This window comes from Sparus aurata, chromosome 16 (genome assembly GCF_900880675.1).
Source record: "Sparus aurata chromosome 16, fSpaAur1.1, whole genome shotgun sequence".
NCBI lineage: Eukaryota > Metazoa > Chordata > Actinopteri > Spariformes > Sparidae > Sparus > Sparus aurata.
In genome coordinates, this window is record NC_044202.1 from 2050259 (window position 1) to 2272068 (window position 221810).

Here is a 221810-nt window from a genome sequence, read left to right on the forward strand (position 1 = left end):
GTAAGTCCATTAACAACAGTTTTTGGTACAGTGTCAAGGATGGATTTCTCTTCGCATTTTTATAATTTTGTCATAAAATAAGGTCTATTGGATTATTGACTTGAACTTTCAAGGTCCAGTTGGAATAATGTAGATTTGTTTAAGCAACTAGTTAAATCTTATTTTAAAGCTGCGACATCAACCAAATGTTTCTAGCTTGTATGATCATATCTGCACATTGACTAGGAGGAATTTTAGACCGTTTTCCTGTACAAAACTGATAAATCATAATGATATTTCCAGAAAATCATGTATACAAATGGCCCTCTATGGATATTAATCTTTGAGATATTTGTCAGGCACACTGTTGCCCTAAAGGACTATCTTCCACCTTTTTATGCATGAAGTCATCTCAGTGCACATATGAATGAGGGATGGGTCACATCTGCTTGAGAAATGTTTTTCATGTTTGTGCTGAACAAGGAATGATTAAGTATAATTTATGGATGTAATTGTTTGAACTCGTTGGTTCAAGTATATATTCAGACTATGCTCCTTCTAATTAACAGCAATACACTACACTATTTTTTATTAAAGAACTGTCTCAATAATAAAGTTCCAGTGTTTTTTAACTGACGCAGCTGTTTGATGGTTAGCATCTAAATTCTCTGGATAAGTCTGCAACCACTCAAGTTATTACATTTAAATAACTTTAATACCTCAGAGGAAACCCATGTTCAGTCACAGCTGCTTTGAAGAAGGCCAAGTGGGTATCAGACCGGTTGTTGTCTGCCACATTAAGGTACATTATCTACAATAACAGGTAGAACAACATATAAATACTTCAGTTTCTCTCATGACATAAATCAACTGACAATGTACTGTAGGGGCTAAAGGAATCAATGCCAAAATTATGCGTGCAACAGTAAGAAAACTACTCATTACAGAATCATTCAACATAATGGGATCAAGTCTTATGACATGAGAAATTATGTCAAAGCTCACTAAAAACGATAGATGGACAATATGAAAAGGAAAGTTGTGAAATGTTTAAAGTAAATAGGATGGTTGGGATAGGGAAGCCTGCTTCTCCTCTGCAATGGAAAATGGTAAGTTTCATAGCCAGATGTAAAAAAAACAAAAAACAAACAAGAAACAAAATGTCAAAAAGTGCAAATTATATTTTTTACTGAAGGCTCACCATCTGTTTATACAGAAAAAAAAACTTATAGCAAGTTATATAGGAGAAAAATTGTAATGTTCAGCAACTTTTTGCAATTGTTAGTGCTTGACAGTGAAATTCTTACCTTTCTTGAATAGCCATCTACTCCCCCAAAGATGACAAAGTTGTACCTAGGTTAAAACAAATAATAACGGAAAAGATAAGAAGTAACTCCCAAACACAATACACAATGGCCCTCATTTATCTTGCGTGAAAACGGGCGCAGATCTGAGCGCAGAATTGGTCGTACGACAGGACACACGTGTGATTTATGAAACATTCGTATCTGACCAATCTGAGCGTAGGAATGAGCGGGTCTTGATAAATGCGGCGGCTGAATTCGATCGTCATTAACATGTTACGCCCTTAAATATTCCTGGTTCGGAGGCCTCGCCCACTGAGGTCGAACATGGAGAGAAGAAACACTGGCAAGAAAATAAACTGTTCTGAGATGGAGATCGGCATCCTGACATCCGAGGTGGAGCAAAACAAAGATGTGCTTTTTGGCAGTCTGAAAAATGGAATTAAAGGAGGTCATAAAAACGCTGTATGGAAGAGAATAACGGAGGCAGTCAACAGCGTTGCCAGAGGAACGGACTCCGGCTGAGGTGACGCAGACGCACTCGCGTCAGAGCAGAATGGTAACTAACAACCCGCTTTTGCTTGCATTGTAAAATCTATCAAACTCTGACTGTTCACATTTCCTACACATAATTAGGCTTACACATGTTACATGGGTATACATTTTTATTGTATTTTTAAATGTTTCAGAGCCAGACACCAGCATCATGTCGGCGAGGTCTCCTCCCCAGAGCGCGTGCCCTCTGGCCCCGGTGCTGCGTCCAGACCAAACATCATCACGGCAGAGGTCCTGGACAGACACACAGAAATATGCAGTTTATTGGCCTCAGTTGTCGGCGCACATGAGGCAATAAATAACACATTAAAAGAAATTAATGAAACTCTAAAAAAGCCTTAATAAAGTCTAAAAATGACTAAATGTTGTCCATTTTCTGTGTTTATTATGCCTTTAGCCAATTCCACCAATACTTCACATTACTGATTAAATACTGCAGAGCATTTGCAAGAGTTGAAGGTATACTTTACGTTTTAAAGACGATGAATGAGGTCCTGTGTCCCCCGTGTAGCCCCCAGTGGAGGCTGTGCTGCCACGGTTCCATGGGCATTGGCTCATCTGACTGCGCCGACACATCAAAGGCTCCGTTCACTAATACGATGTTGTGCAAAACTTGACAGACCAAAATAATATCACACACTTTATCTGAGGTATACAGCAGCGTTCCCCCTGCTGGTCCGAGACAGAGCCACCTGCCCTTCAGCAGCCCGAACAGCTCCACTGTGACCGTGTGCGTGTGAGCGCACTGTGTCTGCGTTCCTGCTCTGTAGCAGGTTATTAGGTATTCCGTTAATTAGTTGTCATGTTAGGCTATTTAGCCTATCATATTTTATATTACAAAAAAGTGGTAGACTATCAGTAAAAACGTGGGCTTTCTAAACAAATGTTTTTGTTTTATTCGTTTTAAGAATCCGTTTTGATCTGATCTAAATATGTGACTGCTTATGCTTAATGACAGCTGAGGTTTGTTATTTTCAGACTCAGCCAGATTTTGCTGTGCTGCACCGCAAATCGACAGACTCAGATTTGCGTACACGATCTCAGACCTGACGTGAGATTTGATCGTAGCTCCCGCTCACGTCCAAATTGATAAATGCCGAAGTTTGCGTGGAAATGGTCGTACGCACGTTTTTCTGCCGTACGTTCGTTTGATAAATGAGGGCCAATATCTCTACCAGCATAGGTTTCACAATACCATATTTATGGGAATGTAAACACAACAAAATCCGTTCATGGCTCTCTAAATAAATAAAGTTTAATGTCATATACTATGATGGTTGCTATTGCATGCGTTGGTCAATGATAGACAAATATGTGATACAATACACAAAATACAATATTGGAAAATACGACAATAAAATTAACATTGAACATACAGACAGTGTTGGGAAGGTTACTTTGGAAATGTAGTTGGTTACAATTACAAGTTACCCTGTTGAAAATGTAATAGTAGTGTAACTATTTCAATTACTTTCTCAAAGTAATGTAACTAATTACATTTGATTACATTATGATTACTTTTCTTAATTTTGAATGAAATCTCTCAACTGCTAACCATTTTCACATTTTAAGACCTATAGTGTGATTAACCTTTCAGTTCAAAGGTTTAACCATATATGGGTCTGACCTTAGGCCTGTACTGTGAAGGAGGCTCATTTCCTCACTAAATGGAGCGACAACGGGCTGATTTCAGCCAAGAGGAGCAGGTTGTTTTAATGGAGAGAGTATGAGCGATACAAAAAAGCCTGATCACAGCCTGAAGCAACAGTGTTGCTGCAAATATGACAAGAGGAGGCTGATTTTACAGTTTTTATTGATTGTTTTTTTAGTTTTTATTGATTGAGTCAACTCAAACTCCACATTTTCAAAACAGTTAACACACAGGCTGAAACAGTGGCACTCATGGTCAGAATGACTCATTTTGTTTGCGAAAGGCTCTAACCGTGCCAAAACATTTAAAATATGCAACAAAAGCTAATTTTGCCTTCAAACAACACGACTTGCAAACAAGTGTATGAGCTCTTCCAATCAACCATTACACAGTGGACAACAAAACACAAAATACAGCTCTCAGTGTGAACCGGTGCACCATTGCTTGTCATTGTAGCCTATTACTCTACGTAGCTTTCATGCCATTTGTTGTCAAATTTGCCTTCTTGCAAAGAATTGAATCCAGAATCAGAAATGCTTTGATGCATTTTTTGATTCCATTGATTCTTTTTTTTCGAACTGTGGCTGAAAACTGGAATACTGTAATTATTACACAAAATACATGGAAACCAAAATAAAATCTATCAGAGTATAAGAAAATAAGAAAGCTGGTAGTCTCATAGACATTTCTGCAGCTTCACAGCAAGCATTTTCCTGAACAACTGACTTGTTTTAAAACATAGAAAAGAAGATAAAGATATAAAATATTACAGTAAAGTATAACAATCTATCACTGTAGAGTATAAGAAATAGCCACTATTGATACTCAGTCTCTTCTGTCTTGACGATGGGGCCACATGGCCTCACTACATCACATTCATTATCCTCTCTTGCAATGAACCAAGGGAAAAATCTTCTTGCATGCCATCCAACCTTGACATTCCTCTGCACCTATTTCTCACTCTCATCTGCCTTCGACCTCTTCAATCCATGTTGGCAAAGAACAACACAGCCGCTGCACTTTTTAAGGCATGCAGACTGATTGCTCATTGAAGATTTGTGTTTAGGAGTGTCAAACAGGTGCTTTAGTGATTTCATACTGATGTAGGTAGTTTCTAATAGTTAGGAACAGATGGTTTCTGTTTGCTTACCATAGCTAAAACAATGAAGTTTGGACTGCTTGAATGACATCCGTGTTAACTGTTCTGCAAAAGGGTGGAGAAAATGTGTCAATTCAATGAGAAAGGGTTAACACATTTGCAAGAGGTGTCTTGGGCTCTGCTGAGACAGTGATGATGAAAACTGAGTGGATTCCAGTTTGTTTAAACAGGTCAAAGCAATCAATAAAAACTGTAATTTCTGACAGCTCTACATTGAGCTGCTTTTAAATATGAAGCTTTAGAGCAACAGCAACTGTTGTTTTAAACTGTGTTTTATATTGTTTTCATATATTTCACTGATCGCAATTATAAAATGCCAGTGTGTGTTTTATTGAAAGTGAGGCTGGTGTGCGTATGAAAATAGGTTACAGTGGGTTTTTTAGGTGCTGTAGCTACAAGCAAATCTCATGTTGTCTCTGTACAAAGACCTTTTTAAATGTGAGATAACAGAGAAGACCTACTCAAGATTTGCGTTTGGGCAACACATAACAGGCGGAACAATTAATTTATTCATGGCCACATTAAGTTAAATTATCTGTCCTGCTGCGAGCGCACAACTTCTTTCAGTGGTGACTGACTGTATATAAAGGTAAATAGGCTATAGCCTATTTAAATAAATAATGACCTCCTGACGCGAGTCGGATCATCAGCTGAGCAGCGTATCCCCTCAGCTGAACATCTGTAGAGACGCTCAGAGAGAAAGTAAACAGCAGCGGATCAGCGCGATCTCTCCCTCCGTACAAATGCTCCGTTCTGATCCACTTCCACTGGACTTTCAAAGTAAAGGTGACGCCAGCTGTAAATGAGTTAAATAGTGAAACAGCGGCGCTTTTATAGCCGATTTTATGATTAAACTCTGAACAGAACCTGGTCGGGACCAGGTTATGAGCTAAGCATAAGTTACCATGGTGATCTAGCCGGGTTAAAAGAGAGCCACCTTTGTAATACGGGGAAGTCTGGCTTCTGTCTGTATTAGGCTAAGTGTTTTTCGTATTTCCAGCCCAGGAACATCTTGTGCGCCGCCGACACTGTTGCTGCTGAGTCTGACTGCCGCCGTACGGTTTGTCGGTTGAGTTGAATGGCACATGACCAGAGAGAGCCAATCACAAGCGTCAGTTTTGGAAGGAGGATGTTGATATGAAAATAACTAAAAACAAACATGAATCCAGGAGGGGCGAAAAACTATTTGATAAATCCGAGCTTTTGCGGCGATTTTTCAAATGTAACTTAAGTCGTAATCATTGACATTTCCAAAAGCAACTGTAATTTAATTACATATTTTCTCCCAGTAATGTAACGGATTACAATTACGTACATTTTGTAATTAAATTACGTAACGTCGTTACATGTAATTCGTTACTCCCCAACACTGCATACAGATAGCATGCAGACATACCTGATGAGTTTGTGATTGGTGTCAATGTGTACTAAGTACTTTGGGTAAGGAACTGAGTAAGTCCTCCTCACCACACATCCCAAACGGGCCATCTTAGCGAGCACGCCAACACTGTCCATGCGATGCATAGATGCATATACTCTGTCCCATTGAATTCTGTGCCCCTGTGCAAGTAAAGCACCTCGGACCATTTTGTGCCCAGCGTCCGGCATTGTGCTTTTCACTGTAGTGACCAATACATCTAGTTCGTCATCACTGCAACTACTATAAGAAGCAAACTGAATGTTGTTTTCGGCCATCCGCCTAAAAAGCGTAGCTCTGGACACACCAAGGAGTTTGGCGATGCAGTTTGATGGCAGTCCAATCTCAACAAGATGGATTAGAGACTCTAATGACACTCTGAAGCGTGGACGACCACGTCCAACACATCGTTGCAACTCCAGAGTTGAAACTCTCTGTTCATTCTCTCTCTCCTGCTGGATAAGGGCATTTAGACTAGCAAGTGATGTCAATATTTCCTCTCCTACTGTGTCACCTAGAGCTGCCAACAAAACAAAAGCTTGATGGCATGCAAACTGTAAGGCTTCCAAATCAACAGGTTGCCTCTCCAGGATTTGTATCAGTCTCTCATGTAATCTCCGGAGGATGTCACGCTTTAGTGATTCCTAAGGGATACATAAATAGAAATATGCTAGCTGCTGCTTACAGTTCACAGCATGACAACCTGGAAAAGTTTAAAAAACAACCTCATTCACTCTCTAGCTAACGTTCATGACAAGTTTGTATCTAGCTAGAGCCATCAGCCATCTATTACAGTCAGTACTGTACTGGCTAAGGTTTAACGGAGTCTTATGACAATACATCTTTACATCTAACCCGTCTGCTTCTTGTTATTTTATTGAAAATTTGTTTCTAAAATGAGTTTCATAAAACGGACAAATTCACAGCATGTTATCTTGATATAAAATGACATATGCCATGATAAACATTTTTATCCATATAGTCAACCTGCACTTTAAATAACATCCTGTGTTTCTTTCACAAAAAGGTACGGGATGATTCTCCCAACTAACCAGATGTGTATTGAAGGAAGCAGGAGGTAACTCTGTCTGAGGTCCCTGCCAGCAGCTACTTCCACTGCTTTGCTCCCAACATCTCGTCTTCTGCTGCTGCTGCTGCTGCTGCTGCTGCTGCCAGTCCTGTGTCACTGTACTCAAGAAAAATGCTTAACATGCTGAAAATAACAACCCAAGTTTACCCAGAAGTGACTGTACACTGTGAGTGTACTTTGACAAGTCACAACTTATTTGGTTTGAAGACTTTTGGAAAATGACAACCAAAGTTAGCCCAGTTGATTCTGAAAGACTTTTTACTGTAATCTGATGCACTAATGAACTGAATCTTAATGATCGTGCTTCCTGCATTTTAATAACTTGTTACTCAATAATAATCTATATAATCTATCTATAATGAATAATATAGTCTTATCAAATATATATTTTTCTACAAATCTGTTTTTCTTTTTTTTCTATGAGATGAGTAGAATAATCTAAATATGTGTCTGTAAACATTTAAACGGTCAACAGAGCTTACAGGAGCATTACTACTGTTAATTATCTAATTTCTAACGTTGCAGCTGGTAAAGGTGGAGATAATTATCTTGAAGCTTCTTTATATACTGCTGTGGAGTTTAACCTATAAAGTACATGCACTATAAGCTGATTTATATTTTGTATTAATGAAAAAAAAAATGTAACTGCTATTGAAGGGAAATAAAAAGATCAATATATGCCAATAAAACGTTGTGTGTGTTTTTTCTAGGTAAAATACCCTGTAAATGGAAAGACCCAGTTCTTTAGTAAATACACTTCAACCCACAAAGCACATATACAGATCTCAGAGCTCAGAGCAGCTAAACTACTGTGGATTCTGATTTTAGCACGAGGATAAGTTGACAGTTTCTCCACATTAAGAAGAGATCTTTAATGTTGAAGAGGAGGAATTATTACTGCAAAACAAAAAAACTACAAAAATGGTCTCAATGTTTGTATTTCAAACATTGATGCATTAATTAATCAGAGATAATAATAATAATATGTATCCTCTTTAGATAATAAACTCACTCACTCTCTGGTCATAGTATCATTGTTCCTAACACATCCTCTTTATTTGTACACTGTGACTTTTCAGCATTACTATCAGAAGACAGACAATAAGGACAGATGAATTAAAGGCTTCTGATAAAAGTTATTATCTCATAAAAACCTGCACACATGATAGAAAATATCACATTATGGGATTTCAGGGATATGATAGAAAATGGAAGAAGAAAGAAACAACACGTGGTCTTCTTGTAAATAATTAATCTAATTATCAGAGATAACTCCTTATATTACTGTGGCCTTTGGTCTCAAGGAGGAGCTGCAGATAGTTTAACTTTCTGTGCTGATCTTTGTGTGATGCAGGTTTTCATTCTCATTTTAGTGCGACACTAAAGCAGATTTAGTTTCACTCGTCTCTTCGAGTGGCACAGTTCGTTCACCATCTAAAGGTATTGTAACACATGCTTTATATATTTTAATTGATCTTATTAGTTCTTAGTCGTAGCAACAAGAACATTTTATTGCAAAAGAAGTTTAAAAATAATACAATAATAACAAGAGTTTAGAGATTTGATGAAAGCTTTTCACTTCAGTTTGACTGTTTGTTTGTTTTTACCTTCCAGCTACAGGAAATGTAACTAAGATTATTCTATTTCTTAAACATTATTGTATCATCAGTTTATTCTGTTATGTCATTTAATTTATAAATCAAACAAAGGAACAGGTCAGAATTTTGTTTTTGATGAAGTAAAAGAAGTAAGATGATGTTTCTGTTTTTACATTATAAACACGAAATGTTGACAAACCTGTTAAACAAGAACACCAAAATAAACATATTAGTTTTTCTGAATTTAAAACTATAAAATGGTTTCATTAACAACATGTGTTCATACAGCAGCAGGAGGACAGCCAGACCAACTCTGAGGTGACATGAAGATCTCTGGATCAGACTGAACAACACTGAGAATGGACACCAAGTCCTGGAGAAAGTGAGGAGGAGTAAGTAAATATTAACTTACTTTACAGTTGTAGTTTATGTGAGCTGATGTGATGCTGGTGTTTCTGTGTGTCCAGACAGAAAAGAGACAAATCCTCTGTTTAAGACACTTTAATGAATAGAAAGTGTTATTAAAAAGGTAGTTACACCTGTTGGAGCCACAATTCTGATCATGGTGCGTTCAGGTGCACGTCTCAAACTACATGGTTTTGAATGGTAAAGATCAACAAGCATTTCATTGTTCGTTAACAGTGAAACAACTGTTAAATAAAGATTAATTAACCATAATGTGCCATTTTAAATTATATAATTGTTTGTTAGATAGATAGATAGATAGATAGATAGATAGATAGATAGAAGTCTCACTAAATGTATTAAGATATCAAAAAGATAAAAGTTCAGAGGACCTCAGTGACCTGGTGGCAGCTGGTCTGCAGTGTTCGGTTCATCAGGCTTTTTTAAAGGTGCATTATGTCGTTTTGGGGAAAACATTTCAATCAGAAGTTAAAGTTATCTTTATTTACTGATTTTTGTTTTGGACGGAATAATCTGAATTAACAATCTGTTTATAAAGGTTGACACACTTTTCCATCACTCAGGATCTGAGGTGACATAAAGATCTCTGGATCAGGCTGTACGTGACTGAGAATGGGTGGGTTATCTTGCAAGTTCTTATGTTTCAAGTAAGTAAATATTAAATTACTTTACAGTTGTAGTATATGTGAGCTGATGTGATGCTGGTGTTTCTGTGTGTCCAGACAGAAAAGAAGCAAATATTCTGTTTAAGATGCTTTAATGAATAATTGATCATCAAGAAGGTTGTTACACCTGTTCACCTGCACAGAACAGACAGATCAGTGAAGAGAACCAGTATTAGATAATGGAGTCACAATTCTGATCATGGTGCGTTCAAGTGCTTCTCCAACAAAATGTAAATGACACTTGTTCAGTTGTTTGTCATAAAGTCAAACAGTAGCATAGTTGTAAGTACTGGAAACATTTTTAAATCAAAAGTCAAACGGAATCGTGTGTTTGGAGAATCATGACACTCTGAGTCACTAGATAATCCTCCGAGATGCTCCTCTCATAAAACAAAGTGTTTACATCATTAAAATGTTCCTGCAGCTATGAACATTTTGTTCATTCACACATTCACACACTCAAACATCCCGGACCACAGCGTGGCGATTCCCGGCTTCAGCACTGTTCGGGGGGACAGGGACGTGATAAGCAGTGGAAAGAAGAAAGGAGGAGGGGTTGCACTGTACGTGAGTGAGAGGTGGTGTAATCCCGGACATGTTCACGTGAAGAAACGTCTCTGTACCCCGGACATTGAACTGTTGACTGTGGGGATGAGGCCTTATCATTTGTCCCGGGAATTCACGTCCGCCATCGTTATCGGTGTGTACGTTCCTCCTTCAGCTGATGCAGCGCTGGCCTGTGACGTCATCCACTCCGCTGTTGCCCAGATACAGACGCAGCATCCTAACGCATTTATTGTCATCACTGGGGATTTTAATCACGTCTCACTGGACAAAACCCTCCCAACATTTCACCAGTATGTTGACTGCCCCACCAGAGACTGTAACACACTGGATCTGTTGTATGCAAATGCTAAGGATGCATACAGTCCCACAGCCCTCCCCCCTCTTGGAAGATCTGACCACAACCTGGTTCTGCTGACCCCTAAGTATATACCTCTTGTTCAGCGGCAGCCTGTCCACACTAGGAGCGTGAGGAGGTGGACTCAGGAGGCTGCTGACGCACTACAGGACTGCTTTGAGTCGACAGACTGGGATGCACTTGTTGAGCCACATGGAGAGGATCTGGACAGCATGACCGACTGCATCACTGAATACATCAGGTTCTGTGAACACACCACCATGCCAACCCGGACTGTACGCTGCTTCCCTAATAATAAGCCGTGGATCACCAATGACCTGAAAGCCCTTCTTAACAAGAAGAAGAGGGCGTTCAGGTCTGGAGACAGGAAAGAACTGAGGAGAGTGCAGCATGAACTCAGGGATATGCTGAGGGCCTGTAAAGACGCCTACAGGAGGAAGCTGGAGGCCAAACTCCAGCAGAACAATGTGAGGGATGTGTGGACTGGTATGAAGCAGATCACTGGGTGTAAGGTGAGCGGCAGACAGTCATCGGGCAGCCTGGAGAGGCCAAACGAGCTGAACAGATTCTTCAATAGGTTCAGCTCACAGCCTTCTGTCGTCTCCCTGACACCTCCAGACCCCCACACACCCTCACTGCCCCAAATGCTTCCTCCCCTCCTCCCTCACTCCCCTGCTGTGAGCTCTCCTGTGCAGCACCTCTCCTCCTCCACCTCCTCCACCTCTTCCTCCTTCACCTCCTCCTCCACCTCCTCGTCCTCCACTGAAGACACCGGCAGCCTCCCCCGCATGACTGTGACTGCAGGCCAGGTTAGGAGACAGCTGGAGAGACTCCACCAGCAGAAGGCTGCAGGCCCTGATGGTATCAGCCCCAGGATCCTGAAGACATGTGCCAGCCAGCTGTCTCCTGTCCTACAACACCTCTACAACCTGAGCCTGGGTCAGGAGAGAATACCGGTGCTTTGGAAGACTTCCTGCCTGGTTCCTGTTCCAAAGAAGTCGACACCATCAGACCTCAATGACTATCGACCAGTGGCCCTCACATCTTACGTCATGAAGGTGCTGGAGAGACTGGTTTTGGCCAACCTGAGGCCGCAGGTGAGAGCTCTGCTAGACCCTCTGCAATTAGCTTACCAGCCCCACTTGGGAGTTGATGACGCTGTCATCTACCTGCTGCAACGAGCCCATTCGCACCAGGATTGACTGCAAACATGACACTCTGGAGGCTGTGGTGGAGAGGAGGACACTGAAAAAACTGTTATCCATCATGGATAATCCTCTCTACCCTCTCAAACTCACACTGGTCCAGAAGGCTGCTTCAGCTTCGCTGTCGTAGCAACAGATACAGGAAATCTTTCCTGCCACAAGCCATCACTTTATACAACAACTCTCTCACCTCTGCCTGACAGAGAACTCTGGTCTCTCTTCTGTTTTGTTGTATATATTATTATTGTTATGGTATATTTTGCATATTTTGTTTTGTTGTATAGATTGTTATTGCTTATTGTTTATAGCACACTGTGCACTGTATATATACACTATGTATATATTGGATTCTATTTATGTTATGTACAAAGTGTTTTATTTGCGGACCCACTACTGCTGTAACAAAATAATTTCCCAGTCTGGGATCATTAAAGTAATTCTATCTATCTATCTATCTATCTATCTATCTATCATTACATACACAAACTTGTTTATCTTCTTCACACACTGTTATATCATAATGTGTCTGACGCTTCAGATCAGCGCCGCCCCTCCCTACACGCAGAACACGCGCTTTGCGGCCCCACGATCCATTTCCATCCCCATTTTGCGCAAGGGGACGCGTTCTCTGCAAATGCCCAAAGGATGCGCATCGCTGCAGTACGGAGGCGCATTGCATTCACTGGATTAAAAAGGTGTCTAATTTTTTTTAATCCAGTGAATAATTACGAGAAAAGATCTCATAATTACGAGAAAAGATCTCATAATTACGAGAAAAGATCTCATAATTATGAAGAAAGATCTCGGAATTTGTTTGTTGACATCCCTGTCGTCCGGTAGACAAAACTAGTCGATCCGTCGAGCGTGCGCTTACTCCCTCACTTGAAGCAACGGAAACTAGAATTTTGCAGACAGAAACGTATTCCAGCATTTTCGTTTTTCTTCTCATAACGTACATGTTCATGTTACAGCCTGTCATGAGCCATTAGCCTTACAATAGCCTGTTATGAGTCTATTCGCTCTGCACCGAGAGCTAGCTTGTCTGCTCATGCTAATGGTTCTTGCAGAGAGCAGAGCAGAGAGTCCGTGATGTGGTAGCAGTCCGTTTACTGCTGATGATTATGTGACCAGATTTAGAGCAAAACACTTGAACTCACATGTGTTTGTCGTCTGTCACTGTTGTGTTGTTGTAGTTACTGTCTCTGACACAGTGTTGTGGAATCTCTGTCTGAGAAGAGCTCATGTTTGTTTTGTTTTTGTAGGCCAGTTTTCTGTCAGTGTTACTGCCAAAGAAACCGTGAATCTGAAGTAAGAGAATCATCTCCTCCCAGGTGAGCTTTTATCAACATACATCCATTAACATTTGACACACACATATAATATATAATATTAGTATATAGTTTATTATATTTCAGACTATTTCCTCTATTTAACTACAATCTGCTGTAATTAGATGTGTGATGAGATGATAGTAGGTGGATAGCAGCAGCTTGTGGTGAAGAAGGAAGCTTTTACTAACTGAATGTTTTGTATAGTTGCACTACATGTACAACCTCTCACCTTATTCTTCACACTCCTCACTCACAAATATTTATTCTTTCACACACATCCGAAATATATTGATGAAGCTGTTAACATAATTAAACCTTTTTCTGTTTGTAGTTAACACCTTCATTAAACTGTCACAGATGTTGGATTTGTGTTGACCACAGTGGTGTTGCACTCAGAAACTCTGGGGGGCGCCAACGTGCACAAAGGGCCAGTTTCTACATAATGTTGCTTTAAACTCGACCAGATACCAACTTTGTTATGTAGACTCATCTCTTTGTGTTGGATGTGATTGTGTGTTGTAACAATTATCTGAGACTGAGACCAATCATTCATAGATAACTGCAATCAAAAATGATCAAAAATTTTGCTTCTTAAATAAGTTTCATTAAACTGACAAATTCACAGCATGTTATCTTGATATAAAGTAACATATACCACAATAAACATGTGTATCCATATTACTGACCTGCACTTTAAATAACATCCTGTGTTTCTTTTACAAAAAGGCACGTGATGACTCCCACAGCTCCCCAGATGTATGTTGAACGAGTTGTGATGGAAGCCTTACAAAGGTACCTGCCAGCTGCTACTTCAACTGGTTTGTTCCTGACATCTTGTCTGCTGCTGCTGTAGAATCAGAGCAGCAACAGAGGAGAGACAATGTGTGTGTGAATGGATAAACTGGCAGCAGTGCAGGTCAGGAGTGTGTCGGTCTGATGGCGTTCAGTCTGACAGCTCAACAGATCCTTCACTCATCAAATAAAAGAGAAATGTTCCACACTTCAACCCACAAAGACACGTGACAGGACCAAACAACAGTAATGTGGTAGCAGCTCGTGTCTTCAGCATCTTATATGAGGACAAAAATACAGAATTTACTAAACACAAAATGTGTCTGAGCGACTCTTCATCACATTTCTTCTAAAAACAGCGTCTGTCTCCAGCAGTGAGAGCCGGGCAGCTCCTGTAGTTTACTGCTGATGATTATGTGACCAGATTTAGAGCAAAACACTTGAACTCACATGTGTTTGTCGTCTTTCACTGTTGTGTTGTTGTAGTTACTGTCTCTGGCACAGTGTTGTGGAATCTCTGTCTGAAAAGAGCTCATGTTTGTTATGTTTGTTATGTTCTGACAGGCCAGATGGTATGGCAATTAAATACCAAACAGAACGATATCGTATCAGGTAAGATTTTTATCAACATACATTCATTAACACTTGACAGACACATACAGAGTTTATGATATTAGTTTATAGTTAATTATATTTCTGACTCTTTCCTCTATTTAACTACAATCTGCTGTAATTAGATGAGTGATGAGATGATAGTAGGTGGATAGCAGCAGCTTGTGGTGAAGAAGGAAGCTTTTACTAACTGAATGTTTTGTATAGTTGCACTACATGTACAACCTCTCACCTTATTCTTCACACTCCTCACTATCATATTTAAATCCTGTTTATTTTTGCTTTTAGCATTTCTTTTCATGCTGATGATGTAGCCTGATAACAGTGCTGATTATTTCAGGACAGTCTGCGGTCTTGATTACAAGGATGAGGACTATAGTCATCTGTGAGTCTGATCTGTTTACATCATATTCATTCTTTCACACACTTCTTAAATATATTGATGAAGCTGTTAACATCATTAAACCTTTTTCTGTTTGTAATTAACACCTTCATTAAATTGTTACAGACCCGTGATTTGTGTTGACCACAGTGGTGTTGCACTCAGAAACTCTGGGGGGCACCAACGTACACAAAGAGCCAGTTTCTACATAATGTTGCTTTAAAACTGACCTTTGTTATGTAGACTCATCTCTTCATGTTCGAAAATTTGTTCCTAAAATAAGTTTCATAAAACTGACAAATTCACAGCATGTTATCTTGATATAAAATTACAAATGCCATGATCAACATTTTTAACCATATTGTCAACCTGCAGTCTAAATAACATCCTGTGTTTCTTTTACAAAAAGGAGCCGGATATTTTACCCAACTAACCAGCTGTGTATTGAAGGAGGCAGGAGGTAACTCTGTCTGAGGTCCCTGCCAGCAGCTACTTCCACTGCTTTGCTCCCAACATCTGCTGCTGCTGCTGCTGCCAGTCCTGTGTCACTGTACTCAAGAAAAATGCTTAAAATGCTGAAAATAACAACCCAAGTTTACCCAGAAGTGACTGTTGTTACTTCGACAAGTCACAACTTATTTGGTTTGAAGACTTTTGGAAAATGACAACCAAAGTTTGCCCAGTTGATTCTGAAAGGCTTTTTACTGGAATCTGATGCACTAATGAACTGAATCTTAATGATTGTGCTTCCTGCATTTTAATAACATGTTACTCAATAATAACCAGTCTTATCAAATATATATTTTTCTACAAATCTGTTTTTCTTATTTTTCTATGAGATGAGAAGAATAATCTAAATATGTGTAAACTGTCATCAGAGCTTGTAGCAGCATTTCTGCTGTCATTTATCTAATTTCTAGCGTTGCAGCTGGTAAAGGTGGAGATAATTATCTTGAAGCTTCTTTATATACTGCTCAGGAGTTAAACCTATAAAATACATACTTTATAAGCTGATTTATATTTTGTATTAATCAATGATCAAATGTAGCTGCTATTGAAGAGAAATAAAAAGATCAATATATGCCAATAAAACGTAGTGTGTGTTTTTTCTAGGTAAAATACCCTGTAAATGGAAATACACAGTTCTTTAGTAAATACACTTCGACCCACAAAGCACATATACAGATCTCAGAGCAGCTAAACTACTGTGGATTCTTTAGCACGAGGATAAGTTGACAGTTCCTCCACATTAAGAAGAGATCTTTAATGTTGAGTATGAAGAGGAGGAATTATTACTGCAAAACAAACACAAAAAAAAAAAAAAAAAAACTGTCGTAATGTTTGTATTTCAAACGTTGATGCATGAAATTCTGAGTGTCACTAATGTTGCAGCTGGTAAAAGTGGAGATAATTATCTTGAAGGTACTTTATATACTGCTGTGGAGTTTAACCTATAAAATACATACTTTGTTATTTGATTTATATTTTGTATTAATCAGTGTAAAAAAATGTAAATAAGTAAAAGTACGTAAAGGGACGTAAAATAGTCCACTTGTAGTTGAACAACACAGTGAAGATGGTCAAGTATTTAATTTAATTTTGTTATATTTTTTTCGGAAATCAAAGAATAAACAGCTAAAACGGATAAACAAGGAGAGAGACTCTTCTTCTTCTTCTTCTTTTGTTTCTTCTTCTTCTTCTATTTGCTTTTATTCGCGGTTGGCAACCAACTTTTTTGTGCACTAATGCCACCTACTGGACTGGAGTGTGGGACATGAGAAAGTCAGAACCAGAAAATAATAATCAAAATGAAAAATATATAATAACAATAATAATCATAAGAAATTAAAAAATAATAATAAAATGCGTCACAGCTCCTCAAAACTAAGATATTTTTTTAACAACGGAGAGGAAGATGCTGAGAACTGTCAACTTATCCTTGTGCTAAAATCAGAATCCACAGTAGTTTAGCTGCTCTGAGATCTTCTGACAGTTTACACATTAACATTCACATAATTTGATTATTCTTCTCCTGATAATGGTGATCAATAACCACTGACCAGGAGAGAGGACGCTGCCTCACGTGTTGTAGAGACAAGGAGGATCATATATACTGTAAAACTCACAGCACAGTAATATCTAAATGTGAGATATTACACATAAAAACAAATGAAACACAGATAAGTACAGTTACCATAAATAAGACTCATTTATATTAAGCAACACAGGAAGAATGATCATTAAGACTTCATTTTATTAGATCATCAGATTACAGAAAAGAGAAGTTTGATCATTTCTTCTAACAGTAAAATGACTTGATGATCTTCCAGCTGGGGGAGCTAATGTACATTTTAACAAACTATTACATGTCAGTTGAATTCACATAAACAGGACTTGAAGATATAAATATGTTCATATGAAAAACATCTGCATAACAAACAACTAGAACTTTGTCATTAATTCTGTTGAGCTGTGTGTTGATATTGTACCAAATATCTTTAATAATGTTTAACCTCGAGGTAACTCTGTGTAACGTTTGGTTGCCAGTTGTTACAACTACAAAGTCAAAATGAGAACGAAACTGGTGAATGACACGAAACATTCAGGGAATAAAACTCAAAGTGGTGGTTGTTTAAAAATGAAGAACATGAAACCATAAATACATTGCTGCGTCATCACATTGCATCTGTTGTTCTCATTATTTTGATTGAGAGAATCTGAGCAGTAGAAAATATATACTAAATCTGAAATATAAATATAATATATATGAACACATATCTTTCCACCTGACAGCACATCTCGGATTGACTGATTGTTTCAAATTTCTTCATTTAAACAACTTTTTTTTAGCACCGTGATACAGGACTGGCAGCAACAGCAGAGCAGATTTCAGGAACCAACCGATGGAAGAAGCTCCTGGCAGGTACATCAGCAAGGCTTTCATCCCACCTCCATCAACAGACTTCTTGGTAGTTGAGAGATTCATCCCTTCACTTTTTGTCAAAGAAACACAGGATGTTATGTAAAGTGCAAGTTGGAAATATGGAAACAAATGTTTATCAGGTCATATGTAATTTTATATCAAGATAAAATGCTGTGAATTTGTCAGTTTAATGAAACTTATTTAAGGTTTTTTTTCAATAAAATAACAAGAAGGTGACGTCTGAAAAATGTACTAATGTTGCAATTATCTATGAATGATTGGTCCCAAGTCTCAGATAATTGTTACAACACACAATCACATCCAACATGAAGAGATGAGTCTACATAACAAAGGAAGTATCAGGCCGGTTTTAAAGCAGCATTATGTAGAAACTGGCCCTTTGTGCACGTTGGCGCCCCCCAGAGTTTCTGAGTGCAACACCACTGTGGTCAACACAAATCACAGGTCTGTAACAATTTAATGAAGGTGTTAACTACAAACAGAAAAAGGTTTAATGATGTTAACAGCTTCATCAATATATTTAAGAAGTGTGTGAAAGAATAAATATGAGGTAAACAGATCAGACTCTGACTGACCTGCAGCAAATAATCAGCACTGTTATCAGGCTACATCATCAGAATGAAAAGAAATGTTGGAAGCAAAAATCAACAGGATTTAAATATGATAGTGAGGAGTGTGAAGAATAAGGTGAGAGGTTGTACATGTAGTGCAACTATACAAAATATTCAGTTAGTAAAAGCTTCCTTCTTCTTTTTTAAGTTTTTTTTTGGCCTTTTTATGGCTTTTATTGATAGAACAGCTGAAGATATGACAGGAAACAGGGAGAGAGAGAGAGAGGGGGACTGACACGCAGCAAAGGGACCCAGGCTGGGAGTCGAACTTGGGTCCGCTGCAGAGCCTCGGCACATGGGATGCACGCTCTACCCACTGAGCTAAACGGCGCCCCAAAAGCTTCCTTCTTCACCACAAGCTGCTGCTATCCACCTACTATCATCTCATCACACATCTAATTACAGCAGTTTGTTGTAAAATAGAGGAAATAGTCAGAAATATGATAAACTATATGCTAATATCATAAACTCTGTGTGTGTGTCAAATATTAATGAATGTATGTCATAAAGCTTACCTGTCAGGAGATTGACTTCCTTTGAAATCATCTGGTTCCTCTTTTGACCGATCACTCCTGAAGGACTCACAGGATATAGTGGAGCTGCAGCTGTCCACTCTAGACAAGAGAGAAATCAGACAGTTAACTATGCAGCCACAGAAGCTGGATACATGGAAATCAGAAAAGTTTCAGATTTTAAAACCAGTAATGCCTTGCATTAAGGAAGAGTGAGTCAATGTCTTCCATTTGCGACCTTTGCTCGAGCACTTCACTCCAGTACATCAGCTGGCCGACTGGTACCGCCATCGCTGAGAGCAGACAAAGGTCGCTCAGTGAAGTCGCGACTCTTCTCTGTTCTGGCACCTCAGCGGAGGAAAGAACTCTTGACCAATGTCAGGACAGCAGAGTCACTCTTCATGTTCCGCAAAAGACTCAAGAATCATTTGTTCAGACTTCTACTCGACCCCACACAGCACGACTCCCTCCCAGGTTTTGTTTAGTAAATTCTGTATTTTTGTCCTCATATAAGATGCTGAAGACACGAGCTGCTACCACATTACTGTTGTTTGGTCCTGTCACGTGTCTTTGTGGGTTGAAGTGAGGCAGAATAAAGGTGCAATATTCCTGCCTTGAAAAGGAAGTGTGAATGTGAATGGGGCTGTAGATACTAAAATTATAAAGTAACTAAGTAATGACTTACCTTACAAGGCCACTGTTATCTGAATCCAAACCTGACCCGTTGATCTCCCTGGGTATCTTGTGTTCTGGATGTTCTGGTCTGTATCAACACACACAGCGTGATGACTAAAGATGGTGGAGAGCTGAAAGCTGATCTCTGGGTGAGTTTTGAATTTTAGACTTTTTCTTTTAACTTTCAGTCATTGCAGTGTGTCTTGACCTTTGACCCTCTTGCTCCTACACCTGCTGCAGCCTCAGTGTGTGATTTTGGATTACGAAGAAAAGAAACTCACACATGAACTCACTGTCATCTGTCATTATGTCAAATGTCTGTGTTCTCTCTCCTTTGTTTATATTTCCACGACACACTGTGACTTATGTTAAGTTTCTTCTGCTGTGCAAAGGATTGTGGGTAAGAATAGCCAGAGAAGCATGTTGGCTTATATAAACATAGATGCTGCATTGACTCTCTGGACTGTACGTCCAGGTTGCCGCCACATTGGATATGGCAGGTCTGTCTTATAGACAAATACAAGTAGACGTGAAAACTTTTGGTTTTCTGGAAAAAAAAAAAGCATTAACGTTTACATTTGACTAATTTTGACCAATCGTTTTTATATTCAAACACTTTGTTTTATGAGAGGAGCATCTTGGAGGATTATCTAGTGACTCAGAGTGTCATGATTCTCCAAACACACGATTCAGTTTGACTTTTGATTTAAAAATGTCTCCAGACTATGCTACTGTAACACTTTTATCCCCTAACAAGTGTCATTTACATTTTAAAGGCGGTGCACTTGAACGCACCATGATCAGAATTGTGACTCCATTATCTAACACTGGTTCTCTTCACTGATCTGTCTGTTCTGTGCAGGTGAACAGGTGTAACAACCTTCTTGATAATCAATTATTCATTAAAGTGTCTTAAACAGAATATTTGCCTCTTTTCTGTCTGGACACACAGAAACACCAGCATCACATCAGCTCACATTTACTACAACTGTAAAGTAAGTTAATATTTACTTACTCTAGATCACTTTCTCCAGGACTTTGTGTCGACTCGCTTGTTTCCACATCCATTCTCAGTCACGTTCAGTCTGATCCAGAGATCTTTATGTGACATCAGAGTTGGTCTGGCTGTCCTCCTGCTGCTGTATGAACACATGTTATTATTTATTATTTAAATTCAGAAAAAGTAATACGCTTATTTTGCCGTTCTTGTTTAACAGGCTTGTCAACATTACGTGTTTAAAAACCTAAAAACAGAAACGTCATTTTATTTCTATGACTTCAACAAAAACTAAATTCTGACCTGTTATTGATTTATAAATTAGATTACACAATTGAATAAATGGATGATACAATAATGTTTAAAAATAATCTTAGTCACATTTCCTGTAGCTGGATGGTAAATAAACAAACAAACAAACTTCATCACAGTTCAAAATGAAACTAAAGAGAACTGCTTTCATCAAATCTCTAAACTCTTGTTTTAACTTTATTAATTTTTAAACCAGTTGCCAAAAAACAAACTTCTTTTATAAAATGTTCTTGTTGCTCCAACTAAGAACTAATGCAGAGGAGCAAACTTTCTTCGAACCGGCAGACTTTCTTCAGAGGAAACAACATGATAACCATTATCTTCTAGTTCCAGAGTCGTCACCCAGCGTGGCATTTATTCAAGTCCTAACTTCTAAACAGAGTTTACAGCCCTCATGCAGCTTCTCTGCTCACTTTACACTCCTGTAAGATTCCTCTTCCATGAATTAATGTTGTCAACTTCAGCAAAAGTTCCAAATAAAGTTTTTCAGCAGTATTTAACATGAGAATCATATCCTGGACTTTATTATAAAACTTCTACTCTCTTGAACTGAATCCACTCTTATAAGACACACAGCCTACTTATTATATTGTATTGTTCAAATTCAATTATAATATATAAATCATGTGTTACAATACCTTTAGATGGTGAACTGCGTCTCACAAACACACAAGTGAAACTGTCTGCAGCTCTCATGTGATCAGCACCCACAGTGATAGAAGGGGTTGTCTCTGAAAACTACTTACAGGAAGTCGTCTTCTATCGTGTCCCTAAAATCCCATCATGTAATATTTTCTACCTTGTGTGCAGGTTTTTATGAGATAATAACTTTTACCAGAAGCCTTTAATTCATCTGTCCTTATTGTCTGTCTTCTGATAGGAATGCTGAAAAGTCACAGTGTACAAATAAAGAGGATGTGTTAGGAACAATGATACTATGACCAGAGAGTGAGTGAGTTTATTTACATGCAGTAACATCCTGTGAACCAGCCTGCAGCTGATCTGGGAGCTGTCAACTTCTCCTCCTGATATAAAGTTTAATGAGTCATTCTTTATTTCAGAGTCCACAGTAGTGTCGCTGCTCTGAGCTCTGCTGAGTTTACACAAACCTTCTGGATTAAACACTACAATACTTTTCACTTCTGCTTATTGATTGATTGAATCAAACACAGATATGTAGAATTATGTGTTTTTAATAAGACAAACTGATTTAGATGTTTTAACTTTGCCATATCTAATGCTACATTAGCCAGCTGCTGCTAGCTAACCAGCAATAAGTTACAACATCACAACACACTTTAAAACAATGTGTGGATGCTAACAAAGCTAGCCTGACAGCTATCAGTGCTAGCAGCGGCTCTGTTGGTTGTTTCCGTTCAGTCAGATAATATGAGGTGTTTACTTACAGGTGAATGAGACGTGACGTAGCGACTTGTTGTTAGATGTTGTGATGAAAACGATGCACTGATACTCTTCTTCCCGCCGCTCGCGAGGACTCGGACTCCCTCGGCGGTTTCCGGCAGTTGGTATCAGGATTCTATCTGCTGGATGCTGAAGCGGCTCAGACCGGAAGTGACTCACCGAAACAACATCACAACATCCGGTTACTTTTCAGAATAAAATAATCCGTGTTCACGCCAGCCACTCAAAAATTCATTTTTGAGTGAACTTATCCTTTAATACATTAATAACTATAATGAATATAAGTATAAATAAGTATTGTGATGTTAGTAATATCACTGAAGTAAGTTTTGAATGCAGGGCTATGATAGAAATGGCAAAGATAAAAGATCTAAATCAGTTCATCTTGTTAAAAAACACAATTCTACATACCTGTGTTTCATTCAATCAATCAATAACCTGAAGTGAAAAGTTATTCAATTGAATTTGATGAATGAAAAAAAAAGATATGCTGACGACTTTGAGCTACAAGAAATGTGACTAATAATATTTGTAAATGTTATTGTATCATCCATTAATTCAATTATGTAATTTAATTTATAAATCAAACAAAGGAACAGGTCAGAATTTTGTTTTTGTTGAAGTCATAGAATTAAGATGACGTTCCTGTTTTTACATTTTCAAACACGTAATGAGGTGGAGAGCTGTACTGGATTTCTGAGTTTCCTGAATATATTTCAAAATAATTAATCAACGAATAAACTTCAAACTTAAAAGAAAGAACATTTGGGTAACATTTGAAGAATAACATCTTGACACTTTTAATTATACAAATCCAACATTTATTTTCAAAATAACCAGCATGATGATGAGATTCACAGGTTACAACTGCCAGGCATCCTAAAACAAAGAACTGCAATGCTCATGCCATCTTTATTCCAAACAAAATTGCTAATTGACACTGAAACTCTGTCCTGGTTCATCATCAGCTGCTCTATATTTGTAGCTTCATGCTGCTGTTTTTCCTGTGTGCAGTGATTCATAGTTACTAGCCAGTTACTCACTAACCCTTGTTATTACTAACATTGGTTGAAAGACTAGACGGGACACAGTTAGCTTTATTACTATCCTCGAAACTCATACTTAACATACTGTGTTATGTTTTACACAGTAGAAGACTGGTGATATTACGCTAGGCTAGCATATTTGCATTTGTGTGGGAGTGCATCCACTTGTCTTCAAATCGACCGGCAAACATTACAGAACCCACAGTCACTTTAATACTAGCCCATGTTTACTATACTAACACCTTAATAACACTTTTCCATAGTAGAAGGAGTGATGTCTGTTTTCTTTTGCGGTTGCATTTTCTATCTACAAAGCAGCAATATGGGCAAAAATGTTGAGACCAAACGAAATACTGATGTGAGGATTCACTTTCATGATTTCCTGGTGTATTTACGTCAGCACAGTCTGCAACAGCCAGCCTGATATCTCATCACCAGTCCAGCTGTCTTGCAGCAACTCTGTCACACAGCGCATCTTCTGCACGAGAGGTGACGAGAGGTGCCTTGATACCGGCATGTGCTGAGAACATGATAACCCTTCAGCCAATCAAATGGCAGCATATCTTAACATGTTTCCTTGCAGGTTACAGAAGATTACTGAAGATTGCGATCAGAGGGCATGTCAGAAAAATTGTTCTCAAAATATGCTTAATACTACGAATGAGTTTGTGAAAAATATTATATTCAATGCACTCAGAAACTCTGGGGGGCGCCAACATGCACACAGGGCCAGTTTCTACATAATGTTTCTTTAAAACCAGCCTGATACTTCCTTTGTTACGTAGACTCATCACTTTGTGTTGGATGTGATTGTGGGTTGTAACAATTATCTGAGATTTGGGACCAATCATTCATAGATAACTGCAACATTAGTACATTTTTCAAACATCACCTTGGTATTTTATTGAAATAAGATTCTAAAATAAGTTTCATTAAACTGACGAATTCACAGCATGTTATCTTGATATAAAATTGCATATACCATGATCAACATTTGTATTCATATTGTTAAGCTACAATTTAAGTAACGTCCTGTGTTTCTTTTGTAAAAAGCGACGGGATGAATCTCTCAACTACCCAGAAGTCTGTTCACCTAGGTGGGTTGTAACTCTTTCTGAGACACCTGCCAGCAGCTACTTCTTGGTTTCTTCCCAACATCTAGTCCACTGTTGTTGCTGCCAGTTCTGTATCGCTGTAATTAAGAGAAATTCTTTAAATGTTGAAAATGACAACCAAAGATCCTGAAAATGATTTTTTACTATAATCTGATGCACTAATGAACTGAATCTTAATGATTGTGCTTCCTGCATTTTAATAACTTGTTACTCAATAATAATCAGTCTTATCAAATATATATTTTTCTACAAATCTGTTTTTCATTTTTTTCTATGTGATGAGAAGAATAACCAAAATATGTGTCTGTAAACATGTAAACTGTCAACAGAGCTTATGGCAGCGTTACTACTGTTAATGATCTATCATAATTATGATATAAAATGATAATTAATGTAACTGCTATTAAAGAGAAATCAAAAGATCAATATATGCCTATAAAACGTAGTGTGTGTGTTTATACTATGTAAAATACTCTGTTAATGGAAATACCCAGTAAACACTTAGCCTATATACAGATCTCAGAGCAGCTGAACTACTGTGGATTCTGATTTTAGCACGAGGATAAGTTGACAGTTCCTCCACATTAAGAAGAGATCTTTAATGTTGAGTATGAAGAGGAGGAATTATTACTGCAAAACTTAAAAACAACAAACATAAAATGCTGTATTGATGTTTGTATTTCAAACATTGATGCATGAAATTCTGAGTGTCACTAATGTTGCAGCTGGTAAACGTGGAGATAATTATGTTGAAGGTACTTTATATACTGCTGTGGAGTTAAACCTATAAAATACATACTTTATAAGCTGATTTGTAAAGGGACATAAAATAATCCACTTGTAGTTGGACAACAACACAATGAAGATGGTCAAGTATTTAATTTAATTTTGCTATATTTCATCTCACTTTATTTTTATTTATTTTATATCTTATTTTTATTTTATCTTTTTATGTATTTTATTTTTTTATTCTATTTTACTTGTTTATTTCATCACAATTTAATTTTCTATTTTTTTTTATTTATTTTATCTAGTTTTTTAATTTAATTCTATTTTTATTGAACTGTTCATTTTAAAACAGCGACCTAAAGAAGTGACATCACCAGTGGGAGGGTCTGTTGCCTGTTTAACATTTAGAAACTTATCTTTTTAACACAGAGCAGCAGAGGATCACTGCTGTGGGTGCTGATAGCATGAGAGCTGCAGAAAGTTCAACTTGTGTGTTTGTGTGACGCAGTTTTTTCACCGTCTAAAGGTATTGTAACACATAATTTATGAATTTTAATTGATCTTAATGTATCATTCATTTTTTTAGTTATTTAATTGAATTTGAACAATGTAATATAATCAGTAGTCTCTGTTTCTTTTAAGAGTGAATTTATTGAAGTTCAAGAGAGTAGAAGTTTTATAATAAAGTCCAGGATATGATTCTCATGTGAAATAATGCTGAAAAACTTTATTTGGAACTTTTGCTGAAGTTGACAACATTAATTAATGGAAGAGGAATCTTACAGGAGTGTAAAGTGAGCAGAGAAGCTGCATGAGGCTGTAAACTCTGTTTATAAGTTAGGACTTGAATCAATGCCACGCTGGGTGACGACTGGAACTAGAAGATAACGGTTATCATGTTGTTTACTCTATCGAAAGTCTGCATGTTTGAAGGAGAGTTGGAGCAACAAGAACATTTTATAGCAAAAGAAAAGTTTAATTTTGTTTTATAACTCAGATTAATTTGTTAATGTTATTGTATCATCCATTTATCTAATTATGTCATTTAATATATAAATCAAACAAAGGAGCAGGTCAGAATATATTTTTTGTTGAAGTCATAGAAGTAAGATGACGTTTCTGTTTTTACATTTTGAAACACATAATGTTGACAAGCCTGTTAAACAAGATATTATTTTTTACAGTTTTTCTGAATTTAAAGCTATAAAATGGACAAAGTAATAACATCTGTACATATAACGACAGGGGGTGACATAAAGATCTCTGGATCAGACTGAACGTGACTGAGAATGGGTGGAGGAAGTAGCAAGTCGACATCAAGTCCTGGAGAAAGTGATCTAGAGTAAGTAAATATTAACTTACTTTACAGTTGTAGTATATGTGAGCTGATGTGATGCTGGTGTTTCTGTGTGTCCAGACAGAAAAGAGACAAATATTCTGTTTAAGATGCTTTAATGAATAATTGATCATCAAGAAGGTTGTTACACCTGTTCACCTGCACAGAACAGACAGATCAGTGAAGAGAACCAGTATTAGATAATGGAGTCACAATTCTGATCATGGTGCGTTCAAGTGCACTTTTCAAACTACATTGCTTTGTATGGCAAGGGATATATGTGTCAACAGAGACATCATGGTGCGTTCAAGTAGTTTACAAAATGTAACTGATGCTTGTTAGGGCATAAAGTCTAACAGTAGCACAGTCTGAAGTACTGGAAACATTTTGAAATCAAAAGTTAAATCGTGTGTTTGGAGAATACATGTTGTACAGTCACAGCAGATGCACAAACTCTTTTATCTTCTTCCTCACACTGATATCATACAAAATCTGCAGTTTTTGCTTTTAATGTTTATTCTGATACTGATGCAGTAACATCTTAACATTGCTGATAACTTGCTGCAGGTCAGACTTAATGTCTTCAGAGGAGAAGAAGGAGGAGGAGGAGGAGGAGGAGGAGGAGGAGGAGGAGGAGGAGTACACTGCAGCTGATGATGATGAACAAAGTCTGTGAGTCAAATCTTTTAACCTCATTTTACATTCTTACACACATTTGCTGAAATATATATATTGATGAAGCTGTGAACATCATTATTCTGTGATGCTAGAATTATGTAATAATTCATGTTAAAGTGAGAAGTCAGGTCAGAGACAACAGTGTAATGTTGCTGAACTTTTCTGGTGTCTACTTGGTGTTTCAGTGAATCCAGTGATTGTTGTGGCTGGATGGTTAAAACCTGACTTTCCTTCCTGCTGCTCTGTTTCTCTTTTCTCAGTCAACGATCAACTACATCCAGTGCGTCTTTCAAGAGTGATTGGTCCAAATGTGATGGCCCCTCTTTTGAAGATGACCGGCCTTCCTCCATGTAAGTTTTTGTTAAAGTTGAAATGTGATTGCATGCATGAACATGTTGTACAGTCACAGCACACACATGTTGTCTTTGTCTTTTTCCTGCATTAGTCCTGATCCTGATCTTGTGGCTCAGCACAGCCTGTTTTTACTTTAGTTTCAGGCCAGGATGCAGACAGGAGGCACAGAATGTGTTATTTTGTGCTTCATATTGAAACTGATTGATAAGTAATACAAGCTTTAAAGAATAAATTACATACACATTATGATAGACAAAATGAGATGATTGCAAGTGCGTGTGTGTGTGTGTGTGTGTGTGTGTTTCTTCCTTCCAGAGTCTCTGTGGAAAATCAGCATTGTGCCTCTACTGAGAGTGACGGACGAGATGGTCACACTGAAGAGTTAAAAGAGGGAAAGTTCTCTTTTATAGAGACGTAAGTTTGAACTAATAATTACATTATTATAGTTTCCCACACTTTATTATATTATCAAGTAACATAACTTACGGTCAAATCATAATGATGTTAATTACTCACTGCAGGGTGGGAGATGCTGTCAGACGCCTTGTCAGGAGGGTTTCAAAGAACAACATGGAGACGTAAAGGTGAGTATTTACAGTCTTCAGACTGTCTGTGAGTCAAATTTCTCACATTTCAACAGATTAAAGAAGCTGTGAACATTCAGTAATACTTGCATTTGTGTTTTTCTGTCACTTGTTTTCTGTCATTACACTCAGTTGGTGGTGTTGCTCAATTGTTAAAGGCACTTATGCCGACCTATCATATTAATTTTTATTTTGAAATATTAATAATTGAGATGGACCGGGTGGTGTCGCTCTCTGTGGCCAGGGGAGGCTGCACTATGTGCGGGCACACACGTCCTGACGATCCCCGCTTGAAATCCGGGGGGCGGAGTTTGTAGGAGCGGCTGCAGCTGGATAGTGTTGTCTGATCTGGTTTTACCACGCCCACTTGTGATGTTGCTGGGTTTCACCACGTCCATCCTCCAGCGCCATCTTTGCCTGTAGTTACCAATACTTGCTTTAATACACAACACTTAGCTTGCATGTGTTTTGAATAAGTAGCGCGTTTGTACATGCTGATGACCCGTGACGCGTACAAGAAGAGATCTCAGACTGGCCGTCCTGTACGTCAGTCAGGTGGCATAGACTCGACCTGTTGCAGAGCGCCCTCTGGTGGACGTCAACACTCATAACCGCTAAATGGATTCCTATTTCTAATAAATGACGTGTTATCAGATCAGTGCCTGGACTCCAGTACTCGCCGATACCGATGCCAGCATACCAGTATTAGAGGCATTTCTGAAACTGGTATTGGAATCGGAACAATTCTAACTGATACATAACTTTTACTGAGTATTAAAAGTGAGGAACATTTCTAACAGTCACTTACAGAACCTCTGCTGTCTTCTTCTACACTTTATCATATTATCAAGTAACATAACTTACAGTCACATCATAATAATGATTATTACTCACTGCAGGGTGCGATATAGTGTCAGACGCCTTGTCAGGAGGGTTTCAAGGAACAACATGGAGACGTAAAGGTGAGTATTTACAGTATTCAGACTGTCTGTGAGTCAAACTTCTCACATTTCAACAGACTAATGAAGCTGTAAACATTCAGTAATACTTGCATTTGTGTTTTTCTGTCACTTGTATCTGGACTAGAAGTCACAACAGTGAAATCAACTTCTTTTTCTTTTTAGATCAAAACCTGCAAGAATGATTCCAGATGATGGAGCAAGAATCAAACTGAAAAGGGAAAAACATTTTTTTTTTAAATAAATCACTTTAAAAGATATAATATTCTGTAGGAACTCAAGTTCTGCTCGAGTGATTAAAAATGTTCCCATTTTTATTCAGCATATTTTCTTGAATGCACTTTGACTGACTGCTTCTCTGTTGCACTTTTATAAAAAATGTTTTACCTATAATGAGTTTGTCTTATTAAAACCGCATAATCCCACTTCTCTGTGTTTGATTGTTTTCTATGTGAAGGATCGTACAGTCTGCCGATCAATAACCAGAAGTGAAAAGTATTGTAGTGTTTAATCCAGAAGGTTTGTGTAAACTCAGCAGAGCTCAGAGCAGCGACACTACTGTGGACTCTGAAATAAAGAATGACTCTTTAAACTTTATATCAGGAGGAGAAGTTGACAGCTCCCAGATCAGCTGCAGGCTGGTTCACAGGATGTTACTGCATGTTAATAAACTCACTCACTCTCTGGTCATAGTATCATTGTTCCTAACACATCCTCTTTATTTGTACACTGTGACTTTTCAGCATTACTATCAGAAGACAGACAATAAGGACAGATGAATTAAAGGCTTCTGATAAAAGTTATTATCTCATAAAAACCTGCACACACGATAGAAAATATCACATGATGTGATTTTAGGGAAACGATAGAAGACGACTTCCTGTAAGTAGTTTTCAGAGACAACTCCTATCATTGTGGGTGCTGATCACATGAGAACTGCAAACAGTTTCACTTGTGTGTTTGTGAGACGCAGTTCAACACTTCAAGGTATTGTAACACATGATTTATATATTATAATTGATCCTAATGTATTATTCATTGTTTTAGTTATTTAATTTAATTGATAAATTTTAAAAAAAATCATGTTGAGGACTTTGAGCTGCAGGTTTGTGGAGTAGAGCTGACGACAGGCATGAAAAGAAAACAGCTAAAGCGAAAAATGGAAACGGGTATAAAATATAATAAGTAGTCTGTGTTTCTTTTAAGAGTGAATTTATTGAAGTTCAATAGTAGAAGTTTTGTATTAAAGACCAGGATATGATTCCCATGTGAAATACTGCTGAAAAACGTTATTTGGACTTTGCTCCTCTGCATTAGTTTTGAGTTGGAGCAACAAGAACATTTTATAGCAAAATAAGTTTTTTTTTTTTTTTTACAACTGGTTTAGAAATTAAGAAAGGGATATCAAGAGTTTGGAGATTTGATGAAAGCAGCTCATTTTCATTTTTTAACTGTGACAAAGTTTTTTTTATTATTTTTTTTTTTTATCTTCCAGCTACAAGAAATGTAACTCAGATAATTTTTTTTTTTTTTTTTTAAAGATTTTTTTCGGCATAGACACCTTTATTAAGCAGTAGACAGAGAGGAAATACGGGAAAGAGAGGGGGATGTGACATGCAGCAAATGACCGTATATGGCATGCGCTTTAACCACTCAACCACCTGCGCGCCAATTTTTTAAATGTTATTGTATCATCCATTTATTCAATTATGTCCTTCAATTCAAAATATCAAACAAAGAAACGGGTCAGAATTTTGTTTTTGTTGCAGTCAAAGAAGTAAGATGACTTTTCTGTTTTTATATCTTGAAACATGTAATGTTGATAAGCTTTTTAAACATGTACGCAAAAAAACGTATTACTTTTCCAGGATCTAAAACTATAAAACAGACAAAGTAAAAACACTTACAGGAGAACAGACAGAACCAACTCTGAGGTGAGATAAAGATCTCTGAATCAGTCTGTACATGACTAGGAATGTTCGAGGGAAGAAGCAAGTTGAAACGAAGCCCTGGATCCAGAAGCAGACAGTAAATATCATGTTACTTTACAGTTGTAGTTTATGTGAGCTGATGTGATGCTGGTGTTTCTGTGTGTCCAGATAGAAAAGAGGCAAATCCTCTGTTTAAGACTCTTTAATGAATAGAAAGTGTTATCAAAAAGGTTGTTACACCTGTTGGAGTCACAATTCTGATCATGGTGCGTTCAGTTGCACCTTCCTAAAATGTTATTTTGCTGTTGCACACTTTTTTGTTAGTAGCATAGTCTGAAGTATTAAAAACATATTTGAATCAAAAGTCAAATTGAATCGTGCGTTTGGAGAATCATGACACTCTGAGTCACTAGATAATAAAGTGTTTACATCATTAAAATGTTTCTGCATCTATGAACATTTTGTTCATTGACACATTAAACACACAAACTCTTTTTTCTTCTTCCTCACACTGTTATCATAATGTGTCTGATGTTTTAGATAGTGGCCATAGTTATCTGTGAATTAACCTCTTTAAAATTTTTACAAACACTTGTCTGTTTCTTCCTTCCAAAGTCCCTCCTTCACTGATTTATATTAATTTAAGTTCTAATAATGAGAATCATTAAGACAAAAATGAACAAAGTGCAGCTGCAGTGAAGTGAGAAACTCCATGACAGAAGATTAGACACTTATTATTTTGTATACAATAAGATATCATGGTAAAAAAAAGTTGCAGTAGGCTACTTTAAAAAAAATAAGATATATTATGCAAGTCAGTCATCTTTATTTACAGCTAAATTAGATGAAACAAGCTGACAATCGAAAGAAACATATGTATGTATTTTTTTTATATATATATAAATTTCCCTCCTCGTGTCAACAAAGTAAGTAATCTTGAGTGATATTAATCAAACAAAATGTAGATGACTGACTTACATGATATAGGTTGCATATTTATGATAGTATCCTCATGCAAATGTACTTTATTTTATTAGATTTTTTTTTACCTGAAATGTTACTCTATACAATATCATAAGTGTCTAATTTTCTGTCCTGGGGTTTCTCACTTGACTGTAGCTGCAGTGTTTTGTTTTAATTTGAAGACTTTTTTCATTTTTGTCTCAGTGATTATAATAATGTGTTCCTTAAATAAGTTTCATGAAACTGACAAATTCACAGCATGTTATCTTGATATAAAATTACATATACCATGATAAAGATTTTTATTCATATTACTAACCTGCACTTTAAATAACATCCTGTGTTTCTTTTACAAAAAGGGACGGGATGAATCTCTCAACTATCCAGAAGTTTGTTGACAGAGGTTGGATGAGATCCTTACAAAGGTACCTGTCAGCTGCTACTTCCACTGGTTTGTTCCTGACATCTTGTCTGCTGCTGCTGTAGAATCAGAGCAGCAACAGAGGAGAGACAATGTGTGTGTGAATGGATAAACTGGCAGCAGTGCAGGTCAGGAGTGTGTCGGTCTGATGGCGTTCAGTCTGACAGCTCAACAGATCCTTCACTCATCAAATAAAAGAGAAATGTTCCACACTTCAACCCACAAAGACACGTGACAGGACCAAACAACAGTAATGTGGTAGCAGCTCGTGTCTTCAGCATCTTATATGAGGACAAAAATACAGAATTTACTAAACACAAAATGTGTCTGAGCGACTCTTCATCACATTTCTTCTAAAAACAGCGTCTGTCTCCAGCAGTGAGAGCCGGGCAGCTCCTGTAGTTTACTGCTGATGATTATGTGACCAGATTTAGAGCAAAACACTTGAACTCACATGTGTTTGTCGTCTTTCACTGTTGTGTTGTTGTAGTTACTGTCTCTGACACAGTGTTGTGGAATCTCTGTCTGAAAACAGCTCATGTTTGTTATGTTTGTTATGTTCTGACAGGTCACATTCCCACCAATGAATTCAAAGAAGACCTGCCATGGTAAGCTTTTATCAACATACATTCATTAACATTTGACACACACATACAGAGTTTATGATATTAGTATATAGTTTATTATATTTCTGACTATTTCCTGTATTTAACTACAATCTGCTGTAATTAGATGTGTGATGAGATGATAGTAGGTGGATAGCAGCAGCTTGTGGTGAAGAAGGAAGCTTTTACTAACTGAATGTTTTGTATAGTTGCACTACATGTACAACCTCTCACCTTATTCTTCACATTCCTCACTATCATATTTAAATCCTGTTGATTTTTGATTTTTGTAACAATTATCTGAGACTTGGGACCAATCATTTATAGATAATTGGAACATTAGTACATTTTCAGACGTCACCTTCATGTTATTTCATCGAAAATTGGTTTATTGAATAAGTTTCATTAAACTGACAAATTCACAGAATGTTGTCTTGATATGAAGTTACGTATGCCATGATAAACATTTCTATCCATGTTGCCAACCTGCAGTTTAAATAACATCCTGCATTTCTTTTACAAAAAGGGACGGGATGAATCTCCTAACTTCCCAGAAGTCTGTTGACAGAGGTTGGATGAGACCCTCACTGGTACCTGCCAGCAGCTACTTTCACTGGTTTGTTCCTGACATCTTGTCTGCTGCTGCTGTAGAATCAGAGCAGCAACAGAGGAGAGACAATGTGTGTGTGAATGGATAAACTGGCAGCCAGTGTTGGGAAGATTACTTTGGAAATGTAATTGGTTACAATTACAAGTTACCCTGTTGAAAATGTAATAGTAGTGTAACTATTTCAATTACTTTCTCAAAGTAATGTAACTAATTACATTTGATTACATTTTGATTACTTTTCTATACTTTTCTATATTTTGAATTTTCACATTTTAAGACCTACAGTGTGATAAACCTTTCAGTTCAAAGGTTTAACCATATATGGGTCTGACCTTCGGCCTGTACTGCGAAGGAGGCTCACTTCCTCACTAAATGGAGCGACAACGGGCTGATTTCAGCCAAGAGGAACAGGTTGTTTTAATGGAGAGAGTATGAGCGATACAAAAAAGCCTGATCACAGCCTGAAGCAACAGTGTTGCTGCAAATATGACAAGAGGAGGCTGATTTTAATTTCTGACAGCTCTACATTGAGCTGCTTTTAAATATGAAGCTTTAGAGCAACAACAACTGTTGTTTTAAAAAGTTTTATATTATTTTCATATATTTCACTGATCGCAATTATAAAATGCCAGTGTGTGTTTTATTGAAAGCGAGGCTGGTGTGCGTATGAAAATAGGTTACAGTGGGTTTTTTAGGTGCTGTAGCTACAAGCAAATCTCATGTTGTCTCTGTACAAAGACCTTTTTAAATGTGAGAAAACAGAGTAGACCTACTCAAGATTTGCGTTTGGGCAACACATAACAGGCGAAACAATTAATTTATTCATGGTCACATTAAGTTAAATTATCTGTCCTGCTGCGAGCGCACAACTTCTTCCAGTGGTGACTGACTGTATATAAAAGTAAATAGGCTATAGCCTAATAAATGACCTCCTGACGCGAGTCGGATCAACAGCTGAGCAGCGTATCCCCTCAGCTGAACATCTGTAGGCGGAGACGCTCAGAGACAAAGTAAACAGCAGCGGATCAGCGCGATCTCTCCCTCCGTACAGATGCTCTGATCCAGCTCCACTGGACTTTCAAAGTAAAGGTGACGCCAGCTGTAAATGAGTTTAACGGTGAAACAGCGGCGCTTTTATAGCCGATTTTATGATTAAACTCTGAACAGAACCTGGTCGGGACCAGGTTATGAGCTAAGCATAAGTTACCATGGTGATCTAGCCGGTTAACAGAGAGCCACCTTTGTAATACAGGGAAGCCTGGCTTCTGTCTGTAGGAAGTGTTTTCTGTATTTCCAGCCCAGGAACATCTTGTACGCCGCCGACACTGTTGCTGCTGAGTCTGACTGCCGCCGTACGGTTTGTCGGTTGAGTCGAATGGCACATGACCAGACAGAGCCAATCACAAGCGTCAGTTTTGGAAGAAGGATGTTGATATGAAAAAAAACTAAAAACAAACATGAATCCAGGGGGGCGAAAAACTATTTGATAAATCTGAGCTTTTGCGGTTATTTTTCAAATGTAACTTAAGTTGTAATCATTGCAATTTCCAAAAGCAACTGTAATTTAATTACATATTTTCTCCCAGTAATGTAACGGATTACAATTACGTAAATTTTGTAATTAAATTACGTAACGTCGTTACATGTAATTCGTTACTCCCCAACACTGCTGGCAGCAGTGCAGGTCAGGAGTGTGTCGGTCTGATGGCGTTCAGTCTGACAGCTCAACAGATCCTTCACTCATCAAATAAAAGAGAAATGTTCCACACTTCAACCCACAAAGACACGTGACAGGACCAAACAACAGTAATGTGGTAGCAGCTCGTGTCTTCAGCATCTTATATGAGGACAAAAATACAGAATTTACTAAACACAAAATGTGTCTGAGCGACTCTTCATCACATTTCTTCTAAAAACAGCGTCTGTCTCCAGCAGTGAGAGCCGGGCAGCTCCTGTAGTTTACTGCTGATGATTATGTGACCAGATTTAGAGCAAAACACTTGAACTCACATGTGTTTGTCGTCTTTCACTGTTGTGTTGTTGTAGTTACTGTCTCTGGCACAGTGTTGTGGAATCTCTGTCTGAAAACAGCTCATGTTTGTTATGTTTGTTATGTTCTGACAGGTCACATTCCCCACCAATGAATTTCAAAGAAGGACCTGCCTGGTAAGCTTTTATCAACATACATTCATTAACATTTGACACACACATACAGAGTTTATGATATTAGTATATAGTTTATTATATTTCTGACTATTTCCTGTATTTAACTACAATCTGCTGTAATTAGATGTGTGATGAGATGATAGTAGGTGGATAGCAGCAGCTTGTGGTGAAGAAGGAAGCTTTTACTAACTGAATGTTTTGTATAGTTGCACTACATGTACAACCTCTCACCTTATTCTTCACATTCCTCACTATCATATTTAAATCCTGTTGATTTTTGATTTTTGTAACAATTATCTGAGACTTGGGACCAATCATTTATAGATAATTGGAACATTAGTACATTTTCAGACGTCACCTTCATGTTATTTCATCGAAAATTGGTTTATTGAATAAGTTTCATTAAACTGACAAATTCACAGAATGTTGTCTTGATATGAAGTTACGTATGCCATGATAAACATTTCTATCCATGTTGCCAACCTGCAGTTTAAATAACATCCTGCATTTCTTTTACAAAAAGGGACGGGATGAATCTCCTAACTTCCCAGAAGTCTGTTGACAGAGGTTGGATGAGACCCTCACTGGTACCTGCCAGCAGCTACTTTCACTGGTTTGTTCCTGACATCTTGTCTGCTGCTGCTGTAGAATCAGAGCAGCAACAGAGGAGAGACAATGTGTGTGTGAATGGATAAACTGGCAGACAGTGTTGGGAAGATTACTTTGGAAATGTAATTGGTTACAATTACAAGTTACCCTGTTGAAAATTTAATAGTAGTGTAACTATTTCAATTACTTTCTCAAAGTAATGTAACTAATTACATTTGATTACATTTTGATTACTTTTCTATACTTTTCTATATTTTGAATTTTCACATTTTAAGACCTACAGTGTGATAAACCTTTCAGTTCAAAGGTTTAACCATATATGGGTCTGACCTTCGGCCTGTACTGCGAAGGAGGCTCACTTCCTCACTAAATGGAGCGACAACGGGCTGATTTCAGCCAAGAGGAACAGGTTGTTTTAATGGAGAGAGTATGAGCGATACAAAAAAGCCTGATCACAGCCTGAAGCAACAGTGTTGCTGCAAATATGACAAGAGGAGGCTGATTTTAATTTCTGACAGCTCTACATTGAGCTGCTTTTAAATATGAAGCTTTAGAGCAACAACAACTGTTGTTTTAAAAAGTTTTATATTATTTTCATATATTTCACTGATCGCAATTATAAAATGCCAGTGTGTGTTTTATTGAAAGCGAGGCTGGTGTGCGTATGAAAATAGGTTACAGTGGGTTTTTTAGGTGCTGTAGCTACAAGCAAATCTCATGTTGTCTCTGTACAAAGACCTTTTTAAATGTGAGAAAACAGAGTAGACCTACTCAAGATTTGCGTTTGGGCAACACATAACAGGCGAAACAATTAATTTATTCATGGTCACATTAAGTTAAATGATCTGTCCTGCTGCGAGCGCACAACTTCTTCCAGTGGTGACTGACTGTATATAAAAGTAAATAGGCTATAGCCTAATAAATGACCTCCTGACGCGAGTCGGATCAACAGCTGAGCAGCGTATCCCCTCAGCTGAACATCTGTAGGCGGAGACGCTCAGAGACAAAGTAAACAGCAGCGGATCAGCGCGATCTCTCCCTCCGTACAGATGCTCTGATCCAGCTCCACTGGGCTTTCAAAGTAAAGGTGACGCCAGCTGTAAATGAGTTTAACGGTGAAACAGCGGCGCTTTTATAGCCGATTTTATGATTAAACTCTGAACAGAACCTGGTCGGGACCAGGTTATTAGCTAAGCATAAGTTACCATGGTGATCTAGCCGGTTAACAGAGAGCCACCTTTGTAATACAGGGAAGCCTGGCTTCTGTCTGTATGAAGTGTTTTCTGTATTTCCAGCCCAGGAACATCTTGTGCGCCGCCGACACTGTTGCTGCTGAGTCTGACTGCCGCCGTACGGTTTGTCGGTTGAGTCGAATGGCACATGACCAGACAGAGCCAATCACAAGCGTCAGTTTTGGAAGGAGGATATTGATATGAAAAAAACTAAAAACAAACATGAATCCAGAAGGGACGAAAAAGTATTTCATAAATCTGAGCTTTTGTGGCGATTTTTCAAATGTAACTTAAGTTGTAATCACTGCAATTTCCAAAAGCAACTGTAATTTAATTACATATTTTCTCCCAGTAATGTAACGGATTACAATTACGTACATTTTGTAATTAAATTACGTAACGTCGTTACATGTAATTCGTTACTCCCCAACACTGCTGGCAGCAGTGCAGGTCAGGAGTGTGTCGGTCTGATGGCGTTCAGTCTGACAGCTCAACAGATCCTTCACTCATCAAATAAAAGAGAAATGTTCCACACTTCAACCCACAAAGACACGTGACAGGACCAAACAACAGTAATGTGGTAGCAGCTCGTGTCTTCAGCATCTTATATGAGGACAAAAATACAGAATTAACTAAACACAAAATGTGTCTGAGCGACTCTTCATCACATTTCTTCTAAAAACAGCGTCTGTCTCCAGCAGTGAGAGCCGGGCAGCTCCTGTAGTTTACTGCTGATGATTATGTGACCAGATTTAGAGCAAAACACTTGAACTCACATGTGTTTGTCGTCTTTCACTGTTGTGTTGTTGTAGTTACTGTCTCTGACACAGTGTTGTGGAATCTCTGTCTGAAAAGAGCTCATGTGTGTTATGTTCTGACAGGTCAATGGAGGATGGACTTAATTTCCAAGAAGAACCACCTCCTCCCTGGTGAGCTTTTATCAACATACATTCATCAACATTGGACACACACACAGCTTATGATATTAGAATATAGTTTATCATATTTCTGACTATTTTGTCTATTTTAACTACAAACTGCTGTAGTTAGATGCATCTATAAACGGCCTGATACTTTGTTTTTTTTTTATGTAGACTCATCTCTTTGTGTTGGATTTGATTGTGTTGAAACTTGTGAGCAATCATTCGTAGATCATTGCAATCAAAACATTCTTTAAAAAGTTTAATTAAACTGACCAATTTTACAGCATGTTATCTTGATATAAAATGATAACATTTGTATCCAGATAACTAACCTACACTTTAAATAACTGTTTATGCTGTGTTTCTTTTACAAAAAGGTCATGAATGAATCTCCCACCTACCCAGAAGTCTGATGATGGAGGTGCGATGAAAGCCTCGCTGACGTACCTGTCAGCAGCTACTCAACATCTTGTCTGCTGTAACACTGTACTGAAAATTCTTTAATGCTGAAAATGAAAACCCAAGTTTACCCAGAAGTGACTGTTGTTTGAAATGACTTATTTGGTTTGAGGACGTTTGTAGAAGTGCTATTGGGTGGAAAGACTCAGGAGACACAAACATCCCAACATAGAACATGAAATAAGCACAGCAGAATAATCAGATATGTCCGTGTTTTACTATACATCTTGAAACAAAACAGTTGTGGCTGAAAATGACCCACGTTTGTCCGTTTCTCATTTATACTTTTATATAGCGCTTTTCAGGGTACACAGATACAGGTTAAAAAGCAGAAATATAAAAACAACACACTCAAAATATTAAGACAGAAGATAATGAGAACAAAAGATGCAGTTTGTGATGCTGCAAAGTGTGATGGCATTATGTTGTGAAAATGTGTTTTATTCCCTGAATATTTAGTGTCATTCACCAGTTTCATCAACCAAACATTACAGTGTTACCTCGAGGTTAAACATTATTGAACATATTTGGTACGATGTCAACACACAGCTCAACAGAATAAATGACAAACTTCTAGTTGTTTGTTATGCAGATTTTTTTATATGAATTTTTTTATATCTTCTAGTAGTGTTTAATTCAACTGACATGTGTATGTAAATGTGTAATCAATCATTGTTCAAATGTCCACCTATATGGATTAGCAATTATAACACCTTCATCGCATTTCTTATGTATTCCAAATAAAATGTGTTAAAATGTGGACTGCAAAGCTCTGATCTCGTCTTTGAATGATGGATTTTGAATTGTAAAGGTTGTAGCAGAGCTCACCTTCATGTTGATCTCTCACATTTATCTTTATGATTACACAGCAGCATTTATTTCATAAATCTTGAGCTTTTATTGTGGCGGAGCTGCTGTTTGTTCCTGTGTGTTTATGTGAACTTTCCCCATCAACCATCAGCACAGCAGTCTGTGTTGAAGGAACTTCAGCATTGACTCTGAGTAACTGTGGATTCACTTCATGTTGTGTTCATAATGATGTAAGCTCCATTGTTACATCTGCAGTGGTTTCTAACTAAGATGCTGCTGTAACACACGGACACCCCTCACATACATCAGGAGATGGACTGTCTCTGTCTGCGTCAGAGCTCACAGGTCCGCCCGACTCACATCCAAGTACCAACCAATCCGAGCCTGCAGGGAGCTGACGAGTTTGGGTGTGTTCACTTTCACTTTGGACTCAGCTGTAACACTTTCCTGACTGTTCAAGGTATGTAACTACATGCTTTTACCATCTTGTTAATGTTATTGAATTATTCTGTAGTTTCACTCAACCTGAACAGCAGAAAGAGTAAAAACGGGTCCAAAATATGTTTTATGTGTATAAAATGCACAAAATATTGCACATGTATATTCTTTACTGCACAGTCAAGTGAGGCAGACCTGAGTGTGTGTGTGAGGGAGGATGGAGGGATTGTTATGTTGTGTTTAACAGTCTTATGGCTTGTGGAAGAAGCTGTGATGGAACCTGTCGAGAACAGGCCGTGGTGGGTGGAGGTGTCTCTGCTGGTGCTGTGAGTCCTGGTCAGGCAGCGTTCAGGATCAGATTATTGTGATTTACACATTCAGAGGATGATTCAGTTATCAGTCTGGTATTCTGCTCTTTATCCCTGACTAACCATGTTAACTAGACTCCACCATCACTAACTGTATCACCTGTCACCTGCTAACAACTGGACCAACAGCTGCTACAATGCTACAATGCTAAGGCTAGCAGGCGAGCTAGGCTAGGTTGAGCTAAGCTAACCGGGCCACGACAGAATACCCAGAGACAGAAGATCGGTTCGACAAAATACGTACAAGTTATAAAAGTGTACAGTTAACCACGGTACAAAACCAGCGGGACTATGAATGACTCAGACATCGAAGAATTAACAGCTAAGTCAGATAAACAAGGAGAGAGACTCCGTAAACAACAGCCTTCGCTCTGTGAGAAGTCCTGATAGGCGTCACCGGACGTTGTGTCACAGAAAGTGGATGTTGTGTTCACTGTCGAAGACTGACCGTGTGAAAGAGAGGTTGCTCCTCCAAATTAGTTCCTAGTTGGAGCAACAGTTACATTTTACAGCAAAATAAGTTTATTTTTTGACAGCTGGTTCAAAAATTAATGAAGTAATAACAAGAGTTTGGATATTTGATGAAAGCAGTTCAGTTTAGTTTCATTTTTACCCGTGACGCACCTTTTTTTTTTTTTTTTTTTAACCATCCAGGTTAAGATAATTTAACTAAGATTATTTATGCAATTGTGTCATTTAATTTCTAAATCAAACAAAGGAACAGGTCAGAATTTTGATTTTGTTGGAGTAGACAGAGTTTCTCTTTTTACATCTTGAAATATGTAAGTTTGACAAGTCCCTTAAACAAGAATGCCAGAAAAAGAAAATTATTACTTCTGTTTTTCTGAATTTAAAACTATAAAATAGAAACATTAATGATATGTGTTCATATAGCAGCAGGAGGACAGTCAGACCAACTCTGAGGTGACATAAAGATCTCTGGATCAGACTGTACGTGACTGACAATGGATGTGGAAAGAAGCAAGCCGACACCAAGTCCTGGAGGAAGTGAACCAGCGTAAGTAATTATGTTACTTTGCAGTTGTAGTATATTTTAGCTCATCTGCAGCTGTGTGTCCAGAAAGAACGTCTCAAACTACATGGCTTTGTATGTCAAAGGATGTGTGTATGAACAGAGACGTCTTGGTGCGTTCAAGTGCACCTACCTTAATTGTAAATTACACATGTACAGTTGTTTGTCATAGAAGTCTAACAGTAGCATAGTCTGAAGTACTGGAAACATTTTTGAATCAAAAGTCAAACTGAATCGTGCGTTTGGAGAATCATGACACTCTGAGTCACTAGATAATCCTCCATCATTAAAATGTTCCTGCATCTATGGACATTTTGTTCATTCACACATTACATACACAAACTCCTTTATCCATTTTCTCACACTGTTATCATAATGAGGATAAGTTATACAAGCTTTAATAGTAATTTACATGCACATTGTGAGAAACATAAATAAGATGATTGCAGGTGTTTGTTTGTGTGTTTCTTCCTTCCAGAGTCTCTGTGGAAAATCAGCATTGTGCCTCTACTGAGAGTGACGGACGAGATGGTCACACTAAGGAGTTAAATGAGAGAAATTCCTCTTCTAAAAGGAGGTACGTTTGAACTAATCATCACATTATTATAGTGGTTATTAATACATAACTTTCACAGAGTATTAAAAGTTAGGAACATTTTGAACAGTCACATACAGAACCTCTGCTGTCTTCTTCTACACTTTATCATATTATCAAGTAACATAACTTACAGTCACATCATAACAATGATTATTACTCACTGCAGGGTGGGAGATGGTTCTCGAGTTGGTTTGAAAGAACAACATGGAGTTGTAAAGGTGTATATTTACAGTTTTCAGACTGTCTGTGAGTCAAATACTTGTTAGGGCATCTATTAACCTCATTTTGCATTCTTACATACAGTCCAGAGAGTTAATGCAGCATCTATGTATATATATGTGTTTCTATGGTTTGACCCAATACGAAGTATGTTGAATGCAGTATGCCACAAATACCAGGATGTCCTACTACACCTGGTTGCATTTTGCAGTGTGCAAACCAACATGACACCATTCTGACAGAGAGCCGGGCAGCTCCTGTAGTTTACTGCTGATGATTATGTGACCAGATTTAGAGCAAAACACTTGAACTCACATGTGTTTGTCGTCTTTCACTGTTGTGTTGTTGTAGTTACTGTCTCTGGCACAGTGTTGTGGAATCTCTGTCTGAAAACAGCTCATGTTTGTTATGTTCTGACAGGTCACATTCCCCACCAATGAATTTCAAAGAAGGACCTGCCTGGTAAGCTTTTATCAACATACATTCATTAACATTTAACACACACATACATAGCTTATAATATTAGTATATAGTTTATTACATTTCAGACTATTTCCTCTATTTAACTACAATCTGCTGTAATTAGATGTGTGATGAGATGATAGTAGGTGGATAGCAGCAGCTTGTGGTGAAGAAGGAAGCTTTTACTAACTGAATGTTTTGTATAGTTGCACTACATGTCCAACCTCTCACCTTATTCTTCACACTCCTCACTATCATATTTAAATCCTGCTGAGTTTTTGCTTTCAACATTTCTTTTCATTCTGATGATGTAGCCTGATAACAGTGCTGATTATTTGCTGCAGGTCAGTCAGAGTCTGATCTGTTTACCTCATATTTATTCTTTCACACACTTCTTAAATTACGTCTGTAACTTCTTAAGTTACAGACGTGTGATTTGTGTTTACCACAGTGTTGTTGCATTCAGAAACTCTGGGGGGCGCCAACATGCACAAAGGGCCAGTTTCTACATAATGTTGCTTTAAAACCGGCCTGATACTTCCTTTGTTATGTAGACTCATCTCTTCATGTTGGATGTGATTGTGTGTTGTAACAATTATCTGAGACTTGGGACCAATCATTCATAGATAACTGCAACATTAGTACATTTTTCAGACGTCACCTTCTTGTTATTTTGTCGAAAATGTGTTTCTTAAATAAGCTTCATTAAACTGACAAATTCACAGCATGTTATCTTGATATAAAATGAAATATGCCATGATAAACATTTGTATCCATATTACTAACCTGCACTTTAAATAACATCCTGTGTTTCTTTTACAAAAAGCAATGGGATAGATCTCCCAACTGCCCAGAAGTCTGTTGATGGAGTCGGGATGAAACCCTTTTGAGGGACCTGCCAGGAGCTACTTCCACTGGTCTGCTGCTGCTGCTGGTGGCAGTCCTGTATAACTTCACCAAAAAAAAGGTCCTTTAAATGAATAAAGTCGAAACTATCATTAGGCATTCACACCGCCGTTTGGATGCGGGGATCCTGCGCCATTTCTCCTCCTCTGTATGAATGTCTCGACAGCGGCGAGGGCTGAAATCTAGCTCCGGTGCTGACCCGCCTCTGGAGGTATCAGAGGTCCAGTATTTGCGGCAAAAAAACTTGAACTTTATTACACCAAGTGTTTGTGTTGAAAAAAAAATCACTGCGATGGTCAGCCCTCCAGACTGAGACTTCAGAGTTACAGTAGTCCATGTGGGAGATGACCAAGAGTTGCGACTTGTCCGTCGTGAGGAACAACCGGATCCTGCAGATGTCTTAGAGGGCAAATCTGCAGGATCGGGATGAAGAGGAGTTCAGTTTTACTAAGGTTGAGTTTGAGGTGATGTGCAGTTGTCCAAGTGGAAATCTCTGCCAGACATTCAGAGATGTACATCACAATGTGGGTGTTAGAGGAAGATGGGGAAAATTGTGAGTAACAGTTGGGTCCCTCAAGACTCCTTATACTGAACCTTGAGGGACGCCAGTTTCCAGAAGGCAGCATTTGGAAGAGGAGCTGTTCCATGTGACCTGAAAGGTGCGATTTGTCAGGTATGATGTGAACCAGGTTAGAGCAGAGTCAGAGATGCCAAGTTCAGCCAGAGAGGAGAGGAGGATTTGGTGGTTGATTGTGTCAAAAGCAGAAAATAAATTGAAGAGAATGAGGACTGACGAGTTGGACGAGGCTCTGGAGGCAACTTGTGGAAACAAGGTCAAGTTGGTTCCCGGCCCGGTGGGGAGATGAAAGAAGCCCAGCAGAATATCAGATATGTCAGATCACCAAGTTTTACTGTATATCTTGAAACAAAAAAGTTATTCCTGAGCATGTGGATATATGTTTGTGTGTGTGTTTGTATGTATATATGTATATAATTATATTATATATTATATAGTTACTGAAAGATATAGTATATATTTCCTGCTGCCACAATGAGAACACAATGTGATGACGCTGCAAAGTTCTTATGGCTTCATGTTCTTCATTTTAAACAACAACTACTGCCGGTGAAAATCTCTCTTTGAGTTTTATTCCCTGAATGTTTCGTGTCATTCAGCAGTTTCGTTCTCATTCTGACGTTCTCCCAGAAGTTGTAGCAACAGGCAACCAAACGTTACAGTGTTACCTCGAGGTTAAACATCACTGAACATATTGGGTACAATGTCAACACACAGCTCCACAGAATAAATGACAAAGTTGTAGTTGTTTGTTATGCAGATTTTCTTATAAAAAGAAAAAGCCGTTCAAGTTCTGTTTAGGTGAATTCAGCTGATGTAATAGTTTGGTAAAATGTACATTAGCTCCCCCAGCTGGAAGATGATGTCATTTTACTGTTACAAGAAATTATCAAACTTCTCTTTTCTGTAATCTGAAGATCTAATATAATAAAGTATTAATGATTGTGCTTCCTGTGTTTTAAGAACATGTTGCTTAAAAGTGAAGATAATTATCTTGCAACTACGTTATTACTTAAGTTAATGTACTTTATTATTTTCCACTTGTAGTTGGACAACAACACAATGAAGATGGTCAAGTATTTAATTTAATTTTGTTAAATTTTATCTCACTTTATTCTATTTGGATTTATTTATTATTTATTCCCTGCGGCAGTCAGAGCCCTGAACTCTGCACTCTGAACACTTTTAGTCATATTGTATTTGTTGTATTCTATTGTATTTTATTTTACTACAGTTGAGCACAGAAGTACAGTACAAGTCACAAAAACATTTCACTACGCATCCTGTATGAGTATGTGACAAATAAACCTTTAAATGTTGAATCTTGAATCTCTATTTTATTATATCTTATTTTCATTCTATCTTTTATTTTCATTTGACCTTATTTTTTAATTTCATTTTATCGTTTTTGCTGTATCTTTATTTAATTCTTACCATAAAGTTTTTTCTTGTTTCATTTATCTTATTTTATTTTACACGGTAAAAGACGAAAGAAGAAACACCCAACACATGTTCTTCCTGTAATTGTTTCATCATTGTGGGTGCTGATCACATGAGAGCTGCAGACAGTTTCACTTGTGTCTTTGTGAGACGCAGTTCACCACTTCAAGGTACCGAACACATGCTTTATATATTTTAATTGATCTTAATGTATCATTCATTTATTTAGTTATTTAATTTTATTTGATAAATGAAAAAAAGGTAAGCTGATGACTTTGAGCTGCAGGTTTGTGGAGTCGAGTTGACGACAGAAAAGAAAACAGCTGAAGTGAAAAAGAGATTTGGGTGCAAAATATAATAAATAGACTTTGTTTCAAGAGTAGAAGTTTTGTATGAAATACTGTTGAAAAACTTTATTTGGAACTTTTGCTTAAGTTGACAACATTAATTCATGGAAGAGGAATCTTACAGGAGTGTAAAGTGAGCAGAGAAGCTGCATGAGGGCGGTAAATTCCACACTTCCACTTTGGTGATGACTCTTAAAAAAATAGGGAAGTGGTTATCATGTTGTTTCCTCCGTAGAAAGTCTGCCTGTTTAGTTAGTTCTTAGTTGGAGCAACAAGAACATTTTATAGCAAAATAAGTTTATTTTTTGACAACTTGTTTAAAAAAAAAATAACAAGAGTTTGGAGATTTGATCAAAGCAGTTCACTTTAGTTCCATTTGATCTGTGACGCAGTTTGTTTGTTTGTTTGTTTGTTTACCATCCAGTTACAGGAAATGTGACTAGGATGATTTTTTTAAACATTATTGTGCCATCCATTTATTCAATTGTGTAATCTAATTTATAAATCAATTACAGGTCAGAATTTTGTTTTTGTTGAAGTCATAGAAGTAAGATGACGTTTCTGTTTTTACATTTTGAAACACGTAATGTTGACAAGCCTGTTAAACAAGAACGCCAAAATATACATATTATTTTTCTGAATTTAAAACTATGAAATGGAAACATTAATAACGTCTGTTCATACAGCAGCAGGAGGACAGCCAGACTCAAGATCTGATGTCACATAAACATCTCTGGATCAGACTGTACATGATTCAGAATGGTTGCGGAAACAAGCGAGTCGATACCAAAACCTGGAGAAAATGATGAAGAGTAAGTAAATATTAACTTATTTTACAGTTGTAGTTTATGAGCTGATGTGATGTTTCTGTGTGTCCAGACAGAAAAGAGGCAAATATTCTGTTTAAGATGCTTTAATGACTAATTGATGATCAAGAAGGTTGTAACACAGAGGGTACTTGTCTGTCCAGTGCTTTATCAGAACTGCAAACAAAATGTATAGACTCACCCGACGCAGATCTTTTTAAGGAGCTGCCCAAGAAAAAAGCAGAATTTTACATTCTGGCCTCTAATGAGGCAACACAATCTCTATTAAAAACACGGCATAATTATTATGAATTCAGAGATAAACCAAGTAGACCACTCAGTGCCGGCCCAAGCCTTTTGGGGGCCCTAAGCAGATTTTGATTTGGGGCCCCCCTCCCACCACCACGGAGTCTCCTGTGCTTGACATTTATTGACACAAATGTCACACTATAATGTTTCTTTATAAATTATATTAATACAGTGACAGATTATGAACTACTGTCCTCCTGGGTACAGATGCATAAAAATGTATGTATTTATTTATTTATTTATTTTCCTTGGGGCCCCAAGCGGCTGCTTAGTTCCCTCTTATTGCCATCCTACTTCACTGAACTGGTGGCTTTTCTCACATTATTATTGAGGCGGGTCATTCTGATGCACTGGAAGAGCCCGTCTCCCTCCTCCCACACTCTCTGGATAAGGGATGTCTTATCCTTTATGAAATCAGAGAAAATCAAACACTCCCTCCGTGGCTCGAATGAAATTTTTTAAAGATTTGGCAACCTTTTCAAGAGCATGTCCAGTCCCTGCAGCTGGATGTTCCCCCACTGACGAAACAGCCCCTGAACTGCACATTCTTGTGGCTCCTGGCTGGGTTACGTTCTCTCCCTGTTCTAGCAGCACACAGTATGACTCGTTTGTTAGTGTCAGTGTTAGTGTTACACCTGTTCACCTGCAGAACAAACAGATCAGTGAAGAGAACCAGTGTTAGATAATGGAGTCACAATTCTGATCATGGTGCGTTCAGGTGCACGTCTTAAACTGCATGGTTTTGTGTGCCAACAGAGACGTCATGGTGCGTTCAAGTGTTCCTCCTACAAAATGTAGATGACACTTGTTGGGGCATAACAGTCTAACAGCAGCATATTCTGAAGTACTGGAAACATTTTAAAATCAAAAGTCAAACTGAATCGTGCGTTTGGAGAATCATGACACTCTGAGTCACTAGATGCTCCTCTCATAAAACAAAGTGTTTACATCATTAAAATGTTCCTGCAGCTATGAACATTTTGTTCATTCACACATTACATACACAAACTATTTTATCTTTTTCTCACTTTATTATCACAATGTGTCTGATGCATCAGATAGTGGTGATAGTTATTTGTAAATTAACCTCATTTTGTATTCTTACACACTCTTCTTGTCACGTCTACTTGTATTTGTTTATAACACAGACCTGCCACATCCAATATGACGGCAACCTGGACATACAGTCCAGAGAGTCAAAGCACCGTCTATGTTTATATGTGTCTATGGTTTGTCTCAATACACAGTATGTTAAATGCAGTATGCCACAAATACATTTGTATGCAGTACACAAGCCAACATGCTTCTCTGGCTATTCTTACCCACAATCCTTTGCAGAGCAGAATATACGTGACATAAGTCACAGTGTGTCGTGCAAATATAAACAAAGGAGAGAGAACACAGACATTTGACATTTTCTTCGTAATCCAAAATCACACACTGATGCTGCAGCAGGTGTAGGAGCAAGAGGGTCAAAGGTCAAGACACACTGCAATGACTGAAAGTTAAAAGAAAAAGTCTAAAATTCAAAACTCACCCAGAGATCAGCTTTCAGCTCTCCACCATCTTTAGTCATCACGCTGTGTGTGTTGTGTTACAGACCACAACTGTGGAGACCAGAACATGCAGAACTCTTCAGATCACGTCCCATCGGCCGCGAAAAGTAAGTCATTATTTTGTTACTTTATAATTTTAGTATCTACAGGCCCATTCACATTCACACTGCCTTTTCAAGGCGGGAAGCTGCTCGTGTCTTATTGCTTAGCATCTTATATGAGGACAAAAATACAGAATTTACTAAACACAAAATGTGTCTGAGCGACTCTTCATCACATTTCTTCTAAAAACAGCGTCTGTCTCCAGCAGTGAGAGCCGGGCAGCTCCTGTAGTTTACTGCTGATGATTATGTGACCAGATTTAGAGCAAAACACTTGAACTCACATGTGTTTGTCGTCTTTCACTGTTGTGTTGTTGTAGTTACTGTCTCTGACACAGTATTGTGGAATCTCTATCCGAAAAGAGCTCATGTTTGTTTTGTTCTGACAGGTCAAAAGCGGCCATAATTGATTTTAAAAAAGGACGACCTGCTCCCAGGTAAGATTTTTATCAACATACATTTATTAAAACTTGACACACACACATTCAGAGCTTATGATATTAGTATATAGCAGTGATCCTCAGTAGGCGGCCCCGGCCGGCCTCCTATTTGTGGCCCCTGAACTGTTTTTCCTTCACCATGTGTTTTGGTTGGGTCGGCACGTGTATACCTGGACTTGTCTCCATGTCAACGATACACAGACAACGTGTTACTGGTTACTCACTGCTGTGAGCTCAATGTTTAACTTTAACTTTTGCTTTTGGAGAAGTTCGCATATTGACATTTTGCCGGCTGTAGGAGCCTAGATTGCACGAAAATGGCGTGTTCCAAGTTCACCACTAAAAGAAAAGTACACAGTGAAAATCAGCAATTCAAAGAAGAATGGACTGAAACATTTGCATTCATTCTCCCTCCGACCAGCACAAGACCCATGTGCTTTATATGCCAGGAGACTATAGCTGTGATGAAGATTTCCAATTTGAAACGGCATTATGAAATGTCTCCAAGCATAGGAATTTTAATAAAGACATTTACTCAAAATTTAGAGATAAGAACAACAAAAATAAATGCACTGAAATCTGTCATATACATTCTTTCACACACTTGTTGAAATACATTGATTAAGGCGTGAACATCATTTCCTTGTTATGCTAGAATAATGTAATAATTGATGTTAAAGTGAGAAGTCAAATCAGAGGCAACAGCAAGATGTTGCTGAACTTTTCTGGTGTCTACTTGGTGTTTCTGACAGGCTTCATACTGAAACTGATGGATAAGTAATACAAGCTTTAAAAAACAGATTACATACACATTGTGAGAGACAGAAATAAGATGATTTCAAGTGTGTGTGTGTGTTTCTTTCTTCCAGAGTCTCTGTGGAAAATCAGCATTGTGCCTCTACTGAGAGTGACGGACGAGATGGTCACACTGAAGAGTTAAAAGAGGGAAAGTTCTCTTTTAAAAAGATGTAAGTTTGAACTAATCATCACATTATTATAGTGGTTATTAATACATAACTTTCACTGAGTATTAAAAGTTAGGAACATTTTGAACAGTCACATACAGAACCTCTGCTGTCTTCTTCTACACTTTATCATATTATCAAGTAACATAACTTACAGTCACATCATAATAATGATTATTACTCACTGCAGGGTGGGAGATGCTGTCAGACGCCTTGTCAGGAGGGTTTCAAAGAACACGAGGAGATGTAAAGGTGAGTATTTACAGTCTTCAGACTGTGAGTCAAACTTCTCACATTAAACAGATTAATTAAGATATGAACATCATGAAACTCTACATTTTTAGTAATACTTGCATCATTTTTTTCTGTCACTTTTATCTGGAATAGAAGTCACAACAGTGAAATCAACTTTTTCTTCCAAATCAAAATCTGTGAGAATGATTCCAGGTGATGGAACAGGAGTCCAACTGCAAAGTGTCAAGAAGTTACTTTAGAAAGAGAAATTATTCTGTACAAACAGAATTAATTTAACTGAACTTTCAGACACTCTGTGTATCCAGCAGTTATGCTTAAATGATTCTCAATGTAACTTCATATAGTGCACCTGTAGCAGCACTTGTGAAGGTGGGTCATATATTAAAACTATATGTTGTGAATGTCTTCCTTCATGCTGATGATACTAGATTACTTTACAAACAATGTAAAGATGATTTGATGTAAAAGAAGAAGATGAGAGGAGTCTCCCTGCTGCTCAGGAGTTTGTTGTCTGAGGTGATGATGGAGACATCGTGAACACAACGGAGACAATTTTCAACTTTTTATCTCCTGTTACTTTTTTTTATTCTGTAGATTTTCTTGAATGCACTTTTGATTGATGATTTCTCTGTTGCACTTTTATAATCTGTAACTTAAAATCAGTTTGCCTTATTAAAACCACATATTTCTACTTCTCTGTGTTTGATTGTTTCTATGTGAAGGATCGTACAGTCAGCCGATCAATAAGCAGAAGTGAAAAGTATTGTAGTGTTTAATCCAGAAGGTTTGTGTAAACTCAGCAGAGCTCAGAGCAGCGACACTACTGTGGACTCTGAAATAAAGAATGACTCTTTAAACTTTATATCAGGAGGAGAAGTTGACAGCTCCCAGATCAGCTGCAGGCTGGTTCACAGGATGTTACTGCATGTAAATAAACTCCCTCACTCTCTGGTCATAGTATCATTGTTCCTAACACATCCTCTTTATTTGTACACTGTGACTTTTCAGCATTACTATCAGAAGACAGACAATAAGGACAGATGAATTAAAGGCTTCTGATTAAAGTTATTATCTCATAAAAACCTGCACACACGATAGAAAATATTACATGATGGGATTTTAGGGACACGATAGAAGACGAAAGAGGAAACACACAACACGTGTTCTTCCTGTTGTTGTTTCAGAGACGTCCCTCTTTATTATTGTGGTTGCTGGTCACAAGAAAAGCTGCTGCAGATAGTTTCACTTTTGTGTCTTCGTGAGACGCAGTTCTTTCACCATCTAAAGGTATTGTAACACATGCTTTATATATTTTAATTGAATTTGAACAATGCAAAAAAAGTAGGCTGTGTGTCTTCTAAGAGTGGATTTAGTTCAAGTTAAAAGTTTTATAATAAAGACCAGGATATGATTCTCATGTGAAATACTTCTGAAAAACTTTATTTGGAACTTTTGCTGAAGTTGACAACATTAATTCATGGAAGAGGAATCTTACAGGAGTGTAAAGTGAGCAGAGAAGCTGCATGAGGGTTGTAAACTCTGTTTAGAAGTTAGGACTTGAATAAATGCCACACTGCGTTCACCAACCAGCACCTCGAACAGTCTGATTAACATTTTGCATCTCGTTTAATTTGTAAAAACCAATGACTCAGTTTTTATATAAGATTATCTGATGGATTATACTGAGCTGTAATCTGTAGTCCTGAACCCAGACGTCAGTTAGCATGTTAGCATGTTAGCACCTCACACATCTGTGAGTTTGTTTAATGTGTATTCAGTTAAATGTGTGTAATAAGGTGTGTGGTCACCACAGGCTGAACATATTTACAGGTTTCATTCATCATTAAATGTCCCACAGTTTAATTCTGAAGCTCTTCATGTGTTAAAAACAGTTAGCGGTTGCTAACGAGTGTCTGAATGAGACTACAGAGGTTGTCGGGGACATTAAACGTCCTCACAGCGAACACGGAGACTCATCTACTCACTAGTCTGTCTTTACAGGCCACTTTAGTTACACACTGTTCTAACTCTGACTTTACAACTTGTACATTGATCAGTTTATAGAAAACCTGGATAGTAACTTTGCAGTAAGACTGTTTATGGTGGTGACACTTAAGTCATGTGACCGTGATGTCGTCTGTTTGTAGCCTAACATTAGCTTCTTACTGCTACACAGTTAATTTAGTTTCACACATCACAGAGTGGAGTTCATCTGTGGAGATTATCTGGAGGATCAGAACCTGGAAGGACCAGAACCTGGAAGGATCAGAACCTGGAAGGACCAGAACCTGGAAGGACCAGAACCTGTGCACCAGAACCTTGAAACACAGTCTTGCTGTCTGGTTCTGTTCAGCTTCCTGTTTTGTGCCTTTCGCTGCTAACGTTAGCTCGCGCTGTGGATGCTCAGTTCACCGCTGGAAATGTTCTCCTCCACTCGTCCTGATTTTTAACCTTTCATTTCACTGATGTATTGAAAGTCACCACGTCGCAGGCAGAAACAAACACATAACGTGAAAGACAACACTCCTCTTTAAATAACATTTCAGTTCAGTCAATCATTTAAAGTTCAGCAGCAGTTTAATCGAGCATCCTGAGTACTTTCAAGTATTTTCAGAAGGCTGGAGGGTGCTCATGTCACAGCAGTGGTTTCTACAGAGTCACTTCATCTTCTGTGTTCGTCACAGTTTAATGTTCTGTCTCTGTTCTTTGTTCACAGTAGAAGAAGAAGAAGAGGAAATGATGTTCAACCAATCAAATCACTCCTCACAAATCACTGATTATCAGTATTGTTACGGCTATGAAGAACTTTGTTCTCTCCAGAAGAACCAGATCATTGAGCGTTTGGTCCCATACATCTACTCCATCATCTGCATCCTGGGCTTCGTGGGCAACAGCCTGGTCATCGTCACCTGCACGTTCTACAAGAGGACAAAGTCCACAACCGACGTCTACCTGCTCAACGTGGCCATTGTGGACCTGCTGTTCGTGTTGTCGCTGCCCCTCATCCTCTACAACAAGCTGTATTCGTGGTCGATGGGGCCGCTGGCTTGCAAGCTTCTGCGCGGTTCGTACAGTGTCAACCTGTACAGCGGCATGCTGCTGCTCACCTGCATCAGCGCTGACCACTACATCGCCATCGTCCACGTCAGCCAGAGCTTCAGGCTGCGCTCGCTGTCGTACAGCCGCGTCATCTGCACCATCGTCTGGGTCTGCGCCTTACTGCTGTCTGTCCCCACCTTCTACTTCTACAACTTGTACGAGCCGGACATCAGTGGAGATTTCTTCTTCTACGACGAGGAGGAGACGAATCTGGCGCCGAGTCCTCCTCATTACGTCTGTGAGTTCATGTTCATGGACAACATCACAGCCTGGAGGACCAAGATTGCCGTCCTCAGCACCCAGCTGGCCGTGGGATTCTTCCTGCCGATGCTCATCATATTCTTCTGCCACTCCACCGTCACCGTCACCCTGAAAACCAGAAACTTCCAGCGGCACAAAAAGGTGCGGGTGGTGCTGGCCGTGATGGTGGTGTTCATCATCTGCCACCTGCCCTACAACATGACGCTGCTCTACGACACCGCCACCATGTTCCAGCTGCAGACCTGTGAAGCGTCTGACGCCCTGCATACCGCCAAAACAGTGACGCAGACCATCGCCTACCTGCACTGCTGCCTGAACCCGGTGCTGTACGCATTCTTCGGACCGTTTAGGAACCGCTTCAGGAGGATCTTCCAGGACCTGTGGAGTCGACTCTTCTCCAGGGTTTCCTCCGAGATCTACGTGTCTACTCACCGCTCGGTGGACGGATCTACTGAAAGCGGCTCGTCTTTCGCCATGTGAGGACGTCTAGTTGGTTCATCTGTGGATCTGTCTGGACCAGGAACTCCTGGAACTGAGCCTGAGGCCTGCCAGCACCTGAGGTCCGAAACCTAACCCACCTCTATAGAAATGATTCTGTTGCTTCAAGCTGAGGTTCTTAAATCTGAGGTCCTGACACAAATCTGAGGTGTTAAAGATGATTTAAAGTTTAAACTTCCGTCCATCTTTCTTTTCTGTTTCTTTCAACATATTTTATTTTGAAAAACTGAGTTTCATCTGTTTAGGACTGGAACGACCTGAGAAGGAAACATCACTCTGAACGAGTCACAGCTTCTAAACAAACTGTGGTGAAGCTGATTTAAAGTCGCGTGTCGCTGAATCTGTGAAAAAGATTGTTTACCAGCTGTTGTTCCAGAAGTCTTGTCAAAGATTTGTACCATGTAACTGTGGTAATGTAAACACCCTCGTACTGTCTGGATGATGTTGTTAGCCTGTTGCTAACACTGATGTTAGCCTGTAGATATAATAATGTAATAAAATAAAGAATACATTTTCAAACTGATCAAATAAAACATTATAAAATGATACTAATTAAAACGTTGTCGTCCTCTGCTCTTTGTTTCTTTGTTTCTCTTCCTGTAATATTGAGTTTTATATGTTTATGAATGTTCCAGTTGAAACTGATGAATATAAAGTGTATCTGTATGTGTTGCACTTTACACAATAAATGTTTTAATTAAAGTGTTTTTTCATTAATAATTAGCGATATTAAGAAACAGACTGTGTTAAAGGAGCAGTTCGTTATTTAAAACTCTAACCTTAGTTCCTGAATGTCCCACGTCCTTTTTGGTTCCTGAACCCTCCACGACTGTTATTCTGCTCTCATGTGATGTTTTCTTATCTCAGCATTGTCAAAACTTTTACTTTGGTAGGGCTCCTCTGGGAACATGTGAGCTTCCTGATGATGAACCATCAGTTCCAACAGTCGTACTCCAGTAAAAGTAAAGATATGGTGTTAAAAGTCAAACACATGAAGAGTACTCGAGTAAAAGAATTAAAGTATCTGATATTAAATGTACCTCAGTATCAAAAGTACAAGTAACTAATCCATATATTAACTTGTGTATACTGTGAACACTTTACTTCACTTTGGCTCTGACGCAGCATGTAATCTGTAAAGTAACTAGTAACTAAAGTAATCAGATAAATGGAGTGGAAGTATAAAGCAGCAGAAAAAGGAAACACAGTGTTCTGCTGCCTCCACATGTAGAAACACACGGCGGCTGGAAACAACAATCTCAGATTTCAACTCATCAGACCAAAGTTCAGATTTTGTGTTTTTTGGCCCCAAAACAAAGAAATCTTCTTGTTGTTCTTCCTCAGTAGTGGCTTCTTTGCAGCAATTTGACCATGAAGGCTGATTCACAGTGTTTTTTTGGTATAAAAAATAAAAGATGGTATATATGTATGTTATGGTTAAAAATATAGTTTTTATTTACTGCTGCTCAGAACAAAAGATGCAGTTTGTAAAATGAAAAGTGTCGAAATGTTTTATACTTCTTATTGTTCTGACTCTGTTACAGAAGTTGTTGCAACAGGTCATCAAATGTTGGACACTGTTGGCTTCAGTAAATTGGAATCTGTAATCTGGTGTCATAATAAACTTGATATTTAATGATTGTGCTTCCTGTGTTTTAAGAACGTGTTACTGATTAATAATAAGTCTTATTAACTGTAACCATGTGTAAGATCTCACATTTAGATATTAGTGTGCTGTGAGTTTTACAGTATATACGATCCTCCTTGTCTCTACAACATGTGAGGCAGCGTCCTCTCTCCTGGTCAGTGGTTATTGATCACCATTATCAAGAGAAGATTAATCAAAACATGTGATTGTAAATGTGTAAACTGTCAGCAGATCTCAGAGCAGCTAAACTACTGTGGATTCTGATTTTAGCACGAGGATAAGTTGACAGTTCCTCCACATTAAGAAGAGATCTTTAATGTTGAGTATGAAGAGGAGGAATTATTACTGCAAAACTAAAACAACAAACAAAAAACTGTCTTAATGTTTGTATTTCAAACATTGATGCATGAAATTCTGAGTGTCACTAATGTTGCAGCTGGTAAAAGTGGAGATAATTATCTTAAGGTACTTTATGTACTGCTGTGGAGTTTAACCTATAACATGCTTACTTTATTAGTTAACTTATATTAATCAATGTAGAAAAAATGTAAATAAGTAAAAGTACGTAAAGGGACGTAAAATAGGCCACTTGTAGTTGAACAACAACACAATGAAGATGGTCAAGTATTTAATTTAATTTAGCTTTATTTTATTTTGATTTATTTCAGTATATCTCATTTGTATTTCATCTTTTTTAAAATTTACCTAATTTTTTAATTTAAGTTAACTTTTTATTTCATATTTTTTCTGTTTTATTTTCTGTTTGTTTTATTTCTATTGTTTTATTTTTCCTTTTTCATTTTGTTTTATTTTATTTTATTTTATTTTATTACCATTAAAGTGTAAAAGCAGCGACCTAAAGAAGTGAGATTTTTTATCTCAAGTCCAGCTGACCCACAGGGCTGTAACACAGTAATGTTACAGGTGCATTGATACATTGACATTTAATGCTTTTATTATTTAAAGAGAGGACAGGAAGTAAGAAGAGGGACGAGACAAGAGTCACTGATACAACCTCCATAACAACATGTGATAGAAAGAAGAGAGACAGATGGAAAATATCACATTATGGCACTTTAGGGCCCCGCAGGAGACAAATAAGGTCAAATAATCAGAGATAATAATAATAATCTGTATCCTCTTTAGATAATAAACTCACTCACTCTCTGGTCATAGTATCATTGTTCCTAACACATCCTCTTTATTTGTACACTGTGACTTTTCAGCATTACTATCAGAAGACAGACAATAAGGACAGATGAATTAAAGGCTTCTGGTAAAAGTTATTATCTCATAAAAACCTGCACACACGATAGAAAATATCACATTATGGGATTTCAGGGACACGATAGAAGACGGAAGTAGAAAGTAACACATGTTGTTTTTTCTGTTAATAATTAATTTCCAGAGGACTCCAGTTATTATTGTATACTGGCTATGTCCCCAACAATGTCAATATCAAACCTACAGCCTTGGGCGTTGGTCTCAAGGAGGAGCTACAGGTAGTTTACCTTTGGTGTGTTTGTCTGGGTGTGGCACACTTCTTTCATCGTCTAAAGGTAACACATGCTTTTATATTGTTCTTGATCTTAATGTATCATTCATTTATTTAGTTATTTGATTTAATTGATGTTTAATGTTGACGACTTTGAGCTGCAGGTTTGTGGAGAAGAGCTGACGACAGAAGTCAATGATAAGTAGTCTGTGTTTCTATTAAGAGTGAATTTATTGAAGTTCAGTAGAGTAGAAGTTTTATAATAAAGACCAGGATATGATAGTCATGTGAAATGCTGTCAAAAAAGTTTATTTGGAACTTTTGCTGAAGTTGACAACATTAATTCATGGAAGAGGAATCTTACAGGAGTGTAAAGTGAGCAGAGAAGCTGCATGAGGGCTGTAAACTCTGTTTTACAAGTTAGGGCTTGAATAAATGTGACGACTCTGGAACGAGATCAGGAAGTTGCTGCCATGTTGTGTTCACTGTCGAGAGTCTGCCTGTTTGAACAAGAGTTTGCTCCTCTGCATTAGTTCTTTGTTGGAGCAACAAGAACATTTTATAGCAAAAGAAGTTTATTTTTTGACACCCTTAATGAATAAAGTAATAAGAGTTTGGAGATTTGATGAAAGCAGTTCTCTGTCATTTTCATTTTGATCCGTGATGCAGTTTGGTTGGTTGTTTGTTTTTCTTACCATCCAGCTACAGGAAATGTACATATATTTCTTTAAAACTTTATTGTATCATCTATTTATTTAATTATGTCATTTAACTTATAAATCAAACAAAGGAACAGGTCAGAATATAGTTTTTGTTGAAGTCAAAGATGTAAGATGACGTTTCTGTTTTTACATTTTTAAACATGTAACGTTGACAAGCCTGTTAAACAAGAACGCCAATATAAACATATTACTTTTTTTTCTGAATTTAAAGCTATAAAATGAAAACATTAATAACATCTGTTGATACAGCAGCAGGAGGACAGTCAGACCAACTCTGAGCTGACATAAAGATCTCTGGATCAGACTGAACGTGAATCAGAATGGATGTGGAAACAAGCGAGTCGACACCAAGTCCTGGATTAGGTGACCTAGAGTAAGTAAATATCATGTTACTTTACAGTTGTAGTATATGTGAGCTGATGTGAAAAACTTGAACTCACCGTCTGAAAAGAGCTCATGTTTGTTACTCTTTGACAGGTCAGAAGAACCCAGAATAAATTTCAAAGAATCAGGAGCAGCAGCGGGATCAGTAGTATCTACTACCAGGTAAGATTTTATCAACATGTATTCAATAACATTTCACACACACAGTTTCTACATAATGTTGTTTTGAAACCAGCCCGACCTTTGTTTGGTAATCTGCCTACTGACCAAAAGTCTGTCTACAAAGTTTTGACGGAAGCCTCACTAAGGTACCTGCCAGCAGCTACTTCCACTGGTTTGTTTCTGACATCTTGTCTGCTGCTGCTGTAGAATCAGAGCAGCAACAGAGGAGAGACAATGTGTGTGTGAATGGATAAACTGGCAGCAGTGCAGGTCAGGAGTGTGTCGGTCTGATGGCGTTCAGTCTGACAGCTCAACAGATCCTTCACTCATCAAATAAAAGAGAAATGTTCCACACTTCAACCCACAAAGACACGTGACAGGACCAAACAACAGTAATGTGGTAGCAGCTCGTGTCTTCAGCATCTTATATGAGGACAAAAATACAGAATTTACTAAACACAAAATGTGTCTGAGCGACTCTTCATCACATTTCTTCTAAAAACAGCGTCTGTCTCCAGCAGTGAGAGCCGGGCAGCTCCTGTAGTTTACTGCTGATGATTATGTGACCAGATTTAGAGCAAAACACTTGAACTCACATGTGTTTGTCGTCTTTCACTGTTGTGTTGTTGTAGTTACTGTCTCTGACACAGTGTTGTGGAATCTCTGTCTGAAAACAGCTCATGTTTGTTATGTTCTGACAGCTCAATGGGGGTCGCAATCAATTTCTGGACCATCTTCTCCCTGGTAAGCTTTTATCAACATACATTCATTAACATTTGACACACACAGAGCTCATGATATTAGTCGATAGTTTATTATATTGCATATTTTCTCTATTTTAACCACAGACAGCCCTTATTAGATTCATTCTTATGATGTAGCCTGATAACAGTGCTGTTTATTTGCTGCAGGTCAACCCTACTTCTTACTTCGGAGCAGCATTACGATGGAGTGGACGATAGTCATCAGTGAGTCTGATCTGTTTACCTCATATTTATTCTTTCACACACTTCTTAAATATATTGATGAAGCTGTTAACATCATTCAACTTTTTTTTGCCTGAAGTTAACACCTTCATTAGGTCTGTTTCTTTCACAAAGAGGGATGGGACGAATTTCCCAACCTTCCCGATGTCTATTGGTGGAGGTTGGATGGAAACCATGATGCCAGCAGCTACTTTCACTGGTTGGTTCTTGTCCACTGCTGCTGCTTTACCCTCAGAGAAATTCTTGAAATCCTAAAAATGACAATCCAAGTTTACCCAGAAGTGACTGAGGACTTTTTTAAAACTACTTTTTACTGTAATCTGATGTACTAATAAACTGAATCTTAATGATTGTGCTTCCTGTATTTTAATAACTTGTTACTCAATAATAATCAGTCTTATCAAATATATATTTTCCAAAAATCTGTGTCTAATGTTTTTCTATGTGTCTGTAAACATGTAAACCGTCAGCAGAGCTTATAGCAGCGTTACTACTGTCAATAATCTTATTTATTAAACCTATAAAATACATGCTTTATAAGCTGATTTATATTTTGTATTAATCAATGGTCAAATGTAACTGCTATTGAAGGGAATAAAAATATCAATAAATGCCTATGAAATGTAGTGTGGTATTTTATCATATGAGACTGTTTGTGGTGCTTGCTGAGACATGTGTCCACTGTCAGAGGAGATCAAGATCAGATGATTGTAGTAATAGTTTGGTATTCTGCACTTTATCCCTGAATAACCATGTTAACTAGACTCCACCATCACTAACTGTATCACCTGGAACCTGCTACCGACTGGGCCAACAACTGCTACAATGCTAAGGCTAGCAGGTGAGCTAGGCTAGGTTGAGGAAAGCTAACCGGGCCACGACAAGAAAAAAAAAAAAAGATAAAAACAAAGCACTTTAAAATGATATTCTGTAGGAACTCTGTGTATCCAGCAGTCGTGCTCGATTGAATCATAATGTAACTTCTCACCCTGATGGTTTTCATTTGATTTTCTTTGATTTTGCTGATAATCAAACTTATGTTATCAATGAAGTATCAATCATACAAATAATCAACCTGTTAAATCTTCATATAGTGCACCTGTAGCAGCACCTGGGAAAGTGGGTATTGTTTTGAAAATGACCTGTGAATGTCTTCCTTCATGCTGATGATACTAGATTACTTTACAAACAATGTAAAGATGATTTGATGTAAAAGAAGAAGATGAGAGGAGTCTCCCTGCTGCTCAGGAGTTTGTTGTCTGAGGTGATGATGGAGACATCGTGAACACAACAGAGACAATTTCAACTTTTTATCTCCTGTTACCTTTTTTGTACATCATATTTTCTTAAGTGCACTTTTGTCTGACTGGTTTATCTGTCACAGTTTTATCATTTGTAACTTAGAATCAGTTTGCCTTATTAAAACCACATAATCCTACTTGTCTGTGTTTGATTGCTTCTGTGTGAAGGATCGTACAGTCAGCCGATCAATAACCAGATGGAAGGAAGAGATCTTTAATGACACAGGAGGAATTATTACTGTCAGAAAGACCTGCTGTAATGTTGTATTTGCACCTGATTGCCTGTTTGAACACTGATGCATTAAAGCACAGGTGGAGTCTGGTGTGCAGGCTGCGCCACCTTGTGGTGGATGTTACCAGCTGCTCTTTAAAGAAAATCTGACACTGTAAGTTTTAACAGTCTGGTTGAGGTTTTTCCTCCAGGCAGTGATGTGAAGCAAAACTATTAAAACATTTTTACTCTGCTGTATTTTTTCAGTTGTGGAGGAAGTACTTAGATCTTTTACTTTAGCAAAATAATGAAACCACAGTGTAAAAACACGAGTACAAGTAAAAGTCCTGCATTCAAAATATTACTTCAGTGAACTTACTCACATCAAAATACATATTTATACTTCTATTCATTATAATTATTGTTGTATTAAAGTTCACCCCAAACTGAATTTGTTTGTGCTGGCGTGGACACGGATTGTTTTATTCTGAAAGTAACCGGATGTTGTGATGTTGTTTCGGTGTGTCACTTCCGGTCTGAGCCGCTTCAGCATCCAGCAGATAGAATCCTGATACCAACTGCCGGAAACCGCCGAGGGAGTCCGAGTCCTCGCGAGCGGCGGGAAGAAGAGTATCAGTGCATCGTTTTCATCACAACATCTAACAACAAGTCGCTACGTCACGTCTCATTCACCTGTAAGTAAACACCTCATATTATCTGACTGAACGGAAACAACCAACAGAGCCGCTGCTAGCACTGATAGCTGTCAGGCTAGCTTTGTTAGCATCCAGACATTGTTTTGAAAGTGTGTTGTGATGTTGTAACTTATTGCTGGTTAGCTAGCAGCAGCTGGCTAATGTAACATTAGATATGGCAAAGTTAAAACATCTAAATCAGTTTGTCTTATTAAAAACACATAATTCTACATATTTGTGTTTGATTCAATCAATCAATAAGCAGAAGTGAAAAGTATTGTAGTGTTTAATCCAGAAGGTTTGTGTAAACTCAGCAGAGCTCAGAGCAGCGATACTACTGTGGACTCTGAAATAAAGAATGACTCATTAAACTTTATATCAGGAGGAGAAGTTGACAGCTCCGAGATCAGCTGCAGGCTGGTTCACAGGATGTTACTGCATGTAAATAAACTCACTCATTCTCTGAGGCCTGTACTGCGAAGGGGGCTCAACATAGCAGGCTTTGTGCTCATGCTGCAGCTCAACAAAGCCCCAAGTCCCCAAACAGAGTTAAACGGTACTGCGACGGTGGTTATCAACTTACTTTGTCAAGTCCGGTTCTCTGCTTTGTGCTTTGCGCGCGTACATGTAAAAGGGGGCGTTTGACGTCATATTATTCTACTTCCGTGCGAAAATGGATCGATCCCGGGCCACATATTTTACTCAAGATGAGCAGATTCTTATTATGCAGGACTATGAAGAATTCAAAGAAACCATCAGAAAGTAACACTGTCGCCGCCAATAGAGCGAGGGAGGGCTGCTGGCAGAAAATTGCTGACGTAAATGCGTAAGTTAACAGTGATTAATATTATGATCAATATTATATTAAGCCCATAGTGTTTTAATTTCTGAAAGCTCAATATTGTGCAACTTTTACATATTAACCCTCATTAATTTAAAATATAAATAAACTGAAGCAACAACTATCTTTTTTCATTTTTGAATGATGTCTATATTGTTTTCACATTTTACTGATCTCAGTTATAGAATGCGCGTGTGTGTTTTATTGAAAGCGAGGCTGAGTGTGCGTAGGCTATAAATGATCAGTGTTTTTTTTCGTAATACTGTGTCGGGATGAACAAGTAAATGTAGCTACTGTCCCTGTACAATGGCAATAAAGACCTTTTTGACAGTGAAAATAGCTCAAGCCTGTAAGATTTGTGTTTGGGCGTACACTGCCCTACAACGGGTTGATCAGTTCATCAGTTTATTCATGGCCACATCAAAGAAATAATTAACTTTACTCATTATCTGTGACAAATAAATACTAGGTTGGCCTAATTAATATTTCATATTGCATTTTATTAAGATGTGGAAGCAGCAGTCGGACATGGAAGCAAGTTAGAGCCAAATACAGAAACATCATTCAGAGTGGTATGTAGCCAAGCTGCCCATCATTCTGTCAGTGTGTTCTTGCTCAGATTTTCTGCATCACCAACTGAATGTAAGAAGGTTCCCGTGGCAACAAAACAAAGGGCAACACAAACAGTTTGCCCGACAGTGAGCGCACAGCTTCTTCCAGTGGCATTCCTGACACTCGGCTCAATAAGTGAGCAAATGTACCGTATTCCCTCGGCTGAAAATCTATATCGCTCATAGAGAATTTCATCAGGAAATGCCAGCGGATCAGCGCGATCTGGAAGAAGCCGCTCACGTCGTAGTGCTGCCCGAATTATTCTTGCTCCCAGGTCCACCGGGTTCTCAATGAATGGTGACGCCATCTCTGAATGAGTTACACAGTGAAACAGCGGCGCTTTTATAGCCGATTTTAAGCTGAAACTCTGAACATAACCTGGTCGGGACAAGGTTATGAGCTAAGCACAAGTTACCATGGTGATCTAGCCGGGTTAAAAGAGAGCCACCTTCGTAGTACAGGGAAGCCTGGCTTTAGACTCAACATACCTCGCTAACCCACTAAACTGGCTTCTCAGTACACCCCTCTGGTCATAGTATCATTGTTCCTAACACATCCTCTTTATTTGTACACTGTGACTTTACAGCATTTCTATCTGAAGACAGACAATAAGGACAGATGAATTAAAGGCTTCTGATAAAAGTTATTATCTCATAAAAACCTGCACACACGATAGAAAATATCACATTTCATATCAATTTTAGGGACACGATCGAAGACGAAGGAAGAAACACACAACACATGTAGGCTACTTCTTGTTGTTGTTTTCAGAGACAACCCTCTTTATTTTTGTGGCTGTTGGTTTCAGGCGGAGCTGCTGCAGATAGTTTCACTTTTGTGTCTTGGTGTGACACATTTCTTTTTTTTTTTTTTTTTTTTTTTAGCACAAAATAAACAATACAACCACAAACAACCACAATAAAATAAATCAAACAAAAAGATATGACAAAGACATGCTACATATACAAGCACATACATATACACAAAGTCAAATTAAAAACACAGATGGGGGGGGGGGCAGTACTGTACCATTGCAATTCGATTGTTCATTTCATAATCATGTTCATTTCTTAATCATTTTCAAGTTAATTTACATGGAAACAGGGTAACAATGTGACTTACAGGGCTGCACAGCAAGAGTCCTCCATCATCTCAAATTTGGAACTGGAATACTTCCCAGAACTTGGTCCCAATTTATTCCAAAATTATACGCGGAATCGTTCATCATATCGGCCATTCGCTCCATTCCAAGAAGATCAAAAAATTCAAGTAACCATGTTTCTCTTGAAAAACAATTTGTCTTACGTGTCTTCCAATTCATCAATATCATTCTTTTAGCAACCAAAAAGCCTAGGCCTGCTATTTTCCTATCTCTTTTTGACCTGAGTTGTGCAGCCCTATATCCCAACAAACAAATGAGAGGACAAAGAGAAAGTTCTATCTTCAGCATAAGTGACACTGAGTGGACCACATCCTCCCAGAAGGATTTAACTGCAGGACAGTGCCACAGCATGTGGATCAGAGTTCCTACTTGACCACACCCATGCCAACAGAGGTCAGAGGAGCTGGGGTCTATTTTTTTCATTCTTGCTGGTGTGATATATGCTCTATGATGGATTTTCATTTGTATGACTCTAAATCTGACCGATTTGGACATTGCTGCAGGGTCCCTCCATATTCTTTCCCACTCTGTTGAATTTAATGAGACCCCTAAATCCTGTTCCCACTTTAACTGAGTGTGGGTATTAGGATTTGAGGAGGAGCATATTAACAATTTATATAGACCCGAGACTGTGCCTCTGTGTGATGCTAAACCTCTCAATTTACTATCTATTTCAACATTGTACTCCAAATATTCTCTTGGGAATTTTGACAGTATTGATGCTAATTGTGCATATTTTAAGAAAGCATTGGCATTTAAACTATACCTCTGTCTGAGCTCCTCAAAAGTCAAAATCAACCCATTTTCTACAATTTGTGAGATAACATTAATGTTGTGATGCTGCCATACAGGGTCTGACAATGGATTCCCTGCTGCTTTAAATGCTGCATTGTGCCATAGTGGACATGATGCTAAGGCAATCTTTGTTATTCCCAATTTTTTATGAACCTTTTTAATAATATCACATGACAGGCTGATAATACAATTGTCTATTTTTGCTAAAGCAGGATGGTACCACAGTGATGACAACGAAATTAATTTGTTCTTGTCCCTTACAATGGCTTCTTCCAACCACTCCCAACTACCTTGGATTCTATTATGTTGATATCCCCACATCAAAGGGAATCGCACATTAAATGCTAAATAATACATATACACATCTGGGATTCCCAAGCCCCCCTTATCTCTTGGCAATGATAATTTGGAGCTGTTCATTCTGGGCTTCTTTCCTTTCCACAAGAAATTGGAGAACAGTTTATTTATATTATCAAACCAAGGTTTAGATATATGTAGAGGAATGGAAGAAATCAAAAAGATTAATCTTGGTAGAATGTTCATCTTGAGCACCTCGGCTCTGCCCCAAAGGACAAAGGCAGGTTAGACCACCTTTTAAGATCTTCCTTTATGGAATTTACCAAAGGTTGAGCATTTAATTCAAACATTTTACTGATAGGTGTACTAATCTTAATGCCCAAATATTTCATCCCCTCTCTTTTCCATATAAACGGAGCGGATCCCAGATCTGTAATGTATGTACAATGATTTAAGGGTATGGTTTCACTTTTGCTCCAATTTATTTTATAGCCTGACAGACTTCCAAATGTTTTTATAATTTCCAATACTCTAGGGATTGAGCACGATGGCTTTGACAAAGTCAACAAAATATCATCTGCATACATATTAAGTTTGAAATCATAACCCCCAATTGAAACACCAGTAATATTTCTTTCCATCCTTATTGTACAAGCAAGAGGCTCTAATGCCAAGATAAATAATAGTGGAGATAGAGGGCAGCCTTGTCTTGTAGAGCGATAAAGTTGAAATGGTGCTGAAATTATATTATTGCTCTTAACTGCTGACACGGGTTCATGATACAGAGCTCTGATCCACTGTAAGCATCTTGGACCAAAACCATATCTGGACAGAGTGTAAAACAAGTACTGCCATTCAATGCGGTCAAATGCTTTCTCCGCATCCAGTGATACTGCTATCACTGGATGTGGGAGAGAGCTGGCAACCTGCATGATTTGCATGAGTCTCCTCATATTGTTGGATAATAATCGCCCTGGGATAAAGCCGACCTGATCCAGGTGGATTAAAGTGGACACCGTTTTTTCTAATCTTTTTGCTAATATCTTTGCAAACAATTTATAGTCATTGTTTAGTAGGCTTAAAGGTCTGTAGTTGTTTACATCTAGGTGGTCTTTCCCAGGTTTTGGCAAGAGTGATATTATAGCTGTCCGCATCGATTGTGGCATAAATTGCTTCTGTATAATGTCATTATATAAAATCACTAACAGTGGTGTGATCTCTTTTGAAAAACATTTAAAAAATTCAGTGGTGTAATCATCTCCTCCAGGTGCCTTACCATTTGACAAACATTTAATATTACTCAAAATTTCAGCCGCTGAAATTGGGGCATCAAGTGATTGTTTTTGCTGTTCATCTAATTTTGGCAAGGGTAGATTTGCAAAGTAAAGATCTAGCTCTTGCTGTGTTACTTTACATTCAGATTCGTACAGTGATGAGAAAAATGTTTTAAACGTGTCATTGATAATATCATGGTCCCTTAAAATCCCACCACTGTCATTTCTTAGAGCGGAGATTGAGTGCTTTTGTTCAAATTTTTTTAATTGGTATGAAAGCATTTTCCCTGCCTTCTCACCATTTTCATAGAGTGTCCTTCTCAGTTTGTATAGTGTAAAGGCAGACTCCTCATTCAATAATGCTTGTATCTCTGCCCTTGCCCAAAGCATTGCTTGTTTCACAGTATTGTCACTTGGATCTGCCATATGTTTCAACTCAAGCTCTTTAAGTCTAGATAATAATTTCTCTTTCTTTTTTAACTTCTCTTTCTTCTTATGTGATGAAAAACTAATAATCCATCCCCTACATGTTGCCTTATAGGCCTCCCAGACTGTCTGAATGGGAATGTCAGGAGTTATATTTAATTCAATGAATTCTTTTGTATTCTGTTGTGTTAGTTTAACAAAATTGTCATCTTTTAACATAGAATTATTAAAGCTCCATCTTTTAGATTTTGGTTTAGATTTAGGAGACGGATCAAAATTTAATGAAACTGGGGCATGATCTGATATGACAATACTGTGAATTGTGGAATCAACAACAGAATCCAATAAATTATTTGACAGCAAAAGATAATCAATTCTGGAGTAAGAATTATGTGCCCTTGAATAAAAGGTGTACTCTCTTGATTGACTGTTAATCAAACGCCATACATCAGTTAATGATTGTGTTTCTAGTAGCTCGTTGAAGGCTCTTGAGAGAGACTTATCTGCTGGTAAAGGGTGACCAGAACGGTCTACTAAGGCATCATTTACTAAATTAAAATCACCGCCCACCAATAACGGTGTGTTCTGGAACTGTGCTATCAGTATATTTAATAAGGAAACAAAATTGGCTTGTGCCACATTTGGGGCATATAGATTAACTAAAATTATTTTATTATTCTGCAGTTCACCTGAGACTATAACCCATCGTCCCTCTTTGTCCGAGATCACATCTAAGGCTGTAAATAAAATCCTCTTTGAAATTAGTATACAAACTCCTCTGGAAGCTTTCGTGCCCGCAGAGAAAAATATTGGTGTGACACATTTCTTTCACCATCTGTAGGTATTGTAACACATGCTTTACATATTTTGATAGATCTTAATGTATCATTCATTTATTTAGATTTCATGACAGCAGTTCACTTTGTTTTTGTTTTTTTACCATCCAGCTACAGAAAATGATTATTTTTTAATCGTTATTATATCATCCATTTATTCAATTATGTCATTTAGTTTATAAATCAAACAGAGGAACAGGTCAGAATTTGTTTTTGCTGGAAGTCAAAGAAGTAAGATGACGTTTCTGTTTTTACATTTTGAGACACGTAATGTTGACAAGCTTATTAAACAAGAACGCCCAAATGAACATATTACTTTTTCTGAATCTAAAACTATAAAATGAACAAAGTAAAAACACCTGCAGGACAGCCACACCCAACTCTGAGGTGAGATAAAGATCTCTGGATCAGACTGTGCGTGACTCAGAATGGGTGGAGGAAGTACAAAGTTGAAACCAAACTGGATCCAGAAGCAGACAGTAAATAAATATTATGTTACTTTACAGTTGTAGTTTATGTGAGCTGATGTGATGCTGGTGTTTCTGTGTGTCCAGACAGAAAAGAGGCAAATATTCTGTTTAAGACACTTTAATGAATAGAAAGTGTTATCAAAAAGGTTTTTAGACCTGTTGGTGTCACAATTCTGATCATGGTGCGTTCAGGTGCACGTCTCAAACTTCCTGGTTTTGTATGGTAAAGGATCAACACTTCACACAAGCATTTCATTGTTCGTTAACAGTGAAACAACTGTTAAATAAAGTTTATTTAACTATAATAATGTGCAGTTTTTAATTATTTAGTTGTTTATTTTAGTGATATGATAGACAGATAGATCTGTTCATCGAGGCTTGTTTAAAGGTACATTATGTTGTTTTGGGGAAACATTTCAATCAGAAGTTAAAGAACTTTATGAACTGATTTTTGTTTTTGACAGAGTAAACTGAATTACCAGTGTGAACATCAGCAGCTCTCTGCTCATCACTCAGTGTTTGATATCTGATGATCACCTGCAGTCGCTGCCAAACAATGTTTCCTGTTGTTCCTGTTTTTCTGGTTTTCAGTCTAATATAAATACGAGCTGAAGCAGATTAAGTTTCACTTGTGTCTTTGGTGTGACGCAGCTCGTTATACATCTAAAGGTATTGTAACATGTTTTATATATTGTTCTTGATCTTAATGTATCATTCATTTATTCAGTTATTTAACTGAATTTGAACAGTGAACAAAAAAATGTTGAGGACTTTGAGCTGCATGTTTGTGGAGTAGAGCTGACGACAGAAAAGAAAACAGCTGAAGGGAAAAATGGTGCACAATATAATAAGTAGTCTGTGTTTCTTTTAAGAGTGAATTTATTGAAGTTCAAGAGAGCCAGTGGCAGTTCTAGACCAGTTTTAATAGAGGGGCCAGGTTGGGTTTTTTGTTATGGGGCACATACAACCTGGAAAAAAGGATAAATCCCTCATTCAGACAAAGCAGTGTTGACAATTTCAGCAATTTTGATTGGGTAGTAAACTGCTGAGACACTTTATTTCTGACTTTCCCTTCAAAACAAAATCATTGCAAGAAATCTGTCATTGTATTATTAATGCAGACTCCCTGTCGGGGGGGGCCACAGGGGGGTCCAGACTCAGAGTTACGGGGGCACTGGCCCCTGTTGCCCCCCCCCCCCAGAACCGCCCCTGAAGAGAGCAGAAGTTGTATAATAAAGACCAGGATATGATTCTCATGTGAAATACTGTTGAAAATTTTTATTCGGACTTAGTTCACTTTAGTTTCATTTTGATCTTTGATACAGTTTTTTTTTTTTTTTTTTAAATTCTCTAGCAACAGGAAATGTAACTAAGATTAATTTGTAAATATTATTGTATGGTGTTGTTGTATTTCTTCAATTGTGTCATTTAATTTAGAAATCAAACAATGGAACAGTTCAGAATTTAGTTTTTGTTGAAGTCATAGAAGTAGGATGATGTATCTGTTTCTACATTTTCGATGACTGTTTTTCTGAATATAAACCTATAAAATGGAAACATTAATAACATCTGTTCATACAGCAGCAGGAGGACAGCCAGTCCAACTCTGAGGTGACATAAAGATCTCTGGATCAGACTGAACGTGACTGAGAATGGGTGGAGGAAGTAGCAAGTCGACATCAAGTCCTGGAGAAAGAGACCGACGGTAAGTAAATATTAACTTACTTTACAGTTGTAGTATATGTGAGCTGATGTGATGCTGGTGTTTCTGTGTCTCCAGACAGAAAAGAGATAAATATTCTGTTTAAGATGCTTTAATGAATAATTGATTATCAAGAAGGTTGTTACACCTGTTCACCTGCACAGAACAGACAGATCAGTGAAGAGAACCAGTATTAGATAATGGAGTCACAATTCTGATCATGGTGCGTTCAAGTGCACGTCTTAAACTACATGGTTTTATATGGTAAAGGATATGTGTGCTGACAGACATGTTGCATTTAAGTGCACCTCCTACAAAAGGTAAATGACACTTGTTAGGGCATAAAAGTCTAACAGTAGCACAGTCTGAAGTACTGGAAACATTTTTAAATCAAAAGTCAAACTGAATGGTGTGTTTGGAGAATCATGACACTCTGAGTCACTAGATAATCCTCCAAGATGCTCCTCTCATAAAACAAAGTGTTTGAATATAAAAACTATTTGTCAAGCTCAATACAATGTAAACTTTAATCCTTTTTATTCAGAAAACCAAACGTTTTCATGTCTACTTGTATTTATCTATAACACAGACCTGCCACATCCAATATGGCGGCAACGTGGACATACAGTCCAGAGAGTCAAAGCAGCATCTACGTATATATATGTGTCTGTGGTTTGTCTCAATATTAAGTATGTTAAATGCACTATGCCAAAAATACATTAGTATGCAGTACACAAGCCAACACGTGTTCTGGCTATTCTTACCCACAATCCTTTGGGCAGCAGAAAATATGTCACATAAGTCACAGTGTGTCGTGCAAATATAAACAAAGGAGAGAGAACACAGACATTTGACATTTTCTTCGTAGTCTAAAATCACACACTGAGGCTGCAGCAGGTGTAGGAGCAAGAGGGTCAAAGGTCAAGACACACTGCAATGACTGAAAGTCTAAAATTCAAAACTCACCCAGAGATCAGCTTTCAGCTCTCCACCATCTTTAGTCATCACGCTGTGTGTGTTGTGTTACAGACCAGAACTGCAGAGACCAGACGGTTCAAAAGTCATGGAACCCAGGGAGATCAACGGGTCAGATCTGGAACCAATTTGCAGAAGACTTCAGTAAGTCATTATATTATTACTTTATGATTTAAGTATCAACAAGCCCCATTCACATTCACACTGCCTTTTCAAGGCGGGAATATTGCTCCTTTATTCTGCCTCACCGTCTGTGTGAACGGCTTCGTTCCTCCTCTGATCCACCAGCAGACGTAGAATCAGAGCAGCAACAGAGGAGAGACAATGTGTGTGTGAATGGATAAACTGGCAGCAGTGCAGGTCAGGAGTGTGTCGGTCTGATGGCGTTCAGTCTGACAGCTCAACAGATCCTTCACTCATCAAATAAAAGAGAAATGTTCCACACTTCAACCCACAAAGACACGTGACAGGACCAAACAACAGTAATGTGGTAGCAGCTCGTGTCTTCAGCATCTTATATGAGGACAAAAATACAGAATTTACTAAACACAAAATGTGTCTGAGCGACTCTTCATCACATTTCTTCTAAAAACAGCGTCTGTCTCCAGCAGTGAGAGCCGGGTAGCTCCTGTAGTTTACTGCTGATGATTATGTGACCAGATTTAGAGCAAAACACTTGAACTCACACAAGCTGAAAAGAGCTTCTGTTTGTTATGTTCTGACAGGTCAGGTGATTTAAGAATGAATTTCAAAGAAGGACGATCTTCTTCCAGGTGAGCTTTTATCAACATACATTCATTAACATTTAACACACACACACAGAGCTTATGATATTAGTATATAGTTTATTATATTTCTGACTATTTTGTCTATTTTAACTACAAACTGCTCTAATTAGATGCATGTAAAACCGGCCTGATACAGCCTTTGTTATGTAGACTCATCTCTTCGTGTTGGATGTGATTGTGTGTTGCAGCAATCATTCATAGATAATTGCAATCAAAACATTCTTTAATGAGTTTCATAAAACTGATAAATTCACAGCATGTTATCTTGATATAAAATTACATATGCCATGATAAATATCTGTATCCATATTACTAACCTGCACTTTAAATAACATCCTGTGTTTCTTTTACAAAAAGGTCATGAATGAATCTCCAAACTACCCAGAAGTCTGTTGATGGAGGTGAGATGATGAAAGCTTCACTGATGTGTCAGCAGCTACTTCCTGGTTTGTTCTCTACATCTTGTCTGCTGCTGCTGCCAGTCCTGTAACACTGTACTGAGAAATTCTTTAATGCTGAAAATGACAATCAAAGTTTACCCAGAAGTGACTGTTGTTACTGTGACAAGTCACAACTTATTTGGTTTGAGGACTTTTGTAAAACTACTTTTTACTGTAATCTGATGCACTGATGAACTCAATCTTAATGATCTTTCTTCCTGTATTTTAATTACTTGTTACTCAATAATAATCACTCACTCACTAAATATATATTTTCCACAAATGTGCTTTTCATTTTTTTCTATGTGATGAGAAGAATAATCTAAATATTTGTATGTTAACATGTAAATTGTCATCAGAGCTTTTAGCAGCGTTACTACTGTCAATTATCTAATTTCTAACATTGCAGCAGGTAAAGGTGGAGGTGTACTTTATATACTGCTGTGGAGTTCAACCTTTAAAATACATGCTTTATAAGCTGATTTATATTTTGTGTCAATGAATGTAAAAATGTAACTGCTATTGAAGGGAAATAAAAAGATCAATATATGCCTATAAAACGAAGTGTGTGATTCAGTAAATACAATTGAATAAGTAAAAGTATGTAGGGGGACGTAAAGTAGCTTAAGTTTGGAAATACCAAAGTAAAGTTCATTACTCCAGTAAATATAGTTTATTTTATTCCACTTGTAGTTGGACAACAACACAATGAAGATGGTCAAACAACCAACAACAAGTGTTTTATTTAATATAATTTTGGTTTATTTTATCTCAATTTATTCTATTCAGATTTATTTCATCTTATTTCATCTTATTTTAATGTCATTTTTTATTATCTTTCATCATGTTTGATCTATTTGAACTGATTTTTACTGCTCTTCTTTTTATCTTCTTTTACTTTTTTTTGCTTTATTTTTTTATTCAGTTTTACTTTTTTGTTTTTATTTTATCTTGTTTTATTTTATTTTATCTTTTTCTTCTTATTTATTTTATCTTGTTTATTATATTTCATCATTTTTTTTGAAAATTTAATTACCGGTAAATTAAATTTGATTTTATCTTCATTGAACTGTTCATTTAAAAGCAGCGACCTAAAGAAGTGACATCACGAGTAGGGGGGGTGTCTGTTGCCTGTTTAACATTTAGGTACTTATCTTTTTAGCGCAGAGTTTATTTTACATTTTTATAACACCCAACATAAAAGTAAGAACATATTCTTACTCAACATGTATTAAATCTGACCCACTTTAATCAGTATTATCTGAATTAAACGACATGTTGACAGCGCGCCACCCCTCCGGACCGAGTTGGTCTCGCCCGTGTGTCCCCAGCACCAGACGCACATGTTGGGTGTGTTGTGTTGAGGATTGCAGCGATATTTCAGCATTTCTCGGAGCTGTGCGTGCTGTCACGTCACTGTTTGCTCTCTGCAGACCTCAGTGAACCTGCAGAAGCCTCACAGTCAAAGAGAAACTCTGTAAGATCCAGAGTTACTGCAGGAAACAGAGAGCAGAGGAGGCTGACACGCGTCCCGGCGAGGCTGCGGGCGGCGGAGTGACTCCACCTGACTGAAGGTAAGTCCGCCGACACACACACTCACTGTACCTGTGTGTGTTTCTGTGTGTGTGTGTGTGTGTGTGTGTGTGTGTGAGAGAGAGAGCCTGCAGCATCCATTAACTCATCGATACATGATGCACATGTCTGCACTCGGGCTGCTGTGCTCGGTGTCGCCGGCTAGCAGCTCCGTTAGCTTCCAGTCAGCTGTCAGAGCTCCATGTGAGCTTCAGACTGCTGCTCCTCCGACTAATGAATCATTAATGAAACCTGATTCAAAAACATGAAACGAGACAGTTCGTGGAGGTGATTCAGTGTCTTTGTCTGTAACAAGAGTCGCTTTTTTGTTCAGTGAATGAGAAAAACGCTGAGTTAGCCGCCAGGTGCTGAGCAGTGCCACGTAGCTAACCGGCTAATGAGCGCAGAGCAGCCGGGAGGATGTGCACAATCACTGCGGGAGCACCGGAGAGTACTCGGATACTTTACTGTAGGAAGAGTACTGATACCACACTGTGGAGGGCAGAGTACTCGGATACTTTACTGTAGGAAGAGTACTGATACCACACTGTGGAGGGCACAGTACTCGGATACTTTACTGAAGGAAGAGTATTGATACAACACTGTGGAGGGCAGAATACTCGGATACTTTAATCAGGAAAGAGTACTGACAACACACTGTGGAGGGCAGAGTACTCGGATACTTTACTGTAGGAAGAGTACTGATACAACACTGTGGAGGGCACAGTACTCGGATACTTTACTGTAGGAAGAGTACTGATACCACACTGTGGAGGGCAGAGTACTCGGATACTTTACTGTAGGAAGAGTACTGATACCACACTGTGGAGGGCAGAGTACTCGGATACTTTACTGAAGGAAGAGTATTGATACAACACTCTGGAGGGCAGAATACTCGGATACTTTAATCAGGGAAGAGTACTGACAACACACTGTGGAGGGCAGAGTACTCGGATACTTTACTGTAGGAAGAGTACTGATACAACACTGTGGAGGGCACAGTACTTGGATACTTTAATCAGAGAAGAGTACTGAGACCACGCTGTGGAGGGCACAGTACTCGGATACTTAACTGAAGGAAGAGTACTGATACAACACTGTGGAGGGCACAGTACTTGGATACTTTAATCAGAGAAGAGTACTGAGACCACGCTGTGGAAGGAACTAGTACTCGGATACTTCACTCAGAAAAGAGTACTGATAACAGCTTGTGGAGGGGCCGAGTACTTGGATACATTATTCAGGGAAGAGTACTGATAACACACTGTGGAGGGACTGAAGGATTACTCTGATACCATATTGTAAAAAAATGAAAATAAAGTACTCCATCACAAGTTAAAGTCCTGGATTAATTCCTAACAAAGTAAAAGTATTGATACCACACTGTGAAGGAACTGAGGGAGTACTCGGATACTTTACTGAAGGGAGAGTACTGATGCCACACTGTAGAAATACTCCATTACAAGAAAAAGTCCTGCCCTCTAAAATCCTCTTTAAGTAAAAGTATTGATTCCACACAGGACTTAAATTTGCAGCTGAGGTTTTAATGTCCTTGTGTTTTTTCCCATCAGGCTTTGAGGCTCGCCGTGCGTCACCATGAGCTCCAAGGTGTGTAAGAACTGCGGCAGCTCGGACATCGATGTGGACCAGGCGCGAGGCGACGCCGTCTGCATGGGCTGCGGCTCCGTGCTGGAGGACAACATCATCGTGTCCGAGGTGGAGTTCGTGGAGTCGGGCGGAGGAGGATCGCTGGCTGTGGGACAGTTCGTCGCTGCAGGAGGTGAGAAGGAGGAAACATCCACCTGTAGACCTGAAACTACAGATTACAGATCTTTCTATTATCGCCAATGAAAACGTTTTAATAAGTTTTTAACAGTTTTAAAAAAAGGAAACTGCTTTCCTTCATCTGAAGTCGCAGGAGACAAAATCATTGGTTGGTGGTGGAAGTTTGAAGTCGATCGTTTGGATTTGATCGACAGAAAGTCTTGATTTTTCAGTGGATATTGATTAAAACAACCTCAGCTCAAAGTCCACTTACTGGTTGATCGTTGAGCTTTCAGACACATCACACGCTCTCGATCTGTGAAATTTAAGGACGTCTGCTCCTCGATTTAAGCCACTGAGAGAAATAAGAGGTCATAAAAGAAACACACAAAATTTACTGATGAAGACAATGTGATGGGGTTAAAAGTTAGTGAGTGGATCTTGAGTTGAGATGGATCTGATTTACTAAAAGTTATTTTAGCATCACATAATCTCCTAATGTGATTTATAGGTAACTAATTTTAACTAACCCTCTAAAGTTAAAGAGGATAAACAACATTCTGACCTGCAGAAGTGAAATAATTGACCTGACACTGATTCTAAAGACACTAAAGGAAACAAAATGAAGCCACAGGAGGTTTTTCGTGTCAGACGAGCGTTTGGAAACACTGATCTGTGAGTTTAAGTGTGTGTGTGTGTGTGTCGCTCAGCAGCTTCTTATCAGTGTGTATTGTTTACCTTCAGATTGTGTCTCACCTGCAGCCTGCAGCACATTAGATTTATCTCCCGTGTTGTTGTTCCACCGGCCGTCCACTAGAGTGCGCTGTTGGATCACTTCTCAACTTCTCAGAGAGGAAAAGTTTGTTTTAAAGCTTCAATCAGGAGCAAAATTCTGATTATATTAAAGCCAAGAGAGAAAAGACGTGACAGAGAAGTCTACATTTGATTTATTTAATGAAATGAAACTATTATATTTATTATATTTATCAATCCCCGACAAAAACCTGCCAATATTTGAAATGAAAGATCCCGTCATCGTGTTGGCAAGAATTCAAAACATTCAGTCAAAGTTGATATGAACAGCTGACGGTAACATATTGATGTATATTAACAACAGATGTGATGATAAAGTCTTTGAAAGTAAGGACTATTTTGGTTTAAGTCTCTTGGAAGTGTTTGATTCGACCCTTTAAAGCTGACTTGTATGTGTCTGCTGTCTGTCTTCAGCCGGAGCCACCTCCATGACTTTTGGAGACGGCCACTACACCGGCATGGGGAGAGAGTCCAGAGCTCAGACGCTGTCCAGAGGTGAGTGACCAGCAGGGGGCGCCACGAGTCTGCAGTAAACCCTGAGCTGCTGTATGAAGGAGAAGGTTTGAGGGTCGTTCAGGGTCAGATCATCATTCATGCACATGTCGGGTACAAGAGAAGGAGAGCTGTACGTTACAAATGTTCTCGTCTGAAGCAGCTCGTCTGTGTTTTCATTCAACTTTTTATCCTGTTTGTTCAATGAAACTCAAACCGTAAACGCACCTTTATATCCTCGATAAAGCTGTGATATCAGACGACTGCTGTTAAACATCTGTTTTATGAGCTGAACTCTGATGTTAAAGCCAGATCGCTCACCTGTTGAGTGACGGACTCACACAGTGTTATGATGGAATGGCTTGACCTCACCTGTGGGACGAGCACGTTATCTTCTCGTGAAAGATGCTTTAAGACGGAGTGAGCAAGTAACGTGTTTCAGAATTTGAGGCAGTTTGTCCCCTCAGTGTTGCCGTAGTGAATGAGTTGCTCATTCACAGTCAGTGCAGGTACATGCACATCTTAGTCAGATTACAGCCATAGTTCGACTGTGCTGCTCAATCAGACAACTGCAATTATCCGAGTATACATGCCGGTGTAAATCAGATTATTGTCCGGAGCATGTCATACCCGGTACGCTAGGTGGCGCTGTACCCATTTCAACTAGTGGTAACAGAAACACCTCCGGCTGACCTCTTTACATCACCAGCAACAACAAACTGCCTCGGCATTCCAGAAAGATGGCGTACGAAGAGCGAGACGAAGCTACATCTTTGTACATTTAGTATATGGTGTACATGATAATTACACAAACTAGATGCACAATGGAGCTCTTTCTCTCTTTCTTGCGGTGATTTCGGAGGAAAGACGCCGCCATCCTTCTACTGCCGGCTCACGGCCTCGGGAAAAATCTCGCGCCTGCGCAGAATGCAAATCCGATCCGATCTGATGGAACGTATACATGCAGGAGTAATGCAACTTTCAATCGAATATTCTGGGTGTTTTAATCCGACTATGAGAAATTCGATCTGGTCCGATTTTAGTCAGACTAACACAGTAATTCGGTTTTCTTGAGTGTCATGTAAACGCACAAAGTGATGTCTCGATGCTCAGGGCTCAGAAGTCGGGGATGGATGATGACGTTGATCGGCCCGACCCTCGGACGACATCAGCCTGTAAAACAATTGTCTGTTGGTAGTTAAAGCGTGTGGAGGAGGCGGCTGTGCGTCTTTATCATGTCAGAGCTCCTCTTGTTTGGATTTTTGGCAACTGGACAGAAAAACTTTCAAGAGATTTCACTGAATGAGTCAAACTGTAGGTGAGAGCAGGATGTGTCCTCCCTCTTCCTAAGACGGATTGCTTTCAGAGTTTCTGTATCTGTGTCAGCTCGTAACAGGAGGCTGTCAGAGTATCTGTCAGGATCTCAGTGAACCTGTTCCTCGTTCTTCTGGGGGCCCTGCGGGGACCCTCAGGGGCCATGTTGTTACCCTGAAACCTCTCACTGACGCAGGAGTTTCATCTCAGCGACTCCGGTGTCGAAACACGTCAACTTACAGCAGTAAGAGACCAGATAAAACCCCGTGTCTCTGCTGAGAAGTGGCAGACTGCCGGGCACGGAGCCAGAGCTCGGATACGACGGCGAGCAGCTGGTTGCTGCGGCGACGGCCGTCTGCTCCGCTGATGATGTTTCAGCGACGAGCTGCAGAGTCACAGAGCTGTCAGACTGCAGCAGACGCTGAGTAATGGGACTGTGTGTGTGTTAGAGCGTGTGCATAGGGGATTAGTTTAGTCTGTGTGTGTGTGTGTGTGTGTGTGTGTGTGTGTGTGAGAGAACTGGGAATACTTGATATATTGTGACTGTGTGCATGAGGATAAAAGTTTAATAATCGTGTGTGTGCGTAGGTAGAGATTTGTTTTATCGCGGCCACACGCTGATTAAAGAAGTTGTTTTTCGGGGAAGAGCACTTTTAACTGTCTCCTCCTGCTGAGAGTGAGAGGAGGAGAGGACGTCACACAATTAGCTTAGCTTAGCATAAACACTGGAGACAAGGGTTCAGTCCAGAGCTGACAGAAAGCTCACTGATGGACCGTTTTCACAGCCGACATTTGGACTCGTCATCGCAGGTGTGATGTATAAAAACTGATGCTACGTTCAAGTTAGCTGTTTGTCTCTCCCGCTCCCTCGATTTTACCCAACACAGTACCACCACATGTGTAGCACGGTCTCAGTACAAGCCTGTGTCGATATATGCTATGTTAAATACATTTGGACGGAGCAAAGCTAGCTGTGTCCTCCTGCTTCCAGTCTGTATGCTAAGCTAAGCTAAGTGGCTGTAGCTCTTTGCTTTTAAGGAACAGACATGACAACTTTGAGATGCACTATTCCTTTAAGTGTGTGTGTAGGAGGTGTGTGGTTTTATTTTATTGTCGGTGGTTGTGGGAATACCCTGATGATGCTGTGTGCGTCTGTGGGGAGATTTATGGCCGCCTGTGAGTCTGCAGCTCTTCTTCTTCTTCTCTCTTTGTGTGATCCAGAAACTTTCCCCAGTGGCCGTCTGCGCCTCCTCCGCTTCACCTCCGCCTGATTCATATCTGGGAGCTGAGCCCCGGCCTCCTGTTGTATTAGTGTTGGACAATAACGTCTCACCGGTCTCTCATGTGTCGGTCCGCAGCGCGCCGCGGTGTCGGCGTCATGACTGGAATTTAAATGTAGCTTTTAAAAAAGCAGCTCCAGGCGAGATTTATGTATGAAAAGCCACTTTGTGTGAACAGACTGAGTCACAAAGTGCAGCTGCAGTGAAAGAGTGATTCCCTGCAGTGTGGATGGAGAGCTGGGAGGTGTGTGAATGTATTGATACAGTGACGTGACGCCAGATATCGTCTGTGATGATCAGTAATATTAACAATGAGTCAAATGACTTCGGAAGAGTCTCTCGTAGTCATCAGACACTCAGTCGCAAGTGTTTCCAGCAAACAAGCTCACAAGTCTTCTTCTTCGTCTTCTTCTCTCTTCCTCTGTCCTTCTTCTTCTTCTGTCGTCGTCGTCTTCTTTTCCTCTGTTGTCTTCTTCTTCCTCCGTCTTCTTCTTCCTCGGTCGTCTTCTTCTTCCTTGGTCGTCTTCTTCTTCTGTCTTCTTCTTCTTCTGTCGTCCTCTTCGTCTGTCGTCTTCTTATTCCTCTTCTTCCTCCCTCTTCGTCTTCTTTCTCTGTCTTCCTTTTCTACCTTTCTTCTTCCTCTGTCTTCTTCCTCTCCTCTTCTTCTTCTTCTTCTTCTTCCTTTCTCTTCTTCCCTCTGTCGTCTCTTCTTTCTTATTATTCTTCTTCTTCTTCTTTTATTCTTCTTCGTCTACTTTATCATTATTCTATGTCGTATTCTTCGTTTGTTGTATTATTCGTCTTATTATTTTATATCCCTTTCATATGCTTCTTCTTTTTCTTTCTATTTCTCTTCTTCCTCCTCTCCCTGTCTTTTCTTTCTTTCTCTTACTCTGTTCTTCTTCTTCTTCCTGTCTTCTTCTTTTCTTCTTCTTCCTTGCTCTTTCTGTCTCCTCCTTCCTATGACTGGTTCTTCTTCTTCTTTTTCTTCTATTTCTCTTCCTCTCTTCTTCCTTCTCCCCCTTCCTCCGATGTCTCTTCTTCTTCTTCTGCTTCTGTGTGGGACTGTACCTACCTGCTCTCGTCCACTCAGGTGTGGTTAGTCAGCGGTGTTGAGAACCTCCCCGGGCGGTTTCTCTCACTTCTGTTGGGACGTATAAATGCCACGCTGCTTCGGGGTTGTCCCAGTTTTCCTTCATGTAAATGTTATGAAGTGTTATTTATTTCTCCTCCTGTTGGAGTCAGTCGCTGTTTTTTTGAGGTTTGAGCTGAAGAGTCACGCAAAGGGCAGGAAAGTAAGTGAGGAGAGCGCTAATTACAGCTGCAGCGCCGAGTGTCTGCCCTACTTATCATCTGAGAAACGAGCTCGCTAGAAAATTAGGGTAGCAATTAACTTTTATCTTGGCAGTAGCTGCTGCGAACCCGAAGCTGCACGTACAAAACTGCTTTTGTACCTCCGTGATGTTACATCTCTGAAATTTGGAGGGTTTTATTTGGTCTCCCGCCTCGAGGTCTTTGGTTGGTTTTAGCTTTTGATCGTGTGTTTTTTTGGGGTTGTATTTGCACATATTTATGTATTTCTGTGCCTCGTGTCGTCTGTTGGGTTTAGTTTTCCTTTCTCAGTGAAGTGATCTGGAGCTGCAGGAAGCAGCGTCGAGTATCAGAGCAGAAGATAATCACGCAATTATATTATCTTAATTTAATTATGGTTTAAAATCTGATCAGGCACAAAAACCAAGCGGTTAGATGACTGCTAAAGAAGATCTGTGTGATGTAATGGAACGCTCCAGGAACATTAGTAATAAATAGATAATAAACAGAAAAACTTGTCATCTTCATCTGAGTCTCTGCAGCAGCTGGATGGACTCATCCTGCTGGAATAACGAGAGACAGAAGAAGAAGAGAAGCTGAGACCATGTGTGTGTGTGTGTGTGTGTCTGTGTGTGTGTGCGCACGCGTGTGCGTGTGTGTGTGTGTGTCACGCCGATGTTTAAATCTTCTGGTTTCACTTCTGAAAGTGTGTTAAACCAAACATGATGAAATTCGATGAGCTCAGAGCCTCTCACATTCCCAGACCAACACACACACACACACACACACACACACACACACACACACACACACACACACACACACACACACACACACACACACACACACACTTTGTATGATGAAACTCAACATGGTGAGCTCATCAGAGACCATGAACTCCACACACACACACACACACACACACACACACACACACACACACACACACCTGTGGCTCAGTAATGATGACAGTTATTCCAGGTGTGTGAGCACACGTATATTTGCACACGTGTGTATAATCACGGCGTGTCCAGGCGTGTGCGTCCTGACGGTGGTGTTTACCTGACGTGTGTGTGAGTCTCAGGTCACCATGTTTGTGTCTTTCTCCTTGGTTGTAACACATCAGGTGATGGTGATGATGTCACCTTAACCTGACATGGAGACGTGTGGGACTGCACGTGAGCTTTGACCAATCACAGCTCGTTATTATTCACTGACAGCGGGACGTGTGAATGTGATCAGGCAGCAGAGACGATGTGTTGATCAAACTAGACGAGAGGAGACAAAATGATTTATGTAAAGTACGAGTCAGCGATATGGAGAAGAATAAAATCCTCATCACAACGTCAGAAGTGATTTGACGTCACGGTATTAATATATATTGTTAGATGAAAAAACAAATTCTTTCTCTTCTTCTTCTTCCTCCACCTCGTCGCCTTCTTCTTCCTCTAAGTATTTTTCTTCCTCGTCCTCTACCTCGTCTTCTTCTACCTCATGTTCTCATTCTTCCTCTGTTGTCTTCTTCCTCATCCTCCACCTTGTCATCTTCTTCTGCTACCTTGTGTTCTTCCTCCACCTCATTGTCTTCTTCTTCCTCATCTTCTTATTCTTCCTTTGTCTTCTTTTTCCTCATCCTCTACCTTGTCTTCTTCTTCTTCCCCTACCTCATCGTCGTCTTCTTCCTGTACCTCGTCTTCTTCCTCTTCTTCTTCCTCTACCTCATTGTATTCTTCTTCCTGTACCTCGTCTTCCTCTACCTCATCTTCTTATTCTTCCTTTGTCTTCTTTTTCCTCGTCCTCTACCTTGTTGTCTTCTTCTTCTTCTTCTACCTCATCTTCTTATTCTTTCCCTGTTGTCTTCTTCCTCATCCTCCACCTTGTCATCTTCTTCTGCTACCTTGTGTTCTTCCTCCACCTCATTGTCTTCTTCTTCCTCGTCTCTTACTAATTCTTCTTCTTCTTCATCCTCTACCTGTCCTCTACACTTCTTATACTTCTATTTCTCTTCCTCCTCCTCCTCCTCAGTATAATGTGTATTTTCCGTTATCACCAGATATATATTTTTCTCTAATTTCACCATCGATAAGTAAAGACAGAACACATTCATGCACGTAAAGCGTGAACCTCAAGCCTCTGAACTTCTGCTGAAATATATTTTTCTTTCCCTCTTTGTTTCATTTCTGTCAGACGGCAGTTGAGACGCCGACCTGTCGTACATGTTTGAATTAAAACGGTGTCCATGTTGCTGTTTCCTGACATGTTTCCTGACATGTTTACTGACGTGTGTGTGTGTGTGTGTGTGTGTGTGTGTGTGTGTGTGTGTGTGTGTTCAGCCAAACAGAACATCAACACTCTGGGCCGCCAGCTGCAGATGAACCAGCACTGTCTTGACACGGCACTCAACTTCTACAAGATGGCGCTGATGAAACAACTGACCCGCGGCCGCAAGTCCGCCCACGTCATCGCCGCCTGCATCTACATGGTTTGCCGCACTGAGGGAACGCCACGTATCCTTAACGTTCATGCTCTTTTTCTGTTTTAACAGAAGGAAATCATGTATTTTGGGCTTCAATGATGCACATGTTCAAGCAGGACGTCTGCAGGTAACTTCAGGCCGCCTGCCGCCGTCTTTCTTAATGTTTCATAATCCGCCAACGGCAGCTTATTGAAGTGGAGACTGACGTGTCATCGCGGGGATAATGGGACTTTTAGGTTCATCCCTTTGTCATCAGCAGGGCGGCTCTCTGCTTTTTGTGCTGCTGTCGGTTCGCTCCTGAGTCACTTCGCCTCCGAGGATGATTCTGTTATGTAACGGCAGCACAGGACGGCCCGGATAGGTTTACCTAATGAAAGAGGGCGAGGAGGGTGTAATGCCTTCCTGCTGCATTGTTTACCAGGCTTTTGTCTGTGTGTGTGTGTGTGTGCTGGCCTGTCTGTTTATGCATGTTGCAGGAGTGAGTCCAGGGTAAAAATAGCTCCGCTCGCTTCCTTTTCCACAGCTGGGTGAGTCGGTAATGTTGTCGCAGGGGAGCATCGGGACAGAGATGAAGGCTGAGGGAGAGCGGAGCGAAAGAAAACATCCGTCTAATCAGGAGTTTGATTTAAAGACGACCGCAGCAGACCGGACTGTTGACTTCCACCTTGTTGTCTCTCTGACCATAAATCAGGGAGGAAGGAAGGAATCAAGGTCATTTATAGCGCCAAGTGTTAAACGACAAATAAAGAGAGGAAAAACATCCACAACTTGTGTCCTTTAAAACAGTCACATCAAAACTTAACTGTCGTCAGCTCATCAATCACACCTGTCAGCTCGTGGAGCGGCTGTCACCGAGCAGAAACTTGATAAACGACAGGAGATTAACGAAGCGTCGGGTGTTGATCCGGCTGGTTGCTTCTGTTCCGTCGATATTGATCGTCATTTTCAGTCCAACCTGCTGCAGCATTGCTTCTTTCAGTCAAAACTCTCACAGCTTCATCGCTAAGAAGGCAAGAAAACAAACAGAACAATGATGCTAATTTATTTATTTTGTTATTTTAAATATTTCACAGGACTGGCTGCCTCCTCACGCGTGTTATGGTCCTGTTTTTGTCTCAGTAATTATCTGAGCAGCTTCTAGCTTCTCTTGCGCGAGCTTCTATCCCTCTGTAAAGAAATGCACCACCATGCGATGAACGCTAGGAGGCGCACATCTGTAATTAAAGGGATATTCCGGTGTAAATTTAATCCATGGTCTAACACACCATGAAACTGTGTTAGACTCCCTCTCGAGAGATCAAGTTAGCAGACCGCTAATTTACGGAGTTTTATCAACCTCAGAAACGACCGCACGACAACAATACACTGCAGTAAATGGATCCAAATATAAACCGCCACCAAAAAGCCACAAATAATGCTCAGAACAGCACCAAACTTCAGCAACAGTACAAATAGGGTCTCAGCACATAGTCCGGGGCATCTAACCTCCGCTAGCCTTAGCTGGATTTCTACTGAAAAGCTGACTAAATTTACCACTCTTCTGCAGCAGCTTCCTGTTGACGGGAAGTCCCGACGAGTCGATTACCGAGTGCAGTAGAGTTCCGCGGCTCATGGATGAAAATGTATGATTATGACTCCATGGAAAAGCAATCAAAGTTCATATGTGTCTTACCTGCCAGTTTATAACAGTTATTATCGAGAGCGGACAGGGAAAAGAACAGAATTGAGCATTTCTAACCACACTCGGTAATCGTCGCGTCGGGACTTCCCCGACCCGGAAGCTGATGGAGGAGAGTTGAAATCTGTTTTTAGCTTCACAATAGAAATCCAGCTAAGCTAGCGGAGGTTAGATGCCCCGGACTATGTGCTGAGACCCTGTTTGTACTGTTGCTGAAGTTTGGTGCTGTTCTGAGCATTATTTGTGGCTTTTTGGTGGCGGTTTATATTTGGATCCATTTACTGCAGTGTATTGTTGTCGTGCGGTCGTTTCTGAGGTTGATAAAACTCCGTAAATTAGCGGTCTGCTAACTTGATCTCTCAAGAGGGAGTCTAACACAGTTTCATGGTGATTTAGACCATGGATTAAACTTACACCGGAATATCCCTTTAAGGACACCAAATGGAGTAATGGCTAAACAAATGCTGTTCTAGTGAGAAAGTTCATCTGGATCCTGATGTGAAGACTTAATCAGCGGAAAGCTTGAAGCTAATGTAGTTAGCTGTGTGGTCGCTAAATCCTAAATGTCAACAAAATAAGAGCGTCAGTGTTTAACAGGATGTTTCACAGTAAGCCTCTTAATCTCTGTCTCAGTTTGTAGTTTAAAAACATTAATCTGCTGAAGAACAAAACAGTGAGGAGGCGATGAGGCCGAGGAGACGCTGTGATGTTTGGAATATTTACCCACTTTTTTTTTAGGCTCTCCATGAGTGACATCACTTCAAACATCTTTTCTCTGGATATTTAAACGCAGGACTTTTTGGGCTTCGTCCTCCCTGTTGCACAACACCAGGTGTAAGGTCCCAGATGTGTCGAAGGACCTGCTGTCGTTTATTTTCCCTGATTAAGGGAGTTGTCTTTAATCTCCAGACGGCGCGCTCTGGGATTATCTTTTCCATTTCATCTGCACTGCTGCTAATTCTATTGTGAGGCCTTTTCAGAGGAGCCTGGGTGGATTAGCCTGCAGACAGGTGCTCCCGTCACCGCGGGGTCGGTCGCTGGGAGGGGATGAGACGTCCAGAGGCGGAGGAGGCAGACGTCTGTGTGAGGTCACAGAGGAGGAGGAGGAGGAGAGTCGTCTGGTTGGAGCTGACGGGTTCAGACTCTCGTTAGATTTACTGTCACAGCTGACGGAGCCGAACACGCTGCACCTCTTTTAGTTGATCGTCAGTGGAGCGCTGTCGTCCTCTGTGCAGGTGTACAGCCGCAAAATACACTTCAGATGATTAGTCGAGCTTTGGAGGTGAGCGTGCAGGCGTGAGGGCACAAACAAAACACAGGAGTTGTGTGGGATTGTGGGAGTTGTTGTCTTTATTGTTAGACGACAAATGTTGTTGCTGAAAACCTGACATGACTGGAATGAGCTCACGTTTATCTCGTTAACTCTGTTTAGTCTCGTTCTCCGACTTCCTTCCTCGTTCTGACTCAACAGAATAAACAATAAAGGTCATTTTTAGACAGTTTAGGGAGAAATGTTTCATTTTATATGTTTACGTTGCTGCTGAGTGTTTTGTTCTTGTTGCCTTAACGTGTTCTCAGACATGCTGCTGGATCTCAGCGACCTCTTACAGGTAAGACTGCAGTCAAACTGAAACAAACGATTCAGTCACGATAGTTTAATCTGCTGAGTATTTTCTTAAATTGCACATGAAAAGTAGAAATTAGATATAACTGTCAATCAAGACTTCCCAAAGCTCAAATTGATGTCATTAGATGTCTTTACGGACGGAACGATACTGGATTTTATCCTCACATGAGACATTATAAAGCTGTCTGGTCTGATAATATTCAGTCTTATATGGATTCCCTGATTTATTTGAATTTTAGCTCACATATTTTCAGTCTGTCAGCGTGTCTGAAGGCTCTTTAACAAGTTAAAACAGATGTGAGAGAGAGAAGCAGCTAATTTAAACACTCGTGAAGCTGAAACCATAAAATATTTTGAATTTTTGCCTGAAATCTGCCTGAAATGATCAATATATGATCAGAAAAGGTGCATTTACTCTCCTGTTAGATAAACCGTACTCGTTTCTGATTGATGAATCATTTATTTGTGCAGATTAATTCAGTAACCGTGTGAACACGAGTCTCTCTGAAGCACTTTTAAAACCTCCTGAACTCAAAATAACTTTTCCAAACTTTGAAGACGGCGTTTTAATCCCGTCTTTAATGTGTGTGGAAGGCCCCCACCCTGCACCGCGCACCACCCGTCCCATAATGCATCTCTGGCTAACCGCTCGGTCCTGCAGTCATCCTGCGTTCAGACTTTCACCCATGTAATTAAACCTGAGTCGTGTGTGTGTGTGTGTGTATGTATATTTAGAAACTCCTCCATTTGTCTGCATATTTAATGGCAGCAGATTCACGGTGAGTCAGGGGTGCGGTGGCGCTGGACATTTCTCACAGTCACAGCTGGTCGGGGGGCTTTTATTTTTATGCACCCAGCTGTCCCGGAGGAGCCGCCGCCCCTCCCCCGCCGTCCACACCCTGGCATGAGGAGGCTGGAGAGGATTTGGAGGGGATTGTGGGTGGGTGGGGTTGCGTGGGGGGTTATTAATGTCCAGCTTTACCCTGCTGCTGCTGCGGCTGCAGGGCGGAGATATTCCACCAATCAGTTTTTACGGATCCACACCCGGGACACTTGTTCTGTGCTGCATTGTTTGGATGAATGACGAGCTCCGTCAAGCATATTGGTTCAGATCAATACTGGCAGTAAATATCAGCTGTCCTCTGCTGCTTCTGGTGCGTTCAGGCATCCAGATTTGTGTTAATTCGATCATATGCTCTGGATGGTTTTCACATTAAGATCGTGCGTCTCTGAGCACATGCACGGTTTGGAACAACAGGTGTTTTGTAGAACGTGAACATCAGCGACCACAGCTCCGTCTGTCAGGGATCTCTTCAGGCCATCCAGACGCTGGGTCAGACATTTGCTGTGAATAAAATAATGAATTTAAATCTCTGGACAGTTCACAGAAACATCTCTCCTCTGGGAAAAGTTATTTTTATTCCAAGCTTGTGAACTTTTGAAGTTTAGACTTCTCAGTTTTTTTTCTGTCTCTTTATTCGGAGGAAAAAACTGCATGAGAGTTTTCGGAGGACGTTCAGCTGCAGAGGAAGTGGTTTAGTTTTTATTTTGACAGGGACGATGCTCATTTATGAACATAAAAACAACTGTAGATGAGGCAAAGTTAGCACAGACAGCTAATTTTCATCTTTCCAGAGCAGAGTGTCTTTTTATCTGTCTGTCGGAGGACTCGAGTCAGATTGAGTCATAAATCTGAGGACTTGTGCCAGATGTCTGGAGATGACTTGATGTGTGCGTACAGTGTTTTCATTAAGGAGTGGAATAAGAACTCAGATTGCTCCACTGAGAGTGAAAAGATTATAAAAGATTGAAGTGATTTCAGACACAAAGACGAGCTGCAGAACTGCTGATAATCCATCTTTATTACTAACATGTATATCTTTACATAACGTCTCAGATTCACTCGTCTTGTATTTTTATGAGTTTAATCATTCAGAAATTGCTGAATTTGACACGTGTGAAAACTTTCCTCTCTGGTCCGAACACGGTTTAAGAATCTGGTGACTGAACTCTGAGCTCAAGTCTTCAAATTAAATTTAATCAGCACTTTGAACCGACGGCAGTCGAGGTGTTTGAGGGGCGAAATCGAGAACCTGAGAGCAATATAATCCCCTCGGCGCTCCGCCGCAGCGCTAAGTGAAACTTTCCGGGTCGAGGGTCAACTCGGAGCGATCAGAAACACGGCGAGGTTACTCGATACTTCACGGCCGAGTCTCAACAGGTGGACGCAGCCGCAGACGGTTCAAGGAGGAGAAATTTCAATTAAAGGATTCCTGACGGGACCAAACAGCTGCTGTCAACAAGCCTGCAAGTGTTCAGCTGCACTGCAGGCAGAGAAAAGAGGAAAGTGTGGAAGGCAGGAAGAAGATCTGATGCTGATATTAGCAGTTATAGACGTGGATGTCTGCTTCGTTACCTTGTTGGCTACTTTTCAGCCAACGCTGCCCATCAGAGAGAGAAATTGTAATCATGTTTTTGATTCGAAATGGCTAAATTAGCGAGAGTTATGTTGAAAAAACACGTCAACTTTCCCTTTTTAAGTGATGAATCCACCTACAGTCACCTGCTGGTATGGAGAGGTGTTTCCTCTCATGTAGGCGCAGAACTCGTCTCTCTGTTGTGTTCAAGTGCAGATTTTTTAGAAGACACAGGTGACATGAGGCGCCACAACAGTCTGTCAGCTTTTGTTGCCTTATAACCGACCTTACAGACAACCTTTGTCGTCTTATAGCCGACCTCACAGGCGGCTTTTGGTGTCTTATGGGCGGTCTACAGTTGGCCTTTGTTGCTGCTCGTTCTTCGATGTTTGCTCCGTGTGTCTGGGCTGTCAGCAGAGGGGAACTGCAGAGTAAGCTGATCCACGACGACCCACAACTTTCCCATTACTTATAATCATTTGATGGATATAAAACTGTTGATTATTGCAGCTTTAAAATACTTAGTGTTGTTTTTTGTTCCTGAGTTTCTTGAGTGACGTCCCACATCCTTGTCTGAGCTGTAATCACTCCGTCCTGCTTGTTCCACTTCCTCCTCCTCCTCCATTTCCGCCTCTGTGTACAGAGTTTTCTGTGGAATCCGCTTCCCAGAATAGCAGAGCAGCATCTGCGTCTCTGCCCGACTCCGGAGGGGTCTGAGAGCGAGAGTCCGTCTGTCTGTCGCCCCCTCACCCTCCGGCTCTGGAGGTCTGAAGGAATGACAGAGATCTGACCCGAGTTCATGACCTGAATCCTGCAGCTTTCACTGCCGTCTGCTTCAGCTTTCAGCCCCGATGCCTCCACAACTTGATTCTGGGCTGCGATGTTTGTAACAGTTGTAGTGGATGATAGATGTGCAGCCCTGTGGCTTTGTTATTCATCATCAGGTCCTTTCAGAAGGAGCGGGGGCGCGGCGGGGATTGACTGAATTTACTGCCGAGCCTTCTGGAGGTGTTGTGGGTAAAACACAATGAAACATCTGTGAGGGGAGGTGCCAGCATGATGACACACTCGCCTCCACACACACCACCACCACCAACACCCGCCTCCACCCCTCAAACATCCTGCAGCAACACAGCCCGGTTTAACTGCACCATCAGGTCCTGGAGCACAGAGAGAGAAATGTTTCCAAAAATCAGACTAATAACTGAGTGAAGGTGTTGAATAAAAAGGGAATCGATCTGACGGATATGTTGATCAGAGATGAGCAGACGGCTGTTAGCTGAGAGAAAAATCACGTCTAACCACCGCGCGTTGAGCTTTTAATCACATATATTGATGTGACACGTTCTGCTGTAACCTTCGGGTCGATTATATAACCAGAACACTTAACCTGACGGTGACGCAACAGCCTTATTTCATATCCCAGCAGCCTGTTTATTTCTCCCCAACACCCCAGTCGTCTCCAGTCGCATCCCAGCTGAGCTGTGTCGGGTCAACTGAGGACGTTCAGGATCGTGAAAACACCGAAATCAGAACTGTCGGTTTATCTCTGACACGCTTTACTCTTTGTTTTTAATGACTCCTCTCCTCCACAGGTGAACGTCTACGTGCTGGGAAAAACCTTCCTCGTTCTGGCCCGAGAACTGTGCATCAACGCCCCAGCTATAGGTACACACTTCACCTCCCTCCACCTCTTTCTACTGGGCTCGCTCTGCAACTCTGTGTTGAATTAAGCTCTCAAAGATTAACCAATATTTACTTTATAGAGTAAATAGTGTGAGAGCTGCAACAGTTCATCAATTAGTTGTCTTTTGACTTTTAAAGTGATGACCAACTTTTCTGATAGATTGTTCAGTTTGAGTCATTTCGTTATGAAAAAAGTCTAAATTCTCTGATTCCAGCATCTTAAATGTGAATATTTTCTGTTTTCTTTCATGGTAAACTGAATATCTTTTGGTTGTGGACAAAACAATACATTTGAGGAAACACTGGTCAACATTTTATAGATGTTTAACAGCTCAGACAGCTTTTAGGAGTCAAAGTGAAGCAGTTTAAAGGTACCTAAACCAAATATTCTATCAAAGCCTTCATCTAAATCAAGCTGCAAAACATTAAGTTACAGAATTCCTTTAAACCCACAGCAAGCGACGCATACAGTCACTTTTTATTTACCCAGATCATCGGTTCATTTTGGCGCCAGGACACAAACAAATATGATGATGGGATCGTTTCATGTCTCATATTATGGGATTTTGTGGTTAACATAACTTTCCCAGGAGTATATTTAAAGTTGAGCACACTTACATTGTCAGGATTAAGACCAAACCCGGAGTTCTAATCTAGTTTTCTGTGTTTTCTGTTCAGCTGTATTAGTGAACAAAACCATAATAACCATCAGGTCTGGATCAGCACATCTTCAGTATTTAAGGATTATGATTAAAAGGACAGTTGCTACTTTCATCTTTGCGAGAAGAAAGGAGTTACACAGACACTTTGGGCTCCCACGACTCTTGGAGGTCCGTTAAATAACTCATCTGTGGCCTGAAGAACCTCCTGTTCTCATAGAACCGGGCTGCAGTTCACCCTGCAGTAACCAGAGGGCGCTGCAGCCCCTCTAATCCCCGTCTCCCTCACCCCGCACCATAATAACATGACATCTGTGGCTTCAATCACATTATAACCTTTATGTTTTATCATCAGGTGTATAGGCATTCTTGTACAGAACACATCTGGTCATCTCTAACAGCATCAAGCTGTTGACAGTTTTACAAAAGACACAACGTTTCTGAGGCCGTCCTCTGAAGTGCAAAACAACTCTGTTTGACAAGATTTCTACTTTTTTTTGCATTTAGAATCATAACACTACATAAAGTTTGCTCCTCGTGTAATAATGCTGCTCGGACTATAGTAACAACATCGTATATAGACTTGCAATTACACAATTTGAAGCAGTCCCTACTTGTTCCAGTTGTGGAGCTCAGCTTGATTACATAACCACAAATCACTGTATTAATGTTGTTTCTACAGCAGCCGCAGCCGTCGAACACAGGCATCAGAGCGAATAACGTTAACCCAGCACTTAAATAAAAAAATAACATTAAATTAAATAAGATAAAACAACAGCTCCTTGGCTTTTTAAAATAGTCTCTCAAAGAACTAACCAGGCCATTTAGTGTGACATTAGTCGAGTGTCTTTAATGCTACATTACTTTGAAGGCTGGGAGGCGACGATGAGCCGAATTCCCATCAGCAGTCCAGAGCAGCTTATGCATAGAACACCAGCTCTGGGATCTGTCCTCCCTGTACTCCGGTCCCGTTGGTGCTGTCGGAGGAGCACTGGAATTGAAATGTCACCTTCCCACACTGCACCTCCGTCATGCCCTCCTGGCCAAAATAGCTCAGTTCATTTCCGTCCAGCACGGCGCTCACCGTGTAGAACGCGTCCTGTTCCACCTGAACAGGATGCTCGAACCACACCGGGAACGTACTGCTCGAGCCGTCCGACACAAACTTTGTCAGGTTCTGTGCCAGCGTCACTCCCTGTCTCTTCAGTTCGATTTTGACGCTGTACTCGGCTTTGCCGCCGCTCGACCCGTACAGCCCCAGACCGGCGATAAAGATCCTCTTGTCCACCGCGAACTGAATGCTGTCGCACCGGCCGCGGTAGCGCCACTGATTGCTCCGGTAGGCCGAGGACTGGAAGCGGTGGCACCTCTGAGGCGCCAGACCCTTCCTGGCAGACAAAGGGAAGTCCAGTTTGGGCTTTTTAGCCGCTGTGTACCACAGAAACACATTGTGCGTCTCCTCCAGTGTCAGGATATCACATTGCGCCGCGCCGTTGGCAAACTCCTCCAGGCTCATGGTGGGGATGCGCACCAAGAACAGCGCCTTTCCCAGCACCTCTCTTTTATTACGAGTCGTCGAACCCAGACCTTGTCTCTTGCACTCCGCTGTGGCCCAGTTCATTACGGCCTCAAACACCACCACCTCCTTGGTGTTGAGGGTCTCCCTCTGCAGGATGATCTCCAGCGTCTGCACGTCGATCTCACAGAAGCCCTCGGAGCAGAGCGAGAGCTCGGCCTGAGCGTCGATCACCTCCCAGCAGCGCTGCGTCAGCTCGGGCTCCTCGAACAGGCGGCTCTGGGAGAGCAGCACGCAGGCGTTCTTGGCCTCCAGACTCGTTTCCAGGAAGGTGACGCAGGCTTTGGCCAGTGCAGGAACAATGTACTTCTTGGCGGCATACAGGGTGGCCAGCACCGTGTCAGCCTCCAGGTCGATCTCATCGCTGTACATGTACCTGCGAGAAGGGAAATAACCTGTTAGCTGCTGCAATTTAAATGCACCGTAAGGAACTTTTAACAAGGAGATTTGTACAGGAGCAGTCGTTAAATTAAAAGAAAAGTATGTTCAAGGACTGAAGATGAATTGAGAGATCTCAGCCTGATTAGGTTGGTGGTACGGCACTGATTGTCATGGAGCCGCCAGAACAACAAACTAACTCACGTCAACAGAGCGACATCTTCTTTAACAATACATCACACGACAAGATGAACTCTAGGAAGCACTCGCCTCTCTCGTGCCCACTGCATCAAATACCCACAAAGGAGCAAAATGGAAAAAAATGATAATCTTTTTTCTCCTAAAGAGGATTGTGTGCTTAACACATCATGCCCTCTCCACAAAGAGCCCAGCACGCAGCAGTCCATGGGGCTGGCACGAGCAACTAAAGCCAGTTATTTATAACTGCTAGTCTGTACGTACTGTATTCCCCTCTAAGAAAATTGTCAGGCTGTGGATGAAGAAAAGGGGGAAAAAATGTTTCTAGTTGGACAAAGAGTGCTGAGAAAACCAGCAATTACAGAGTGCTGTGCTGCTGCCACTGCTCTCTGGCGCTCGCAGCCTTTTGGCATTCGCCTCCGCTTAGCTTTGGATGAGTAATAATATGCTTTGAAGTGACACTGACTGCGCTTGTCATCTCTCCTTCTGGTTGGCTGTGTGTGAGGGATGGCGAGTGGCTTACTTCAGCAGAATTAGAAAAGCAGCAGGTTCCACATCTGGGATATGGATCTCAGACTCCTCCTCCGCCAGATCGCCGTAAAACATGGCACAGAAGACGGAGCTTCCCACGGCCAGCACATACTGGGAGGGAGGGAGGGAGGAGACAGATGCGTCAGAACACATGCAGGCAGAATCACACAGTCGTTGCTAAGTTCGATAAAAGAGCACAAGTAGTTATTTTCAGTAGCTGCAGACAAAACTTCTGTAATCCAACAGACAGACAGTGAGAGAAGTCAGAATACCGTGGTGAAATCTCTTTACCTTGTGTGCTGGAACCTTCTGCGATCCCCCCGTGGGGCCAACAATGAAGTGGACGTCGGCCATCAGCTCATTGTTAAACATCAAGGCGTTCCTAAAAGCAGAGCAGGTTTCATGAATAAGCCTCAATCAAGTATTGTATAACATGAAGTCCTCCCACACTCTCTCTGTTTGCCCGGAGACACTGGGTGTTTTCACGGGTTTGAGGAGGATGCAGCAGCAGAAGCAGCGCTGCAGCTCATTCTTGCTGCTTTTTCAATTAATCTGCTGATTGTTATCTCGATTAATCATGTGCAGATTGTGAGGAAAGCCCCTGACAAGCTCCAGTTTACTGTCCAAGAAGATTTTAAAAAACTATTTTAGGAACTGGAGCCACTAAATGTTTTAATTGCATGCATATGAATCATCTGTCGTTTACAGCACTTTAAATACTGACTGAGCCAAACACAAAACATGCGAAATGACATTTTTGCTGAACTTCTTTCTGATTTTCTGCATTTTTATGAGAAAATCAACTTAAGTTTAGCATTTAGGCATCATAAATATGTCAAATCAGACTTGAATCTTGACATTTTCTGCAGTTTTTTCCTCTTTGAAATGCTACACAGATGGTCACTAATGGGTTAAGAGTAGTGTAACTAACAGAGTAGCTACTGCAGGAGTACTTTCCTCCAAACTAAAGCTCCATTAATGAGTGAGGCTACTAAATACAGAGTTTAGTGACCTTATGGTGCTTTTTAATCTCTTTTTTAATCACTATCACGCTAACACAGGCAGTCAGAGTGGCCATGGCGCCCTGTCACTACTTCACAATGATCTTAATGTGCTTTATGGTCATGAATGTGCAGATATTAGCGGTGTTTCCATGAGTTGGGCAGCGGTGTTACCTCTCTCTCAGTGTGGGGTGGCTGCACTGCCAGCTGGGCGGATCGACGTTGTTGTTGTTGATGTTCTGCTGGGTGGTCGGGGTGGTCGCCGCGCTGCTGCTGCTGGCCTGGCTCACCTGCACCTCCTTGGTCTTCTCGGTGTCCGCCACCGTGGTGCCGTTGGACAGGTTGGTGTTGTTGGTGTTGGCGGCGGGGTACAACTCCGCAGCCATCTTCTCCTCCTCCTCCTCCTCCTTCCTCCTCTTCTGCTGCTGCTGCTGCTTCTTGCTCGACAGGGACAGAGTCAGGATCTCATAACATACCGGCAGCCTGCCCGGGAGCTTGCCGACCTTCTTGGACTTTTTCAGCGTTTCTGGGAGAAGGAGTAGATAAGTCAGACACCTCATGATCCGGCCATGATGGAGCAACCTGCAGTCTGCCGTTGGCATCGGCACGAGCGAGCGGTCGTCTTCGGTCGTCGGTATCCGGCGAACTGAATCTGTCGCGCGCGCTGAAAACGAACTAACTGACGGCCGGTCGCCCGCGCAGGAATCAGCCGTTAATCAGGGAGATTTAAAACGACATCGACGGCGAAGTTTACACGACAACATGTAAATATCCGTCCGGCGTCCAACTTCGACCGCAAGCACTTCTGCTCCGTGTCCCGGCGGTCAGCTCATCCTCTCCGGACGGAGAAATGTCCGCTTGTTTTCCCTTTTTCAGCGAGTCGGTAATCCGGATAGTCGCAGCTGGTATTCAAGTCCTTCCTCTGTTTTCACCCCGCCTCCGCGTTAATCCCTTCTGATACTTCTCCCTTTTTCTCCCGACCGACTGTCGACCGAGACGGATCCAGCTGCCGTGTTCCTCCGGCCGTCCTCACCCGAGGTACACACTCATTTGTGAGGAGTTTTTAAGGTCCGCTTCATTTTCTCTGCGTTTTTTTCCCCCCTCGTCGTGATCTCCTCGGACGCCCAGGGCTCGCGGAGGACCAATCAGATCCCCGCCCCGCGCTGACGTCAGGAGAGCAGAGGCGCCTCCCCCAGCAGCTCCGCAGAGTGCGTCACCGGGCCGAAGCCCCGCCCCCTCGTCCCGCTGATCAGAGGCGCTGCTGGGATAAAAATACAATTAAAGAGAAGGTCGCTTAAATACGAGCCTGCAGGCCGGCAGCGACGACGCGACATGACCCCGAAACACACAACACTTTGTCCAAGATACAGCGGAACACCATGATCTCATGTCAGCAGCCTTTTACAGCTTATTCTCTGTGTTATTACCGAGGTGGAGAGGCTGTGACACGTCCTAAACCTCAGAACATGATCTCTACTAAAGGAAACACCCCACTGATTAAAACCACAATCAATACATTCTTTATTATTAATGCTTTATTCCATCCCCAAACACTTATTACATGATAATTATAAGCACATATGTTGTTTTACATCACAAATACATATTTCAGTCTTGAAAAAGGGAGTAGAATCATGTTTTTTATGTTGTGTTTGACCATGTTGTCATTTTGTGCTGACTCAATGGGACTTCATGCTAAAATTCAATAGTCTCAAGCATGTCCCAAGTCATTTTTTCTTGGGCAGGTCAAGTTTTGATTTACACATAAAGGGAAAAAAATCTTATTTTGTGTGTTATTATTGAGGTGGAGAGGCTGTAAGGCGTCCCAACCCTCAGCACATGATCTCTAGTAAAGGAAACGCCCCATTAATTAAAACCACAGTCAACAAATTACTTATTGTTAAATGATAATAATAAGCACATGTCATTTTGCATCATAAGTACCTATTTCAGCCTTGAAAACGGGAGTAGAATCATGTTTTATATGTCGTATTTGACCATTTTGTGCAGACTCAAGGATATTCCTGCTGAAATTCAAAAGAAAACACTCTCAGGCAAGTCCAAAGTCATTTTCTTCTTGAGAGTCAAGTTGATGTACATATAAGGGAAAAAAATGTTATTTTGTGTGTTGTTATCGAGCAGGAGAGGCTGTGACACGTTCCAACCCTCATGACCTCTCTAGTAAAGGAAACACCACATTAAATAAAACCACAGTCAATACATTCTTTATTATCAACTTATTACATGATAATGATAAGCACATATATAGTTAAATACTTATTTCAGCCTCCAAAAAGAGACCAACATGTTTAATGTGTTACATTTAACCATGCTGGGACCTCCTGGTGAAATAAAGATGAAATTCAATAGAAAAAAGTCTCAAGCAAGTCCCAAGTCTTTTTTTCTTGGGCAAGTCAAGTTGTGATTTACATGTAAAGAGAAAAAAATCTTATTTTGTGTGTTATTATCGAGGTGGAGAGGCTCTGACACGTCCCAACCCTCAGTACATGATCTCTCCTACAGGAAACACCCCACTAATAATGATAACAGTCAACAAATTACTTATTATTAACTAATTAAATGGTAATAATAAGCACATATGTCGTTTTACATCATAAATACTTATTTCAACCTCCATAAGGGGAATAACATCCCGTTTTATGTGTCACATTTGACCATGTCGGGACTTTCTGGTGAAATACTTATTTTTCTTTGAGTCAGTCAGGTTGAGTCTTTAGTTTAAGGCAAGTCAAGTCCCTGCAGACTTATCTGCACTTCCTGATCTTTATAAAGAGAAAAGACGAGGTAACCAGATCAGAACCTGTCTGATGACATTATTGCCCAATTTATGTAAGCGGTTCAAAAAGTGTGATTTAGTTCCTAATTTTTGTTCAATCGTCAGTTGACAGCCGGACTGAAAACAACTCAGTGAAACCATGAAATGAACACAAATGTCATTAAAACATGGACCGGAGTCTAATATAAAAACCTAAAACAGCTTATTGTGATTATCTGTGTTCATCTGTGGTGATGGATCGTTGTTATATCTGTGTGGATCTGTAAATCACCGGTTTCTCACATTATGATATAGATTCTTTGAAAATCGATACATCACAAAGTCTGCTGTGATACGAGACAACAACATCTGTCCATTTAACTCAATCAGTCACAGAAGAAGCTGCCAGCACTTTGTTTTTCTTCTATTTCACCATAGAAGAAGTAAAAAACAGAAATTAACATTTCAAACTTGTGTCAGCGATAACTGTCACCATTATTAGCTTTAGCCTGTGGCTAACAGCTAGCAGACAGTTCCTCGACTCACAGCCTAACTAGTTACCGGTATTATTTAAACTTTTTCTTTGTCAGGGCTGGAGACCATTTCAGCCTGACATTGTAGAAGCAGAGCAGCTAATGTTGCCGTAACGAGAGCCCGAGTTGGCGTGTTGCTGCGTGGGATGCCCATCTTTTCTTCAAAGTTCAAAATATGTCTTTAAAGTGGAGTAAATATCCTCACCATCTTGTGATTGGCTGCTGACAATAACACTGTGTGAATGTTTAGGAATGAGGTGACAGATGTGCAGTTAGAATTTCAATATAATGGCACGTCTTTAAAGTGATGATATGGATCCGTTTTCACTTTGCAGTGGATCGATATATCGACATATATCTGACCAAACAAACAAGGCGACATCATATCTACATGTTACAGTGACATAAACAGCGTCAGTGTGCAGTCAGGTTTGGATGAGTGAGACTTTCTTCTCTGATTATCAACAATCATACAGAAGAACCTCAAAGAGACAAATTTAAAACCCGCAGTAACAGAAAATAGACCAGAATCCTCTGCAGCTCCGAGTCAGTTTGGGCTCTGGAGGGAAGGGCGCAGCTTCCCCCTCAGCCGACTGATAACACTTTAATGCTATTCATGCCGCTCCGCTCCCACATTTGATTGAAAGGAGCGAGTTCGCGGCCCTTCTCTGGGGGTGGTCCAAGTAATTTTGGGGAATGTCGGGAACAGGAGTAGAAGCAGGCGATGCGGGTCGAGGGGAAAGTGGGTACACGAAAAAAGTAAACTCCAGCACTCCATCACAGAATGACTCCTGGGCTGTTTGAGCATCACAGATTGATTATTCTCGACAGTGAAAGAGGATTCCAGGTGCATTTCTTACCCCCTTAAACAGCCTCTTTTTTTCTACGGAGATCTCGCCCGGTCTGTTACAGATGGAGGAGCTCGGAGCGGTGATGGCGAGCGCTGCAGACGTATCATTACAGGGTGCGGAGGGGGGGAGGGATCAGCCTGGATCTGATTACCAGCTGGCTCGACCAGCTTTCCACTGGACCGCTCTTTAAACGCAGCCACTGACTTCAAAGATATTTGACTCCTCTGTCCTGAAACTCTTCTTTTTGTCTCCGGGCTAACAGTGGAAAGAGAATTCCTCCTAATGTTGGTATTAAATTAGATTTCCCAGCAAGGTAAAAACCACTTTCAGAATAAAAACTCAAACTGGCCACCTGCCACGCTGTTTCAGGGCAAAGGCAGGTGGTTCTGAAGGTTTTGCTCTCTCCAGCTGAATCCAAAAGTATTTTTCCCTAAAGTTTACGATACGCTGCGCTGTACAAGTTTCTCAGAGACATCTGAGAAGCTAAAGGTTTGTGATTGGAAGGCTGCCCATTCAAATCCTTTCACCAGCTGCGAAAATCTGGACGGAGACGCTGAATGAGAAACAGGCTGCTTCTCGGTGCACTCGAGCTAAATGCTAATCCTCAAGTTCTCCACTGGAGCTAATTAGCAGCCAGCGGGAGGAGGCTGGTTTTACTGGGGAAGCACACAGGTGCTAATGATTTAAATCTGCTTTCAAAACTGCATTTTCTTCGGTTTATTTATGGCTCAGACGCAGGTGAACCGAAGCTCACCAACAAAATCTGTACGGACACATAAGCAGCCCGTTTATTGGACAGAGCTCTCGTTAAAGTGTCATCCTGAGAGAGTTTTGGCAGCAGGTTGAGGGACGAACAGACCTGATATCAGTCCATGAATCCATAGCAGGATGGACTCGTACGCTCTCTCCGCCATGATTTATCCTCTCCAGGAAAACACACACGAGACAGAAGCTGAATGTGATCATTACAGGATACTTAGAACCAGGAACTGAGCAGTTGCTTCAGATTACAGTGGGCTTATTGAAAAGGAGCTGACGTCCAGGCTGTCTGACGTTAATCAATTACTTCTTTGGTCCAGAAAATGGAGTCTTAAAACCGTTAAATGATTATTAAACTAGTTGGCTGATATGCACCAATATAAAAGATTTATTTTCAGATATAATAAAAAAAAAAGACGCTTGGAGTATTTAAGTTTAATTTGACTTCCTAATATCGGCATCAAGTCTGACGTTGGTCGTGCTGTAATTTTGATAACTGTGAATGTTCATCTTTAAAACAATCTGCAAGAAAACACACTGCAAGATTATTTTTATTTCACATATTTAGTATAAACTACTACTAACTACGTTTAAAGATCCAGAACAAAAACATTCAGAGACCATGAACTGCTTCTCTGTGGTTGTTTGGAAAATGATAACAAATCCAAACTGGAAAATCTCAAATTTTCCACATCTGTCAGTGTGAAGGTTTCTATTAAGATGTTCTCTGTCCAACAACCCGACCCGTTTCCTTCTCTGGTCCACGGCCCAACTTTCCACATCAAACAGGTCTGCAGACAGAACCTTCTTTGGCACGAAGAACCTAAAGGAACAAATGCTCACAAACACTTTTCTGTCTGCAGACCCGTGCCTGTACATCCCCCGTTTCGCCCAGATGTTGGAATTCGGGGAGAAGAACCACGAGGTGTCGATGACGGCGATGCGACTGGTGCAGAGGATGAAGAGGGACTGGATGCACACGGGACGAAGGCCGTCGGGACTCTGTGGAGCAGGTGAGCGTCGTGTCTGCTGTCTGTGCTGCAGAGGACTGTTTTAATTTCAGGTGAGTGGTGCTGGCAGCCGGCCTGTCATCAGAGGATTCCTGTTTCCAGTCCTCTGAGGAGAGAAAGTGATTAACGCTCACTGTTCGGTTGGCATCTAATCACCAAGGTGCCCTTCAACCTCAGAGACTCCTGAAACTCTGCCCGGTGACCATCAGCATCAGAAACTCAGCCTGAGGTCTCTTTCTCACCTCACAGTACAATAGACTCACACTTTTATGAATATCAGTGGATTTCATGACTTTACTGCCTTGTTTAACTTTGCAAATAGTGATTTTTATCAACGTGAGGAGGATTCAGGTAAAAAGGAACATGGAACAACCTGCACAAGGCAAAATATGATAAAAACATAAAGAATACCCTCAACTTTAGAGCCTTTTCATGCACTATATATGAACATTAAAGCAGAGGACTGTGAGCTCAGGGGGGAGATCAATATGAGAAGTTGTTTTTGTGCCTTCAACTGCGTAAATCTCAAAAGAAACACTCGGAAAATGTTCAATCTTTAAACAAGCAAACCCCCCCGTTAGCTCAAAGTGCAGAATTAGCTGTTGGCGTCCTGCCAGCTGGAGTTTTAATAAAGAATTGGATCATTTTGTCAGGAAGCTCGCGAGTAAGAGACGGTAATGAATACTGTAGAGGTTTATCTCTCGCTCTGTAGTTCTCCAACATGCAACACGCAGCGTGTAAAAGTCTCTCACACACTAATAACCAGGACGAGGAGGCTTCTGTCGACTTAAAGGAGCAGTTTGTAAGATATGGCCTGAATGATCGTTATCAGAGTGTAAAGGAACGCTGTCGTCAGCTTGATCAGATTTTACAGATCAATATAACACGCAGACATCGACGAGGGGTGTTATAAACGGGGATGATGTGCCCACCGACCGGTCTGCTGGCAGGTGAATCCCGACACTCACCTGCGTCTTTCACTGCTTTCGCTGCCAACTAGGTTACAAATGTATTCTGGCCTTTTGACTGTCGGCTGGTCGTCTGCCAGAGAGACGAACCTGAGAGCACCTGCCTCAACCCACACCACAGCGTGTCCGGCGTCGATTTGCCACCCTGCCCGTCACCCTGTTAGTGTGAGTGTGAGTGTTGTGGTGCAGGTTATGTGGAACAGCTGAGCTCAAAGCTGCTTCTCCTCCGCGTCGCGTCTCAGCTGGTGTCAACCTGAATACGCTCGGCTCTGACGCATCACCAGCCCAGACGTCTTGAAATCGAATCACCGGCTTCCTCTGCGCCCTGCATGTTTACGTTCACGGTTTCAATTTTCGTCTTTCTCTGTTCCTCTGCTGCATTGCCTGAATAATTAATCGCTCATCATAAATCATTGAGAGAGGATACAGTCGGATGGAAGGAGGGGAAAAGTTTGTTCCCAAATATGATGCGGATCTCGCTGTTGACGAATCGGAACGCGTATCTGCAAAAAGCTCTTCAGGGTGGAAGGGTTATTTTAAATTGCGTCACTTTTTTAACGAGTTAAAGGACAAAGTTAACTCTGCATTAAGGGAAGAGAACCAGCAACTTTGAAGCTGCGCGGCTCCAAGGTGGAAGCAGTAAAATGTTTGAGAAAGTCCTCAGCGGAGCTAAAAGCCAGCACTTCAGTCCTGAAGGCTGTTAGAAGTGTGCATGTACAAGTAGCCGCATCTATCTTTTAACAGGCTCTTGAGTGAGGCAACTCTAATGACGGTTATATAACTGTTCCCCTTCAAGGCTCGCGCTGCAACTCATTGCATAATATTAGCGTTGTTGTTACTCCTTTTTAAAAGTCGGTTTGTGTGTGTGTGGGCGGACTGTCGGAGCTCCCGTCCCGTCCACTCAGCGTCAGTCTCCAAGAGACGCACGCAGAGACGCCTGGAAACAAAACCACAATATCTGTGTGTTCAGGCACGTCTGAGCCCACGTTGGAGTGCACACGAGTCGTATAATTATGTGTGTATCAACATTTCTTATTTCCAAAACACGGAGGAAAAGAAATCTCAATGTCAGACACATACAATGAAATCCTGGAGGCTGGAGTGGTTTTATTGTATGTGGCCTTGAGTTGTGAGGCCGGTTGGATGTTCTGCCAAACACAGTGAAGTTAGCGTGGGAGCGAAAACATTTCATAATTTAGTTTAGTGAAGTTCAGGGACGACGCAGGTCAGCGTATAAATCATGCGTGGCTGCTTGAACCTGTTGAATCTCATCACATGGTTTTATTTTCCCCTCCTCAGCTCTTCTCGTCGCCGCTCGTATGCACGACTTCTGCCGCACCATGAAAGAAATCGTCAGCGTGGTGAAAGTGTGTGAAAGCACGCTGAGGAAACGGTGAGTGGAAAGCTGAACTCGTTGATGAATGGACGACGTGGAGATGAATTTTACTTGACGTGGGTTTGCAACTTCTCCTTCGTCAGGCTGGTTGAGTTTGAGGACACGCCCACCAGTCAGCTGACCATCGAAGAGTTCATGAAGGTGGATCTGGACCAAGAGTGCGACCCGCCCTGCTTTACAGCAGGACTGAGGAAGAAGAAAGTCAATATGGTAATTAGGGAATTACAGCGGAGTTAAAGGGATATTCCGGTGTAAATTTAATCCATGGTCTAAATCACTGTGAAACTGTGTTAGACTCCCTCTCGAGAGATCAAGTTAGCAGACCGCTAATTTACGGAGTTTTATCAACCTCAGAAACGATCGCACGACAACAATACACTGCAGTAAATGGATCCAAATATAAACCGCCACCAAAAAGCCACAAATAATGCTCAGAACAGCACCAAACTTCAGCAACAGTACAAATAGGGTCTCAGCACATAGTCCGGGGCATCTAACCTCCGCTAGCTTAGCTGGATTTCTATTGTGAAGCTAAAAACAGATTTCAACTCTCCTCCATCAGCTTCCGGGTCGGGGAAGTCCCGACGCGACGATTGCGGTTAGAAATGCTCAATTCCGTTCTTTTCCCTGTCCGCTCTCGATAATAACTGTTATAAACTGGCAGGTAAGACACATATGAACTTTGATTGCTTTTCCATGGAGTCATAATCATACATTTTCATCCATGAGCCGCGGAACTCTACTGCACTCGGTAATCGACTCGTCGGGATTTCCTGTCAACAGGAAGCTGCTGCAGAAGAGTGGTAAATTTAGTCAGCTTTTCAGTAGAAATCCAGCTAAGCTAGCGGAGGTTAGATGCCCCGGACTATGTGCTGAGACCCTATTTGTACTGTTGCTGAAGTTTGGTGCTGTTCTGAGCATTATTTGTGGCTTTTTGGTGGCGGTTTATATTTGGATCCATTTACTGCAGTGTATTGTTGTCGTGCGGTCGTTTCTGAGGTTGATAAAACTCCGTAAATTAGCGGTCTGCTGACTTGATCTCTGGAGAGGGAGTCTAACACAGTTTCACGGTGATTTAGACCATGGATTAAACTTGCACCGGAATATCCCTTTAATGTCACAGTGAAGAAGGATCATTTAAACCTCCACAGTCCAGAAACAAAGATGTAACTGCTGATGTGTCGCTCAGTTTCGCTGTGAAACAAATTAAATTCTGGTGTTTTGAAAATGTTCCACTGAGAGGAACCCAGCCTCCCACAGTCCTCGTGTTATGATCTTCTTTTGTTCGGAGATGTTTTACTCTGTCATCGTTTCACTCTGTTACTCACTGATCGGTTTGGACGGAGTCTTTAATTCATCTTCTGTCCTTTTGTCTTCCTCCGTCTAGCTGGAGATCGAGCTGAAGAAAAAGATGGGTGACGTTGAAGGTATGAATGAGACGTCCTTGTGTGTTTGCCATCACATCAAAGACGTCTTCACTCTCAGGCTTCCTGCGTTTTTTAATTTTATTTTGCAAAATGAATTCAGTTTTTCGGAGTTTCACATTCCAACTTCTGAGAAGAAAAGTTTGGTGAGACTTTTGTTGTTTTCGTGGACCTTGACTGAAAGCAGAGCAGTGTTGGATGTGGTCGCTACACAGAAAGGAAACGGCTCCCTGTCTTTTGTCTCTGATTTAGTTTCAGCACAACATGTAATCAACCACATATGATATTACAGTATTCACATAATGTATTGTAATTATGGCAGATGTAATTTAAAGGGTTCAGAGGAACGGACTGTGACCAAAAAGACACAAAAGAAGTATAATTTGTTTTCCCGGCATGAATTGTACACCATCGTTTCAGGGACATGAGAACAGCGGCCGCATTTCTTCTGTTCTGCGTTGCGTAGAAGATTATTGATCCAGGAGTCGGCACTGGAGGTTTAACTCTGATGTTTAATCTTCTACAGATGAAATCCAAGGCTACCAGGACGAGATCGACACGGAGCTTCAGAACAGCCGACCCAAACTGAGAGGAGTTTACGCCGCATACACTAAAGAAGGTACGGAGAGGAGTGGAGAGGAGTGTCGGTCTGAATAAGGAAGCATATAAAAGATGCATCCGTGCAACGTAGATAGAAATCAGCTCCGTCTAATCGATCATGTCTGATGGGAACGACCTTCCTCCAAGCTGGAACTTTTCATCTAAGGCGGTTCAGCAGCTCGGTCAGAGCCAGTGCCAACTCTGGAGCCATAAACGTCGGTTCTTGGACAGGAAAACTGGTCCTGCGGGTCCTTAAACTGCTCATGACCGCTGTTTTTAAAAACCAGAGCTGGAGTTGCGTGTTCTGACTTCTCCACGGGAGAATTAACAAAAGATTTTCAGCGTGGAAGCCAAATCGACAGCAACAGTAGTCCCAGCATGAAGGCATGCAAACAGGAGGGAGGATGTAGTCTGATATAAAAAACAGCATTTTATCTGTCAGTCTCTCTTCGTAAAGCGTCGCTGCCTCGCTCGGCTGCTGGTTCCGCTGAAGACGCGTCGCCTTGATGCAAGAAGTGAAATTAATACAGCGTCGGTACAGAGAGCCGCTGCTGACGGCGCTGAGTGGGGCGTCTAAACACAAACATCACAGCGGGAAACGTTTTGATGTGTGATGATGCTTTTATTCATCTGGCTGTCAGTCATACAGGAACACACACACACACACACACACACACACACACACACACACACACACACACACACACACACACACACACACACACATCAGAGTGCGCTCCCTGTCACTCTTTCTCTTTATCTGTTTCTACCTTTGGCTCTTTATCTCTGGCCCTCTGTCTTTGTCTGTTTCTGTCTCTGTCACACACACACACACAGACACACACACACACACACAGACACACACACACACAGACACACACACACACACACCCCTGTTGTCTCGCAGTAGGGGGGTTCGCAGGCTGTCACTGATTTCAGCCGAGTTGCTCCTCCAGCTGCTGCGACACTTTCAGATCCGGCGGCGCTTGGTTTTCTCTCTCAGGCTGATAACTGAGCTGCTTCTCTGACTCGTGGGTCGATATCTGTGCGGCGACATTTTAATTATGGTTTGATTAAAGGACACATTTTTAATTAGATTCCAGGACTGCGAGAGGACGGCCAAAATTATGATCCAATTATTTTGTCTGGATGTGATTATTTATCGTCATTTCTTCTCTCAGTTGTTTGGGAAACACAATCATTTCATTGCCTTCGTGGCGTTTTGTATCAACATCATCTGTAATCTTTTACTACTGCGGTTGTTTTTTAATTGTGGAATTGAAATTCCGATAATAATCACCAGCTAATTATACAATCTGACTATAAACTGTAACCCTGTGCTGCCTTACAATCCTCCAGGGAGCACAGAGGAGTCGTGAACTGTTTAATAAGATGCGACGTAGTAAAGGTGAGATAAACTGTTATAATCAGCACCTGTCACTCATTAAATGCAAATAAAAATCTACGCAGGTGAATAAGATGAATGAGATCAGCCTCCATGTGCTGGATGCTGCAGTAGTGTCACATCAGTGCAAACTCTCGTCAACATTCAAGTCGATTGATCGCAAAAACGAGTATAAAAGTTTGTGTAGATCTTCCTGAAACAAAAATTAAGAGCGCGCTTCAATGTCAGCTTCTTCAACTAACGCCTCGGAAAAGCACATTGCACAAATCAAAATGGTGGGTATGTAGAGCGCGGCTGCATGTGCAAGTTCTCCGGGCCAAGTGTGACGTCGATGAGCGTCAATGGAAAAACAAACTAGCCACGATGGAAGACGATGGTTTTGCTGGCAACACGTCTCAGCGTGATCGAGATTTTGTGACATTTCCTGTGACGACTTTGTAGAAATTGAACCAGTGACCTTCACTTTGCAGGATAATAATGATGTTTTGCGTCTAACAGACTCAACAACTAACTGATTAACTGGAAGAAATGATAATGAAAATACTCAGATGTCACAGCCCTGAATGTTCTGTACCACCCAGTGTGAGATCAGGGACCCTCTGGGACTTTCAGACGCCTGTCAAAGGTCTTAAGCTTAAGTTACTCTGTTTTGGTTCAGCAGCTGTAAATGTTTGTAGAATATTAAGTTTCAAGCTCGTGTTTCTTGTACGTGTCTGTCTGGCTGATGTGTGAGATTTGATCTAGCTGGTCTTGACCTCCAGTTGTTTCATAGTTGTTGCAAACAAAATAAGAACTTCCTTAATGGGATCAATTAAACGGCGCATTAACTCCCGATCACACTCTGTTTTCTCCTCCCGCAGACTGTGTAGACGACATCGAGGAAGTCATCTCCACATCGTCGAAGGTCGAAGACGACGAGGACGCAGAAGAGGAAGACGAGCTGCAGGCTGTGGCCAAACACTTCGGCAAAGAGATCGGCGAGCTCACGCTGGAGGCGCTCATCAGACTGGAGCAGAAGAGTCCAGAGGAGGAAGAGGAGGACCAGGAGGATGGCGACGTCCCGAAGAGAAAAGCCCCGACCTTGGCGTCCATCTTGGGCACGATGCCCACAGCAGCCACTCTCGGCCTCAAGGAGTCCATCAGCGACTGCATCGGAGAAGGGAAGGAGAACGGTGAGTGAACGCTGGTTTCATCAGACTGAATGAATCTCGTTACCCGACATTAAATCAGACAGATCAGAGCTTTTCTCTGTTTCATCACTGATTTCTGGGAAGTAATAATCCCAAAAAAAACCAACTCTGAAGTTTCTCACCGTGCATCGTTTTCACATTTGTTGTCTGACGCATCACCTGTTTGTGCTTTGGCATGTTTTCTTCTTTTGTACTTTGATGCATCATCCGTTTGATCCACTTTAAGTCTCAACACAGAGTATCAAGCAACAGCAATCAGGCAATTTGGAGAATGGCGTGCTTTTAAGACAACAGTCCGGGCATTGTGTTGTTCCGTTGAGTCAACATCTTTGTGAAAGCAGCCGTACCCGTGAGGATGATCTGATTATGAAGTGATGCAGCTCATCCTTGACTGTGTCTCGTACCTACCGTATAACCATAATAACCCATAATCAAGTTAAAGAATGCTCTCTCGTGTTTAATTGTCGTAATTACCTCTGTTCCACAATGAATTGGCTGAGCCGCGTGTGAAATTTGTCATCCCTTATTATATTTTACCCTCTTCAGTTCACTACAGATGAGACAGGAGAGTGTGGGAGACGTTCAGGAGACGCCAGCTGAGTTGTTTAACCCTTCAGGCGCCTGGCGTGTGGATCCCTGCCAACACACTGAAGTTCCTGTTATTGTTGTTGTTGTTTGTTTGTTGGCGGCACATTGAAGGATTCGTCTCTGGAGAGGCAGGATGTTGATTTGTTGTTGCATATTAAGGCAATTAAACTCAGGTGAACTTAACGACTGTGCCAAGACGGGAAAATGAACCAACGGCTAATAGTTCTAAAAACTCTTGGATACTTTGAATTCATCTGACAGCTGCAAATTACTGACTGATCAAAAGTTAGATGTTGCTGCTGTTGTCTTGAGACATGAACTTCAGAACCTGATCTTGACTTGGAACTCGTTCTGGGACTTTACTTTTTGACTTGAGACCTGTTAGTGTTCAGAACTTGTTGGTCTGAACTTCATCGACTTTCTTTGTCTCGAGTTTGGACTTGTTGGAGATTTTGTTTGTGACTTCAGACTTCATGTTGTTGACTTGGAACTGACTTGACTTGGTCTTAAATGCAGGCTTGACTTGGGATTTGTTTGTCTTGTTTTGGGACTTGTTGGTGTTGACCTAGAACTTGTTCTGGGACTTTTTGACTTTGCACCTGTTAGTGTTCACTTATAACTTCTGGGCCTTGTTGATCTTGACTTTGGACTTAATTGTTGACTTGGATCTGACTTGACTTGGGATTTGTTGGTCTTGGGTTGCGTGGGGTTAAATTCAGAAGGGATTTGGGATTATTGGACTTTGTGGTCTTGGGTTGGAACTTTTACTTGGACTTGCTGTTAAATGCAGACTTGACTTTGGACTTGTTTGTCTTGTTTTGGGACTTGTTGGTGTTGACCTAGAACTTATTGTGGGACTTTTTGACTTTGCACCTGTTAGTGTTCACTTCTAACTTCTTGGCCTTGACTTGGTTGTTCTTCTGGGCCTTGTTGGTCTTGACTTTGGACTAAATTGTTGACTTGGATCTGACTTGACTTGGGACTTGTTGGTCTTTGGCCGCATGGATGTTAAATTCAGAAGGGACTTGGGACGTGGTTTTGATTTGGGACTTGTTGGTCTTGTGACTTGTTGTTGTTGACTCAGAACTTATTCTGGTACTTGTTGATGACAGTTCACTGAATGTCTGTTGTAAACCTGTAAAAACATCTCACAGATTTATTGTTTGTTTTGTCCAAAGGTGATTTAATGGACGAACAAGTCACCTTGTACAACAATGTGTCTCACTGATGTGTTTTTAATAGTTTTGGGATGAAGGATGGAGCTCTGTGGCTCAGAGGAAGAAGATAAACCAGGCTTCAAGTCAGTGTTTGTCAGTGTTGTCTTTGGATTTGTTGACAGAAAACGTCAAGAATTAACATCGACAGACTTTGAGTCATACTCACCAAACGAGAACCTAAACGAGCCGAACACATGAACAGACTGAACTTTCCTGCTCTGGTTTGGACGAGGGAGGAAAAAAATAAGGCAAACAAACCGCAGCAGTGATCACACCCTCTGTCACAGTGACTTATTAACAGTTGCAAAAATAAAACAACTACGTGGATCCATCATGCGTTGCCTATAATTACCTAATTACATGAGTAGGATGTTGTTGCGCCCCCGCCCCTCCTTATCTGGGTGTGCGGAGGCGTTGATGGATGCGAGGTAATAGCGCCGCGCAGCAACGTCTGTCCTGATGAGGAAACCTGTGTTTTTATGGCTCTGAGTGGGAGGACGGAGAGTCGGCAGAGGTTGTGGGTGGGAGGCGAAGTGTGTTTTGATGGATGCATGTGGTGGAGAAGTGGTCGAATGTTTGGAGAACACTGTATCTTAAAGGTCATGTTTGAATCGCAGCAGCAGCAGCTTCTTTGTGGCCATAAATATTGACCTTCACACCTCCCAAAACAGCACTTAAGACTGAATGGATGCTGCTTAGAGTGTCTTAATGTTTCAGTGGCGCTGAAGAGAACAACATGGTGTATTTAACTGTCTGTAATCTGTGCTGCTACACATTAACAAGACAAAGAGTCTGCAGCCGTGCTAACGACTTCGTGAGGCTTTTCTTGGGTACAGCAGTGCTCAAGTTAGTCCTAAACTCTGCTGCTCCATAGTAACCTCCAAACCTGAGGCTTTCCTTGTCTGAAGGAAGCTTTCTGTAAAAGACCTGCCTCCCTAAAACACTCATATCTGAGGTCACGGCAGCCATTAACCTGATGAAAATGTCCCCCGATCACGCCGCTGACCTCATTTCATCACGAGAGAAAAGACGACAGGGTCGCGGTGAAGATTGAGACGAGCCACAGCGACCAAAGTGCGATGAATCACAGCCCTCTGAATCATGAGCTCTTATGTTAATTGTACAATTTTTTGTTAAAGAGTGACGTGAGTTTGAGTCATCCTCTTTGAGACGACGTATCACCGCGCTCCGTGTTGTGCGTGTTCGTGAATGACAAAGCCGGCATTATAAAGTGAAACATGGCGGCGATTAAAGGAGGCGGCTGATCTCACCGCGGAGCTGTCTGATGGTGGAGATGATGTCTGAGGTTAGCTGAGAGTGTGTGTGTGTGTGTGTGTGTTGGCGCTGTCTTCCATTGTGCCGCCATGTTGTTGTGGACCGTCTTGGATCTCAGGAGACCATCTTAAAACAGAAATGACACTTTTGTTTTGATTTGCAGAAGTTAATAACGACAGTTGGACTCGGACGCTGAGCACCGGCTCCACGAGGAAGCTTTGTTTTTTAAAATCTAAACTGCGACAACTTCGCAGCGTTGCTTCATTTGACCCTCGTCAGTTGATGTGTATCATGCATAAATAATGCAGCTGTGTGTTCCAGCTGTGTCGTCGTGTTACTGCTTTACGTTGTGCAGAGACAAAGAAAGAAACCCTCAGATGAAGACGGATTCCTTCAAAGATTAGGGGTGAGATTGAGGAGTTGGAGGTCTCGGTTGGAGCAGCAGCAGGAAACGACGGCAACCCTGAGAGGACACAAAACAACGTCGTCATCGTCCATCGACATGTTTCACCGCAGACGTCGCCGTATTCGTTCAACATCGCCCGATGCGACTCCCACATGTCCTAATCAGAAAATACTACAAACATGATCCAGATCAAATCCAGAATATTGTCGTGTTCTGAGTAATAGTGACTTTAACCTCCTCCATGTTTGCTTCTTCTCGTGTGTGTGTGTGTGTGTGTGTGGTTACACTTCGAGTTGGTGTGTGTGTTGGTTTATGTGTCTCCACGGTCCACGGTAAGTGTTTTCCTGCCTCCTGTGTTTGTGTTGGGAGGCCCGGTGCAGATGGAGGTTCTGTGGCTTCAGCCCCGGTCCTGGTTTGGTTCAGGCTTCGGCTAATTGTGGTCGACACGGGAGGGGCAGGAGGATCGGCGGTGGGAGTATCGTGACCCCCCCAGAGCTCAATCTTTGAAGTATTAAGTGGACGGGGTACCTTGTCATTAGGGCCGAGCCTTTCATCTGCACGCAGGAGTGTGTGCTGCCGAGTGTGTGTGGACATTGTTAGCGGAGGGCAGGGCTCTGCAGGAAGAGAGGGAGGGAGTAATTCTGGATCCTCTCAGGAAACGAGAACAAGAAAGGAAACAAAGTGAAAAGGAAAACAGAGATAATTTGGTCGCTTTGAGGAAGAAATACAGACGTCCACACGAGAGCTCTGGGTTATATGATTGTGTATATGCTAGCATGAATACACGAGGGTCATTTATTTGATGAGATGGTTTTTATCCAGATTTTACGTCCCAATCATCCAGAATTTGCAGCGGAGAGAAAACTCACCTGTCAGCAGTTTGCCATAAAAACAAGGACATTTTATGACGCGAAGACGTTTGACTCTGCAGGGCGACACGGAGGCTAACGATTCACATTCACACAAGTGAAGTTTTCTCAGTTAGCAGTTGGAAAACAAAAAGCCACATCATGTCTGTGTTGCAGTGAAATAAATGAGTGAAGTCCAGTTCAGTCTGCAGCCTTCGTTATGGAAAGACGTCCCAGGAACACGACCGCAAAGTCTGCAGGAGAGGAAAAGTCCAATTCCAAGCTCTTTCCAAGCAGCTAAATTACTTAATAACCAACTACTGAGTAAATTATGTTGCTTCTAATCACTAAAAGTGATGAATCTAGTTAGTATCAGACGATTAGATAGATTCAAGCGTCTCTTTCCTTCTAAGACGATGCGCTGTGGATCCATCTTGGATCCGTGTGGTCGCTGACAGCTGAGCCTCCCTTGTTAAAGTCTTTTCTGTCTTTGTGCTGTTTAACGCCGCTGCCTCATCGACGGCCTGTCTGCGTAATGGCATTTTCATTAACTTGTGCCGTCAGAGAAGAAACTGAGAGCAGCCGGCAGAAAAGAACGTGACTCCGACACCTCCGGATGACTTTGTCACATTCGTCCATAGCCGAGGTCTTCGGGGAGCTCCGCCTCGCACCATTAGAGGCTGCATTGATTGAGGCACACTGTTTTCAGCGGAGCACTTAGTTCAATCAATGACGTTTGGCCTGACCTTAACTACCTCAGCGAGCACAGCTCCCCGGCTCTTGTCAAACCGCTCTGCCGTTTTTATTGCCTGAATCGTTTGGGGAAAAAGAGCCGTTTGAAGTGAAACTCTACATTTCAGCGGGGCCTTTCTCTCTCTGGTGAAGCAGGTTAGTTTTTTTTAGGACTCGGTTCCACAGCCGGTTTTTCATGACCATTTTACAGGTGTTTGGCTGCGTTTTAAGGGAAGCGTCGTTGCTCCACAGACGAGGAGTTGTTGTCCTGAAACGTTTTCTACCACCCGTCCTCCTCGCTAACACCAATTACTGCAGTAAATCGTAGCTCTCAGCATTTCGAAGCGCGGCAGAATCTCTCTGACAGATCTGAGCTCTGACAGCAGCTCTGCTGAGTCAATTATAGTCTTTTAAATGAGCAGCATCTGTCTCGTCTCTCTCTGTCCACAGAGGAGTCGCTCGGGGATGAAAGCAAATGCAAAGTCTCATCCTGTGCTTCAGCATCATCGCACTTTTACCTCCTCAGCAGTCAGATGTGTTGAGAAAAAAGGATCTACAAGCTCCTTTGTGCCGTCTTTTTGGTATGCTAATGAGGAGAGAGGCAGCCCTTCAAAACCAGGAGGTCACCGGTTTGATCACAGCAGACACCAGCGCTCCCGGCGCCCAATGTGACGAAAACAAAGTGATGTTTGGAAAATATCGACAATTCAGTTTAATTTTCTTTGTACGTGTGAGACAATCTGCTGTTTTCTGTCTCGTTTCATTATTTTGAGATTCATTTGAAGATGTTTCCGGATGTTTATTCAGGAAAAGAAACTGCACTGGTAAAAAAAAAACTTCATTAGATTCAAATTTAAATTGCTTTATTGGCCCGAATGTAACAAAACACACTGTTGCCAAAGCATTGTGCTAAAAATGGGTCATGATAATTATGACATTGAACAGCGTACTGGACTTTAACAGCAAGGGAAACAAATAGAACCTTCCAAAACCAAATGATGAAGAAACATGCTGGTTATGAATCTGCCACTAAATGACTCGTGAAGAACTTTATGAATGTGTGTAACTGTTACAGAATGAATCAGGAAGTTGAGTTACACGTCATCTGTTCGTCCTCCATATTCTCATCAGACACTAAATCGTCTGTGAGCCTTTTTAAAAATCATCTTGCAAAGACTGATGACAGTTTTTATGCAGTTCTAGATATTCTGTAAACAGTTTTACACACATTTCTTTTATAAAAGTGTTTATTTTATTAGTTGCAGTTCTATGTTTTGACCACTGGGACACTCTTCACCGGCACATAACCCCCTAAAAAACCTCCACATGTCCGACGTTACTCCACCAGATATGTACAGATTGAACCAAAAACATAAAACTTTAGTGATCGCTGGTTGATTTTGTCCACAGCGTTGTGATGTTGTTACCTTCGGAGAGCCAGAACAGCTTTTAATGGAGCTGCAGTTTCATCGTGATACGATATTATATTGATTCTTTGGGACAGCGATACGATGTGAGGGCCTGCGATCAATACAAGACGATACAATATGTCACATTTATATCAACTCTGATTTATCCAAAATCCAAAATATTTCCACACTGTTGACTTATTCCTCTTTTTCTCTTTCTTTTTCTTGGCTGCTTGTGATTTCCTGCCTGTCGCCTGCTCGCACTGTTTAGAAAAGGAGCTGCTCATGAATGGAAACACTGACACAGACGTATCTGAAGGATGGCGGTGATATAAATCAGTGTTGTCACTTTGCATCGATACTATTGGACCATTGATCACTGGATTGATGCATCCCCCTCTTGGGCCTTTATGCAGAGGTTGTAGTTGGCCCTTTATTTGTCATGTTAAAGTGTTGAGGACACTGTCAGTGTGTGTGTGTGTGTGTGTGTGTGTGTTGGGGTGAATTTGAGCACCTGTCAGATGAATAATTGAATCAGTTTTATTGTGTTTGAACAGATTTAAACCGTGTGGTCGTCCTCGGCTGCAGGACTGTAAAAAAAAAAAATCAAGTGTACTGTTCCTTTAATTAGTAATGGCTCATTACTAATTTACGCAGATAATCCATTCACAAAATTTGCTCGTTCCACTTGTTTCCTGTGTGGACAGCTGGGCAGGCCTGAGTGTGTGTGTGTGTGTGTGTGTGTGTGTGTGTGTGTGTGTGTGTGTGTGTGTGTGTGTGTGTGTGTGTGTGTGTGTGTGTGTGTGTGTGTGTGTGTGTGTGTGTGTGTGTGTGTGTGTGTGTGTGTGTGTGTGCCTGAGGCGGTACAGTAGCGTTTGATGGACATATGGCCGGATGGACCCGACCTCTCTGAGGAGGGGAGCGACCGGATTGGACGGCTGGCAGACAGGCGATGACAGCGCGGGGAGACGGGCGCCACTGATACGCAGCACAAACACAAGAAGAAGAAAAGTCTAATGTTTATTTCAAGCTCCGGCTGCTCTCAGTGGACGGCCAATCATACGCTCTCAGTGAGTCAGTACAAGCTAAGCTACCTCAGCAGCAGCAGTGTGGTGTGGAATATGAAATCCGGCTGAGTGTGTGTGTGTGTGTGTGTGTGTCTCTCTGGTGAGGCGGCTGTAGCGGCCCGTCACAGCAGCCAGCTGTGATTGGAGATGATGTGCGTCTTCGGGCCCGCGGAGGGAAATGGAAGCCTCCTCGTCTGCCGCCGCCAGCCTGACGGGAGATGACAGCTACCGTTTAGCAGGCAGGCAAAGGCAGGAAGCCGCTTCGCCTCTGGCTGTTACGTCACATTTCACTGTATCTTCCCCGTCTCCCCCTCCGTCAGTCCTCACGCTGCAGGACTGGGGTCCAACCTCAGGTCAGACAGTGTGAAGTGTGAGGAGAGAAAAATGACAGACTGTTCCAGACTGAGTTTAGAAAACTGAACAAACAACCAGTCAGAAGTCTCGGAGGAGTTCAGGACGGACTGCTGAAAGAAAGCTAATCCTCTATTTTGCAGACTGATGAATTGTTCCAGTCATTTTCCATGAAGAAAATGTCAAATATTTGCTGCTTCCAGCTTCTTAAAAGTGAAGATTTGCTGCTTTATTTGTCATTTATGACCGTAAAGGAAGAGTCTTTGGGTTTTAGACTGTTGGTTGGACACAAAAAGCACTTTGAAGGCCGTTTTTTATAATATTTTAACATTGTCTGGTTGAAAAGGTTAAAAACTTGGAGCAAACTAAACTGAGGAGAGACGAGCGTGACGGAGCGAGCAGATGATCGATGCTACACGGATCATGTGCAGCAGATTATCTGTTATATGAAGGTATGTTGCAGGAAAGAGACTCTGAGTCTGAGCAGTAGATCTCCAGGTTTGACGTAAATTTGATTCCCAGTGAATCTTCTGCTCGCTTTAGTCGATTCAAATGTAATTTAGGGTGAAGTGTTCAGTCAGAGTGGACTCAGCGCGGCGTCTCTGCTTCCACATACATCAGAGGGGAAGTGTTAATGTCGAGACGAGCTGGAGGAAATGTTTCAGTCTTCTCAGGCAGCAGGAAGACTGAAGCAGAGACTCTTTTACGACAAATGAACAGTTATATTCAGGTTTTTAACACGAGTAAACTCGCTTTTTCAAACTCAACGCTGACAGAATGACGTCCGAGCTGCCAACGCCTGGAACCCCGTTCACAGCTGATTATCACCTCCTGGGTTTCCGTCCTGTCATTAGCGGGTTTTCATTTCATAGTTCTGCCATCTTGTGCAGCCCGTGAGCAAGGCAGCGACTCCAGGAAGTGTTACAGGCAGAAGTCCTTCTTTGTCTTTCTCTCAATTGGACAAAGTTTTATGTCAGTCTCCACCACAGGGCTGCGACTAACGATTAGTTTCATTTTCGACTATTTTCTCGATTTGTTGCTTCATTTTTTAGTTGGTTAGTGTTTCCCGAAGCCGAGATTACGTCCTCAAACGTCTTGTTTTGTTCACAACTCTAAAGATATTCAGTTTACTGTCACAGAGGAGGAAATAAACCAGAACATATTCACATTTAAGAAGCTGGAATCAGAGAATTTTGACTTCTTTCTTTAAAAAACCACCAATAAATCGATTATAAAAATTATATAAACATTGCAGGAACATCAGCAGCTGATCGTATCAACCCAGGACCAAAATGTCCTTTTCTCTGAGGAATTTAAGTGTTTCTTGTCCTCGTTGGTATAAAAGTTGACATTGAAAGTTCATTCTTGACATTGCAACAATCCAACAAAGACGGCGTGATGTGATTAAAAGCTTCTTGAAGGACCTTGTGATAAGATTTAAAACATCGTCATCTGTTCTTGTTATTAGAAAAGAGACATTTTCTGCTCCCACGTTCAGAACATCATGCAGAGAGGAATCTATTAAAGACGTGGAGATGCATCTCTACCCCCACAGCTCCGCAGCAGTTAAAAGAAATAACCCGACTGCTTTGAAACTCTGAGACGTTCTGAGTCTTCTTAACTGACAACAAAACACAGAAAATCAATTTAAAGAAGCAGAAACACATGTAGGACTCAGAACCGGAGCTCTTACCACATCGGACTGATGATGTGGACCCGTGGGCGGATTTTCTTTTTGATTCTCCTCTTCTGATTACTTCCACAGAGAGTTTGTAAATATTCTGTCGTGATGAACGAGTGGTTTGGTGCGTCTCGGACACAGAGCGCAGATTCATCGGCGCGGCAAAGCCAACATTTGGCTAAACATTCCTGCGGCGGCCGTCTGACATTTCAAATGTTTGAATCTCATGCACAACAACGGCGACATTAAACAGACGTTTGTTTTCATGACGGCATTCTCTGAATTCTTCCGCTGCGCTGCTGAGCCTGCGTCCTCCTCCTCCTCCATCAAAGAGTCATTCAGGCCCGGTTCAAGATGTTCTGACGCTGTAGATTGTCTCAGTGCCGCTCGCTGATTCATTCAGCCTCCTCCTGTGATGTAAGATGTTTTGGAAAATAGGCCGGAATATTGAAGCGGGACAAATTGACGGGACGTCTCTTTGATCAAAGACGTTTATTCAAAAATATGGAAAATGCAGCTCTCAGTGTTGAAAAGATGTGTCACTGTCAATACAAACGTTTGTGTAGATTATGAGAGGAGACACATTTGTGGCGGCAACAGATGGCGGAGAGAGAAAACAACATGGCTGCTCATAACAATGGAAACAAAAAGTGATGTCATGTCGGCTTATCCAGATTGTTTGCTTCTGTTTAGAACAACTGTTTGATTTGGACACAAATAAATGTTCTCTCGTTTGTTCATTCGCTCCAAACGACCTCAGTTTGCCTCCAGAAGTGTTATCAGCCGATAACCAACAAGTCTTATCAGAACCAAAACCTGTAAATGTGGTCGTTATCCGCTCACCTGAGTGCTGATGGAGAGTCAGGAGAAGTTCTGTTATCCACGAAGCATTTCTGGAGCTTCACAGCAAAACAACGTTGCAGCACTCTGCAAAACAACTGAAGCAGCTGGAGACTTGATTCATATTTAAAAATGTAAAAAAAACTACAGAAATAAAACCGCTCATCTCCAGAAAAGTCTCCAGAAGCCCTGAGATCCCAGACTGATTCTAAAAGATGTTTTTCACGCTCACATCTTCACCGTAGCTGCTCAGCGAACACCAGCATGTCTGAAGTTGGTGCACGAGCTCGACCGCACGTCTCAAATCTCTTCATGCAACCTCAGAGTCTCTGCAGATTTGGTTTACATCGAATGAGTTGCATAGAGCTGTTTTATGTTTTGTTTTTTACATTGCAAAACGTGAAACAAGTCTCGAGCTGCTTCAGATGTTCAGGAGAACGTTACAACGCAACAAAGCAACAACGCTGTTTTGCTGCGAAGCTGCGGAAATGTTTTGAGGACTTTCACGCTGCAGCTTCTCAAACGGACGTCGCAGTGCTCGGAGGATGACGTATGCATGCGCCATTGTTCTATGTTAGCAGTGTGTGTTCGCAGGATTTGTCGCCTCCCATCTTTTTTCCTAAGCTAGCAGCCATGCAATGCATTCTTGCAAGGTAGCATAATCTCATAGTGTACTGCACACAAGTTGTCCAATCAGGTGCAGCCAGGAAGTGTTTGCATGTCTAGAAAGCGTCTCCTGCCCTTGTGTCCTTATAAAAAGCCCCCGTGCACACGAACCACAAGTTTACATTGTCACAAGTGGAATTGAAAAATATATCTTCTCCACCAGAAAGAGCAAAATCTAAAGAATGAAGTGTTTGTGTGTCCAGGTGACCCTGTGGACGAGGACACGTACACCTGGTAACCAACAGGGACACAAACAGCAGCAGAGCGAGGATAGCAGAAACAAATGTATTCATTATAATATCATAAATGTCATCTCCGGTGTGAAACGGCAATAAAATGTCACGCCGACCAGCAGATACTGATCTAATCTTTAATAATCTAATATTGTCACATCCTGTATGAGGACATTCAGATAACACCGGCTAATGAAAAAGTCAGATTCGGACGGGAAAACAGCCAATCAGAGAGCTCAGAGGTTATGTTTACAGCCCGCGTGTCGGTTCATTAGGAAATTTAATAAAAACAGTAGTTTTTTTAGGGCCGTTTGGATCGAAAGTTGCTGTTTCTTGACCTTTTTGCTCACATTTCTGAGCATGGCTGCCAAATATAAACAAGAGTGCCTCGAGGAGTGTTATCGTCCACCTCCTCCCCGCTCGCCTCTCTGTGTCCGGGGGGGCGAGGAGCAGCCGGAGGAGGAGGAGGAGGAGGAGGAGCAGGTGGTTGAGTGGGCGTTCACTAAAGTCTGGGCTCCTCCAAGGTCGGGGAGGTCAGGTTTTAATGGGCCTGCCCGGCCCGCCCGTGTCAGCGAGAATCTAGCACTCTATTTATTGCCTCGGCCGGCTGGTTATTTCTCCTGGGCCGAGCTGGCACCGAGCCTGATTACCTCATACTGCTGCAGGGAAGGACTTCTACACCATGAGCTGTTTCTGTTTTTTTTTTTTGCATCTGAGGCACTTTACCGTCAATCTGACCCGTAGATGTTTTAGCGTGAGTGGAGCAGTAGATGAGGAGGTGAAGAGTGAACGCTGCAGCATCCCGCCTGCAGATAAAACACGTCTCCACTGTTCTGATCCGTTTCTCCTGAAGCTGTTTAATAAGAGTCGAGCAAAGTGTGTAACATGCATGTTAATATCAGCTCTTTAATATTGATTATGAGATACGACCAACGTATGTTTATACTTTCGACACTGTTTTTTTATTGAGTTTTGTAGATTTTAGATCGGTTTATTGATACGTTCATACTTTCACCTTTCATGTTTGATATTTGTCTGAACCGCTGCTGCTGCACAACAGTTTCTCCTCTCTTGTATCTTTCGGTTCAAAGTCGAACCTTTTATTAAAGCCTTGAAGGATATCAAGGTCGGCCTCATCTGCATTGATGTTGAGATACAAAGAAATACAGAGTTATAGAGACAGAATAACAAGAAGTGAGCTGAGATTATCGTCTTGAAATTGTTTCTTTTTGTGCCTAAAAAGCAGGAGTTGAAGCATCCTGTCGTCCAGCTTATCTTAAATACACATTTCCCAAAATGTTGGACTGTTCCTTCAAGATTTTTCTTTGTTTTGATGATTTTTGCGACCAGCTAGTTCTTCAGAAACGTTTTATTTCCATTCCCTGATTTGAAACGTCGTGTCGTCCGTCTGGAAACACGCGTCGAGCAGCCGGTCTGTTGAAATTCTGTCTCACACCTTCAGAAAAACATCGTCCGTTTCATCTTGTTGCAGCAGCTGATTTCACTTCACCTTCGACGGGCTCATCTAAAAGCCCGAGTCCTGACAAATTGAAATGTCTACCTTCATGTCGGCCTCTCCTCCCTGCAGCCCCGTGGCCGAGCTCGGTGCAGGTCGAGGGCTTTTTAGTTCGCAGGAGAGGATCAGGATTGTTGCTGACATGAAGAGCTGCGAGTCTGGATAATGTGGGAGCCGTTTGAAGTGTGGATGATGGGTGATCCTGCAGCACCGGGGCTACACAGGCCCATTCATCCTGCAGATCACACACACACACACACACACACACACACACACACACACACACACACACACATAACACTCTTTGTTTTTTGGGAAGGGGAAGGCGGTGGGGTGAGAGGTGGGGGGAGGGAGGGTGAGGACAGGAGGTGTGGAGGAGTCAGCAGACTGACGCTTCCTTTTAATTTCACCAGCATGACTTGTTTCATTTTGATTCTCCTCTCTCTTCTCCGTCTCCTCCGTCTCCTCGTCTCCTCAGATCAGGCTGAAATGAAACACAGCTCAGGATTAGAAGGAGATCAGTGAACTCCTCTTAAGCCTCCATTTTCTCCCTCTTCTCATCCATCTTTGTGTCTCCACCTTTTCTCCTCCTCTCCTCTGTCTCAGCTCCTTTCTCTCCGTGTTGTCTCCATTTGTAACCTCTCACTTTGTAACTTCTGTCTTTTCTCTCTGCCTCTTTTGTCTTTCGTCTCTCTCAGCTGCTCGTTCCTCCGTGTCGTCCCTCCTGCTGATTTTCTCCATCAGTCTCTTTGTCTCTCAATCTCCTACCTACCTCATTCTCTCTGCCTCTTAATCTTTCCTGCTCAGCCTCTCTTTGTCTTGCTCTGCCTACTTTTTTCTCCCCTCTAGAAAAACCTGTTTTTGCCATTTTCTCTCTCTCTGGCCTTTTCTTCTGCTGTTTACCACTTTTCTTCCTGCCTCTGTAAAGGACAGAGCTGACAGTATTCTATTTTTCTTACTGTCGACAAATCCCATGAAAAGACCAAACAATCACAAAATGCCCATTTTCCAAAAGTCACCAAGATTGAACGAGATTGAAAGTGCAACATGAAAGATATGAACACAAGGAAACCACAAACCTACTAGCTGCACTCGACCTGTCGCCTGTATTACTGGAGGATAGCACTTAAAGGGATATTCCGGTGTAAGTTTAATCCATGGTCTAAATCACCGTGAAACTGTGTTACACTCCCTCTCGAGAGATCAAGTTAGCAGACCGCTAATTTACAGAGTTTTATCAACCTCAGAAACGACCGCACGACAACAATACACTGCAGTAAATGGATCCAAATATAAACCGCCACCAAAAAGCCACAAATAATGCTCAGAACAGCACCAAACTTCAGCAACAGTACAAATAGGGTCTCAGCACATAGTCCGGGGCATCTAACCTCCGCTAGCTTAGCTGGATTTCTACTGAAAAGCTGACTAAATTTACCACTCTTCTGCAGCAGCTTCCTGTTGACGGGAAGTCCCGACGAGTCGATTACCGAGTGCAGTAGAGTTCCGCGGCTCATGGATGAAAATGTAGTGATTATGACTCCATGGAAAAGCAATCAAAGTTCATATGTGTCTTACCTGCCAGTTTATAACAGTTATTATCGAGAGCGGACAGGGAAAAGAACGGAATTGAGCAGTTCTAACCGCACTCGGTAATCGACTCGTCGGGACTTCCCCGACCCGGAAGCTGATGGAGGAGAGTTGAAATCTGTTTTTAGCTTCACAATAGGAAATCCAGCTAAGCTAGCGGAGGTTAGATGCCCCGGACTATGTGCTGAGACCCTATTTGTACTGTTGCTGAAGTTTGGTGCTGTTCTGAGCATTATTTGTGGCTTTTTGGTGGCGGTTTATATTTGGATCCATTTACTGCAGTGTATTGTTGTCGTGCGGTCGTTTCTGAGGTTGATAAAACTCCGTAAATTAGCGGTCTGCTAACTTGATCTCTCGAGAGGGAGTCTAACACAGTTTCAGCATGTGTTAAATTTACACCGGAATATCCCTTTAATGTAGCAGCTGAAACTACGACAGGTGCTGTCAGACTTTCACCTTACGCAGCAACAACGTCGCATTAGGAGACAGGACGGGCTGGGGCTAGCTGGTTAGCATGCTAACTTCAGTAGACATCTCTGCAACACAATATACGACTTTGTGAAGAAACAGCAGTTAACGTTTCGTATTTGAATGTTTAAACTGAAGTTCTGAACATATCTTAAAGTGGGTTTCAGGGAGCATCATGTCAGACGTCCACTCTCTGCTACTCAGCCCCAAAACCACCAAAGTAATGATCTACTTACTTATCTTACGAACAAGATAACGGGGATAAAACGATTGCACACCTCCTTCCTTTACAGACGTTCGCTCTCGTCTCCACCTCAAAGCCTGGACTCGGTTTCATTAAAGGATGCAGCAGGTTTTTATTATTATTAAGTTAAGAGAATTTGGAGGACTTTTAAAGGTGCACTCTGTAATTTTGGAGAAGAAATTGACGTCTTCAAACAGACTCAGTAAACAAACTATGTTAGCTTTCATCACTGAATAAACTGAATAAGGACAACATAGTTTCATACTGTTTTACTTTGTTTATATGTGGCGGACCCTGCCACCTTTGAAGCTTCACACAGGGACCTTAGTTTCCTCTAAAACTTGTTTATTCCGTTATGTGGAAAAAAAAATACTTCTGTGTTCCTAATTTCTTCTCCAAAACTACGTATTGCTCCTTTTTAAGAGTAAATTTACCGTTCTCATTTTCCGCAATTCAGTTTAAGAGGAGACTCACCGAATTCACTGGCACAGTAAGCACAAAGAAAAAATCAAAGTAGTCGTGAATATGATTCTTGCTGCAGTCGAGCAGCTCTAATCTTACGTCGCAGTGATGGAGTGATGAGTGATGGAGTGATGGAGTGGAGAGAGACGGACGGACACTTTGTTAGTTTTGGTCTTTTCATTGGATTTGTGGACAATAAGAAAAACAAAGAACAGCAGCCTTCTCCTTTAATATCTCCACATCTCTTACTTTCTGGGTTTGGCTCGCTCTCTCTCTCCCTCCCCCTCTCAAGTCTTTTAAATCTCTTGTTCCCTCCCTCCCTCCCTCCCTCCCTCGCCGCCTTCAAAAGGCCGTCTCCTTCACCTGTTTGTGTTTGTTCCTGCAGGGCACATTTTCTGTTTCTTTGTGCTCTTTTTCTTTCTTCTTCTTTGGTATCAGAGTGTCTGCACTGAAGCGTCTTTATCCTCCTGACCACATCAGACAGCTCTGCCGCCGCCTGGGACGCTGCGATGTGTGGGAGACGGGGGAGGAGGGAGGAGGGAGGGGATTTTAGGGGATTTTCTGCAGCGGTGGAGGGGCGGAGGGGTGAACCCGGGGTCAGGTTACCTGTCCGCAAGGACCGGCGGAGAACAGGGCGATGGAGTTAACAGCTCGCGGGCACGAGGGCGATGCAGATTGATCTGACGGCTGCTGCTTTGTTTCTCACTCGACTTGTCTGCAGGATTCTCCAAAAGAAACGTATCTGGTGTCTTGTTTTGCTGAACGCACTGCTGTGTGGTGCAATGCATTGTGGTTGTTGTAGGTTTACTACCCACATGTTTGCAAACCATCCATAGGCACTGACGTAAACTCTCAGGTGACTCACCTCTCCAGGTGCCTGATGTATGATGTGGTCGCTCCAGCGTTCATCCTTTTCTCTTTCCATGCTGCAGACGTTGCATTTTGCAGGTCTTCTGTTCGAGCTTTGTGCATCAGGACACTGAGATGAATGTATTTAATGACGTGTCTGTTAATCTGAAACGTTTAACGTCAGTAAAACAGATGAATAGTCACAATAAACCAACATCTATTGTAACTGTTTCCCCCTCGTTCCTCCATCATTTCCTCCTTTTCTGTTTGCCTTTTTAAAAATAGATGTATTCCCTCGGTCAGCGTTTTCTTGGAGGACGGCTCACTCGCTCGCTCTCCTCCTCCTCCTCCCTCGGCAGGAGGTCGGAGGTGTCCTCCAGAGGGATTTACTGTTGGACAGCAGAACTCCTCGGACAGAATCGTGGGGAATCCTAGTTTTTTGTATTTTTTGTTGATATGCAGGCCGAGCTGATCTCTGCGTCTCTGAGCTGCTGCCAGAAGTCCTCCAGGCTTCTGTCGGCGTGGACAGGAGGAGGAAGCTCCTCTCCCGCCGTGTACGAGGTCATCAGGGAGGTGATTTTATGTTTTCCTCCGGGATTAGGAAGTTTAGTGGAAGTGCTGCAAGTCTTGGCCTCTTTTTTTAGACTAATGAGATGATGTAATCCTCGTCTTATTTAGAGGGACACTAAATGTTTTTGGCCTGCAACTGTTTCCACTGACGGAGGCCAGACGGCTGCAGGGAGCGTTTGTTTTCTATTAATAAGAAAGACGGCGGATTAAAAGGAGGAAAATAAAATGATCCGTGCATGAACTCTGAGATCCACAGTTAAACTTTGCTACCTTCAAATAGAAAGTGAATGAAATATTGTACTTTCTGCCTCGAACTCTTCCTGACTCGCGCTTCATCTCATTCACATCCTCAGGTCGGCAGATTCTTCTACACGCTCACCAAGAACAATTTTATGGGTTTGATCAAATTAGCGAGTGTAGATATATCAAAGCGGCGGCTGAATAATAACGCTGTAATTGCTCCCTCCCTCCTCGTCTCTCCGGGGTTGGACCGAGGTTGGACCGAGGTTATCAGCTCTGCGTCGCTGCCTCGCGGGGGTCTGCCAATCTCTCCCTGGGCTTGTCTCCATCTTATCTCGCCCTCACACTTCACGGAGAGGAAGTTCTTAGAGGGCTGGGCCCGACAGATAGCGACTGACCTGTCTCTTCCCTCTGGAGCGGTTTCTTTTTTAAGCAGCGGCTGACTAGATTATCCTCCTGGCTGTGGGAGAACACACCCTTCGTCGCCTGAGGAGCGAGTGTACTCCTCTCCCTCGGCGGCGCACCTGTCTCTCCTTAATGAGGCGGGAAGGCTGCCTGTGGACTCAGGTGGCACGTCTTTGAAGTTGCCGCCCTGTTGGGAGTTTGAACTCGAGGAGGGAGGGCCCCTGTGAACGTGTCAAAGGCAGAGAGCTGACAGAAGTTAAACGACTCCTGTAAACCTGCCGCTTTTAAAACGCTTCTTCCCAACTTTTCCTCCGTTTGATTGACTGTCTGATGTCTGCAGGCAGCCGGAGAGGAGCTGCACTTTGTTCCAAAACTGCTAATCAAGGTGTAGGATCTTTTGGAGTGAAAGCTGTTGAATTTCTACAGATGGTTTTTCTTTGCGCTCACACTTCTTTCCTTTTTGTGTCCTTCATCAAAGCCAATCAGATTTCCTTTCAAAACCCTTTTCGAAAATTGAACCGTGTGCACGTGCACACCTCGTTCTTTACCAACACATTAAAATCTCTCTTGTTTTTTCTCTTACAATCGTCTCCATCGCAGGTAAAAAGCGACGGGCCCGAGAAATGCAAATTTCAGCATCTCCCTGTTTCAAAATAAGGCGTGCCGCAATCTAGAGAGCGTATCATAATTGAAAAGAAAGTGTGTTGAGGTAGATCCGCTTAGACGCGAGTTAAGCCTATTAACGTCTTATCAGGAGTCACAGTGCGTTTTATTTGCTGATTAACCCCCCGATGGAAGATGCTCGCAGCTCTTCCACGAGGGACGAGATGCAGCAGGACGCTGGAGGCCGGCTGCCGTTCCCTGTTTCACCCCTCTGGGACGAGGACGCCGCCGTGAAAATGTGCGTAACAGCAAATTTTCTAAGTGTGTCCGTTCTGATTTCTGTCTCCCTGACAGATGGTGCTGCTGACAGCGGCGAGCTGGACCTGAGTGGGATAGATGACAGCGAGATAGAGCTGGTATGTACCTGCTGATGGATGAGATCCACTCCAGCTGAAATGCTGTCCCACAAAAAACACTTTCCACTCCACAGCTATATTCTGTTTCCCGACGATGCTGTAGGAGCTCTAAAAACAGTCAGATTCACTTTTGTTTTTGACCGGATTGTTCTGTATTTACACTGTTAATGTTTCTGTAGATTGTGACCCAAAAACCAGGTGATAGAATGAAAACGGGAACTTTCACGCAACCACAAAAGCGGCTCATTTAGAAACAATCATAAGATTCACACGCATGTTACTGCATATTTTGTAGTAGATTAATAATGCCAAAGATAAATTACCTCAGAAGATTGTGGTGCTTTCTTGGGTTTTTGATGACGCAAGTATTAAGTCAGAGACGAGTCATTTGGCGCCGTTATCGCCGTCCTCCCTGAACTCCGCTGACGCTCCCTCTTCCTCTCTTCAGTATCTTCTAAGCGACAAAGAAATCAAAGTGAAGACGGCGCTGTGGATGGCAGAAAACTCCGACTACCTCAAAGAGCAGAAAGGTACTTTTTCAGAGTACAACATGTTTCTCTGCTGGTTGTGTTTCAAGACAGAGTTTAACTTTTATTTCCCTGCTGGTTCGTCCCAGACTGAACCTTCAGCTGTCAGTGTTTTAACGGTGAAACCTCCAACTGAACCCAGTGTGTCATGTTGATGTGGTTAACCTTGAGAGTTTGTGTGTTCAGACTGTTTTTTGTTTCTGCTTTCAGAGAAGGAAGCAAAGATAGCGAAAGAGAAGGCGCTCGGGATCTACAAAGAGAGGAAGGTAAGTGAATTCAGCCTGAAGAGCTAAAATCTAAGGCCGATTGACAGGAAGTTGATCGGAGGCGATGTCGACGAGGTCTCAGAAAACTTAAAGGGATATTCTGATGTAAGTTTAATCCATGGTCTAAATCACCGTGAAACTGTGTTAGACTCCCTCTGGAGAGATCAAGTTAGCAGACCGCTAATTTACGGAGTTTTATCAACCTCAGAAACGACCGCACGACAACAATACACTGCAGTAAATGGATCCAGATATAAACCGCCACCAAAAAGCCACAAATAATGCTCAGAACAGCACCAAACTTCAGCAACAGTACAAATAGGGTCTCAGCACATAGTCTGGGCATCTAACCTCCGCTAGCTTAGCTGGATTTCTATTGTGAAGCTAAAAACAGAGTTCAACTCTCCTCCATCAGCTTCCGGGTCGGGGAAGTCCCGACGCGACGATTACCGAGTGTGGTTAGAAATGCTCAATTCCGTTCTTTTCCCTGTCCGCTCTCGATAATAACTGTTATAAACTGGCAGGTAAGACACATATGAACTTTGATTGCTTTTCCATGGAGTCATAATCATACATTTTCATCCATGAGCCGCGGAACTCTACTGCACTCGGTAATCGACTCGTCGGGACTTCCCGTCAACAGGAAGCTGCTGCAGAAGAGTGGTAAATTTAGTCAGCTTTTCAGTAGAAATCCAGCTAAGCTAGCGGAGGTTAGATGCCCCGGACTATGTGCTGAGACCCTATTTGTACTGTTGCTGAAGTTTGGTGCTGTTCTGAGCATTATTTGTGGCTTTTTGGTGGCGGTTTATATTTGGATCCATTTACTGCAGTGTATTGTTGTCGTGCGGTCGTTTCTGAGGTTGATAAAACTCCGTAAATTAGCGGTCTGCTAACTTGATCTCTGGAGAGGGAGTCTAACACAGTTTCACGGTGTGTTAGACCATGGATTAAACTTACACCGGAATATCCCTTTAAGAAACAGCTTAAAGTGACGGATCATGACAGCTAGTCATCAGAGGAAGAACCAATCAGATGTGACGTAGATCTGTTCCGGCCCTGAAACACAAAACAAACTCGCTGTCGCGAGCGTACGTCGGTGTGAAAAGGCCTCCTGGTGCAACGTTATCATCATGAAGTTCGTCCTCCTGCAGATCCACTCCACACAGAGCTGTAGTAGAATTCAATGCAGGAAAAGGATCTGAAAATAGATTCAATGCAGGTATCGACTTGTGAAATGCAGTTTATTTCATCAGTTGGTGAGACAGACGCCAACGCTGTGAGACAGATGAGACAGACAGATGTCCAGACAGACAGACAGACAGACAGACAGACAGACAGACAGGGCAGCGAGTCCGATGAAACTGGTTCCCTCTCATTTCCCATTACTGGTTCTGGCTCAGCGTCGGACCCTTTTGTTGGAGCCAACATCTGCTCACTGGTCTTAACTAGCCGGATTAACTGCGGCTCTAATGAGACACGCAGCCTCCCGACAGCAGCGATCCAACCAGCAGCGCTCGCTGACAAATGACTGAATAAATAAATAAAATGGAGGGCGGTCTTGTTAGCGGCGTGCAGGACAAAGTGAGCCTCGGTCGGAAAGCTTTCACACTCAACGTCCAGAGTTGATTAGCTGCTGGTGCAGGGGTCAATTTACTGTCAGCTGAGGACGAGGATGTGAAGCTAAATTGCCTGAATCTGTGAAGAAGACTGGAGAGATTTATGCCGCTGTTGCATGAAATGTGTTTAAAAGTTTGTTTTCTGTAAAGAGGAACTTTACCAGCTGATCCGCAGCCGTGATTGAGAGAGAGGTCAAGGTGAAAGTGGAATAACTGAGGCTGGGTGATCACCCCAATCTGCTGTCTTAATTAAGATAAATTGCCGATTCACACAAATGTATTCAGCTGTAAATTTGCTTGCATGGATGTTCTGAGCTCCGGTGGTCTGAAATTACTCACGCTCGTTTTTTATTTTTTTCTAGAGGGCAAATCGTTCCCAGCTGGGATCTAAATGGTCTAATAGGAGGACAAAATATTTCCAGATAACATTTGACCCTCATCTGCTGATTAGAATTAGAGTAAATTCAGCCGAGTTAGAGAGAAGACGAGGTCTTAATCATGACCCGTTTAAAACGTGGCGCTGTAATCGCAGCCGCGATGTTACTGCTGTTTTACAGAAAGCTTCAGCAAGGACAAACCTTTCATATTTCTACCTGTTGTTAATGTTGTCGAGACTGAAATATCTCTACAACTTCTGGAAGGACTGTCATGAAGTTTGGTTCACACATTTGTCTCTCTGAGGACTTTAATCCAGCACGATCAGCGAGTTAATTCGTCCACTGCTTTAAAGGGAAATTCCGGTGTAAGTTTAATCCATGGTCTAAATCATCATGAAACTGTGTTAGACTCCCTCTCTAGAGATCAAGTTAGCAGACCGCTAATTTACGGAGTTTCATCAACCTCAGAAACGACCGCACGACAACAATACACTGCAGTAAATGGATCCAAATATAAACCGCCACCAAAAAGCCACAAATAATGCTCAGAACAGCACCAAACTTCAGCAACAGTACAAATAGGGTCTCAGCACATAGTCCGGGGCATCTAACCTCCGCTAGCTTAGCTGGATTTCTACTGAAAAGCTGACTAAATTTACCACTCTTCTGCAGCAGCTTCCTGTTGACGGGAAGTCCCGACGAGTCGATTACCGAGTGCAGTAGAGTTCCGCGGCTCATGGATGAAAATGTATGATTATGACTCCATGGAAAAGCAATCAAAGTTCATATGTGTCTTACCTGCCAGTTTATAACAGTTATTATCGAGAGCGGACAGGGAAAAGAACGGAATTGAGCATTTCTAACCGCACTCGGTAATCGTCGCGTCGGGACTTCCCCGACCCGGAAGCTGATGGAGGAGAGTTGAAAGTCTGTTTTTAGCTTCACAATAGAAATCCAGCTAAGCTAGCGGAGGTTAGATGCCCCGGACTATGTGCTGAGACCCTATTTGTACTGTTGCTGAAGTTTGGTGCTGTTCTGAGCATTATTTGTGGCTTTTTGGTGGCGGTTTATATTTGGATCCATTTACTGCAGTGTATTGTTGTCGTGCGGTCGTTTCTGAGGTTGATAAAACTCCGTAAATTAGCGGTCTGCTAACTTGATCTCTGGAGAGGGAGTCTAACACAGTTTCACGGTGATTTAGACCATGGATTAAACTTACACCGGAATATCCCTTCGCTATCTTTGCTTCCTGTGTTTTTGCACGTGGGGGATTGAGGTTCTGCCTTGTTGAGAACATCTGATTTATGCTAATGTTTTAAAACCCCGACAGCCACGAGGACCCACGAAGAAGCGTCCCCCGATCCGGGCCAACACCGCCGATGAGGCGATCGAGAAGATGCTGGAGCAGAAGAGGATCTCCTCCAAGATCAACTACGACGTCCTGAAAGACCTCAACGTCAAGCCCGGCTCAAGTCCAGCTCGCAAGGTGGAGACCCCGAAGAAGGAACCGATCGCCACGAAACTGACCGGACGCAACCGCACTCCTGCTCGATCCTCGCTCAGCCTCAGCACGCCGCTCAGCACGCTGGGAAAAAGGTGAGTCAGTCAGCTTCTATCCGGCGTTTGTATCCTGATTTCTTTGGAATAGAACAACTGTTATATTTTGGTTTTGAGGAAGCTGAAATCGACAAATCAGTGTAATATTTTGGATTTCCGTCTCGACTGTGAGCATATTAAACAGCTGATGTATATCCTGTAAACAACGTAAAGATTCCAGCTGTTGTTCCGCCCGCTGTACCTTCATTAACAGCTTCTTCTCCAAATAATGTCGTCTGTGATTTTCTTTTGCGATCGCTCGAACAGTTTCCTGCCTATCATCGCAAAATACTCGTGAATATAATCCAATAATTACTGTGTTCCCTCCTCTTGTTAACACTATTAACTGTAATGTCAACCACCAGTGTGCCCCTGATAAACAGCACCCAAAGTACATAAATCCATATTTAATTATGTTTGGGTCCGCTGAGTCCCTCGAACCATTAAATAATCCTCAATGCAAACAGCAGATGCTCGATTGAATGGAAGGCGAGATGGATGGAGAGTGTTTACTCGCATCCGATGCAACACCAGCCGTTCCTCCGCCGCCACCGGGGTCACATCCACCCGTCTCTCTCTGGCACGTGACGCTGGCTTCGCTCCATAACGATGAGGCGGCACTTCTCCTGTCGCCCAGAATAATCACCTGCGACAGGAGGACAGATGCTCAGTTTTCTGGGTTTTTCTTGTGGGATTTTCTCTCTCTCTTCTTTTTTTTTTTCCCACCTTCTCTGCCAGGATTTGTCTCTGGCTGCAGCACCTCCTCCCCTCCGCCTCCCTCTCACGACATGCATTCACAGGACTGATCCACCTCGAGCCTTTCAGACGAATTTAATGGGTTTTCTGCAGCGCGGAGAAAAGCTGAGAGGTTTTCCCTCAGTTTGTTTGCTGTCGGTGGAAATTGGTTTCCTATGGCTCTGTTTTTAAACCCCTTTCAGTTAATGTTGGTTTTAGGAACCATCTCAGCTTTATAGGAGACCTATAGAAGCAGATGTTTAGCGTTCAGAGGGAAGCCCGTCCCACCTCCCCTACCTTGTTCTGCGGTTACTCATCTGGTTGCAGTTTGCTAGGCCTCCATAAAACCTCTTCTCCGCTTGATAAGTCTGCTTTTTTTATCGTTTATTTCTTATTTAAGGAGTCGTTTTAGCACCAGTTTCTCCTCTAGTCAGATAATTGTCAACACCCTTTAACGAAATGAGCCCGTCACACAGATAAAAACAAGAGAACAAACTCATTACGGAGTAAAACGAACGAGGAGAAGGAGTGTTTCAGAGGAATTCTCTCCACAAACTCCGCTGGTTTCAAAATCTTATGGGAAAGTGACCCTGCGAGGTTTCAAGACTTCTTCAACACAACATGATGTTCGTTTTGTAAATTAGCAGGATGTGCTTTAGGGCGGGGCTGGCACGGCATGTCCCTCGGGCTCTCAGTTCATCAGATCCAGTCAGGATTTCCTCCACAGCTCCATCCTCTCGCCCAGTTGTGGTCACGTCAAAAAAAACAAAATAAAGACTCTGAAGAAAACTGAAAACGTTGGAGAAAATAAGAAACACAAGAAACTATCTAATGAAACAAAGGAAAGAACATTACAACAACACTGCTTTCACACTGACAACATGATTGATGACACAGATTATGAAACATTACAGTTGTTCCCATTTAGAGGATGTTAATGTGATGCTTTATTGATCGGTGTGGGGGGAGATTGCCTTTGTGTTCTCGGCCCTCCACAGGGAGGTCAGAGGTCAGCGGCAGCACCGTGAGGCTGGCGGTGAGACAGTTGTTGTTGCTCGAGGACACTTCAGCAGAGAGCGTCTGTCCGCCTGATGAGGCTTTAATCTTCATCCGCCCGCTGAAGTGCGTTATTCATCCGCCACACAATGCTCGAGGACAGTAAGAGCTCGGACGACAAAATGAAAACACTTTGCTGGAGTGGATCCTCGACGTCCCGGACACAATAAGCGGTGAAGGCGATCGTACCGGAGCCGCACAGTTACACAGCTGTTTGTGTTGTTGTAGAGAGTCTTTGTAATAAATTAACTGTTCACAACGTCTCCATGAACTGCATCAGGAAATCAAGAGTATGTTTGTGTTGACGAGGAGGAGGAGGAGGAAATGGACATCGGTGTCAGAATAGTTTTAAAAAATGAGTTCCTGACTTGGAAAATTCACCTGATGTTGGAAAAACAATCTTAAAATAATCTGACAGGTCATTTTACAGGGAATAATCTCAGCCTGTCTTCAGCTTTAAGGAGATTTATAGTTTGAGTTTCAGCTCATTAATTATCCGTCAGGCCAGATATTTACCTCAGGAAGGTGGTTGAGACCAAAAACAGAGATAAAAGAGAGTAAATATTGGATTTATATACATCAGGCGACACAAACACGACTCCAGATTATTTATTATGTTGCTCTGTAACAGCTGGATGTGTTAATAATAAGCAACTTTCAGTGCTGCGAGAGACAAAAATAGTGTCTTATTTTGAATTATACATGATCCTTTTTTAAATTGCATGTTTAAAACACTGTGAGTTAGCTACATGTTTGGCTCGGACACCATTACAAAACAAGGTGTTGATGCATTTACGCATCTGCTTGTCAGTATTGAGCAGCAGCTGAGACAGAAATGTTGTTATGACTCGTTCATACTAGATTTTTATCAGTAATGTCTTTATTTTAATCTACAGTATGTTCAAACTGCAGCAGGCGCTTTCTCTTCAGGCTTGAGATGGAATCAAATTGCACTGGATCTCTCACAAATTAATTCAAATATTCTGAAACCACAGACCAAAAATGTTTGCCGGAATATGAACTGATCGATTGACAGATAAGAAACAGTCCAGTCTCCATCCTCTGTGAGATTTATCTGCTTTTTATGTTTTATTTCCTTCTAAACTGAACATCTTTGAGTTTTGGACTGCTGGTCAGACTTTCCCGAGAGTTTCCCAAACCCCAGGCTGACGTCCTCTGATGTCTTGTTTTGTTTTCACAACCCAAAGATATTCAGTTTACTGTCAGAGGAGGAAAGAAACCAGAACATATTCACATTTAAGAAGCTGGATTTTGAGAACTCGATTATCAGAATCGTCCGCAGTCATTTAATAGTTGCAGCTCTTTTCACCATTTCTGTGACATTTACAGACTCTGACCATCGACAATCGATAACACAGATAATTCTTCAGTTGTCCAAAGACAGACGGCCTAAAACTAAAACTGTGTCTCGACCTCGTCAGTGACAGAAGTTTACAAGCCGCCTCCGTCATCACACCAACACGATAACAACAGTAGAAGACAGCAGAGCCGAGGGGCTGCTGGATTTGAGCCGCTCCAGTTGGCTAATGGCTGCTGCCAGAATGGCAAATCTCTTGGTTGGAGAGCCGACATGCTCCATGAATGAAGACGTTCTCCAGATTCATGTTTTGGCTCTGATCTGTCTGCAGAAGGAGCTTCACTGGCACTGCACCCATCTCCTCTTTTTAAGAATGGACGCTCTTTCCTGACGCGTTCGACCTGTTTGAATTTTTAAAACCCTTCCTGTCGTGTCGATGAATCATTGATGGACGTCTCTGTTGTGAATCATTCATCCCTCGCTTTCTTTCTGTCTTTTCTTTTTCCTCAATGGAAACGCGCTCCATCCATTTGTGCAGAAATCGCTGAACTCTGCACTTTTGTCGCGCTGAATGCACAACAATGTTTTCGACCCCTGCGGTTTTTCAGTTTTCAGTGGCTCTTTACCCACAAGCCATTAGGAGCGAGAGACACATGCCCTGCGGCCCAGTTAGCAGAAACACGGTGATAATCTCCCTCAGTCTCTCGTAGCGTGTCAGACGCAGCGTTGGAATGAAAACAAAAATCAGAGGAAAGACAAAAACGATCTCAAACGGCGACCGTTGAGCGCAGAATGGTCTCTTTCAGGCCGGCGGTGGAGGAGCGGACCGTTGCTCCGGCGCCTGAAAAGGTTGTTGTGCTGGTTATTGAGAAAGGGGAGAGGCCTGGTGTCAGGGAGACCTATGAAAGTGCAGGAGAAGGCCGGCTGACAGTGCAGCCATTGTGCCTTGTTTCGAGGCCTCGCTGAGGGGCTACACTGAGGCATTGTGCTGCTCCGGCCTCCCCTCCCTCTCCCGGTTCCTCCTCCGGGCTTCTCCCAGCGCTCCGCTCCAGGGTTCGCTCGGCGCCGGGCTCTGAAGATCAGCCTGGAGTTCTTCCTCCGGTGCTCTTCCTCTTTTCCCTCCGTCAGATCCTGTTGAGCTTAAGATTTCCTCTCTGCTCCTTTGTGTCTTTTATTCAGGACAGACTCCGGCCGTGTTGGTCTGAAATTGTCAGAACATATTTGGCACTTGAACCACCCGAGAAACTGAAGTAAAGGTTGGATTGTAGATGATTCATACACAGTTTGAATCTGATGTGTCAGAAACACAGATGTTATGACATAGTTACCCTGAGATCCGTCATGTTCTTTGTCTAAGGAACGAAACGTTGCGTCAGTCGTAAAGGTTTCTGCTGGAGCTCTGTCTTCTCTTCACCTCTTCACCTGTCGACAGGAAGCTGAAGGTGTGCGTGAGCTTTTACAGCCCAGATTCAGACTCTTGAATCAGAGTCAGACTTTGCAGTCCTGCTGACGTTACCGTGTTGGAACTGTAATCAAATCACCTTTGCAGATTTGCTTGTTATGATTGGAATCAGGACTTTGGACGTGAGACAGTACGAGAAATTCTAATTTAGAAAGCGACACACAGAAGATGTTTCCAGAGTGATTTGTCCACGTTGATGTAGTTCATCACCAAATTTCAAGTGATTTTGGATCATGGAGTTGATGATTGACGGCATGCTGCCATTAAGGACTTTCAGAATAAACATGTCACCACTGACGAGCTCTCTCTGCCTTTTTTCTTGCAAACTGCACCCAAAAATAACCAGTGAGTCTTTTTAAGGCTGCGTGTTTGTGTTTGGTCTCTCAGGCTTTGCTTCATTGGGACTTCAGTCAGTCTCTGCTGTGGTTGACTGGTTTGTTTTAGTCGTTAAATGTGCGCTCGTCTGTTTGTTGGTGTGAATTGTCTTTACATACGGGCTGTTCCCAGCAAAACAACCCCATTTTCTCCACCTTGCTCCCATCATCTCCTCCACTTTAGAAAAGAGCCTCCATCTCTCCACATCTCTCCATCACCCTCCTCTCTCAGCGTCTCCTCGTTGCTCTCATTATTTCCCCTCCATTTCCTCTCGCTTTGTTTACCATCGTCTCCCCTCAAAGTTTGTCTTCATCCCACTTTTCATCCTGTTTTTCTTTCTTCCCGACCTCCTTCTCTCTTCTCCGCCTGTCCTCTATTCTCTCGCCTACTTTTTTTTTTTCTAATCCTCGCCGTGTCTCGCAGTTAAAAGCCCTCAGCAGCAGCTACAGGCCTGTTGTATCACTCTGCACCATCAGGTCTGCTCTTGCTTTGGGCTTCTGCAACTCGCTAACGAGTTCTTTGCCTTTCTTGTCCTCTCTCTGTGGTTTCTTTTCCCCTCCCCGTTTTGTCTCTTTCATCTTCTCTCCTGATCTCTCCACTGAAGTGTTTGCACTTTAGAAAACATGGTGTAAATTCGCCTCGCTTCACCCAGACAAGTTTGATCGCAGGACTTGAAAATGAGCAGCGGGAGTGGAGTGACGACAGAGTGCGAGTTTGATGAGAGCACTTGGAGTAAACAGAAAGGAGCGAAGCTTTTTTTATATAACAAAGGTGTTTGTTCAGGATGACATTTTACAGAAATGTATTTTGTAGATCACATGAACTCGACGCCTGCAGACGATCGGCTTCAGTCAGCGTTAACTGCTCGCTTGTAGAGCCGCAATGATGAATCGACCAAAAGAGAATTAATTGGCAACGATTTTGGGGATCGATTAATCGTTTCAGCCGTTCTTCAAGCTAAAATGTCAAGCTAAACATTTTCTGGCGGGCTGAAGACTCATCGAACCCCCATGAAAAAGTTAAATTAGATGTGTGGAAAAGTAAAACAGGGATTTTTCAACTAGCACTTCAAACCGAGCGTTGATTTGCTTTTCAATCACCAGTTTTAATGCGGCGAGTTGAGCCGAGCGATGGACCTGCTGGCCGAGCTGCAGCCGCCTCGCCCTGAGCGGTCTGCGGTGACGACTCACGATTGTAACCGACCTGTAACGAGCAACGTCTCCTCTTTAAATCGGTACTCAACACACGTCTGTGCAGGAAACCTGAGAGAAAGAGGTCTTTAAAGCACTCGGTGCTTCTGAATCTCTTTTAAACATCTGATGTGTTTCTGCCACGTTTCCTGTGATGCTGCTTCATAATAAAAGCTTTTAATTGACTAAATAATGGGGCTTTTATTGTGAAGAAGTTACAGTACATGAAGCGTGTTTGTAACTGGATTAGCGGAGCCACTTTGATAGCGGTTGATTCTTCGACAGCACCGAAGCGCGTCATCGCTTTAAGACACGCCTTCGAGCAGGTAGAGCAGTTGTGATGGACGCCGACGCCGAGACAAACCGAGTAGAGTAGAGTGATGGAAAAACTGCAATAGGGGAGCATTTGCTAATTGGGATACAAGAAATATCCCAAAACGTCTTTCCAGCATCACTTTTATTTGACGTTTTTGTACGTATTGGGTCAACAGGTTGTTTGTCTTTTGAACAAAAGGAAGTTCACAAAAAAGTTTGTCGTCTCCATGATGGAATAAGAAATATTTGCTTCGCAACAAAATGTACGATAAAGTCCAGAATGATTTAGTTTGTCCTTTGTGTCTTTGTGTAATGGATTTGTCCGTTTTTCATTCCGTTTGGTTTTGATCTTGAGAATCAAAGCGTCTCTAGCTGTACATTTCTCCTCTGACCACCACGACCACGACTTCACTTCTTTATAGCAGCAGGTCTGCAACACTGCTCTCTCTTGTCTTGGCGTCCGTCCCTCCGTTATCTCGTCTTTGTCTCTTGAACGTCACATTCCACCTCCCTCTCTTCCTCCCACTCCTTTTCCCTCCATCTTTCACTCCGTCCTCCTGCTGACTGGGCCCTTCAGGGACGACAGAGCCCTGCTGTACTCGCTGTACTGGACAGTCTTTAGGTTCAGATGTCCCATGCACTCGTTCACTTCTGCCCCTTTTTCTTCTTCGACCCCCCTCCTCCTGCCTCTCCACCCTCCACCTCCTCCAGCCAGCTGCCAAACAGACCCTCCCTGTTCCCTCCATCCCCACTGGAGGATGGAAAAGCAGTCTTCCAGAAATAGCCCAGATAATTGCCCTCCAGTGATATTTTTTCCTCGTCTCTCTGGCTTTTTTTTTTGCGCTTCTCTGCCCCTTCATCTGTTCTTTTCCCATTCAAAGCTTTTTTTTCTTCTCTTTTTAAAGAGCTTGTCTGATTCCAGAGCTTTTTTGGGGAGAAAGAAAAGAAAAGAAAAGAAAAAAGAGAATTCCTCTCTGCATTTTTGTCCTGGGAGGGAGGGGGAGTCAGAGCAACCACTTCGGTCTGTGTTGGTTTTCCAGAAATGTAAATCGGAGCCACAGACTTAGCCAGCGCTGCAGAGAAACTGGAGAACTCAGCAGTTTTTTTCTGGCCAGATGTGGCTGCTGCCACTGCTTCTCCGAGGCGCTGCCAGAGGACGGGCGGAGGGGAAGGGGGAGAATAAAGAAAATACTTCCCGTTTTGGTTTCTGAGCCTGTCAGAGCAGGTGTCATGAGAAAGTCAAAAAGTCACCCAAGTGTTGTGAAAAACTTTGGGGAAGCAGGAAAAACTGAGCGAGCGAGCGAGAGCAGCTCCAGTTAAATCTCCACCCGCAGCGGAGGGGAAAACTGGGGGTCGCTCTCTGCAGCTTGGATCATATTTTCCTGCTCGGCACACTCGATCGAAGAGGATGTTTTTCCTTGTTATACGACCAGCTGTGTTAGGGGAGGGTGTATAATTTGTCTGTGGTTTGCAGCCCCTCCCTGGAAGCCTCTGATCCCCCAGCTCTCCCCCCCCTGGTTGCCCTCCCCCTTTTCCTCCCTGCAAACTGTGACCAATGAGGCGTTGGATGCTGGTGGAGGTTAACAGACAGACAGACAGACGGACAGAGAGGGTCGACAGTGCTGCCAAGCCCACCCAACATCCACCACCTCCCCACCATACTTAACTGGGGCTCACGTGATGGTCCCACATGTTGCTGATGAGATTAGCAGCTTGTTCGTGCAGAACGTGAGCTTTTCAGGAATTAAAGCTACAACAGATCATGTTTTAAAAGCGGCAATTTTTAAACTAATTGCAGAGTTATGTAAGAATTCTGAGTCACGTCACGTAGATTTTCATCAACGATGGCGGTTGTTGAATGATGTGTCGGTACGTTTGAATTCAGGTCGACTCCGACTGAACTCGGCACTCAGCAGAGACGCTGGTTCTGGTTCTGGTTCATGAAGTAAAGTCCATTTCCCCTCCAGCTCCAGTCAGCAGTCAACAGTGCAGAACATAAACACTCGACAGTGGATCTGGATCACTGCTGCTGTCAGACTGATGAACAGGAGTGAAGATAAATCCACTTTTCATTACCAGATGTTAAGAATAATCTCTGAGCTCTCCTCCCGTCGGTAAACATCTCCGAATCGGAGCAGAATCTGATGTGACTTTGTGTTGTGTTGTGATGTTGTGTGTTGGCAAACATGGCGTCTCCGTAACCCGACACGCTGGATGGTTTGTTTCATACTGTTTGGAAAGGACGAATGCTTGTCAGGTGATGAGAGGTTCAAGATAAGAGCGAGAACATCTTTTCCAGGGAGAAAAGCCTTCAGTGTCGTTCTTCGCTCTTCCTTCAATGAAATAAACTCTCCTGTTCTGATATAACTCGTGCTAGAAAGCAGCTACGCTAACCTCTAGAGCAGCTGCCATTGTTCTTTCTCAAACTAACAGTCGCTCTTACTAGTCGTCACATCTCAATCGCGCCCGTTGCTGCCAGAAGTTCCTCAAAGGACGGTGATTGATCCTCAGCTAAACCAAATGCATGCAGTAACTTAACGACAGTCGTGCCTGATGTTTTGGGTTTATAGGATAACATGTTAACTGAGCTCCCCTCCACAGTAATCTGGATACTCTGAGTATTTTGCATCATAATCTGGCCAGCGATGCGATGACGTGCGAGTCCGTACATGACGGTATCTGCCAGCAGCTCCCAGGCCCGCTCCACTGCCGCTCGCATGTTCAGCGTCGCTCGTTTCTCACACATTTACATTCAGGTCTTTAGCCTCCTCTCTCATGCAGAGAGATGTTCACATATTTAATCCCTCCCAGCCGCCACCCTCCTCAGACGGAAACCCATTTCTCATGGAGAAATGAGAGCATCTCTTTGATTCTGGACATCCGGCTCTGCTCGCAGCAGCGACAGCAGCTTTCCCTCCGCAGCCTTTTCCATCCAGCGAGCTTTCAACGGCCAAACCTTTGTTCTCCAGCGCGCCTCGCACTGTAACTAATGGGACAGCCAGGGCTGGAATTTCGAGGGGGAACTCTAAAACTGGGCCATTTGGAAAACATCCCAGTTTTTATCCACGGCTTAGCCACGGAAGAAAGAGAAAACAGCCCAGCCAGCAACCGAAAATGTTGACACTAAAAGACTTGATACCATTGTGGTAGTTCATGGCCTCACAGAGCCGATGAAGACTTTCCCCCCGGAGCCACGAGAAGGGACGCTCCCACACTCAGATCCTTCCTCCTTTGTCCTGCTTTATCTTCACTCTCAAGTCAGTCCCCACTCTCTTAAAACCCGAGATGATATATTAGTCTCATTTTTATATTTTACCCCCCTTCACTGCTTTTAAGTTTTATTGACACCACCCCCTCCGCCAGCTATTGCCAGTTGTCAGCCAGTGGCTAAACGGCCTCCCTCAATCGCCTTTTCAGCTCAGGCTTAGTCTCATTGGCAGTAAGCTGATTAGGAACGAGCCGCTAAGCCCGGCAGAGACTGATAGCCTAACAGAGAGAGTTGCGGCGGAGTGGATGAGTGAAGGAGGGTGAGACAGACGGGAGAGAAGGGGAGGTAGCTGGTGAAAGGATAGAAAGTGAGACAGGGAAGACAGGATGGAGGCTGAGATTAAAAGATGGGAGATGGGATGTAAAGTTTTGTGGTTTGACGTCTCTGGAGGGTAAAATATGCCGCCTGCTTTGCATCTCGGCGAAGGAGCGGCTGAATCTGTCCTAGTTTGACCCGAGTTGAGGAGGAGGACGATCGGCCAACAGAGAGTTGTGAGCCGTGAAGCGTTTCAGAAGCGAGCGTGGCTGAAGGGCAGGAGAGGCATAAAAATAGATAAAGTGAATGTATGTACTTTAGTTGACAAGTATGACGAATGGATGATTCAGATGAAAGAGCGATCGTTGCTAAGAATTGTACGGGCGATCTTTAAAACACTGAAGATGAAAGAGAAGAGAGACCGCTGAGGATGTTCTGCAAACACAAAAACAAAGCGGAGGCAGAGCAGGAAGAAAGACGCTATTTACAGTTTTCTTTCACGCACTTTCATTTACATTTGTTCCACATTAGACTTCGTCACATCTTATGTACGGCTTTTAAAAGAACGCAATCACAGCAACGTCAGGGCTGCAGAGATCCCTCTAAAAGAGCTGCGATTGGTCAACTCACGTTATCTCCAGTGAGTTTGTGATGGTGGTAATGATTGTTGATTTTGACGACTTCTCTGCAGCGAAGAAAATACTTTTTATATGTTCATCCCTCCAGTAGAGATAACGAAGAGACTTTGCGGCTGATCAGACTTGGTGTTAACATCTGTCCTGAGTCAGTTCACACCTGTAATAAACACGTACATCACTAGTACAGACAGACATGATGTTTTTTACACAAAGAAAGGAAGAACTTGATGTGTAACATTTGCCGAATTTACAAGACGGCCCGAATAGTCAAGAATTTATCATTGACAGTGTTTCACAAAGTATATAAAGTTCCTGCAAACTCAACAACTCACAAAATCATGCAATTTTTAAAGGGAGTCTGGTAACTTTCTCCACGGGCGGCAAAGAAATTGCCTTTAAATTTCATATAACAGTGTCACAAAGTTTGTTTAGTTTCTTCTCACTCATCAACTCTGAAAATGATGCATTTTGTGAAGCAAGTCTGGAGGTTTCGCCTCCTCTTTTTAGATCAGGGTGTTTTTTTTTTTTTCAGATGTATCACAAAACAAAAATGCAACTTCAAACAAGAAAACAAGCTCCTGTCCATGACCAGAGTAATGGATCATCAATACATTTGCAGCCAGATATCCAAACAAAAACATACTATATAAATAAGTTGGTTAAGCCTTTTGCTGCCATGCCTTCAACAAAGAATATAAATGGTTGCGTGTCGTAGGATTTTCTGATGGTATATCTGATTTTTCCTTGGTGCAGATGACATATAACCTCTGTAATCCTTTGGCCATATGTTGGAAGGAGAGAATCCTTCCATTTGGATAATATAAACCTTCTGGACAACAGAAAGCAGAAGGCCATCATATTAATATTGCACCAGTTGAGGGGGAATCCACCTGGAGAGGAGCAATTAGTTAATTTAATGAAGAAGGGTTTCACATATTCTAGGAAAGGCAATGGCAAATATTGCATATGGTGGCAATTATCATAATATTTGATATTATCTAATATCAGTCCAAGCCCACTCGTCAGCCATTTGTGCATCGCCATGTGCAGTGTATGTTTAAAGAGTTAGTGTTGGTGAATTCATAAACCAAACATTAATCCCTCAAGTCAACAGTCGTCTGAAGGAGAAAGAGGAGACGAGTGACTTTGACGTGAAGGTGAATGAAGCGAAACAAACTCTTTGTTCGGTTCTTCCATCAGCGCTGTTGCTGTTTTTATTCCATTTACAAAAATAAGTGTGTTATATACGACATGACATTGAAGTGTTACTCAGTAGGGCGCGTATTTATTTGAACTAAAGTAAATTCAACTTTGGCACCAAAACAACAACACTGTGATTAAACTTCCAGTCAGGAATCCGTTCAAAACATTGTGAATTAATCAGTGTTGACTCGAGCTTTAACGAGGTAAAGGAGGGAAAAGAGAGACCGACGGGAATATTTTTATAGAGACATAAGAGGGGAAAGTGCCGACAGAAAAAGAAATGGTGTCAGAGGAAAAGAGAAAGATGTGACCTCGTTGTGGAGGTGAAGGAGGCAGGAAGAGACGAGCAGCGACGGGGAGATTAAGACAGACAAACAGAAGAGCTTTTATAAGAGGTTAAGAAGTGAGGAGGGTAAACAAACTGAGTGGAAGCTGAGAGACAGGAAAAATACAACCTGGAGCACTTAAACACTCTTTAAAAGCTGGTAATTGATGATGTATCTCCTGTTTGTTCCTCTGTCGACTGTGGATGTCTGAGCTGACCGAGGCAGCGTGTGGTTGAATCTTCTATAACCGTATGTGTAACTTGATAGTGATTCTTTTCACGTCATGATTCAGCACCAATCTGCCGGTCGATCTCATGCTCCCCAGAGATTCAACTTGCTTGAAACCTAGACGGACCAATCCAACATTACTTGCAGAGAGAACAATGGCTTTGGATTTGGAAGTGTTGATCTTTATCTTGAGTGTTTCACCTGGCTGCAAACCAAAGACCGTCATGGTCTGATGAGGCGAACAGAACCACATCGTCTGCAAAGAGTTGCACTTCTAACGTCCCCAAAAATGACGACTCTCCTACGTCTGGATGCAAATTACAAAAATACAAACAGAAGTGTGACGGTGGACAACCCTGGCAGAGTCTAGTTGAAAACATAGAACAAGTAAATCAGTTCAAGCACGGTAAAAAATAATGAAACTAACAGAAAATGTTCCTCAGAAAAGTAATTTGCTTCTACAGCACTGACTGTTTCTGGGAGGAAATCCATCTAATTAGAGCTCAGTAGTCAAACATCTATACATTTCTTTTAAACCAGAAAACGGACCAGAATTCAATGCAGCCACTGTATAATTTATTGAATTTAGCATAAAGAAGCAACTGGAGGTTTCCAGGCTGGAAGGACTCATGATCTGAGCTTTGTTAAAGGCTTCCTTGAAATATAAAGAATTTCTTGTCGAAGTAGCGATTCAGCTATTCAGCCGTTGTTGATGATATTATTTACCCTTGTACTTTTTCTACTGTGACACGACCTAAAATCCTCCAGACAATAACCTCAGAAACTAATAGTCAGATGATGTGCAGCCGTGGTATCCAAACAGTGGAGGATTCGTCCCTCAGAGATAAAGGAATTTGAACAACAATGTGCAGATATCACTGTGGCGGTCATGTTATCCTCCGTCTGGATGATGGTATGGTAAATATGACAGCTATGGCATCCAAACGGAATTCGTGCCAACAGCTTGTGTTACATTTTGTTCCAACAAACCATGAAACTCCACAGACAATCCTGCATATTTCCCCTGAATACTGGTGGAGCTGCCGTTGGTCTGAACACGTCTCTAATTCCTTTCTCATGGACGTGTCAGCAGGATGCACATGTGCAGACAGCAGGCCGAGCCATCAAACCAACAGCTTTATGTTGCGGTGTCAAGATGAATATATCAAGAACTGTAAGGACAGAAAGACAAAGATTTCTTAGTTTTCCTGACTTTTAAAGAGTCGAGGAGCTGAACACAAAGTCTGTCAGAAGAAACTACACAGCAGTATCATTTTCATCAATTCGTTGCTCTCAATACCGACGCGAACTGATGATACAGCTGCAGCGCCGTTACAGTAATTATGTAAAAACTTTAATATTTCTACATGATGGAGAGCGATGAGGAGGACAAGTAGGAGTTAAAGTCACAGTGAAAAAGCCTCTTTTGCGAGCAGCAGATTAGAACAAATCCAGGAGGAGGAGGAGGAGATGTGATTCAGCAGAAGAGGAGGATGTTCAGTACACCAGGTTCTTTTTGAAGAGATGAGATTCTCGCCTACAGTGAAGCTCTGATTTCTGGACTGAAATGGAACGCCGATAAAAAGCCTCTTTTTATCAAAGCGTTGTAATTGAGCCTCTCACAGCTAAATTTGTTATACTTAGATTAAATGTGCGTCGGATGCGAATCAACTTGTTTTTGAGTTGTTACGAAAATTAGATTTTTGGACTTGCTGAGCAGTGGCAGGACTGTGGAGCATGTTTTTATGTGTGGGTGTCACATCCTGCCAACAAAAGCAGAGAAGAAGAAGAAGAAGAAGAAGACTGCTAGCAAATAAACATGGATGTAAAAAATGTAGGATTTGAACTATTTAAAAGAAAAATTGGCATTGCAAATGTTCTCAGAGGAAAGACATGAATTCCACATTTATGTATCTCAGTGATGCACATGATTCATGTTGTTGTGATCGCTGAATGTAAAGTTTTAATTGTTTACACCTTTCAGCCATTTGGCCTGTTGATGAATCGCAGAGTGAAATGTGTTCAGATCCTTCAGTGAGAAGCCACAAATATATCTTAAAGGAGTCATCACCCGGAAATCGCAATTTCTCTTGTTAAATCATGCATATTGGTGTTGGACCTCTGTTGAAACTTGCCTGAAAAGCTGGAGTTTGAAAGTGGCTTATTTTTTTCGCTTTGGCTCTTTTTCCGAACAGGAATAGCGCACAGTAGTGCGCGTTCCTAAAGCACGAGATTTTGACTCTGCTCCTGTGGTGACGTTACCACAGGAGGCTACTTGCATATTAAGCATCGGCTCACAGCCGTCCTCAGCCAGAGTGAGCACGCCGAATCTGCTTATTTCTCTGTCATTTTCACGCCATACATCGTCACCGCCAGCATTAAAACTCAGGTCTTACATGTAAAACACGAGTGTGAAAAGTAAGACGGAAAAAAAAAAGAATTTACCATTCAGAGACATCCTGCTGTAAACGTGTCTCTTCCACCGTCTCTGCCTCTTCACTCTCCCGTTCGGTTTCCGACTCCGGCTCGTACATAAATGCCTGAATTCCGTAAGGTTTGTCATTTAGTGTGTGCGCCATGACAGCGGGCTGTTTATGTGTTGGAGTCTGTGTGCATGCAGGCTCGCCCCCCATTCCGGCTCTGTCCTTCCTGCGGCCAATCAACGCGCGCCTCATTACATATTAATACAATGCACATCCGGACCGGTCAAAACCTCGCGCATAATCTCGCGTGAGAAAGTCGCGGTATGAAAAAGTGTCAGAACAAGCTCTATGTTTGATTTTTTTTTTATTATTTTTTTTCTAATAAGTTTTAAGAATTGATCCAAAGCAATCCAAGAGGGACTGGATATGTAAAAAACCAGGTGATGACTCCTTTAAAGGAAAACTTAAAAGCACAGTCAGTCATTTCTGCAGCAAACTGTCTCTCAGTCACAGCAGTGAAAACAAAAGCTGTAGTTTGATGTGAGGAAGTGTTGGATCATGGGAGTTGTTGTCCTCGTTAAACAACCAGTATTACAGTTAATGCAGAAAGTGTGAAGAAGCAGAAAATGGAAATGCTCAAGTTAAGTTGTTATCACAGCATTTGATTCAATGTAGTTTTAATTATCACGAACAAGAATACAAACAAAAACAACACAAGCAGACTTTAAGATCCAGAGAAGTTGTTGGTATAAATCAGAACCTGAGCCCGGCGTCTCGTCTCTGCGGTGCTGTGAGATCCGGAGGTCGTCTCAGCACCGTGTGTGGGGGATGTGTCGTGCTACATACGGCCCTTTTGTTTCCCTCTGGGAGTGATTTATACACGACCGCTGTGTCGCACAGCGAGGCCCTGCGTCCGCTGGGCATCAGGAGCCACTCCCCGCTGCTGTAAACCGTTGCCATGGAGACGGGGGGTCTGCCAAAAAGTCTGCCGCCGGCAGCGCCGTTTGACGGCCGTTTGACCTCCGACCTCCACAAGTGACTGCAGGACTCTCCCAGTGGGCTCAGATTAATCGCTGCTGTCACGCCGATCGCTCCAGAGTGTAAACTGTGGCGCCCCGAGAGCTCGAGTCTCAGTGTTGGTTCAGAGGTTTGAATCCCGCCGGGACCACACGGGATAACATTTATTCTGCTGTCATCATCCGCAACGTTTACAGGTTTTATCTTGAAGGAAAACTAACAACTTGGTTTTCTTGTTTCTTTAGTTTTTTTGTGATCAGTTGCGTTGATGTACGGGAAAGTTGCTTCCTCAGTCGTCCATCCTACCTTTCTTCCAGTCTTCCTTCCTTCCATCCATCCTTGAAAGTTAAACTTTTTATGTATTTATTGACAAAATCCTGAGAAAAAAATAAGAGAAATCAAATTTAGCGTTTCAGTTTTAATCCTCAAAGTAGATTTAACAAATGCAACCAACATATTTCACGAAATGGCAAGTTGTTTTTTTTTTTAAATAAAAATGTTTAAAAAAGTGAAAAATATGAGCCTTCATTGGAAAAAACAAATTATGTAGATTTAATTTAATTTAAAAGTAGTTTTGAGTTCAAACTTTTGGTTTCTGCTCCTCAGATGTGAATATTTGCTGATTTGAATCTCGGCCTGATAAAATAAGATATGTGAAGACATCATCATGACCTCTGGGACAAATATGGCCAATATTTACTCACATTTTAAACACCAAAAACTTAAAGTATTAATGAAGAAAGGACTTGACAGATTAATCATTAATTTATCTAATCATTAGCTGCAGCACTGAGACTTGATGCGATGCCTGGTGGTTTGATTCATCTGTGTTTCAGACATCTATAAAAGGACATTTTGACTGATGTTTTTCATTAAAAAGGTTTTAATATTACAACATAACAACTCATCACAAGTTGTAACATCAAGAAAAATACAATTAATGAGATCAGACAGGAGTCATCGACTTCAATTAACACAAATAACCAAACTAATTTGTTTCTTTACTTCAATGAAAACCTATAAAAGTCAAATGAAACTGCAGTTGGAGTTTTTCTCTCAGTCGTCGTGTCGTACGAACGTTTAACTAAACTGAGATCAAGGCAGAGTCGACCTGAATGAGAGTGAACAGAAGAAAGCCATCTGCCTGTCTAGAAAATCATTAACACATCCAGCATGTTAACAAAAGGCTCAACAAAACAGTTTGAAGAGTCAGTGAGGAGCTCCACAGAGGACAAAGAGGAAGCAAACACACATGCGATCATGTAGAGAGCAGCAGACGGTCACCTGGGTCACTCCACACCGAGAAACCACCGACACAAAGTGAAATACTGAGAAAATGAACATCTGATGGAGTGAAAGAGGAGCTGAGTAAAGTCTGGAGCGTGAGCCTGAATACTAACGCCATGTGATTTCCTGCAGAGGGGTGGGAAGCTCGTTCCACAGGGACGGATTTTAAATGCTCACTTCCTCTCCGATAAAGAATTTCTGCATGCTAATTAAGGAAAGTTTCCCCGAACGAAATGTCAATAAATCCCCAAACTAGGCAGCATACAGCAGGCCGCTAATTTTCTTTCTCCTACCATTTCTCACATAAAATTAAAAAGCTAAAAGGCGATAATAGATAATTAAATAACGAGAACTAAGTGTGAATATGCAGCTCCCATCAGCCTCGTGGAGCTTTATAGTGAGTTTGAGCTCATTGTTCCACCGTCTGCCTATAACTTTGCTGCAAAAGCTTTAAAAGCCCTTCATACTCGACCTGCTCAGAGACGAGCTGGTGAACACAGCGGAGCGTTTAGCAGCTACAGAGACAAATATTCCCCTCGGGAGCTGGTGGAGACCAAAAACTGAGCTACAAGAGAGAGAAGAGAGGCACAAACACGACTACAAATGAACGACCGTGCTGGGAAACAACACTCTTCAATCATTATGAATGTTGTTTGCAATATAATGACTAAAGACCAACATCACCATTTGAGTTTAGATTGGTTTCCTATAAAGCGTTTTGAATCCCGTCAGCCACCGGGTTCAAAATCTGGCTGGAAATTGAAAGCTCGATCTGTTTTGATGTCTCAATTTTGGACCAAATTAATGGAAAAGTCACACTTTAAGCCTCCACGTGCGTCTCTCAGTCTCATTCTGGTGATTACTGAAATGTCAATAAATAGATAATAAATAAAAGCCCTTTATACTCGACCTGCTCAGAGACGAGCTGGTGAACACAGCGGAGCGTTTAGCAGCTACAGAGACAAATATTTCCCTCGGGAGCTGGTGGAGACCAATAACTGAGCTAAAAGAGAGAAGATCGGACAAACTCGACTACAAATGAACAATCATGTTGAGAAAACAACACATATTTGCTTCAACTTCCATTATTATTGGAGTTTAGATCATTTACTATGAAGCTTTTCTCCATTTTGCACCAAATTAATGGAAACATTCACACTTTATGCCTCCACACGCGCAAAGTTTTTGGATCCGTCTCTCGGTCTCATTCTTGTGATGATATCTCAAGAACGCTTTAAGGGAATTTCTTCAAATTTGGCACAAACATCCACTTTTTTGTCTGTTGTTGATGATGATTCCAACAGAATTATACCCAAATGTCTGACAGGATAAATTCATGAAGTTAGGATGTTTTTATATCCAAAAGTGCGAGGAGGCAATACGACCTCGAGGCAGTAATTCTAGTTTCCTTTTAAATTTAATCTAATTTCTCTATATTTTGACATTTTTGTTCCCATTAATCATTAAAAACTGTTAACATTTACTCTGGAAAAGCAAAAGCAACATTACTTTTGACTTACTGAATGTTTGTTGACAGATTTTATGGCCTCCCTCTGACTCCAGACTCTACAGCAGCTTTAATGTTTTATATAAAATGTTTGTTTGATGGATTTTGCTGCCGTATCCTGTGAAGGAGGTGTTTGAAGTTTTAAGTCTATTATGGTAAATATTGTAGAGCAGCATGTAGAGATAAAGTTTGTTTTGTCCTTTTTTAAAATAGAAAACTTTTCTTCTTTTTCTAATTACGACTTATGAAGTTGTCGCAGCAATTTTACCGAGTTGGAGACATCAAAGCCTGCAATTAGTTCTACTACCTGCTGGTTGTTTTTATTTGTGAAAGCTTGTTTCCACCTCTTTAACTTTATTTCTCTTTTCTTTGAGGCCTCGGTTCACTTCACGGCCCATTTAAGGAAACAAACGTTGTGCTGGAAAATCCATCCACACCTTTTTCCTGCATTTTGCTGTTGTGCAGCTGAAGCGTGATGACGGTCGAGCTAACAGCGTTGAGTTGAGGTTAAAGGGCGATTTCACTGCACCAGCTGCACCGTCGGAGTCAGAGAGGTGGAAAAATCTACATGTGAAACAACTGAGAAGAAAAATGTGGATGTTTGAAATTTAAGCTTCACGTCAAATCGAGTAACTTAAGATCTGAAGTGTGTCGAAGATCCAATGTGAGCTTTTTTTGTTTATTCTAAAGAATCGTGGGTGACTTTGTCGTCTTTGTAGTGACACGCCTGTGTGTGTGTGTGTGTGTGTGTGTGTGTGAAAGATCATATTCATGTTAACCCTTTGATCCCTCTCAGACTTCATGACTCTGTGTGTGTGTGTAGGTGTGTGTTAATGGCATGTGATCCTCCCCGTTCGTCTGATTAGTGGTGTGTGACACTGTGATCCTCCCCTCAGGTCACGCCACCAGCTAATGACATCACACACACACACACACACACACACACACACACACACACACACACACACACACACAGGACAGAGACACACACTGTGATCCTTTATAGAAACACTTTATCGCTCTTTCTGTCCCAAACATACGTTTTCCCGTCCACCAGAAAAGCCAGACTACATTCTGTTTTGTCACACTCCCATTAGTGTGTGTGTGTGTGTGTTGAGCCTGCTGCCTTTAACACCCCCCTCCCGTCTAAACGAATGTCTAATCTCCGTTCACAAGACCAGTCACGGTCCCCAAAATATCTGCGAAGGACGAGCCGAGCGCCGCAGTGTGTAGCCGAGCGCTAAATGACCCAGAAATCCCATCCATCTGGAGAAATGTCACAGCTCTCATCAAACGGCCACGCATGGGTTACTGGCTTATTAAATATGGCCTCTTAAGAGAGTGTGTGTGTGTGTGTGTGTGTGTGTGTGTGTGTGTGTGTGTGTGTGTGTGTGTGTGTGTGTGTGTGTGTGTTAAATTATCTCATAAGCACAGAGAACGTGATGGAAATCCCCCCGATGTGACGTTGTCTGGGTGTGGCCCGTTTTTCTTAAATCCAGCCTATTTGTGATAATTGATGAGACACGTGTGAACACATGTATTTATGACTAAGGTGTTTTGCTGGCTTACAATATTGATTGATGCTTATTTTAGTCACAGATATTGATAACATGGGATTGGAAACAAAGGTGTCGGGCGCTGGAGAAGTAGTCTTAAAAAGGTTTTTTAAGACAACAACGGCTCCTTTTCTTTACATGTTAAATTATAAAACAGGTTTAGTCTTAGAACTTGCAAAAGTCTGATCTTTCATATTTCGCTTATTTATAATTTCATAACTCTCAGAAGTATAATGAGTCAAAGACAGGCTGGTTTTATCAGCTTTGTCTTTTTATTTTGTGACCCCAATACAAAAAAACTGCAAATTATTGACAGCTGTCATTGAACATCTCTTCAAATTTGAAATCTTTGTTGACATTTGATAACTTAAACATCTTTTAAAATCAATTCAATGATTGTTTTTGCAGAAAAATAACTATATTTTTCGATGTAAAGTATTTTTTTGCAACAAAAGCTACAATAATGTCTCAGCTTGACTATCAAAACCCGTCCCGTTAGCTAACTGGCATGTAGAGCTGTTCCCGACCCACTTCTGCTTCGTTTGCGTGTCGTTGCAGCGAGTCTTAAAACAATGACGCGCTTGTCTCGATCCGTGCAGCACCGGCCTGGTCACAGTCGTCAGCACGGCCCGGTTGGCACCTCCTCCGGAGCAGGTCCATCGCTCGGCTCTACTAAACAGAACGGTTTGAAGATGTCATCAAGCTTCCAGCACAACACATTCAGCAGAGAGATTTCTGTCCATTGTTGTCTGAACCTGCACGTCTACACTTTGAGGCTCAAGGTGATTCGTTCAGCAGTTGGAGGTTATTCCAACAATTTAATACAAAGTCCTCACACGTGTGCCGGCGGAGTGTGTTTGTGCACACGTGGCCGTCTATATAATCCTGTCTTCTGTGAATCTGCAGTACCAGGATCTGTGTGTGTGTGTGTGTGTGTGTGTCTCTGTGTGTGTGTGTGTGTGTGTGTGTGTGTGTGTGTGTCTCTGTGTGTGTGTGTGTGTGTGTGTGTGTGTGTGTGTGTGTGTGTTGAATGGGGTCAGCGCTGCGTGGACCGTCCAGAGGAGAAGAAAACACAATCAGTTCTTTTGGCTGAATCTGCGTCTCCTCCTGCCAAGCTGCACACCGGCCCACAATGCACTGCAGCCTGCTGAATGGACACAACTCTCACAAATGAGTGTGTGTGTGTGTGAGTCTCTATTGTGTGTCTGTATACAAGGTTGTGTGTATTTTGTGTGTGTGTACTTTAGTGTCTGGGAAAGTATGAGTGGGCACCGTGGTTGCGTGTGTTCGGGGTTTTTCTGTGATTATGCCTGATTTAATTGTGCTGAAGGAGGCTGTGTGTGTGTGTGTGTGTGTGTGTGTGTGTGTGTGCGTGTGTTCGTGTGTGTGTGTGTGTGTGTGTGTTTGCCTCCGAGGACCCAGCCAGTCCCCAGCTGGAAAATCGAGTTGGAAGCTCAGATTATTATCATCATTTATTTACATCCGAGCTCATCGCAGAACTAATTTCATTCGGCTCCCGGTTTGCAGATTATTCCTGCTCTCCGTCTCGGACGCCCCTCTCGTTCACGTTATTGATTGGATTATCGTATGAATAATGAAATTATAACCTGACGTCGGTTTGTCGGTTTACTCCGTGCAGGAGCTCCGACGCACTGATTGGAAACAGAAGTCGATTTAAAGAAAACAAACAGATGCAATCACATGGAGAGGCTCGTTGAGAACGTCTCACCTCGATGCTAACGAGCTAAACAACCACAAAATGTCAACAAGACGCGCAAACACGGCTGATGATGTAAATCAGAAGAGACACAACACGCTGCGGCACGGTTGTAAGATCTATAACATGACAAGGAGGGTTTTATTAAAATGAAAATGGCTCTGAGGCAGGAAATGGAATCACAGACGTGGACGTGATGATGAGAGAGACGCCAGCAGCTTCTGGTTTCTCTCAGTAATCCAGTTTTTAGTGTTTTCTGTCCGTCTTGATAATTCCCGCTGTAATGTGACCAGAGATGCTGAGTAAAGGGGACATTGTTTATTAAATATCATGTTTAGCTGATAACGTTTTCAAAGCGTAGAATCTAGATCGTGTTTGAGCGCCGAGAGGAGGAAAATCAGAGGAGTCGGGGGGAGAAAAGAGTCAGAACTGGACGGTCAGAATTTTAAGAAGTGAAGAGGCCCTTTTCTGAATTATTCATAAACGTCTTCCATCCAAAACTCCAGTCTGCTGATTTGCATTCACTTTGACCAGATCTCCCGCTGCAGATGAGCAGTTACACCACAGTAAATAAAACCCCGAGCAGCTGCAGACTGCGGGGAGAGTCGACAGTCGAGGTTAAACTTAAAGTACAGCTCTGCTTTCTGCTAAACGCCGACGTCAGCATGTTAACGTCAAGTCACGTCCTGAGTTCTTCACCGTTTGTGAGGAAAGTTGATGTCTGAATCTCATTTCCAGTTTTAGGATTGGAGGTAAAATGTTGAATCGTCTCTAACGTCTCTAAAAAAAAGCATCTTATTTTACTCTTAAAAAGCTCATTTTTCTTTGTGACCATTCGAAGCTCACTGACGTTCCCAGTCTTCCTTCCTCCTGTATTCCTTCCCTTTCCTCCTTGCATCCTCCCTCCTTCCCTTCCTGCTTGGAGATGAATTTGTCGTATTGATTATTAAAGCTTGTGTGATTGGAGTCACATGCAGGTCAACGATCTTTCGATGAGACTCTGGACGTAATCCGACTCTTACATTTCCTCTCAGCCTGCTCCCTCGTTTCCTTCCCTTTCCTCCTTGTATCCTCCCTCCTTCCCTTCTGGGTTGGAGATGAATTATCTGCATTGGTTTCTGATCCACATGTGATTGGAGTCACATGCAGGTCAGCGATCTTTTGATGGGATTATAGATTAAATCCTACTCCCTCATTTCCTTCCCTTGTGTCCTCACCTCCTTCTTTGCTGCCTTGTTTCCCTCAGACTCTCTCTTCCTCTTTTCTCGCTGCCACTCGTCCATCTTTATTATTCTCCGGCTCACTTCCTCCTCTTCCTCAGCCTTTTCTCACCTTCTGCCTGTTTGCTCGCCTTCATCCCTCCCTCGCTGTTCCCTCCTCCCTCCCTCCCTCCCTCCCTCCCTCCCCCAGTGTCCGGGTCAGGGCCCAGGGGAGCGACTATAGTCTAGCACATGTACGGGGGCCCTGAATAGTTCTCTCAACGGGGAGCGAATCGCCGGCCTGGTTGGGATTTTCTAATGAGCTCTGAGAAAGGAGGGGGGTGAAGAAGCCACATTCACTGCTGCCCGTCCTCCTCCCCCCTCTCTCCCCTGGTTAAAGCAGATTAATTAAAAGCTCACTCCCGCTCTCTCTCTTATCAGGGAGAGTCGAGCACTTACTGTAAGCCTCCAGGGAGGGCTCAGTGCCGGGCCGGGTGGGCAGGGAAGGGGGCGGGGAGCCTCCGGGAACGATGCTAATTCCAGCCAGTGGGACGACGGGACGGCTGCTGAGGAATTACTGCTGCTGGTGCGTTCATCGCTGATTATCTTCTGCCGCTGTCGAGGAAGAGATGGAGCTCGCAGACAGACAGACAGCCGGCCTGTCACTCACAGTTTGGGCTCATTTCACATTCACACCTTTTTTTTTTTTTTTTTTTTTTTTTTTGTGTCTTGCTGGGAAATCTGAGCCTGAAGCCAGCAGAGACTCAAAGACCGGCCGTAATAATCGAAATGAAATCCTCAACCGATATTGTGCCGACGAGTAAATCCTGTAATAAAGACTGTAATGAATATATTATATAAATAAATAAATATAGTGATGCTGGTTACAGGCAGACCTTTAATAACATCCAGCTGTGCTCTCACACGGCAGGACGCAGCAGTAATTGTTGTGAAGACTATTAATAATACAGCGATTATAAAGAATTGTTATATTTTCACCTCGAGGCAGCCGTGACGCTCACATTTCTACAAAAAAAAGGAAATTATTGGAGTTTTTGCCATGTTAGCCGTTAGCATCTCTATCTGTTAGATTAATGGCCCTTAATTGTCTCCTGATATCCGTCGAGCCCGGCAGAAGAACGTCATCGACACGAGATCCTCTTTTGACTCTTTATCCAGTAACACACGATGATGATGATGATGATGATGATGTCGTCTATGTTGATATTTAGAGATTTAAATACGGAGATGTTCGTTGTGTTAAAAGTCGATAAAAAACAAGAAACACTTTGGAAAGGAGTTGAAACCTTTCCTGCTTTCTCATCTCACGAGCTAGAAAACACTTTGCCTCCTGTTCTTTATTTTGTACTTTTTTTTCTTTTCAGTGCTGAAGTTGACCTCGAATGTCAGACTGTCGGTTTCAGCATGAGGTTGGAAAGGTGTTGAGGAGGAGAAGGTTTTCTAAAGCTGTTCAGCTACCTGCCAAACACTTCTGATGGAGTGCACCGCTGCCTTTGTGTTGTTTGGTGATTTAGTCAGGCGGCTCTGATCCAGGACGATCTTAAAGAAACAGAAAACCTCGAGGTGAACACCTGATCATTTATAAACTCTCCGACGTGTGTCCTTGTTTAAAATAAACCCACATATATACGAGCCAGGAGGACAAACAGGCCAACGTGAGCTTATTGAAGATATATCTGTATCCATCCTCCACAAACTGCATCAATCATATGAAAAACACAATCCGGCCTCAGAAGACTCTCAGTATAAATCAGGCTCTTATTTTGAAGCTCGTACTCTCATGACATTAAAGATTCATGTTATCACATTCATTATTACAGGATTTTACTGTTGACACGACGGAGACGCTGGATTTCATTTAGATTCTGAGTCGTCTGTGTTTCGGTGTCGAGCGTCGTAAGTCTCCTCGCTGGCTTCAGGCACCAAAACTCACAAACAAGCAAATGGAAAAGAAGGACGAGCGGCTGTAAATGAAACGGACTCGGCGTCCTCGCTGCTGAGGTGAACAATGAAATATAATCCCAGCGGTCCGCAGAGGGAGAGAGAGGTTTTATTGTCTTCCTAATGTCTGGAAAAATAATGTCTGGAAATGAATACCGCCGCTCTCGCTCTCTCGCCGGCTTTGGGAGGTTCATAAAATCTGTACATTTAATTCACTGGTGGACTCGCTGGCATTTCTGACTGAACTTCAGTGTGAGTGATGATACAGAAACAGGGAGGGAACGTGCGTCTGTGGTAGACTGAAGTAAATGTGCTCAAATATTCCTATTAAGGACAATTTTGAGGGTGAGTTTTTGCATTTTAGAGGAACTTTTTACTCACTATTCACTATTTATTTGAGAATTACTTTGCGGTTTTGGCTCTGATTCTCTGTCAAATCTGCAAATTTTAACTAATTTATTGTAATTACTGCATCACAGTTGAACGCCTCCATGCATACATCATGCTGGTGTTTCTGAGCTGTGGCGTTGAATAATGACGGGATCACAGACCTTTGACCTCTTGATTATAAACCTTTGACCGCCACAATCTAATCAGTTCATCCTCCAGTCCATGTTGACCTTTGTGCCAAAATTGGATATCGATAATGTGTTCACGAGAACGGGACGCCATGAGGTCACAGAAAGCTTTTATTGTCATTTATTGCTGCTCCTGAAGACGATCAGTTCATCATCATTTCTTATAAATGTGAAGAAATTCCCTCAAAACCGTTGCAGAGGCATAAAAACAAACAAACTCTGGATTTAAAATACATCATGCAACATGTTTTTAATCCTCAGTAGTAAAGTGAAGATGTTAAAAGTGAAATGAGACTGTGCAGAAAAGTTTCGTCTGTGCTGACGTCGTGTTGTCGTCGCTGTGGTTTGTGTTGCAGGTTGCAGCCGTTCATCACCGGTCAGCCCAGCAAGAAGCTCGCCGTGGAGCAGGTGAGCCGCCGTTCATCTTCATCACATCTGCTCTTCGTCTCCGTCACTCGCTCGCTCACTTCAGACTCCGGCCGGCTTCACTCAAAACGTGCACGATCGCTCAGTCACCCAGTCAATCACCGGGACAGATAAGTTCCTGCTGCACTCACTCAGTTATCTGCTTCACGTTACACAGCGGCAGCCTGAACGTCATCGCTGCTGTTTACCACAATCTCTTGTCCAAGCAGCTAAAAACAGCACAATTTCTAATGATTCATACCCTGTGAAACATTTTGCCATGTCTTTAATAATGTGGGATGTCTCTGTGTGAGCAATCGTTTAAATTTAGACGTAGGGACGGTACATGCCAATGTTTCAGGGCACAAAGTGGACCATTTTAATTTCATTAGTGATGGTTGTTGTGTAATGATGTGTTCACCACCAGTGGAACAAATGTTCACCTCGTGTTCCTCGCATGAGTTTGATAACAGGATCACTGAAACAGGAGTGAAGATAAATCACAAAAGTTTAAAAATGATCTCTGAGCTCTCCTTCCGTCAGTAAACAGCTCCGGATCAGATCAGAACCTGATGAGACTCCGAGTGTTTATTCCTCCAGAAGCTCTGGATCTGCACCCGACTCTCTGCACCTACAGTTTATTGTCAGTAGGAAATATCTAGCGTTTGTTTACAATAAGAAAAGAACAGATTATCACCAATTACCTCCTTTTTTAAAACACTAAAGGGCGTTCAGACCGAACGCGATAGACGCGAATACAATTGCTTGAGACGTTTGTATCGCGCTGCTTGATCATTTTGGACTATTCACGCTTGTTGCGCTTGATGCTCAGGGAGAAAAGACGACGCTCTTGCCAGCTCATTTTTGAACCGGTATTTCTCAACCCGCTCTCTTTCCACGTCGATCATGGCTGATATCACCACCGTTGCTGCACTGTACCTGCTGTACAAGTCCCAGAAACGCCGGAAAACCACCTGCCGTCCTGTCTGGGTTCATGAAGTCCTCCGGAGACACACAGAGCTGGGGGAATTTCACTGTCTCCTCCAGGAGCTCCGTCTGGATGACGACCGGTTCCAGCGGTACCTCAGGCTGACCGGAGCCCAGTTCCAGGACCTGTTAGCTCGGGTCGGTGCCCACACACAGACCAACATGGAGGAGAAGCTAATTGTAGCTGAGTGTAAACAACCGTACGTGAGTGACGTCGGCAGCTTGAACTCGTCGCTGATCTGATGTCGCGGCGCGATGCCGCCTGAATAGTTCGATATTTTCAACTTTATTCGCGTCGCTTCAGACGCTTCAATCATTCGTGTCATCGTGCCATTTACATTGATTTTCAATGTAGAGTTGCTGCTCAATTTGCATCTATTGTGTTCGGTCTGAACGATCCTTAATGAGGCTGAAGCTGCAGCCGGACTCTCTGTAGCTCTCTGCCAGTCTGTCTGTCAGTCTCTCCATTAAAAGCTGATCTCTGATTGCTGGGGATAAATAAATCTCCCATCAGGCCGTGTGAGAGGTGAACCTTCACTTTGTCTTTGTTTGTCCTCCATAATCACTCCTCCCTCCCTCCCTCCCTCCCTCCCTCTCTCTCTCTCTCTCCCTCCGGTGTTTTCACTGCTCCTAAAACTCTGACAGGGTCTTAAATATGGCCTTAAACTTGAACGTAAAACCGTCTTTAACAGCACTTTTAGGAGACTTTTTTATTTTTTTTTACCGCCCTGCAGTGATGGGCTTCTGTTGGCCGGCTGCCGGCTTTTAGATGAATCCACAAAGAACAAGGTTACTGGTACAATATGAGTCCTATCTGCTGCAGAAACCCAGGATGTCTTTGAACAGTTAATTTCAGGATGTCCTCGTTCCGCCCATTTATAGCTTCACAGCGTCCATCAGACATCTTCAGGGAGAAATGGGACAGATTGTCCAACTTTGTTTCTTAATTTGATTTTTAAATTGGTCCCAAATTCAATCACAGGTAGCTTTACATCCTCTTCAAAGTCTTCACTTCCTGGACTTAATATACACTCTGTACTCGTATCTCATTTTACACATTGCTAACTGTCCTTTCGTCTCCTCCCGCTTCACTCCGCTGCTCATCTGCCTCATTTTCTCCTGATTTACTTCTCTCTTCTCACCACGTCTGACATCTTCCTCTTCATCGAGGAGCAAAGAGGCAGCAGTTATTTTCAGAGTCCAGCAGCTGGGGAAAGTTTTAAAGTCTGTTGTGACTGACAGTTGGCTTTAATGGATATAAAACTGCTGGTGGAAGGTGAACAACAGTGTTAGAGAATATACGACTCTCGGAAAAAGTTGCAAGCCCTGAAGGGACGAAGACGACTACGACTGGTGGATTTTAGTGAGAAACGTCCAATCAGAGAGCTTCAAACTCTGTTACTGAGGCGAGATACTTCATCATAAAACATCCAGCAGTTTAAATTAATATTCAGCAACTCGGATGGATTTTGTCCTTCGTAGAAACAAAGAAGTGTTTTCATTGTGTTTGACTTCTTTTCCGTCGTTGCTGCAGCTGAGGCTCATGGGTAATGTAGTTTTTAGAGACATAACTGATGGATAAAACCTGAAGTTTGTTGAGAGAAATCTTTTTGGAGCGGTTCTCTCTAGTGACGCCAAATTTTGAATGTAAAAAAATGTAAGATGGACTTTCACAAACTCATCAGCGGTCATGGAGGTTTCTGTCGGAGTTGACCGTCTTGTTGTTGACTCTCGTATGTAAACAGAGCGACGTGGAAACTCGTGTTTCTAAATTAAGGATATCAATAAAGGGCAACTATCAGAATAGTCTCGTACATCGGGGGGAAACGGTGACTCTCACAGTTACTCCTCCATCCTCTTTTTCCTCATCACTCCCTTCACGCCTCCCTGGAGTCCTGCTCGCTCTCCTTCCCGTTAATGCTTCGCTCTGCTGCCGTCCTCTTTCCCGTCATTCTCCTTTTATATTTCCTCTCCTTCTCCACATTCCTTTTCCATCCCTCCATCTCCCTCCTCCTCCTCCTCCTCCTCCCTGCGTCTTTGTCTCCCTCTCCATCATGTGCTGTTGGCAGCTCTGAATGGAGGAGCTCGGGGAGCTCAGGCTCTGTCAACCAGGAAGAAAACATTGCCACGAGGGGCCGGGTCAACAAGGCTTGTTACTTAGCAACCCCCCTCACCTCCCCCTGGGAACTGGAGGCAAACGGCCGTCGCCATTGGCTGAGGCCGCCCCTCGCTCGCTGCTCCGGTTATGTAATGTTGCAGCGACAGGACCGGTCTGAAAAGAGATGTTTGTGCTCTTTCTGTTCATCACTCGACAAAAAAGCGATTCCCTTCACCCTCGTCAGTGACCCGGCAATTAGTCAGTACACTTTTTTAAACAAGCAGAGGGAGGAAACGATCGCTTTACAGACAGAGAAGGAGTAAGGAGTTGATTTCTGCCAGTTGAAACCGGCCCAGCTGTTCCCTCTCTTCCTTCAGACTGACTCTCAGGCTGTGGAGGAGCTCACAGCGCCGTCGGAGACGTGGGGATTTTCAGAGAGGCTTAGAAATCTGAAAAAGGGTGATGAGGTCACGGGAGAGGGGCTCTGAGCTGCAGACAGTCGCTCTGGCGTTGCAGCTATAGTCTGCTTATGCAAGCAATAGTCTTGGCAATTGATGGCTGAGTCTATTTGAAGTTGGTTCTCAGAGAAGCTGTCAGGCCCGGCCAGCGGTAAACCACATGACGTGCAGCGTTTTCAGCTCGTCCTGCAGAGAAGCTGCGACCTCCTGGCTCACCCCGACCAAGCCGAGCTTCACTGAGAGGCTGAACTGGCTCTAATTAGAGTTATTTTATACACATCTGTTTGAAAGGAGAAGGCAGAATTACAGTTATTGAGTTATGAAACAGTTAGTTCCCGTTCTTGCCAGTGTACAATACAATAAACTAGGCTGGTGTGCTGAGAAAGATCTGGATGTGTCTTTAAAACATCACCAAAATGAAGCTGAACCAAACCTTCCGTCAGTTTTACGCCACACGTTGACAATAATAGCTGCTGAAACCGAATTAACAATCAGTTTATCACCTGCAGCGATGCTTTCATTGAGGTAGTGAAAAAACCTGCACAAAATAAACTCAGAAACAGCAGAGAAAGTTAATATTTTACACCTGTTGTCTTTACAAAACAGAATAATTCAACCATAAACTGTCCAAACTCATGTTCCTCTCTTTAACCGAACTATAACGAGCTTAACTGCCTTTTTAACTCATCATAAAAACATGTTAAATAAATAAATCTCTGTCACTGAACCTCGTCTGGTTTGGCTGAAGTAGTTTCCTCCAGCGTTCGCTGTTCCTGCCTCTTATTTGTGTCGACTGGAGTTTGTTTTGCGTCGTAGAAAACTGGTTTACCGCTGATTAATTCACTGAGCCACTAATTATGCTAATCATGACGGGGGGTGCGTGTGGAGAACCCGCCGACTGCACAACAAAAAGTGCCGCTCGCGATTTATATCTGGAAATGTCACGTTTGATACGACAGGACGTGATTACTGCCGGTTAACCTGCAGTTCTCTGTGATTTATCCTCCTCAGCGTGCCTCAGCGTTTAATCCTGACTGTTTTTTTTTTTCTGCTCTCAGTTAATTTTGTTCTGCCGGTTGTTCCACGCGTGAGTAACTGCAGGCGATCGCATGTCGACATCCTCACACCAATAAAACCTCGCAGAGCCGCCGTTTCCTGGTTTCGAGTGGCATTCTCACTCCTAACGAGCAGCTCCCTCGTTAAAGGATGGAGACTCGGACTGAGCGAGAAAGTAGAAAAGTAGAGTTGGAGGACTCGCTCCTGATCAACATTATCTCTGTGTGAATACCAACAGACACATTTAGCAGCTCTCGCCCCCTCATTAGTCGGCGGCGGCGTGTTTACGCCCAGATGTTTTCTTCTTAATGATTTGTTTGAGCGTCCAGCTCCTGTGATGAGGAGTCAACGAGAGACGAGAGAAACCAGCAGTGGATGTTTTATGCTTTTGATATTTCTATTTTCTCTCGCCGTGTAATCGCTGGCAGCATATCAAAAATCTGAGAAGGAAGTGGGAAGAAATCGAGGAGAGCCGGAGCTGAAAAAAAATGAGAATCGATGTTTAATGGAACAAAGGAAGGAGAAGAGGAAGAGAAGGAAGGATGTGGGCAGAGTAAAAGAAAAGGTAGGAAGAAAGGAAGGAAGGCAGGAGGAGGAAATGAAAGGCAAATTGGAGGCAGGGATGGCAGGAGGAGGAAGCCCCCAGCTGGGACTCCAACAGGCTGTTGCTGAGGAGAACAGAAATATCTCTCCGTCACACTGTGGACCCTCCACCTGCTTCTCCTCCTGCTTTATAATTAGCCTGGCTGAAGGGAAAGTGAGAACACGCAGGTTTCCTTTTAGTCGCTGTGGAAAAACTGCAGATGACGGCTTCCCTCTGCAAAAAATGTACATTTGTCTCGCTCCAAAGCAGCACAGAGAGTCTGCTTTTAGATATTTTATTAGTTCCTCCGTCCAGCGGCAGGCAGAGAGGAGAGAGGAACCAAATTAAATCCACGGCAGCGAGCTCACCTGTCCTCCCAGGTGGAACGGTTTGTTTGGTATCTATACGGTTCATCGCTAAGCAGAATAAATATCGCTCAGACTGAAGTGGAGGAGTCGTTCTTCAGGACGAGATGAGTGTGTGTCCGAGGGGAAATTTTCTTTGTTCTGCAGCAGCTCAGTTTTAGAAACACATCGCTCAAATCAGTGCAATAAGTGGAGCCACAGCGACGAGTCGGCTGGCGTCTTTTACCACGATTGGCTGGCAGGCGACACATCAGGCTGAACGTTCGGCCTAGAGCATCTTTGGTCCTCATCTTTGTGCCGAGTCCCGCTCTGTTGGCACCAGTCGGCCCGTGTTAGCAGCATCAGTGAGAGAAATCACTCCAGGCTCATCTCTACACCATCTTTGTTTGTCCACACTGAACCAAACCGTGCTAGCATAACGCTGCTCTAGTGCGCCCGGTATTAAGGATCCAACACCTGGTGTTTTGTTTTTAATGTTTCCTCTGTTTCAGACGCTGTTTTTCAGGCAGTCCGTCACGTATGAATTCTGTATTTTTGTTCTCATATAAGAAGCTGAAGAAACGACCTGCGCCCACATTAGTTGTTCGTTCTGTAACGTTGTTTTACAAGTAATTTCTCTTTTATTTGTTGAGTGAAGGATCTGTTTAGTTGTCAGACTGTGAACATCAGACCGACACACTACCTCTGTATCTGTAACTAGTAATCCCCCTTTTTTACTGAATGTATCTGTAATCTAATTACATTTTCTTTCTTTAACTACCAGAATAGTTTCCTTATTTTTTTTGTATCTTAATTACATAATCCTGTCAGTCAAACTTATATAACAAACTTAATGTGCAGACACAAAAGAAAACCAAACAAGCTTATTTGTCCCTGTGTAATGAATCTTTATTGTCGCACCAAATACACACAACAACATGCAGATTAACATCAGAACTTGCAGCAGCAGCGAATATCGTCACAAGATTCCCGCCTTGAAGGGCGGTGTGGACGAGGCGTCTGATTGGCTGTAATTAAAACCAGTAGTCAGTTATCTTTTTTAATTTCAACCTAAATGATTTCACATCATCTGCTGCAGCTTTTACTCCTCACTGATTGAACAAAGAGAGAAACCGACCCAACAGAAACTTTCCGTGTTTTTTTTTTTTGCCCTGCGGTCGTTTTTGTGATCAAATGCACAAAAAAACATGAAACGGAACATTTGACGCTGGCGTGAATCTGCAGCTCTGACGTTTGTTGTTTCTGTTCCACTGCTGGTCGTCTCTCCGTCCTCTCCGACCTTTTTATCACACCAGTTTATTTTCCCTTCCTGCTGTTTTTTTGATCAAAGCGGCTCCATTTTTGTCTCCCAGAATGCAACTGGAAAAAGCCTCTCCCGGCTGCAGACCTGCGGGTGGAGGAGGAGGGTGGTCGTCACATTCTTGAACATTTGACGTCTCCACGAGGACGATGTTGTCGGGGTGAAATTTAAAGGGCGCTCTAATTACATTTCTGCCCCCCCGCTCGCCTCAGCCCTTCATTTTTTTAATTTCGTTTTATGAACTCTGAAGGGTATTTGTGCCCCGAGGCTCCGGTTCCGTTCTGACCCGGTGTAGCTCGGCTGGTGACTGTGCAGATTTTTTAAATGTAGAGTCCTTAATGAGAGAATAACGAGCGAGATGTAAGCTGATAAAGGTTGTGGTCACGCTCCGCCGCGCTGTTAGTCACATGTGAGATGGAAATATCTCCTCTCCGCCCTGCAGCACCATCAGCACCATCAGCACCATCAGCACCACCACCACTATGTTTATTATTTTTTTAGCATTTTAAAGGAAGTGGGACATATGAGATCAGATCTAGTTTAGATTTCCCCGGAGCGCTCGTGTGTCACGCAGAGGAAAATATTAAAAACACGGAACACACTCCGCTGCTCACCACCAACAATATTTCCTGTTTGCTCAGAGCTCCGGCCCCCTGCCGCTGCCCGTGGGAGTCCCCGCCGCCGCCGCCGCCACCACCGCCGCTGCAGCTGAAGGAGTAGTGGTGGAGAGCGGGCCGGTCGTCTACGATGACGTGGCTGCTGATGAGGAAGAAGAGGACGAGGACGAGCCTTGTGTCAGCGCCATGGATCTGTTCGGCAGCAACGGTGAGTTTAAACACAGTTTGTGAGCTGTTGATGGAAGCTCGTCTCTTCGGGCCGAGTGAGTCGATGATCTGAACTTTTTGAATGTCGTTGACACCGACAGCATCGCCGTGTCGGACTGTGAAACTGTTGGAGTCGCTGTTTTAATGAATGTGCCTGTGCGGGTCACGGCTCAGACTCCTGGTATGTTTTAATGAGCCCTCGCTAAGATTACATTTCTTCACTTTACGTCTCTGGCTGTTAAACTTTAAGGTCCCCGACTCTGCCACAATAAAAAGTCCTGAGCTGCTTAATTGATTCCTGTAGAGAAGCTCTTTGTTTGCGCTCCTGCCTCCCCTCGCGGTGAGGTCAGAGGTCAGGGTCGGCACCTCGGGAGCTGCTGGAGACTCGGGTCAGTCGGTGAGAAGTGACGGTTCTCACATTTTACTGGTCCGACCTGTTGTCACACCACGCTGAGCTCCACTCCGTCACTCAGGAGCCGTCCGTTAAAATCAGTGTTTTCCGGTGAGCTCACTTCTGTGGAGCCTTTTTCAAAAGTCACGTTTCCACCACAGGAATTTACCTGAGGCACGAGGAACTCGACACCGCGTTTCTGCATCAGAGACGCTTTTTTTCACGCCCCAAAAAGTCCAAATCTGCAGCCTCAGACCAGTTTGTGAACGTGGAGCAACAGAAGAGAGCCGACAACATCTACAGCAGCAATATTAATCCTGAAATGTTAGAAATCACACACTTGTACAGGCAGTCGACACATTTCTGGTGGCTGTAAAAAAAACCCACAGAAGATAATTTAACACTCCTGATTGTTTCCTCAGTGAATAAACGTGTTTCTGATCCGTTCTGTCTGTTTGTCACCCTCCAGAATACGGCTGTGACGGAGATTACGACGAAGGATTCTAGCAGCGGTTATTACCTTCATCTTGTTCGGACAATACGAACCCTTCAGCGTATCAAATGTTTACTCGCGGGGACTCGAAGCGACTGCAGCTACAGGTGGGAGCTGTGATGCTACGAGGAGCGAGAGATCCCCATCAGGAATACATGTGAAAAAAATCACACTCCTGCTTCCATCTGGTGTCCCAGCTGGACTAAACTGGGAGGACGCAGGCAGACGTGGTGACGTGGAAATAAGGGACACGAGTGTGTTAATCAGTGCGGTGCAGAGAGGTGGGAATGTTCCAGCAGGTCGTTGATTTGCAGGCGAGAAGTCAGTTAATATCTCTGTTGTTTCAGCAGCATTTAGATGATAAATACAGTATAAATGAGTCATAACCAGTCGCTTCACTGAAATATTCTCAGTTAACTGCTGCTGAAACATCTGCAGCTTCGTCACGTCACAGAAGATACAGAGCATCCTGTGGATTTTCAAAATAAGACACCCTGTGCAGACTTTGTTCATGTCTCAAATCATTTTCCTTTAGTGACTGTAGAGAACTTCTGTGATCTTAATCCTTGGCTGTAAGTCGCGCTTCTTTCCCTCGTGGGACCTCGTTTCTTTATGGTTGTGAACGGAGAGGTGCAAATATATTTCTGATATGATTTTTGTCAATTTAGAAGATAATTTTTAAACTCAAGAAAGTCTCAGTTTGTGATAAAACTATTGAAATATCCGACTGTGAAAATACATCATTATAAAGACGACAGTCTCGTTGAACGCTCACCAGAACTCATAACTTCATAAACTTCAGTTTTCAATATGAGCAGATTTATTGTGATTTTAATACGTTTTCTGCCCAGGTACCAGCTATGTTGGGGTTTATGACATATATTGAGCAAGACGAGCGATTTTACACAAAACTAAATAATATTTGACCCTCTTTATGACAAACAGAAACTTTCTAGACCTGCAGGATTATCTTTGAAGATGACAAACGTCTAATTAATGGCAATATTGAAACAGTATCAAAAAATATATTTGACTCTTAACGTTAACTTTTCCTAGAATAAGGTAACGTCCCATGAGGTCGACCAGAAGCTGCAGGACTTCAGCTCTGACTCTGCTGTGACAGTTTGAAGTAAAAGTCCAATTTCCACCTCCTTTAACACCAACGTTAGGTGTGAAACAGACGCTCGAGTCAACAAATCGTGCAGAGAAAATGCTCCATTTGTTAAACGCTCCTTCACTTATAAACTGAATTCATCCCGGTTTTAAACTGGATGTCTTCTGTCCTGCAAACTATAAAAACCAGCGACTGTGCAGCACTCGGCAGACGGCTGCGTCGCCTCTGGACTGGAACATTTCCTCCCTGGCTCGGTCGCGATGTAGCAGAAAGAGAAGCCGATCAAAAAGCTAAACGTATCATCTCTGAACTTGCACTTCTGCATCTTAACACTCGAGTACTTAACAGTATGACTCCTCCTGATCACTAACTCTGTCAGAAACTATGCTGCGTCTCTTAACAACAAGCGTCAGGTAGCGTGAGATCAATCATCAGTTTCAGTGTTTGCAAACTACAAAAAGTATTCTCCTTCATTTGTGGTTAAGAGGAGGTTGATCTGTAACCAGCCTCAGCGCTCTGATCAATATTTATGAATGCCTTAGGTGATTAGTGGAGCGACACGCGCTGTCGGCTCTGCTGAAACCAAAGTACAACAAAGAGGTTGCCTTCGAACAAAGCGTGCCAATGTTTGCTGAGATGTGATTAAATCTAAAGATGCTGAGATTTTAATTCCAGATATTTCACATAAGGAGAAACGAGAGTTTGATTGATGGTTTGATGAGTTTTATGTTACATTTTAATTTAGTTTGGAGCTTTTTCTTAATTGTTTTCAGGCTGAATCTGTGTGATTAATTTATGAGACCGTATCTTTTGATTAATGTTAAATATTCTTCAAAGCCAGGATGTAAATACGTTCTCTGCAATATTATATTTTCCAGAAGAAGTCGGAGCCGATCAGAGAAAAGATCTATTTTGTATTTAAGCTTTTATGATTTTTGGTGTTGAGGTGAAACAGATTGTGGCCTTCTCACTGACGTATGGAACGAGGCGTCGGCTGGACGGCTCGCTGCTGCTACAGGTCCTGATGTTACATCTGCATTCTGCTGTGTGCATCTGCTGCTACAGTAAAGATTCACTACACGGGAACAAAGCTGCTGCTGTGGTGTTTTCTTTTGTCTCTGCACATTTAGTGTTATTACAGATGTTCTCCTCTTCATGGTGACGTACAGGCTCAGTGGGTTATGTAATTAGGATACAAAAGAAAAGGTAACTGTATTCTAGTAAAGGTACAGAAACGATATCACAAAGTCTGCAACGATACAAGACGATATCATGTGTCCATTTAACACAGTTACATTTATATCAGCTCACAAAAAGCAACAAAAATATGATTTGGCCATTTAATTTCTGAACTCTTCAGTGGAAATATTATGTCATCGCATTTCTTTAATTAAAATGTTGCAGTTAACTTAAAGAGCCCTCGCTGATCTGAACAACATCCTCATCGTCTTTTTCTTGCAGCTGTTAGAAAGGAGCTGGACAGAAACGCTGCCATGGGAATTTAAAAATAAAGGCGTATCTTAATGATGGCGGCAGATTAATCGATCTGGATCGTTACATCAAACTGAACATACGAGTGTGAATTCTTACAGAAGAAACTCTGCAGGTCATCTTGTTGATATTTCTTTTCTCTTGTCGTTGCATGTTTGATCCAAAAGTAATCAAGTTACTGAATATTGTGATCCTGGGTCACATTGCTCACTACATTTAACAGGTAATTCGTAACTAGGGATGCACCGATTGATCGGCCGGTAACTGGAATTGGCCGATTTTCACGTGATATGTCGAGTTATGTCGATGTCATGCCGGTCTGTATGGAAATTATTCAGCGTGAATGAAGAAGACAATAATGTGCAATATGCAACATCTGCAAGGACGAAGTTGGACACTTCGACGCGACACTACAACATCAACCTTCGGAGTTTGCAAAGCTTGACAATGTTAGCAAAGGCCAACACTCAGGGGCTAAAGGTAAACGCTAAGCTACATCTAGCATTGAGACAAGTCAACCTCCTCTGCTAGCTTATGAACTGAAGCATGAGCTACCTGTCACTGTCACTCCGCACCAGTGGAGGTTAATTGAGAACGTGATCACTCTCCTCGCTCCTTTCGAAGAACTTACAAAGGGAATAAGTTCATCGACAGCAACAGCTGCAGACGTCATTCCAGCCATCACCACGCTGAAACTGTTTTTGGAGAAAAGAGCTGATACAGACTTACGAGCGGGCACTACGAAAGCCACCTCGTTGGAGGCAGTACGGAGAAGGTTTAGTTTATAAATTATTGAATTTCCCACATCATAATTTATAAAGGTCTGTTTTTTAGTGATTACAGAGCATTTAGAGGTGTGTGAATGTCCCACACTTGGAAGCATAATATTTTGATATTGCACCTTAAATTAGACAACTGATGAGTTGATTGATGGAACATTTTAACATAGAAATACAAAGAAAAGGTTTGAAAAAATGAAATCGGAATCATCCCAAAAAATGGCCAACAATTTTCCAAGTAACATTAAGTCAGAAATGATGATGGAATGAAGTGGAGTTTCTCCCAGTTGGACCCTCTCCCGCTGAAAACCAAAGCCAGATGTTGTTTGGGTTCTGGTCCAGGATGAACCGGGTCGGACACGCTTGTTAAAAGGAAAATGTTTACGTGTCAACATGACGACCTGAAAGATTTCAACATCGCTTCAAGAGATTTGTGACTTGTTAACACTTCCTCTGTACTCGACGGATTAAAACGTAACCCGACTTTGACTTGAGCAAGTTTAGTTTCTTCTGACACTGAATCCTTTATAAGACAGACGACAGTTAACAGACCGAGTGTGAAACAGGAAGTCACCTGGACTTGAACCAGGTACGTTGTGGTTTACGGTCGCTGCTTTAACACGTCGGCTCAAACAACTCGAGATTGACTTTTGAAAGACTTACAAACTATATATTTAAATTATAATCTCTGCTCCAGGTCTGTCACGTGTTTCAGCTGAACCCTGCCTGAACTGGTCCTGACAGACAGGAGCATCGGGTCCGTTGGTGACCCGACACCTTCCCACATCAGCATTTTGACCAGATAAGACGCTTCAGCGGATCGTTTAACGTCTGTACAGAATTTCAGTTTTCTGAAGGTATTGTTTCCAGAGATATTAGGTGTCTGCGGGTGTGTGTGGAGATTCTCCTGAAAGATGAGTCAGTGTTCAGCGTGGGAGGAAATCTGAAACTTGAGAGGCACTTACGTCAGATGATGAATGCCGAGCGCTTACACGCAACATTTTTTTCTTGTCGGGGCGAAACGCGCTGCGAGAGCTGACAGAGATCCAGTTTCAGCATCAGTCAGGAGAGCGAATCCGAGCCGGCTTTGGAAACGCTCCGACTCTCCGGCCTTTTGTCAGAGCTCCATGTTTGGAGTTTCTCTCTGTGATGCTGCGAGTTTGTGTAAACAGAAACGAGACCGTGCTGTGTTGTTTTCTCTCCCCACAGAGGAATTAAACTCGACCGTGGCGACTGAACGTATCGACAGTTTGCTGTTGAACATGTCGATACTTTAAATGAACTGTAATAACGAGTTTTCACAGCGAGTAGACGTGTTGTGTTTTCTTCCCGGACACCTTCAGCTCCCTGAGGATCTCCTCCAGCTGCATCCTGTTCAGGTTGTTGTAGTCAAAGACGACTCGAGCTTCATGGATCAACCGTTTCTTCTCCAGCGTGAGCGCTAGGAATGAAAATAGTCACAGATATATACCAACATCAGACAAGTTAGTACAGATTCACCAGCATTTTCTTTTAAATCTGAGGTAGACTGAACAATGTTGAACGTGTTTGAACAGAGAGAGATAGAAACTCTTACTTTGCAGCATTTCACTGGAAAAATTCATGCTGGCAAGAGACTTCATCTGAGTTTTCCTCGGAAACGCTCCGACTGTCAGGCCTTTTGTCAGAGCTCCATTTTTGGAGTTTTTTTATGTGAAGTTTCCAGAGAAAACTGACACTGTTGTGTTTCCTGACAACAGATAAGAGGAGTTTAATTCCTCCGTCCATAGAAGAGATTCTGGTGACTTTAGTGTCAACATATCGTCAGTTTAGTGTTGATATGACGATGCTTTAATGACCTTTTAGTAAAGAAATAACAATTTAATCTACATAGCCTGAATTCACAGCATAACTTGGTCTTACAGGGCTTCATAAACATACAAACATGAGTTCATCTCCCGGAGGAACTTCCTGCTAAACCATTTTGTGCTTCTGTCATGGAAGAAATATTCCCACCCACAGATTTCTCTTCATTGCCTTGCAAGGCAGCAGATTTGTGAGATCATATGAACTTGTAAATCCATCATCAGCCGGTTAGCGTAGCTGCTGTAGCACCAGTTATATACCAGCGGGCTCCCCTGGTGTTGATCTGATTGGTTAAAGTTAGCCGGTGATAGACGGATGGTTCATCCAATTACCTGTCAGGTATTTCAAGCAGCTCCTCTGCAACTAACCATCCGGCGCTTCAGGTTTGTGGCTTTGAGACCAGAAAAATTTGCAGGATTTCAAAATAAAAGTCAGGTTCTGGGGTCCAACCTCATTCAGCAACTGTTGTTCTGCCTTCTGGTGACATTTCAAGAATGTAAGTAACAAAATAATACAAAATAACTACATTTATTTACACACTGCAGAATAATTTGTCCTCTAGCATAAACTTGCATACATTTGTGGCATAAAATAATAAGTATAAATAACTAAACCAGGACAGGGTCATGAAAAACGGGAGTCTCACAGGAGCGTTTGGTGGAAACTGTCTAAAATCATATCAACGGTAAATTAAATGAAATTTGTATACCTGCGTCATAAATCCTCTAAACATTTGGAAAGCAACGGTCACATTTAAAGTTCTTTTTCTCTTCTGTGCAGATGTCCTCAGACTCGCTGCAACTTCAGGCTTTCTGTCGGAGCTGCACTTTTTAAACCATCAGTCAGTCTCACGGAAAAAAAGGTTGACGTCTCATTTTTTGGACTGAAGTCTTCATACGTACACGGCTCTGTCGGCGCGGGGCCGCTGCATTAAACAGGATTACCGCAGTCACTGAGAAACTGCTAAATTTATGGAAAACGATTGATGTCCCCAAATTCTTGTGGAGGTTCTGCAGGTTCACTGTGTATTTCTTCCTCTCTGTCAGGGTTTGGATGTCGAGCTCTGCTGCTGAACCCGTTTAAAGAGCGTAAATCATGTGAATGTCTCGGCCCCGGCGTGAACCGAACACCTGAGATGTTCAAACAGACTTCTGACTTTGTGGAACATTGCTGGTAGTTTGGAAAGCTGCACATTTAATTTGGAAGAAGCTCATTAAAGTTGTCATAATTTAAACGCAACACCTGGTGCGATGTCGGCTGCTCGCTGTCCACGTACCTGTAGACACTTCAGCTCCCCGAGGATCTCCTCCAGCTGCATCTTGTTCAGGTTGACGTTTCTTCTCCGTGCTGCAGTGGGAATCAATTAAATCAAGTTGATTATGTTGCTGCTGACTCTTGTCACATGCACACATTAATATTTAACATCTAATGAGTTAATTTTCTAAACTCTGCTGTACATTGATCAGCTACAATGTTTAAAGGACTTACAGGTGAAGTGAAGAACATTTATCATCTTGTTATAATAAAATGTACTGATGAGAAACATCCCTCACACCAGTGGCAGTGGGACTCCAGTCCAACGGGCCCTACTGGACTGTAAGAACTGCTCATAAAAGATGCAAGCAAAGTGACGACAAATTCCCCGGGTCCCATCAGAACATTATCCATGGGACGTTCTCATTCCGTGAAGGCTCCACCCTAAAAGATGTAGTACCAGATACAACCAGACAGCTGCAAAGTAGAGGTGTTTCCAAGCCTTGACGGATCAGAGCCAAGTCTGATCCACGGTGGGGCCTTCATGGATTGGACCGGGTCCAGCTGAAGGCCGGGCCAACACTGACCTGCTGGTGGAGCCGCTGCCATCACAGAGAGAACGTGGATCCTGAGCAGAACTTTATAACGAGACTTGTTGGTCCGTTTATATATTCATTCTGAAAAAAGACGTTTAATGACCCAGATGTGGGAGGACCATTCACTAAAAGAAAACAATCTGCTGCACGTGTTTAAATACAAACCTTTTTAAGTTCTGTGTTAAAAAAACTCCCGACATTCAGTCACCGCGACCAGTTCCTGTAAAGTCCTGTTAACAGATTATTAGACGGCGTGACGAGTGTCGAGCTGTCTCTGGGAATCATCATCCCTTCAACATCTGAACCGGGCTTGAAACAGAAAGGACGCCGCCGCGGGTCTTTTGGAACAGAAAAACTATTAAATTACACTGTATGACCCTCTGCTGGTGTCCCTTTTCTCCTAACACGGCCCGGGAAATAATTTCATGCTTTATGATGCTGTGTAATTGTGCTGTCAGGTCAGCTTTCTGAGGCCCCTCTCAGTTTTCTGCCCGCCCTCTTCTCTCCCCGAGGCCCGGCGGTACCTCACGCAGCCTCCCCTCCCCCAACGCTTAGAAGTTCGACTGAAACTTAATCTTCCACCGGCAGCAAACTTTTACTGTAACCTTTACAGTGCAGCTGAGGGACGCGGGGAGGAGGAGGAGGGAGGAGGAGGAGGAGGTGGAGGAGGTGGAGGAGGACAAATAAAAGTTGGCTGTTTAGTTTCTCAGCGTTTGTGACCTCGACGCCCTTCCTCCACGAGCGAGAGCGATTCCTTCCGCCTGTGAAAAAAAAAAAACCTTTATGCAAGTTTGATTAAACAGGAGCAGCAGCGTTTTTTTGAGCTGAGCCAGATTTTTTTTTCTTCCTGTCTTTGGCTTCAAGCGTGACTCTGAGGAAGAAGTCAGGATTTAAAAAAGAGAATCCCGCTCCTCTTCCTCCTTCGCTTAACTTCCTCCCTCCTCCTCCTCCTGTTTCCTGTTTCCGTCTGAGAAAGCAGCTCAGGCACTTTTGTTCTTCCTGAGGTGTTTTCTTCTTGTTCCTCTCCAACTTCTCCCTTTGTTATAATTTATCGTCACTGATCTCTCGGCCACCGAACTGTATCCTCCTTCCTGCTCGATCATCCCTCCATCACTTTCTTTCTCTGTCCTTCAACATCCTCCTTCTATTTTCTTCTTTCTTTGCCACGCCCCCTCCTCCTCTTAAAATCCATCCATCGTTCACACTTTCTCCATCCTAAAATCCCTCCATCCTATTCCGACGTCCCATCACTCACTCTCCTCCTCCTCCCCCTCCTCCTCCCCCTCTCGTATTTTATTTCCTCCCTCCTGACAGCTGCAGTTTAGCCACTTTACTAACTTCTCCCCCGAGGCTGTGTGTGTTTCTGTTTGTGTGTCTGTGTGTGTTTGTGTGTTTGTTTCTGTGTGTGTTTGTTTCTGTGTGTGTGTGTGTTTGTGGTGTGTGACTCAAAGGCACCTCTGCTAGGTGAACACCACCTCCATCACACACACTCGCACTTCCATACTTGTGAGGACACATCACTGCAGAAAGAACATTTTCTGATATATATTTTTTGTTTTACTAATTTCAAGTCCAAATATCTTTTTTGCATTTTTTAGGTGACATTTTTTTCCAGTCCAAACCCCAAATCAACCTCAACCCAAATGAAAACCAGGATCTGAACCCTCAAAAAGCCCTAAAATGTCCCTTCAAACATCTCGTCTCTTAAAGGGATATTCCGGTGTAAATTTAATCCATGGTCTAAATCACCGTGAAACTGTGTTAGACTCCCTCTCCAGAGATCAAGTTAGCAGACCGCTAATTTACGGAGTTTTATCAACCTCAGAAACGACCGATACACTGCAGTAAATGGATCCAAATATAAACCGCCACCAAAAAGCCACAAATAATGCTCAGAACAGCACCAAACTTCAGCAACAGTACAAATAGGGTCTCAGCACATAGTCCGGGGCATCTAACCTCCGCTAGCTTAGCTGGATTTCTATTGTGAAGCTAAAAACAGAGTTCAACTCTCCTCCATCAGCTTCCGGGTCGGGGAAGTCCCGACACGACGATTACCGAGTGCGGTTAGAAATGCTCAATTCCGTTCTTTTCCCTGTCCGCTCTCGATAATAACTGTTATAAACTGGCAGGTAAGACACATATGAACTTTGATTGCTTTTCCATGGAGTCATAATCATACATTTTCATCCATGAGCCGCGGAACTCTACTGCACTCGGTAATCGACTCGTCGGGACTTCCCGTCAACAGGAAGCTGCTGCAGAAGAGAGGTAAATTTAGTCAGCTTTTCAGTAGAAATCCAGCTAAGCTAGCGGAGGTTAGATGCCCCGGACTATGTGCTGAGACCCTATTTGTACTGTTGCTGAAGTTTGGTGCTGTTCTGAGCATTATTTGTGGCTTTTTGGTGGCGGTTTATATTTGGATCCATTTACTGCAGTGTATTGTTGTCGTGCGGTCGTTTCTGAGGTTGATAAAACTCCGTAAATTAGCGGTCTGCTAACTTGATCTCTCGAGAGGGAGTCTAACACAGTTTCACGGTGATTTAGAACATGGATTAAATTTACACCGGAATATCCCTTTAAGACAACTATCAACTTTTTACAAACTTGTCCTGACTTTCCAAAACTTCCCAGACGTCATTAAACTGTTTTTGAACATCAAAAACCTTCTGAAGGTCCAAAATGTCCTCACAGTTCTCTACATTTCCGACTGTCCTCTTACTCGTCTCCTCGCTTTCCAAAAACAAACACTCCGGCTTCTCTTGTTTCCTCGACGTGCCCTCACTTCCAAAAATTCAATTCCCCTCCTACGATATTTATTTACTGTATAAAAACATCTTTACTCTCTAGAGGTGTCCTCACTTTTCTATATCGTCGTCCTCTCAAGGTCTAAAAGTGAGAACCAGTCCTCACAAAGACAGAAGTGCAGGATCACATGAACACTTTTGTTTCCCAGGCCCGGACAGACGGACCGGGCTGGACCGGGTCGGGCCGCCTCGTCTGGTGCCAGAGTCATTTTCCTAATAATCCCACCCTGCCTGCCCTCAAACTCTCCTCCCCCCCTCTTCCTTCTCCGCACTGCGTTTTCCTGCATCAGCATATCAAACTCACCCCGCCTCGATCCACATCCCTCCCCAAACACCACATCCCTCCTCCTCCTCTTCCTCCCCTCCTCCTCCTCCTCCTCTCCCAGTCGGCGTCCTCACCCCAATTATTTCCCGGGACCTTCGCTCAGAGGGATTCTTTCACCCCCTCGCTCTGTTTTGTAGTCGGGCTCCTCGCTAACCTTCCCTCCACTGCAGGCGATGGAGTCCATTGTGTAATAAATACGTGGAGGTATTCATGCGGCCCCCGGTGACAGATTCCCGTGGACGAATCCCCCTGATAGGTGGCTCGTCGAGGTGTTCCTGCACAGACAGTAACGGAGCAGCGCTGAGAGCCTCTGAAGGACAGAACAGACATCAGGTTTAAAATAGACCCGAGCAGACAAAAACTTTCTCATCGTCTCCCGTCACTCTGATCGACGGTGTGGAGCTTCAGTCGCACAGATAACGTCGCTGCCATCAGTCTCACACTTCATCCACACTTCATCCACACTTTCAGACTCTTCAGATTACTTTCTGTCTTGTAATCAGGATTCTCAAAGTCGTGATCCTCGTCAGCGACCCGAGTTGTATTCGTGCTGATTAAAACGTCTCGATCACAAGGTTATAAACACTGAAAGACCTTCGTGTGCTGGTGTTTCCTGTGACTGTGACCCGGTTCGTGCTAACAGAGTCCTGATGAGACTTCAGGTTCTGCAGAGAAACATCCTCTCTTGGTGTTTGTAGCTCGTTTACGGCTCCCACCGATCCAAAACACCACCGGGTCATCAGCCTGCTCGATGAAGAGCGAGCACCAATCCATCTCCGACTTTTGGCGAGTGGAAACTCTGCGTCGCTGTTTTCCTCAAGTAGCTTTTCATAAACAATCTGCAGAACGGGAACGATCTGAGTATGATGCACCGTTTCTCTTTGGGCGTGTTCCCATGTAGAACTGCCAGCCTGGTTAATTATTAGTTCTTTAATAATGAGCTACAACTTCAGGCTCGGATCAGGATGAACTCCTTCACATCTCTCTGCTCGTATTCTCAAAGTTATCGCAGCAGAAACGTCTTTATCCCTCGTCACGACTGATGGACCGCATCTGTTTTATTTACCTGTGTTTTGTTGGTTTAATCCGGCTTTAATGGGCGACTGTCTTTCAGGGAAAGTCAAAGTCAAGACAAGTTTTATATACAGAGTGTGAGACGCAGAGGGAAAGTCATCCACCGCTTCAGGATTTATGAAGCGGCTGAAGTCGAGAAGGTCAGTCGGGGTTGTTGAGTTTGAGGCTCGTGTCGACTTTCTTGTATTCTTTAGATGAAACTTTCCCCCAGCAGCTCAGATGTCTCCGTGAGTTTCTGCAGTTTGCTCTGGAAAGTTACAGTTTGGTCATTTTGTGTGACAATATGTCAGTTTGGCAGTCGCATCTGAGCGAGAAGAGGCCACCACCACCGCAGCACTTACAGAAAATAGAGAGGCATAATGTGGAACTGGCCCTGGCCGCTGCTGACAACGTTTGCATCTTCTCAGAAAATGTAGCTGGGAAAAAGCCACGGCGTGACTCTGAAAACCGTCCTGTACAGAGGGAGCTGAACCGAATCAGTCTGAACGGCGGACAGAATGAAGAAATTAGTCTTGGCTCGGGAGCCGTCCAGCCTCTTGGCTCCGAGGCCGAGGCTGAATCCGCCGCCGCGGAGCGCCGAGCTCCTGTCGTCTCCCGCTTCACAAACATAAATCCTGGACGTTTCTTGGCTCGGTGCGTGACTCGGTAAACACAGGGAGGACGAGTGCGAGGATCCAAATTGTTTCTCTGCGGCCACAGATGAGTTTGGAGCCGGGCTCGGAGCCGCGTGTTGATGTATGGTCCCATCTCTGTAATTGAATTCATTAAGGAATAACTGCATCGCCGTCTGTGGACACAACTCCCATGACAGCCATCTCCCACACACACACACACACATCTGTATAAATGCAAATGTGCTGATGTGTCAGCTGTCTCTTACTGTTCGTCTCTCTCACAGCACACAAGCGGACTAACACATGTATGTGCGCGACTGGGACACACTCAGAGACGAGTCCAACGAGTCTAAACATATCTGAGAGTGTGTGAGCGAGCCAAGATGAACACAGCGTGAAGCAAAGTCAGTGAAACTTGGGATCTAATTTGTGCATTGAGTAAACATCGATTTGGTGATTTGCAGGCACGAAGACGTCTAGACATCCAGTTAAAACTGGACCATAGTGGGCCGAGAGCGAGGGTTTTATTTAGACATCTCGGTTACATACGACTGCTGTTTCAACAGCCTTAATTGAAGATATTTCAAAAGTTCCGCAGCTCCAAAACTGGAATGAAATATAGTCTGAAACGTGTTATTAACAACCTACAAATCACAGAATCAATGCTCACGAGTCGTCTTCATCCAAAACCTGTAATCATACGTTTGAACATATTAAAGAGAAACAGGCTGAGAGAACACAACAGATGTTCTTCATCCTCAAAGATCAGATTGTTGCACTTTGAAGTAACAATGCTCACATTTTAACATCTGATATTCAGCATTTCTCTGCTTTTTTGCATTCAGTGTTTTTCTGTTTGATTGCTGATACGTAATAAAATGATTTCAGCAGCAGAACCGTTGGGGAGGATGTGTTTGTACGCCGACCCGACTCGCACTGAGGAGGATTTTTCAACCGACAAATTAATCTGCACGGATCACAGCAGGAGACTTCCTCAGGTCAGTCCAGTCTCGGTGTCAGAAAACTTCCATCAGACACCAACAACACCACCACGAGGTGCTCGAGAGAGAAGCCTCTGCTGGTCAGAGGACCGCTTGGACCGGGTTATACGGGTCAGATGAGACCAACAAACATCAAAAGGTTGGTTTGGCAAAGACAGAAAGTCTGGTGCTGGATCTGTGATGATGTGATCCGAAGAAGAAACAGTTCACTGACTGCAGAATAAAGGTTACGTCACGGACGACAAGCGCTGACCTCAGAACCTGAAGAGGTTCTGTTACAGATTACAGGAGGAGACTCAGGAAAGGCTGCACCAAATATTAAATGAAGAGGTGTTGATGATTGTAACACAGTCACGTTTTAATTAGAGTATTTTAAATGAAGAGAAGAGAATAAAAAGGAGATTCACCGTCAAGTATAAAAACTCAGCGAGGGGAGGAGAGGGGTGAGGAGGGTGAGGAGGGTGAGGAGGAACTCTGCAGCGACCTGTCGAGAGAAAAAGAAAAGTAACTATGATTCAGTGCTTCTACTAGATCATTTCAGGCCCAAACAAACGGAACCAACAGGTGCAAACACAGCAGCTTTTATATGAAACAGACTCGATGTGGAAACCCGGAGACCTGTTTTAGTAACGGGTGAAAAAGGCGTTAATACTCCGACTCTCCGAGCAGCTTGCAGGATGTCGGAGTGGGAGAGGGAAACGTCTGCTCGTAGTTCAGACGTGTGTTTGTGTTAGCGAGCTTGCTAACTCTCTGTAGCACCATCAGTAAATCCTCGGCTCTTCTCTCTTTGTCCCTGTTGTTCTTGTAATCCTCGAATTTATTCTCCTTTTCTTCTTCTTCTCCAAATCTGCAAACCGCAGATACGTTCACAATTATACGATGTCACAGTCGTTACGCACGCTTTTGACATTTCTACAGTGTGTTTCATATCATGTTCACTAACACGAGCTGACCGTCATATCAGAGGACGGAGGGGAAGGTGGAGAAACGCACACAGCGATTACATTTCTCAGCGTGAAACCGACTGGATATTTTTAGGGGAGATGATTTCCAGCCACGTTTGTGGTCGCAGAAAACAGGTATTTAAAGCCAAACCAAGTGGTTTCTGGGGCCGAAGCCTCAGAGAGCGCTGTCAGGAAATAAAGTGGAAGATTTCAAGCATGAAGAAATGAAAAGTTGGAACATATCTGAGGTTTACAGATGAAGCGGGAAAACCTGCGATGCAGATCGAGTGTTGTTGTGTATTCAAGCGTACATTGAAGTGTTTAAGTTAAATGTGGATCTCGTCTGTGTGCGATTAAAGGATCAGAATCACGATCAGGATGCAAACAGGACGTCAGCTGCACGCAGCAGCAGGACGCCGAGCCGGACGACAGGCAGCAGATTTACACTGAGACCCTGATGGGAAACACAGAGCAGCAGGACGCCGGCCTCCTGTTGTGTTCATGTAAAGCTGCCCTGTGTGTGTGTGTGTGTGTGTGTGTCTGTGTGCATCTGTGTGTGTGTGTGTGTGTGTGTGCGTCTGTGTGTGTGTGTGTGTGTGTGTGTCTGTGTGTGTGTCTGTGTGTGTGTGCGTCTGTGTGTGTGTGTGTGTGTGTGTGTGTGTGTGTGTGTGTCTGTGTGTGTGTGCGTCTGTGTGTGTGTGTGTGTGTGTGTGTGTGTGTCTGTGTGTGTGTGCGTCTGTGTGTGTGTGTGTGTGTGTGTGATGCTCTGTAGCAGGTGTGTATCTACATCTTTACTTGGGCATTTTTCTTCTTTTGTGGTTCTTCATATGAGGCTTCAGTGGTTTTGTGTGTTCGTGTGTGTGTTCGTGTGTGTGTTTGTGTGTGTGTGTGTGTGTGTGTGTGTGTGTGTGTGTGTATGTGTGCACCCCCTCTGTTGTTTTGTTCCACTGCAGCCCTGTAATTACCTCGAGTCAGATCTGCTTCTGTAACACAGGTGGGAGACACAGAATTTAATTACAGGGTGGGAGCCGTGCTGCAGCCCACCTGTGTGTGTGTGTGTGTGTGTGTGTGTGTGCACCTGTGTGTGTATTTATCCTTTTTGTGTGTATTTTCTTTATTGTACAGATGTGTGTTTGCATGTTTGTCTCTTGCACAAATTGTGAGCTCAAGGTTTAAAATGTTCATCTTGCAGTTATCTCAGCGTCTCAGTGTTCAGGTGTGTGTGTGTGTGTGTGTGTGTGTGTGTGTGTGTGTGTGTGTGTGTGTGAGACAATGATAGGGTGTGGGTGAGCGAGCCTGAGTGAGATTGAAAGAGACGAGGAAGACAAAGGGAGGAAGAGAGAATGTGACTACAGAGCAGGTTGAACACCTGGCGCCTGATCTGAGACAACAAGGTGCAGATTAAAAAGACCAGAAGGGGGATTTTCTTCTTCTGCTGTTTCTTCTCCTCTTCCTCTCCTCTTCCTCTTTTCTTTGGACTCTCCTCATCAGGTGTTGACCCTCACAGCTGCTCTGTTCTCAGCTGTGAGGGTCACTCGTTGGAGACCTCAGAGGGTCCGAGATGAGCTTCATCATCCTCGTTGCCGAGCAACTCCAAGTTTGGCATCGTCTCTCTAATTAGCTTTGTTCTGCTGACAGACATCGGCCGACTCTATCTGCTGCATCGTGTCTGTTCCTGTCAGGATCGCAGCAGCACCTGCTTCAGGTGTTTCAGACTCGATTGGATCGCGCTGCCAGATGATGACAATGATGCAACAAGATCCAGCAGAAGTTCCACTCAGCTGTTTTTGTGTTGTTGAATCTGTTGCTATGAGACGAACCCTCCGGCGTGATAATAAACGAGGCTAATTGGTCGATACGTGGGAGCCAGTTGTTCATCCAGCAGACAGTCTGTGTGAAAGTCTCAGCATCGATCAACAACAGCGAGGGAGTCGGCGTCGTCGAGGACGCAGCTTCAGTTCTCGATAAATCTGTCAGCGAGTACAGACGGTGGATGTGCAGTCAGGAGTATTAAAAAGCTGTTTACTTTTATAAAATAAAAAGGGGCATTCAGAACGGCACCAAAGCCTCAGACAAAGACAAATACCTGCTCCAGAGAGATTACACAAGAGGAGAAGCTGGTGTTATGAATCCAGATATTATTGTTCGACACTAGTTAGGAAGAGTTTTCTCACAGTTTGGCTCTTTCCACTGGGAGGCAGTGATTAAAAGGATGATGTAAAATATGTGGACACTGGCAAGTTACAGTAAAAACTAGAAACATGCTAGAAGTGGTGTTGCATCATAAAAATGAGATCCTGATTTTAACTCGAAGTGTCGTATCGTCTGACAGCGCCGGAGTCTCTCTTTCCTGCAGCTGATCAGAAAACGAAGCTCCACGATCCAACAACCGTGGACACAAACTAAATCGTGTCTCGCCTCAACAAGAACAAAACGTCCAAGTGTGAAGATTCAGCAGAGCTATCCGCACTTTACATGTCAGACGTTCTCATTTGGATCCTGGAAATGTCTCGTTTGTCTGTTTCCTTACAAACTTAAAATGATTTCTAGCGTTTCTACCCTACGAGCTTAAATTAACCTTTAACCTTTATACTTTTGTCGAACAGTTTCATTCTGTGATCACTCATAAATAAGTAAACACACCAGATGTTTCCATCAAGATCCATCAAGACAAAAACGCTTTTATCTCGCGATGTTCAGTCATTTCAGGGACGTGTTTTCTTACATCTCAAGTCACTTGATGAACCCGGACGATGTGATTCACTACAACCAAATGCTGTAATTTTCAAAAGACAAGCTAGTTTTTAATGTTTCACTGAACAACACAGATTCATCACTGATAGATCAGCTACAAGACATCAGCTAAAAGGAAGTGGAAGAGCGGTATGAGCACCACCGCTTCGTGTCGTAAGATTAATATCTGTAATATGACGATGTTGTTGTTAAAGGGATATTCCGGTGTAAGTTTAATCCATGGTCTAAATCACCGTGAAACTGTGTTATACTCCCTCTCGAGAGATCAAGTTAGCAGACCGCTAATTTACGGAGTTTTATCAACCTCAGAAACGACCGCACGACAACAATACACTGCAGTAAATGGATCCAAATATAAACCGCCACCAAAAAGCCATAAATAATGCTCAGAACAGCACCAAACTTCAGCAACAGTACAAATAGGGTCTCAGCACATAGTCCGGCCTGAAAAGCTGACTAAATTTACCACTCTTCTGCAGTAGCTTCCTGTTGACGGGAAGTCCCGACGAGTCGATTACCGAGTGCAGTAGAGTTCCGCGGCTCATGGATGAAAATGTATGATTATGACTCCATGGAAAAGCAATCAAAGTTCATATGTGTCTTACCTGCCAGTTTATAACAGTTATTATCGAGAGCGGACAGGGAAAAGAACAGAATTTAGCATTTCTAACTGCACTCGGTAATCGTCGCGTCGGGACTTCCCCGACCCGGAAGCTGATGGAGGAGAGTTGAAATCTGTTTTTAGCTTCACAATAGAAATCCAGCTAAGCTAGCGGAGGTTAGATGCCCCGGACTATGTGCTGAGACCCTATTTGTACTGTTGCTGAAGTTTGGTGCTGTTCTGAGCATTATTTGTGGCTTTTTGGTGGCGGTTTATATTTGGATCCATTTACTGCAGTGTATTGTTGTCGGCGGTCGTTTCTGAGGTTGATAAAACTCCGTAAATTAGCGGTCTGCTAACTTGATCTCTCCAGAGGGAGTCTAACACAGTTTCACAGTGTGTTAGAACATGGATTAAACTTACACCGGAATATCCCTTTAATACACCTCGATTAGCCTCGATGTGGCTACATGCTAACAGATTCAGTTGCTGATTTTCTTGAGATGAAGTCATCACCGGGCCCCAGTTCTCATCTGACCTGCTAACATCTTTATGAAGAGCTATAATAACTGTACCAGAAATAGCCGTCCGGTCTCGTTTGCTAATGTAGGTCAACAGACACTTCAGAACTGAACTGAGTTAAAAGCTGTTAAATCCTCTGACCAGTTTCTGTCTCTCGGAGTCCATTTATCTCCAGAACAGAACATCCCCCCCCTCAGAGACCAGCAGTACTGACCCGGCCCGGTCAGGGTGAGATGCACAGCAAACGGAGCATTTTATAAAACTTCTGCTAAAAAGGCAAAAAGTTCTGCTTATTAAATCTTTTTATTTCTCCGCCGCGGCTCCACTGTACCATCAGCTTTATCATCTGTATCTAATTTTGCACCATAAGTCACTTTACTCCTGGAACAAATCGTTCATATCCTTCATGATAGCCTGCTTTGTTTTACCTTTTCAAAGCCGTCTCTGTTAGCCAAACCCATTTTGAGCTTCAGTCAGCAGCCGGTTCCGTCTGCCTGCTGCATTATTGCCAACCTCATGGCCTGGAAAAACGCTGCCAGTACAGCGCGGCCCATTATTTCTCCACTGGTCAGTGGTGTCTCCAATAATTCAGAGAGGATTCGGTGGTTTATGCAGCGCCGCAGCACAAAGCTCAGGTGCTGCTGAATAACAATAATGAGAGTTTTATATTCTTTTTTTACAGATGAGACGAAAAAGGTCACAGAAAAAGTTTTATCTCATTTATTTTTCTCACCCGGAGTTTATACCAGCTGAAGCAGACGGTGAAGGTGCTAAACCGGGTCGGAAACAAACGAGCGAATCGACTGCAGGCGCTGCTCAGTGGAAACAGATGGATCTCTATGTTTGTGTGGATGCTGGCAGCGAGATCAGTGTGTTCACATTATTGAGATTAACTCACTCTTGTCTCAGATGACGGATCCAAAGTTATCAGCTCGCACTCTTAATATGACTGAAGCGCCTCCAAATGTCCACATCTATAACACCTTTGTGTCACCAGAAAAAAGCCCGTTTGGGATTAAAAATCTGGCGGTGATTAACTGGTCAGATATTTAGAGCGTTTAACGTTTTTGGGCTTCAAGATCATTTCTTCTCTTTTGTTCTGATGGTTGGTATCGGTATCAGGTCCAACATTGGCTGTTCTGAAGCCATTTTTAAAAGGTATTTCAGGGTTTGTAACTTCCTAGAAGAATAAAAAGCTTTATCTATTTTATGACGCTGTATAAAAAAGAAGAACTACGCCAGAGGAGCGTGTTGCTAGGAACCGGACCCCACGGATTAAACTGCAAAAACACAACTACTTCCAGAGATTTGGGTCGAACAGGGTCATGTTGGTTGTTGCTTCTGTAACTGCTAACAAACTAATAACCAGCACGCGGCCTCTGAGAACCACGTCAGAGTCCAGTTGGAGTACTGAGGTGATTTATGGATGTTATTGGTAGATCTGCATCCTCGAAGGACTCGGCCTTTGTGGTCTTCTAAGGCGAGTCCTTCAGAGAGACCTTGTTGTTTTTTAAAACTTTATTTAGCAGTTTTTCACTAACAAGCATACAGCTCACAAACACAGACACAAATAGAAATGTATCCCCCCACCCTCAAGGCTCTTAGACAAGAATACAATTAAATAAACAGAAAAATACAAAGAAAAAGACACAAAATGCAAAAATAGTCAGACAGGAACTTCTCATTATATAATGGGTGAATTGATGTTTTGAGCATGTTACAAGTAGCTGTAACTATCACATACAACTAGTGTTAAAATATATCATTAAAAGGGAAAACCTTCTACAAATTCTATAAAGGGAGTCCAGGTCAGGGTGAAGTTTTGGAGGACTTTACACATCTTGTATCTCAGTTTCAGAGAGACCTTGTTAACCTCGCCAGTCGTTGTTAAATGTGACGGTCTAGCCTTTGGAGCATTTCCTGGTTGCGTCACCAGATGTTTTACCCTTACGTCACGATTTCTGCCGCCCAGGCCCGTGAAAGTGACGATCTACGGCACGCGATGTCGCCATTTTCTCTTTCTTTCTTCTTTTTCGGGCGCGCGAAGAATCCTGGGATATGTGAGGCCGCGAAGGATCGTAGTGGTGCATCCTCCAGAAACAGGGAGAAGAAGGAGCATCTGGAGGAGCCTTCAGATTGGGACAGACTTTGTGTGGCGTCGTGACGTTATTGGCCTTCAAATGCTCCTCTGAAGGATGCAGACCCTGAAATGAGACACAGCACATGGTAGCTTTGTTGCTAAATGTAGCTATCTGCCGTTAGCTCGTTAGCTCATCTAGGAGCCAAACCTGGCAAGGAAACCACCTCAGAGTTGTTTTCTCTAAACTGTCATCAGTCCGTCCGTGTTCACCGGTCCTGCCTCTCGTACACATGCTGAAGCTGAGTCCTCTGCAGCTCAGTGTATGATCACAGGTGACGGAGTGGCGAGCAGATGGAAGTTCATCCAGGAAGCGTTGGCTCATTGAGCTGCAGTGTGACTGCCCAGAGTCGGTCCAGCCGGCCTGGCTGACTCCCTCCCTCCCTCCATCCCTCCCTCCATCCTCCTCCTCCCTCCTCCACCTCCCTGCTGCCCTGTTCCCTCCTCCATCACTCACGGCCGATGCTGTCAGCGGCGCCCTTGAGAACAAAGGTTGGAGAACCTCCGCTCCCCACAGCTGCGTGTGTGTGTGCAGTTTTCATCCTGCAGAGCTGTATTGTTTTGTTATTTCATCATCGTTGTTGCTAAGCGCTCGCTGCCGTTTCTGCTCCGTGTTTCCATGAGATCACAGTCAGTCGAGCCGTCAGTCAAACTGTGCGGTTGAAACATGTGTTTTTACTTCGACATGTCTGTCGCTGCGACTCCGACTGCTGCAGCTAACGAGCGACCCGGCTCTGTTTTCCTTTTTCTTTCATTCAGAAAACTCGAAACGTTCCCGCTGAAGAGGCTCCAGGGACAAATACACCAAACGACAATGAGGAGAATATGACGGGCGAGCTAAACTCAACTTCTTGAGTTTCTTGAAGGTGTTTTCATCGCTTATCCATCTTCAGCACTGATGGATTAGTGGGACGTCTTTCAGTGTAACCTCTGTGGGGTCGTTAACACCTTGAGAGTCATTGAGATCTTATTTGGGTCATCGGCACCTCGGAAGAAGCTGAAGAAGCCTCAAGCAGGTCCGAGTGTAAGAAGAACTGGTAGTCGGTCGTCTCCTGCCTCAGATGGAAACTCAGATTAGCATAAAAACATTCCCTTCAGGTCGAGTTATGCTCCAGAAGAACTCATTTGTAGAGTTTATATCTGATCCAACAGGTGTGATCGTGGTTCCACTTTCACACCGGAACCAAAAGCTCACCAACCTTCACTGAGATCTGTCTTTTATTTTAATGTGGACGTATAAAACTAATTGACTCTGCGGTAGTCTCGAGTGATCAGAAGCTAATTTTCACCCTTCTCCAGGCGCGATGCTCTGATGTGGGTTGAAGTTAACGACGCCGGCTCGTTAAAACTTTTCAATCTGTCCGAAAATCGTGCTCGTCAGATCAGAGAGAAGTGAGACGTCTCACTCCTCAGTATCTTCGTGTTACCAGTTCCAGAAAGAACAATGAGTCTAATCAAGAATGTTGCAGATTAAGATGTTTTAAAATCAAGTGAATCGTCTCCTGGATGTCGTCTGATGAGGTTTATGACCTGCAGCTTTCTACAGTTCACTGTTTTTCCAGCGTGTTCATGATGAAAAGAAAGAAGCACTTGTATTAAGGCATTCCAGCCTCTTTTAAGTCCAATCTGCATAACAACATGCTAATGCTAACGGGTGCCTTGGGTTCTTCCCAAAGCTAAGATGATGTGTTCATTAGTTTCGGGTTTATTCTGTCATTAACTGGAAAAGTCTGACCTGCAGATGAAAGATCAGAGGATCAGAGTCATTAAGAGGAAATCTGAAGATCATCTCGACCAACAGAAGCGCCGGTCACGAGCTGAAAGGTGAGCACCTGCATGTTTTAGCCGACAGATGTTTCCATTTCACTCTCTTTACGCGTAATTATATCTGACTAACAGCTGCAGCTGATGATTACCGACATCATCGATCTCCAGATAATAGTTTGTGAATAAAATGTAAGAAAATAGCAAAAATTTAATCACTGGCGAAGCTGAGGAAAACTGAGGAAACGATTATAAAAATAATTATTGGTTTCTTTTCTTTTCTTTATTTCAGTCGAATAAACACACACACACACACACACACACACACACACACACACACACACACACACATGTCAGCTGTCTGGCCTCTTATCCACACATGACAAAAGAAGAAGAAGTGAGTCTCTCCTGCGGTCTCAGCTCCCTGTCTTCCCTCCTCTCTCCTCCCTCCTCCCTCCACAGCTGTACATCCAGCTCCATTAGCCGCCTGCATGCTTCCCCGTCAGCAGATAAATCATTCATCCCCGGGCGGCCCGGCGCTCTGCAGCTCCTCGCCTTGTTTGCGTGGGAACGTTCGCTTCATGAGCTCCGTCCACATGACCTTGTTTTGACACTGCGGTGAAAGGCTGGCTTGTTTGGACTCCGTCTGCGAGCCTCATCACTCCACCTTCCACTTTCTGCATGAATTGTTTTCCAGACAATGACCACAGAGACTCACGCACGCCGCCCCAAACAGGAAGCCGGGCCGGCGTGTCATCAATTAATGATCAGAGCGCTCCTACCTGAGCGTCTGCGGCGAGGCGTTATCAGGGACATTGTGTTCTGGAGGAGGACGGGAGGCTTCTCAGGGCTCGGGCACATCGTATTGTTTACAACACAACAGCGAGCGCGTCGGCTGTTTATGAAGAGTCGAGGTGATAACTCATCTGTGTTGACGGAGACGCGGCTGAGAGGATGTGTAACCTTCATTTAACCAGAGAGGACGATCTGCTGTCGTCTCTCTGCTGCAGTCAAACACACTCAGGATGTGACTGGAGGCTGTTTGTCGGGTTGTGAGTGTTAACGATGCTGAACTGCTGTAGAACCAACCCGGATCCCAGTCCTCTAAAGTTCCCATCACGCCAAAATTGGTCTTCATCGACATCTTGCAGTTTGTCTCATCTTTACAATCAGTAACAGGCCGAACAACGCAACAAAAGTAGTTTGGTAGGTAGTTTAGAGTTTGTTATTTACTGGAAAATGATATAATATGTTGAGCATTTATTGATGTCCTCCAGCTGCCCTTATTGGGGCCAATATTCTGTGTAAATATAAACCGCCACCAAAAAGCCACAAATAATGCTCAGAACAGCACCAAACTTCAGCAACAGTACAAATAGGGTCTCAGCACATAGTCCGGGGCATCTAACCTCCGCTAGCTTAGCTGGATTTCTACTGAAAAGCTGACTAAATTTACCACTCTTCTGCAGCAGCTTCCTGTTGACGGGAAGTCCCGACGAGTCGATTACCGAGTGCAGTAGAGTTCCGCGGCTCATGGATGAAAATGTATGATTATGACTCCATGGAAAAGCAATCAAAGTTCATATGTGTCTTACCTGCCAGTTTATAACAGTCATTAACGAGAGCGGACAGGGAAAAGAACGGAATTGAGCATTTCTAACCGCACTCGGTAATCGTCGCGTCGGGACTTCCCCGACCCGGAAGCTGATGGAGGAGAGTTGAAATCTGTTTTTAGCTTCACAATAGAAATCCAGCTAAGCTAGCGGAGGTTAGATGCCCCGGACTATGTGCTGAGACCCTATTTGTACTGTTGCTGAAGTTTGGTGCTGTTCTGAGCATTATTTGTGGCTTTTTGGTGGCGGTTTATATTTGGATCCATTTACTGCAGTGTATTGTTGTCGTGCGGTCGTTTCTGAGGTTGATAAAACTCCGTAAATTAGCGGTCTGCTAACTTGATCTCTCGAGAGGGAGTCTAACACAGTTTCACAGTGATTTAGACCATGGATTAAACTTACACCGGAATATCCCTTTAAGTAGCAGAAAAATTAATGAATTGTACTTTTATTCCCACTTGTTATTCTCGACTTTAATACTAAGATTTTAATTTTTCCTGTAAACTTATATCCGTTCCAAACATCGGTTATCGCTCTCCTGCCTTACTAATAATCAACTATTAGCTAACGGTTGCTAACCAGCAGAACTTCTGAACCGAGCCTGCAGTATGAGTACAGCAGTTTCTACGAAAGCGGCCTCGTTTCTGTGATTTACTCTGGAATCATTATTGCTGACGTTCATACGCGAGGGGACGGAGTGTGAAGCCCGGCTCCTCCTCCTCCTCCTCCTCCTCCTCCTCCTCCTCCTCAGCCGTGGGGAAGCTCCCTGCTGTGGATCCTGTTGGTCCTGTCAGCCGGTGGGAGATCCACCGTGGGGCTCCGAGGTAGAGATGACACCCGACGTCTGGAGGAGAAGAAGCCCGAGGGCAAGATCACATCTGCTTGGCAGTTCTGACTGGTCCATTAGTGGAGCTCAACGTCTCTGTTCCAGCACCGGCACCGGAGCCGCTTCAGCTGCTGCTCACAACAGTGACGGTCATGTTACTGAAAACCAGACGGTGAACCAGTTTTCTAAATGTCATGCAGGATTACTTTAACTTCTTTTAGTGCAGCTTTTCATTCAGCCTGGACTCATAATTATTCTGATCCGGGCCCGGCTCCTTCCTGTAAGAGATGCTCACAAAACCAAAAATGTTTGACTACAACAGGCGGCGCACTGGAGACGGAAATAAAACATGTAATCGTGCAGCTCTTCTGGACTTTACAAGTGTTATCGGACCAAACGGATCAAATTCTGGGTGTGAAACGTGTCATTTCTCCGTAAAAATGAATTTACAATCTTATATCTGCTTCTTTAACACAGTGAACGTTGGGGGAAAAGGTATTTTAGGGCATCACGTTGCATTGGACTCATCATGGAGACAAGACGATTAAGAAGTATCCTCTCTTCTGGATGAAGATGTAAACAAAACGCCTTAAAAAAGAGTTCTGGTTTTGGTTCTGATTGGAGCTCCGGCGTGTTGATTCGGGTAATCACAGGTTGTGTTTGTTCGCCTCGTTCGGCGACGCCACTCATCCTAATGAGCGCACTCGACTCCCAGCTGCCTCTGTTTGGGTTCACGTTATTTACCGAGCAATTAGTCGTGAAGCACGAGCGTCGAGTGCAGAGTGATTGTTCAAAGTGACGCAGCGACTCCCTCCTCACTTACAGGAAGTCGCACACACACACACACACACACACACAGAAGCCTCTGAAACTACACTTTTATATCTCACTCAATGTCACAACGGAAACAGAGTTTACATTTGAGGCACGAGCTCACAGCAGCCGACAGTCGATGGGATGAAACAGTTCGGTTCTCCTGAGCCGTGGAGTTAAAAAGTGAGGGTCAAAGAAAATCGAAGCGAGACGACAGAAGAACAACCGCTTCGTTTAGTCTCCTGGTTTCTGGATGAGATTTTTAAGGAGGATGTGTTGAATTCATCACAAATAAAGCTACTTACAGTAACAGAATGAGTCAGAGGGATGCACTATATTATATTCTCATGTCTTGCGTTGTTTTCTGGCGGTCCTGATGCACAGAACCGGATCCGTTTCATCACGGTAAACAGGTAGGTTATTAAGCCGTGCCTCAGCGTCTCACGGAGGACCAGACTGGTTGACATCATCTTGCTCTCTGCTCAGGGAGCGCTCTGATTGGCCGGCGGTTCCGTGGAGAGGGTTCTCATTACAGCCTGTTGTTGTGATGTCTCCCTCCTGCAGACCTGAGCTCAGCACTTTCTGCTCGCCTAACTGACAACAGCAGCTCGGGGAGGATTGATACGGAGACCCGCTCGGCCCGCTAACAAACCGCTCTGCTGCGTACTGGTACTGTACGTTTACAGATGAGACTGTGAAGTGTCGCCTTTGTTCAGGCAGTCAGTGTTGTAAACAGAAAATTCATGAGCCAGAGAAGAAGTGAAACGCTCGAGACGTTCAGAACCAACACAAACAGAAACACCTTCATCAGCTGATCTGATATACGACATGTTGCGGGTCCAAACAGGCCCGGTGGATCTACTGCAGTCACATCTTCACATATATCAGCTTTCTTCTTCCTCTAACGATGATTCAAAGATGGATTTCACAACAAAACACAATAATTCTGCTCTACAACAAGTAGCTGTCTCCTATTTTTATGATCCATTTATGTTTGGTTGCTTCTTAAACATGACGACTTTCTGCTTTTATTTGTCATTCATGTCAGTAAATAAAGTAAAAGAGTCTCTGTGTGTTTTGGACTGTCGGGACATTAAGCTCTGGGAATTTGTGACGAGCGATAAATAATAATTTAGATAATTGTGAAAAGAATCTGCGGAGACTGTAGATGTGTTTCTTCTCGGACAAAAAGCGTTTTGAAGACGTCACTTTTGGGTCTGGAAACACTTCCTGACTCTCACCTCTGACAGGAAGCTTCTTGTTTTCACTCGTGTCCGTTTGTTTCTCTGTTAGTTTTGTCTCTTTGCAGGATCACAAAAAAACTACACAACAGATTTCTATGAAACTTGAACGGAGGACGGAGTGCAGATCCAGATAAAAACAACATTGTGAGATTGTTTTAACATTTTCATTCATTTCTCACAGAGTGATGCTCTGATCTCAATGAAACTCTGACGTATTTCTGGTCGGATCAACATAGATTTGTGGATTTTCTCCTGTCAGAGCCTGAAGAGTCTCAGAGAAGCAGGACAGACACGAACATGACGGTGGAGGGATAAAACACCGGGCTGTACATTAAGCAGCAGATGTAAATCATGCCCGGGAGAACTGAGGAGGAAAGTAGACGTATACCTTTAGTCTGTTCATGTTTTGTATTGTCTTTTTTTTTTTCTCCTTCTTTGTGTTTTTCCCTGCGGTCATGAATATTCAGTGAGAAGATATTTACGGCTGCTAATGAATATTCTGCACAAAGTCTGCTTCGCAAATGAGGCGTGCGGAGGGAATTGGATCGCCACAAGGTGCTTCTCAAGGCAACAACACGGAGAAAGAACCAGCTAACTCTGCTTTTGAAAGGCTAATTTGATGTGATTATTACTGTGGTTTTAAATCGCCTGCAGTCCTGATGATGTGCGAGGGAATGTGCTGCAGAGAGAAACTGGATCACTTCACAACAAAACCTCTGATCAGAATCCCTCCGACCGCGTCCGTCGATGGATAAAAAGCTGCCAAACAGATTTCACGTCCGGCGTGAAGCGTCTGAGTCAAATATCGATAGCGGAGCAAAGAGCACAAGAGACACAATAATCTATAAACTGTTCGATCCGCCCTGTAAGCATTTTTATAAACTTGTACATGTGGACGTTTTCTCAAGGACGCTCTCACTCGTGCTCTCCGGAGCAGATTAATCCTCCTCGCCAACCAAAAAATTACATCTATTTTTAGCGGTTCATTAAAGCCACTTCCATGTGGAGTCCCACACCAGCGCTCAGATTGGAGTAATTGGTGGGGTGGCGGTGTGTAGTGGTGGAGGAGGAGGTGGAGGAGGAGGAGGTGGAGGAGGAGGTGGAGGAGGTGGAGGTGGAGGAGGAGGTGGTGGAGGAGGTGGTGGAGGAGGTGGAGGAGGTGGAGGGGGTTCATGTTCGACTCACGATTGAATTTGAATGTTTGCGTTTTGAACGAGCTACTTCTGCATCGCTAATGAGGATTTGTAGCGTTAATCAAAAGGCGCTGCCGCGGGTGCCAATCAACATGATTACAGAGAGGAACCCGTTAGGATCGCTGCAGCAAAGGATGCTGGGAGCTGGGCATGCGGTTGTCTGTGAGGGTGGATTAAGAGATGGGGAGAGACGTAGATGTTGTCTGGTGTTGTTCTCTAACCGGAGACAGCAGGACGGACTCTCGCTCGCTGCCACCGCAACGGTTTAGTTTAAGTTTTATAACCGACCTCAGCGCCTCTTTACGCTCGCAGCTGCATGAAAGTAATAAAATATAATTAAATTAAAGCAGAAACTCTCGAACCACGAGGGGTCACAGAACATCCGACTGTCCAGTTTCTCTTTCCCGGAGCTACACGACAGGTGTGACATTACAGATGCTATCAGTCCACCTGTCAGCACGACATCTGGACGGATTTCACTGACATGACATCTGCTGCAGACATTCACGGTCCCCTGAGGCTGAATCCTGCCGGACTTCAGCCTCAGCTACACTTTAAGAAGAAGGCTTGCATGCTAACTAAACATTAGCACATCCCAGACTGTTGTATCACTCAAAACTTTGGAATAAAGTGAAAGTTTCAGACGGGAAATAAACGTGATGAGATAAAATCTTGCAGTTACTGCTAGAGTTCAACCAAGAGCTGATAAATATTAGTTCTAGTTTGAAGCAGGATGAAGCTGATAGCTGATTATTTGTCCTCAGTTGGGGAGGAACAATCTCTGACTTTATTAGAAACTGGATATCTGTTGAACCGTCTCGTGACGTATGTCCAAATGTGACCGCTGGACGCTGCACAGCCGTCGTGCACGATCGGAGTTCAAGAGTCATCGTTAATCAGCTGAAGCGATTAATCGGTCGTCTCAGGACTCATTTGTGACTCTTGGACTGATGCTAAACCGTACGATCCTTCACATGAACGTGTTAAACGTCACATCTCTCTCGAATAATTCCGATCTGTGAAGCGTTTTGTTCTCCGTGATTCCTTTAAAAGCGGTCCCAGTGGGTGAGCCGGGTGTTATCAGTATCTGGGTTATTTCTAACCGTTATTTCAGCGCCGTCTCAGTGAAGATGAGCTCCTTCCATTTAGCTAATTATGCTCCTCTTCACTCAGATTGAGCTCAGTCAGAGCGAGACGTCTAGACATCTTTTGATCAGCACCTCTCTGTATATTCACTTTTGAAGTCTCACCATGAAAATGTGTGTTTATTTGTAGATGCTTTTAATGAAATTCAGAATATGGATTATAAACAGAAACATCGCTTTTAGTTCCTCACACTCAGGAAAAACTGGATTTATGTTTTTGCATTTCTGCACATGCAAATAGACGAAAACAGAAAACCCAGCGAGACTCTGAGCTGCTGCGCTTGTGAGACCTCGTCGACCCCCAGAGGCATAAAAACATCTCACCACAGAAAACAGAAGAGGCAGAGGGGATAAAGAATCAAATGACAAACAGACGCAGGTGGAAAAGGCAACAGAAACCAGATGAAGTCGGGTTTGCTGCCGACTGTGAGCGTGCAATCAAGTGTGCCTAAAAGCTCCTTCCTCTATTCAGACAGTAAACCATCTCCCCTCGTCCTCCCGTCGGGTTCTACGCCGTCTCCTCCTCCTGTCGGGCCTGTTTCGGTATCATGGTGATTGGAGGGGAGCGGCGGCTCTGCAGGCATCTGCTCGTTTTGTTAGGAGCCGTGTGCAAGTAAACACTTTTTGCTCGCGACCATCTGTCCAAGCTCAGATCTGCATGAGAGCTGGCAGACTTGGCTGGAAGAGACCGAGAGGGAGGGAGGAGAGAGGAGAGAGAGAGGAGAGAAGAAGGGAGAGGAGACGCGATGAAAGGCAACGAGAGGCGGGGAGGACGGACGGAGGGAGAACAGAGACGTCTCCGCTTGTTAATATTAAAAAATACACAACATTTTGTGATCAAATGTGATGTTTTTAAATATGATTTCTGTTTAATGTCCGTCAGCAATCAAACAATATGAGAACACGAGTGCCAACGCGGAATTATGGCAAAACCATGAAACACCCTCCAACACACCAGAGACTCCAGAGAGACACCAACAAAACAACAGGTTTCTACTGGCTGACAGCATCAAACGGCCAAAAATACACATGTAGAGGAACGAAGGCTTCATTAATACGAGACTCTACGACTGATGAATAGTTTTGTCTGCAAGGTCTCGACCTATTTATGTCCGAGGACGAAGATCAGCGCCACAAATAAGCAACCAGAACAGAAATAAATGTGTCACGTTATCCTGAAAGAGATTTAAGTTCATGTCCAGTGTGTACAACTTCTTCAAAACAACCGGGCCGAGACCTTGTCGAAGAGGTGGTCTCGGTCCGGTTCCAAACAAACTCCGGTACGGTTCGTTTGTGGTGAGAACATGATCCAACTTCGATCCAGCCCAACTGCAGGAAGCATCAGTGCTCAACCCCGAATTTCCACTGGATACGTGTCCGCTGCGTTACGGCCAGATCTGGTTTTGCTCCGCCGTCCGCAAGTCTGACATGGCGCAGTATGGTAGACAGCTGGCGTCGCGAGGCCGAGGAGCTCCTGCGATAATCACATGATCACTTGCGACCGCAGTTATAGGTCTGTGTTATAAAAACAACAACAGGAAGTGTTCCCGACTGAAGGGTCAGCAGGAGAGCTTGTGATGTCATATTGTTGTTGTTTCAGTGCTTGACTTCCTGTCTGCTCGGTGCTAAATTCAGCTGAAATGCTGCGTCGTTTTCGAAATTCAGCGAGCCGTTTTCTCGCGCTTCACACATTTTGGTCCGCTTGTACAGAGCAAACGAACTACAGGTGTGAAAACGCCCTTAGAAACGTACAACTGCAATGCAGGACACTTCCTCATGCTCTCACTAGACTTATCTCCGTTTCCCCAGTGCTCCTCACAGGCGCTGGTTACTCTGCACGAGAGCTACGAAATATTCAGCGTGTTAAAAATGTAAAAGTTGCGGTGATTCCTGCAGCTGACGGAGCTAAAAACACAGCAGGACTGAGAGTTTCTGTAGTTTACTTCTTCCAGTTTCACAACTCCAGTCAGCTTTAATGGCAAGATGGAGTTAGCCAAGCTTTCGCAGGTTAGCACTGATTCCTACTAGATTGTGATGAATTGTTTGCATATTAAACCTGTGACCTGACAACTTGTAGCTGCTCCTGCAACTTCTGTGCCGACTGGAATTTATGTCAGCTGGATTATTTTCACACGATTGTCACGTCTTCTGTAAATATTCCTGCTCCAAAAACAGCAGGATTGCTTCTCCTTAGCTTGTAATCACTGCGTAGTTCACAGAGAAGAGATATAAAGAAGAAATCTGAGCTAGAAAACTGAATCAGGAGGAAGGAAGTCTGCCAGGAGGAGAAGTGGAGCGCTGCAGTCTGCGTGTTTACGTCTGACTCCATCTGCTTGTCTTTATGACGGGTGTTATCAGGCTGTCTGTCCCGCCGTCTGTCTGTTTATCGAGGCCTCGCGTACACAGAACAAAGGGGAGGAAATAGAAACATGGTGATGAGGTGCACACACTCATCATCCACCGCTCGCTCCATCCAAAACTGCTTTTACATAATCACTCCATCACATCTAAACATCTGCTCCTCCGGTCCTGTCAGCGCGTCGCCATCCGGGCCGCGCTGACTTTGACATAATTAGCCGTCTTCACTGTTAACCGGCTGGAAAAAAAGGAATAATTCATATTTGTGTGTTGCCAGTGAGCGCAACAAGAGATTAGATCGATGCCAGACACTTCTCACTTTAACTCTTACGTACACTCGATCCGACTGACGGCAGCATGTCCAGCAACACCGCGGCTCTGTCTTCAGAGAGATTTTAAGAACCGAAACGCAATTATCGTCTTCAGGCCTCAGAAGACGGCTACGTTCACTGATCTCTGACACTCAGGCGGTGATGAAAAGAAACGTATCTCGTGTTAAAGGTGTTGAACACGAAGCGTCTGCAGCTGCATGTTTGCTGAGCTGCTAATCAGGATCAGAAAGCATCTTGTTAGAAGCTCGTTCTGTTGGATCTCGTCTCTGTAGTTTCTGAGGGTTAAGTGGGCCGATCCTGAGCTCTCGCCTGCAAACCAAGCAGGACTGAAACAATTAGTCGTTTGATCGCAAAGCAAACTATTTGATATCTTGTTCCAGCTCCTCAAGGGTGAAAATTTACAGTGTTTCTCAGCTTTATATAACAGGAAGCTGAATAACTTTGACTTTTGGACTGTTGGTTGAACATAACAACACATTTGAGGACATTCTGATGACTATTTCTCACATGATTGTGATCAGCTGATGCTTCAGCGCTCTGCATTGACAAACACGACCGTCCACGACTGTTTAATCTAGTTTTCTTGGCGGTAAATTCTCAGCAGAGGTCTGAACTTCTCGCCACGCCCGGAGAAACCAACAACAGTCAAAGCGAGTCAACGTCTCAGAGTTTGTCGTCTGTAATCACTCCTGATTTCTGGGAATCTCGCTGCCATTTGGGAACTCCGGGGTGAAAACTGTCGTCACATGTCCTGTCGGTTCAGACGTCCGCCATTTTTCATCTCTTGAGAGTAAATGTGTGATCACCGTGAACGGCTGTTTGTCAGTGAACAAACCTGTTGGTGTTCAAACTGCTGTCCATCAGAATCACTGTATGTTTTGCACTTTTCTCTGACAGGAGAGATGATTTACACGTCACGATCTGATAGAGGACGTTCTCTCTCTCTGGACTTCTTCACCTCACTACCCTCGTCTTCTTCTTCACGTCTCTACTAAATCACCCCCTCACCCGTCCGTGCAGCTGTCTGCTCTTTAATCTGAGAGCTGCTGATGTGATCCGAGTGACGCTGCCTCCACCTGCCCCGACCTTATTCTGTCGCTCCATCCTTCAGTCAGTCTCTCACATTTTGGTTCTGTCTGTCAGAATCACGATCACCTGTTCTCTTCTATCACGACGGATGCAGAGCGACTTGATGCTGGAGCGCGCTGGCACCGTTTACTGGACGCCACTCGTTCACATACAGTTAGAAAAACTGACTGTCTGTCCGGATTTACAATGCAAAAATATGTCATGTAAGTCAAAGTGGGCCGAGCTGATTTGCTGATTTTAGAGTAGAAATCTATCGTGGAGCTGTTCTGGTTTCACACAATTCAATCACCACCCAAATCTCAGAAAGTCTTTAAACTCAGCAGCCATCTTGGCAGCGGCCCCGGGAAGTTATTTTGGGCTAGCAAGACCAGACACCTCTCAATAACTGGCAGAGAGGCATCCAGGGCTTTCCACTAAGACACAGACTAGCCAGCCATAATACATAAGTAGCCAGCCGGGAGGGGGGGGGGTACGATCTTATATACTGGTCTTAAATGTAATAATAATAATAATAATGTTACATTATTATTATTATTATTATTAGCCTAAGTGTGCCTGCAGAACAGGCAGCCTATATTAATTTCTCAGACATTTGCTCTATTATTATTATTAATATTATTATTATTATTATTATCAGCATCAATATCTACTCTATATATTATATTATTATTATTACAAAATATCGCATCTTCTTTTATTCATTAGTGTAACTAAGTATGCCAGACGCTAATGCACCAATAAAAACTGTGATTTGCGCACTGAAAATAATAAATAATAGGCTATACAAGCTCACATAATATTGCATCGTGAGGCGTTCTGGGCTTGTAAATATCTTATTGTCGGTGCATGACACCTTCACAGTCTGCAGTGGTGGCTACACAATTAAACACTCAGTGAACGTTTCTCCCTTAGCAACTAATGAAAATACACTCTTAGAGTCCGTTTGGTTTCATTTGTACAACCGACAGTGTTTTTTGATGCCAGCACGTGTCGCAGGTATTGCTAAATGGACGCTGGAAGAGAAGAGTGGATTACCGGTGACAAAATAAGCGTATTATGGTGAGCCCTGCTTCTCGCCTCCGACGGCCGACACACTGACTCCGCTGAGTGCGTGTCGGGGCCGCGGATGAGTTTCTCTCCCTTGTGATCAATGAAGTCGGCGATGATCGGAGTAATTTGTGATTATTATCAGTACAAGCACAGCGAATCACAATTTTAATGAGTGCGGTTCAGTTTGACATTATTGTCAGTCTGTTAGAAAAACATTTAACTTTATTAAAATCGAAAAATAATAGTCATTAAAGTAGCCGGCTGGAGTTAACTGTGTAGTCGGCTATATGGCCGGCAGCCGGCGCTTGTGGAAAGCACTGGGCATCACTTCATCTTCAACTAGTGACTGGGACATAAAAATCACACGCACAGAATCACTCGTCAAATATCTTACGGACAATTTCCACTGGATACGTGTCCGCTGCACTGCGTCTCCGCCACGCCAGCGGTGGAGATACGTTTCACTTTAGTCTCTGTGTTAACTTCCACCAGGTCCGCTGCGCTGCGTTTCTGCTCCGGAGCAGATAAGCAGGACTTCTATACTGGTGGATGCCGGAGCACGACGCAGCAATTCAGCTGAATTTAGCATCGAGCAGACAGGAAGTCAAGTGCCAAAATAACAAACAACATCCGGTTACTTTTCAAAATAAAACACTCCGTGTTGACGGCAGCACACAAATCTCAAAAAAGAAACAAACACAAGCTCTTCTGTTAATGCTTCGGTCGGAAACACTTCCTGTTAGGGCTGTAACGATACACCAAACTCACGATTCGGTTTGTATCACGATTTTTGACCCGTGGTTCGATACAAACCTCGATTTTTTTTTCTTTCTAAATTAAACATTTTATTTATGTAACATTTCAATAACTTATGTATATGATGCTTGTCTGATAGTATTGTGGAGGGCGTGTCTATCTGATGATCTGTTAACTACACAGGTCCCTCACTCAACTTAATACAGAGAAATGTCCCACAAAACAACGTTACAGAACCAAACTAAGGTAACATAGTAACTGTAACTGTCTCTGGCAACAAGTTGAAAATGCCGCAGCTGTACGTGGAGAAGCCTCCTTCCTCCCGCCCGTCCTACAGACTCCTCGTCACATTTCACATTTCAAAAACTTTACCTTACCGAGTGTTTCTGATGAAAAAAAATCTCCACGACGGTCAGGCCTCCGGACCGAGACTTCAGTGAACTTTACCCCGGAAGACAGTCTCTGTTGGTTTTGATTGACAGGGGAGACACCGGGGAAACCCCTTGAAAACACACACACGTCATCGTCATGACATGTACTGTCACGTCTCTTTGGGAGCCGCATAGCCGGCTTTCTGTGTGAATTATGCAGCGGTTCGTCTTTACAGCGATGTTTCGCTCTTTGTGAACGAACAACGGCGGAGAATTGGCGAGCGACCGCTGCGGTGTTAATGTGGTGTTACTTACAGCTCATAGGGCTGATCTAGACTGGAAGTTGTGTCGCGATTCTGCCTTTTCACAGCGCGAGACAGGTTCGTGGATCTGAGTGTCGCGATTTCGGCTGCGATACGTGTATCGTTACAGCCCTACTTCCTGTTGTTGTTTTTATAACACAGACCTATGACTGCTGTCGCGAGTGATTATGTGATTATCGCGGGAACTCGTCGGTCTTGTGACAGCAGCTGTCTACCATACTGCGCCGCTGGGGATTGTCGGACGGCGGACGTAACACAGCGGACAGTATCCAGTGGAAATTCGGGGTCATTGTTCAGAAATGTTTAAATGGGAATTGCAGATATGCTAGTGAACTGTTAGCATGCAATACTAACAAACAATACTAAAAAAAAGTATGAGACAATAGGTGAACTTGAACATGACAGAAAAACACCTGAAATGTCACAAAGAGGGTCTTTACACTCGGCAGGGGTGGAAAAGTTAGCGGTCGATTATAGCTGAAATACTAAATGTGCAATAAAAACATATTCAGCAAATAAATCACTGAGCCTGTGACTCAAGTGTCCACAGAGACAAAAGAGACGGGGCAGATGAAAACACCTGATCTGTGCAGAGCGTTGAGTAAAAAATAACGACGTGGTGGATGCAAACGTGCGTTTATTCACATTTTCCTTCATCGATTTTCTGTAAATTCAGTTAAAGTTTGCGCTGCATGTGGAGGAAACCCTGTCCAATAAAGTAAAACAGCTGATCATGTCGTCACCGTGCAGCAGACTCTGGTGGGTTTCTGTAAAATCACATATCTAAACGGGCTTTTCGATGTGCTGTTTGTGCTGCGACACAACAGAAAAAGGCTCTGCTACAACTTAAAGTAATGTAGGAGAGTGGTGCCGGTGTTGTTCAGGATCTGTGGGAGGACTGTTTGCGAGTCACCCTGCAAACACTCAGGTACTCTGCCTGATTCTCTCATTAATTAGAGCAGAATGGATTTGGCCGGCCGAATGTGATTCTCTGTGTGCACAGCTGCCGAGGCCGGACAGGGCAGAGGGAAGATGGAGGGCGGAGACACTCGGAGCCGACGTTCGTCTCCAGGGGCCGTATATTCTGTCTCAATAAACAGACAAAAGCACTTGGCTGCCTGCGCAGAACCGGCATTCCCATAACCTATTCACAATATCGCTGACAACCTGCTTTTCTTTTCTTTTCTTTTTTTTAAGCCGTTACGCAACAAAACTGAAGGGCAAGAAGAGAATCTGTGACTAAAAGGAAGTGTGACAGAAATCTGAGGAACGGGATGTACGAACACACGGCCGGATGCTGTCGTCAGGATAAAGAATTGATGAGTTACAGGATTGATAATTAGATTCGGGATGGAGGCACAACAGGCAGGCGGAGAGGACGCCGAAGAAATAGATATTATTTTCCTATTTGGAGGTTGGATGATTCCCTCCGAGCTGCCCACGTATTTGATATTTATGGAGCTTCGAAGATGCAGGTCTCCTCCTCCTCCTCCTCCTCCTCCTCCTCCTGTAGCCTTCTGAGGCGAGGAGAGAGGATCAGCCTGGATTTCTGAAGTGTCTGTTGTGTTGCCATAGATAGAACATGCCAGGGGCTCTGATGGATAGATAGCTAACAATTTATCTCCCTGCAGATGGGACCCCCAGACTGGTAAACCTAACGCCCACATACCCTGCTCCCCTCGCTCCCCTCGCTCCCCTCGCTCTCCTCCCACACTGTCTGTCTGTCTGTCTGGACGAAGGGGAAGCTTCAGTGTTTCTGCCCCCGAGGAGGGTTAAAAAAACACACACACACTGGCAAAATGTGCACATAAATACAGGAATAGTAGAAACATGTCTGCTTGTTTTTTTTGTATTTTTAACAAGAGATGAGTATTAGCTTCCGGCCAGGACGTCTGCAAACAGCTCCTGTTGCCAAGCGTGTCTTGTGTTTGAGCGAGCGGCACCGGTACAGGAGGGTTCACGCGGAGACAACACGGGCGGTCACGCCTGCAGGAGAAACTCACCAACCCCGACAATGTTTCCCAACAAACACTCCGACTGTGTTCAGGCAGCGGAAACTTCACGCTCAGATAAGCGACGCTCACGTGCTCGTATCAGCTTCACATCCTGCTCATGTGGAGGTCGGGTTCACCTCTCAGTCCGACACGGAGCAGCTCAACGTGGTTTTCCTGCCCGTGAGTTACAGTAAACAAAGACACTGATTGTTTAATGTGGCCATAACATTCAATTCCAGGCTGAAGTCACCTCCCAGATATTATTTTCTGCCTGTGCTTGAATTACTCCTGACTGCAGCGAGGACGCCTGATGAAATCCTGCTGCTGGAGTTATTTTCTGTCAGCGGCAACTCGCTGTTTTCCAGCAGAATGACAACAAACCAAATTAAAATTCCTCAAGCACGACTACAATCTTTATGCAGCGGAGAGGCCAGATGCATCGTAATCGGGGAAAAAAAACTTTTAGAAACCGCCTCTGTTGATTCTTGAAGCGTTTCCTCTAAAAAGAAAGTTAAAAAAAAACCCGGCGTGCTTTAATTCTCTGTCCAAACTTTCTCATCTGTAGCTGGTCACTGTTACACTTAGTTAAATCCGGTTTGGAGGAGGCGACGGGCCGACGCTTCACTTTCATTTACACTCCCTGCAATTGATGGTTAACAAGGGCTTAGGTTGTAAAATCTGTGCTAACAAGGGGCAGTGCCATTGTCGGGGTTTTAGGATTTAGTTTGGCCTGAAGGTAGAGAGGCCGGCTAATAACCAAAAACACACAGCTCAATATCCACCGCCAGCGTGCCCTCAGCTTTAGATTTCTCCTGCACTTGCTCGTTTGGAGAGCTGAGGAGGAACATCTGTAGGTTAACCCATAAATATTATTATTCTGTATTCTCTCAGCCTACTCAACATGTTGAATCTCTCAGCAGAATATGTTTACATAACCCCCCGATCGCCTGAAATCTGTTTTCCTGCTTATCGTACATTCTGTTTGTGTGCTGCTATTCTCGTTTTCCTTCTCCCTGCTGAATCCTGTTTTTCTGCTGCTGCAACACACAGGATCAGCACAGTTTAATCTCTAATTTTAGCCGAGAAAAGTTGCCGGTTAAATCCACACAGCACCTTAAGAGTTTTTAGCTGCTGAGTGGAGGCTAACTGCTGCTAAAATCTGGAGGAGGGTGCAGGAACCTGAGGACAGCTGAAGGTGCGGTGGGGAGGAGAATTATTCATTAACATTTTATTTGTTGCTTTGTGCTTTTTTTTGCTCGTGACGGAGGTTTAAGTGTCGACTCTGAGCTTTAAATCTGAAGACGTCTCCACACATATTGAGGAAACAGTGTAGGAGTATAAAACTGGAGAGGACTCCTACGCTGCGCACCGAGTGTCGATGCAAACACCCTCAAATTAAAGCTGAAAGTCGGCGTTTTAACCTCACAGTCATTGTTTCATCTCAGATCCACTGAGCTGAGCAGAGAGCCGACACAATAAATGACCAAATAAACCGCTTACAGACGGCAGTGTAATTACTCTCTTACAACCATTCTTGACTCTCGACATGTTAAAGGGATACTCGGTTGTAAGTTTAATCCATGTTCTAACACACCGTGAAACTGTGTTAGACTCCCTCTCCAGAGATCAAGTTAGCAGACCGCTAATTTACGGAGTTTTATCAACCTCAGAAACGACCGCACGACAACAATACACTGCAGTAAATGGATCCAAATATAAACCGCCACCAAAAAGCCACAAATAATGCTCAGAACAGCACCAAACTTCAGCAACAGTACAAATAGGGTCTCAGCACATAGTCCGGGGCATCTAACCTCCGCTAGCTTAGCTGGATTTCTATTGTGAAGCTAAAAACAGAGTTCAACTCTCCTCCATCAGCTTCCGGGTCGGGGAAGTCCCGACGCGACGATTACCGAGTGCGGTTAGAAATGCTCAATTCCGTTCTTTTCCCTGTCCGCTCTGGATAATAACTGTTATAAACTGGCAGGTAAGACACATATGAACTTTGATTGCTTTTCCATGGAGTCATAATCATACATTTTCATCCATGAGCCGCGGAACTCTACTGCACTCGGTAATCGACTCGTCGGGACTTCCCGTCAACAGGAAGCTGCTGCAGAAGAGTGGTAAATTTAGTCAGCTTTTCAGTAGAAATCCAGCTAAGCTAGCGGAGGTTAGATGCCCCGGACTATGTGCTGAGACCCTATTTGTACTGTTGCTGAAGTTTGGTGCTGTTCTGAGCATTATTTGTGGCTTTTTGGTGGCGGTTTATATTTGGATCCATTTACTGCAGTGTATTGTTGTCGTGCAGTCGTTTCTGAGGTTGATAAAACTCCGTAAATTAGCGGTCTGCTAACTTGATCTCTGGAGAGGGAGTCTAACACAGTTTCACGGTGATTTAGACCATGGATTAAACTTACACCGGAATATCCCTTTAAACTGTGATAAGACCTCTTCAGATTGGATGAAGCAGCAGGGCAGTTGATGTTAGATACAGAACATCCTCCGCACCGGTGCAGCAGAAACTAGAAGCTCTGGTTCTGGTGGTGCTTGGACTGGTCTCAGATCAGGCTGCTGTACGATGAATTAGGCTTCTGAAAACTCTCATATTCTCCTGCCAAACAGCTGCACCCACGTCTTCAACAAACCGCAGCACAACAGCTCATAAAGTAGAGGAGGCCGAGTCTTCATTAAGAAAAATCAGATGCAGCAACTGTTCTATCAACTCGCCGTGCAGGATCCATCATGTGCCACGCAGTCAGATCTACTATCCACAGATTTCACAGAGGATCCAGTGTGTCTGCATCATAACTGGAGCATCTCAGATAAGAAGCTGTGGCTGCAATCGATATCACAACATTAGCCGAGGCGCTAAGCTATCCAGACCATCGTGCGTCTCGTGTTTTTCCCCTGAAGGTCAAAAAGCTTCATGTCTTCAAGTGCACGACAGAATATTCTTAGAGGAGATGATCTTGGTTTCAGTGCAGCGCTGCTATCGAACGCTGCAGACAGATAATCTACACAAACTCACTTATAAACTAATAAAACTGGTGAATTCTGAGCCACTGTTGTGTTTTATATCACACAGAATATATTTAATCACTTTATTCTTAGATTTTAAGTCAAGAAGAAATAAAAAAGGCGTCCGCAGCAGCACACACTCCAGTCAAAGTGACTTTAGCTGACTCATAACTTCATGACAGCTCGGCACGAGACAATTAGAAGAGATGAATGCACACGGAAGATAAATTCTCATTACACGTTTTACTAACTGCTCTTAATGTGGCTGTTGTCGGGGCAGATAGTCCATCACTATCAGCCGTCAGCCAGCGATTTGGCTGAAGTCCAGTGTTTTTCCATCCAGCTAATATCTGCCTGATATATCAGCAAACTAACATCATGCTCTGCCCCGATTTGTCTTCGTTCACTCTGCAGAAATTAAGTTGCTCGAGTGTGAAAAGTCACTAAATCCTAAAGGGAGAAGTTGCCAAGTTGGCAGCGGTGAAGTGAAGCGCTCGATTTGTATGAAGAGACGTATTTCCAGATGATGAGTGCGACCGGTGAGATGATCACTTCATAATTTCCTCCAGCGGTAGCCGGACTGTTTGGTTAGGATCTGGATTGGAGGTGGACGTCGACCTGAGCCGGCGAGGACGGAGGGATGAGAAACAGTAGGAGGAGGAGGAGGAGGAGGAGAGAAGGGGGAGATGGAGCCTCGGGGGGCGATCAGGCCGGCTTCCCACAGTCGTGCAGGATCGTGAGAAAGGCGGCGAGGATTGAGCCCAGCCGTCCGGAGTGTGGGCTAATTGATTTAAGCTGTTTCTACGGGGGGATTTACCTCCCCTGTAATTAGGGGTATTTTCTGACAGTGCAGGCGGCTTCACCGGGCTGAGAGCCCCTGCAGACGGATTTACACCCGAGGACCAAATCCAACAATCTCACTTTGTGTGGTTTTCTGTGAGCCACGGAGTCAAAATGTTGTAAATCTGTTTCAGTTTCAGATTCCAGAGAGACGCAAACAAAATCCTGTCATGTAAATCTTTTCTTACACCAGATTTTAAACTTAAATAACAACCTACGATGATTTTAACATAAGCTGCGTGATTACAGACACCAAATTACAACTGAAAACATTCAGAAATATTATTTTCTGATCTGAGAAACACTAAGTATAAACCACATGGAGAAGCTTTAATCACAGGAGGCTGAATCCTCCTAATACTGCGGCCATTTCTCAAGCTGAAGTAATGAATAAAATCAGTCTCTGGTTCCAGTTTCATCACCAGGAGGATTTTCTGAACGTCTGTTTCACATCATTGTCATGTTTTTTTTGAGGGTTTTGAGTTTTCACCACTTTCAGACTCGAGGATTTGTCAGTGTTTAGAGAAAACATTCAGCAGAAAAGAAGTCTCACTCGTTCTTCCAGCTGTGTGTGTGAACTTAACTGTGATTGGAATATGATTAAATATAATCTATAATCTTAAATTCTTTTCATGCTGCAGCTTGAAGTCTAATGAAGCAGATCCAGCGTCTGCAGGCCGGTGCTGAGTTTGAGCTCCGGGTTCAAACCTGCAGTTTCTGTAAAGATGCATATCTGTATATTATGTTAAGTTTATCATTATTACTTCTTTATGATTGTTGCACGACGGGGTGAACATAAAATATCATGTCGCCTCGTTTTTGTCTTCTGATTGTAATTTACGCAGCAAAAAATATTAAAATCCCGACGATGTGTTGACGTCTGTACGTCAAGTTCATGATGTTCCAGCTCCAGTTTAGGGTAAAATAAATTCTCTCTGCTGTAACTATCAACTACAACACGAGTGCCAAAAACAGAAATACCCACAGAGAAGTTTCCTGTGATGAAAGATTAATTGTGTTGCTCCAACAACCTGATAAAGTCGGAGTAACTTTTCACAGGCAGCAGCCATTAAAGTCTAACTTTAGCCCCCCGTCCCAGAACGCTGCCGTCTAAATGTGGAAACCCACACGGAGTCAGACGTTTCCGTTTGTTGGGACGAAACATTTCAAACATCTAAACTGTGTCACAGAACAGGCAGATTTGAGCCGGCAGTGTAAATTCAGCGTTTTTTTTTTCAAACAGCGCCTGGTTTCCCTGAAGCGTCACGGTGCCAAGTTTGACTTTGCTCTATTTTAAGCCGGTTGACTGTGATAACCTCCTGGGTGAGAGACGAGCGAGGAGACCTGCTTTACAGAGATTCCCCCCCAAAAATACCTCGTCTAGCTGGAGGAGCGAGTGGAGGATATTCAGAGTCGTGTTGCTCCAGTTGAAAATAGACGAGACACAAAAACACTGAAAGTGGAGCGAAGTAAACACGTATGTTTAACATAATGATCCGATCGTTAGAAATCAGAGTTTAACCTAAACGTACCATGTGGCCAAAAGTATGTGGACAGCTTAACAAACTATGATTCTGGGACACTTTAAAGGGATATTCCGGTGTAAATTTAATCCATGGTCTAACACACCGTGAAACTGTGTTAGACTCCCTCTCCAGAGATCAAGTTAGCAGACCGCTAATTTACGGAGTTTTATCAACCTCAGAAACGACCGCACGACAACAATACACTGCAGTAAATGGATCCAAATATAAACCGCCACCAAAAAGCCACAAATAATGCTCAGAACAGCACCAAACTTCAGCAACAGTACAAATAGGGTCTCAGCACATAGTCCGGGGCATCTAACCTCCGCTAGCTTAGCTGGATTTCTATTGTGAAGCTAAAAACAGACTTCAACTCTCCTCCATCAGCTTCCGGGTCGGGGAAGTCCCGACGAGTCGATTACCGAGTGCGGTTAGAAATGCTCAATTCCGTTCTTTTCCCTGTCCGCTCTCGATAATAACTGTTATAAACTGGCAGGTAAGACACATATGAACTTTGATTGCTTTTCCATGGAGTCATAATCATACATTTTCATCCATGAGCCGCGGAACTCTACTGCACTCGGTAATCGACTCGTCGGGACTTTCCGTCAACAGGAAGCTGCTGCAGAAGAGTGGTAAATTTAGTCAGCTTTTCAGTAGAAATCCAGCTAAGCTAGCGGAGGTTAGATGCCCCGGACTATGTACTGAGACCCTATTTGTACTGTTGCTGAAGTTTGGTGCTGTTCTGAGCATTATTTGTGGCTTTTTGGTGGCGGTTTATATTTGGATCCATTTACTGCAGTGTATTGTTGTCGTGCGGTTGTTTCTGAGGTTGATAAAACTCCATAAATTAGCGGTCTGCTAACTTGATCTCTGGAGAGGGAGTCTAACACAGATTCACTGTGATTTAGACCATGGATTAAATTCACACCGGAATATCCCTTTAAATCAGAAGGCTGTTTGCAGAGAGAGACTGATCGACTGTTGAGGTGTTTATTATTCGCAGTAAAAGATGATCGTCCAGATGGTGGCTCAGGCGACGAAGCGTCCAAATTGCTGGCCGCGCTGCTCCGTAAATAAAAACAGCATCAGTGTCAAACGAGCCCGTCGGCCGGCGTCGACGTGTGGGAGACTAATGGCTGAGAATTAGCCGGAGCATGTGGGCTGTCTGTCGGCGCCGTCGCCTGGTGAGTGACATCTGGGTCGAGCCTGCCTCCTCTGCACACAGCCACCCGTCTGGCACTGTGGAATTATGGGTACTCTGGTTTGTGTGTTTGCTTGTCACACGTCTCGTTTCCAGAATGCATTTAAACCTTTTTTTAGTAAACAACCGGGAAAATATATTCAGCTTCAGGAGTCACTCAGCTCCAAACCTTCATTTTTAATAAATAACAGAAACATTTTGGTATCAGGTCGACTTACAGGATGTTTTTTGAGCTTTTGATGAACTATGTTGTGCTTTAAACTCAAAATCTGATTTCTTATGAGACCAAATTACATGATTTCACCCACATACGACATATTTTTGCGCAATAAACTAAAATATTTCTTAGCTACAGATCATTCATACCTGATTTTGTGTGGTGACATATTTACAAATGTATGCTGTACATTTTGTGCCCGACTGGAGGATTCCTCGACGTCCTTCAGAATAATATTTTCTTTTACAGTTTCATGGTTAAACGAAATATGACGATGAGTTCTGAGTGATAACAAAAGCTCCAGAACAAGCTGGTAAGTGGACCCTGAGCTGAGATTGAATTCAGATTATCGAGTAGTCAGACTCAAGGTAACATCTTTAAGAGTTTAATTTAAAAAGTACTGAAGAGAGAAGAGCTGTTGGAGAGACTCGAACTGCAGCGACTGCTCAGTCAAACATTTTTATTTAATCTTCAACACAAAATGTAAACGACTGTAAACAGGAATAAAAGCTACAAATGCAGTTGTGTAACCGACACAGCTGAACTCTGGAGCCCTGATGAATTTTCTAACTCCACCGCAGCTCAACCTGCTCTTATAAACATCCTTTCTCTGAACTATTTCTGCACAGCTCCAACACAACTCACACACTCTGCAGCTGATTGAATGCAGCTCTCTTGGACACATGTTGGTGGCGAACACAGACGCATCTCTTTCTGATTCTCCGAGCGTCGTCTCCTTCTTCCTCTCTTGTTTTGTATTCAGGTCTGCTGCAGCGGACACGACTGCAGCAGCGAGCTGGACTCTGACTCTGCTGCTGCATTTTCTCTCTCCGTCAGTCTTTAACATGTTTTATCTGAAATAAAACAACTTTTCTACACATGAACACCTTTTGTTACTTTGCTGAAAACGACCTCTGATTTCCTCCAGTGCGACGCCTCGTCGAGCAGCCTGAACCTTCACAGCTCGCTCCGTCCTCGCTGCAGATAAAAGACAAGAAGTCCAGCAGCGCTCACACGAACTGACCTCAGACCTCATCGTGCAGCTTCACATGTTGTTAACGACCGTATCAGCGACACCGAAACAAGACGGCTCTCTTTCTCACCGCCGATATCTGCACAAAAAGGCTGACAACTCTTCTCGGAGTAAATGGACCTGATGATCTTTGACCTGTAGCCTCGACGTTTCAGCCAACGGCGACATTTACTCTCCCTCCTGTTTCACGTCTCCCGTCGATGTAACACAGCAGCCGGGATTTTAAAAACAGCAACACTAAACTGCAACGCCCTCCAGCGGCGATGACCTCTGACCTCTCCCGACTCTTTCTAGCTGGCTGTGACGCTAAGTAGAGCAGGACGAGGAGGTGTGGGTGATGTGACGGCTGCAGGAGTGTGGAGGTGTGGAGCTATCAAAGACGATCACACAGGAGGAAGAAGAAGAAGAGGAAAAAGCTCATTTATCCGTTTGCAGCTTCATAAAGCCCCCTGCCTCCCTGCACGACCTCCCGGTGCAACATGAAATATTCATCTCATGCATATTTTGCGGGGAAGCTCTAAAAAGGCTCTGTTGTAGATCTTCCTTCATTACAGCTGCAAAACAAAGCTCATCCGACCCCCTCCGGTCGCAGATAAAACACAGACTTTATTCAGCGTTTGTCTCCTGCTGATTTCTCACCAAACAAGATGTTACTGACTCACGAGCAGGTGTGTTGTCTCCATTAACTCCACTCTCCGGCTTTACAGGTGGAACAATTCCTTCTTTTCACATCTCAGCTTTATTAAAAAAAAACAGACGGATTATATTTCCAATCAATTTGGGAAATGGAGCTTATTATATTTACCTTTCTGTATGTATTTCTCTACTGATTCATTCACAGAAACACGAACAAAAATGCAACCGCCAGCAGTCAGAGCCGAGGATCAAACCACAGACCCTCCAATTATTGGACGACCTGCTCTGCCTCCTAAACCGATCAATAAAGTGGCATCTTCTCCTTTCTCTCATTCTTTTCAGGAGACGTTTCTCAGAGATCTGATCTGTGAAACGGTCTGCAGCTGCATGACGTCACGTTGTGTGCTCTGTGTGAAAATCTCCGGTCGGGTGAAAGATTCCTCCGCTTCTGCCTGAACGACCCGTGAAGTTCACGCACAGAACCCCGCAAACAATTAAGAGGTGAAATGTTCACTTCCCTCGTTTGAAACCTTTCTTCCTCTCCTTCATTGTTCCCCTCTCTCCTCTGACAGGAAGCCGAGGCGAGCGAGCGCTTCTCAAGACTTCCTGAGGATGTCACGATTCCTGCGAGCATCAGCAGCCGCGTCGGCCGAGTCCGATCCGGGAACTTCCCGAGGACAGCACGACTTCCTGTCAGGAGGGGAAGTGATGATTATCTGCTCCCTGTCGGGTTCCTCTGCACACCACATCAGGTAAAGCTCCTTCTGAAACCCCCGTCATTGTCTCCTGCAGCTCCACGGGGAGGAGGACGGGGATTAGGAGACGCAGCCACGTCTAATCTCTGGATGTTTTAACACCTTCCCTCGTCTGACGTCTTCATCCTCCTCTCCTGCCGCGGTGCATCAACAGCTGTTATTCTCACCGGTGATGACATGATGGGAAACATCAGATTCCTGCAGGTTTTTTCCTTTCAGCGTTTGGACAATAACAGCGAGATAAGATCCCTGTGACGATGGATTTACTGTCCCACGTGAAGCAAAACTAATCTCACTTCAATGCTTTCTCAACAGAGAGAAACCAAAATCCATATCGACTCACTCATACTGCTCCTTTATCACCAGCACGGGATTCTTTCTTAGCTGTTGCAGATTTGCTCCTGATTGCAGGTGACAGTGTGTTTCTCCTCCTCATTGACTTTTTCTTCACTACACCGCAGCAGGTGGGACGAATCAACATCACACATTCACAGAGCTGACGGGGAAAACCTTCCTGAGCGTTCGGGCCGACTGTGACGCAGAATAAGTCGTGATTCAGGGTTTTAACGGCAGCTGCTGACGAGCCGACGAGCTCAGAGAGAAGTGAGATGATGGAGCGATAAAAACTCCTGAGCTCAACAAGGAGGAACTTCATACTGAGCTGCTGGAGAGGTCAAGCATTACCAAACAATAGACGATTATTCTGTATTCTGTTTCGAGATATACATCAAAATATGGAGCATGAGAGGAGGTACGCTGTGCTGCAAAGGTGCTTCGTCAAGCAGTGAATACGTTTGAGAGTTTCTTTAAGAAATAAAGAGTCTAAACTATCTGATTCCAGCTCAGGGTTGCAGATAAATGATGATTTGACCTTTTGTGATGCTGAAATTAGTCGTCTAGTTTCACTTCCTGACATGATCCGGACAGCAACAATCTAGATTTCAGGCCTCACATGACAACTTATCAGCCAATCATCGTTGCTCGACCTCCAGTTGAAGCTCAAACTTTGTCATTAAAGTATTATTTCTGTATAAAACATTTACATCTATTTGTTCTCGTGGTTCTGATCGTCTGACAAAGAAGCAAACACTGTTCCCACTCTCTCGTAGTCGAACTTTCTGTTTTCTTTATTCCTCTGTGACAGTAAACTGAACATCTGTAGGATGAAACAAGACATTCAATGACGTCATCTTCGACATGCTATCGAACCAACAGCTGATTGATTATCAGACTCAGAGGGACGTTTACTTCTTGAAACTCAGCCGCTCTTCACCAGATGAAGCTGACAGATAACAGAAGTCTGCAGGACTGCGACTGCACTCCATCTCCTCCATCATCTGAATCAGGAGCAGGCTGATTATCAGGGCAAAGAATTTGCATTTTCCAATTAGTTTTATCAGAGATTTTTCAGTCAGATTCTGTCAGAACAAACTCATTTAAAAATACTTTACTGGCTCTGATTCTAAAACAAAATCTGACTGCAACACGTCACAATTAAAAGCCTGGAAACACTGAATCATCCGAAAAATGGAAATACTCAAGTAAAGTACCTCCAAACTGTACATAATATCATTGTTTTCAGTCTCTATGATTATTAATAATCAGTATCAGACCTGATAAAGTCATATCGATGGATTTAGTATCAATCACCACAGGGCAACGTATGAAATTAGACTTTCCGAGCAGCTTCCTTTAGCTTTAATACACTCATATCAAAAACTACACACACACCTGGATGTTCAGGAGCACAAGGACCGACCTCACACACACACACACACACACACACACACCTGCGTCAGCTCAATATCACAACATGATCAACAACCACTACACACACAGCAGAGATGTAAAAACAGCAAAATACAATTCAAACAAAATGCTCATCATCACCATCAGAACAGACTCAGGAGCATCAAACAGACCAGCACAAACACCTGACCTGCACACCTCAGGTAACAAAGACGCTAACGAGCCTGACACCATCTGACGTCACCTTCATACTTCACCGCGACATTAAAGTAAATACAAATCTCACTTCTCACCTGTTGGAGTCTTTTAAATCTGATTCATGGCGATTAAATCCTTCAGCTCCACGTTCCTGTCCAGGAAGCCACGCCCCCTTCCTGATCGATACCTCAGGCAGGTGGCTGGTCAGGGGTGACGTGTAGAGCATGATCAAAAGGCACTTTCAAAATAAAAGCTCACGTTTGTTTTCTGCTTTATAACTTTCCTCCACTACATTTAAAATATGTTTACAGACGTTTTTACTCCTGAATCTGCTGCTTTAGTTACTTTACAGACTCGTATTCAACTTCTGACCTGTTGGGTGATCGTGAGTGAAGACTGAGAACTATACGAAGACAGGAGGTTCACTGTGATTTAAGGTTTTTATTCCTCCACCTTAGTTCTAATTACCTTCTTTACTGAGCCTCTGAGTATCTTCACTGAGAGAAACTTTTATTTTGGCGGAGGCCCTGCTGCATTTTGGGCCCATCAACAAGCGAAATTCCACAATAAAAGCTTCAGCAGTAAAAAGTAGAGTGTGGTTGATTACCTGCCACAGGCACTGAGAGAATTTACCGTCATTCTGCTCGTGGCTGGAAGTAATTTTCTGCTCTTGGATGTCTATCGAGGTTAAATCTAGACGCATCTTTCCTCGCTGTCGGTAAACGCTAATGCCAGGAGTAAATCTGGGCATGCAGATAAAAAGAGAAAAGACAACAAACTGGACCCGAGCCCGTGCATGTGAGAGTGTAAACACCACGTGCACAGAGACACGCACAGGAAGTATCCAGGAGGAAGTGTGGTGGGGTCACCGGAGGTCATTGCCACCTAGGAGGCGGCTATTGTGCGTGATTGATGCTTCGCTGCAAACAGAAGCCGTTTACGTCCCCACGGCTGTCATTTCAACTCCTATCATGGAAATGTGCACTGAACCCGCTGGATCTCCCCCAGGGGATGAGTGTGTGTGTGTGTGTGTGTGTGTGTGTGTGTGTGTGTGTGTGTGTGTGAGGGGAGGTACGAGCAGCGGGGGATTTTATTGAAGCTGCACAGTAACATCTCCCTGCTGGCAAACAAGCAACAACTGTCGTCTTTTCTTTTTTTTTTTCTTACCTGCACTGAAAGTTTACACAGCCGGTTTTATGCAGAGTGCTTCACGGCTCCTGGGTGCTTATAACCTGATTAAAACCCTGCTGTTTAATTTTAAATATATACGCTGTTGTGAGGGGAAAAGTTGTTGTTTTTTTTTACTTTCGGAAAAATGAACTTTTACAAGGACGATGCTGCGTATTGTGAAGGTTAAAACAGGCAGCGCAAATTGTTGTAGAACGTAGTCTGTCAACATTTATTCTGGTGATTGTGTTGGATTTACATGTGCATGAGACAGATAGTGACAAAATGTGCAGCTAAACCTAGACCTTCAATATTTCATTATAAGGCCACTGCTTTGCAAAAAAACACACATTTGAAAAGAAACCTGTCACACACTGGACCTGAACTTACCTAAAATACTTAAAACATCTCTGCTGATTAAGATTCAAAGTTAAATCTCAACCGTGTGAACAGCAGCTGATGAAAATGAAGTTGTGGAAAGTCAAGCGGACACATTCAGTCTCACTAACAAGATACTCAGTGGAGACACAAGACATGACGTTCTTCTTTGCATTTCTCTGTATAGCACGCTGCAGTAATGACTGACCTGAGTTCAGCCTCTTCTGGTCTTTGACATCGTTGCTGGACAGAAATGTGAGACTGAAGCCGGCTGTCGTCTCACCAGGACGAGCAGCCTTGGACAGCTTATTATAAAGAGACACCACTTCCTGTCTGTGCAGCTCTTTTATTTATGTTCTTTATCTTTGACTGCATGTTGTGCTAATAATATCTCTGCTTCTCACACCGTGTGGACGCGACTTCAGTCTGAACTGGAGTCATCAGCGTGACATTTTCTACTTTTTTTTTCTCCATGTGTTTTGTCAGCATACGTCTTGTTCTGCAGCTCCCACATGACCCTTTGATGGAACAACTGTATCCTCCACAGCTTTGAACGGGGTCAGAGCGGTACATCACCGAGCGAGGAGACGAAGGGAGCCATAACTCATCTCCTCTCAGCTCTCAACATCCCACTTGTCCGTCAGACGGAGGAAAGAAATAGATACACAGCTCAGACGGTGTTGTCGCGCTGATTTATCTTCTGTTCGTCTGCAGCCCGTCAAGTCAAGTCACTCAAATAAAATGTTTGTTGTGTTTTTGGCTCAAGCCAGGTCTTTCTGACTCCTGGTAGAGAGAAACCAGACGAAGGTCAGAGGCCTTAAGCTTCATAATGTGACGCTCTACCTGCCCCTCCAGCATCGGCTCTGGATCAAGTTAGCAATGATACCTTATATGCAAAATGTGGTTACACTTTCAAAATAAAGGGTGACTTTCAAAATAAACCCTGACACGATGTGTGTTTAGACTGGGCAGCATTGTGCAGCGCTGCCTAAATCATGATGCATGCTGGTTAAAATGTGTCCATGATGACGTGGATTGTTTCTGCTCCGCATTCGATGACACATGACCTTAAGTTATCGCAGGAGCAAGGCGGCTGCAGAGCAGGTGAGCAGTTGCTCTCCAGGCACTGCTCGAGTCTACACCCACCTTCATGATGTCAGGACTTTGCCCTAATTGGCTTTTATCTACGCTGACGTATATGACGTGTGTTTCGATGAATTTCCATATCCACAAGCGCCGCTTTTCTACTCAAATTACTGCAGATTTCTCGGCCGTCCGCAGATTCAAAGTCCTTCCACGGAATATCACATTTTGCATGTAGTTTTCATTCTGGCCGCGGTTAGCGACCGGCGACCACCAGGTAGCGATCTCAATGAAAGCACTTAGCCATGGAGCGATTTATCCGACCCAACCCCCCGACAGCAAGTAACTTCAAGCTTGAAAATATTACAGCGGCTGAAAGAGCTAAACAGTATAAAGAACTACACGAGGATGGGGGCAAGCTATTTTTCACACCATGCAATAAAGTCGTGGATCACAGAAGAAATTCAACAATAAGAGACCACTTGTCTTCCGCGAGTCATCTGAAGCGAAAGATTGAACCTCCCGCGGACATTGCTTTAAAAAGACAGACGACCATAACAACAAGAATTGCGAGGCATACCATTGCTGCCGCGCAATCAAAATTGCTCTCCGTGGAATTTAAACTTTTTCTCTGCAGATTCCTGGGGGGACTATCACATACTGTCAGATAAGTGGCAGCCGTATGGCCGCACCTATGGGATAGTCAACATGAGTAAACCTACAAAATCCTTCATGTAACGCAACAACCCTGAAAGATCAGAATCAGAATCCTTTTATTGTCATTGCAGTGTACAACAACATTTTAGCAGCATCTGGTTATTCACACAACATAAATAGAGTAAAAAGTAGAAGGCAAGTGCAATGTAAGTTTATTGAAAAAGTAAAAATGAATAGATAATATGTACAGTGTTACAATTATGTGATGATGATGTCCAAAATAAAGCGTGCTGAATGCAGTCGCTGTTCGCTTACGTTTACACACACACACACAAAAAAAAAACTTGGTAAGGATTAGACAGATGAGGTTCTTGGTCATCAAAAGATCATTCTTCAAGTTGAAATAACTAATACAAGTGACGTAACTCACACAATGTTACGTACATGACATCATTACATACATTCATTGGACTCTCTGAAAGGGAATGCACGCTTTGGTCCCCGGAGAAAAAGTCTTATAAATAATCTAACCCCGACACTTCTGAGGTACCTACAGCATCAAACTTTGAAGCCAACAGGGCTCCTGACCAGACTTCTGTATTTGTACTCAGCAGCTGGAATAATGTAGACATGAATCCTAAATGTGAATGCAGAGTTTATTTACATATTAATCACCTTCACCTCAGCGTCTGACAGCAGCTTCGCTCCTCATGTATTTGTACAAAGGTGAAGCTGAATATTCACTAATTGCAGTGAAGGGTTTTAAGCGTAACCAGGAATCCAGTTTTACTGAGCATAAGTTTAGCTTCCATGCCAGCAAACATTTCCAAGTGTAGGCGTCAGTGAGGAGTGAAGCTGCTGCCTCCTCCAGAACATAACTGCTCAGCAGAGAGCGGCTTCGCTCCGGTGCCAGGAAACACAACGAGCATCATAAAATAATTTGAAAACGGGTGAAAATCTCAGTTTGGATTTAAACTCATTTTCTCTCTGAACGCCGCTCATTTTTTTTTGGAGGAGCATTGACTTGCTAAATTCCTATTCAATTTATGCAAATCCCCCCACAATGGCTACTGTTGCGAAGTGTTGCATACTGTAAGCCAGCTAAAGCGGCATTGCTCGAGCCCAAAGCAGTGCTCCCTTCAGGTTTCACAGCGCTGTTCGCAGCGCGGGTAGCTTGACACCAGGGAGGCAGAATGAATAATAGATGTGTGTTACTTCACCCAAACGGATGAATAATTCAGGAAGGGGCAGGGAGGGTGTGGAGAGAAGAGAGCCGCGATGACCGAGCTCAACGTGCTGCTGCACGCCGGCTGAGCTTCATCTAAAAATACAGACTCATGTGCTGCGAAAGGCCACGTCCACAACACATGCTTACTGCAGGGAGGCAATGTACACAAACACAAAGACACCCGGCTACCTACGCAACATGACACACAATGCACAGGCACTTTACATGTCCCCTGGTGACGTCTGGATTAAACCAGTTGAAAGGAAGCTTGTTGAAAGGCAGAAGACAAGCAGTGCAGGAGCGGTTCTGATATTGTACATCTAATCCTGTGACCAAACCACTCAGAGAGTGCATGTGGAGGCCAGAGAGGTTTTTAGGAGGCTTTAGAGTTTTGGCATTGTGAGCGTTAACTCACTGAAGTGATCCCACTCCATTCACACAGACACATGAGAACATTTCCTTCTCTTTCTTTCATTGCACCAGCGCGGTGTCGCTTCTCTCCCTGAACTTTTGAAGCAGCAAAGAAAAGCTCAGAGTTCTGCTTCTATTCACTAAAACAGCCCCGAGACTGCTGGTGCTGCTAATTAAAGGGGCGTTACGTAGAAATCCAAATCCATGAGTTAACAAACAAGCTGGTCTCAGAGGAAAATAAGGTGATAGAACAGAAAGATTGAAAGGTGGCAGGGTCCGCCACATATAAACAAAGTAAGATTCCTCAAATGTTTCATCGACAATCAGAAAAGTTGCCGATTTATTTTCTTTCAATCAAGCTCTGTACTTTTGTACTTTTACTTGGACTTTTTCTTGTAACAGAGTATTTTTGTGATACTGTTACTTTAAATGAAAAGTTGAAAAGAATTAATTTTTGAGTTTTAGTAAAGTACAAGAACAAAAAAAGTATATCTAAAATCTTACTTAAGTAAAAGTACAGATACTGTGTACTAACATTACTTTGGCAAAGTTAAAAGTCATCACTATAAAATGTAATTGAGTACAATTAAGACTGAATTATACATATATTTACATTATTAGATCAGATATTCAGCATTTTGGTGATTAATGGAAACCTTTAAAAGAATCAGATTGCTGATAAAACAAATAGATAAACAAAATATTGTATGTAGAGTTTAATACACATGTGCAGATAAATAATAAGCTTAGCCTCTAATTCAAACATCAGTCAGTCTCTCTCTGTTTAAACTGAGTTATTTAAATCACAGTGAATGACTCCGTCTCCTCCTGAGTGACAGTCCGGACTAATATTTTAATATCGTTTGTTCGGGTTTCTTCCAGCACGCAGCCGGTAACCTTGTCGTTTTGTGTCGGTGTTGTTGTTGAGATTCGCTCCGCCGGCTGTTTTCTCTGCAGACGGCTTGTTGTGACTCATCTGTCTCCTGTCAGCGGTGACGGCGAGAGAAATTTCATCTCCGTAAGAAACATCCATCCTTCATACCTGTCGGCAGAAACGCTCATCAGCACATCGGCGTCTCACACTTCACCGCTCTGTCCTTCTCCTATCCTCTCCTTCTCTTCACGTCTCCTTTCCTTTTTCCTTTCCTATCATTTATGTTTTGTTTGCTTCCGTTTCAGTTCCTCTCCCGTGTCTCCTTTCCTTTGCTTCTCCTATTTTGTTTCCTTTTGCTTTTATCTTTCCTTTCCCTCACGTTCCTTTTCTATATCGCAGTTCCCTCCATTTGCGTTTTTATTTCCATTTTCTTTTGTTTCTTGGTGTTTCCTTTCCTTTCCTTTCCTTTCCTTTCATTTCCTTTCCTTTCCTTATTCATTTCCTATCATTAATGTTTTGTTTCCTTTTGCTTTTGTCTTTCCTTCCCTTTCAATTCCTTTCCTACGTTCTTTCCTTTTCTATATCTCATCTTCCTCCATTTGCTTTTTTCTTTCCATTTTGTTTTGTTTCTTTCCTTTCCTTTCCTTCTCTCTTCCTTTCTTCCTACCTTCTTGTTCCTCTCCTTTTATATTTCCTTTCCTTATATCTCCTTGCTCATCTTTTTTTTGCTTTGTTTCCTTTCATCATCACCTTTCTTTCCATTTTCTTTCTGTTCTTTCAGTTCCATTTCTTGTAGGACTAATTTGCACTGAAGTCATTATTGTCAGATAAATTGAATAATAACCATAAATCATTGAAACACTGATGGATAACAGTCAGTATTTCCTGCTCCTGTCACATAATGTTAGTGGGTTTCTTCCTCTTGTTAATTTTATCCAGTACATCATATTTCTTTCTTATTTGCAGTTGAAACTTCGACCTTTGTTTCCAAAGAGCACAAATGTTTTCTCTCTTTCTTTCGAACATCTTCAGCCGCCTGAAGCTTTAAAAACCAGCGAAGAAGTCGGTACGAGCCAACAGTCTTTAAGCATTTCTAACCTTGATAATCTGATTTTTTAGAGATCTCAGTGTGACATTCTTCTTCGTTCTGATGATGGAGACGTGTCGGGAGAAAGAAGGAGGATGATGACATTTAGGAAAAGGTCATTCGAGGATTCGAACCCGTGTTATCATGTTACGCACCTGAGCACCACCCAGCCAAACTGAACCGTCCTCTCCCTGCTCTCCTCCTCCTCCTCGTCCTCCTCCTCCTCCTCTCTGACTGACTGAGCGCTCCTCTGAAGGTCACCGTGAGATTAATGAGCTGATCGCTGACAGCGGAAATGTGTGTGACACCGCGGCCTTCCTGTCTCCCTCCTCCTGTAATGATCATCATTTTCTCTTATCTACACAGCCGCTGACTCTCACAGCAGGTTACTCTGAATCAGTCTGGAGGACATACCTGCCTTTCACCCCCATTTTTCTCGCCGCCCTGCCGTCTCTCATTCCTGTTGTAAGGTGAAAACCTCATTATTCCAAATTTGAGATTCACGGGGGATTCGGGGATAAAGCACAGGCTGCGGTGGGTTTACAAAATGAGGGTTCATTGTGTTCACGCAAGGGCGAGTTTCAGTCTTTACAGACTTACAGAGAAAATAACAAGAATTTTAAAAAGGAGCCAACCGCTTTAAACCAGTTGAACCCAGATGTGAAGCCTTTTACATGTTGGAAAGTGTTTCAAATTGTAAAAAGATAC

General features: G+C 42.6%; 3 protein-coding genes and 1 long non-coding RNA gene across 6 annotated transcripts; 3 read left to right on the plus strand and 1 right to left on the minus strand.

Moving 5' to 3' along the window:
* Positions 1-25855: 25855 nt before the first annotated feature.
* On the plus strand, positions 25856-27397 carry LOC115597489 (uncharacterized). The gene is made up of 3 exons (XR_003987110.1): positions 25856-25977; positions 26697-26793; positions 27355-27397. It is a non-coding gene; the product is annotated as an uncharacterized LOC115597489 (long non-coding RNA).
* Positions 27398-52108: 24711 nt separating this feature from the next.
* LOC115597487 (C-C chemokine receptor type 6-like) lies at positions 52109-60781 on the plus strand. Of its 3 annotated transcripts, XR_003987109.1 has the most exons (6): positions 52136-52198; positions 58884-59007; positions 59112-59180; positions 59882-59924; positions 60092-60148; positions 60246-60781. XR_003987109.1 is itself a non-coding variant. In XM_030443418.1 (2 exons), the coding sequence occupies exon 2, from the start codon at positions 53648-53650 to the stop codon at positions 54749-54751; it is 1104 nt and encodes a 367-aa protein (XP_030299278.1). In that variant the 5' UTR covers positions 52109-52198; positions 53628-53647; the 3' UTR covers positions 54752-55471. The 3 variants fall into 3 exon arrangements, 2 of the variants coding, with proteins under 2 accessions (XP_030299278.1, XP_030299279.1); XM_030443418.1 differs by lacking the exons at positions 58884-59007; positions 59112-59180; positions 59882-59924; positions 60092-60148; positions 60246-60781 and adding an exon at positions 53628-55471 and having other exon boundaries at positions 52109-52198; XM_030443419.1 differs by lacking the exons at positions 58884-59007; positions 59112-59180; positions 59882-59924; positions 60092-60148; positions 60246-60781 and adding an exon at positions 53631-55471 and having other exon boundaries at positions 52130-52198.
* A 13364-nt stretch (positions 60782-74145) lies between these two features.
* Positions 74146-168513, plus strand: brf1a (BRF1 general transcription factor IIIB subunit a). Its single transcript, XM_030443622.1, has 19 exons — positions 74146-74565; positions 76135-76343; positions 77555-77635; positions 83871-84044; positions 87270-87301; positions 91331-91403; positions 101547-101696; positions 103961-104054; positions 104141-104267; positions 105445-105484; positions 106008-106100; positions 108347-108658; positions 127291-127352; positions 127801-127882; positions 128090-128145; positions 131469-131734; positions 157706-157757; positions 165243-165426; positions 166286-168513. The coding sequence occupies exons 2-19, from the start codon at positions 76160-76162 to the stop codon at positions 166321-166323; spliced, it is 2100 nt and encodes a 699-aa protein (XP_030299482.1). The 5' UTR covers positions 74146-74565; positions 76135-76159; the 3' UTR covers positions 166324-168513.
* Positions 92400-96895, minus strand: LOC115597580 (BTB/POZ domain-containing protein 6-B). The gene is made up of 4 exons (XM_030443625.1): positions 95939-96895; positions 95055-95145; positions 94756-94874; positions 92400-94032 (listed from the first exon to the last, which is right to left on the minus strand). The coding sequence occupies exons 1-4, from the start codon at positions 96364-96366 to the stop codon at positions 93000-93002; spliced, it is 1671 nt and encodes a 556-aa protein (XP_030299485.1). The 5' UTR covers positions 96367-96895; the 3' UTR covers positions 92400-92999.
* Positions 168514-221810: the final 53297 nt, after the last annotated feature.

Coding starts and splice junctions, on each gene's coding strand:
- brf1a (XM_030443622.1), top strand. CDS start 76,160: ATGAGCTCCAAGGTGTGTAAGAACTGCGGCAGCTCGGACATCGATGTG. Junction 76,344..77,554: donor ACAGTTCGTCGCTGCAGGAG/GTGAGAAGGAGG, acceptor GTCTGTCTTCAG/CCGGAGCCACCTCCATGACT. Junction 106,101..108,346: donor CGCCGCATACACTAAAGAAG/GTACGGAGAGGA, acceptor CTCCTCCCGCAG/ACTGTGTAGACGACATCGAG.
- LOC115597487 (XM_030443418.1), top strand. CDS start 53,648: ATGATGTTCAACCAATCAAATCACTCCTCACAAATCACTGATTATCAG.
- LOC115597580 (XM_030443625.1), bottom strand. CDS start 96,366: ATGCCAACGGCAGACTGCAGGTTGCTCCATCATGGCCGGATCATGAGG. Junction 95,146..95,938: donor CACCCCACACTGAGAGAGAG/GTAACACCGCTG, acceptor CTCTGCTTTTAG/GAACGCCTTGATGTTTAACA. Junction 94,875..95,054: donor AGAAGGTTCCAGCACACAAG/GTAAAGAGATTT, acceptor CCTCCCTCCCAG/TATGTGCTGGCCGTGGGAAG.